The sequence below is a fragment of the Macaca mulatta genome, chromosome 16 (assembly GCF_049350105.2).
Source record: "Macaca mulatta isolate MMU2019108-1 chromosome 16, T2T-MMU8v2.0, whole genome shotgun sequence".
Taxonomy (NCBI): Eukaryota; Metazoa; Chordata; class Mammalia; order Primates; family Cercopithecidae; genus Macaca; species Macaca mulatta.
Genome location: NC_133421.1, coordinates 69897138 through 70183818, shown reverse-complemented (window position 1 = coordinate 70183818; position 286681 = coordinate 69897138). Strand labels below are relative to the sequence as shown.

The 286681-nt window shown below is 43.9% G+C and overlaps 7 protein-coding genes, 8 long non-coding RNA genes and 3 pseudogenes across 40 annotated transcripts; 11 read left to right on the top strand and 7 right to left on the bottom strand.

The window, feature by feature from the left end:
* Window positions 1-2476: 2476 nt before the first annotated feature.
* LOC144335802 (uncharacterized) lies at window positions 2477-6478 on the bottom strand. Its single transcript, XR_013406990.1, has 2 exons — window positions 5624-6478; window positions 2477-3444 (listed from the first exon to the last, which is right to left on the bottom strand). It is a non-coding gene; the product is annotated as an uncharacterized LOC144335802 (long non-coding RNA).
* A 328-nt stretch (window positions 6479-6806) lies between these two features.
* On the top strand, window positions 6807-29763 carry GOSR2 (golgi SNAP receptor complex member 2). Of its 7 annotated transcripts, none has more exons than XM_028835740.2 (7): window positions 6827-6898; window positions 13184-13248; window positions 14745-14853; window positions 15712-15844; window positions 18684-18824; window positions 22237-22342; window positions 29518-29763. In XM_028835740.2, the coding sequence occupies exons 1-7, from the start codon at window positions 6870-6872 to the stop codon at window positions 29667-29669; spliced, it is 735 nt and encodes a 244-aa protein (XP_028691573.2). In that variant the 5' UTR covers window positions 6827-6869; the 3' UTR covers window positions 29670-29763. The 7 variants fall into 7 exon arrangements, with proteins under 7 accessions (NP_001244707.1, XP_028691573.2, XP_014975266.1 ...); XM_015119780.3 differs by lacking the exon at window positions 29518-29763 and adding an exon at window positions 24177-25672; NM_001257778.1 differs by lacking the exon at window positions 29518-29763 and having other exon boundaries at window positions 6807-6898; window positions 22237-24983.
* LOC144335804 (uncharacterized) lies at window positions 11063-12536 on the bottom strand. Its single transcript, XR_013406992.1, has 2 exons — window positions 11772-12536; window positions 11063-11523 (listed from the first exon to the last, which is right to left on the bottom strand). It is a non-coding gene; the product is annotated as an uncharacterized LOC144335804 (long non-coding RNA).
* On the bottom strand, window positions 27289-44863 carry LOC144335801 (uncharacterized). The gene is made up of 4 exons (XR_013406989.1): window positions 44605-44863; window positions 44210-44294; window positions 31229-31379; window positions 27289-28037 (listed from the first exon to the last, which is right to left on the bottom strand). It is a non-coding gene; the product is annotated as an uncharacterized LOC144335801 (long non-coding RNA).
* Window positions 35296-39139, top strand: LOC144335808 (uncharacterized). Its single transcript, XR_013406996.1, has 2 exons — window positions 35296-35540; window positions 36038-39139. It is a non-coding gene; the product is annotated as an uncharacterized LOC144335808 (long non-coding RNA).
* A 1118-nt stretch (window positions 44864-45981) lies between the features above and the next one.
* Window positions 45982-46946, bottom strand: RPRML (reprimo like). The gene is given in 1 exon segment (NM_001194690.4): window positions 45982-46946. A coding segment is annotated over 1 exon segment (363 nt). The 5' UTR covers window positions 46711-46946; the 3' UTR covers window positions 45982-46347.
* Window positions 46947-83243: 36297 nt separating this feature from the next.
* Window positions 83244-121501, top strand: LOC715097 (leucine-rich repeat-containing protein 37A3-like). Its single transcript, XM_077972173.1, is given in 13 exon segments — window positions 83244-85238; window positions 86979-87050; window positions 89846-89917; window positions 93336-93401; window positions 94058-94138; window positions 108516-108587; window positions 109157-109231; window positions 113939-114057; window positions 115996-116091; window positions 116094-116266; window positions 116531-117802; window positions 118400-118504; window positions 121365-121501. Coding segments are annotated over 13 exon segments (4182 nt in total). The 5' UTR covers window positions 83244-83313; the 3' UTR covers window positions 121419-121501.
* On the bottom strand, window positions 92367-100922 carry LOC144335805 (uncharacterized). The gene is made up of 3 exons (XR_013406993.1): window positions 100749-100922; window positions 95832-98708; window positions 92367-92440 (listed from the first exon to the last, which is right to left on the bottom strand). It is a non-coding gene; the product is annotated as an uncharacterized LOC144335805 (long non-coding RNA).
* On the top strand, window positions 100305-102223 carry LOC144335803 (uncharacterized). The gene is made up of 2 exons (XR_013406991.1): window positions 100305-100583; window positions 100724-102223. It is a non-coding gene; the product is annotated as an uncharacterized LOC144335803 (long non-coding RNA).
* LOC144335807 (uncharacterized) lies at window positions 105404-106853 on the top strand. Its single transcript, XR_013406995.1, has 2 exons — window positions 105404-105475; window positions 106745-106853. It is a non-coding gene; the product is annotated as an uncharacterized LOC144335807 (long non-coding RNA).
* On the bottom strand, window positions 114683-197178 carry LRRC37A (leucine-rich repeat-containing protein 37A3). Of its 17 annotated transcripts, XR_013406979.1 has the most exons (17): window positions 164298-168769; window positions 162474-162545; window positions 162104-162214; window positions 158941-159012; window positions 155258-155329; window positions 154504-154584; window positions 151671-151742; window positions 151030-151104; window positions 148979-149097; window positions 145275-147064; window positions 144582-144686; window positions 141651-141745; window positions 135707-135770; window positions 134148-134232; window positions 124695-124792; window positions 118818-118907; window positions 114914-118101 (listed from the first exon to the last, which is right to left on the bottom strand). XR_013406979.1 is itself a non-coding variant. In XM_077972171.1 (15 exons), the coding sequence occupies exons 1-15, from the start codon at window positions 168767-168769 to the stop codon at window positions 144474-144476; spliced, it is 4974 nt and encodes a 1657-aa protein (XP_077828297.1). In that variant the 3' UTR covers window positions 144383-144473. The 17 variants fall into 17 exon arrangements, 14 of the variants coding, with proteins under 14 accessions (XP_077828294.1, XP_077828296.1, XP_077828290.1 ...); XM_077972171.1 differs by lacking the exons at window positions 114914-118101; window positions 118818-118907; window positions 124695-124792; ... (2 more) ...; window positions 141651-141745; window positions 162104-162214 and having other exon boundaries at window positions 144383-144686; window positions 145275-146528; window positions 146793-147064; ... (3 more) ...; window positions 167459-168169; window positions 168308-168769; XM_077972170.1 differs by lacking the exons at window positions 114914-118101; window positions 118818-118907; window positions 124695-124792; ... (1 more) ...; window positions 135707-135770; window positions 162104-162214 and adding an exon at window positions 196517-197178 and having other exon boundaries at window positions 141609-141745; window positions 164298-168457.
* Window positions 126828-129289, top strand: LOC114673216 (uncharacterized). The gene is made up of 3 exons (XM_077969665.1): window positions 126828-126896; window positions 127021-127390; window positions 127581-129289. Exons 1-3 carry the CDS (start codon window positions 126828-126830, stop codon window positions 128084-128086), a joined length of 945 nt encoding a protein of 314 aa, XP_077825791.1. The 3' UTR covers window positions 128087-129289.
* Window positions 173644-175135, bottom strand: LOC716735 (small ribosomal subunit protein uS2 pseudogene; annotated as a pseudogene). The gene has a single exon (XR_014415.5). The product of XR_014415.5 is annotated as a small ribosomal subunit protein uS2 pseudogene (transcript).
* LOC144335806 (uncharacterized) lies at window positions 176485-182519 on the top strand. The gene is made up of 2 exons (XR_013406994.1): window positions 176485-177665; window positions 181511-182519. It is a non-coding gene; the product is annotated as an uncharacterized LOC144335806 (long non-coding RNA).
* On the top strand, window positions 196264-217400 carry LOC714877 (nucleosome-remodeling factor subunit BPTF). 2 transcript variants are annotated; one of them, XM_077972177.1, is made up of 7 exons: window positions 196264-196529; window positions 197915-197960; window positions 201212-201429; window positions 206713-206913; window positions 207504-207692; window positions 208946-209070; window positions 217218-217357. In XM_077972177.1, exons 1-6 carry the CDS (start codon window positions 196367-196369, stop codon window positions 208969-208971), a joined length of 843 nt encoding a protein of 280 aa, XP_077828303.1. In that variant the 5' UTR covers window positions 196264-196366; the 3' UTR covers window positions 208972-209070; window positions 217218-217357. The 2 variants fall into 2 exon arrangements, 1 of the variants encoding a protein (XP_077828303.1); XR_013406987.1 differs by lacking the exons at window positions 197915-197960; window positions 208946-209070 and adding an exon at window positions 203966-204060 and having other exon boundaries at window positions 196289-196477; window positions 217218-217400.
* Window positions 217401-217616: 216 nt separating this feature from the next.
* LOC144335800 (small ribosomal subunit protein eS17 pseudogene) lies at window positions 217617-219060 on the top strand (annotated as a pseudogene). The gene has a single exon (XR_013406988.1). The product of XR_013406988.1 is annotated as a small ribosomal subunit protein eS17 pseudogene (transcript).
* Window positions 219061-243414: 24354 nt separating this feature from the next.
* On the top strand, window positions 243415-274879 carry LOC714675 (leucine-rich repeat-containing protein 37A3). The gene is made up of 14 exons (XM_077972162.1): window positions 243415-244224; window positions 244396-245313; window positions 245671-246242; window positions 247971-248042; window positions 250842-250913; window positions 253403-253474; window positions 254107-254187; window positions 257356-257427; window positions 258019-258093; window positions 266243-266361; window positions 268308-268579; window positions 268844-270115; window positions 270712-270816; window positions 274602-274879. Exons 1-14 carry the CDS (start codon window positions 243415-243417, stop codon window positions 274713-274715), a joined length of 4626 nt encoding a protein of 1541 aa, XP_077828288.1. The 3' UTR covers window positions 274716-274879.
* Window positions 262188-263284, top strand: LOC100425205 (endophilin-A2 pseudogene; annotated as a pseudogene).
* Window positions 274880-286681: the final 11802 nt, after the last annotated feature.

The window sequence follows — 286681 nt, the reverse complement described above, 5'->3', positions numbered from 1 at the left end:
TAACTATGACTTGGGTTGCTGAATTCTGGAACTCTAGAACTGTGGGGGCACTTCCTGAAGTTCAGGTAAAGGTGGAAACATGTCATCGCATTGATTTTCCTGAAACACGACTTCATCCCATTACCCGAGGCCAAAAGCCTGTCAGATATTACCCATGGTCACAGGGTGGAGGCAAAACATTCTTCCTGTCTGTGACATGACTGACTCATAATTCTAATTCAATCTTCCTCCACTGCAGAATCTCTCTGTCCTGGTCGGGCATAGTGGCTCAAGCCTGTAATCCCAGCACTTTGGGAGGCCAAGGCAGGTAGATCACTTGAGGTCAGGAGTTTTGAGACCAGCCTGATCAACATGGTGCAACCCTGTCTCTACTAAAAATACAAAAAAATTAGCCAGGCATAGTGGTGCATGCCTATAGTCCCACCTACTCAGGAGGCTGAGGCACGAAAATCTCTTGAACCCAGGAGGCAGAGGTTGCAATGAGCTTAGATCACGCCAGTGCACTCCAGCCTAGGTGACAGAGTGAGACTCCATCTCAAAAAAAAAAAAAAAAGGAAAGAAAAGAAACTCTCTGTCCTAGCCAAGAGGAACGACACAGATTGCCTCCTGGGCCTACCTATACCCTTTCCAACTTTACCTCTCTGCTGCCAGAAATGCCCTGTGCCTGCCTTTCCATACATCCTTGTATTTCAAGGTACAGCTGAAATCACATCTACTCTATAAAGTCTTCCTTTGTCATAATAATTCAAAGGGATCTCTTTGTTTCCTGCATTCTGCAACCCCAAGCTACAGGGCTTCTTATAACCTGGCCTTGAAAATCCCAGAATTTCACTTCTTTCACATTCTATTGGTCCAGGAAGTCATTAAGGCCAGCTCAGGTTTAGAGGGAGTAAAACTAGTCTCCACCTCTCAACGGTAGCAGTAGCAAAGAATATGAGATCATCTCTATTTTATTACATAATTTGCCCTAAGACCTAGGCAAGAAGGGTCCCTAGCTCAGGCCCCAGGCCAGATCCTCAGGGGACCCCACACTTTTGAGTGCTCTTCTTGAAATATTCTAAGTCCTCTTCAGTGGCTAGGATCATCCCAGTTGGTTTCTCTTCAGAGTACTCTAAGACCCACCTCTTGATCTGTGTGGTTGGCCAAATGCCCTGAGGAGCTTCAGGGCTCATGCCTATGGGGTTGTCCAGGGCAACCTGACAAGTAGATTGCTTCTGCTGACCAGCACAGTATTTATTTTATGGCATTGAATAATACTGGGCCACTAGAATAGTACCGATTTGCGAATTTGGGGTGATTCACATCGGATATATGAGTTCAGAACTCTGGGCTACTAACAGTTCACCACCAATCCTTGAGGTTGAGCCACCTGTGTGGGTCAATGCCCTGGCTCTCACCACATTTATGACCACAGTGCCACCTCTGGCATGACACAATAATGAGAGTGGATGCATCCTTTAACCTGACTACTGGGGTCCCCCACCTCAAGCTGGTACAGTGTGTTCACCCCTCTCCAAGGCTTTGCACCACATGTCAGGCAATCCTCCAGAAGTGGCCATGCCTATCTTCTCCATTCAAGACCATTATGCTGTAATGCCAACCAACTTTTACAATCAATGTCCTCTCTTGCCTCTGATCAATATAGTGACCTCATAAGATACTGGGTTGGTCTTAAGCTGTTCCAGGTGAGGGCCAGATGTTCCTTACATGAATGGAACTTCTCTTCTTGCTCCACCCATGGGACCTGAGCCTATCCACCCCTTCCCCCGACAACTGGTTTCAGTGTGTGGAAGGCAGGGGTGCAGTCAACACTGAAAGAGATCACCTTCTAGGAATTCAGGCCTAGAATTAAGCCTAGGATTAAGGCCTAAAGAATTCAAGAGCTGTAATCCCAGCACTTTGGGAGGCCGAGGCGGGCAGATCACAAGGTCAGGAGATCGAGACCATCCTGGCTAACACGGTGAAACCCTGTCTCTACTAAAAATACAAAAAACTAGCCGGGCGAGGTGGCGGGCGCCTGTAGTCCCAGCTACTCGGGAGGCTGAGGCAGGAGAATGGCGTAAACCCAGGAGGCGGAGCTTGCAGTGAGCCGAGATCGCGCCACTGCACTCCAGCCTGGGGGACAGAGCAAGACTCTGTCTCAAAAAAAAAAAAAAAAAAAAAAAAAAAAGATTTCAAGAGAAGATGTGGTTGGATGATATATTGTTGTAAACATACATCTAAAACTTTGACTGGTGAAATTTTATTCACATTTTTCTGCATTCTGTAAGCAAAAATCGCCATTGGTGTCATCACTAAAGAAGCACAGGAACAAACTTTGAGTTATGAAGCCAGTATTCATAGGTATATGAATAGAGTGAACAATGGTGCAGCATCATGAGTAACGATGTAACCAGCATTAAATAAATGGCATTATCAATACAACCAGCTGTCTTAGTCTATTTTCTGCTGCCATAATAGAATACCACACACTGGGTAATGTTTAAAGAAAAGAAGTTTATTCGCTCACAGTTCTGGAGGCTGGTAAGTCCAAGAGCATGGCACCGTCATCTGGTGAAGTTCATCCCATGATGGAAAAGTGAAAGGCAGAAGTTAGTATATGAAACAGACAGACAATGGCAGCCAAACTTGTCCTTTCATCAGGAGTCCACTCCTGTAATAATATCGATCCATGCATGAAGGCTCTGTCCTTGCGACCCAATTGCCTCCCAAAGGCCTTTCAGTACTGCCACAATGGCAGCCAAGTTTCCAACATATGAATTTTGGGGGGACACATTCAAAGCATAAAATTCTCCCCCTGCCCCCACAATTTATGTCCTTCTCACTTGCAAAATGTATTCATTCCATCCCAATAGTACCAAAAGTCTTAATTCAATCCAGCATCAACTCAAAAGCCCGAAGTCTAAAGTCTCATCTAAACCAGATATAGGTGAGACTCAAAGCACGATTCATCCCAAGACAAATTCCTCCAGCTGTGACCCTGTGAAATCAAAACAAGTTATCTTTTTCCAAAATACAATGGTGGTACAGGCATAGGATAGACATTCCCATTCCAAAAGAGATAACTAGGCAAGAAAAGAAGGGTAACTATTCCCAAGTAAGTCCAAAATCCAATAGGGAAAACAACATTAAGTCTTAAAGCTAGAAAATAATCTCCTCTGATTCATGTCCCACTCCTGGACATGCTGGGAGGCTGGGCCCCCAAAGCTCTGGGCAGTCCCACTTCTACAGCCTTTCTAGGCTCAGTCCACGCAGCAGCTCTGATGGATTGGAGTCTCCTGCCTATAGTTCCCAGGCTGGAGTTGCATACTGGTAGGACTACAGTTTTTGTTTTTTTTTTTTTTTTTTTTTTGAGACTGAGTCTGGCTCTGTCACCCAGGCTGGAGTGCAGTGGCCGGATCTCAGCTCACTGCAAGCTCCGCCTCCCGGGTTTATGCCATTCTCCTGCCTCAGCCTCCAGAGTAGCTGGGACCACAGGCGCCCGCCACCTCGCCCGGCTAGTTTTTTGTATTTTTTAGTAGAGACGGGGTTTCACCGTGTTAGCCAGGATGGTCTCGATCTCCTGACCTTGTGATCCGCCCGTCTTAGCCTCCCAAAGTGCTGGGATTACAGGCTTGAGCCACCGCGCCCGGCGGACTACAGTTTTGAGGTCTTGGAGATGGCTCCATTCCCACTGCTTCACTAGGCACTGCCCTACTGGGGACTCTACAGTGGCTCCAATCCCACATTTCCGTTCAGCATTGCCCTAGTGGGGACTCTCTGCAGTACCAGCTTTAAATAAGTGGCATTAGGAGCTGGAGGGGCAGAGAAAGCTACATAGGACAATACAAACAGGTTCTGAAAAGTCATGGCATTGTGAATAACAATGTTGTTCCCCTTTTCTCATGGTAGCCAGAAACTAGCGAGAAACAGCACATTTGACAATAGCATAAAGAAATAGTTCCTGGATCCAGACAGAAAGTGATGGTGCCTGAACAATGTAAAGAATATTCACATGCACATATTAGACAATAAACAAACACCTAAGTACTTTTCTCTACTAATTTTTCTTATCTTTGTTGTTAAATCACAATTCCTCACATGAGTCCATGAATTTTATAACACAGTTTTGTTTGTTTGTTTGTAAGGTGGTGTCTTACTCATCTTTGTACATCAGCCCTTGCATTGTGTTTGACACACAGTTATCAGCTCAATGAATATATAATGTAGGATGATTTATGGAAGGAGACCAATGGACTAAGTCAAGTGGACTCTGGTGAGCCTAGAAAACAGTTCTAGTAAAATGAAGGAGAGGCTAGAGGGTAAGTCATGCCAAGAGAATGTCAGCAGTATATATCAATTATCCAAGTGGTTTAACCACACACGAAAAAGAAAAAATGGGATATAAGTTAAAAATGCAGTAAGATGGAGAGTGGAGTTTTTTTCCATTTAGAGGAAGGCCTAAATACATGTAAAGGCTTAAGTCTTTAAGAGACTGAGAGGCAGAAGGGAGATCTTCTGAACTTCAATTTCCTTATCTGCCTTATCCACCTCCCAGGGATGCCATGAGACCCAAAGGAAAACAAGACATAGGCATGAAAATTATTTGAGAAATTTTTTACATTTCTATCCTCTGATAGATTTTTCTGATAGCTTCCAACTATCCAGAGAATAAAAATCTATAAATAAAAACCCAACACTGACATTTAAGATTTCCTGGCCAGGTGCAGTGGCTCATGCCTGTAACCACAGCACTTCGGGAGGCCAAAGTGGGTGAATCGTCTGAGGTCGGGAGTTCGAGACCAGCCTGACCAACATGGTGAAACCCTGTCTCTACTAAAAACACAAAAATTAGCTGGGTGTGGTGGTGGGTGCCTGTAATCCTAGCTACTTGGGAGGCTGAGGCAGGAGAATCGCTTGAACCCAGGAGGCGGAGGTTGGAGTGAACCAAGATTGCACCATTGCATTCCAGCCTGGGCAACAGAGCAAGATTCCATCTCAAAAAAAAAAAAAAAAAAAAAAAAAAAAAAAAAAAAAAAAAAAAAAAAGAAAAGAAAAGAAAAAGAAAAAAAAATTCCTATGATCTGGTTCTAACCTTTCTTCGAATACTATTATTGCCCCAAACACCCTGAATCCAGCCAGAGGAGATTCATGTTCTTTCCTTCTGTTTGCCTTTGCTCAAGCTATCCCCTGAGCCTCAAATGTACTCCTCTTCATCTCTACCAGGCAGATACAATAAACATTTTCACAGTGGTTAGTATATACAAGACACTGTTAAAATTCTCTTGATTCTTGAAGGTCCTATTCATGCTATTTTGTCCATGAACCCTTCTTGCCCTCCCCAGGGAAATGGTACTTTGGATCAATTGTAGCATGTATTCTACTTGATAATGTAGCTTGAGAGTATGATTGTCCTCCCAACAGACCACGAGAGATATGGGAGATTTTAGGGCTGTGTCTTGCTTGTGTACCTATCTCCAGTATCTGTGCATGGTACGTTGTAGATGCTCAACGACAGAATAAATGAAAAAAATAATTTCAGGAAAAGAATGTACATGGGTGGACAGTCTCTTGGGACACAAAACTGGGTGGGATCCAGGATCCAGGAAAACAGAAGTATCAATTTGTCAAAAAAAAAAAACACGTCTCCTGCCTTGGGAAGAAGAGCAGATAAGCTTGGAGGATGGAAATGGGATAGCCTATGTGCAGACACAGAGGTGTCCAAATCCCAGTCCCTGCTTAAATACCACCCCTTCATTAAGTCTTTCCTAAATGTCCTCCGGGAGACGACCCCCAGTTCAGCTCAATCTCTTTGGAATGTTTGTCTTGATAAATAAATGTTTGTCTTGATAAATAAAATTCATAGAAAGCCATTGGTTTGGACTGAGCTCCGCACTAGGCCCAACAGGCCAAACCAAAATAGTCACTCATGCTAACGTTCCAAGCCACAAAGCCGAAATTAAGCTGTTCATCTGACCTTCAGAGAAATCAGAAGAGAAGGGAAATAGCCATATCCCCATGATAAAGGAAGTCCCTTTGCCTTAACCAATACAAGTAAAATAACTTTGAAACTTGTTGCTTCTGCTTTTTTTCAGCCCTTTTCTGTCTATAAAGACAATCTCCTCTGCTCAGCTCATCAGAATACTCATTCTATTTCATAGAATAAGGTGTTGCCCGGTGCTAGAATCGCAAATAGCCAGTTAAGATCTATAACTACATTTCTTGTAATTTTATCTTTTGACAGTATACATATCTTATTTCCTTTCCCAGACCAGAACCTCTCTGAGGGCAGCAGGAACCTGGTTTTCCCTGCTTCATACATGACACATAATAACCACTCATTCATTCAATGTAGGTTTACTGGATGGATAAATAGGAATGGGGAGTAGATAGGCGGGAGAGTGAGTAGACAAATGCGAAACAGGAAAAGCTTGCGCCAGGAAAAACAGTGAAGAGCGAAATCTCCAGACCCCCGATTACATGGTTTAAAGCGAAGCCAAGTAAGAACCTCCCGTCCTTTCTGCGGCAGGGAAGAGCAGATGTCCGTCGCTCGCCTTCAACTTTGCTCTGAGGACCTCTCGTGAGTATCCCGCCATTGTCCTTCCTAATGCCTGACTCAATCCTGAGGCTAGCCTTCAGCAAACATCTACACCTCCTTGCCCTTCACGTAAAGCCGAGCCTGTGATTACACTTATCCTTCCGTCGCCGGCCTCATTTCTCCTTCCCCTTCTCTCATCTCGCAACCACCGCTAGTAAGGCGCGCGTGCGGGCAGCCTTGGCCGGTAGGGGAGGGAGGGCCCTGCGACCGGAAACCGGAAACCGGAAGGGGGGCTGTGAGGACGTGTTCAGAGGAAGCCAGAGCCGGAGCAGTGGCCGGCCCGGCCGGCGACATGGAGCCGCTGTACCAGCAAACGCACAAGTGAGGGCCGATTGGGGAGCGGGCAGGGGCTAGACGAGGATAGGCCAGATGAGGCTGGCTTCCGGGGCTGGGGCCTCGGACGTCCGCCAGGGTAGAGGCCGAGTTTTTCCGCCAGGGCACTGCTGGGGATGCCTCCGAAGTGCTTAATCCTTGGCGGGACGCCCAGGTCAGACACAGACAGTGGGTTCAGTCTGGGGCCTGGAGACGTAGGGCCGATGACTCCTGGGGTCTGCAAGTCCGTGACTACCTGCTGGGTAGACTGGGTGAAGGGAAAGTGGCACCTGCAGGTTATAAAACTTTGTCCAGCACTTGTCAACTCGGTGCTCCTGGTTGGTAGAGCTCGAGAGGAGACACGGAGTAGGAGACACGGCCCCTGGCCGTAGGAGTGTACTGTTTAATTGGAGAGTCAAGGCACGTACGGGAAAATATTTTTATTCTTATTCGATTTATACTAAAGACCACGTTTTTATGGTACAAAGAAATTGCTGTCCACGTAGCATTCGCTGTTATTACTTGTTAATAGTATTTGGTTACAGGTTATCGCAGAGAAAGTCGAATTTTAATTTAGCTTCTCATGACTTAAGTTCCTTGATAGTGTCCTTTATTCGCATCGTCCTGCACTTTTGGAACTTGCTGAGATATGTAGTTGAATATGGTAATGGGGCCATACTTACCCTATTTTTTGGGGGAGGGGGCAGAATTTTATGATTTTTACCCTGTTTTGGGGGGACGGAATTTTATGATTTTTATTTTTTATTGTAAAATATACACAACATAAGATTTACTGTTTTAACAATTTTTAAGTGTACAATTCAGTGACATTGGGTAGGTACACAACTTACATCACTAAGATCCATTTCCAGAACTTTTTCATCATCCCAGTGTGCCTGTTAATCAGTAGCACCTCGTTTCTTCCTTCCAGAGCACCTAGTAACCTCTGTTTTACTTCTCTCTATGAATTTACCTATTCTAGATACTTATAAGTGGAGTCATACAGAATTTGTCCTTTTGTATCAGGCTTATTTCACTTAATGTTTTCAGGGTTCATCTATATTGTAACCTGTTACCAGAATTTCATTCCGTTTTATGGCTGAATAATGTTCCGTTGTATGTATCTACCACATTTTGTTACCCACTCATCTGTTGATGGACACTTGGATGTTTCCACCATTGGGCTGTTGAGAATAATACTGCTATGAACTCTGGTGTAAAAGTATCTGTTTTAGATCCTTTTCTCAATTTATTGAGGTATATACCTGTCCTATTGAGAACTGTCAAACTTATGCTGTAGTTTTATTGATTAAAACACTTAAACTCACACTCCCAAGGCCTGGAAATGAAATGCCCTGAAGCATTAGGAGTAAGAGGGTGAAGATCCTCTTTCTCTTTCATTTTCTAAGTTTACGGGTTTCTTTTATTTTGACGATGAAGTGTTTCATTTGTGTGGGCGAAAATACAGAACCTACTTTGTAATGACAGAATTTTCTTATACACGGGGGAGCCCTATTCTCACATAAACATTATAGGAAGGGACTTAAACTAGTCTGTGAGTAATTTAGAGAAAGAATGAAACGCAATTATGTTCATGTTACTAAGAAAGGGCAGATCTTTCACAATCCCGGGGCACAATGGGCATGGTGGTGCCTTGAAGTTAATCTGTTATGTATAGTCTTATCTAGTTAATTTAGTTAAAAGATGTTGCCAAGAAGGCCATGAGCCATTTTATATTCAAGAATAATTTTGTTTAGAGAGTCTTAGACTACCTGTTTTCAGTGCAGCTAATCTCAGAGAAAACTGCATGGCTCAGAAGAGGAATTCTAAGTGGTACCCCAAACAAGGTGTGTGGAGTGTAGATGAACTCTGTAGGCCTCCAACAATGCACCCTTGAACTCTAGCAGCTTGCCAGTTTTTTCTGTTAAGGGCCAGATAGTAAATATTACAGGCTCTGGGGGCTATGCAGTCTCTATAGTGACTGCTCTGCTGTTATATTGGGAAAACAGCCATAGACAATATATAAACTGATTGATGTACCTGTGTTCCAGTACAATTTTATTTATCAAAACAAGCAGTGGGCCAGCTTTGCCCCACAACTATTAGGCCCTCTGTTACCCTGACACTCATTAATTCATTAAATATTTATTGAGCACCTACTATGTGCTATGCACCATTCTCAGTGCTGGCAGCACAGCCCTGCCCTTGAGGAGTTTACTTTCTTTTATGCTGCAGTATCTGTCTTTCCTTTCAAGTGGTGAACCAGGAGTGGGAGTTCTGGTTCTAGACCTCCTTGCTTTGTTTTTCCTCATCTGTAGAATGATATTATAGTTTGGGCTGGTTAAACTGTAAGGCTCCTTTCAGTTCCATGATACAGAACTGGTGACTGAATGACTTTCACAGGAAACACGTGGAGTCCAGTGAGCACCAGCAATGAACTTTGGCAACTGCAGAAATTAGCGATTATAGCTGAGTTGACACAACAGTAGCTAAACGTATTAATTTTACTGGAACTTTGAACCCAGTTTGTGGTTACCTCTTACCATGTCCCTGAATACATTGAATACATTGGAATTGGATTGACATTTTAAAGTTACTTGAAAACTCCTGAATCTACTTGAACAGCGAATGAGTGAAAATAAAAGATGAAAAACAGAATAAACATATTACACTTAAATGTTTACTTTAGGTAAACTTTATAGTTTATAAAATAGCCAAGCTTCTGTTTTTGAGATCCCAGTGGTTGTAAAGGCGACCACATTTGTCCCATATGTAGTCCAAGATCAGTCTCCTGTCCTGGATGTTATCGTATGTCCAGGAAACAAGAAGCACTACATTTAACAAGCTCCCCAGGTGGTTTTGATGAACAGGTGGGCTTAAGAACTGTTACCTTATCTCAAGACCTTTTTTTTTTTCCTGAGCAGCTCAGCTTAAGAACTATTACCTTATCTCAAGACCATGTTTTTCCTTGATAGATTTTGCCCTTTAATGAGCAAAATGTAAAGGCAAAGTGAGTGAAATGAAAATGACCAGATTGTTGCCATTACTTTTAAGTAAAGTTAACACCAAACTTACATGATGCTGTATAGATTACATAGCGTTTTCACATTCACAGTGGTCAGAGGCAGCCTGGATGTAAAGTGGATGTTATGGGGTGGTGGGGGGTGGTGAGTAGTTTCATGAACTTTTAAAAAGCACTTCTATTAAAAAATTCTTCCTAGATCTTCTGTAAACCTTTTTAAAAGACAGCTACAGTGACCCTGGCTTATTTGCTACTATTTCTCTGCTTTGTTATATTATCGCCCAAGCCCACCATGGACCCCATGCTAGAGAGGGCATTCCTTATGGCCATGCTCCCAAGTCTTGCTTGTGTATCACCTGTTTCTTATTGACTTCCAGCGTGTTGTGTTGTCAGAATTCCCAGTTCAGTTTGAGACAGATTTTGCACTTGGCATATTAGTAGTTCCCACCTTGCCATTCATACTTGGCTTTGTTGTTTCACATTTATCTTTTCTTAGCATGAAATGTAGCGACTGGAATTGTATTATTAGCTACATCTTCTCTAATTGGTTCAAAGCAAATAGAGATTTGATGGGAAAAGTCAGTGGATTATGGGCCTGTACAAAAGTGGTTTGATGAACATCCCTGCCATTTACATCTCCTCAAGGTATCCCAGAAGCTCTCTAGGACACATTCCTCAAAGTGCTGGGTCATAGGATGGGCACATGCTGTATTCTACTAGTTATTGTCAGAAAGCATTTAAAGTGTTTTACCAATTTATAATCCTACCAGCTGGGTATGAGAGTTCTGGTTTCCCTATTTCCTTATTAATGCATATGTTCCCAAACTTTAAAATATTTGTCAGTTTGACGGGCTAAAGAAATGTGATCTCAGTGCTTTTCATTTGTGTTTTCCTAGTTGAGTGTCATTTTGTGTATTGATTGACCATTTGGGTTTTCTTTCCTGTCATTTGCCCTTTCTTCTTTTTTTTAAAAAAAATGGCTTGTTGGACTTTTCCTATTGATTTGTAACAATTCTTTGTATATTTTCTGCACATCAATCCTTTGTTATCTGCTGCAGATACCCTCCAGTCTGTGCTGTTCATTTACTTGTTTATTTTGTGGCTTTGGTGTACAGAAGTTTTTTTTTTTAATGTTGTCAGATGTATCTGTCTTTTTCTTTGTGGTTTGTGGGTTTTGTGGGGGCAGGTAGTTTTTGGATTTTGTCTTATTTAAGAAATCCTTCTGTAACCCAAGGTCATTTATGCATGCCTGTATTTTCTTCAGAAAGTTTGAAAGCTCTGCTTTTTCCAGATAGGTTTTAAGTGAGCTTGAGTTTATTTTTATGTATTACCCGAGATGTCCTTTTTCTGTACGGATAACAAACTGGAGCTGTTGGCATTTATTGTAGTCCCTTCTTTCAAAAGCTCCCAAATACGTGGGGCTGTGTCTGCGCTCTTTCTTTCCTCTTGGGCCAGCTGTAGGGTTTGCCTTTCCTTGTCCATCTGTGCCTGCACTGCCGCCATCTTGTTTCCATTGTTACAGTCATAATGGCTGGTTGGACAAGTCGTTCCTCCCCCTCCTTCTTCAGAGTGGTCTTGGCTATTCTTGGCCTCCCCACTTTTTATTATGTCACTGTTCGTGTTGATAATATTATGAACTTTCAGATTTTTCTATTAAATCAGCATTGAAAATTTACCTCACAGCCTGCGTCAGGACTTCCTTAGAGTCCTAATTCTCCTTTCCATCCCCGTTACCCTCCGGTCCCCTATACCCGTTCCCTTGTTTGCCCTGCTTCAGATGTCGGCTACCTCAGGCTGCATTCCTACATCCACCCCCATACCTCCACACCCCCGCATCATCCCGGAATATCCCGGACTTACTTTCCGGAAGCAACGGTCTGGTCTTGGACTCTAGCAGTGATTTCTAGTTGCTTCTCAGGGCCACAGGTCTTGCCTAGGAGCACCCTGGGGAGTCATTTCACAGCTCGCCCGGCTTCTTTTGGTGCCCGAGGGCATGTCTGGAGGCCACAGGGAAGCCCTGGTAAAGACTGGGCACCAGCTGAAGCCGAAGTTGGGTGCCTGGCTGGCACTGGTAAATTCGGAGTCCTGGTTTGCAGTGCTCATGATGGAGACTGGTTGCTGACCTTTCCTCCAGCGTTGGGGATGATGTGAGAGTCCAGCAGGCTCCCTACATGTGGGCCCTAACTTGGGGAACCTCGACTGTGAGCACCAGGAAGTGGACGGTGGGGCCAGCATAAGCAGTATCCCAAGGACTGATCATGGAGGACCACTAGGAAGGGGGTCCTGAGGATGTCCTTGGCCAGGCCCTGGAAAGCCTCCAGAGAGTGTTACCCAGATCCAGGGTACAGTGTTGCATTTCCAAATGAGATGGCAGTTCCTTCTTTCCTTGATATTGTCAGGGAAAGATGTTTACCAAACAGGAGGTCCCTATCTTTCAGGGTCTTCCTTTGACTGGTTTCCTCCAGTGAGTCACTTCACCATCCTCTTCCTCTGACCTGATTCTCTTTCAAGCAGCCCTCTCTGCTTGTAATCCACATGTCTCGTATGAATTTTTGCATATCAATTTTCTCTATCTTCCTTCACCAAATGATGTCTCCCTTCTTCACAGTGATGCTCAGAACTCTCTCTGTCCACAAAACTTACCTGGTTTGTTTTTCTCAGCCCCGCCCCTCTGTCTGCTTGCCTGTGACACCACTGTGCAGAGCTGCCCCTCTTTCTGTTTGTTTATACTTATGTGTATTGCTTTTCTCGTGAATCTTCCCAGGGCTTGTTCATGTCTGTCCAGCCTGTCATTCCTAATTAGGTTGTTTCTCAAGGACAAGGATTATATCTCCTTTGCTCTTTGACTCTTCCTAGTACAGGCCAGTGCTTAGCACATTAGGTCATAGAACAGAAAGTAGGATTGGCTGGGTCCGGTTCGAGGTTTATCACTGGCTGTGTGACCTTGAACAAGTTACATAAGCTTTCTGGGCTTCAGTTTTATTTATAAAATGAGGATGATAATAGTACTTTCCTCATAGGGTTATTGACTTGGCAGAGTCTTTTGGATATGGTAAGCACCCATAATCTGCCTATCAGTGTTATTATTAGTAGTTAAGATATTAGAAACCATGCCAAAACGTGGGACCTAAAGTGCCACATACAAATTTTACAGTTCAGTGATGCTGTCAATTTAAATCAGTTACATGTTGGCATCAGAAACATTGTCTTTTCTGACTGAAGCGCTGTTGATTACTCCTGTCTCACTCATTTCCTCCCTCTTCCTTTGATAGGCAGGTCCATGAGATCCAGTCTCGCATGGGACGCCTGGAGACGGCAGACAAGCAGTCTGTGCAGAGTGAGTAATTAACTGTGGAGACCAGAGTCCTTTCTCTGATGACAGGGTGCTAATGGGCTGGGTTTCCTGACTGCACTCTGCCTCGGGGGCTTAATGATTCAGCGTGGAATGAGTTTTGTTGTTAGGGTGGACAGAAAAACCCTATGGCAAAATCACTGATTTCCCTGAGTGTGCCCTTTGGAATCCCACAAGTCTTATCCCCCATTACCCCTCCACTCAACCTGACATGGCCCTATGGGAATGGAAGCGCTTGCCTCCATCTGTCTTAATCTAATTACCTAGTCCTTAGAGGAATGTACTCCATAAAAATTCAGAGATGTTTAACTGGAATTGGCCATTTCTTCTGAGCTGAGAACTGTGGCTTTTAAGGAGGATTATTCAGAAACGAACAGCAATATTAATTAGTTTAGTTCCCACAGCATGGTTTCTTTTGAGAAGCATGCTGGATTTTTGGGTTTTTTTTCGTGTTTTTTTTTTTTTTCTATTCTAAGGAAAGATCTTTTTTCTGAGTCAGTCATATGGACACCACCTGCGGGGACTGCCTACCCACCCCACTGCTGGGCTCCCTCCGGACCCATTCCTCCTGTTCTCTCACGTCTCCTTTCACAGCTTCAAAAGCAGCTCTGTTCTTGGTTCTGTGCCCCACCTTGTTCTAATCTCAGCTGTCTTTGTTTACTGTGGGCGCAAAGGCCTAGGAAGGGGCAGTGTCACTGCTGTCACTTCTTTATGGGGCAAGAAGCAGTCTGGATGCTTTCTTTTGTGCACAGTTTAGCTTTTTTGTTCATTGGACTTTGTTTGCCTTCTCAGCAATCTTGTTACATGATTAGAAATGGAAAGAGGTCATTTTGACTGTCTTATCGAAAGAGATAAGGAAAATGACCGTATTTATCATATCTCTTTACCTCTGTGGATTCTTTCCTGGGCCTTTCCTATTGATATTTGGTCTATTTTGGGGACGTCAACATTGCTCAGCCCACCCATTCTTACAGAAAGCCTTAAGGGAGCTCTCCTCTGTATGTTTCACATACTAATCTTCCCCTTCCTTTATGCTTTTTTTTTTTTAATTAAAAAAAAAAAAAAACTCATTACTATAGGGAATTCAACTGGCAGTCTTTTTACTAGGTATTTATAATCCACGTCTGAGAAATCCAAAGGAAAAGAGACCTATATCAGAAAATTTAGCTTAAAGTATTTATTTGTACAACCTTTGCATGTTTATTTTCTAAAGGTAGGAAATTTATTTCTACAGATTTACCTTCAGCTTTTTAAAAAAATTGGCATTGTTGTGTCATTAACAACTATATACATGTACTTTTTTCAAAACAACATTTACGGCATAATTTGAATTTTTTCTGTTATTCATTAGTGTATACATTTTTCTCCTTTTGAAATATGTAGTTCTAGTTTATTGGATATTGAAAAAAAATCTGTAATTTATTCTAATTTAAGTTCACTATCTCTTTTCCAGCAATTATTCTTTTTTCTTTTTTGTACAGTAGTAGAAAACGAAATCCAAGCAAGCATAGACCAGATATTCAGCCGTCTAGAACGTCTGGAGATTTTGTCCAGCAAGGAGCCCCCTAACAAAAGGCAAAATGCCAAACTGTAAGTGCTGACCTCTGACATGGCACTGCTACTCCAGGCCCGGCAAGATAGGCTTTTCTCCTGGCGGGGGGGAGGCGATAGAATATTCTGAAAACCCACGTACATGTTGAAAAACTACGACTACGTAAAGAAAAAGCCCCCCCAAAGGGCACAGTTGTATCTGAGTAATGCTCCTCAAAATAAATAGCCTGTGAGGTTTGTGACTCAGAAACCTTGTGACCCCTTTGGTGTCATTTTGAAATTTTGCCTCCAGTTCTGTTTTTCTGACTAGACCCATGGCCACCTGAAGCCTAATGTTGCCATGGAGTTTTGTTCTGCTCTTTGGTTCCTGCTGGGTTCTTCTTGGGTTGAAATGAAAAATCACTTGAATCAGTCCACCCATAATGAAATGCTGATCTAATGTTTGATACTCCACCATGAAATTAAAATGAAACCACCTTTGCCACTCCACCCCCAGTGCCTGTTTCCAAAAGTTTTATGATACTTTGTGGATGCTTTACCTCAAAGATGCCCTTGGGCTTCTTCCAGGAGAGCGATATAATCCATAGAAGGTCAAGAAGAGGTCAGCGAGCCTGCTTCCTGTCCCCTGTTCCCTGTCATGCATCCAGAATCAGAGAGCAACAGATTCTGAAGTAAAGCTGCCAGAAGCTTGTGTGCTACCATCTCGCTTTAACCACACGTTACTTCTTTACTTTCAACATCATTGATCAAAATCAGATCTTGTGGTGGTGGGGTATAGCATGGGGTGGTGTAGGGAGAAGTAAGGAAATGCTGTCTTTCCTGAATACAAAGCCTGGCCCCCTGAGACTCTGCTGCCCTGAGTTCCTGGAATTTAATCTCTCTCTCCATCAATTCCAGTCGGGTCGACCAGTTAAAGTATGATGTCCAGCACCTGCAGACTGCGCTCAGAAACTTCCAGCATCGGCGCCATGCAAGGGAGCAGCAGGAGAGACAGCGAGAAGAGCTTCTGTCTCGAACCTTCACCACTAACGTAAGCCAGGCCTGCGGTGAGGGTCGGCCTGCATTTGGCAGATTGTGGGGGCTGGAGTTCAGATCTCTGAGCGCCATCTGTTTTGGGGGTATCTGAAGAAGACTGGTGATGAGGAAACCAACTGGAAATGACGGGAACTTTGTGCATTGCCACAGAGACTAGACCTCGACAGAGAATCCCTTTTTCTAAGACAAAAACCTGAAGAGGAAGCAGTTAAATTGAAGGGGAATAGGCAGAGGTGAAAATTACCTGGTTGGACTGGTCTGAGACAGAAAGGTGGAAGTTCACATAGTGGAAACGTTTTTCTGATCAGATAGAGACAGATGATTAGAACTTAGGCCATTTGTAGAGAAGGCAGTATTTCAAAGCTGCCTGCGGGCAGTTGCCGTTGTGCCGAGTATGTGTGTGGTTCCAGTGTCAGGTGCATTAAAATGTTTTTGCCCCTAGTCTGAGCAGCAATTTGGAGGAATTTGTTAACGGATGTGTAGGGTTAGACGGACTGCTTGCCTGAGTCTGTCTGAAAATGTGTTGGTGTGCACGTTTGATTTCTCAGAACCCATTGTCCCTGCCCTTTAGTCTTAACCAGATCATTTCCTGCACATGGCTGTAGAACAGACTGGCCTTTTCTGTGTCCTGCATAATATATTCCACTAAGTGAAGTGTGCTTTGGCTTTTTGTATGTTGTTTTTTACAGAGGATTATTTTCTAAAGAGATGTTAGCTTTCTAAGCCTGTTGTTAAAATTCACATCATTTCCCGCTTTGTAGATGTTTAACCCTCAATGCTGCATCCTTGCTTTGCAGTAAATTTCCCCAAGTGTTTCAGGCTCTGCCAACGTTGTTTTGCTTCCCCAGACTAAGCAGTCAAGTCACAGTGTTTAACAGTTCAAAAATTTAATGAACTATAAGACACACTAAAAGATGGTTGGATTTTAGATCGTTAATAATGTAGTATTCAGGCCTTTTTTAGACCAGGGATGATCGCTTAGGATTATTTTGTTTTCTGCTAGCCTGGTGTGATGCTGTGCATACAGTCAGTTCTTAATAAACATTGGCTTGCCAGATGAAACTTCTTCCTGGTCATTCTACCATCTGGAGCTATAATACATTTTTCTGAGAGGTAATGGCCCATCAGCCATACTGTTTTAGATGGGAGGGTAAGAAAGATTTGTATGTAAATGGCATTTCGTAAGTGTTTGTCAAATTACTGAAGAGAAGTCTCTAACTGAGTCTTTCCAACACCAGCGTCTTTTGACGCGCTGGGCATTAGCTGCATGCAGAACACTGATTAATTCAGGCACTAGGAGTAAAGCACATGATGAAATTAAAAGACCTGACACCTACGTGTGAGGAGCTCCTCTGTTAGCAGGGGCAGTTGAAAATGCACATGTACAAAATGATTCCAAATCTGAGCAGCAAAGAAACAGTGGCATAACCTTTTTTTTTTTTTCTGACAGTTGAAACTGGGATTTAGGTGGTAAAAACAGCACTAGTAGGACGGGGCACAATGGCACACACCTGTGATCCCAGCACTTTGGGAGACCAAGGCAGCAGATTGTTCAGGAGTTCACCATCCTGGGTGACATGGTGAGACCTTGTCTCTACAGAAAGTATAAAAATTAGCCGGGCATGGTGGCATGAGCCTGTGGTACCAGCTACTCGGGAGGCTGAAGTGAGAGGATCACTTAAGCCTGGTAGGTCAAGGCTGTGCTCTATCCTGGGTGACAGAGTGAGACCCTGTCTCAAAAAAAACGTGAAACAAACCCCAGCACTACTTGGCAGGAGAGTTTGTGATTGGCAGAAAAGAGAAGGGAACACTCTCACAACTCGTAAGGACTTGGCTCCTGTCTGTAGTCCACTTTCAGTGCAGAAGTAGAACCACCAGGATGGGTGTTGGTGTTTCTCTCTACAGTATGGGTAACAGGGCAGGCCGTGCGCTCAGTACCCAGATTCCCACCTCCGCTGGACTTCTTACCAGCTCTGTGATCTTGGACAAGTTATTCTACCTTTCTGGGCAGTTTTTCATCTATAAAATGGGGAGGCCTATGGACAGATTGCTTGAGCGCAGGAGTTTGAGACCAGCCAGAGCAACATGGTGAAACCCTGTCTCTACCAAAAATAAAAAAAAGAAAGAAAGAAAAAAACTGGGCATGGTAGCATGCACCTGTGGTCCCACTGCTCAGAAGGCTGAGGTGGGAGAATCACTGAGTCCAGGAGGCTAAGGTTGCAGTGAGCTGAGATCGTGCCACTGCACTCCACCCTGCGTGACAGAGGGAGACCCTGTCTCAAAAAAAAAAAAAAAAAAAAAAAAATATATATATATATATATATATATATATATATAGAAAATGCAGAAGCACAGCCTCCTCTATCCTTAGTTAACCCTCAGTCTACTTGGAGAGGTAAACTATGGATAAAATAGCTAAAGGACACGAGCAAACATTTAACATTGCATTAAGGGGAAGCCAAGGAAAGGAACATTTGGGACAAGCTAGGTTAGTGAGTAGTCAGAGAAAGCCTTTAGGAGACACCCAATGAGGTCTTGAAGGAATGGCTTTTCCTAAGAGGAGACAGTGATACAGAGACAAGTATCGTTGGAATTAATGTTATTTGTGGAGTGGAACTCATTTGGAGAGTGACAGATCTGAGGAAGTTCCTCTTCTGTGTGGACAGAGGCCACCCCAGGCCTTTGCTTGGCTTTTTCTTATCTGTTAGGGTCCGCTGATTCTTGCACCGCCGCTCTGGCTGTTCTGGCTTGGCCTTGACCAAAAGACAGAGCAGTCAGACCCCAGGAGCTGACTGACAAGCAAAGTTAATCAAGTGCCTGTGTTTCTTTCACAGGACTCTGACACCACCATACCAATGGACGAATCACTGCAGTTTAACTCCTCCCTCCAGAAAGTTCACCACGGCATGGATGACCTCATTTTAGATGGGCACAATATTTTAGATGGACTGAGGACCCAGAGACTGACCTTGAAGGTGGGGTCCCTGCTGGGGGACAGGGAGAAGGCCTCTTGTTTTAGCCTCATCCAATAGTTTAGTAACTGTGTTTATATTTTGATTACGTGTCCTCAAAATTGTGATATTTTGATGACAAGACAGAGCACTTGCATTTGGGATCCTTTCTGTTGGAGTTGAGTTACTGTGAGCCTGAAAGTACCCAGTTCCTTTGCCAGTGCTTGAAACAAACCATGAAGTGGCCTCTCTTATTATCCAGGTCTTTTCCCATTTACTGAACTTATCATGAAAGTGAGTGCTACTACGAGGGGTCCAATCACAGGCTGAGAAATTGTGTTACAGAATCTCCTCTTGGAAGAATGAAGACGTGGCTGTCCTTTGGTACCTCACTTTAAGGTGGCTTTCCCTTAGGACCCCTACTGTGGACTGCCTTATAACTAAAACCTTTTGTATTTCAGTAACTGAATCCCCACCGTGCAGTGTTAGGGCTGCCTGGTTGTTTGCAGTAGATTAGAGCTTTAGAAGCTTCTAGAGCTTCTAAAACCCATGCTGGTGATCCCAGCGACTCTTCACTCCCTAGCCTCAGGTATTCCTAGAAGCCCTGACCAGTTGGCACTGCTGACACTCCAGCCCCTGGGAGTGGTTTACAGAAACATTACACAGACTCTGATGTCAGTCATGATGTTTCAGCCTCTGCCCTTTTCCTGTATCAACCCTGATGGATAATAGGGCGTGGGTTCTGTGTGTTATCAGGGTGTGGTCCCCTGTGAATGAAGCACTCCCAGCCACTGAGCTGTGAGAAACAGTCACTCGGAAGTGTGAGCTTTATCTTAGTTTTTGTTGGACCATGTTGAGCCTGTCAGCTCCACAGGACTTCAGTGCGTTTCTGAACAGTCCCTGCCATCTCTACAGGGGAGAGGGTCAGGCAAGCTGCAAGTGACACTCGCCTCCTGCTGACAGTTGCAGTGTCTCAGATGGCCTGGAAGGGTGGTCTCCAACAGCCTGCTGGGCGCTCCCCTTTCATGAGAGCCACCTGTGGTGAACTGAACTGATATGTGTTGATTAGTCTGCCCTTTCTTTAGAAAACTGCTACTCTCCTTTTCATATCTCAGAAAAACAGTAGAGGCCTTTTAGGACCAAACTCCATGTCACATGATGAAGAGCCAGTGGGGATTAGAGCTTCTTGTTAAGGCACATGCAGCTTCCCACTGAAGTGTGGCAGCACTGGGGCGTCTGCACACCTCCTGCCACCCACACTGATTCCAGAGGGGAAGCCTGTGAGGTGGCTGGGGGTTGAGACTTGAGGTTTCTAATCACTTTCCTCTGCACACCTGTGGCTACCTGGTGTTTGTCTCTTGATTCCCTTCATCCACTTCCCACCCTATCTCTGTCAGGGATTTTCCACCTACACCATTCGAAAGGAACATAGGAGAGAGCATGAAGGGGCTAGGCCGAAGCACTCTGAAGACTGGGGCCAATTTGTGGCTGAAAATGAACACATGTTTTGAAATTTATGGTCCTTTTCAAGTGATTTAGAAGGTTGATCCTTAGTCTCATACGGTGATGAAATAATCTGTGTGTTCAGAGCTAAGCAGGACTTGAAGAGTCTGATTGTATTCTCTCTTGGGAAAAAAGTACATTTCTCTGATCTCTGAAGGCAGTGAAGTTTGACTTGTAATTTCTCGGGCTAAGGCTTGTTAATTGCTGTCTGGGCAGAATGTAGATTTTGGATTCCTGTCCATGATGCCTAATGTTGATCTCACTTTCCTTGCTTCTCTCAGTTGCTCATTAATGTGTATTTATTTAAAAAAAAAAAAAAAAAAGATATGGGGCATGAGGTTAGATGCCATTCATACAAGTTGCAGTGGGTGATGTGTGCTGAGTGACTTGGGGTCTGCCCCGGCATTCACTTATACTTGTTACTTACTAAGAAATTGAATGTGCTTTAGGCTGAAAATTAGAAAGCAGTAGGGAAGGACAGGCTGGATGGTTTGTGTTTTGGTTTAGGAATAAAATGCCCTTTTGTTTCGGTGGTGGGTGATGCCATTTACAGAAGGGTTTTAGGTCATTGTGTTGGTGTCTTTCTGTCTTTCCCACTTCAGACCCTCTTGTAAATATGGACTTGACCCACCCATTGTACTCAGAAGAAACCTCAAAGATTCTGCTCTACAAAGTAAATGGGTTGGTATCAAGGATTATTGGAACTAGAGAGCCGAGGACAAGTTTTTTGATGTTGCCTTCTTTTTTTAGTATAAAATACTCTAATTTTAAGTATTTTTGTTGAGATGTAATTTACAGACAGTAAGGTGTACAGATCATATTTTTACAGTTCAGTGAATTTGGGCAAATGTATCAACCTTTGTAACTCACACTCCCATCAAGGCCTGGACCATTTTCATTACCTCTGAAAGATCCCTCAGACCCTTTCCCAGTCAGTTGACCCCTCTGCCCCAGGCAACCACTATTGTGATTTATTTCACCATAGATGAGGTTTGCTTGTTATTGAGCTTCATATAAAGGTATTCATACTACTATTTTCTGTGTGACTTCTTCTTCCCAGTTATGTTTCAAGGTTCATTCACATTGTTACCTATTTAATTCCATGTTGGTAGTCAGGTACTTTTTATTGCAAAGCAGTATTCCATTGGTGCAGGTATACCATAATTTGTTCATTCATCTTGTAATTAATGATACCATTGTTTTCAGTATGTATTTATTTATGTATTTTTTTGAGATAGGGCCTTGCTCTGCCACCCAGGCTGGAGTGCAGTGGTGTGATCTTGGCTTACTGCAGCCTCGAACTCCTGGGCTCAAGTGATTCTGTCACCTTAGCCTCCCAAGTAGCTAGAGCCACAGGTGCATACCACCTTACCTGGATAACTTAGAAAGCGTCTTCACTACATGCCCAGGCTGATCTTGAACTCCTGGCCTCAAGTAATCCTCCTACCCACCCCTCCCAAAGTGCTGGGGTTACAGGGATGAGTCATTGTGCCTGGCCTGTTTGCAGTTTTTAGATATTCTCCTATTTTTTTTCTAGAAGCTTTAATTGTGGCTTTAGCTTTTATGTTTAATTCTATGACCCATCTCAAATTAATTTTTATATATAATGTGAATTGAGGTTCAGTTTTTACATACATATCTATAAGAGAGATACATATATATAAAATACATATCTATGATATTATATAGCCAGTCGTTCCAGCACCATTTGTGGAAAAGCCTTTTCTTTCCACTTTGCTTTGCTCTGGTACCTTGATCAGAAATCAGTCGACCACATGAGAGTGGCTCTATTTCTGGTGGATACTGCTTTCTGTGTATTCTGGCCGTGACCAAGAGAATGTCTGTTGGCAGAGCTCCATCTCCTGATGCCATTCCCCCGCCTTGGTAAAGCGACTTGATGTTTTTTTTTTTTTTCTCTTCTCTTCTGCCCCAGGGGACTCAGAAGAAGATCCTTGACATTGCCAACATGCTGGGCTTGTCCAACACAGTGATGCGGCTCATCGAGAAGCGGGCTTTCCAGGACAAGTACTTTATGATTGGCGGGATGCTGTTGACCTGTGTGGTCATGTTCCTCGTGGTGCAGTACCTGACATGAGCCAGCCACACTGAGTGGCTGAACAGCATTCCCACGGCCTGCAAGTGTGTGTGCGTGAAAGAGAGAGGGGGGCCCAGAGGCCACCTTTTGAAATGTGTGCTTGTCTGAACTGTGAAGACACTTGGGAGTGATTGTGATCTAATTTCCAACCTGCTCTGTTTTCTGTGACATCTTGGAGGGGGAGCTAGTGCCACCACCATACGCGGTGCTTAGGAAATGAAAGAAGTCCCAGGTCTGTCTCTCTCACTCTCGCTGTCACTGGGGGAGGGAAAGAATGGCTTTGGTGGCTTTGTTCACACAACTGATGCGTGCCCTGGGAAGGTGTCCACAGTGAGCCCTGCGTGCAGGACTGTCCACACGGTTCACACCTTGTCACCATCTGGCCTTTCTGGCTCCTGATAGGCTGGAGCAAAAGTGAAAAGGAGAGGAAAGAAGCCTCCTTTTCTTACAGCCATTATATTAAATAGTAGGTCGATTCACATGCTCCTAGCCACCTCCCCTGTACTCCAGTGACATGTAGATGACTAACTGTCAATACTTGACACCCTTCCCTGGAAGCAGCTACCTAGGGGAAACAAGATGCTATTGCCGATAACAAGATTTTCCACACTGCAGTTGGGTGTTTCTCCTTTCTGAAGTGAGGCCAGTGTTATTCCCTGGCAGTGTTCAGTCTTGACCCTAGTCACTGATTTTTTCTAGTTGTTAATAGAGTGGTTGGCTTTTAAGGTTCAGAGACTGGGGCTTGGCACCTGTGCGCACCTTTGCCCCTTAGAAAGTAGCTGTAGGCAAAGATTTGTGATTTTCCAGTTACAGTCTCAGCTCTAGTTTTAGTATCTCTAATTCTTTGGTTCCCTTCTCTTCCCGGAAATATATTAGCACCTGCCAGCCAGGCCCCCATTTTACCCAGCCAGTGTGGGCAGATGCCACCGTGGAGACACCTGTAGTGTTTATATCCTTGGAACACTCTGTTTTCGGGGAGTATGATCTTTTTCCTTCTCTGACCCGCCCTGGATTCAGGCCGTACTAATGCCAGCTGTCTTGTGGAATTTAGTATAAAGCCAGTCTGTCTTGAAGTCCATCTAACGTGATTAATCACTGAAAGTCCCAGAAAGACCTAGTTAGTGTATTTTCTCATTTACCACAGGCCTTGCCAACCCTACCAGCCCTGGGCACAGTAGCTTCATGGCAAGACATAAAATGACACTCAAAATCCTTCAGAACTGGAAACCTGCTCAGTGTTAACCCCACCTTTGGTTGTCCTGCCCCACCTGCTGTGTTAGCTTCTTGTTGCTTGAACTGTCTTCTGTCTTATTTCCCTTGTCTTCTGTGTTCCTCTTCACCTCCCTTGCTCCCCTTCCTTCCGCTCTGTAGTCATGTTGGTCTTTTCAGGCACGTCTGTGGCATAGCTCCCCTTTGGTAAGTTTTCTTAATTGTCACAGAGTAACTGAGGTTCCTGGATGGTGATTTCACACTTTTGGTCGGATGAAATCTCCATTGTTCCTACCCCTCTGGGCCAGACGGCCGTAGGTTTCCAAGGAAGGAGGGATCTTTGACTCCTAAAATGGTTTGGGGCCCTGCCAGAGTTAAAGCAGTGACTGGAGGAGGGTGGACTGAGGCGTTGCGGCATCTTTAGACCTATATCTGTCCAACCCTGGGGATTCACGTTGACATTTCCATTACACCCAGCACCGCTACGGTGCCAGGGACCAGCACGGGCCTCTTGGTAATCCATAGAATGGATTCTGAGACTACGACAGCATGGCTGTCCTGTCCCCCAGGCACCCAAGGATCCTGCCAGACAGCACACTGTGAAGGAAGGTCTGCAGGGAGCAGCTGAGCCATTTGTTCGTGAACTCTGGGAGGCAGGAGTCCCCGCACCCATCATGCGTGGACCGATAGGACGTCTTTTCATGGTGTGCACCAGTGCTTTCCACATTTGACCAGTTGGCTTTGATGAACTCTCATGCTGCACCTTCAGAGCCAGTTCTCTAGTTTGGGATAAAAATTGCAGAGGTGCATATTGGGTCTTTACCACCTGGAGCTGGTGGACAGCAGCCAGTGTGTCTGGACATCCAGGAGCGTTGAGACTACATGTCACATAACCACTTTTCACACATCTGCTTTTGGTGCCTGGTGAAAAATAGACCTTGGCCTCACAATGTGACTGTCTCCGCCACCTCAGTGTAGGGATGGGTCCAGGCCAGTGAAGGAGCACCCTCTAGTGGAGGCGGGGGTGAATTCTTATGTCGAGCTGATGCAAGAATCTCTAGTAGCCAGCCTGTGTGACCTTGTACATGAGTTTGGTGTGCCTATTGTGATTTAAAACAGGTGGGTTATCAAGAGGAACTTGGGATCTCTTTATTACGTGGACATTTACTTCAGGGGGGACCGTTGTAAGAAAAGCCAAACTCCAAGATCAAGTGAGGTGAGTCTTAAATTTTTTAGAAGATTTCACTGAGGAGTTCTGTCCACCCTTTGCCCTAATGAATTTGAATGGGTTTAATTTGCGAATTTGGATTTAGACCCATTGTTTTTGAAGCACATCAGCTGAATAAAGTTGAGGTTTATTTTACCTAGAAAATCACATTTTGTAATGGAATTTGATACTCATTTTTATAACTAATGGCCCCCTTTTTTATGTTTCTAGACCAGAGATTCTCAAACACTACTCCATGGCCAGGGGCTGGGCTGGCTGCTTCAGAAGCAGTGGGGAAACTTTTTAAAATTACATATTCCTGGGGCCTACCCCAGATCTGAATTAGAACCTTTTTAAAGTCTCTAAGGTGATTTTACTTATTATTTTTTGAGACAGAGTCTCGCTTGTTGCCCAGGCTGGAGTGCAGTGGCACAATCTTGGCTCAGTGCAACCTCTGCCTCCCGGGTTCAAGTGATCCTCGTGCCTCAGCCTCCTGAGTAGCTGGAACTGCAAGCGTGGGCCACCATACCTGGCTAATTTGTGTGTGTGTGTGTGTGTGTGTGTATTTTTAGTAGAGACGGGGTTTTACTGTGTTTACCAGATTGGTCTTAAACTCCTGGCCTCGAGTGATCTGCCCGCTTCGACCTCCCAGAGTTCTGAGGTTACAGGTATTAGCCACTGTACCCGGCCTCTAAGGTGATTCTGATGTGTGTCTTTTGGAACCACTGCCTCCTAGACGGAAAGCTTCTGTCTTAAAGATGATCACATTTGAAAAAACACGCTGAACTGGCTCAGCGTACACTGTGTAAAGAGCAAAACTTGTCAAGTCCAAAATAAATTCTTATTGTTTATATCCTACCTTAATCCAAAAAGATTTGAGGAGACTTTGAGGAAATAACTGGAACAATGAGATACAAAGAAGTGAGGCACAAGAACAAATCAAGTCGGTGTAGAATGTCAACACCAGGAAAAGGAACTCAGACATTCTAATGCCCTAAGAAATGTTTTGGGGAACCCCTAATTTGACTACTGTCTCAGCGTGGGGGCGGGGGTGACATTTGCTGAAGGGAAAGCCCAGGCGCTTCATAAACGGCTTGCCTGTAGGCCTTACCGGAAGTCAGACGGGGTTTTTCCTGGCTCCATCCCTGCCAATCTGAAACCCTCTCACTCCAGATGTGCTCCATCATTTATCCTCATTGTGCAGACAAGGGCTGAGCTGTGGTTACTCTCTGAAGGCCTCACAGGGAGTCCGGGAGGAGCTGGTCCCTCATCTAGCTTGGAACCGCAGGCCCACTTAACCTCCCACACTTCCCGTGGGGTGCTCTGCTGGGGTCTGAGAGCTGTGCAGGGGACCGAGATGGTGCAGCCTGCTGGCAGGAAGTACAGAGCTATAAGGTGTTTGGTGCAGACCTTTCAGATGGTATAGGGCAAGTTCCCTGTTGGGAAATAATTTCCTAACTGGAAGGGGAGGGAATCTGAAGTGAAAGTTGTCCTCAGGCCTTGCCCCTAGGGGGCGGCATAGCCCCTTCCTTCCTTCCTTCCTTCCTTCCTTCCTTCCTTCCTTCCTTCCTTCCTCCCTCCCTCCCTCCCTCCCTCCCTTCCCTCCCTCCCTCCCTCCCTCCTTCCTTCTCTCCCTCCCTCCCTCTCTCCCTCTCTCCCTCCCTCCCTCCCTCCTTTTTTTTTTTTTTTTGGAGACAGAATCTCGTTCTCTTGCCCAGGCTGGAGTGCAGTGGTGCACTCGGCTCACTGCAACCTCCTGGGTTCAAGCAATTCTCCTGTTTCAGCCTCCGGAGTAGTTGAGATGACAGGTGACTGCCACCATGCCCGGCTAATTTTTGTGTTAGTAGAAACGGGGTTTCTCCATGTTGGGCAGGCTGGTCTCGAACTCCTGACTTCAGGTGATCCACCCACCTTTGCCTCCCAAAGTGCTGGGATTACTGGCATGAGCCACCGTGGCCGGCCATAATTTTTGACTTTCTAAGGAGTCTCCTGTGAGGTCGAGGTTGAGAACTACGGCTGTCAGTCTGTAAATGGGGTCTTACTCCTGTTCAGCTGGAAAGACAAGATCTACTCGTGAAACAGCCGAGGTTGAGGATGATGGTTTAGGGCGGCCATTGCGGTGGGGGCAGTAACCAGGAAGAGCTTTCTGTGAGAGGGTGAGGTGATGGGTGTGCGAAGGAGAGGAGACATTGTGGGAGCAGTCGAGGGACAGGAGCAGCCTGGGGGAGGGAGGAAGATCTAACCAGCCCTGGCTACTGTGGGCGCTGAGGCCTGATATGCTGTCGTCTGCACAGCATCCTCCGCTCACCGTCCTCCATGCTGCAGCTCGGAAACTCTTGCTCAGAGGCCTGAGTTCATGCTGCTGAGATGCTACTGAGAGCTGGAGAAGCTGTCAGGCTGCTGTGGGTGTGGACAAACCCTACTGTCCTAGGAAGACCTGCCCATGATCTTTTGAGGTGCAACGTAGCGTGATGGGGTTGGTGGGATAGTGTTTGAGATGGGGATAGCGGACATGGCTTAGAATCTGACTTTGCTGTTTATTAGCAATCTATCCTTGGGCTTAATCACCCCAGCCTCAGTTTCCTGTCTGTATTCAGCTCGAAAAGAGTTGAATCTTTGCTGGGTGGTAACTCATCAGACAGGAACAGGTATGGGCTGTGCAGAAGGGAAGCAGTTCTCCTCCCTTCTTTCCAGCCCAAGCAACAGGATCCACATTCTTTCAGCCAAGACCACTTGGCCCTGCTCACCTCCTGGCAACTTCTGGCCTCCTCTAAGAGTTTCTTGTGCCCCAGGCCTGTGGACTGAGGCAAGAGCTCAGGGAGTGGGGACCTCTGTAGGAGGGGAGAATAATCACAGCTGCCCCCAAGGACCTCACCAGGTTGTTGTGAATGTCACAAGGTAAAACCCTGGAGATAAACCCCTGATTGCTGCCGGTTGCTGTCCAAATTATTGTTGCTATGTGCATAGAGTGAGCATAAATTCAGTGTCCATAGTGATTTATTCTAGGAAACCATTTCTTTTCTTCCCCCTGTGGCAAAGGGCAGCCTCTCTCACCTCAATCCAGGGGCCCTGGGAGACCCTTGGAAGGCGGGGTCTCCAGAGCTGAATTCCAGAACAGCAGCTGTGGCCACCTCCTTAGGCCACCTGGGAATCGATTCTCTGTCGTCACTCACTTGAAGGGAACCACATTTAAATTAAAAATGTAGGAGGCCTGGGATAGTCCCTTTGTGGAAAAAAAAAAAAAAAAAAAAGCTCAAGCTCAGTATTGCACCCCTCAAACAGAAAAAGGCAATTTAATAATTATGAGAGGCCGGGCATGGTGGCTCCCACCTTTAACCCCAGCACTTTGGGAGGCCAAAGTGAGTGGATCGTCTAGGCCAGGAGTTCGAGACCAGCCTGGCCAACATGGCGAAAGCCCGTCTCGACTACATATACAAAAACTAGCCAGGCGTGGTGGTGCGCGCCTGTAGTCCCAGCTGCTTGGGAGGCTGAGACACAAGAATTGCTTGAACCCAGGAGGCAGAGGTTGCAGTGAGTGGAGATCGTGCCACTGTACTCCAGCCTGGGTGACAAAATGAGACTTTGTTTCAATTTAAAAAAAAAAAAATTATGAGATGTCACCGGGCAGCAGTCAAGTGCCAAGCAAGTGGGGTAGTTGTCAGAGGGTGGAGAGCCCCCCCAGCAGTGAGAGGAGGCTGCCTGGAGGGTGCAGCTGACCACTGCCCCTGGGGAAGGTGGGACGGGGGCAGGTTCACAGGGGAGCAGTGTGAGCTTAGTTCTCAGCAGGCGGGGTTTGGAGTGGATTGTGGAAAGAGTAGGAATGTATTAGGGTGAAGCTGGAGGTGGGTGTGGAGGAAGGCCAGGGGACCCTGACATGAATGCAGATGCAGGAACCCTCAGCTGTCTCTGAAACCAGGAGGGCTGGGGAAGGACCTTGTGCATGTCCTAGATCCTGTGACCTCAAGAGTTACTGCTCGGGAAGCAGGACAGCCTCCTCTTTGGTGTATGCGTGCAGGAGAGAGGTCGTGGTGGGCTGTGGGTTATTAGTCTGTCTCCCAGGAGCACCTGGCAACCTGAACTCCCCCTGCTCCCTCCCCACCCTGCCCCAGATCTGGTGAAACCACCAACCAGCGGGGCAGGGCAGAGGCTGTCACTGCCACACGCCTTCAGAGCTCCCCACAACTTACGTTCATTCTGCTGAGATACAGATGAGAGCTGGAGAAGCTGTCAGGCTGGTATAGGTGTGGACAAGCTCCGCTGTCCTGGGAAGACCTGGACGTGATCTTTTGAGGTGCAGTGTAATGTGATGGGGGTGGTGGGATGGTGTTTGAGATGGGGATGGCAGACATGGCTTAGAATCCTGACTTTGCCATTTATTAGCAGCCTGACCTTGGGCCAATCAACCAAACCTCAGGGTCCTGTCTGTGTAGGGAGAATAATAGTAACTACCTCAAGTGGTAGCAAAAGTGCCTGTATTTGAGAGCTTGTCCATCACTAGAAGTAGTTTAGTTTAGTTTTGTTTTGTTTTGTTTTTGAGATGGAGTTTCACTCTGGTTGCCCAGGCTCGAGTGCAATGGCGCAATCTCGGCTCACTGTAACCTCCGCCTCCCAAGTTCAAGCACTTCTCCTGCCTCAGCCTCCTGTGTAGCTGGGATTACAGGCATGTGCCACCATGCCTGGCTAAGTTTTTGCATTTTTAGTAGAGACAGGGTTTCACCGTGTTGGCCAGGCTGGTCCCAAACTCCTCACCTCAGGTGATCCACCCGCCTCAGCCTCCCAAAGTGCTGGGATTACAGGCGTGAGCCACTGTGCCCGACCTAGAAGTGATTTTTGTCAGGAGACAGAAGACCTTTAGTGACTGGAGTCAAGCAGGTGGAGTGTAAAGATCAGCTCTGCCCCTTAGCTGTGGGACCCCGAGCAAGCCACCTCACCTCTCCACACCTCTGTTCTGTCACCTTTTACAGGTCAATAATGCCCATCTCACAGGGCAGCTGTGACCAGTGCATACTGCACAGACCAGGACATAGAAAGATGGTAACTGAGGTTTTGTCGTGGTTGTTCATTAGCATTGCTTAGGACCCAGGTCTGATCCCTTCATTCAGCTGGTGTGATTGTGAGTCAAGGATCTGATATCCCCAAAGAAAGGACTGCAAGTATTTGCCAGTTAGAGTTTATTTGTTACAAGATACGATATCGCACATGTATTCCTGTGTTTGGCATCAGAAGACCTGAACTCAAATCTCCAGTTCATTACCTATTAGGACTTGCTCACTCCCTGTTTCTCTCCCAGCCTCAGTGTCCTCGTAGGGGAAATGGGAATGCTAATAATGGCCTACTTCACAGAACTGTGGTGAAGACAAAACCAATCAAGCACGTGGATCAGTGAGGATGCGCAGGGCTGCAAGCGCCAGAAATCCCAGAGTCTTGCTGCTACGATTGGATACTGATCTAAGGAGCTTAATTAGTAAGAACTTGTGGATGCGGGGCAGCCTGCAGAGCTGGTTGATTTAGGGCTCAGTGACATCATCAAGGCTGGGCTTGGGACTGCCTAGGTTCCCTGAGAGGAGTGGAACCATGGTGGGAAGATGTAGCAAAGATGAGGATGATGATTGACAGGTCAGTCTGGAATTGTTGCCTGCTAAAGTTCATTCATCCGTTCTTTCGGTAGCTACAAACTGGGCACCCACCAGGTACCAGTCACAGGGCTGGGCTTTGGAGAACAGACATGACCCACCTGCATTGTGATCCACTGCTGTTTGATAAATCACCACAAAACATGGGGGCTGACGGCAGTAGTTCTCAGTTGCTATGCCTCACAGCTTCTCAGCATAAGAACTGGGGACCAGGCATGACTGGGATAGCTGTCGCTGCTCAGTGATGTCTGGGGCCTCAGATGGAAGATTCGAAGGCTGGGAGGAGAATCATCTGAAAGTTCACTGATGTGGCTGGCACACATTGTCGCTGAGCCCTGGGCTGGGACTATCCTCTGGAACACCTGCACACGGCTTCTCCATGGGGCCAGGGCTTCCTCAGGTCATGGTGGCTGAGTTCCAAGGGTGAGTATCCCAAGGGAGAGAGCAGGTGGAATCTGTGCGCTTTCTATGATCAAGCCTCGGAAATCACAGGGCCTCTGTTTTGCCATACTACTTTGACTGTTGTGATCACAAGCCACATGGTCACAAGTCCCCAGCTGCCTCTCAGTGGGAAGAATGTCGGTCACATTCTAAGAAGAGCAGGTGGGATGGAATCGACACAGGGGATGGCCATCTTTGGAAAGTACAGTCTGCCACACTCCCCTTGAATGATGCTCATGTCTAGCTGGGAAGGCATACATGAGCATTCAGCAATACAGTGCACAAACCGTCACATAGGTACAGGGTGCTTAGGGCCATGGCAGAAGTAGTATCTACTTACCCTGGTACCCTGGAGGAGGCTTTTGATCTGAATCTCAGATGAGTCAGACTGGAGCCGGTGGAGCCTGGGAGGAAGGTCTCAGCAGAGGAAGTCATCTGGCAAAGGGGTGTGCTCTGGGAAGGGCAGGAGGATTCTGTGGCTGGAGCTCAGGCTTCAGGTTCAGTGTGGAGGAGGGAAGAAAGGGTGCAGAGGTAAGCTGGGGCCAGACGCGGGGTGCCTAAGAGCAGACTCATTACTCCCTGCCCTCCTCCAGTCCCTGGCCCTCTGCACACAGTAGGCACTTCATATTGATTGAAATTGGAGTGAGCAGTGTGTGTGGAAGAGGAAACCAAATCCCAAACAGAGACCGTGGAACCTCCTGGAGGCAGCATGGGATAGACAGGGAGAACCTACTTTCTTATCATAGGAACTTGAGATTCTCTTTCTCAGTTGTTGCCTTTCTAGTATTTTTCAGTGTCTCTGCAAGAGTTCACTGGGGCTAAGAGCAGCCCCTGAGTCACTTCTTGTTCCTATCACTCACCCCCAGCTGGATTCTTGGGTCTTCTTCCCTCCATACTGGTCCCCAGAGAGTGTGGACTCTCTGCCTCTTGTAGGTAAGAAGGAGGCAGCTGGCTGAGGAGGTGGCAGGGGCACGTGAAAGGGCCAGGAGGGTGAGGATGGAGAGGAGGGGAGGGAAAAGAAGGAGATGGAGGGGGAGAAGATGAAATTGCTAAGTGCCGGAGCCAAAAGCCCATACTGCAAATTGCTTTTTCCTTCACACTTGTCCCAGGGAAAGGCTCAATTAAAATAGCACCTATTGGAAGTGGAAGGGCAATTGAACCAGGCAGCTTATTAGGCCCATCTCCAAGAGCATTCAGGGGCAGCCATGAGCTTCGGGAACTTCCACCATGTTAACTCAGCGGGGAAGATGACCCCGAGCAGCAAGGGCCGACGGGATGGGGCTGCCCCCCCCCCCCGTCTTGCCTGCCCGGGGCCCTGCTCAGTGGCCTGAGAGGGCGGGACTGGTCTGTGTGGGGCACTCTTCTGTGGTGGGGTAGTTCAGTGGGCTGAGACGTGGGGCTGATGAGATCAAAACCGCCCAGTTCCAAGTCCCAGAACAGAGAAAAAGCGGGACCAGAGGTGGTTTTGGGGACCAAGCCAGACTTTCTAGGGGAGAATGACTTGCCAAAGGTGACCCAGTCAGTTGGTGATGAGAGATCTGGAGTCAGAGGGGGAAGTCACCGACTCCCAATCCAGTGCTGCTGCCCAGGGACAGTCTCACCATGCCACACTGTCCTAAACTAGCCTGTGGCCCTCGCCCCAAATACATGCCCATGGCCTGTCACTGTACCAGGTTCATGCCAGGCACAGCTATTTCAGGGTGGCAGGAGCCATACCAAAGGCTTTTCTGGCTTGAGGGCATCTCTCCACACCCCTCAGTTATTGACCCAAACTGGCACACACACTGCCAGACTATGCTGTCCCTAGGAGGAGGCAGACAGAGGAGGACACAGCCCACAGGCTTGGCTGGAACGGCAGGTTCCAGAGCTACCCGCTGGCCGCCCACAGTGAAGTCTGGTAGGGGTGGCACTCTCCCCACGGGTTACCCATTGGACCAGAGCTCATTCACCCAGAGCCCGTTTCCATGACAACAGCAAGCTCCTTACCCATCAATTTCATCCTTAAAGATTCCCACCCCAGCTGTCTGAGCCTGGGCTCATCGCCCAGCTGCCGCGCCAGCCCACGTCTCCAGATCACAGGTTTAGCAGTGACTTGTCAAACTGCCAGAGAGAGCCTCCTGGGAGGTGCCTGGTAACTGGCATAGCCCTTGAAAACCACCATATAATCACCTGCTAATTGGATTAGGGACTTGTTCCCAGGGACTTTCTTTTGCCCCCATGTTGAGGCCACCCTACTCCATTCTTCTAGAACTTAGCATTGGAGAGCTTCCCCATTACCCTCTGTGCAACCTCCCAGGCCAGGGTAATGCTGACTTCCCCGAAGTCAGATACTGACACAAGGGGAAAAGGAAACCTCCAGTTTTCTGGGGCCCAGGTACACTCAGAGAGGAAAATCTCCCCAGGGTGGGAGAACACACAGGGCCCCCTCTTCCCCACCTCTGCCCGCCAGCCCTGCTCTCAGCCTTGCAAGAAAAGCTGGCTTTTCCCTTGGGGGCTTTTGCCTCCCTGCTTCTCCCCACTAGACATCACCTCCCTCGCAGCCCAGCTCCATGTTCACCCCCACCAGGAAGTCTTCCTTTCTAAACCGTTTTTCTCTGCATCCTCTCAGAGTGGCTATATTTGGTTCCTGCAATATAACTTCGTATATATTGCATCAGGGAGAGGGGGAGATTCCTGAAGCTGGTTTCTAAAAAATTTTTTCTGAAGCTATTTTTTTGGTGCATTTTCTTTCTATTCCAGAAAATTCTTATAGTGGGTGGATGTCATTTATCTACTCAGCATCTCGTCTTTGGACTACAAATCCTTATCCCCTTCTGCTGGTACCATTGTCTCTCCTTCCTGTGGAAAACCTGTGCCACGGGACTCAGTGGGGGCTGCCTCCTCCAGCAGGGTCAGCTCCTGAAGCAGGCCTGGTCCATGCAGGACTGGGTCAGCAGCCCACAGCGGTCAGTTCAGGGTGACCACATGACTGTGCGGAGAGCCCATCAGAATCTTCCCTGGAATTCCCATAGACACTGCTGGTTTCCTGACCAACATCCATTCCTCCCCTGTTCTCACTAGCTACACGCCACTTTTGTTGATCTAGCAAGAAGTCCAGTTGAAGATATTTGTGCCTCTAGACTTTCTTGCAGGTAGGGGTCATGTCACCCAGTTCTGGTCAATAATATATGGGCAGAAGTTGCTAGGAGAGACTTCTGGGAAAGGGTTTCAAAAGGAACATGGCTCCTTTAGTCCAATCTTAACTGATGGCTGAGATGGAGACATCTTAACCTTTTATTCCAGCCATGTGAGAGAGGCCACCTGAGAATAAAGTGATCCAAGAAGAAAGCAAAACACACACACACACATTGAGAGAGAGAGAGAGAGAGAGAGGGCAATATCAATTAAGCCCCTAGATTCAGCCATGCCTGAAGCCTCAGAACTTCCCAATTTGGAGAGCCAATCAATAAATCCTTTTCCTACTTAAGCTGGTTTGCACTGCGTCTCCATCTCTTTCAGTGAAAGACCCCTCAGTGCAAACCTCCACAAGACCAAACCCATGTCTTTCCCTGCCTCTGTTCTCCCCTCCCAAGCTACCCCACATAAGATGCTAGATGCAAAGCTCGCATCTTATGTTCATTCAGATGACTCTGAGCCCCCCCAATTCTTATCTCAACGAGTCAAATAAAGGCTTGAAAAGACTTGACATCTGAACTAGACTCATTAAGGAAAAACTCATTAATTCCCTGTGGAGATCTGAGGCCCAGCACACCTCATCTGAGGCCAAGATCTGAAGCAGTGCATGGCTTGGAATCCCGTCTCCTCTTCACCAAGCCATTCCTTCTGCACTCACCTCCTCCAGGAAGCCTTCCAAACCAGATCTTAACTCCAACATCCTAACTACCTTGTGAACACTCACTTTTGTTAACAGTTTGATTCAGCAGTACTTGGATTCCACGAGTATTTGAGCATAGTTGTGTGTGTCTCATCTCTGTCACCCCACCCCACCCCACACTACCAGCTGACTCTCCCGAACTCTCTAGAGCAAGAGCTGTGTCTCCATTAGACTAGCAACTTCCTGAGGGCGAGGACTCTAATCTCTTACCCCATTGGGATCCAGATGCTCTCCCCTCACATCAGACTGGGAACGGAAAATCTTTCTGTGCCCCATGGAGCTTCCTTGGCAAGACAGGAGGATACGGAGTCTGAACCCCATAGAGGTGGAGAGTGGGAGGAAGAAGGTAGCCGGGAACAGTTAGCAGGAGGGTCCATCTTAACCTTCAGGGAAAAACTGATTCACAGCACATAAGGCTAGTTCTGGATCAGAATCTGTTATTCAACAGCACTTGTAAGGGTTTAACTCAGATCCTGTCCCCTCTCGTGTAGAAATCCCTCCCTGCCTAAGGCCAGGATTCTGCCTTGCCAGCATTTTTTTTTTTTTTTTAGACGGAGTTTCACTCTTGTTGCCCAGGCTGGAGTGCAATGCTGCCATCTTAGCTCACTGCAACCTCCGCCTCCTGGGTTCAAGCGATTCTCCTGCCTCAGGCTCCTGAGTAGCTGGGATTACAGGTGTATACTACCATGCCTGGCTAATTTTTGTGTGTGTGTATTTTTTTAGTAGAGACAGAGTTTCTGTGTCACCTCAGGTGATCCACCTGCCTCAGCTTCCCAAAGTGCTGGGATTACAGGCGTAAGCTACTGCACCAAGCCCGTGCCAGTGTTTTTTGTTTCTCTTGTCCCTTGACTGTTGTGTAATGATGAATCCCTTTCTTGGGAAGCTTGTCAAATGCAAGTAGACGCTGAGGGGGTGGCCATGTGTCTACTGTCTCATAGCTCCTGTTGGATGGGAGTAGCCGGTGTGGCTGCCAGTGCTGGCGGGAGAGGATACCACCATCTGCTCTCTTCAGCATGCTGCCCTGCCTTTGAGTCCCCTCACTCCCGCCCCAAGACTAAATCCTTGAAAGAGCAGCTCCACAGTGAGCATGTGGCAAGGAAGGATGCTAATGGAGGGAAGAAAGTGATGAATCCCCAAAAGAGTCAGGGAAAGCCACGCAGGAAGGAAAAAATAGATGCATAAAGGTGGCGGGGACGAGCTGGGCGAGGCTGCCTGCTGACAGCTGAATCAAAACTCCAGAGAGCTGGGCACGGTGGCTCACACTTGTAGTCCCAGCACTTTGGGAGGCCCAGGCGGGGGGATCGCGTGAACCCAGGAGTTCAAGACCATCCTGGGTGACATGGTGAAGTCCCATCTCTACAAAAGATACAAAAATTAGTCGGGCACAGTGGCATGTGCCTGTAATCTCAGCTACTTTGGAAGCTGAGGTGGGAGGACTGCTGAGCCCAGGAGGTGGAGGTTGCAGTGAGCTGAGTTTACATCACTGCACACCAGCCTGGGCAACAGAGTGAGACCCTACCTCAAAAAGAAAACAAAAAAAGAAACCCAGGCTGGGCACGGTGGCTCACGCCTATAATCCCAGCACTTTGGGAAGCTGAGACAGGTGGATCACTTGAAGTCAGGAGTTTGAGACCAGCCTGGCCAACATGGTGAAACCCCATCTTTACTAAAAATACAAAAACTAGCCAGGTGTGGTGGTGGGTGCCTGTAGTCCCAGCTACACAGTAGGCTGAGGCAGGAGAATGGCTTGAACCTGGGAGGCAGAGGTTGCAGTGAGCTGAGATTAGCCTGGGCAACAGAGCGAGACTCCATCTCAAACAAACAAACAAAACCCAGATAGCAGAAAGCCCAGGTGAGGAGAAGGGGAGAGGCAGAGAGGACATGAAGATTTGTTTGGTAGAGAGAAGGGAATTGATGGAAGCCCTTGGATGCAGTTTGAGCCTGTATTTTGTAGAAGAAGTGATGGGGAAATGGGCCAGATCTCGGACAGGAGAGAGACATGATGCAATCAGTGCTAATGATCCAGACATCTCCATGGAGGAGGATGAGCACCCAAGGGAAATGGAGGCAAGGTGCTCTCCCAGGATGCTGCAGCAGGGATCAGCGTGCCTAGCACAGCGATGGAAGTGGAAGGGAGTCGGAGATCTGACTGAGCGACTCCTAACTTTTGAGAGTTGGTGGCTCATTCCCACCAAGGAGCTCATGGCTGCTGCTTTGGGTCTTTGCTGCCAAATGTCACTGGCCTGGGGTCACCTCACCCATCACCCATGGAGAGTGGCTCTCCTCTCCCTGTTTGTGCAGGGCTTTCTTTCCATTGGCAGCGACTGGCCAGGGGGCCTCAGAGTAGCTGGGAATGGGGAGCAGACTGCCAAGAAGGTTTGGTCAGGCGAACCAACTTGGAGGGCAGGGGAAAGAAGTGGAGCCGTCAACCTTCGCATTTTACAGGCATCCAAATCACACACCAAATAAGGAGAAAGATGGGACACATTTGCACAATAATTCAAGACAGGATCTCCATGGCAACAATTACCCAAAAACTCACTCCTGACAGTTGCAACAGCAGGAGCTAGCAAAGAAGACTGGGGGTGGGAAACGTGTGTGGGGGCTCAGAGAATGGTTTCCTTTTATTCTCAAACTGAAGGAAGTGCTGACGGCAGGAAACAAGGTGTCTCACAGCCTGACTAAGCCAAGAGCCATTGGAAGCAGGATCTGGAAGAAGACTGAGAGATGCCTTGTGTGAGCTCTTTTTGAGCTGCGTAGAGGTCTGGGTGTGGGACACCACAGTGAGATGTGCCAGTGGGATGTGCCAGCTCAGGGGAGCTGACACATGACATAGGTTAGGAGAACGGAGCTCTAGTCTCCTCTGCTCCCCTCCCAGACTTGCTGTGTGGCCCCTCAGTTTCCTCTACAGTGAAATGTACAACCTACCTCCAAGAACTATTACAAGGCTGAGTGAATGCATGAGATGAGAAATGCTTTTACCAAAGTCACTGCCAATGCAAAGATAAGAGGTTTCAGGGCAGCCATGAAGAGTGGCCTGAGAAAAGTAGCTGCATGCAAGGCTGTTCTTACCAGGCAGAGGAGTCTCCTGGGTCAGGTGAGAGTCAGTACAAAGACTGTGGTGGGAACCTAGAGTGTGGCAGCAATACTGATGAGATGTTGGGAAGGTGGGAGGTGGGGTTTAGTGGCAGAAGCGTCACCTGTGTCCTACCACCAGACAGATGAACAGACTGACTGTCAGCTCAGAGCAGGTAGTAGAGTGTGTAACTTCCAATTTACAAAGATTTTTAAAGACGTTTGGCTCAAAAAGGAAAAGCATTCTGCTTTCTTTTTGGAGTAACATAAATCCAACCCCCTTCCCACCCACATCCTTTTAAGTGTATTTCTTTTTGTCTGGTAGTCCTCAAAAGCCATTGGCTATTTTTCAGATCCTAGAGCTCAGATTGCCTTAAACCTCTTGAGAAAGGAGAGCTTTTCCATCTTTCTTTTGGGAACTAAGACTATCTCTAGAGCAAAGAAAAAGGTTCTTTTTGGTTTCATTTGCATTTGGAAGCCCAGGTTTTTGGGGAAAAAACCACTCTCAAGAGCTTATTACTATTATAAATGTTTAGCCATGTGATTTTTCCTCAGGAGGGCAACCAAAACTTTTCATACCAACTCCCATGGATAGCAGTCCCCTTAAGCTGAATTACGGTGGGAAAGGATTAAGGTAGGACATTTCTTGAGCACCTTTTTCCTATTCTGGGATCTCTCTTTTGCCATCCCACTCTCCACTACAAAACTTTTCCCTTCCCTCTCGTATCACTAACCATGGAAAATCCTCCCATCCTTAGAGGTCCTCAGAAGCCATTCTTCCCACTGCTGGAGCTGACTTTCTTCCCTTTCCTTCTGGTCTGAGCAGGAAAACTGATTCAGGAGAGAGCCCATCTAAAGGAATTCAGGCTGGGCCCTGAGACAGGACATCACGGGGCAGACTTTGGAGTGGCCACAATAGTCCAGGTCTCGTCCTCAGCAGTAGAGTCCAGAAACTCGGTTGGGCCAGGACATCCATAAGTTGTCAGCCTCTCAGGACTGATTCAGGCTAACCAAATTCATTGATGGGCAACCAGAATGGCATTTCCTGAATAATATATCTACCAAAAGACTGGTATCCAAAATATATAAAGACCTCCCAAAGCTCAACAATAAGAAAACAAACAGCCCACCTTTAAAAAAGCAAAAGACACTTTACTAAAGAAGATATATACAGATGGCACTTAAGAACATGAAAAGATGCTCAACATCATCATTCAATAGGAAAAGACAAATTAGACACACAATGAGGTGCAACTACACATTTGCTAGAAAGGCACACATACATACAAACAAAACACAAAATCTGACAATATCAAGTGCTGATGAGGACATAGAGCACCTAGAATGCTCACACATTGCTGGTGGAAATGCAAAATGAAAAACAATTTGGCAGTGTCTTATAGAGTTAAGCATGTGCTTTCTATATGACCCAGCAATCTCACTTCTAGGTATTTACCCAAGTGAAATGAAAACTTTTGTTCACACACACATAAAAAAACTCTGCAAATACTTGTTGATTAAATAAAAACTGTGCAAATCCAAAAACATGATATTTCTAAAATGGAGATAAGGGAGTGGGGCATAGTTGGAATTCCAAAAATAAAATATAGGCCAGGTGTGGTGGTTCACACCTCTAATCCCAGCATTTTGGGAGGCCAAGGCGGGCAGATCATGAAGTCAGGAGTTCAAGACCAGCTTAGCCAACATGGTGAAACCCCGTCTCTACTAAAAATACACAAAAAATTATCCGGGCATGATGACATGAGCCTGTAATCCCAGCTATGTGGGAGGCTGAGCCTGTAGAATCATTTGAATCCGGGAGGCGGAGGTTGCAGTGAGCCGAGATCACGCCACTGCACTCCAACCTGGGTGACAGAGCAAGACTCCATCTCAAAAAAAAAAAAAGAAAAAAAGAAAAAGTATTGATCAGTGTAGTAGTTGGTTTTCAAAGATACCCCCAATGAACCATGCCTCCCAGTATTCGTGCCCTTGTGTAGTCTCCTCACACATCAAATCTGGACTGTCCCTGTGATTCATTTTAATAAACAGGATGTGGAAGAGGAGAAAGTATGCTGATTCTGGGCCAATTATTGAGGTCTGGAAACTGATTTTGCACTTTTGGGAAGAAACCTGCCATACATCAAGTATGGCTGTGCTGCTGTCTAGACTGTGTGGAGAAGCCACATGGAGGAAATGCCATGAGATAAGGAGAGGAAAGAGGTCCAACCATCTCAGCAGAGCCCAGCATTCCAGCTGTCCCTGCCAAGGTGCCAGCCAAGTCCTTGAAGACTGCAGTTCCTGCCAGTATCACGTGCAGCAGGACTGTGCAGTTGAGCCCAGTCAACCTGCAGGATCATGAGAGATAATGAAGTGGCTTCCATAAAACCAGAAATTTCTGGGAGTAGTTATGCAGTTATAGATAACTGAAAGAATCTCTTTCAATGTGTGCTAGACCCTCTGCTTACTCATCATTTTCATCAATGATGTTATTAGCATCTCGAGGGCAGAGCCTGAGTTGCTTTCACCTCTGCAACCTCCTTAGCACCCAGCACTAGGAGAGTGACATAGGACACACCTAAAAAATACCAGCACTGACATGCAAACTTAGGTCTTGCACGTCAAGTTTATTAGGTGTGTAAAACTTCTTGTAGTGTTCACTCTAACTTAGCCAGGTGGGAAAGTGTCAAATAAAAAGGACTCCAGTAGCATCCCTTGAATCTGCACTCAAGGGATGCTACTCGGAAATCCCACTGAAGTCCTTTTTATTAAATGTGTGTGCATGCGTGCAACACACATGTGTACATGTATACCTTTCCCCCAAAACTGGAATGTCAGATGAGGGCCATTTCTGCTGTACCCACTGCCTCTGCCACTCATTAGTTGATTGTGAGCTGGAGCCCATTACCTAACCACACAACCAGATGACAACCTTATATGAGAGCTGGCTTGCTCAGTCTGCCACTGCTTTTTTCTTTGTGTGTGTGTGTGTGTTTGTGTACAGATGGGGTCCCATTGTGTTGCCCAGGCTTCAAGTGATCCTCCCGCCTGGGTTCAAGTGATCCTCCCGCCTTAGCCTCCCAAATTACTGGGAATGCAGGTATGAGTCACCACACCCAGCCTCTGTTGCTTCGTTGTTGAAAATTGTTGAGATCTAGCGTTCCCCATGGGTTAAACTCTCCTTATCCATGGACTGGAGGGCACCTATCATGGGATCTCAAGTCTAAGTAATAAAGCTATGACTGCAAGGGTGAGTAAGCGCTGCCTCAGAACATCCCCCAGTGCTGCCATCTCAGAGGCTGGGACACATGCCCCGTCTGTGGAGCTAGGGTTTGCTGTCCTGGACACCCTATGTATCTGCTGTGATCTTTACTGACAAGAAAGAATCTTGCTTTCTTGACACGAATCTGCACTCAAGACGTGCTACTCAGAAATCCCACTTAAGTCCTTTTTATTAAATGTGTGTGCATGCGTGCAACATATGTGTACACGTTTACCTTTTCCGCAAAACTGGAATGCTGGATGAGGGCCATTTCTGCTGTACCCACCACCTCGCACACTCAGTTCTTTCCCTCTGAAGCCACCCCCAATACTCAAGGCTTCTTTCCATCTACTACTGAGTTGGGGTCTGGGGAGGGTGACCTCCAGCAGCCACAGCTGTGCACCCCTCTGTGTGAACTTGGCTTAGACAAGCAAGTGGGAAAGTAAGAGGATGTGGTGACGTAAGCCCTCCCTACTTCCCCGGTTCTAGGGGACATCTTGCTAGTAAAGGCACAGCTGACCCCAGAAGTACTGTCCCCGACTCAGAGGACAGGATGTGGAGGGTTTGACCTAGACCCTGAGACACATGGAACCAGCTACCTGGGGAGCAAAGCAAGTGCCAGGGGTTCTGGGGCTGCAGGCCAGGGCCAGACTCTAGGTCTGCCACCCCTTGCTCCCCCAGTGCCTGGCACAGTGCCTAGCCCACAGGAGATTCACAATAGACACCTGTGGAATGAATGAGCTTGGACAAGATCAGTAAACAGAACGTTAATTTCCTCTCCTCTAAAACAGGAAATTAGAGGAGCATCTGCTCTTCTTACCAATGTGTTGTGGGGAGCAAAGGAGGTCAGCTCAAGTGAAACTGATTTGAATCCCAGCTCTGCCCCTTTCTAGTTGCACTACCTCAGGCAGCTGCAACCTCTTGGAGCCTCAGTTTCCTCATCTGTACAATGGGACCAGTTGCAAAACCTTCATGGGGGTGGAAGCTCAGTGTTTGGCATATTAGGCATTCGCTACTATTTTCATCATGCTTATGAAAGTACTTTGAAAATTGCAAATGCTTTTCAAATATGAATTGCTATTTTCTTTTTTTTTTTTTTGTCCAGGGAATCCATTTCAGAGAACCAAATGTACTTTAGGGAAAGAGTTCATATGATAAACAAAACTAACAATAATCCTCATTGCCCTTATTGAGCGTCTATTAAATGCCAGGCATTAGGCTGGCTTCTTAAAACACATCACGTCGTGAAAGCTATGGGTCCCCTATTGCTCCTATTTTGTAGGTGAGGAAAATGAGGCACAGAGAGGTTGAGCTACTTCCCCAAAGTTACAGAGCTAGGAAGCAGGGCAGCCAGGATTTTGAAGACCAGGATCCCAGGCCTTCTCTCTTGTGAACCCAAGGCCCTGTGAGATTTACCGGTGCATCCTGGGAAAAGCTCTCAATGGACAGCAGTTGTGGGTGAGTGGGGCTTTCTAGAACCAGGCCCCTTCTTTATCCTCCACTCGGATGGCTCAGGATTCTGCTCTGTCTGGCTCTGCCCCAGAGCACTGTTCCTCATTCACTCTTACCTTATGTAAGAGTTCCCGCCCGCCACCCCAAGGATTATATAAGGCAGCCCAGTAAACACCCTGCAGGCCTTAGGACTCCTGGGGAGAACTAAGATGGTCTACAAATGTGACCTCTCACCCTCACCCCTTCTCAGGACGCCACTCTTGCTGGCTGTTTTCCTCCTGAGGCACGAGCCTGCCTGTGCCTGTGCGTGTAACTGCATGTGTGAGCATACACTCATGCCATGTGCCCACGTGTGCAGACTGGTACACCACAGGGGACCCAAACACACGTTAGTACACACGCATCTTCACTTTTTTTTTAACAGTGGGAAAATCCTGCAAAGTGTCCCCACTAAGGCTTTCCTTTTCAGCAAATTCAGAACAGTTAACCTTGCTTTGTCAAGGAACAAAGAAAGAAAGGAAGGAAGGAAGGAAGGAAGGAGGGAAGAAAGAAAGAAAAGAAAGAAAGAAAAGAAAAAGAAAGAAAGAAAGAGAAAGAAAGAAAGAAAGAGAAAAAGAAAGAGAAAGAGAAAGAAAGGGAAAGAAGGAAGGAAGGAGAGAGAGAAAGAGAAAGAAAGAGAAAGAGGAAAGGTAAAGAAAGAAAAAAAGAAAAGAAGGAAGGAAGAGGGAGGGAGGGAGGAAGGGGAAAAGAAAAGAAAGAAAAAATGATAAAAGTTTTTTTTTTTTTTTTTTTGAGATGGAGTCTCGCTCTGTCACCCAGGCTGGAGCGCAGTGGCATGATCTCGGCTCACTGCAAGCTCCGCCTCCCGGGTTCACACCATTCTCCTGCCTCCGCCTCCTGAGTAGCTGGGATTACAGGCACCCGCCACCACGCACGGCTAAGTTTTTGTATTTTTAGTAGAGACAGGGTTTCACCGTGTTAGCCAGGATAGTCTCGATCTCCTGACCTCGTGATCCACCTGCCTTGGCCTCCCAAAGTGTTGGGATTACAGGCGTGAGCCACTACGCCTAGCGATAAAAGTTTTTAAAAAAGAAATTTGGCCAGGCGCAGTGGCTCACACCTGTAATATCAGCACTTTGGGAGACAGAGACGGGTGGATCACCTGAGGTCAGGAGTTTGACACCAGCCTGGCCAACATGGTGAAACCCAGTCTCTACTAAAAATAATTAAAAATAAATTAGCCAGGCATGGTGGTGCAAGCCCGTAATCCCAGCTGCTCAGAAGGCTGAGGCAGGAGAATCGCTTGAATCTGGGAGGCAGGGGTTTCAGTGAGCCGAGATTGTGCCACTGCACTCCAGCCTGGGCAACAGAGCAAGACTCTGTCTCAAAAAAAAAAAAAAAAATTAACTCTTGACTCACTGTCTTCTCACCCCAGTCACATTTAGTAGCAGACCCATTTTATTAGAGGAGAATTCTCGTAATGTTTGCTCTAACTTGGCCCGGTGGAAAAGTGTCTAAGCCTGTGTTCTTTCTGAAACCATTTTCTGGTCATTCAGGGTTTTACGTGAATGCCTGTAGCTGTCTGAGCTGCATTCCTCAAGCCACTGGGGGCAGCCCAGGCTCCAGATAACTGTACCACCTTACACGACGAAGCCACTTACCTAGGTTGCCTGAGTCAGTGAAGGCTGCTGTCCCCAGATCAGGCTGGACTTCCTGCAAGTCACACCAAACCATCAATAGAACATTCTCAGCCGGGCGCGGTGGCTCAAGCCTGTAATCCCAGCACTTTGGGAGGCCGAGACGGGCGGATCACGAGGTCAGGAGATCGAGACCATCCTGGCTAACACAATGAAACCCCGTCTCTACTAAAAATACAAAAAAATTAGCCGGGCGAGGTGGCGGGTGCCTGTAGTCCCAGCTACTCGGGAGGCTGAGGCAGGAGAATGGCGTAAACCCGGGAGGCGGAGCTTGCAGTGAGCCGAGATAGCGCCACTGCACTCCAGCCTGGGCGACAGAGCGAGACTCCGTCTCAAAAAAAAAAAAAAAAAAAAAGAACATTCTCCGCATTCAGGGTTTTGCCCCCAGAGACACTTTACAAGGAATCTCAGCTCCTGGCCTTACTGGCCTAGCCTGGCCTGAATTCTCCCAGGTCTGAGATTTGGTCCCAGGGTCCGGGGACGGGGCACATCCTGATCATGATGATTCTGACTGCACAGGAGCATTTGGGAGCCAGGATGACTCTGGATCCTTCATAGCCAGGGACCATCTGTGCCTTGGAGATACTCCCCCACCCCACCTGTGCTAAGCCTCTCCCTAATTAAACTAGTGCCAAAGACACGAGATGGCATTCCCTTTGCTTCTCTTAGCTAAAACCAGCTAAGACGTCAGTCACCTTCGTCCTTGTTATTCTTCACTCCCACCCACAGCGAAAGAGAGAAGAAAGGGAGAAATCCAGAGTCTCTCCCCGAGTCTTCCAAGAACGGCTTGAGTGGGGTTGGCACTAGGACAAAGGGTGGTAGGGGATACATAGGCCAGAAAGCCCAGCCTTCTCTCCTGCGGTGTCCCTAGGTCCCCCTGTCCACCACTTCCAGAGAGCAGAGCTGTCCTCTCCCTGTCTGCCAGGGAGTAGTCAATTCTTGCTGCTCCACGCTGCTGCAAGGGAAGTTAGTACCTGCAGGAGGCGTGGGTTTGTGGGCAGCTGGGGCATCCTGTAATGGGAGGCTCCAAGTCCCCTGCAGGCAACTGCGCTTGGAGGCCATTTTCTCCATTTCATAATAAACATTCTGGGACTTCCTCACCACAAAGCTGCCAACCCCCACCCGTACAGGATGCAACAAGGGGGTTTCTTCCGTCTACTCACCTGCCCGCTATAAGGGTAGGGACAAAGCAAGCACTTAGAAGGGGCTTTTGGTCTTATAATTAAACTTTTAATTAGATCTAGTTTTTCCCCTCTGCCAAACTGAGTTTTCCTTGTTCACGTTTTCTCCGTTTTGGACTCAGCTGACTGATTTTGTTTCATCTCATAGAAGACTCATATATCCAGTGATTTAATTAATCTCACCAGCTGTCTGGCTGTCCCACAGGACCTGCCTTCTCCGCTGTTGGCCTTAGAAAACGATTCCCTTTCCCTTTCCTCGCTCTGGCCTCGGCGTGGAGCCCCAGGATCCCCTGACCTGCCCTGTGGGCTCCCCAGTCAGGCGTCCACGCAGGGACTAGATATCTCCCAAGGGGCTCAAAGGGTCCGCCAGGAGGGTACATGCCCTCGGCCCCGCAACACACACACACCCCACAGGCGCGGGGGGGAAGCTGCCTGAAGCCCTACGGCTGCAGTTTTATTACAAGATTTCTTTCCAAACGCAAAATCAGGCCAACAAGCTTAGCGACTCTGACGCTTCACATCTTCACCCACTCTCCCTGCACCCTGCTCCGAAACCACCCGCACCAACGTACACACAAAACTCCCACGCGAGCGACCGCAGTCCCAAATTGCATCCCCACACCCACTCCCACCCTGCCCCGAACGTCTTAAAAAACAAACAACAACAACAACAAAAACTGGTAAGAACCCTCATCCCCCACTCTCCCACCCGCAACGCTGCAGCGCACACAGGACGGAGCCAGGCGTCCAAGTCCCTTCCCGCGCCCCCGCCGAGAGTCTCGCCGCGTCCCCGCCCTGGCGCCCCAGGCACGTAGCTGCCAGCCCGGAGGCAGCGGCAGAGCGCAGAGAGAGCCGGGCGAGGGTCCGGGTCTCCGGGGTCCTTCTTGCAGCAGCGCTGGCGAGGGCGGGCCCAGATGGCGCTCAGTACAGCCCCAGGATGGCGGCACCCACGTCCTTGGAGGGCCGGCGCTCCTGCACCAGAAAGTTGATCATGCTCTCGGACTTGATGAGCAGGTTGCAGCCCAGGAAGAAGACGCCGAAGACCACGGTAAGCGACAGCACGCAGAGCACGGCGATCTGCGCCACCCGTGACACCCACAGGCTGCGCTCGTCTGGCGCCAGCCCCGCGGGGACTCCATCGCTGGCGGCCAGCGGTGCGCCCCCGGGACAGCAGCCCAGCCACGTGCCCAGCCCGTGGGTGCGGTTCCCCAGGGCTGCCCCGGCGCCGCCTCCCACGCCGCCCACCTCCTCCAAGCCGCTGTGATTCAGGAAGGTCGCATTCATCGCGGCGCGGCGCCGGGGGTCTCGGCGCGCAGTCCCGGGTGCACTGGGCTGCTCGCCCGCGTCCGCGCTCTCAGGGACACTCGGGGCCCCTCCGATCCGCTCGTGCAGTGCGGGGAGGGGACGAAAGCGGGAGGCTCCCTGTGCGCTCTCGGGCCGCCTACTCCTGCGCACCGGGCGGGAAGCGGCCGCCCGGAGGAGCGAGCAACAGGCGGCGCAGGAGCTGGAGCCGGAGAACCTAGTGTGCGTCGCGGTCGCCCGCTGGGTTCCTCGCACGCCCGGCCGCCCCTCCCCTAGCAACGGCCCGGCCCCGCCCCGCCGGTCCCTGCAACATCTCCGAGGGGCGGGAATCCTGCCGCGGGCGCAGCCTCCCCGGAGTCCCGGTGCCGGAGGGGGTCGGGAGATCCGGCAGCCTCTGTCCTCTGGCCGGCGAAACTCCACCCCCTCCTGGCACCCGCTGTCCGTTCTTGTCTAGAAAATCTCTCCAAGGTGCCCATTCCAGGATTTGATACCCTTAGCAGTGAAGTTATTCCGGAAGTCTGCCCTGACTCTCTTCGCTTATTATTTAAACCCTTGTAAGCCTTGCTAGCCATCAGAGGAGTCGCCGGGACTCCTGGCGCTGCCCACCCCACTGGCCCCGGGTCTCCTGGGCGGTCCTGCCTCCCAGCTTTCCCAGGGTGAAAGCTGTCGCGGCGAGGCGGGCTCTCTGCCTCCTTCCCTACACCCCCCCAACTTGGTCCCATTTAACTTTTTTTTTTTTTAATTAAAAAATAAATTACTGGGGTTTTTTTCCTTTCCGTTTTACACAAACATAGTCATTGTAGACTAGTTAGAAAACATGAATTACCAAAATTACTCTAAAACCTTATAATCCTACTTCCTAGAGAGTGTCGATGTTATCATCTGGGTATAAACTCCTCCCAGACTTTTTCTATTTGTGCCTCTCTCTAGATAACAGATATGGGGATGCACTGTTCCTGCTTACTGCCTCCTAACCTTTCCTCACTTAACAGTGTAACTTTCCATAGCGATGGTCGTCTACAACTATGGCTCTTAATTGCTTTGGAGGGTTTATTAAAACCCAGATTGCTTCCACCTCCTGCCCCCCACTCCCCACGCCCCGACCACCAACCCCAGGAGTTTCTGAATCAGATGTGGAAGGGGCCCCAGAATGTGCATTTCTAACAGTTCCCACGTGATGCACAAACTACTGATCTACAACATCATTTTTAGTGAAGGAATGGCATTTTAAGGTATGGATTACACAATTTATTTAACCAAGCTTCCTGTTGGATGTCTGAGTTTTTCTTTCCTTCTTCCTCTTTCTCCCTTTCCTTCTCCCTTTCCTTCTCTCCTTCCTCCCTTCCTTCCTTCCTTTATTCTTTCTTTTCTTTTCTTTTCTTTTCTTTTCTTTTTCTTTCATCAGAAACAATATTACCGTAAGGAGCCTTGTAACAAAGTATTTGTGCCAGAACTGATTTTTATTTAGATGACATTTTGTAAAATGGTACCTGTAGAATCAAAAAGTACTTCCTACTAAATTGCTCTCCAGAAATATACTAGTGTACAATCATGCTCTGTGGCGAAAGGGGGCTCCCCACCCCCGACATCGTTATCATTATTTTAAGTCTTTGCCTGAGTAGGGAAGGGGCAGGGGTGGTTTCCCACCCGTATGTTAATTTGTATGCTTTGATTGTTGCAGAAGAGTAAGGACAACACTTTGTTATTGCAATAACGCGGCAAAAGATGCTGCCTGGAGACTTGAATTCCGGTAGTGACAGTGAAGTGGGAGACAAGGGGGTGGAAAGGGCTTGGCAAACTGGAGTGAAGGGATTCAGGATGCCCCCACACACAGGCATCACAGAGCCTCTGCTCCCTGTTATGGTTTGAATATGTCTCTCCAAGTTTATCTGTTGGAAACTTGATCCCCAATGTGGAGGTGTTGGGAGGTGGGGCGGGCGTGATGCTGCCATTGTTTGGGTCAGGGGGCACCACCCTCATGAATAGATTAGTGCCATTGTCTCGGGAGAGGGTTCTTTATAAAAGGATGAGTTCCAGCCCTTGTTATCTTTCTGTCTCTTCTCTTTCTGGCATGTGATGTCTTCTGCCATGTTATAATGCAGAAAGAAGGCCCTCACCACATGCTGGTCACTTGATCTTGGACTACCCAGCCCCTAGACTGTGAGAAATTAATTTCTATTTATAAATTGCCCTCTTTATAACAAGCATCCTGTTATAGCAGCACAAAGCAGACTAAGACACCCATACCCATCCTGATACTCGTTATTTGTGTGTATATCCTGGTAAGTCATTAAAATTATTATTTTATTTTATTTTTTTATTTTGAGACAGGATCTCGCTCTGTTGCCCAGGCTGGAGTGCAGTGGCACGATCACAACTCACTTTAGCCCCGATCACCTGGCTCAAGTGATCCCCTTACCTCAACTTTCTGAGTAGCTGAGCCCACCGGCATGTGCCACCATAATTTTTTATTTTATTTTTTGTTGAGACAGGGCCTCACTATGTTGCCCAGGATGGCCTCGGACTCCTGGGCTCAGATGATCTACCACCTCAGTCTCCCAAAGTGTTGGGATTACAGGTGTAAGCCACTGTGCCTGGCAAAATTATCACTTTAAAGATGAAGAAACTGAGGCACACACAGACACTCCAGACTGGGGAACAACCTGGCTCATGCTCCTCAGTCCTGGGAAAGCTGGCCTGGCGCAAAGGCACGCAGTTTTCTGAGCAAGACTCTCCCTGCCCTGATCACCCCTCAAAGCCAGGACAGAACAGGGAGTCAGCAGGTGTCTGGCCTGAACATTCTGTCCTCTGCTTTGGCCCAGTTGGATTTCCGTAGAGAAATGTTCAGTTATATCCTTTGTCTGAAACCAATCCCTTGCTATACCCTGGACTTGGAGTCCGTACCTTGATTGCATCCAGATGAAGTCAGACTGCCTGATGTAAAGGAAAGGGGTGGGCTGAGTGAGGATGCAGAATGGGGGCCTGCCCACTCCAGCGAGTTGTGAAGAGGCTGGCATGATGGCTGACCTCTCCTTATTAAGCACCTATTACATGTCCAGGGCATTAAATACATTACCTCCCTGAATTCTCACACCAGCCTTTGGGTTCTGCCGGACTGTCCCCTTGACATGAGGAAACAGCGGCACTGAGTGTTTAACTGACTTACTCAAGATCACGCAGCTAGTTAAGTATCAGAGCCAGAATTTCAGCCCAGATCTGTCCTGTTCCAAAGCCACGCTCTTCATTATCCCCGTGCCCCTCTCTTCCATCATCCCTGGGGGAGGTACTGGGGAGGGACAAAGACGTCTTTGACCTGGGAGCAGGAAGGGAGAGAGAGACCTTGGGCTTGTGGACATAAACAAAGACCACCCAAATGACAGCAAGCAAAGGCTATTTATTCAGAGCCTGCTACACTAAGGGAGCCAGCCACTGTCACTTGCTTTTCGTGGAGACTCAAAGGCAGGCAGAGGGGGAAGCCTTTATAGTGGAAAAGGGGAAGGCTTCAGGTACGTCCTGTTGGTGGTGCAGGAAAGTTACAGTTGGGCTCATTAGAAGAGGGGCACCCTAAGTAATTGGTTAGGGGAGCGTATTTGGCTTTCTCCAGTTTGTCCTGAATTGGAAGTGGGGACAAAATTAGGGAAGCTGTCAGTTACCATCAAGTCCTGGCCATTTGGGGCTGATTGCTGCGGGGGTTGTTCTTTGGCTTCCCGGGCAGTTGCTGTAGGTTTTGGGGCAGAGTTCTATTTTCATATGTGGTCTGCATTGTCCATTTGCATATTTGGTCTCCCAGACCCATCCACGTCAGGAGCAGGACCCCACCTGGCCTGGACCCAGCTAACCACTCCTCCTTCTGTGGTTTCTGTCTGCCCTTTCTTCTTCTTTTTTTTTTTTTTTTTTTTTTTTGAGACGGAGTCTCACTCTGTAGCCCAGGCTGGAGTGCAGTGGCCGGATCTCAGCTCACTGCAAGCTCCGCCTCCCGGGTTTTCGCCATTCTCCGGCCTCAGCCTCCCAGGTAGCTGGGACTACAGGCGCCCGCCACCTCGCCCGGCTAGTTTTTTGTATTTCTTAGTAGAGACGGGGTTTCACCGTGTTAGCCAGGATGGTCTCGATTACCTGACCTCGTGATCCACCCGTCTCGGCTTCCCAAAGTGCTGGGATTACAGGCTTGAGCCACCGCGCCCGGCCTGCCCTTTCTTCTTCTTTTTTTTTTTTTTGTTTTTTGTTTTTTGAGATGGAGTCTCACTCTGTCACCCAGGCTGGAGTGCAGTGGCATGATCTCTGCTCACTTCAGCCTCCAACTCTCAGGTTCAAGTGATTCTCCTGCCTCAGTCTCCCGAGTAGCTGGCATTACAGGCATCCACCACCACACCTGGCTAATTTTTGTATTTTTAGTAGACATGGGGTTTCACCATGTTGGCCAGCTGGTCTCGAACTCCTGACCTCAGGTGATCCTCCCACCTCAGCCTCCCAAAGTGTTGGGATTACAGGCGTGAGCCACTGCCCCCGGCCCTGTCTGCCCTTTCTTGAGCCTCTGGTCCCAGCAAGTTTGGTTGTAGTTTGATGTGTATTAACTCTTAATTCTTATAATAACCTTGAAAGGTAAGTGTATTTGTTATTTATTGCTGCATCACAAATATCTCAAATTGAGCAAACATTTATGATCTCACATGGTTTCTGAGGGTCAGGAACCTAGAAGCAGCTTAGGTGGGCGGCTCTGGCTCATGGTCTCTCATGAGGTTGCCGTCAGGGCGTTGGCCAGGACCTCGGTCATGTAAAAGCCTGAGTAGGGAGGGGCCATTGGCTTCCAAGGTGACCCCTTACATGGCTGTTGGGAGGCCTCTGTTCCTCATTGGCTATCGGCAGGGGGATCCTCTGTTCCTCGCCATCGGACCTCTCCATGGGGCTGCTTGAGTGTCCTCATGACATGGCGGCTGGCTTGCCTCAGAGTCACTCTTGAAGAATGTGCTAGAAGGCAAGGACCTGGATGGAAGGGAGAGGGACAGAAGAGTGAGGTTACAGAGTGAAACGTGTCGGCTCTCATTGTTATTTAATCTTCACAGTTGGCCGGGCGCGGTGGCTCAAGCCTGTAATCCCAGCACTTTGGGAGGCCGAGACGGGTGGATCACGAGGTCAGGAGATCGAGACTATCCTGGCTAACACGGTGAAACCCCGTCTCTACTAAAAAATACAAAAAACTAGCCGGGCGAGGTGGCGGGCGCCTGTAGTCCCAGCTACTCGGGAGGCTGAGGCAGGAGAATGGCGTGAACCCGGGAGGCGGAGCTTGCAGTGAGCTGAGATCCGCCACTGCACTCCAGCCTGGGCGACAGAGCGAGACTCCGTCTCAAAAAAAAAAAAAAAAAAAAAAAAATCTTCACAGCAAGACTTGTAGAAAGAAACAAGTCGACAGATGAGAAAACAGAGGCCTGGAAAGGAGAAGGATCTTGTCCCAGGTCACGGAGCTGGTAATAGCACAGCCAGGGTTTAAATCCTTAGTTACCTTACAACTAAGCTCAAACTCTTTCCAGCACTTCCATATGTGTATGTGTTGGGGGTGGGGGTGGGGGTGGGGGTGGGGCTGCTTCATTGTTGGGGAGAGACTCCCCCGAGCCTGGGCTTAGAGGGGCTCAGGAGCCTAAGGGCGAGTCTGTCAACTGACTGCCTCCCCCTGCTCTAGAGAAAAGGAAGCCAGTGCCTCTGGGCCCAGCCACCACCCACACGGGACTATTTTTACCCTCCACCTCAGGGACAAGTCTGCATTTCCCAGCTCTGGAAGGGCCATCTGGGCAGTCCGGCTGCCCCAGGAAGAGCTGCCACCCGGAGCTTTATGCTCTGCTGTCTCTGCAGCTGTTTCTAGATGAACCTTTAGCCCTCTGGCATGCCTGAGCCATCCAGAGTCAGTCAGAAGTCCCCCTCCTCCAGATCTCAAGGTTAATAAAAGCTCCTAATTAGTATCACTTGCTGGATGGACCCGCCAGAAGGAAAATGCTTAAATCTGCAGAGATTTTAAATTGTTCACATTTGTCAACAAGTGTTCTTCGTAGGAGCCATTTTAATGAAGAGGTAAGAATGATTTGATTTGCATATTCAACTGTAAACCACCCAGATGCCTTCAGAAAAATGTAAATAGATGACCACTGTACCAGGGAGGCCCAAGAGCCTTTGGACATCATTTATTTTCTGAATTGGTTTTAAACAACCCCCCAGGACCCTGTTTACACTCTTCATTTGTTTGGCACACTCTTCCTGGAACGGGCAAAGGTTGCCTTCTGCCCGTTTGCCCAGTTCCTGTCCAAATGATCTCACGTTTCAAATTGGCAGAGGGAAAGTTAATTATGTTTTACTGCATCTGGTACAGAATTAAAATAAACATGGATTGTCCTGTTCAACCTTTGACCCCTAAGAGACTTCGAGGTTGGCCCCTGCTCAGTTTACCTACAGAGGTTGAAGGCAGAGGGGAGTACCCAGGCAGTTCAGGCCAACCATGCCTGTAATCCCAGCACTTTGGGAGGCTGAGGCGGGTGGATCAAAAGGTCAGGAGTTTGAGACCAGCCTGACCAACATTGTGAAATCCTGTCTCTACTAAAAATACAAAAATTAGCTGTGCGTGGTGGTGCACGCCTTGTAATCCCAGCTACTCAGGAGGCTGAGGCAAGAGAATTGCTTGAACCTGGGAGGCGGAGGTTGCAGTGAGCTGAGATCACACCACTGCACTCCAGCCTGGGAGACAACGCAAGACTCCATCAAAAAAAAAAAAAAAAGAAAAAAGAAAATTTAAAGAAATGCCTTGCAGGTTGGGTGTCTACGCAGTAGCAGAAAGGGAACAGTGCCTGGGTAAGTTCTATACAGTGGAGAGTGAGACAGGTATCCCAGGTGACATGGAGCTCACATCCCAACAGAATACCTGGATTTTGGACGTCTATGATCTACTTCTGCCTCTGCTCCTAATTGGCTGTGTGACATTGGACAAGACAACCATGCTTTCTGGGCTTCCATTGGCTCATCCATTAACTATGGGAGCCTAATCAGAACACCTTCAAAAAAGCTTTATTTACAAAAACAGGTAGTAGGCCAGATGGGCCCTTGTCTGTCTTCTTCCCCTCTATGCTTCTTGTGAGCTTGAAGACAGTGAGGAGCCGAAGGTCTGTGCCTTGTCTACCCCAAAAGTACTGCCTGGGCCTCTGGTATCCCATCTGTAAAATGAGAAAGTTGGTCAATACCAATGTTCTCCAAAGTGTGCTCTTTGGATAAATAGTTCTGTGAGGTCTGCAACAGAAGAGACATTGACCTAAACAGGTTTCATTGCTGTAGGACTTCTCAGGACCTTTAGTATGTGGATGTACATTGTGAATTTCCCCAGGGGTGGGGTGAGGGGGGATGTGGGATTCAGCATTTGTCAATGGAATCCTTTTTTGCCAACCCCGACTAATATTTTGTGACACTATGTACCATTTAGCACAGTTTGGGAAATGCCCTGAAGCTTCCCCCAGCCTCAGTTTCCTTCCCTATAGACCAGGGATGATGATGGTAACTGCCTCCTAGAATTGTTGGGAAGGTTAAACAAGGTACTGCCTGGAAACGGGCCTGGCGCAGTGCCTGGCACAGAGTAAGTGCTCAATAAATGCTAGCAGCTATTATTTATAATAAGGCCCTTCCTTTACAGCTCTGACATTCTGCGCTTCCAACTGTAGGGTGTAATTAAGCTCTAAAGCATCTGGCTGCCCGAGTAGAAAGAAGAAGCCTGGAGGAAGGAAAAAGGAAGAGAAAGCTCCTTCTGGGTTGCCCATTTGTTCACAAGCCTCACTGCCAGCCGTCACAACAAGGGAATGCAGCAAGATGCCAACTCCTAATGACGGAGCTTGGGTGGGTTGGTGGTTCCCTGTTTAGCTTAGACACTGTGGGGACTATCTGAGACTGCAAAAAGTGAGAGGTAAAACCAGTGCTGCTTATGGTCAATCAGTGAGACCTAACTGCATCCTGTGTGGGTCTTCCTTTTCCTTCTGTCCTGGACACAGTGATCCTGGCCACTTTCACGTATGTGTGACCTGCTGGGGGGAACAGTGACAAGGAGAGCTGAGTCAGAGAAGGTAAGTGGGATAGATCAGACTGGAAGGGCAGGAAGGGCAGTCCCACAGAGGAATAGCAGCTCCAGTGACTCAGAGGCTGGAGGAGTGCATAACTGTAGTTGCAGGCCAGGTGTGGTGGCTCACACCTGTAATCGCAGCACTTTGGGAGGCCAAGGTGGGCAGATCATTTGAGGTCAGGAGTTCAAGACCAGCCTGGCCAACATGGTGGCCTGTCTCTACTAAAAATACAAAAATGAGCTGAGCATGGTGGTGCACACCTGTAATCCCAGCTACTCGGGAGGCTGAGGAAGGAAAATTGCTTGAATTAGGGAGGCAGAGATTGCAGTCAGCCAATATGGTGCCACTGCACTCCAGCCTGGGCAACAGAGTGAGACTCCGTCTCAAAAATAACAATAATAATAATAATAATAATAATAATAATAACTGTAGTTGCAGGGGAACAGGCATGGGGAGGCAGTGAGGAAGAGCATCAGAAGAGATGGTTAAAGAGGCACGTGGGTGCCAGGACGCTCCGGACTTCATCCAAAACACAGGGGAGACACACGATCAGCCTGGCATTTACATCTCCCCAGATTAAAAATAAAGCAACTCTTTTTTGCACAAAACAATTGACAATAGATTTTACAATAAGAAATAAAATTGTATTTTTTGAAAAAGAAAGGAAGATGGTGAACACTCTTGCAACCATATGGAGGACAGAGTGGACTGGCTCTAGGAGGCCGGTTTGGGGGCGACTGCAATAGACAACGCAAAAGGCACTGACGAGCGACCCCACTCTAAGTCTACACCCAAAGAACTGAAAACTGGCACTCTAGCAAATACACGCACATGCATATTCACAGCAGCACTATTCACAACAGCCAAAAGGTGGAAACAGCCCAGATATTTATCACTGGACGAAGGGATAAGCAAGATGTGGTTTATCCATACAATGGAATATTATTCATAGAAAGGCGTGAAGTACATATGCATGCTATAAATCTTATAGCATATACTTACACATACTTTAATAATGTGGATGAACTTCAGAAACGTTATGTTAAGGCCAGGTGCGGTGGTTCATGCCTGTAATCCCAGCACTTTGGGAGGCCGAGGCAGGCAGATCACCTGAGGTCATGAGTGTGGGACCAGCCTGGCCAACACAGTGAAACTGTGTCTCTACTAAAAATACAAACATTAGCCAGGCATGGTGGCACACGCCTATAGTCCCAGCTACTCGGGAGGCTGAGGTAGGACAATTGCTTGAACTTGGGAGGTGGAGGTTGCAGTGAGCTGAGATCACATCACTGCACTCCAGCCTGGGCAACTAGAGCAAGACTGTCTCAAAAAACAAACAAACAAACAAGCAAACACATTATGTTAAGTGCAAGAAGCCAGACTCAAAAAATAACATATGATTTCATTTGTATGAAATACCCAGAAAAGGTAAATCCAAAGAGAGAGAACTGAGATTGGTGGTTGCTGGGGCTGGGGAGAGAGGTGAGTGGGGTACAACTGCTGGATGGGTACAAGGTTTCCTTTTGGAGTGCTGAAATGTTTTGGAAGTGGTGATGGTCCGACATTGTGAATGCACAAATTGCCAAAATTGCCAATACATTGTTCACTTTCAAACAGTTAATTTTATGTTATGTGTATTTCACCTCAATTTTTTAAAAAGGCAATGATGAACATGAACAAAGGCAGGGAAAGAGTAGAAAGGGGGAGGGGATTCTGGAGCCTGTGGACCTGAGGAATGGTTCCAGATTTCTGGCCTTCACTGGGAGTGAACAAGTGAGCGGAGTGGTCGGGCCAGGGTGGAGTTGAGGGGCTCAGGGTTGAACATGATGAGTCTGAGGTGACCATGGGATGTGCATGTGACAGTGTCAGGCAGACAGTTGGAAGCACGGTTGGAGAACTTAGAAGAGGGACCCTGGGGCTGGAGATAAAGGTTTAGAAGTCATCAGCTTGTTCACCCATTCACTGAACATGCACTGAGCATCCGCTGTGTGCCAGGTCCAGCTAAGTGCTGGGAAATCGCGGCGAAAGCCAGTCTCTGCCTTCAAGGAGCTCAGTCTGGTGAGGAAGACAAGTAGAGAAACTAGAGGATAAGCTGTGAGAAGGTGCGAATAGAGGAAGACATAGCATGTGGTGGGGGCCCAGAGGGGACACTGTGGCTGCAGGTCAACAGAACACCGGAAATGAGTGCTTCACTCTGTCCCTGAGCAGTTTCACAATGCCAGCCGCTCCTCGAGCATGGGCAATCATTTCCAGACTCTGCTAGTGTAGCCAAGGACTCTATGCGGATTCTGCGAGGTGGAAGACTTTTGAGCAGGCATGCTAGTCAGATGCCTTCCCGGTGAAGGACAGGACATGTTGTAGGGACTCCTGTCACCTGCTTCAGGGTCTGTGAAGAAGGCAGGAAATAGAAACATATTCAGGTCAGGACAAGTGCTGGGGACTACCCCCTGCGAACAGATCCCACGGGTGGTGGGGAGGGGGAGACACAAGCACAAGGCAGGTTGGCTCTGGCTGAGTTGTGCTCAGAATTGTGAAGACACCTGGCCCCTGGGGAAGCAGGTGTTTATTGTTTTGTCTGCTCTAAACATCACCTGCTTTCTTTTGAGGAATCGTTCTTCCCCATCCCAACCAGTTAAGGTAGAACCTGCCAATTCCCCTGCCCCCCAGATATAAGGGGACGCATGATTGAGGCTGGGCCAGTCGTAGTACTCTTCTGCCTGACCTCGATGATTAGCTCAGGGACAGGGATGTGACCCACGACCGGCTGGTTGGTGGCCACCAAGGCCCCTGACCCCAGGTATCACATTCTTGTATCGTCACCCCCACAGTGATGCTGGGCTTGGCTATGTGATTGGCTTTGGCCAGTGGGACAATTGAAGGCGTAATGTAAGCAGAGGCTTGGTGAGTGCTTGCACGATGGGGCTGGTCCTCCTAAAACACTCACTTCTGGGACCCAGCTGCCGTGCCAAGAAGCCCAAGCTGGCTATTTAGAGAGAGCATGTGAACAGGGCAAGTTCCTAGCTTTTAGCCATCCTCGCCACGGTGCCTGACATTTAGGGAAACTATTTTGGGCACTCCCATCCCATGAATGACAGAGACCAGCAGAGCTCTGGAGCTGAGCCCAAAATCCCACAGAATCATGAGAAATAATTAAATGGTTATTGTTAAGCCATTCCGTTTTGGGGTTGTTTTTACACCATAAGGAACAATTAAAAGATAAGCCAAAATGGGCCAATCTGAAAACTTCCCTGAGAATTTCTACATGGAGCTGGTGGAAAAGAGCTCTATTGTGTCCAGTGACAAGGCTATAGGGATGCAGGCCTATTATATTCCTCTCCACAGTGGAAAGATAGAGAAAACCGGCCTGCGACAGAAATGGTGAAGTCCCAGACATAGAAGAGTCAAAACGATAGTGAAAGAAAGCCCCAGCATTTAGAACCCTGAACCCTCCTATAGTTTGGTGTCATAAGCTATTAAATTAAATCCCCCTTTATGGCTTCAGCTACCTCAAGATAACTTTTTATCAGTTACACAAAAGGTCCTATGTAATCCACCTGATAACATGTCATAAAGACCTTTGCCACTGTCCTTAAGTCAAGAATAAAGTGATCATACTATTGATGTTGTTGAAAGCTTTGTTGAGCATGTACAATGTGAGAATCTTGAAGGATCTCCCCCTAGTCGTTGTAAGGGGTAAGACAAGGGAAGGACATCGTTCACAGCACACCAGGAACCAGTGTCCAGGGTATTCACCTGTCAAGGCCAGCTGGATGCAGGCAGGTGCTCACACTCATTTCAGTATTAGAAACACGTTTATTTCTCTCTTTCTGTAGGACAAGTCTACAACAAACACAAAATGCTTTTTTTTTTTTAAGATAGAGTCTTGTTATGTTGCACAGGCTGGAGTGCAGTGGCACGATCTCGGCTCACTGCAACCTCCACCTCCTAGATTCAAGCAATTCTTGTGCCTCAGCCTCCCAAGAAGCTGAGATTACAGGCATGCGCCACCACACCCAACTAATTTTCATATATTTAGTACAGACAGGGTTTCACCATGTTGGCCAGGCTGATCTTAAACTCATGGCCTCAAGCAATCCTCCGGCTTTGGCCTCCCAAAGTACTGGGATTACAGGTGTGAGCCACTGCACCTGGCCACAAACTGCTTTTAAAAGGTTCAGGCCCTTTGCTCCAGCAATTTCACTCCAGGAATTTATCCTATTAGAATGATTTTCAAATTGTGTTCCCTGTGGAACCCTGGGGTTCTACAGAGGTGCTTTGCTAGTTCTGCAAAACTTTGATTTGAATGTCACTGGTGCTGAGGCTGATTTAAAACTATAGTTGTCATCTTCTGAGATGTCATCTTGAGATGACATCTAACTGGTCTAGAAGACCCCTAACTGGTCTTCTAAATACTGCATATTTGAATTTAAAAAATATTTTTATATGACTTCTTACCTGTTGCTTATATGAGTCTTATTAAGTTTCATTTGAAGAAGGGTCCTACTTCTAAAAAGAAACCGTATAGGCCAGGCGCAGTGGTGCACGCCTGTAATCCCAGCACTTTGGGAGGCTGAGGTGGGTGGATCACCTGAGGTCAGGAGTTCGAGACCAGCCTGGCCAACATGGTGAAACCTCGTCTCTATTAAAAATACAAAAAAGTTAGCCAGGTATGGTGGTGCATGCCTGTCATCCCAGCTACTCAGGAGGCTGAGGCAGGAGAATCGCTTGAACTGAGGAAGCAGATGTTGCAGTGAGCTGAAATTGCGCCATTGCACTCCGGCTTGGGCAACAAGAGTGAAACTCCATCTCAATAAAATAAAATAAAATAAAATAAAATAAAATAAAAAATAAACAGTATAAAACCACTGTCACAAGAAAAAGATCATTTCACCCTAGAAGGTTTAGCTTCATGAAGATGTACTACACAATGTTTACACAGAGTGGGTTCAGTGAACCATGGCTCACAGGCTAGATCTGGCCACCACCTGTTTTTCTAAATAACATCTGATTGAAACACAGCCATGTGCATTCATGTTTGCATTGTCTGTGGCTGATTTTTTGCCATAATGGCAGAATTCAGTAGTTGTAACAGAGAACTTGTGACCTGCAAAGGCCAAAACAAATGCCAGCTAGCTCTTTACAGAAAAATGTTTGCTAATTCCTGGTTTATAATGATATAAAAATTGGAACCAACCAAAATGTCCAAGAAAAGTGGATTGATCAAATTACAACCCATCCCTTCAGCAAATGGAATGCAAGGCCCTTGTTGAAAAATAATGCTGGCTGGGTGTGGTGGCTCATGCCTGTAATCCCAGCACTTTGGGAGGCTGAGGTGAGTGGATCACCGGAAGTTAGGGGTTCGAGACCAGCCTGGCCAACATGGCAAAACTCCATCTCTACTAAAAAAAAAAAAACAAAACAAAAACAAAACTTAGCTGGGTGTGGTGGTACATACCTGTAATCCCAGCTACTCGGGAAGCTGAGGCAGGAGAATCACTTGAACCCGGAAGGTGGAGGTTGCAGTGAGCCGAGACTGTGCCACTGCACTCCAGCCTGGGCAACAGCACAAGACTCCATCTCGGAAAAAAAAAAAAAAATGTGTAGTTCAGCAGCGCTTAGGTTTGGCTGCATACTGAAACTATCTGGGGAGTTTTAAAAATTCCAAAGCTCAGGCCACCCCAGATGAATTAAATTTGACTCTAGGGGTGGAACCCAGGCATTGCTATTTTTAAAGCTTCTCCAGGGGTTCTAATGCAGGACCACTGTTGTAGAAGAATATTTAATGAGGCCAGGTGCGGTGGCTCACGCCTATTATCCCAGCACTTTGGGAGGGCAAGGTGGGAGGATCACCTGAGGTCAGGAGTTTGAGACCAGCCTGGCTAACATGGTAAAACCTCGTCTATACTAAAATACAAAAAATTAGCCAGGTGTGGTAGTGGGCACCTGTAATCCCAGCTACTTGGGAGGCTGAGGCAGGAGAATCGCTTGAACCTGGGAGACAGAGGTTGCAGTGAGCCGAAATTGTGCCATTGCACTTCAGCCTAGGCGACAAGAGTGAAATTTCATCTCAGGAAAAAAAAAAAAAAAGAATACTTAATGACACACAAAGATGGCCACTACATATTATTAAGTGAAGATAAAGAAGATTTTCTAACAATGTGTAGCATGTGACTCCTTTCTGGTAAGTTTCTACGCAAACACACTCACATGTATGAAAATATATGCCGAAACACTGATAGTGGCCATCTCTGTAGTCTGGGACTAGGAGAGATTTTGATTTTTTTTCTTTTTGCTTCTCTGTATTTTTTTAGATGTTCTACAATGAATTCATAAAATATACCTATGATAACAGAATGACTTCTTATCTGTTGCTTATATGAGTCTTATTAAGTTTCATTCGAAGAAGGGTCCTACTTCTAAAAAGAAGCAGTATACACACCTGTAATCCCAGCACTTTGGGAGGCCGAGGTGGGTGGATCACCTGAGGTCAGGAGTTCGTATAATAGGTGCAAAAAATAAAGTTGTCAATAGCTTAAAAAGCCATGTAGTTTTTGTTTTAGGCAAAACTACAAAGAGGAGCATCTAATCAAACAACACATCCCCGGATGACTCCTGTACGCAGCATGCCCTCAGGCCTGCACCCAACAGAGGCAGATCCCAGGCCCATGGGGACACCAGGTTTTCCTTGGTGAGGAAGTCAGCCACTGCAGCCTCCAAGCCCCAGGCTCCTCACCTGTTAAAAAGGGATCAGTCTGCCTGCTCCCAGGATTTAAGGCAGGCATGCATGGTGTCTGGCATGTAGTAGGTGCTGAAGAAAGGTTGCTTATTTCTCCATAAGCAGCTTTTAGCATCACAGCCTGCAGCCGCAGTCAGCTTCTTGCTGTTCTTTTCAAAGGAAGATTGGCTTTGCCAAAGCTGGGCCTGCCCAAGTGCATCCACAGCCACTGGTCTCTGATGCTGTCCACCTCGGCTTAGAATATCTGTTGCTCTTGGAATTTTTCTGTGTCCCTAGAAGGACTGTGACCTCTCATCAACACAACCTGTATCCCCTGTCCCCAGAATGGGTTCCATCTGCGTAAAGGAAGGGAGGGCTTCAAGTCTTCCTAGGGCTGCTCACTTTTAATAAAAACAATAGTGGCTGCCACGTATCAGGAGCCCCTACATGTGCCTGGCTGACATCCTCTGTCTCTCAGCCCCACCTCTGCAGGAGTATGATAGTGTTCCCATTTCCCAGATGAGACTCAGAGAGATGAAGGAACTCCTTGAAGGTCACACAGCTGGTCCATGGCAGTTGCCACACTGCCTTCTTAGCTATCTTGGTTCCATCTTCTACTTCAAAAGACAGACATTCCCCAGTGGATTCTAATGTGCAGCCGGGTTTGAGAAGCATTGTTATGAAAGGACTGATTCTCAACATTGACTATACTGTGGAGTCACCTGCACCGATTTACAAAAATGCTGGTGGGGCCGGGTGCGGCGGCTCATGCCTGTAATCCCAGCACTCTGGGAGGCCGAGGCAGGTGGATCACCTGAGGTCAGGAGTTCGAGACCAGCCTGGCCAACATAGTGAAACCCCGTTTCTACTAAAAATACAAAAGTTAGCTGGGTGTGGTGGGGGGTGCCTGTAATCCCAGCTACTCAGGAGGCTGAGGCAGAAGAATCGCTTGAACCCGGGAGATGAAGGTTGCAGTGAGCTGAGATCATGTCATTACACTCCAGCCTGGGCAACAACAGTGAAACTCCATCGCAAAAAAAAAAAAAAAAAAAAAAAAAAAAAATGCTGGTGGGGGTTGGGGGCTGAAGAGTGGGGAGGGTGGGAAGAGGACAGGAAGAAGGGGATGGGGGAGGCTTCTGAAGTTCTGGATAGTGTTCTATTTCTTGATCTGGGTGCTAACTATTTGGGTGTGTTTATTTTGTGAAAATCATTGAGCTGTACTTTTATGATTTATGTACTTTTCTATATGGATGCTATTCTATAGTAAAATTTTAAGTAAAGAAAAAAAGAAGCTATCATCAGCCACATCACTGCCTGCTGGGAAAAGGCAGTCCGTGGCCTTGACCCATATTTTGAGGATGCTTTTCTCAGCACTAAGCAGTTGTTGGCCTCTGAGTCTGTGCCTGTCCCTGGCAATGAGCAGACTAACCCTACTTTCTTGCCACTGAGGCTTCTTCCTGGGTCAATGCTGGGTTAGCTACAAAACAAAAACAAAAACAAAAACAAAAACGGCCAGGTGCAGTGGCTCATTCCCGTAATCCCAGGACTTTGGGAGGCCAAGGTGGGTGGATTGCTTGAGTCCAAGAGTTTGAGACCTGCCTGGGCAACATGGTGAAACCTCGTCTCTACTAAAAATACAAAAAATTAGCCAGGCATGGTGGTGTGCGCCTGTAGTCCCAGCTACTCGGGAGGCTGAGGCAGGAGAATGGCGTAAACCCGGGAGGCGGAGCTTGCAGTGAGCCGAGATCCGGCCACTGCGCTCCAGCCTGGGCGACAGAGCAAGACTCTGTCTCAAAAAAAAAAAAAAAAAAACTGCTTGATCCTGGGAGGTAGAGGTTGCAGTGAGCAGAGATCAAGCCACTGCCCTCCAGTCTGGGCGACAGAGTGAGACTGTTCCCCCACTCCCCCAAACAATACCCGCTGTTGCTGTGGTTGCAGGTACTCGGACAGCCAGGCACTGTGGTTAAGCTGCACGGCCCCTCCCTCCCACAGTGGGAGTCCTATGACCCCATCCTGCCTAAGCCCCAGGACCTAGGGCAGCAGAGGTGTAAACGGCTTCAGTCGAGCACCCTTGGCCTGAACTGTGAGTTCCCTGGGTGACTTCTGCCTTGTGTCATAATTTGAGTGACTATAGGTACATTCTCTTGTTCTTCAGCTACAGGTCCTGATTTTTAGCTAGGTTCATGAATATGTGAAAGGAAACCAACATTTCCAGCCCCGCTTTGCAGCTAGGTATGGCCATGTGACTCAGTTCTGGCCAAAAGAATGTCAATAAAGCAGTCTGTGCAATTCTGGGAATTGCTGTAAAAAAAAGGAGAGTACTCTTCTCCTTCCCATACTCCTTCCTGATACCTAGAATACAGCATGGAAAGGCCGAGCTCCAGCCGCCATATTGTACCATGGGGTAGAAGTCATGTTTGTGGTTAGCAGAGCAGTAAGACAGGAGCCTGGGTCCCCTCTCCCTTTGCATCATGGAGCACCCTGTTGGCTCTGGAATGATTCCCTCAGGACAGCTAAACATGAGAGAGAAACTGAGCTTCGAACTTGTTTGAGCCAATGATATTTGAGGGTTTTCATTCTTCTCAACCCAACTGAATCCTACCTGATATGGTAGGATTTGCTCCTTGGGCCTGAGTTCCTGCCTTGGTCACCTGCCCAGTGTAAGGAGGAGGGGCCTGGCCTGCTCCGTCCTGCAACTGGAGTTCTGCCCTTGGCCCAGCTCAGTGGCTGGCCCCTGCTACCTGCTGGAACCCCGTCCATGCTGCCTCCCCACCCAGCAGGATCCTGTTCCTCGGCTGGTCCCTTGCCAGGGTGGATGGCAGGCCTCCCACTCTGCTTGCTTTCCTGGATTGGGCTCTGCTGCTGGCCTCTCACTCCCTGCTTCCCACTTATCCCTGTGCCCTTGGCTCCTGCCCTGGGCCTGCCAGGGTGGCTGCTTTCTGGATACCCCAACGCCTCCAGTATCTCCCCCAGGAGCAGCCTGTTCCTGACATACAGAAACAACGGCTCCTTCATTCATTGACTCATTTCAACAGATATTTACCAAGCATCTGTTATCAGCATTGAGAATACCACAGGAAATGAGATCAGGTCAAATGGTGGGCCTACTGCAAGTGCTTACAAGTACAGGCTTTAGAGTGAGAACATCAGGCCCAACCAGCCAAGACACTGAAACCCATCACAAGGACTTTTCAGGAGTTTCCTTTAAGGATATGCCTATGACCTGGGTTATGTGTGCAAGCCTGGATGAGTCACGACACCTCCCAGTCCTCAGTGGCCCCATCTGCACATGGCGAGGCTGAACTGCATGCTCTTGGTGACTCTGTGCAGGTCTGACCTCCTGTGAAGGGAGGAAAGGGCCCAGGGGCTCCTAGGCCTGGTTTTGCCACACATGGGCTGCTGCCTGATTTAGGGCCTTAAAACAACCACTTTATTATTAATTTCTTTAGAGAGAGGGTCTCACTCTGTTGCGTAGGCTGGAGTGTAATGGTGTGACCATAGGCCACTGCAGCCTCAAACTCCTGGCCTCAAGCAAGCCTCCCGCTCAGGCCTCCCAAAGCCCTGGGATGACAGGCGTAAGCCACCACATCCAGCCCTCGCTTCTTAATTATTTATTATGATGTTGTCGGTTGACTGGGGCCAGCCGATTCTTCTGCTGGTAACAGTTCCTTCAGCCCCTCTGACCTCTGGCCTGACATGGAAGTGGGGATAATCCACGTACCCAGAATCCTCCCAGTATTGATGAGATAAGACCCCGGGTAATGGAATAGTTAATGAGAAGGAGTTTCTCTTTAGAAGTAATCCAGCTAATATGAAGACAAGATGATAGAATTAGAATATTACCATTTCTGGGCCAGGCACAGTGGCTCATGCCAGTAATCCTAGCACTTTGGGAGGCTGAGGCCGTCTGATTGCTTGAGCTCAGAAGTTCGAGACCAGCCTGGGCAACATGGTGAAACCCTGTCTGTACTAAAAATACAAAACATTAGCCAGGTGTGGTGGCACATGTCTGTAGTCTCAGCTACTCAGGTGGCTGAGGCACGAGAATCGCTTGAACCCAGGGGGCGGAGGTTGCAGTGAGTCAAGATCCTGCCACTTCACTCCAGCCTAAGTGATAGAGTGAGACTCTGTCTCCCCACCCCACCAAAAAAAAAAAAAAAAAAAAAAAAATCACCATTTCTAACCCCCAGTGAAGTAACTGGTCTAGACATTGAATGTCAATAGCTATTAATGTCACAAAAAGGAAGTCGCCAGACATTCTGTGCCTTCTGTGGAAGAACATAATACCTACTAAGAACAAGTCTTGCCAAAAACTCAAAATCTTCATCTGATCAGGCCTCTGGATTCAACTATCCACTTATAGGAAATATAGAAGACAGAGAAACATGTATAAATGACATCATGGATTTGCAGTAATCAAAATCCAGACCATGGGTGATATCTGCAGGATGCATGATGGGGCTTATTCAAGAACAAAAGAAGGCTGGGTGCGGTGGCTCATGCCTGTAATCCCAGCACTTTGGAAGGCCTAGGCAGGTGGATCATTTGAGGTTAGAAGTTTGAGACCAGCCTGGCCCAGATGGTGAAACCCCATCTCTATGAAAAATACAAAAATTAGCCAAGGCATGGTGGCAGGTGCCTGTAATCACAGCTACTCAGGAGGCTGAGGCAGGAGAATTGCTTGAACCTGGGAGGTAGAGGTTGTAGTGAGCTGAGATCACACCACTGCACTCCAGCCTGGGCAACAAGAGCGAAACTCCATCTGAAAAAAAAAAAAAAAAAAAGAATAAAGGGAAAAAGAGAAAGATGAAAGAGGAATCATGGATTAAAAGATTTAAGAGACATCAACTAATCATATTGTGTGCATCTTGTTTGGATCTTGATTTAATCAAAATGTTAGAAAATGCTTTCTGACATAAAACAGTTGGAAATTTGAACACTTACTGAATATATAATGATATTAAAGAATAATTGCTTTAAGAAACACAGAGAGATAACATGTGACTAACACTTGATAAAGAAGAACCCAGCAGCAAAATCTTTCATTAGAGAAGGCCACGGGGTATGCTGGGAGTCCTAACCCCAGCTAGTGTACTATGTATCTGGTCTTGGCTGAGTCCCTTTCCCTGCCTAGACCTTGCTTTTCCCATTTATGAAGTGAAGGAGGGGACCCAAGGGGCGCGTTTAACTCTGGCCTTCTTTTTTTTTTTTTTTTTTTTTTGAGACGGAGTCTCACTCTGTTGCCCAGGCTGGAGTGCAGCGGCGCGATCTCGGCTCACTGCAAGCTCCGCCTCCCGGGTTCACGCCATTCTCCCGCCTCAGCCTCCTGAGTAGCTGGGACTACAGGCGCCCGCCACCGTGCCCGGCTAATTTTTTTGTATTTTTAGTAGAGATGGGGTTTCACCGTGGTCTCCATCTCCTGACCTTGTGATCTGCCCGCCTCGGCCTCCCAAAGTGCTGGGATTACAGGCGTGAGCCACCGCGCCCGGCCGCAACTCTGGCCTTCTTTTGCTTTGTCTTGTCACGGGCAGCCATGGAGCCTTTAACTCGGGGCCTGTATCAACACCACCATGCATCCACAAGAGTGTACAATGGGCAGAAGAGTGCTTGACGGGCACAAGCCCAGAGCTGCTGGCTTCTGCAGAACGCAGAACAGGAAGGGTCACCTCCCTGAGGCACCTGGCCTGGAGAATCAGCTGCATAATCCCAGGTAGGCCGGGTCAAATCTAAGGGGAAGGAGAAACTGCTGGAGGACTTCCTCCCACAAACCGTGGGCACGTGTTATCTGCTCACCAGGAGGCTTCGACCTTGTTCCGATGCCTGGGGACTTCTGGTGAGTTTCCTGTGCCTCCATCCTGGTCTGGTCACCTTCTCAGGACTCCAGTTGAGTTGGGCTGCGTGTGACAGACCCCTGTGAGTGCAAATGAACAATGTCACTGGATTGCTGCATCACTGACCCCTCAATTCCATGTTGCTGGCCTCTGCCCACCTGCCCTTCAGTTACTGTCATCAAGGAAGTGTCATCCTTAGCATGGAAACTCTCACACTGTAAATGCTTCATGTAAAGTGGGGAAGGGGTGGAGAGGGAACCTCCCTTCCAGACCATCACAGATGCTCAACATTCTCTTGAAGCCTGACGAGCTTTCTCCAGAAAGCTGAACTACAGTACTCACCATCTGCTGCCAACACAAATGAGTTTAACACATGAACTAAATAATCGAGAAGGACACTTCCATTTAAGTGGGTACTATAGAGCCGTAGTGAGGCCCACACGTTAGTGTCAAATCTGGATGCAAATCCTTGCACTGCCTCCTACCAGCTCTGTGACTTTGGGCGTTCTTAACCTCTCTGCAGCTTATTTAAGAATGCCGTGAAGATGAGATGATTCCCTTCATACAGTGTTTGGCATCGTGCCTCACCCACCAGAAGGGTTCAGTGTGCGTCCACAATTGCTTTTTTTCTTTGAGACAGGGTGTCACTCTCATACCCAGGCTGTGGTGCAATCATAGCTTACTGCAGCCTCGAACTCCCAGGCTCAAGGGATCCTCCTGCCTAAACTTCCCTTGTAGCTGGGGCTATAGGCACACACCATCATGCCTGGCTAATTTTTGTAACTTTTTTGTAGAGACAGGGTCTTGCCATGTTGCCCAGGCTGGTCTTGAACTCCTGGGCTCAAGTGATCTGCCCACCTTGGCCTCCCAAAATGTTGGGATTACAGGCATAAGCCACCACGCCAGACCCATTAGGCGTTTCGTAACCTCTCTGCATTTAGTCTCTTAACCACTCTTATTTAGTAAGAGTGCTGTCAGCCGGGAACCGTGGCTCATGCCTGTAATCCCAGCACTTTGGGAGGCTCAGGCAGGAAGATCACTTGAGGTCAGGAGTTTGAAACCAGCCTGGCCCACATAGTGAAACCCCGTCTCTACTAAAAATACAAAAATTAGCTGGGTGTGGTGGTTTTTACCTGTAATCCCAGCTACTCAGGAGGCTGAGGCAGGAGAGAATCGCTTGAACCTGGGAGGTGGAGGTTACGGTGAGCTGAGATCACACCACTGCACTCTAGCCTGGGCAACAGAGTGAGACTTTGTCTCAAAATAGAATAGAATAGAATAGAATAGAATAGAATAGAATAGAATAGAATAGAATAGAATAGAATAGCATAGCATAGCATAGCATAGCATAGCATAGCATAGCATAGCATAGCATAGCATAGCACAGCACAGCAAAGCACAGCACAGCACAGCACAGCATAGCACAGCATAGCACAGCATAGCATAGCATAGGAGTGCTGTGAAGATGAGATGACTCCCTGCATAGAGTGTTCAGCATCATGCCTCACACACTGAGGTGGCTCAATGTATGTTCACAATTGCTTGTTTTTTGCTTTTTTTTTTTTTTTTTTTTTTTTGAGACAGAGTCCTGCTCTGTTACCCAGGCTGGAGTGCAGTGGTGGGATCTCGGCTCACTGCAGCCTCCGCCTCCTGAGTTTCAGTGATTCTCCTGCCTCAGCTACCTGAGTAGCTGGGGTTACAGGTGCACGCCACCATGCTCAGCTAATTTTTGTATTTTTAGTAGAGATGGGGTTTCGCCCTGTTGGTCAGGCTGGTCTTGAACTCCTGAGCTCAAGCGATCTGCCCACCTCGGCCTCCCAAAGTGCTGGATTACAGGCCAGAGCCACCGTGCCTGGCCCACGATTACTTTTTTGGGGGAAGCTTCCATTGCAGCACCCATGGGCGCTCCACCGTCACGTCCCCTACCCCTCAATTGAACCTTCTCTCCTTTCCCTCTCTCCTATAAAAATGACCCTTTGGTACATCATTTTCTCACTGACATCAGCATCTGATGATACAACTTTGACCCGCTTTATAATCGTGGGTTTCAGGCAAGGTGGTAGGCCTTCCAAAGTCACCTTGGGAATCATAACTCTTTGGTGCCATCTGCAATCCTCCATATCAGCCCTGCAGATAACAGACAGGGAACTATGGCTGCTGCCTCACTGGAGTAGGACATTCTTTTAAAAAGATCTGGGAGTACTTTGGGAGGTTGAGGCGGGTGGATCGTGAGGTCAGGAGTTTGAGACCAGCCAGACCAACGTGGTGAAACCCCATCTCTACTAAAAATACAAAAATTAGCTGGGCGTGGTGGCGGGCGCCTGTCATCCCAGTTACTCGGGAGACTGAGACAGAAGAACCGCTTGAACCTGGGAGGCGGAGGTTGCAGTGAGCCGAGATGGTGCCACAGAACTCCAGTCTGGGCGACCTTTCTGTACTCCCGGTGTGGGGGGACCAACAAGGCGTAATCAGGAGCCAGAGACCAAGGCCCAAGTCTCAGTTCTGAGTATTATGGGGTATTAACGCCCACCTCCCAGGATAGGGAGCACAGAGCTGGAAATTCTAAGTATTGAAGCCCTGAAACGCCCACTTCCTGTACATGAGTCGCTGCTGTCCTCTAGTGGCCACGGAATAAATTGCACAGCCCGCTGGCTTGAAAAAGGGAAAGTGGGAGATGCTTTTCTCCACTTCTGAATCTACCTGATGCTGGGGTTCTCAACCATACTCCACTCATGACTTCCTTTTCATAAAATATATTTTGTATAATTACAGTAATTTTTGAACGCTTTAGACAGATTTATTGAGGTACTGACATATAATAAACTGCCTATATAGAGATTACAATTTTATAATACCCGACCCTTAGTATACAGCTGAAATCATTATCACAATCAAGATAGTGAAGAAAGCCATCCTCCCAAAAAATTTCCTTGTTGCCCCTTGGTGATCCTGCTTCCTGCCCTTTCTACTTCCCCCTCACCCCCAAGCAACTACTGATCTGCTTTCTTTCTCTTTTTTTTTTTTTTTTTTTTTGAGATGGAGTCTAGCTCTGTAGTTTTTGTGGGTACATAGTAAGTGTATGTATTTCTGGAATACCTGAGACGTTTTCATACAGGAATGAATCACATCATGGAAAATGGGGTCTCCAGTCCCTCAAGCATTTATCCTTTGTGTTACAAGCAATCCAGTTATACACTCTTAATTATTTTTATTTTTATTTTTTATTTTGTTTTTTGAGACAGCGTTTCACTCGTTTCCCAGGCTGGAGTGCAATGGCGCTATCTTGGCTCACTACAACCTCTGCCTCCTGGGTTCAAGCATTTCTCCTGCCTCAGCCTCCCAAGTAGTTGAAATTACAGGCATGCGCCACTAGGCCCAGCTAATTTTGTATTTTCAGTAGAGACAGGGTTTCACCAGGTTGGTCAGGCTGGTCTTGAACTTCTGACCTCAGGTGACCCACCTGCCTCAGCCTCCCAAAGTGCTGGGATTACAGGCATGAGCCACTGCGCCTGGCCATTAGTTATTTTTAAATATACAATTAAATTATGATTGACTATAGCTAGCCTATTGTGCTCTCTAACACTAGGTCTTATTCATTCTTTTTTTTTGTACCCATTAACCATCCCCGCCTCCCCTCATTGCTTTTTATTGCTGAGTGCTATTCCACGGTATGAATGTACCACAATTTGTTATTCATTCAGAATGATAGTAATTTTTAAAAATCAATATAATGCCCTAACTAGAATATACAACAGAAACTAACTCAAAGGCGAGTTCTGTATAAAGGCTCAAGGAAGCTGGGAGTGATGGTTCACAACTGTAATCCCAGCACCAAAGCAGGTGGATCACTTGAGGCCAGGCGTTTGAGACCAGCCTGGGCAATAGAGCCCCCCGATCCCCCAACTTCTACGAATATTTTTAAAAATTAGCCAGGCTTGGTGGTGCAGGTCTGTAGTCCCAGCTACTCAGGAGGCTGAGGCAGGCAGATCACTTAAGGCTGGAAATTTAAGGCTTCAGTGAGTTGTGATCGTGCCACTGTACTCCAGCCTGGACAATACAGACTCAAAAAAAAAAAAAAAAGTCCAGCTACAACCACCCTGACCACTCTGGAACATACAGATACAGTCAGGCACCTGTATACTATACATGTACTAGCTACAAATACAGCCAGGCAGAGGTGGGCCAGATGGGCTCATCAACTACTAGCACCATTGTCCCGGACATCCCACAACAGGGGGGCAGGGCTGGGCCTTGAGCCCAGGTTTGTTTGGCTCTGAAGCCCAGTGGCTGGCCATTCCGTGCAGGAAGGTACAGTGCTCTGTGGCCCAATGCATGGAGACGTGTTGAGCAGAGAAGATGGACACAGGCAGATTTTAGCTGGATGGAAGGATGTGTTTCTCACAGGGCTGACCATTGGGGTGGCATGTTCTTTTTTTAATTACGTGGATGGCGTGTTTGGGCTGGCTCACCCTGGGATTTCTCCCGTCCAGCTGTTACCCAGACTCATTCATTAAGGTCCATATTTGCCTTTTAAAAGGTATGTTTGTATTTCACTCACTTTGCATTTCACAGTGACCCAATCCAGGGGCTTTTCCCTGGCACTTCCCACTGCACAGACCCATGCTCCTTCCTTGCCCGCTGCCCTCAGGGGCCAGCAGCAGGGGTTGGCACTTCACAGTCCCACTGGGGGCCTCCCTCAGGGCAGAATATAATTTTATGGAAGAAAGTGTTTAGCAATGCTTTCTTGAGACACTCTCGTTCTGTCACCCAGGCTGGGGAGTGCAGTGGTGCAACCATAGCTCACTGCAGCCTTGACCTGTGTTCAAGTGATCCTCCCACCTCAGCCTCCCAGGTAGCTGGAACTATAGACACACACCACTATGCCCTGCTAATTTACTTTATTTTATTTTTTGTAGAGACAGCGTCTCACTATGTTGCCCAGGCTGGTCTTGAACTCCTGTGCTCAAGCAATCCTCTCGCCTCAACTTCTTGAAGTGTTGGGATTATAGGTGTGAGTCACTGCGCCTAGCCCATAGCAATGCTTTAGAGACAGCAAGAATTTAAAACCTGCTACTATAAGATAATCAGTCATATTTACCTTCTGGGGTAATTTACCTACTGTGTTATTATTAAAGAAGTCTGTTGGTTGGTGGTAACCCCTTGGCTTCAGAGTGGCCTGTCCTTGCAAGGAAACTTTGAAGAATTTAGCCCAACATTAGTGTTACAGAGAAGGACCCCAGGTCCATAGTAAGTGGAATGTAATACACAAGTTCTCCAGTCATTTCCTAACTCAGTTCTTAACATCTCGTCCCAACAGTTTCCCCTGGATCCAATTAAATGTGTAAGTCACGCTTTTATTCTTAAGCTTTGCTTCTTCCTGTTTTCCTTGGAAATGTTTTCCTTCTGCTCCTTATAACGTTTTGGGTTGAATGCTCAGTTCATTTATTTTGTTTTATTTATTGGATTTTTGGGTTTTGTTTTTAGTCCCATTTCCTCTCCTGTGTCGCTCACAGTGCAGGCAACTTTGTGCAGTGGAAACAGTGCAGTCTTTGGAGCCTGAAAGTGTTTTGTTTTGACTCTTGGTTCAGCTTCCCAGGGGCAACTGTTAAGTCTCAGTTTTTTCGTGTGTAAAAGGAAGGCAGTGATAGCCCCTCTGCAGTGCTTTTGGAGGGTTAAGTGGGATCGTGGTATGTAAGGAACATTGCGCAGTGCCTGGTACATGGCAAATGCTCGTCGGACACCTGTGTCTCCTGATCGTTTCCCACCTCCACGTTCACAACGCCCACCTAGCTCATAAAACAAGCAAAACCCCATGGTTTCTTTCTTGGGTTGTTTATGTTAGTGCTTCTTGCTGTAATGTCACAGTGCATGAGCTAAGTGGCCAGGAATGAGACAGGGACATAGCATAGAACAGCTATTAAAATGGGGGATTCTGGAGTCTCTCTGCTTCTTTCTGTCCCAGGCTTCTCCACAGACCAGCTGGATTAAGAAAATAGCATCGAAACCTCAGGATCCTGCTCTTTTGTTTTATTGGAACAAAAGCAGTTAAGTCAATGAATTTACTTCTAAGTATAGTTTTGGTTAAATTGTAGACACTTTGATATGTAATGCTGTCTTTTTCATTGTTTTAGAAACCTGCTATTTAAACTTTTTAAAATTTAATTTATTTTTTGAGACAAGATCTTGCTCTGTTGCCCAGACTGGAGTGCAGTGTCCCAAACACGATTCACTGCTGCCTCAACCTCCTGGGCTCAAGCAATCCTACTGCCTCAGCCTCCCAAAATGCTGGGATTAAAGGCGTAAGCCACCGCGTCCAGCTGAAACCTGCTATTCTAGATCTGAATTTGTCTTTGACGTAAGAACTTTTGGGGATATGTGTGGGTTTTTTTTAACTAGAAGAAATTGTGGGATTTTAAGTTTTAGTCAGAATATGGAGCCTCTATAATTTCTTCTTGGAAAGCTTGAGGTATTATTTGTAACACAGTTTACATCAATTTGTATAAATATTCCTGAACGATTTGAGAAGGTATACATTCTGTGGAGTAAAGACAAGCCTGATAATAAAGCCAAAAATTCAGTCTTATTAATTATATGATTTGAAACATGTCTAAGTGGTGACGGTCTTTTTGTGTGTTGTTTTGGAACAGAGTACACCTGTCAGCTCTGCAGACCCACCTTTTGTCGTCTCTGGGGTCTTTGTCCAGAATATCTGTCATTCAACTTCAGAGCTCCAATCTTTGTTGTCCCTGGCCATCCTTCTCTGGTTCACTGTTTCACACCTTTCTCCTCTGCCTTCTCGAGGAATGTCTCAGGTGTGCGCCTCAGCCTTGATTGATTTCATTTTTGTCACTGGATTTTAGTTCCTTGGAAATTCTTTTATCATTGCTGTCAGAATTTCAGCAGACTGTATCATTTTTGTTTTTTTCTTATATTTTATTCAGCATTCAAAGCAGACATTTCCTTAAAATTTCATCTGTAGGCTGGGCGCTGTGGCTCACGCCTGTAATCCCAGCACTTTGAGAGGCCGCGATGGGCAGATCACAAGGTCAGGAGTTTGAGACCAGCCTGGCCAACATGGTGAAACCCTGTCTCTACTAAAAATATAAAAATTAGCCAGGTGTCGTGGCAGGCGCCTGTAATCCCAGCTACTCGGGAGCCTGGCAGAATTGCTTGAACCCGGGAGAAGGAGGTTGCGGTGAGCCAAGACTGCGCCATTGCACTCCACCTCTGGGCCACAGAGCAAGACTCCATCTTGGGGAAAAAAAAAAAAAAAATTCCTCTGTTTTCTACAACAGTTTACTTACAGAAGCATATTTTCCCAGTCCTGTCCTTAGAGCTGACAAGAGGAGCCCCTGACTGGGCCCTGCAATTTAGAGAACTCTACATACAAAAAAAAAAATTAATTAATTAAGGACTACAGGGCCGGGTGCGGTGGCTCATGTCTGTAATCCTAGCACTTTGGGAGGCCAAAGTGGGCAGATCACCTGAGGTCAGGAGTTCGAGACCAGCCTGGCCAACATGCCGTCTCCACTAAAAATACAAAAATTAGCCAGGTGTGGTGGTGCACACCTGTAATCCCAGCTACTCGGGAGGCTGAGGCATGAGAATCGTTTGAACCCGGGAGGCAGAGGTTGCAGTGAGTAGAGATCGCACCACTGTACTCCAGTCTGGGTGACAGAGCAAGACTCTGTCATAAATAAATAAATAAATAAATAAAGGCCCACAGGATGCCTCTGCTAGTCTGGATCTGGTGCCTGGCATTGGCGCAGCACCAGCTAACTCTATGCATTCTCTCTTGACTGACAACGTTCAGGCCCCAGAGATATGCTTCTTCACATCTTATCCTCTGTCTATGGGAAAAATAACTACATCTAAAGGTTGAATGGGGCCTCTGTTAGGCACTATTTTGAAAGTACAGAGAAGCTGTGGGCAGAAAAGGACTTAGATAAAAGACAAGTTAACATGTCTACCAGATCTTTCCCCTCAGATAGTGTGAATACAACCGATTCAAACACGATGAAGTACCATTTCCGAATAGTGCTGAGGATACCATTTCTTCTTGTTTTTGTGCTCCTATTCATGGTTCCAGAGATTCTCAAGAGTTAGCACGGTATTTCCCTCAATTGCACAAAAGCTGAGGAAAAGTTTGCAATATTAACCCTTTTCCCATTTAGGAAAAAAAAAGGGCAGCTCACTGCCAGAGCTCATTTAATTTTGTTTTGTTTTTTTTTTTTTTTTTTTTTTTTGAGACGGAGTCTCGCTCTGCCGCCCAGGCTGGAGTGCAGTGGCCGGATCTCGGCTCACTACAAGCTCCGCCTTCTGGGTTTATGCCATTCTCCTGCCTCAGCCTCCGGAGTAGCCGGGACTACAGGTGACCGCCACCGCGCCCGGCTAGTTTTTTGTATTTTTTTTAGTAGAGACGGGGTTTCACCGTGTTAGCCAGGATGGTCTCGATCTCCTGACCTCGTGATCCGCCCGTCTCGGCCTCCCAAAATGCTGGGATTACAGGCTTGAGCCACCGCGCCCGGTGAGCTCATTTTACAGAAACATGCTCTTTGAGGCTGAAGCAAATCTGACTGATTTTCCTTTTTTTTTTTTTCTTTCTCTTTTCTTTTCTTTTCTTTCGACAGTCTTGCTCTGTGGCCCAGGCTGGAGTGCAGAGGTGTGATCTCGGCTCACCCCAACCTCTGCCTCCTGGGTTCAAGCAATTCTCCTGCCTCAGCCTCCCGAGTAGCTGGGATTACAGGTGTCTCCTACCAAGCCCAGCGAATTTTTGTATTTTTTAGTAGAGACGGGGTTTCACCATGTTGGCCAGACTGGTCTGGAACTCTGACCTCAGGTGATCCACCTGCCTCAGCCTCTCAAACTGCTGGGATTTCAGGCGTGAGCCACCGTGCCTGGCCGCAAATCTGAATGATTTTCAGTTTGAAAATAAAATATAAAAACTGTTATTGGAATTATTTCTAAACAGAACTAACATCAGAATCATCTGAATCATCAGAATAGTCTATTCTGGAAAAATCAGATTCATCAAATGAATCTTTGGCCAACAACTGTTTGAGAATGATGTTAGTATCACGCCTAGGAATGCTACATTTTCTAGGATTTGATATTTTTAGCCTTGGACAATTACTGTATTTTGTAAATGGAAATCCTGCTACTAAAAACACAGTGCTATAAACAGAATAATCTCTTTTGTTTCCAAAGTGGGTATACTAGAGTGATTTGAAAATAATAATAAAGCGAGATATTTTGTGGCAAAGTTATCTTGGGGAAAACGTCTCAGCTGCAGGTGCCACCAGTGAGCCTTCTCTGGGCAAACGAGGAAAGGATTAAATAAATCACATTACACATTACTCTTCAATTGGTATCTATGTCTAGCCCCTGATGCTTATTCTTTGCATTGGCAATGAGGTGGTCATTGAATGCTAGAATTATGAATTTTAATTTCATAAAATTTAATTGTTTTCAAAAATCGAAATAAAATGGATTTATTTCAATCATTTTGATATACAAATTTGATTAATTCTTTTTTTTTTTTTTTTTTTTTTGAGACAGAGTCTCGCTCTTTCGCCCAGGCTGGAGTGTAGTGGCACGATCTCGGCTCACTGCAAGCTCTGCCTCCTAGGTTCATGCCATTCTCCTGCCTCAGCCTCCTGAGTTACTGGGACTAGAGGTGCCCACCACCATGCCCGGCTAATTTTTTGTATTTTTTAGTAGAGACGGAGCTTCACCGTGTTAGCCAGGATGTCTTGATCTCCTGACCTCGTGATTCACCTGCCTCGGCCTCCCAAAGTGCTGGGATTATAGGCATGAGCCACCGTGCCCAGCCCAAATTTGATTAACTCTAATTTGTATGTTGCATTTTTGTGTAATAAATACTTTTCTTTTTCTTTTTTTTCTTTTTTTCTTTTTCTTTTTTTTTGAGATGGAGTCTCGCTCTGTCACACAGGCTGGAGTGCAGTGGCACAATCTTGGCTCACTGCAACCTCCACCTCCTGGGTTCAAGCGATTCTTCTGCCTCAGCCTCCCAAGTAGCTGAGACTACAGGCACACCACCATGCCTGACTAATTTTGTTTTTGTATTTTTAGTAGAGATGGGGTTTCACCATATTGGCCAGGCGGGTCTCAAACTCCTGACCTCGTGATCTGCCTGCTTTGGCCTCCCAAAGTGCTGGGATTACAGGCGTGAGCCACTGCGCCCAGCAATAGATACTTTTCAATATTTGAAAAGAATATTGTTTAAGAAAATATTTCTGACAAAATTAAATTTTTTACATAAACATATTTTTGATTAAAATATTAAGGTATTTGTACTTTGAACATGGTTGTTTTAATCCTTACATGTATTTTTAAATCTTGACAATAATAACATAATTGATTTTGCTGAAAGGAAGATAAGAAAAATACATTTCATGGAATAGTTTCAGTAATTTATAAATTATACCTATCTTTATTTTATTACTCATTTCAATATTAAGAATTGCTTGAACCTGGGAGGCAGAGGCTGCAGTGAACTGAAATCACATCACTGCACTCCAGCCGGGGCAACAGAGCGAGATTCCGTCTCAAAAAAAAAAAAAAAAAAAAAAAAGCAAAGAAATTTTATGATCTTTGACATTTTGCTAGCTTTCTGTCATCTACAAATCATAGCTTCATACACATTTAAAAATTTTATCCTTTTAAAGGAATATTTGTCAGGAGATGAGGCTAGAACATACTTTATTTAGCTCCCTGTTAGTTCAATTTATAACTTGCAAATATATAGACAGACAGCCTGTGGCATCCATCTGTCTTCTTGCCCTGAGCTGCACATCCAGACTTGACTCATGGGCCCCAGCTTGGGCTTTCCAGTTCTTTGAATGGATAGGAATCTACCCAGGGCTCATGTTTGTCACAGCTGGGGGGCCGGGGGCGGAGGGTCCCTCTGGTCCCCCTTTGAATGCTGCAGACAACATCTTCTCTCAGATTTTAAGCTGCAGAGACCACATTTCCAGCATGTGGTCTTGAGCTGTGGAAACCTCTCCTCCTGCCCAGGACTCGCTCTACAGAGACGAATTCATTCAGGTCCCCGAAGCCCCTGTAGAGTTTTGGCCATAAATGGTTCCTCATAAAGTGGTGCCCCCAGGATGTTCAGCCTCCCTCCTGCCCCTGCAGGCCTCCTATCCCAGGGTGCCATGTGCTGCTGCCCTGCTGGGAAGAGAAGTCCGGAGGGCACGGGGCAGCACTGCCACTTAGAAGCCCCTTGTACTTTCTTTCTGTCAGATCCTGCCGCCCTGTTTCAGAGGGAAGAGTGGGTTGTCAGTAACAAAATGTTTTCTCCCTTGCCCCTTTTTCGATACAGTTGGTAGACATTTCTCCCAGACTTCCTTGGTGACTAGTGGTGTTGGGATGTTGTGGCCTTCACAGGGAGGGGACAGGTTGTCAGGTCTCCGTTTCACAGATGGTTGACCGATGCCGACTGTAGCTGGCAGGTCTCTTCTGGCTGCAAGTGACAGAAACCCAACTCAAACTTGTCCTGCAAGTAGAGACATTTATTGCATCTCAGACTTGAAGGAAGGGGAAGGGTGTGTTTGGGTCCCAGAAGCCAGATACAAAATGCCATGTTTTATGTAACTGCATGTATATGAAATGTCCAGAATAGGCAAATCCATAGAGACAGAAAGTAGATTAGTGGTTGCCAGGGATTGGGAGGAGCGGGGTGGGCAGTAACTACTAAATGGGGTTTTGTTTTAGATTGGTGAACATATTCTAAAATTGAGTGAGGTGGTAGTTGCACAACTCTGCAAATATACTAAAAAACCATTGAATTGTATACTTTAGTAGAATTAATTGTATGATACATGAATTATATCTCAATAAAGCTGTTACCAAAAAATATTGTTCAAGATCTGGCCAGGCAATGCCCCTTTGAGCTAGCTCTTGTGTCCATTTGACATGCCCCAATCCATACTTCGCGCACTTTTTAAATTTCTGGTACAACAAGGATCCAGACTTATCTCATAACCGTTTCCTGCTGCAGCCTGGGAATCAGCCATATTCCCTAGAGTTGCGGTTCCTTGTTGTGTGGAATGTGAACCAAGATCTGGCCATTATTTCATTTAATCATCACATCTTGTTTTCTGCTTTTAGAAACCAAAAGAATGTCTCATTATGGGCTGCTACCATCATATGCAGGAAGTTTTAGAATGAAAAAGATTCTGAATTGATCCTTGCTAACTTTATTTCAGAAAGTGGTAAAATAGTTGTGGAGTACAGACCCAGTGAAGAGATTGTAGATGTCAGATGGGAAGAAGAACTACATGGTTTAATTCAAGTATGTGGAGATAAAAACTCAAGAGTAACAGGGCTGGGCGCTGAGGCTCACACCTGTAATGCCAGTGCTTTGGGAGGCTGAGGCAGGCGGATCACGTGAGGTTGGGAGTTCAAGACCAGCCTGACCAACATGGAGAAATGGTGGTGCATACATCCCAGCTACTCAGGAGGCTGAGGCAGGAGAATTGCTTGAACCTGGGGGCGGAGGTTGCAGTGAGCCGAGATCACACCATTGCACTCCAGCCTGGGCAACAAGAGTGAAACTCCATCTCAATAAACAAACAGGCCAGGCATGGTGGCTCATGCCTGTAATCCCAGCACTTTGGGAGGCTGAGGCGGGCAGATCATGAGGTCAGGAGTTCAAGACCAGCCTGGCCAACATGGTGAAACTGCATCTCTACTAAAAATACAAAAATTAACTGGGTGTGGTGGCGGGCACCTGTAATCCCAGCTACTTGGGAAGCTGAGGCAGGAAAATTGCTTGAACCTGGGAGGTGGACGTGGCAGTGAACCGAGATCATGCCACTGCACTCCAGCCTGGGCGACAGAGGAAGACTCGAGAAAAGAAAAGAAAAACAACTCAAGGGTCAGATAACATAGCCAGTGTAATCATAATTCAAAATAAGCAGCAGAATCTGGAGGATAATTTCCTTCATTCTCAGGAAAATGTGAAACTCCGAAACTGCTTTTTGAGTGCAGGGTATTTCTGGGGCTTTTCCTCAAGTTTTGACCCTTGGCTCTGACCCCTTATTTGGAGTTTGGAGACAGAACTGAGGACTGTATTACTACAGCTGTGGACACAGGAGAGGGGTTAGTCTCCCCTGGCCCCAGGAGTAAGGGATGCTGGGCTGCTTGAACACAGGCCTTTTTAGAACTCCCTTCAAACAGGATCCCAGAGATGTGGGGAGAATGTAAGTGGCCTCAAGAATGATTGTGCTACAGCTTTCGAAAACGATAATGCCTTTCAAATATGGCTTATTACTTGGATCTCAATATCTCCCATGTACCTTGGGTGGAATATTTTGCTGAAGATTTTTCTGTCAATCATTTACAATCCTGTGCTGCAAAATGAAGTTTCAGTCAACAATAGACCACATATATGATGGTGGTTCTATAAGAGTATAATGGAGCTATTCCTATACAGGTATACCATTTTTATCTTCTTCTTCTTTTTTTTTTTTTTTTTTTTGAGATGGAGTCACTCTGTTGCTCAAGCTGGAGTGAGTGCAGTGGTGCGATCTCAGCTCACTGCAATCTCCACCTCCCAGGTTCAAGTGATTCTCCTACCTCAGCCTCCTGAGTTGGGATTATAGGCACGCACCACCACACTCAGCTAATTTTTGTATTTTTAGTAGAGACTGTTTTTTGCCATGTTGGCCAGGCTGGTCTCAAACTCCTGACCTCAGGTGATCCACCCACCTAGGCATCCCAAAGTGCTGGGATTACAGGCATAAGCCACTGCACCCGGGCCCAATTTTTATCTTTTATACAGTATTTTAACTATACCTTTTCCAGGTTTACATACACAAATACATGCCATTGTGTTACAGTTGCCTTTAGTATTCAGTACAGTTAACATACAGTACAGGTTTGTAGCCTAGGAGTCGTAGGCCATACCATATAGCCTAGGTGTGCTGTAGGTTACACCACCTAGGTTTGTATAAGTATACGCCATGATGTTAGCACAATGGTGAAATCACCCAATGACACATTTCTCCAGCTCCTCACATGGCAAGTAACGCATGACTGCATATGAAAGCTCTTAAATAGGGAATAAGTTTCTAAATCTCAAAACAGTCACTATTTACTATATGTAGATTTTTTTTTTTTTTTAAGGAGCAAAAGTATCATTTCAGTGGGAACTCAACTTGGGGCTACAGTGCTTTATTTAACTTTCACCCCAAAGTTGCAAAGTGTTTTGAAGTTTTTACCTGTAAAATAATCATTTTAATTCGATTTAAATAAAACCCTCCAAGGAAACTTCAAGCTTTAAGAAGTCTAGCTTCCTGTGAAATGTGAGAGGAAGTCAGCACTGATTTCAGGAATCTGATTATAACGATAGATCCATCCCTAAATGAGGCAAATCTTGGAATCTCTTCAATTTTAGTTTATTTTATTTTTTTGAGACGGAGTTTCTCTCCTGTTGCCCAGGCTGAAGTGCAATGTTGCAATCTAGGCTCACTGCAACCTCTGCCTCCCAGGTTCAAGCGATTCTCCTGCTTCAGCCTCCCGAGTAGCTGGAATTACAGGTATGCACCACCACACCTGGCTAATTTTGTATTTTTAGTAGAGACAGAGTTTCACCATGTTGGTCAGGCTGGTCTCGAACTTCTGACCTCAGTGATCCACTCACCTCGGCCTCCCAGAGTTCTGGGATTATGGGTGTGAGCCACCGCACCTGGCTCCCCTTCCATTTTAAAACCATCACTATGCACCCTGTGCCTCTGCTCGGCACTGGAATAAGATGAAGCACCTTCTTGGAGTTTACATGCTGATAATTGTGCCAGACAGTAATAAAATAGGTAAGAATGGCTATGGGGGAAGTCAGCTGTGTTCTAATTACAGTCGCAGTTCAGGACATTATTTAACATGCTGACTTCAACAGCCTAAGCCTCTTCTCCATGTGTGCACACAGGGTAGATCTCTGAAGGGTGGCGCTGTAACTTCTAGGGTAATGGCTGTGTTGAGTCAAGGCAGGATGACAGTTCAGCCTCCTCCCAGGCTAGTGCAAAGGGCTCTTCACTCGGATTAAAGCCTTCTCTCCCAGACTGAATTGCCCACCCCCAACACCCCTCCTACAGAAAATGTGGAGTCCTCGCTTGTTCCCTGGCAGCCCCTACCTAGTAGGGTGGTGAATTCATTATCAAACATGCAAAACATGCAACAAAAGATACCGAAAGTTTAGCGAAAACAGCAACATTTTGGAATAAATGAGTGTAATGTGCGTCGTGCCTGCCACCCGAACTGGCGCCCATTTTGCAGCTCAGTTGCTCTCCCTGGAAGGAAGAGTATGCTCGGATTTCACCTTGGAGGAGGAAGAGTTCAGGCTGCCAGAACTGGACTAGCACTTGTGAATATCGTGAGGCGAGGTCCTGTGACTTCCTTGGGAAGCTCTGCCGCGCCCCCACCCCACCCCACCCCATCCCATCCCACCCCACCACACCCTACTCCTGCAGGCCGCTGGAGTCGTGGGACCACCTGGGTCTGCCGCCCAAATCCTTCCTCACTAAGGGAAGGGGAGGGGTGGGGTGTTCCGGCTGGGTGGGGTGGGAACGGGTGCTTGGGTGGGATTGTGACATAAGCTTGCCCTGGTGACATGGAGCAGATCTGGACCTGAGTATAATAAAGGTGGCATAAATAAAGGTGTCATAAAGACAGGGCGGGGCTCACGCTTATAAGGGGCACGAGCCTCTCAGGGCTGCCAGAATGACTCCCGCTCAGTGCGGAGCTCCAGCCTGTATCATGTCCCGGCTGCGTTTCTGGGGCCCATGGCTCCTCCTCATACGGCAACTATTGTGTCTACTAGTCAAGGAGGCTGAGCCTCTGGAGTGGGTCAACGACCCACTCCAGCTGACCTCTAACCCCCTGGGGCCGCCTGAGCCCCGGTCTTCCGGCGCCTCCCATCTCCCATGGGAATCTCCCCATGCGCCCACTCCCCCGGGAGACCCGGGGGACTTTGATTACCTGGGGCCCTCTGCTTCCTCGCAGATGTCAGCCCCACCCCGGGAATCGACTGCCTCCAGAACTCCGGGTGAACTCAGATGAGCCTCCAGGGCCCCCTGAGCGAGTTGGACTTTCTCAATTCCATCTAGAACCTGAAACTCAAAATCCAGAGACGCTTGAACACATCCAATCCTCTTCACTCCAGCAAGAAGCCCCAGGGCAGCTTCCACAGCTCCCTGAGGAGGAAGAACCTTCTTCCACCCAGCAGGAGGCCCCAGCTCTGCCTCCAGCATCCTCTATGGAGAGTCTAACTCTACCGAATCGTGAGGTGACAGTTCAGCCTCCAGGTGAGGATCAAGCTCATTATAACTTGCCCAACATTACAGTTAAACCTGCAGATGTGGAGGTTACCATAACTTCAGAGCCTACCAAGGAGACAGAATCTTTCCAAGCCCAGCAGGAGGCCCCGATTCAGTTTCCAGAGGAGGCGGAACCTTCTGCAACCCAACAGGAGCCCCCAGCTGAGCTTGCAGGTCCTCCTATGGAGCATGAACTTTCCCCCAGTGAGCAGGAGCAGCCAGCTCAGCCTTCTGAGTCTTCTGGGGAGGTGGAGTTTTCTCCAGCCCTGCAGGAGACCCCAGCTCAGCCCTCAGAACATCATGAAGTCACAGTTTCACCTCCAGGTCACCATCAGACTCAGCATTCAGTTTTGCCCAACATCTCTGTTAAGCCTCCAGACATGCAGCTCACCATAGCAACAGAGCCTAGTGCAGAGGTGGGAACTTCTCCAGTCCTCCAGGAGGCTACAGCTCAGCTCTCAGGGCCAGGTAATGATGCAGAACCTCTCGCCATCCAGCACGGAGGCCCACCTCTGCCTCCAGAGTCACTGGAAGAGGCTGGACCTTCAGCAATTCAACAGACTTCAGTTCAATCTCCGGAACCTGTTAATAGTGAGAACCCTTCTCCAACCCAGCAGGAGGCTGCAGCTGAGCATCCACAGACCGCTGAGGAGGGTGAGTCTTCTCTAACCCAGCAGGAGGCCCCAGCTCAGACTCCAGAGCTCCCTAATGTAGTTGTAGCTCAACCTCCAGAGCATTCAAACCTGACTCAAGCCACAGTTCAACCTTTGGACCTGGGACTTACCATCACTCCAGAACCCACTACAGAGGTTGGACATTCTACACCCCTGAAGAAGACTCTAGTTCCTCCAAAGCATCCTAAGGTGACACTTCTACATCCAGACCAGGTTCAGACTCAGCATTCACACCTGACTCAAGCCACAGTTCAACCTTTGGATCTAGGGTTTACCAGCACTCCAGAATCCACGACAGAGGTTGAACCCTCAACAGCCCTGACGACTACAGCTCCTCCTCCAGAACACCCTGAGGTGACACTTCCACCTTCAGACAAGGGTCAGGCTCAGCATTCACACCTGACTCAAGTCACAGTTCAACCTCTGGCCCTGGAGCTTACCATAACTACAGAACCTACTACAGAGGTTAAACCATCTCCAACCACAGAGGAGACCTCAACTCAGCCTCCAGACCCGGGGCTTGCTGTAACTCCAGAGCCCACTACAGAGACTGGACATTCTACAGCCCTGGAGACGACTACAGCTCCTCGTCCAGACCAGGTTCAGACTCTGCATCGAAAACTGACTGAAGTCACAGGTCCACGTACTGAACTAGAACCTACTCAAAATTCATTGGTACAGTCTGTAACTTACGCCCAAAATAAGACTTTAACTGCATCAGAGGAACAGAAGGCCTCCACAAGCACCAACATATGTGAACTCTGTACCTGCGGAGATGAGACACTGTCGTGTATTAATCTCAGCCCAAAGCAGAGGCTCCGCCAAGTGCCTGTGCCAGAGCCCAACACCTACAATGGCACCTTCGCCATCTTGTAAGAATCACCTTTCCCCAATTGTCCTCTGTCTCCTGCTTGACTTGGCAGCCTTTTCCTGGAGGCCTTCCTGGGCTTTCTTTATCTCCCCAAGCCATCCTGACAACTGACTTTCTGCTTTCACCTTTGCTTGTCAGCTCTTCCTTCTCCTCATTCTCCTTTAATGTTAGGCCCCTTCTCCAGTCTTTTACTTTTACTCTAGCCTTTTACTCGTTTTCTTATCCATTTTTATTTAGCCCCATCACATCATTGCTTAACCACTGCTCTCCTCCCATTTTTGCTTCACCCTCTTTACAGCAGCCTGTCCCTCTCCCGATCTCAGTGATGAGGCTCTAAGTGGTTAAGAGTTGATTCCGGAGCCAGGCTGCCTGGGGTTGAACCCAGGTCTGTTTATTAGGTTGGTGACCCAGAACAAGTTATTCCACTCTGTGACTCAATTTCCTCACATTTCAACTGGGGGTTATGCTAGTTCCCATTTCATAGGATTGTTGTGAAATTTAGGTGAGTGAATATATGAAACACTTCATCAGTGCCTAGCATATATAGGAGTGTTGGCTGTTAACATGATTACTCAGTACTTTAGTTATGTCCACAACTCATCTTTGTCCCTGGCTTTCTATATGTAGCACTTGTTGTAGCACATATAGTACATGTGCTATACGTAGCACATGTACTGTCTCCAAAACATGAAAATGATAGGATGGACGAAAGAGAATAGGCATAAAAAGGGAGGTATATATAATTAAGTACTAAAAGATAATGCAGACTATTGGTGCTAGAATTTGCCAGAATCTGTGATCCTTGAGGTGTAAAGATCAGGGAAAGCTACATGGATAAGCTAAAATTTTACTTGGGTCTTAAAGAGTAGCTATAATTTGTTAAATAGAAAAAAATGGGAGTACAGTCTAGGCAAAGGCATGGCTACTGGTATGCTTGGAATTTAGTAGACCAATCTGGCTGCAAAGAATTAGATGAGGGAGCAATGCAGATATGATTATGTAAAACCTTGACTATCAGCTATAGGATTTTGAAAGTTACACAGTGAGAGATGGAAAGCCATTGAAAGTTTCCAAGCAAGAGATGAAATGATTAAAACAGGAGGATTATTTTATTTTATTTTGTTTTTTGCTTTATGTTCAAGTGTAGACATGCAAAGGATTATTTTAGAATCCATATGTAATGTGTCCAAAAGGAAAAGCTTAATTCAGGGAGACAAAATAGAAAGGTCTAGCAAAATCTGTGAGTAAAATGTGAAGGGGCCAAATCAGGTCAGTTGTAATAGGAGTGGAAATAAAAAGCCTAGGATGTTTCAACAGAGGGCACCGGACCAAAGCTTTGTTGCTACCTGGCATAGGGTTTCCTTCTTCTTATTTGTTCATAATGGTAAGCTTTTGCCCATTTTTCTGCTGAATTATTTACCATTTTTGTGTTGATTTGTAGGAATCTGTTTAGACACATAAGTGCTTTTGGATAAAATACTTACATTCAAAGTAATTAACTGGCATCATCTGTCCAAGAGATGGGATGGACAGGAAGTTAAGCTTCCAGCAGATGCCTCATTTGTGCAAGTGGCCCCGCATTATTTCTTGATTAGTTTTGTAAACTGGGAAGCTGATAGCTGTGGAAATGAGAAAGCAGGTGTTATTTTCTGTTTCTGAATATCCCCAACAAGGTTGCCATTTCTTATCCTGTTCATTCTTTTCCTACCTATTCAAGGATATAAACTGTGTTTCTTCACAGAAATTTCCAAGGAAACTATATTTCGTACATTGATGGAAATGTATGGAAAGCATACATTTGGACCGAGAAACTGTGAGTATATTCTCTCCAAATATGACAAAAAACTAACTGCATTGTAAGATCCTTCTCGGTCCAGAATTTTGAGGTCGGTACCGCTGAGAAAAGATATTTCTCCTCCACACCCCAAATCAACCTCTGTTGATGGCAATCCTATGGTTATTTAAAAATTAAATTTGGTAGGCTCTCTTTAAAATAAGAGGTAATTTAAATTTATTTTTTATCATACAAATAATACACAGTTATATTCCTTCTTGACTTTTTTTTTTTTTTTTTTCCAGAGACGGGGTCTTAATTTGTCCCCCAGGCTGGAGTGCAGTGGCACAATCACATCTCACTGCAGCCTTCACTTCCCAGGCACAAGCAATCCTCCCACCTCAGCCTCCAAAGTAGCTGGGACCACAGGTGCATGCCACCACGCCCACCTAATTCTGTATATTTTGTAGAGACAGGGTCTTCCTATGTTGCTTAGGCCGGTCTTGAACTCGTGGACTCAAGTGATCCTCCCACCTTGGCCTCTTAAAGTGCTCATATTGCAGGCATGAGCCACCACCCCCAGCCCATGATTCTATTTTTAATGTATAAAAATGTAGTAACAGGTATAACAATAACCCCCCTTGTGCCCTACTCCCTCATCCCTGAGGTAATGCTACTCTGCATTTAGTGTACATGCTTCCAGACTTTTTCCCATTTGCCTACATACATATTTACATAAAGCAAAATAGATTTGCTGTGTGGTTTTAAAAATTTTTTCTTTACATAAATGGTAACATCTTGCACCTTGATTCTTTCACTTCATGACATGCCTTAGATTTGTTTCCTTCCCAGTACTCAGAGGGTCACCCCATTCATTTAAACCCCTGCATCATTCATAGTCTGGATGCATCATAGTTTATTTAATTATTCCCCCATTGATGAATGTTTAGTTTAGTTTTCTTGTTACATACATTGCTGCAATGAAATCCCTGTACATGCTTCTTTGTGAACATGGGCAAGTATTCCTGTAGAATAGATATCTAGAAATGGAATTGTTGGGGTGAAGACTATGTAGATATAAAATTTTAATTGCCCTTAAAAATGTTGTCCCAACTTACTCTATTGTCAGCAGAAGATGACAGCATTCATATCCCCACACCTTTCACCACTGGGTATTCTCCAACTTTTTGTTGATGTTATGCATGAATAAAAGGGAGTCCATCTAAATTTGAATTTTTCTGATTACTCATGAATTTAATTAAATGTCTTTATATGTTTATTGAACATTTGTGTTTCTTCTCTGAGTTTTCTGGCCTTTGTTCATTTTCCTGTTGAATCGTTTTATCATTTTCTTACTGATTTATAGAAAGAATTGGTTTAGACACATAAATGATTTTGGAAAAAATGCTTACATTCGAAGTAACTGGCATTTTTCACAACAGTTTGTGTGTCATATCATTAGTTCAACGTATATAGACAAGTCATGCATGAGTTCTAAATTAAAAATAAAACACGTGCTAGGCACAGTGACTCACGCCTGTAATCCCAGCACCTTGGGAGGCCAAGGTGGGCGGATCACCTGAGGTCAGGAGTTTGAGACCAGCCTGGCCAATAGGGCGAAACCCCGTCTCTACTAAAAATACAAAACTTAACCAGGTGTGGTGGTGGGTGCCTGTAATCCCATCTACTTGGGAAGCTGAGGCAGGAGAATTGCTTTATTTTTTCGATGGAATTTTGTTCTTGTTGCCCAGGATGGAGTGCAATGGCGCGATCTTGGCTCACTGCAACCTCCTCCTCCCAGGTTCAGGCGATTCTCCTGCCTCAGCTTCCCGGGTAGCTGGAATTACAGGTGCCCGCCATCATGCCCAGCTAATTTTTATATTTTTAGTAGAGACAGGGTTTCACCATGTTGGCCAGGCTGGTCTCAAACTCATGACCTCAGGTGATTCACCTGTCTTGGCTTTCCAGAGTGCTGGGATTACAGGCGTGAGCCACCACGCCAGGCCAGAACTACATTTTAAAAACAAGAAAATTATTACGAAGGTCAGGATAGTGGTTACCTATTAGGGTTAGAGAGAGGGATATGATGGGAAGGGGCATGCTAGGGTTCTGGAATGCTAGCAATGATCTTTTGTAACAATGTTTACATGGGTATCTGCTTTATAATTATTAAACTGAATATTTGGCCAGGTGAGGTGGCTCATGTCTGCAATGACAACACTTTGGGAGGCAGAGACAGGAGGATCACTTGAGCCAGGAGTTTGAGACCAGTCTGGGAACAGAGTGAGACCCTGTCTCAGAAATTAAATTAAATTAAATATAAAGAACATTGATGTCCTGTGCACTTTATGCACATTGTAGTTCTCATATTTTTTTTTTAATGGGGGAAAAAGGTTGAATGGCTTCACTTGCAGCCCTGACATGGTTCCATGTGGGGCTTTCATACTAAGGTTTAGAGAAAGAGGAGGAAATGGAGGTTCTGCTGATCTTGGTGCCACCCACAGGTGGATTCTGAAAGGGATTTTGTGATCTAGAGAGGAGGCATGAAATATACAGTTTGGTGAAAAGAGTGGGTAGAGGTGTGCTTGTGTGTGTGTGTGTGTGTGTGTGTGTGGTGGTGGTGGTGGTGGTGGTGGTGGTGGTGGTGGTGGTGGTGGTGGAGAGAGATGGACACAAAAAGGAAAATGTAAGAAAAGGTTTGAATGAAAGCAGAGCAGATACCACCGTCTTAAAATGACCATGACCCAGCTTTCCCCCACATGCAGGACATAGTCCTGTGCAGCAAATAGTTGTACTTTGCATTTTAATCTAGAAATAACTTTTTCATTTTCCAGAATTCTCAATGAAAATTATTTGACTGAATTACATAAGGATTCATTTGAAGGCCTGCTATCCCTCCAGTATTTGTAAGTTAGTTAATCACATTTATGAGTTTTTAGTCGTATTATCTGTAAAATGAATAAGGGGTTCAAATTAGATAATCTCTAAGATTTCTTCCAGCAACAAAATTCTGCAATTCTGTAAGTTTGTGTAGGGTCTTAGCCCATCTCTAGCATTAGCTACATCCTATGCATTTTCAGTTTTTAAATTATCAAGACACAATACAGACAGAAAAAATTTTCACATAGTAATAAGATCTGAGCAGTGACTGACACTCATATGAACCTTGTTTTATAAGTGTTCACACACCATCATCTTCTATTCAGTCTACAACCAATAAATCAAATCTAATCTATGGTCTATTTTTAAATAGTCCATTAAGTTAAGAATGCTTTCTGCATTTTTAAAGGACTGTGAAAGAAAAAGAAAAGAAACAAAGAGAAATATGTGACAGAGATCACATGTGGCCCAAAAAGTCTAAAATATTTACTGTCTGACCTTCACAAAAAAGAGATTTGAAAAAGTTGGTTTAGTAGGACGAAAGGAATTAAAGTTAACTTCAAATTGTTGCCTAAAGGAGAAGAAAATATAGACCACCTACATTCATTTGAACATCATTAATCCAGAGTCTTTTGGTAATTTAATTGGAATTAAATTAACATTTAAATATTAAAAATCAGCTGAATTATGTAAATAATATTATCAAGAATATTGAGCTACCAAGAGAATAGACTGGTATTAAGGATTTCAGTTCAGGAATTGTTATATGAAAACAGATGTTTAAAATGATGGTTAAGTGGTAGAGCTAGAAATGTTTACACTCAGAAGCATACCAGAAATGCCCCTGACTTTTCACTAATTACAAAATAACTATCTCCTCAGCCCTGTTACCAAGAAAGGGATACCTGCATAGTATTTCTGTCTGTTTAGAGACAAGAAGATACTATGTTCATTGCTATGAAAGCTTGATTCTTGGCCGGGCGCGGTGGCTCAAGCCTGTAATCCCAGCACTTTGGGAGGCCGAGGCGGGTGGATCATGGGGTCAGGAGATCGAGACTATCCTGGCTAACATGGTGAAACCCCGTCTCTACTAAAAATACAAAAAACTAGCAGGGCGTGGTGGCGGGCGCCTGTAGTCCCAGCTACCTGGGAGGCTGAGGCAGGAGAATGGCGTGAACCCAGGAGACGGAGCTTGCAGTGAGCCGAGATCAGGCCACTGCACTCCAGCCTGGGAGACACAGCAAGACTCCGTCTCAAAAAAAAAAAAAAAAAAAAAAAAAAAAAAAAAAAAAAAGCAAGCTTGATTCTTATCCTTTGTCCATAGAGGTGTGTATGTCATTAATCCTTATTAAGCTCATCGGCGATGCTCTTTTGCAAACAGATTCTTTCAAATGTAGAAGGCTTAAGGAAAGTGGGTGTAAAGACCCTCAAGTGGATGCCAAAGTGCTACAGAGGCCATGAAGTAATAAAACTACATTTCCTTTAAAATAGTCATTTTCCTTCTACTCACTCCCCCAGCTATTCATTTATTTTACAAATATTTGAGTTTGCTTTATTTCCACCTGTCAGTTTTAAATATGGTGGGCAATGCGGATGAGAAGACCTAGTCCATGCTTGCAAGGAGTTTATGCTCAGAAGAAATGGGATAAAAAATAACTACATTAAAAAGAAGAAATGGATATGGGCACTAGGAGGGATACATTGTTTCTGCAGCATAGGAGGGATAAATTATTTCTGGAGCACAGAAGAGGAGAAAATGTCTTCAATTTGGACCCAGGAGGATATTACTAGAACAATGCCGTTTGAATAGGACTTTGAAGGGCCATCGTGTAACATCGGACAGACATCTTGGGGAATATATTCTAAACTTGCAAAAGGAAAATGGGAGAAGGGCAAAGCGCAGGAAAGTGTTCGAGGAATGCCATGAGTACCTGTAGAGTACAAGGAGGGAGAGTAGGAAATTGGAGCCAGATCTTCTAGGGCTTTGAATGCCCCGCTGAGGAGCCATCATGGGGAACCGTGTTACCGCAGCAGTGCTGTAGATAGATCTGCATCACAATCACTGAGAGGGCGCCTTAGAACTCAGTTCCGGATCCGCCCTCGTGGTTACTGATTCAGTTGGTCTAGAGTGGAACCAAGAATTTGCATCTTCAATAATTTCCCAGGAAATGCTGGTCTTTGCAAACCACTTATGGAGAGTTTATCTGATGACTGTGTGCAGGATAGTTTAGGAAGGGAGAGACTAGAGATGGAGACATCAGCCAGACAGCGTTACACCATCCAGGTAAAGAGGGAGGGACCAGTCCCATCACTGTGTAACCGAAGAAATTGCTTTCATGAAATATTAAAACAATATAAAACCAAAGATGAATTTCTATTAATATGATAGAAATTGATTCTATGAATATGATTTGAATTAGTTCAAAGTTATATATTAGGTAAAGGGGTAACTTTCTTTCAAATGATGTGAAAGGATTTTTTTTTTTTTTTTGAGACAGAGTCTTTGCTCTGTCACCCAGGCTGGAGTGCAGCTGTGCAATCTCGGCTCACTGCAAGCTCCGCCTCCTGGGTTCACGCCATTCTCCTGCCTCAGCCTCCTCAGCAGCTGGAACTATAGGCGCCTGCCATCACGCTCGGCTAATTTTTTGTATCTTTTAGTAGAGATGGGGTTTCTTTTTTTTTTTTTTTTTTTTTTGAGACTGAGTCTGGCTCTGTCGCCCAGGCTGGAGTGCAGTGGCCGGATCTCAGCTCACTGCAAGCTCCGCCTCCCGGGTTTACACCATTCTCCTGCCTCAGCCTCCCGAGTAGCTGGGACCACAGGCGCCCGCCACTTCGCCCGGCTAGTTTTTTGTATTTTTTAGTAGAGATGGGGTTTCACCGTGTTAGCCAGGATGGTCTCGATCTCCTGACCTCGTGATCCGCCCGTCTCGGCCTCCCAAAGTGCTGGGATTACAGGCTTGAGCCACCGCGCCCGGCCCTAGAGATGGGGTTTCACCGTGTTAGCCAGGTTGGTCTTGATCTCCTGACCTCAGGATCCTCCCACCTCGGCCTCCCAAAGTGCTGGGATTACAGGCATGAGCCACCGCACCCGGCCCGACTATTTTTTCTAATATTAGAAATTATATATAGAGATAAAAACTTTGAGCTCATAATCTAGGATTTGATGAGACTACTAAAGGGCATCTAATCAAGTCTACTGCTCTCAGGAAAAATTCATTCCAAAGTTTGTTAAGTTGTATATTTTATTTATTAAAACCATGAATGTGAGACTCTAGGAGAGGTATGGGCAGGGTTAGGGGCTCTGGAAAGTTCAAATCCAAGCCCAAACCTTTAGAGTTGAGATGAAAAATGTGTATTCAATATTATTCTGCACTATTGCTATTATTCATACTAATCGACATTTAATAACTAACCAAGGCGATATTTTCCTTTTGCTTTTTCTAGAGATTTATCCTGCAATAAAATACAGTCTATTGAAAGACGTACATTTGAACCACTACCATTTTTGCAGTTTACATAAGTTACACATATGACTTTATTAAATTTGGAATTTTTATAAAAATTATAAACCTCTTTGCTATTCATTTTGAAATATGATTAAAGTTTTACCAGTAGAAAGCTACTAAAATTATAGAGCAAATCCTTTTTGTCTCTAGCAAGGATTCTTGTGAGAATTATTACACAGATCTTAGTGAATCATCAGAGAGCAGTGGTTCTCAGCTGGTGTGATTTTCTACTCAGGTGGCATTTGGTAATGTCCAGAGACAGTTTTGGTTGACAAAACTGTGGGTGTGCTCCTGGCATCTGGTGGGCAAAGGCCAGAGATGCTGCTCAACATCCTCCAAGGTATAAAACAAACCCCCATGGCAAAGTTATAGAGTCCAAAATGTCGATGGCACTGAAGTTGTGAAATCCTGTTCTAGAGAAATAAAGATCACTTCACACTTCACATAGGTGTTTACTGAGTGTTCACTGTTTTGTAGCTAATACACCACATGTGCAATGTTGAAGTATAAATCATAAGCCAGTATCTTCCACAGTGAGATTTCCTTAGTGCATACAGGAAGGATTGAGGTTATGTTCCATCCTATATAAATTAGAATCATGGCAAATGATAAATGTTCTGAAATAATTTTTTTTTCTTTGGCTTGTGTCTTTTTTTGTAGAAATCTTGGTTGCAATTTACTCACAGAACTGAGCTTTGGAACATTTCAGGCCTGGCACGGAATGCAGTTTTTACACAAGTTGTAAGTGAAATAGAAGATAAATACATGTAAACAACTATTTATGCATAAAAACTCATACAATTATTGGTTAGCTGGGTATAAGCCTATTATGAACTTTGAAAAGTATGTCTTAAGATCCATTCATTTTTCTCAAATGGGGAAATTAAGGTACAAAGAGGCCAAGAGACGTACATAGCTTATATATGACCTGCTCTGCTTCTCCTAGTTCTGACCTATGGCATGGTCAAGAAAAGGCATCAAAGAAGTGACTCTCAAATTAGCCATGTTGCTGGGTGGGGTGGCTCAGGCCTGTAATCCCAGAACTTTGGGAGCCGAGGCAGGCAGATCACCTGAGGTCAGGAATTCAACACCAGCCTGGCCAACATAGTGAATCCCCATCCCTACTAAAAATACAAAAAAATTAGCTGGACGTGGTGGTGCAGCTTTTTGCTCCCTGGAGGACTTTGTGTAAGCTTCCTTCCTTGCAGCTAAATGTTGCAGACATTTAAGCAGTTAGAAACTCTGCATATGAGCAGGAATCAACGTTAGATCCAAAGTGTAGGGCCGGGCGTGGCAGCTCACACCTGTAATCCCAGTACCTTGGGAGGCCGAGGTGGGAGGATCACTTGAGGTCAGGAGTTTGAAACCAGCCTGGCCAACATGGTAAAACCCCATCTCTACTAAAAATACAAAAATTAGCAGGTCTTGGTGGCAGGTGCCTGTGATCCCAGCTATCGGGAGGCTGAGGCACAAGAATGACTTGAACCTGGGAGGTGGAAGTTGCAGTGAGCCGAGATTGTGCCACTGCACTCCAACCTGCCCACCAGGCTGGTCTCGAACTCCTGTGACCTCAGGTGATCCGCCCACCTCAGCCTCCCAAAGTGCTGGGGTTACAGGTGTGAGCCACCATGCCTGGCCAAGATCATGTTTATGTTAAGCTATCATGCAAAAAAAAAAATTTGTAAAGAAAATACATCACTGTATCTGAATTCCATAAACTTTCCTGACTACTCTTCCACTATAAGTGCAAAAATTCTGTGATTTCTCTGTAGAACATACCCAGCAAATCGGAGTGGGTATATTCAATGGCCTGAAGGGGACTTTAGACTCAAGGTGAAGATTCTCCTCGACATCTGACTTTAGAAAAGACTTTCCACCTCTCTTGTGGTTCAGAAATCTAGTTTCACACAGTTCATTTTGAGGTAGAGGGAGGCATTCAGGATGTGTCTGAACTAGAGCAGCAGTTTCTGCAGATGCTCCTCTCTGTCCTCATTAATTTGCTGATGCCTGACTTAGGAAAAGGACACTGAGGGTCTCTTTCTCTTTTGCCCTCACACCAGAGAACAGGCTCATTAGGTCCCTCCACCAACAGGTTTAGGGAGCATCAATACAAATGGCTTAAACTCACCACCTTTACTAAGCACTTTATAACACTGGGAGTCCCTCATAAGAATCTGGTGGCCAGGAGCGGTGGCTCATGCCTGTAATTCCAGCACTTTGGAAGGCTGAGGTGGGTGGATCACCTGAGGTCAGGGGTTCAAGACCAGCCTGACCAACATGGTGAAATCCTGTCTCTACTAAAAATACAAAAATTAGCTGTGCATGGTGGCAGGTACCTGTAATTCTAGTTACTCAGGAGGCTGAGGCAGGAGAATCACTTGAAACCAGGAGACGGAGGTTGCAGTGAGCCGAGATTGCACTATTGCACTGCAGCTGGGGCGACAGAGTGAGACTCTGTCTCAAATCATCATCATCATCATCGTCATCATCATCATCTAGCCAGCTTCACTACAATTATGTAGGAAATGCCGGGAAAATGCTGGAATCACAGTTGATAAAAAGTAATGAATTCACTCAAAAACATTCACTGAGTGCCATGTCCGTTTGTGCCAGGTACTCTACTAAGCGCCAGGGGTAAAAAATCCATCTCAAAGACACACCAAGATGAGGACTTTGTCCCCAAGGGACTTTCATTCCTCAAGGAGGAAGCGGCTGCTGAAGGGAAACATACGAGAGCCATGTGGGGATCTGTACAGCAGGGTGACCAGGAGAGGACAAAGCAGGAATGGGTGGTGGGTAAGAAAGACTTGAGGAGACACTAACTTGCTTATCTCGAGTTTCTGTGTTCATCTTAACAGAAAAGGGCATTTGCTTCATGGTGATGAAAAAATCAGAGCCAGCTGATACTGGAAATTAATACTCATTTCATATAAACAGAATAGAGCTGAACCCTTCAAACTAAGTCACAGTTACTTTCAGAGATTGGCACAAGGGTCTCAACACACCAAGTGTGTTAGGGGCTGGGCTCCTTTGTTTGGGTCAAATCTTTCTGGTAAACAAAGCTACACTGCAGAGTCATATTTGGCACATGTGACCTATAGGCCCATTGCATTTCTTTCCAAAGGCAAGTTGCCAAGGGAAGGTGCCGGTAATTTTATGACCAGTATGACACCATTTTGTGGTGTTTGTAAGTTGAAACAATATATTTCCCGGCATTATGTAAGTTTGTAAAAAACGAACAAAAAAAGAGGCCCCAGCTGTGGTTGCTGGATGATGAATTGAATAGAGCCTAAGCTTCAGGGCTTCTCACTTGCATAGGCCCTTCCAAGGTCCTGGGAGGGCCCCTGGAAATTTTTGTATTCATACTTTTTTAAAAATGTTTTTACTCGATAAGGTTCAGGCCCCACAAAATCCTGAAATCACCCCTGGGTTCCAATAGTTACAACCCAGTGCATCTCTTGAATAAAGCCTCTATGTTATTGACAAATACTGACTGGCCAAGTTAGCAGTGTGATAGGGTCAGTCCATTTTGAATCTGAAATCCATCTCAAAGACAAACCAAGAGCTTATTAGTGGACTTAACTGGGTTCTGCTGGCCCAAGCGCAGTAAAGCCAAACACCCATATCGAGGTTTTGCATTGGGGAAAGGAGGACATTTATTTGCAGGGCATCCAAGCAAGAAGGACCAGGCAGCTAACTATCAAGGTCCCCCTCTAAATGGGGGCAGTAATCTTACCTTTTACAGATGAAATGATGAATGAAATGGTTTATGGAAAAGCAGCAATGGTTGATAATCCTAAATGTTAAGTAAGTTTATATTTTTTCCCTGACTTTAAAGTGCTTCTCCTTCATTCCCATACACAGGTCCAGACTGATGGCTTATTTTTTAAAATTCTCTTAGTCACTTCATTGGTTCTAACAATAATTTTAGAAACTGGATGACTTTGCAGTGTAGAAAGGCTATACTTTATTCCGATAGAGCACACTCACATATTGGCTTGTCTGTGGCGCATCAGTATCATGCCAAGAATGTAAGCCCTAAGAGAGAATCAGAGCAAAATCCAGGCTGTATCCCTACTGAATTATTTATCCCACTATTAGAATATTAGTGAGGTAGGTGTGGCCACCCCGTGATGGCAAATTGAGCTTCGTTCACAAACATGCCTTGTTGTGCCCCCCAGTCTACTGACATCAGCTTCCTTTACACAGCGGTAGATGCACAGAAGTGTGCGCAGTTGAGGATGTTGTCATCATGCTTTGGTATGTATTGGAACCCTGGCAGCTGCTTCTCGGATTCAGAGAGGCGTAAACATTACAGATGAAAAGAACAACTGGCGTCTGTCCTTGGGGTGATTTAGGGTGGCTGTTTAAATTTGTAATGGTTGAAAAGTCTTGAGATTGTCACACGTAGCAACTTATACTTTTCTTCTCAGCTGCAGCTTATTCTTCTCACCTGTGTAACAAGCTGTCTTCTCTTCTCACAGAAGCTCAGCATTTCTTCCTCTGCCCCATAGCATTTTTTCAGTACTTACATTTACTAGGTCCTGTTTAGGTTGTAGGCACCTAAGTACTTATACAAGTGAGATAACATGTCCGAAGTTCTTAGAACAGTGCCTGGCATATGGTAAATGCTCTGTACATGTTACCTCCTATGATACCTCATTTTCATTTTTCCAACAACTCTTGCGATGCGGTTATTATTATCATTTCTATTTTGCAGATGAGGAAGTTGAAACTCAGAGACGCTAGGTAATTTGCTGAGGTTCACATGGCTAATAAGTGGCAGAACCACTTACCAGCTTTGCAAGTAATTTTCGACACAGCTCTTAGTTCCCCTGTAATAGGAGCTGAATTATGACAATTTGGCTTTGTGTGCATTGTATCTTACTTTCGAACTTGAATAGGATTTTTAGAGCAGTGAGCTCCGTTTCCCTCTGAGAATCCCATGCTTCCGGAGCTCCTGGCCGTACCAGCTCTGGGCATCCCCAGGGTTCATGCTCACTGGTCAGTGCTGGTGTGACATGACGGCTGAGCACCGGCACTGTGTCCAGCGCACTGCTAGGCACTATACACATGCTCTTTCATTGCTTCCTCAAACTGCCTTGTGCTGTAAATGCTACCCAGAAAGGCTCATGTTCATTACTCAAGTCACTTCACCAGAAAGTGACAGAGCCAGAATTCCAACCCAGGTCTGCAGATTCCAGGTCCCTTGCTTCTCCTGTTGTTCCTCATTTTCAGGGAGTCTTCTTCAAGGTTATTCTCAGGACTTTGATTAAGATATAGGCTCAAAGCTCGGCATGGTGGCTCATGCCTGTAATCCCAGCACTTTGGGAGGCCAAGGTGGGCAGATCACTTGAGCTCAGGAGTTTGAGACCAGGCTGGCCAACATGGTGAAACCCCGTCTCTACTAAAAATATAAAAACTAACCGGGCATGGGGACGGGCAACTATAATCCCAGCTACTCTGAAGGCTGAGGCAGGAGAATCACTTGAACCCAGGAGGTGAAGGTTGCAGTAAGCCAAGATCACACCACTGCACTCCAGCCTGGGCAACAGAGTAAGACTTCATCTCAAAAACAAAGAAAGAAAGAAAAAAGAAAAAAATATAGGCTCACCATTTCAGATTCTCTAGACTTTGCCTCGGAGAAAGGGTTTACGTGATGCAGTTCGAGGTCTTGTATTGACCAGCTTGGTGTGGGGACATGTGTTTTCATGACTCATGAACCTATATAGATGAGTAAAGAGGTTACTTTCTCCCCAAGTACATCACACATATTGGATGAGGGTCTAGGTCATCTGCTTATTTCTTTGACTACCTTCCTCCATGGAACCAGTTTTCCCTGACTGCCTTGGGATTCTAGCATAGATCATTTTGGAGTTTGTCATTTAAATTTGGTTTCATGGCCGCTTTGGACATTTTTTCAGCTAACGCTGTTAGGATTTCAGTACATTTAAGACAGTGATGACATGCTTCAGTTCTTTCATCTCTGTCTCCTCAGTTAATAGAAAGGAAACGTAGCCCATCTGTCTGGACCTGAACAGAAGAATTTGGAGGAAAAAAAAAAGGCAAGAAATGTTCTCTTATTTTGTGAGCTACCTTTATTCTGTCCCATTGTTCTACAGCAAAAGGCTTGTACAACAATATTTCAGCTTTCCTCATCTAATAAGGCATATTTTAAAAAATTATTTAGAGCAATACTTCTTAAACTTTGACTCTGAGACTGTCTTTGAGGCTAAAAACAACTTGCCACATTTTACTCCCATAAAGATACCAAAAAGGTGATGGACTGGGAGTCAGTGCACCTTAGTTTAATGTATAAAATGAAAGACTTGAACCGGAAATGGAAATGATCGTCTACAGTGAATCTAAAAACACTTGAGGCCAGGCGCTGTGGCTCATGCCCATAATCCCAGCACTTTAGGAGGCCAAGATGGGCAGATTGCTTGAGCCCCAGGAGTTCAAGATCAGCCTGGGCAACAAAGTGAGACCCCGATCTCTACTAAAAGACTTTTTAAAAGTGGAAACATAAATATAAATAAATAAAAACATTCATATCATTTGGTTTGTGGAAAAGAGTTGCTGTAGAGTCCTCAAACTTCAGCCGTTGAGCAAGTTCCCACTCAGTCTCTCCATGGCCCAGGCACCACCTTAGTCAAGAAAAGAATGCCTTAGAACAGGAGAAATATAGGAGAATATCGAGTGGCCCTATATTTTTATTTCATCAGGGACAAATGCAAAGATCCCAGTGTCAGTTGGAGAAGAGCTTCCTAGTTCAGAGGTAATGCTGAGCTTAAGGCTATGGATGAGCTGTCAAGAAAGATGGAAGGTTGGAGAGTGAGATAATTTAGGAGGAAAGATAACAAACTTTGCTAAGTTGTTTTGGCTACATATTGCTTTACAGTCCTTATTTTTGGTTGTTTTTTTTTTTTTTTTTTTTTTTTGAGACGGAGTCTTGCTCTGTCGCCCAGGCTGGAGTGCAGCGGTGCGATCTCGGCTCACTGCAAGCTCCGCCTCGTGGGTTCACGCCATTCTCCTGCCTCAGCCTCCCGAGTAGCTGGGACTACAGGCGCCTGCCACCTCGCCCGGCTAGTTTTTTGTATTTTTTAGTAGAGACGGGGTTTCACCGTGTTAGCCAGGATGGTCTTGATCTCCTGACCTCGTGATCCGCCCGTCTTGGCCTCCCAAAGTGCTGGGATTACAGGCTTGAGCCACCGCGCCTGGCGGTTGTTTTTTAAAAAAAGAAAGAAACAGGGACTCACTATGTTACCCAGGTTGGTCTCAAACTCCTGGACTCAAGCTTTTTTTTTCTGCTTTGGCCTCCCAAAGTGCTGAGATTACAGGCTTGAGTTGCTGTGCCCAGCCTACATTCATTTTTAATAGCTGGGAGGAAAGTGGGCAGGGGAAGATAGAGAAAGAGGGGGTAGCCGACTTGCACAAAGCCCACCAGTGGTCTTACAGGTTTTCATGCCAAAAAAAAGTACGAAGGGTATTTAAAGCCCTAGTTTGAGAATCCATACTTAACCAGTCATGTGGCACTCACATTGTTTCTTTCTCTTTGTAACATCATCTTATTGAATATTAGTGTTACAGAACAAGTTAATGGCACTGAAAAACCATCTGGAATAGGAAGAGGAGGGGGATCACAAGGCAGGACGACTGTGTGGCTCCCAGCCTCGCCACTGACTCACTCTGACCGTGGTCAAGGGAGAGTGAGTCTTCACTCCTCTTTTTTCATCTGCCAGCATGTTTGTTCTTCTGGCACCTGGTGTTCTATACGATACAACATGCTTCTTTGTGTTAAATTGAGACATGATCCACATACCATCAACGCAGTATTAGAAAGTGGACAATTCAGTGGTGGTTAGTATATTCACAAGGTTGTATGGCAAACAACCACCATTATCTAACCCCAGAACATTTTCATCATCCGGAAAAGAAACATGGTACCCATTAGCCATCACTCCCCATTGCTGTCTTCCCTCAGGTCCAGGTAAGTACTAATCTACTTTGGGTCCCTGTGGATTTGCCTGTTCTAGATCTTTCATATAAATGAATCATACAGTATGTGGTCTTCTGTGTCTGGTTTCTTTTCACAAAGCATGTTGTTTCTAAGGTCCTCCCGTGCTGCAGCATGTATCATTCCTTTGCAAGGCTGAGTGATATTCCATTGTATGGAGCCATCACTGTATCAGTTCATCCATTCATCACTTAGTGGACATTTGGGTTGTTTCTACTTTATTCTGGCATTATGAATAATGCTGCTGTGGACATGCATGTACTCGTTTTTGTGTGGACATGTTTTTAATTCTAGGGTGCATCCCTAGCAGAATTGCTAGATCATAGGGCAACTCTTACGTTTAACTTTTTGAGGACCTGTCAAACTGTTTTCCACAGTGGCTGCTCCATTTTACACTTCCACCTGCAACGTTTGAGGGTTTCAATTTCTCCATGTCTTTGTCAACACTGTCGTTGTCTATCTCTTCTCATTGTAGCCATTCCAGTTAAAGTAGTATCTAGTATCTCGCTGTGGTTTTTGATGGACATTTCCCTAATGATTTAAGACACTGAGCATTTTTTATGTGTATATGGGCCATTATATATCTTATTTGAAGAAATATTTATTCAAATCCTCTCCCCATTTAAAAAATTGATTTGTCTTTTTATTGAATTATAAGAATTTGGTATATCTTCGGGACACTCTGGATATTAGACCTTAACAGATAATTTGCCTGTATTTTCTCTCATCCTGTGAGTTCTGTGACTTTCTTGACAGTGTCCTTTGATGCACAAAAGTTTTTAATTTTCATAAAATCTAATTTATCTTTTTTCCTTTGGTTGTTTGTACTTTTGGGGTCATGTTTGTGTATAAAATGTCTTATTCTTCTTTAAGAAGGTTCAGGGTTTAGTTTTAAATCAGGCTGTGTACCTTTCATCAGTCTGACATTCCTTTCACCATGTCAGGCTGCCTTCAGCTAGTAATAGTTCATTAAATTCAAAAGACAAAATTGTTTTAAAAGAAAAAAAAATCAGTTTGGAGAAGAAAAAACTGTTGTCTAATTTAGGGTCATGAGATTTACTCCCTTACTCCCATGTTTTCATGTAAGAGTCTTATCATTTGACTCTTACATTTAGGTATTTGACATATTTTGCAGGGGGTCCACCTTCATTATTTTGCCACATAGATGTTCAGTTGTTCCATCACCATTAAAAAAAAAAAAAAAAAAAAAAAAGCCACCATTATTTCCACACTGAATTGTTTTAGCACCCTTGTCAAAAATCAATTTGCCATAAATACGAGGGCTTATTTCTGGGTTGTCAATTCTATTCTGTTAATTTATTTGTCTGTCCACATTCCAGTATCACACTATGATTACTGTAGATTTGATTTGGGTTTTGAAATTGGGACATTTGAGTCTTCCCACTTTGTTATTTTGCAAGATTATTTTGCTATTTTGGGTGCCTTAAATTGCCATAGAATTTTAGAACTAGCTTGTCACTTTCTGGAAAGAAGCCAGCTGGGATTTTGATAAGAATTGTGCTGACAATAGCAAAGACATGTAATCAGCCTAAATGTCCAACCTAAATGTTATGTTATTCCAATACTTTTCCAATACTTATTCCAATACTTTGCAACATATACGGTTTTTTGAAAGAGTATATATTAGCCAGGCACAGTGGCTCATGCCTATAATCCCAGTACTTTGGGAGGCCGAGGCGGGCAGATTGCCTGAGATCAGGAGTTAGAGACCAACCTGGCCAACATGGTGAAACCCCGTCACTACTAAAAGTACAAAAATTAGCGGGGCATGGTGGCGGGCGCCTGTAATACCAGCTACTCAGGAGGCTGAGGCAGGAACATCGCTTGAACCCGGGAGGTGGAGGTTGCAGTAAACCGAGGTCACGCCATTGCACTCAAGCCTAAGCAACAAAGCAAGACTCCAAGGGAGATGGGGTTTCAGCATGTTGATCAGGTTGGTCTCAAACTCCTGACCTCAGATGATCCGCCTGCCTCAGGCTCCCAAAGTGCTGGGATTACAGGCATGAGCCACTGTGCCCAGCCAATAAATGAAAACTTTAACTCAAAAAAAAAAAAAAAAAAAAAGTAATGAAACCATAAATCAGTTTGAAGAATCCTGCTATTATTATCTGATCCATGTTTACAGAATACTCTGTTGAAATTTGGTTTGCCAGATTTTGTCAAGCATTTTCCCATCTACATTCATAAGAGATACTGGTCTGTAATTTTTTGTGTGTGATGTCTTTAGTTTGGATATCAGGATAATATCACCCTCATAGAGTAAGTTAGGAAATGTTCTCTCCTCATCTGTATTTTGAAAGACTTTATGAAGGATCCGTGTTAATTCTTCTTTAAGTATTTTGTAGAGTCACCAGTGAAGCTGTCTAGTCTTTAGCTTTTCTTTGTGGAAGGTTTTTTGATTATTATCTCAATCTCTTTACTTGACATAGGTCTATCTATTCAGATTTTCTGTTTTTGCCGAGTCAGTTTCAGTAGTTTATATTTTTCTGGTAATGTGTCTATTTCATCCAGGTTATCTAATTATTAGCACATACTGTTTTATATATATATATATATATATATATATATATATATATATAATCCTTTTTATTCATATAGTCCTTTTTATGTCTGTAAGATCAATAGTAATGTCCCCTCTTTCATTCCTTATTTTAATAATTTGGTCTTCTGTATTTTTTTCTTGGTCAGTCTAGCTAAAGGTTTGTCAGTTTTGTTGATATTTTCAAAAAACCAACCTTTAAGTATGTCGATTTTATCTACTGTTTTTCTATTCTCTATTTCACTTATTTCTTCTCTAATATTTATTATTTCCTTTCTTTGGGTTCAGGTTGCTGAGAGCTTTTTTCCCTAGTTTCTTCCAGTGGAAGTTTAGCTGCTTGACTTGAGATTTTTTTAATATTTGTGTGCTGAGTGCAGTGGCTCATGCCTGTAATCCTAGCACTTTGGGAGGCTGCAGTGGGAGGATTACTTGAGCCCGGGAGTTCAAGGCCAGGTGGGGCAACATATTGAGACCTCATCTCTACAAAAAAATTTAAAAATTAGCTGTGCATGGTGGCACATGCCTGTAGTCACAGCTACTCAGGTGGCTAAGGCAGGAGGATCTCTTGAGCCTGGGAGGTCGGGGCTGCAGTGTGCCATGATTTTGCCACTGCACTCCAGCCTGGGAAAGAGAGTGAAACCCTGTCTTGGAAAATGAAAAATAAAAAAACAAAATGTTTGTGGCCAGATGCAATGGTGCGTACCTATAATCCCAGTACTTTGGGAGACCAAGGAAGGAGGATTGCTTGAGGCCAGGAGTTGGAGACCAGCCTGGGGAAGATAGTGAGACCCCATCTCTAGAAATTTTTTTACAGTTAGTCGAGTATGTTGGTGCACACTTGTGGTCTCAGCCTCATCTTAATTATATAAGGTTGTAGTTCAGATTAATACCAACTTTGTTTCAATAGTATATAAAAACTTTGCTTCTCTAAAGTTCCACTCTCACCCCCTCCTTTATCCTGTTATTGTCACACATTACATCTTTATACACTTTATGTTCATCAACTAGATTTATAATTATTGCAAGTTTATAACTATTGCATGCAACTAGATTTTTAATTATTGCAATTATTTATAATTATGCAAGTATCTTTTTTTCTTATTTTTTCTTTCTTTTGGGACAGAGTCTCGCTCTGTTGCCCAGGCTGGAAGTGCAGTGGCACAAACTTGACCCGCTGCAACGTCTGCCTCCCAGGTTCAAGCAATTCTAGTGCCTCAGCCTCCTGAGTAGCTGGGACTGCAGGCACGCAACACCACACCCAGCTAATTTTTGTATTTTTAGTAGAGACAGGGTTTCACCATGTTTGCCAGGCTGGTCTCAAACTCTTGACCTCAAGTGAGCCTCCAGCCTCAGCCTCCCAAAGTGCTGGGATTACAGGCCTAAACCACTGCGCCTGGCCAGTGCTTATTTATTGGTGCAGATTCACGTTAGTATTTATTTATTTATTTATTTATTTATTTATTTATTTGAGATGGAGCCTCGCTCTGTCGCCCAAGCTGGAGTGCAGTGGCGTGATCTCAGCTTACTGCAACCTCTGCCTTCCGGGTTCAAGTGATTCTCTTGCCTCAGCTTCCCAAGTAGCTGGCGCCTGCCACCACACTCAGCTAATTTTTGTATTTTTAGTAGAGATGGGTTTTCGCCATGTTAGCCAGGATGGTCTCGATCTCCTGACCTCATGATCTGCCTGCCTCAGCCTCCCAAAGTGCTGGGATTACAGGTGTGAGCCACCGTGCCCAGACTTTGGTTAAATTTCTAGAGTTCTGAAAAAGTTTATTCTGGTCAATTTTTTTTTTGTGTGTGTGTGCCATTTTTTTGGTTGCTGTTGCTTTTATGATGGGATGAATTTCTGGATGTCTTTATTCCACCATTTTCACTGATGTCATTTACAACATGGTTTTAAATCTCTAAAGGCTCACCAGGCACATGCCTGTATTCCCAGATACTCAGGAGGCAAAGGAAGAAGGATCCTTTGAGTCCAGGAATTCTGGGCTGTAGCGTGCTATGCTGATTGAGTGTCCTCACTAAGTTCAGCATCAGTATGGTGACCTCCCAGGAACAGACCACCGGGTTGCCTAAAAAGGGGTGTACCAGCCCCATTCGGGAATGGAGCAGGTCAGAACTCCCATGCTGATCACTAGTGGGATCGTGCCTGTGAATAGCCACTGCTCTCCAGCCTGGCCAACACAGTGAGTGAGAATGTGTCCCTTAAAAAAAAAGTCTAATTGCCCATAGACTAATTAACTATTTACTCATGGGAAATGATTAGGGGAAAGACATAAAATCTTTTTTTGCTCTATCACCCAGGCTGGAGTGCAGTGGCTTGATCTCCGCTCACTGCAACCTCCGCCTCCCGGGTTCAAGCAATTCTCCTGCCTCAGCCTCCTGAACAGTTGGAACTACAGGCAAGCGTGGCTGTGAAGTGCTAATGAGAAACTGTAATTCTCACAGAGGCCCTCCCAGAGGAGAAGAAGGTTGAAAGGCATTTCTGTATTTAGTCTTCTCAAGATTAAGGCTGGGCCCAGTGGCTCTCACCAGCACTTTGGGAGGTCAAAGCAGGCGGATCACTTGAGATCAGGAGTTCAAGACCAGCCTGGCCAACATGGTGAAACTCCCATCTCTACTAAAAACACAAAAATTAGCCAGGCGTGGTGGTGCGTGCCTACCGTCCCAGCTATTTGGGAGACTGAGGAAGGAGGATTACTTGAGCTGGGGAAGTGGAGGTTGCAGTGAGCCAAGATCACGCCACTGCACTCCAGCCTGGTCAATGGAGCGAGACCCTGTTTTGGTGGGGAGGGGAGAGGAGAAAGGAAAGAAATAAAATAGAGAGAAAGAAGGAAGGGGGAGGGAAGGAAGGAAGGAAAAAGAGAAAGAAAGAGAAAGAATGAAGAACGAAAATAAAAATTTTTTAAAAAGTAAGGTTAAAGTAAACCCTTTTTCTTCATACAGATTGAACACACGAGTTCAAATCACAGCTTTGCTGCTTAATAGCTTGGTGACCTAGGACAAGTTATATAACCTCTCTGTGCCTCAGTTTCCTCATTTAAAAATAGGGCAATAATATCTACCACATAAGGTTATCGTGAGGATTAAATGTGAAATGCTAATCACAAATACCTGGCAACCCAGTAGATACTCACTGTAATAATTATTATTTGAATAATTTCTGCAGAAGTACAATGATGATTCTTTGGTTAACCTAAAGGCAGATTTTCTATTTCTTCCTGTTTCTTTTCTTTTTCTTGTTCACTTTAAAGAATTAAAAAGAAAATCGATTCCAGCATTTTGGAATAAAAATTTGCATCAAAATCAATGTATTCATTTTATTGACATATAAACAGAATGTCATTTGTTTATTCAATAAACATTTGTTAAATGCCTAATACATTTCAGACATCATGCCAGGCACAGGGATGACAGGGCATGGTGGTGGGCACCTGTAATCCCAGCTACTCGGGAGGCTGAGGCAGGAGAATTGCTTGAACCTGGGAGGTAGAGATTGCAGTAAGCCGAGATTGCGCCACTGCACTCCAGCCTGGGTGACAGAGTGAGACTTCATCTCAAAAAAAAAAAAAAAAAAAAAAAAAAATTGTGGTCTGTGCCCTCAAGGAGCTCATAGTCCGGGAGACTGACAAGTGGCAGGTGATTACATGCAATGTAAGAAAGGCTGTGATGTCATACAAGAAGAAAGTGGGAGTATGGTTTTGACCAGTTCCTCCTGTTAGATTTATTCCTTTTTCTTTGGCTATAAAGCAAAAGAATTGGTCCTATTTTTTTTAACTGTGCAAATTAAACCATAAATTTTAAAAACTTCATAAAGATAAAAGACAAGCAGCCAGCTGCAGTGGCTCACGCCTGTAATCCTAACAGTTTGGGAGGCTGAGGCAAGTAGATCACCTGAGGTCAGGAGTTCAAAACCAGCCTGGCCAACATGGTGAAACCCCGTCTCTATTAAAAATACAAAAATTAGCTGGGCATGGTGGCGGGCGCCTGTAATCCCAGCTACTTGGAAGGCTGAGGCAGGACAGGAGAATCGCTTGAACCTGGGAGGTGGAGGTTGCAGTGAGCCGAGATTGAGTCATTGCACTCCAGCCTGGGCAACAAGAGCAAGACTCCATCTCAAACAAAAAATAAATAAATAAATAAATAAATAAAAAATGAACAACTTGAATTGTGATGAGCAACTTGAATTATGGAGGACGCTAGAAATAGTGTTTGCTACACAGTCAGGACTTCCTACCAACATAGTCACTTGTAGGGTTTTTGACCTGAAAAGTTCTGTGGCATATTTTTTCTTTGCTATCCACTTTTTTTACCTTGTAGTTCTTCCCCTTGTTCTCTCCTCTACTTTATCTTCTAGAGACCTGGGTAGTTCCCAGAGGAATAGCGCTTTATGGAGTCTAATGGTGATTGATTAGATAAAAACAGAAAACACCTTTTTCTTTTTTAACCTACAAGTTCCATAGCAAAAAATGAATATAAACTTTTCATGCAGTTTCACACATTGAAAATGCAGGTTATTTGAATTCCATTCCATTTTTCAGAATTCTCTATCGCAATCCTCTCACCACTGTTGAAGATCCGTATCTCTTTAAATTGCCAGCATTAAAATATCTGTAAGTACTATAGTACTCTCATAAGTCATGAGATGATTTATGCTTTTTAAATTTTTATCAAAGCTTAAGTATTTTGCATTTAGGCTAAAATGTCATAATTTAAATTTTAACTGGGTTATTGAAAAAAAGTTATTGGCAAAGAAAAAAATTAAAGAGAATGTATAATTGTCAAGACAGCAAGGGAAGAGAACAGTGTTGAAGAACCCATATAGATTTGGAACATGTAGACACATGGAGAAATATTATTTAACCAAGAAAACAAAGGGGAAAAGGTGTTCATTATTTTAAAAATGAAGAAAAGAGTAAATACGATGGTGAATGCAATATGAAAATGAGAAGATAATCATAAAAATGGTGTAAGCTCTGCTCTTGAATATCATTAATTTGATGATGCAAATCAACTTAAATTTCTTTAATAAGAGCTCCCTGGAATTCTACAGCAACTCTTGAGCTGGCTTGTTTTATAGAGAAGCCAAAATTGAAGTAATCACATGTCCTTGAAATGTCTTTTTAAGTACAGAATTTTTTACTGGGGTTCATATCATGAGTGTTTTGTCTTTCTTCTTCAGAGACATGGGAACAACGCAAGTCCCACTTACAACACTTAAGAACATTCTCACGATGACTGTTGAACTGGAAAAACTGTAAGTTATTTTTTTCTTAGATTTATTTTCACTTAGTTGGTTCTTTAGGTTTGTTTTATTATTTTCTTAAGTCAGGTTTATTGAGGTGTAATTTTCATATACTAACATTCACCCTTTTCAAGTGTACAGTTTGATGAGTCTGACAAATGTATAGTTACATAACCACCACCACATTCCCAATATAAAGCATTTCTGATGCCTCAAAAAGGCCCCTCATGTCCCTTTGTAGTCAATCCCCTCCTGCCACCATCAGCCCCTGTTAGCTACTAATCTGATTTCTGTTCCTATACTTTTTACTTTTGCCTTTTCCAGAATGTCTTATAAATGAACTCATAGAGCATGTGTTTGGCTTCTTTCACATAGCTTTTTTTTGAGACACAGAGTCTCACTTTGTCACCCAGACTGCAGTGCAGCGGCATGACCTAGACTCACTGCAACCTCCGCCTCCCAGGTTCAAGCGATTCCTGCCTCAGCCTCCCGAGTAGCTGGGATTACAGGCGCATGCCACCACTCCTGGCTAATTTTTGTATTTTTAGTAGAGACTAGATTTCACAACGTTGGCCGGGCTGGTTTTGAACTCCTGACCTCAAGTGATCCGCCCGCCTCGGCCTCCCAAAGTGCTAGGATTACAGATGTGATCCACCTCGCCTGGCCTCACTCAGCATAAGATTTTTTGAGATATGCTACCATCCATGTTGTTGCACCTATTACAACAGCTGGCCCTCCATATCTGCAGGTTCCTCATCCATGGATTCAATTAACCATGGATGGAGAATATTTGGAAAAAATAAAATATATAAAACAACAATAAAAACAGTAGAAAATTTAAAATACAGTATAATTATTTACATACCATTTACCCTGTATTAGGTATTTAAAGTATACCTGAGGCTATACACAAACATTATGTCATTTCATATAAAAGACTTCAGCTGTGGACTTTGGTATCTGCAGGGGGTCCTGGAGCCAGTCCCCTGCAGACAACGAGGGACAGCTATTCACTCCTTTTTATTGCTGAGTAGTGTTCCAGTTGTGTGGAAACCCCATCTCTACTAAAAATACGCAAATTTGCCAGGTGTGGTGGCCCACGCCCGTAATCCCAGCTACTCTGGAGGCTGAGGCATGAGAAGTGCTTGAACCTGGGAGGTGGAGGTTGCAGTGAGCCGAGATTGCACCACTGCACTCCAGCCTAGGCGACAGAGCGAGACTCTGTCTCAAAAAAAAAAAGTAAAAAATAAAACTGTTTTCTGAAGAGCAGAAGTTTTTAATTTTGATCAGCTTTAAATAAGCAATTTTTTCTTAAATGGCTTGTGATATTTCGTTTCTTACCTAAGAAATCTTTAAGAACCTGTTGTCTAATCCAATGTCAAAAAGATTTTCTCCTCATTACATATACAACTCCTCAAACATATACAACTCCTCAAACATATACAACTTCTCCCAGAAATTGTATATGTTTAGGTCTATGATCCATTTTGAGTTAATTTGCATATATTATGTGAGGTATCTTTTTTTTTCAATTTTATTTTTATTTTTAATTTTTTTGTAGAAACGAAGTCTCACTATGTTGCCCAGGCTGGTCTCAAACTCCTAGTCTCAAGTGATCCTCCTGCCTCACCCTCCCAGAGTGCTGAGATTATAGGCATGAGGCACTGTGCCTGGCCTTCTCTGCAGGTTATATATATATATATGTCAGCCAGGTGTGGTGGCACACGCCTGTAGTCCCAGCTACTAGGGAACCTGAGTCAGGAGGATCACTTGAACCCAGGAGGTGGAGGTTGCAGTGAGCCAAGATGGCACCACTGCACTCCAGCCTGGGTGACAGAGCAATACCATGTCTAAAAAAAAAAAAAAAAAAAACAAAAGGTCCTGCAGGGCCCTATTGTGAGTTTGTTACACAATTTCCTGCCACTTAAATGGGTGCCACCACCCCACCATATGGCAAGCTAAATAGAAACTCATTTATGCTAAGGCTCCTTGAGGGCATTATAGAAGATTAGCATGGAAAGGGCCCTTCATTTCACCCTCTGCTCCATTCATTTTTGTCAGGTCACTCTCTTATCTTCACCACATTGTCAGATCTGTTTTACTGCTCTAGCCTCACTTCCCTCAGCCTCCTGCAGCATCTTCCCTGTCAGCTAGATCCCTTCCTCTCTGGATGAAGTCCTCTTCATCGACCAGCTTTCTCACTTATTCTCTAAGACAGTGAGGATCTGTCTGCTTTTTTCTTGACCATTAGTGGATAGAAAAAAGCTCTCATTCTCTGTAACCATTTGTCACCAAGGCCATAAAGACATTGAACTAACTGCCTTATGGGAGTTCATTATTGGAAGTCTTCAGGAGTTTACACATTGATATACAAAGTAAGTAGGCCAGTGCATTTGAGTCTTGGCTCATGTGTAATGATCTTTAATGCATATTGAAAAATTATTCTCAAGTAAGGATAACATACACCTCAGGTCATTTACAGTCTCAAAGGTTTGTCAGTATACTTTAAAACAATCCTGGGAACAGTTCTAGATTGAAGGAGACTAAAGAATCATAAACACTAAGTGCAATGTCTGATGTTTGACTGGATTCTGAATTTGTTTAAGCCATGTTATGACTGGGACATTGTGAAAATGTGTATATGGACTACATAGTAAACAATGATAATATTAAGTTCCATTGGGTGATGATAGTATTCTGGTTATGTAGGAGAATGCCTTGGTTCTTAGGGGCTGCACACTGAAGTATTTAATGGTGAAGGGTCATTATGTCTGCAACTGACTCTCAAATGGCTTGTCCAGAAAATGTATTAGACACACACACGGAAAGCAAATGTGGCAAAGCATAACAATTGTTGATTCTAGATGAAAGTTATACAGGTGTTCATTATACCATTTGAAAATGCTTTCCAGCCACCCTAAGGCTTAAAGGAAAAAAAATAAAACCTTTAAAATAAAAAGTTGGGGGCAGAAAAAGAGTAACAAAACCTTTGGACTTGTGCCTGTAATCCCAGCACTTTGGGAGGCCAAAGAGAGAGGGTTGCTTGAGCTCAGGAGTTCGAGATCAGGCTGGAGTACATGGTGAAACCCCATCTCTACAAAATATGCAAACATTAGCCAGGCATGGTGGCACACACCTGTAGTTCTAGCTACTCAGGAGGCTGAGGTGGGAGGATCACTTGAGCACAGGAGGCAGGGGCTGCAGTGAGCCGAGATTGCACCGCTGCACTCAGCCTGTGTAACAGAGCGAGACCCGGCCTCAAAACAAACAAAAGAAACATCTTTGTGTCAGAGTTAAGGTTGCTGTATAATAAAATGCTGGGGTACGGTTCTGGGTCCAGTCCACATGAAGATCAGAGGCTTCCACTGGACCCAAAGGAATAATACTAGTCACTTGTGATTATTCCTCTATAAGGTTTGAAAGATGTATCAGGCCAACTTAATGCAGTTTTAATCTAAAACTTCTATACATTGTACCCCCAACTCATAGGCTTCATGTATCCATGAAACACTCTTCTGTCTCCACAGTCTTAATGTGGCCCTAATAAAGCCACCCTCTTGGAGGACTCAGAAAAGGCCCCCCACAACCTCTGCAACATAATAATTATAGTAGTTAACTGCTATTGAGCACTCACTGTGTGCCAGGCATTTTTCAGGTATTGATTCATTTAATCCTCAAAACTCATTAGTGGTAGGTACTATTATAATGACTAGGTCGAGGAACAGAGATTAAGCAATTTGCCCAAATTCATATTATTAGCGGAGCAGGGATTTAAGCCCAGTCTGGCTGTGGAATCTGTATTCTTAATGACCATGCTATACTCCCTGAGATTAACCTTTTACTCCAGTTACAGGGATTGTCTTTATCTCTCTGAAACTGCCCCCAATAAGCCATAGCAATAAATTAATCAATTGTCTTGGTTATCTCTTCTGCCCAAATTTACATTTTGAAAAAAATTTAAACATACCAGAAAGATGAAAAGAATAGTATAGAATCCAATTGAAAATCAGGCACTGCATGTCATGTCTTCATTTCCTTTAATCTAAAACATTCCTCTACTTTCTTTGATCTTTCATGACATTGGATTTTTTAAGAGTCAAAGATAGTTGTCTTGTAAATGTCCCACAATCTGGATTTGTCAGTTTCCTCATTTTTGGGAAAAATACTGCATAGGTAATGTATCCTTCCTGCCTCGTAACAGCAGATCGCCTATAATACTAAATTTGATCACTTGATTAAGGTGATCTTCCAGATCTCTCCATTGTAATTATTTTGCTGGCTGCAGTGGCTCACACTTGTAATCCCAGCACTTCAGAAGGCCAAGGTGGGAGGATTGCTTGAGTCCAGGAGTTCTACACCAGCCTGAGCAACATGGTGAAACCCTGTGACTCTTCTTAGAAGTCTACCTTCTTCCTGTGTACTTTCAGCCCAAAGTGAGACTTTTGAGTTGGGAAGAAATACTTCTGAATTAAACTACTGATCAGTGTCACCCAATTCTAATCCCAACCACCTTTATTCTAGGCATACCGTACTCACTGCCATACTTACTGTTTGGTTGGGTACCTTTGCCCTCCTTCCTATTGGCCTTCTAGTTCCTACCCAACTGTCCAGTCCACGGGCCTCAGTAACACCTTTTTGCCCACCCCTGTGGTAGCATTGGCCTGCCTCCTTTACCTACTCAACCGCTTTACCACTAATGTTTTGTGTTTTCATCTATAGGATCTTACCTAGCCGTATGGCCTGCTGCCTCTGCCAATTTAAAAACAGCATTGAGGTTGTCTGCAAGACAGTCAAGCTGCATTGCAACAGTGCATGTCTGACAAACACCATACATTGTCGTGAGTCCAAATTGCCTGGTGATCAATTGTTACATTATTTTAAGTATTTGTTTTTAAACGTTTTATTTTTAATGATGATAAAATTGTAAGTTAATGATATAATTGCTTTATTTTATTTACTCATTCAGAGTTAAACTCCCTCAATTTCTGAACTATTCCCTTGCTGAGAGTCAGGTTCTCAGTTATTATTACAAAATGTAATAATAGAACGGTTCCATATGCACAAAGGACCAAGACAAAGGAATGGGAAGACTAGGGAATAACATTAACATCCACACACTGTGTACTGTGCTCTCTGCTTGGTGCTTTGCCTCCAGTGACAATTATTCATATAGTGCAATGTAGTTTGTAAACTGGTTTTATATCCATGGGGTCTCAAGTACTCTCTGCCTTACAGGACAGATGTAGATCTGGTTTTGATTTTTTTGTTTTTACAGGTTTATAAGAGTACAAGTGATGCTGTTTTATTTGAAGCCTGAGAGTTTCTGGTTCCATAACCAGAAATTGCTGCCTGGCTCTTCTAATGGAATGGAGGGCTTTTCCAAGCTTAGACCATCCAACGCTGAACTTGCTCTGAATTCAAACCTTTCCATTCACAGAACAAAGGCACAAGTGCTTTCAGGAGTGTTTCTGTAGATTAGGTTTATTAGCACCAACTTCATGATTTCTAAAATGTGACTGCTTTCATGTCCAGATAGCTTGAATACAGGTATCTATGAGTGATATGGGGTGGATAATTAATAATGCTTGGCTACTTATATAAAGACAGTGTTGCTTATTTTTCAAAACTTTTTTTTTAACCAATTATATTCTTCCCTTCTCCCCAAGAGGTGGGCAGAAAAGCATTGGTAATCTCCTTTTACAGATGAGGAAAAACAAGATCAGAGGTGCTAAGTGCTGTACCTTGTGCCAGGTCTTCTGTCCCAATCCTGGGTTCTCCCCAAGCCCATGTTTCTCCTTTCTTACAATCTTTACTTCTTCCTCTGACCCTCAGCACCACCTAAAATACTTTTAATTCTGGAAAAGAAAGCCAGCTGCACACGGGCACACTTGACCTTCATGCAGTCAGAAGCTTTGGATGGTTCCCCATCCAGAATATTAGAGATAAAATGAAAGCAAAGTAGGCAACTGATAAAAGTTGCTTTTTCCCTTCTGCATTTTAGGTCCTCAAGTAATGTTTATCCAGAAACTGCTGTCATACCATAGATTCATTCTACATTCAACAACATAAGCATAGCATACAATCTGGCAAATTAAAAATCCCTTAACCTACACCCTGGATCCCTGTCCAAATTTAAGAAAAGAATTAAGGTGGACACGGTGTTTTTTCCACGTCATGTCTTCTGTGATGGGGCTACGGCATGTGGGAGCAGAGAATGGGGTGGGTGGGTGGAGCGTGTGCCAGATGAGGATCTATCAGCAATGGGAGGGGCTCTCCACGTTAGCATCTCCACCCTGCTCCTTTCAGAGGACCGCCTTCCATTGCATTCAGCTGTGATGGTAGCAAGAACATGGGTACACTGAGGACAAGGAGAAAGGGAGCCTTGTACTCTCTCTGCATGTGAGGCAGGACAGCACAGGGTACGGAGCAGTCTGCAGAGAGGCCAGCTCATCAGGGAAGCACTTGTCTTCCACCTTGGGCTTTGACTGAGCACTGGGCAACTGGCCCCTGGGGATCAACGGAATAATCCTAAGCAGAGTTACTCTATGTCACACTATGGAATGTTCCAAGTAGGTGGCCATGTTTTCAAAAGATGTCTTTTCTCCTTTTGTTGTTGCCGTTTCGTAGGTTTAGGATTGGGTGTGTGTTTCTCCTCTCTGAATGGCACTCGAATGTTTGCTGACTCCTACTCTGTGTGACTGGGGCGTACAGCTGTGGACTGATGCATGCCGTCCCATCATCTTTCATGATCAAAACAGTCTCTTCTTTTTTCACAGCTGAAGAAGCATCTGTAGGGAATCCAGAAGGAGCGTTCATGAAGGTGTTACAAGCCCGGAAGAAGCACACGAGCACTGAGCTGACTATTGAGCCGAAGCGCCCTCAGACAGCAGTGACATCAACTTGTCAGGCTTTGGGAGTGAGCAGCTAGACACCAATGACGAGAGTGAGGTTATCAGTGCACTAAGTTACATCTTGCCGTATTTCTCAGAAGGAAATCTAGATGCGGAATCAATATTGTTACCGTTCACTAAACTGCTTTTTGCAAATGTGCAAGATCGCGATAGGCCCCTGAGTATTTTGAAAAACAATACAAACAGCCCCTCTCTTCAACCTGCATCCAACAACTCAACTTATGAAAATAAATTGAGAAAGCTATATTTGCTAGAAAAGATACTAGATGCGGAAAAACAAGAAAAAATCAATGAAGTTAAAAGGGACAAAAAAACTGCCATGCTTATGCAGTCCAGCCTTCTAGGTAACAAATTTAAACGCCAAATATTTGAAAAGAAATTAGAAACTGTCCAACCACAGGAAAACAGCCTGGCAAAGATTCAAAGTGTAGGCAACAACCTGCAGAGAGTGAACAGAGTCCTCACGGGCCCAAGGAGCATCCAGAAAAGGCACTTCAAAGAGGTGGGAAAGCAGAGCACCAGGAGGGAAGAGGGTGCGCAGGCATTTGTGGAGAGCGCTGCCCAAGAAAAAAGGCTCGGGAGCCCGGTCTCAAGGGAGCTGGAACAGCCTCACACAGAGCAGGGGCGTGAGAAGTTAGCGGGAAACACCGTCTACACCAAGCCTTCGTTCACCCAAGAGCTTAACGCAGCAGTGTCTTCTGTGCTGAAACCCTTCTCCATGGGCGAGCCTTCTGCCTCCACCCCTGCAAAAGCCCTACCTGAGGTCAGAGACAGATCGAAAGACTTAACCCACGCCATTTTCATTTTAGAAAATGCAAAGGCTAGAGTTAAAAGTATGAAGGCTGCTAAACCAATCATACATTCCAGAAAAAACTACCGCTATCATAAAACTCGCTCCCGCGTGGCCCACACAACACCCAAGGTCAAAAAGATTAGAAAGTTGAGAAAGGAAAGTTATCTCGATAGACTGATGCTTGCAAAGAGGCCGCTGTTCTCTGCAGCGAAGAGCCTCATAAATTCCCTTTCACAAGGGACTTTTTCATCTTTAGGAGACTGGAGTCCTCAGGAAAATCCTTTTCCTAAACTATTTGATCCTTCAGAACGTGTTATAGAGGACACTAATGTAAAGAACACAACTGCAAGAAATGCCTCTGAAGAAAACATTTTTATGGAAAACACTACTATGCCGGAAGGCACCATCTCTGAAAACACAACCTACAATCCTCCTCCTGAGGCAGATTCCGCTGGGACTGCGTTCAACTTAGGGCCAGCTGTTAAACGAACTAATCAGACACAATGGGAATACAACAATGTGGGCACTGACCTGTCCCCCGAGCCCAAAAGCTTCAATTACCTGTTGCTCTCGTCTGCAGGTGATCAGTTTGAAAATCAGCTAACCGAGCAGCTACGGTCCCTCATCCCCAACAACAATGTGAGAAAGCTCATTTCTCATGTAATCCGGACCTTAAAGATGGACTGCTCTGACACCCGTGTGCAACTGACCTGTGCCAAGCTCATCTCCAGGACAGGCCTCCTGATGAAGCTTCTCCGTGAGCAGCAGGAAGTAAAGGCGTCCAAGGCAGAATGGGATACGGAACAGTGGAAAACTGAGAACTATATTAATGAGAGCATGGAAGCCCAGAGTGAACAGAAAGAGCAGAAGTTGAGTGAGGTGAGGACCACACAGAAACATGAGACCCAGATTTCCCATCATTTAGTGTATTCCAGGAAAGTGCCCACACAGGAGAACCTGGGACTCCTAGGCCATAGCTCGTCCTGGTCATGTAACTTCGGCCATGACGGTGATCTCCCACTTTGCTCATGTAGAGGGTGAAATAGATTAGTGCACAAGATGAACTGTAGACCAGGGGTGGTAGCTCGCGCCTGTAATCCCAGCACTTTGGTAGGCCAAGGTGGGTGGATCACTTGAGGTCAGGAGTTTGAGAACAGCTTGGCCAACATACTGAAACCCTGTCGCCACAAAAAATACAGAAATTAGCTGGGTATGGTGACACATGCCTGTAATCCCAGCTACTGGGGAGGCTAAGGTTGGAGGATCACCTGAACCCAGGGAAGTCGAGTCTGTAGTGAACTGTGTTCACACCACTGTACTCCAGCCTGGGTGACAGTGAGATCCCATCTCAACAAAAATAAAAAAGAACCAGTAAGCTACTCACCTGGAACACTGGGGTTTTGAAAAGTTAGCTTTCATTCTCTTTGTTTTTTTTTAATTATTCTTTCCTTTTTTTTTTTTTTTTTTTTGGTTAAGCTCACGAAAGAAGTTCCAGGATATGGCTATAACAACAAACTCATCTTGGCATTATTTGTGACCGAAATTCTAACGACTTTAATTATAATTTGCTGCCTCATTGAGGTAAGGACAATAATTAATTCAGGTTTTCAGAATGCAGTGCTGTCTTTGCGTGGATTCAGAGCCCACAAACTGAAAACCAAAGCCACTTTCCCACCTGCTGCTACTTGACATTCTTCTTCAGTCGTTTAAGGCTGAGGTACGCTTTGTTCTTTTACTGTAGTGTATATTCCAGGATTTTAAAGAAACCTCACTTCCAGGAGATTTCTATGAATTGAAACCAAGTGAATCCCGCTAGATTATTTTAAGAAGTTAAGTTGATATAATAGCAAAATTTGTCCCACCCAAAACGATGTCAACAATTGGATGTACTCACCAAGTCACCCTTACTCTGCCACTAATTTATTTCCTTGTTGCTGAAATGATGAGAGACGTATAATCTCCACCTCACGGAGTTGTCGTCACCCTGGAGAGGAAGGAGACAGCCAATAGAGAGAAGTATTGTCTTGTAGACTTATTAGGTTCACACAGTATCGTCCTTCTCCAGTGTGTAAGGTGTTGTCTAAATAGCTCCAGTTAAAGCACTACAGAGTAGCCATTTAAAAAAAAAAATTGTTGGCCACATTTTTAAGTTCACAGGGGAGGGGAGCATCTCATACTCCAGCCCTCCTGAGCCTAGGCCCTCTGTGAGATGTGTCACCGTTTCTTGGACACCATATGGGACAATCCCCCTTGGATTAGAGATGCTCAACCTGCATCAACATATCTAAAGCCTACATCTGGCTACTCTGGGGCGAGTCCTGTTCACAGTGCCCATTCCTGGAGCTTCCCTCTGTTTGCCTTTTGTTCAATTACATAATGTATTACTTTTCCCAAGAGGCCACTGCTAGCATATTGGAAGTGATTTAATAAGCTGGCACCCTTGACGCTATGCTACCGGTCCAACCTTACTTGCCTCATTTACCATTTCCATTATTGTGGCAGCCCTCCATTCCAGCCAGAGCAGCCCCTTACCATACCCCAGTCACACCATCCGCATTTCTGCTCTGGTCTGTGCATCTGTCCATCTAAAATGCCCTTCACTCTGCCTGTGGGAGTCCCATGAATCTCTCCAAAGTCAAGTCAAGTTCATCTTTCTGCTTGAAACCTTCCCTGAATATCCAGCCCTCCTGAGCCTAGTCCCTTCGTGAGATTTGTCCCCATTTCTTGGACACCATATGAGAGTCTTTAGAGGCTGAAGTGGGAGGATTGCTTGAGCCAGGGAGGTCTAGAATGCAGTGATCTGTGGTCATACCACTGCACTCTAGCCTGGGCAACAGAGCGAGGCCCTGTCTCAAAAGCAGCCACCACCAAAAACTATATTGGGATTTTAATAGGATTACATTAAATTTGTAGATTAATTTGAGAACTGACATCTGTACAACATTCTAGGAACGTGGTATTTCATGTCATGTATTCATTTCTTGTTAATGTCTTTCAGAAGAATTTTAGGATTTCCATCATATAGATCTTACACATCTTTTGTCAGATAAAAGATCTTTGTATTTTTGTTCCTAAATACTTCATACATTTGCATTGCCATTGTAAATGGGATCTTTCTTCCATTTTCTAATTAGTTAATGGTGGTACATATGAAAAGTATTTGAGATTTGTGTGCTGCTCTCTTGATTTTGCTTCTAGCCACCATACTGAATTCTCATATTGCTTCCACTAAAATCTTAGTTGATTCTCTTGGGCTTCTTTGACTGTCTAACATTTATCATTTCATATGCAAATAATGATAGTTTTGTCTCTTCCTTTTCAATACTTACATCCTTTCCTTCCTTTCCTTTTTCCTTTCCTTTTTTTTCTTCTTTTTCAGGGCCTTGTTGTCACCCAGGCTGGACAGCAATGGTGTAATCTAGCTCACTGTAACCTCAAACTCCTGGGCTGAAGGGATCCTCTTGCCTCAGCTTCCTGAGTGGCTGGGACTACAGGCAGGCAGCTAATTAAAAAAATTTTTTTTGTACAGACAAGGTCTCGCTATGTTGCCCAGGCTGGTTTTCCAGCCACTTTAGAGGAAGGACTCAGATTTCCTTTTTGTCCTACTTTTAAGAGTTTTTTGTTAGGAATCGTCTGTTGAATGTTAGCTAAAACGGTCAATAAAATGTATTAAGTGCTAGCTGCATGCAAGATCCTAAGTTAGATACAGTTAGCCCTCTTCATCAGCAGGTCCACATCTTCAGATTCAACTGGATGAGGCTGAATACTTGAAAAAAGAAACAAAAATACAAATAAAAAGTATAACAACTGTCACCATTGTACAATATTGATACATTTTATTAGTGATGACTTAAAGTACCTGGGACCAGGCACGGTTGTTCACACTTGTAATCCCAACACTTTGGGAGGTCAACCTTGGTGCATAGTGAAACCTTGTCTTTACTAAAAAAAAAAAAAAAAAAAAAAAAAAAAAAAAAATCCAGGTGTGGTGGTATGCACCTGTAGTCCCAGCTACTCAAGAGGCTGAGGTGGGCAGATCACTGGAGCCCAGGAGGTTGAGGCTGCAGTGAGCTGTGATTGTGACACTGCACTCCAGCCTGAGCGACAGAGGGTGATCCTGTCTCTAAGTAAGTAAATAAAGTATATGGGGGATGTGTGTTGGTTATATGCAAATACTGCACCATTATATGTAAGGGATTGAGCATCCACAGATTCTGGTATGGTGTGGGGGCGGTATCCTAGAACCAGTCCCCCGCAAGATAGCAAGGATGACTGAACTGTGGACGAATCAAAGCTCTGTTGAACAGCATACAATTCCTGTCTTCAAAAAAGTTATCCCATCAGGTAGATGAGACTTATAATGAATAAAAGGAATGAATACAGATTTGGAGATAGTGGTTGTTGTGATGGATAATCTTAATTGTGTTTTCTTCCAAAACAGATTCGTTGGAAGAAGAGAAGGGCATCAAAGGAAGATAACTTGAGCCCAAGCTAAGTCGTCTGGATGACCTGGAGCCGTGTTTGAAAAATTTTATTGTTAAGTATTGTTTTTTACTGATTAAATCAATGATAACATTCTTTACTTTGTGGTTGTGTTATTCAAAACAGGATTTTTAACAATGATAAAAATAAAGCTTGTTAGATCATTTTTAATGTAATAAATTGCTTCCTGAAGATTTGATTAAAGAGAAAACTAGGCCAATCTAAGCAGAGTCCAAATGAAGTAGAAGGTCCATAGAGAACAGGGGAAAAAAGGAAGTTGTGGAACCACAGACGCACACAGTAAAAGGAAAAAATTGGCCAGGCACAATGGCTCACACCTGTAATCCCAGCACTTTGGGAGGCTGAGGTGGGTGGATCGGTGGGTGGAGCCCAGGAGTTTGGGCAACATGACAAAACCCCCATCTCTACAAATATATGGGCAACATGACAAAACTCCCATCTCTACAAAAAATACACAAACAAAAAACATTAGCCAGGCATGGTGGTGTGCACCTGTAGTCCTAGCTACTTGGTAGGCTGAGTTGGGAGTATCGCTTGAACTTGGGAGGTGGAGGTTGCAGTGAGCTGAGATTGAGCTGTTGCACCCCAACCTGGGTGACAGGGTGAAAGAGTGAGACCCTGTCAAAAAAAAAAAAAAAAAAAAAAGGAAGAAAGGAAAGAAAAGAAATTTACTTAATTAAATTAATTAATCTATTTTTGTGACAAGGTCTGTTTCTGTCTCCCAAGCTGGAGTACAATGGCAGAATCACAGCTCACTGCAGCCTCAAACTCCTCAGCTCAAGGCATTCTCCTGCCTTAAAGGCCTCCCAAAGTGTTGGGATTACAGGAATAAGCCACTGGGAGGCTAGATTTTTTCTGAAACAAAGTTTGGCTCTGTCACCCAGGTTGGAGTGCAGTGGTACCATCTCGGCTCGCTGCAACCTCTGCCTCCTGGGCCTAAATGATCCTCCTGCCTCAGCTTCTCAAGTAGCTGAACTACAGGCACGTGCGCCTGGCTCATTTTTGTATTTTTTGTAAAGAAGGGGTCTTGATATGTTGCCCAGGCTGGTCTTGAATTCCTGGGTTAAAGTGATCCACCCACCTTGGCCTCCCAAAGTGCTGGGATTGCAGGTGTGAGTCACCACGACTGGCCAAAAAAATGTTAAGTGTTAAAATCAAAAAGAAAATTCACCAAGCTATTTTGCAGATTTTTCTGGAGAGATATAGATACAGAGATATACATATACGGAGAGAGATAAAGATATACAGATAGTTCTGGACTGCACACCTTATGATAAAATAGTATCGGTTGGGTATAACTTTGTTGCAGAAAGGACAAAGGGAACTGATTAAAGACTTAAGGCATATATATACATATAATGTTTTCCCAATTCCTCATACCATACCTTTTTGTTAATTTTTATTGATATAATTAATTTATATACCATAAATTCACCCTTTTAAATAAGTGCAGAATTTAGTGGGTTTTAGTATAGTATTCACAAGGTTGTACAACCGTCACCACTATTTAATTCCAGAACATTTTCATCACCCGAGAATCACTGGCCCTACTCCCCATTTCCTCTCCCATTTCCTGGCAAGTATTTACTGACTTCCTGTAATTTGCCCATTTGGGACATTTCATATAAATGAAATCATACAACACACAATTTCACTAAATAAGACTTTTGTGTGTGGCTTCTTTCAAACAATTTTTTAAAATTGTGGTAAAGTAGGCATAACATAAAATTTACACTCTAATCACTGCCCCCCTCTTTTCTTGAGACAGGGTCTCACTCTGTCGTCTCAGCTGGAGTGCAGTGGTGTGATCATGGCTGACTACAGCCTCAACCTCCCTGGGCTCAAGTGATCCTCCCATCTCAGTCTCACAGGTAAATGGGACCACAGGCACATACCACCACACCTAGCTAATTTTTGCATTGTTTGTTGAGACAGGATTTCGCTATGTTGCCCAGGCTGGTCTTGAACTCCTGGACTCCAGTGATCCTCCCATTTCAGCCTCCCAAAGTGCTGGGATTGCAGGCGTCCGCTACCACACCTGGTTGTCTGTAACCACTTTTAGGTGTACAATTCAGTAGTGTTTAGAACATTCACGGCTGGGCGCAGTGGCTCAAGCCTGTAATCCCAGCACTTTGGGAGGCCGAGACGGGCGGATCACAAGGTCAGGAGAGCGAGACCATCCTGGCTAACACGGTGAAACCCTGTCTCTACTAAAAAAATACAAAAAACTAGCCGGGCGAGGTGGCGGGTGCCTGTAGTCCCAGCTACTTGGGAGGCTGAGGCAGGAGAATGGCGTAAACCCGGGAGGCGGAGCTTGCAGTGAGCTGAGATCTGGCCACTGCACTTCAGCCAGGGTGACAGAGCGAGACTCCATCTCAAAAAAAAAAAAAAAAAAGAAAGAACATTCACATTGTTGTACAACAAATCTCCAGAACTTTTTCATCTTCCCAAATTGAAACTCTGTACCTATTAAACACTAACCCCATTCTCTCCTTCTCCCAGCCTACGGTAACCACCCTTCTACTTTCTGTCTCTATGAATCTGACCACTCTGAGTACCTCATGTGAGTGGAATCACACAGTATTTCTCCTTTGGTGACTGGCTTATTTTGCTTAGCATAACGCCCTCAAGGGTTCTCCATGTTGTAACGCATCAGAATTTCCTTCCTTTCAAGGCTGAAGAATACATCTGTTATATGGATCAATCACATTTGCATTACCCATTCATCAGTTAATGCACATGTAGGTTGTTTGCACCTTTTGGTCATTGAGAATAATGCTGCTGTATACATATGTGCATGTGTTTCTGCATGACCATTTGTTTGCAATTCTTTTGACTATATATGTATGAATAGAATTACTAGGTCATATAGTAGCTCTAAGTTTAACTTTTTGAGTAACTGCCAAAGTATCTTCCATAGTGCTACATGGTTTTACATTCTCGCTAACAATATATAATGGTTCCATTTTCCCCAAATCCTCCCCAATACTTTTTATTTTTATTTTTTTAAAATAATTACAGCCATGCTAGTGAATGTGAAGTGGCATCTCATTGTGGTTTGGGTTTTCAATTTTATAATACTTTAATTTTTAATATCAAAAGAATATACTTGGCCTGAGGTGGTGGCTCACGCCTGTAATCCCAGCATTTTGGGGGGCCAAGGTGGGTGGATCACCTGAGTTTAGAAGTTCAAGACCAGCCTGGCCAACATGGTGAAACCCCGTCTCTACTAAAAATACAAAAATTTGCTGCGTATGGTGGCACGCACCTGTAATCCCAGTTACTCTGGAGGCTGAAGCAGGAGAATCATTTGACCCAGGAGGTGAGTTGGAATCACGCCACCAAACTCCAGCCTGAGAGGAGACGCTGTCCAAAAATAAATAAATAAATAAATAAATAAATATACACTAAATTATTTTCTTGTATAATTAATAAAATTATTTTACAAAAGAAGTCCATTATTAACACACACTTGCATGCAAAGCACAAAGACACATCTAAGGGCCAGGTATAGTGGCTCACGCCTGTAATCCCAGCACTCTGGGAGGGAGGCCGAGGCAGGCAGAGCACTTGAGGTCAGGAGTTCGAGACCAGCCTGGCCAACATAGTAAAACCCCATCTCTACTAAAAATACAAAAATTAGTCAGGCGTGCTGGTGGGTGCCTGTAATCCTAGCTGCTCGGGAGGGTGAGTCAGGAGAATCACTTGAGCCCGGGAGGTGGAGGTTGCAGTGAGCCAAGATTGTGCCACTGCACTCCAGTCTAGGTGACAGAGCAAGGATTCCTCTAAAAAAAAAAAAAAAAAAAAAAAAGTACTAAAACTAAGTTGGCAAGAATTTACATGTAGTCCTTTCTACATATAAGACATAAACACCTGATACTTGATTCATTCCCTTCATTCTTCAGCCAGCCTCCCAGGACAAGTCTGGCAACGATTCTGACCATCGGGCAACAGAAATTACCTTTTTACAGCTTATGTTAGGACAGCCTACGTGGGTTTACATTTGGCTTAATATAATACTACCCTACTTCTCCAATAAGTATTTAAGCATTTATAGAAAAATGGAAACTTTTCAATTTAACCACTTCTTCTACCCTAGACGATCTGAGAAAGAGGTGACATACCTCACTTCAAGGAAAAAAGGGTCCTGTTTGCTCACAAGTATTTCCTCATAAACCTTATTTTTGAAATGCTTTTAAAACCAGATTCTAATTTAATTAATCTAGATTTGCAAAATTATAAAGGAAAAGTCTTGCCGGTTGTTGCTTTGGTTAATTTCACAATTTAGTAAATTGCAACCACGTATTTAATACAAAGCAGCCTTTGGTGGGGGCGGGGGGGGGTTGTTTAACAAAATGCAACTCATTACCAGCCCACAGAAACTTTTCCATGTGAAAACAGAAGAGGGATTGCCATGGAGAGATTCATTATGGATTTCGGGAGGGCTTTTTCCTCAGAAATAGAATGAAAAGAAAAAGTCGCTGTGTAAGAAATCTGATACTGACGCAGAAGTTGGTCCAAAAGTTTATCTTCGGCAATTATGTCTAGATGATCAACTACACATCTTCTACAACAGGTGACACGAAACCGCATTTCCCAAGCAAGGCAAAGCAATCAAATGAGTTATGACACGCGTTCCTGCGGTCTTATACTTTTATTTTTGATTTAACAGTCAAAAACAATTTTGAATCAGATGAATTACCAACTTTGGTTGGGTCTTGTTTGGCTTTCTGCTTTGCTTTTTAATCAGCCACTTACCAGCAACTGTTGCACGTGCCCATTAGCACTCGAAGAATAAAAACAAACACACAAGACCAGGTAAGGTTCCCCTACTAACCCAAATGATCCGTTTCCTTAACACAACTTAAAAACCACAGTTAGGAGTGTGAAAACAGCATGTTTTTGTGTGTATTTGTGTGCCACGATCGGTCCAAATCCTTAATTCCCTTTTAAGGAACAGATATATAATAAAAATTCGAAGGAAACCTCATTAGAAATGCAAAGAGGTTTGTAAAACAAGAGGCTTTCATTCCAGAAAACCACACCAAAACAAGGGGAGAAAAATGAATGCAATGGATATGTGTTTGCCAAAGTTTCTATCCTGCCCGCAGAGACACTGCACTGCACACATTTTGAAGAGGAAAAGAGGGAGTTGAGGGGGTGTGAGAGAGATCGAGCGAGTGCGGCCTCAAACTGCAACAATTCAATCTCCATTTTGAACAATGCACCTCTTTCCTCTTGTAAATCCAGTTTTTCTCTGTTTGGGGGGTCGGCGGGGTTGGGGGGAGACCGGAGCAGGATGCACAGTACAGGACTGAGCAAGGGGGGAGGGCAGAGGAGGTGGGGAAGGAGTCTGCGGCAACTGCGCTGAGTGGGTACCTGGAGTGCTGCTGTGGGTACTATGGCTCCTGAAGCTGCTTTCCATATAGTAACTGGCGTCGTCGTCGTCGTCGTCTTCCAGCTCCTCCGAGTAATCGGAGTCATCATCGTCTTCCTCCATCTCATCCTCCTCATTGGGTCTCCTCGGTGTGGCCGTCCTCTTCCTCCTTCTCGCTGTCGTGGTCATTGTGCACCACCTTGGTGACGGCCCTCAGGGCCACGATGGTCCCGGCCAGGTGGCCGCCCCCGCCTCCTCGCCCCCCGTCCCTCCCCGGCCGCCGCCCGGGGGCGCTGGTGCTGCCGCGGAGGGATGGGAGAGTCGTGGGGGCGGGGGACCGGCGGCGGCGGCTTCCTCCGGCTACTGCTGCCCCTGCTGGGCGAGCTCAGCCGCGTCTTGGGGTCCATCTCAGCCTGGCCTGCGGCCCATCTGCCCCGGAGGCTACCGCGGTGCCGCGAGCGAAGACCCTCGATGGGTCCAGACGTGGGCCGTGGCGGCGGTGGCAGGGCTCCGCAGCGGGAGCCGCGGGCTGCTTGGGCGGCCTGTCCACCTGCCCCTCCGATTGGAGCCTAGGCAGGAGGGAGAAGGTAAAGCGGAGGGGAAGGGGCGGGCGCAGTGGGGGCGGTGGGCAATGCTGGGGCGGGTGGGGAGGCCCGCGGTGCCGGGCGGGAGGGGCCCGGCCGGCGGAAGCGGCTGGAGGGAGAAGGCTCAATCAGAATTGCTGCGGCCCCACGCCGGATCGCCTTCTGCCGCTATCTTGTTTCTTCCCTCTACCAGAGCGGGGTCACGTGAGCTGCACCGCGGGAGAGCCTGGGACGCAGCGACGCTACGCGGCGGCGCTGCGGGAAGCGCGGGAGTGTAGAGTCCCGGGCGGGAGCCCGGAGCGCCCGCACTCCGCGCGGCGCGGCGCGGCTGGACTCCGGGCGCCGGTGGCGCGGCTGAGAGGGGCATGCAGTTCGCGAAATGCCCCTTGTCAAAGGCCTTCGGAGACCACAGCCTCCGTCTGGAGCCCAAAGCCGGCCAGACCTCCTCCCCGCATCTCCCCTTCTGCGGCTGGGAGAGGAAGGCAGGGGAGCCCCCAGGTATTATTGCCCTCTCGCCCCATCGGGAAACTGATGCTGAAAGAGCCAGAGAGAGAAAGAAAAAAAAAGTCGCGGAGAGGGGCCGCCCGAGCGACCGAAGGCACCGGGCAGCGCCAGCGACGGAGGGAAATTAGTTGGGGGAGACAAGCAGACAAGCCCCCAGAATTTAGGGAACTCCGAAGCTTGGAGCTGGAGTCCTGAAATTGACTCCGATGACAACCGCTGTGGATCTGTGCCAGGAGCCACGCCCTGAGGGAAGGGCGTCCTAAGACCTGTTGCGTGGAATCCCCACTGGGAAAGCCTCAGTAAACTCCAGAACGCAACTACTGCACTTCCAATCTCCCGCCACCTTCCCAATGCCTTAGCTAGGACCTCGTTTGCCGTGGAAAAGAGGGAATCTTGTCTAAAACCTACTTCACGGTGTTACATGTTTGTATTATCGGGAAATAACCTTAATTTATTGACCTGACATGTCACTAGCTTTCAGCTTAGCCCAGGGGACGAATCATGAAGACATTTCAGGCACCCTGAAACCTTATCACAGGGACTCAACCCTGAGTGGTTGAGGTCAGCTCTTCAGATAAGAGAAAGATTTTATAAACATATATTAATATTTATGGAGATAAGTGACAACCAAAAGTAATTTTTTTTTTCTTTGAGACCGAGTCTCACTCTGTCGCCCAGGCTGGAGTTCAGTGGCGCGATCTCGGCTCACTGCAAGCTGCGCCTCCCGGGTTCACGCCATTCTCCTGCCTCAGCCTCCCGAGTACCTGGGACTACAGGTGCCCGCCACCATGCCCGGCTAATTTTTTGTATTTTTAGTAGAGACAGGGTTTCACCGTGTTAGCCAGGATGGTCTCGATCTGACCTCATTATGGGGAGGCCCATCTCGGCCTCCCAAAGTGCTGGGTTTACAGGCGTGAGCCACCGTGCCCGGCCTCAACCAAAAAGTAATTTAAAGAAAAATAGTTGACGGGGCGCAATAGCTCACACCTGCAATCCCAGCCCGTTGAGAGACCAAGGCCAGACAATAGATTGAGATCAGGAGTTCGAGACCAGCCTGGGCAACATAGCAGGACCTTGTCTCTAGAAAAAAATTGAAAAATTAGCTGGGCATGGTGGTGCACACCTGTGGTTCCAGCTAGGCAAGAGGCTGAGGTGGGAGGATCCCTTGAGCCTGGGAGGTGGATGTTGCACTGAACTGTGATTGCACCGCTGCACTCCAGCCTCAGTGACAGAGCAAGACCCTGTCTCAAAATTTTTAAAAAAGAAAGAAAGAAAAATACTTAACAGGATTCTGTACATCAGATAACTTATTTCAACCTAGTTAGGAAAATAGAACACATATGTGAGATGAAGATTAAAATACAGGCACAAATTGCCAAATAAATGCATTCAATACAATTTGGTTGAGCTCTAAGGGTGACAAATGTGTCTATGTCTCCAGGGACCAGGTAAGTAATGTAAGTCAATAAAGTAGGCAAGGTGAAGACCTAGGCCAATGGAAATGCCCATATTTTGTTTGAAGAGGGTGGCCAGGTGTGATGGCTCAGGCCTGTAATCCCAGCACTTTGGGAGGCAGGCGGATCACCTGAGGTCAGGAGTTCGAGACTAGCCTGGCCAACATGGTGAAACCCCATCTCTATTAAAAATACAAAAAAATTAGCCGGGTGTGGTGGTGCACGTCTGTAATCTCAGCTACTCAGGAAGCTGAGGTACAAGCATCACTTGAACGCAGGAGGCAGAGATTACAGTGAGCTGAGATCATGCCACTGTACTCCAGCCTGGGTCACAGAGCGAGACTCTGTCAAGAAAAAAAAAAAAAGCGGAGGGGGAGATTTGGGGAGACTGAGTGAAGTGGGGGACTGAGTGAAGCTGGTACCTGAGTGAGAGGTAGGCAGAGGGGCAGGCCAGCAGCAAGGCTGGGATAGGAAACCTGAAGCTTCCTCCCCAAGCTGAGAACTCAAAGAGGGAATGAAGTGATTCCAGGAAAACATACTAAATTCCCACTGTATGTATACAGAACTTCCAACTAATTCAGTTCAAACAATAAATTCAGCATCTAAGATCACCAAACCCTTCAGAAGAAAAGCCACCATGACAGAGTGACAGAGTCCACAACAGACTCAACAGACAGCCAGCAGCACAGTCAACAATAAACTCCCAGAATTAGGTCCCCAAAGACTGTTAGAAACCAAAAAGAGAGCAGTTATGATATGTAATGTTTTCAAAAATAAAAAAGTACAATCACAAAGATGAACTATCAAAGACAGATTATTAGGAATGAACAAATATATGTATTTTTTTGTTTGTTTGTTTGTTTGAGACAGAGTCTTACTCTGTTGCCCAGGCTGGAATGCAGTGGTGTGATTACGGCTTACTGCAGCCTCAACCTTCCCAGGCTCAGATGATCCTCCCAACTCAGCCTCTTGAGTAGCTGGGACTACAGGCATGCACCACGCCACCTGGCTAGTTTTTAAACTTTTTGTAGAGATGTAGTTTGGCCATGTTGCCCAGGCTGATCTTAAACTTCTGGATTCAAGTGATCCATCCAATTCGGCCTCCCAAAAGGCTGGGATTACAGGCATGAGCCACTGTGCAGGCCCCAAATAGATTTTTTAATAGTTTAGAAATGAAAAACAGGAGCTGGAGGCCATTATCCTTAGCAAACTAAAGCAGGAACAGAAAACCAAATACTGCATGTTCTCATAAGTGGGAGCTAAATGATGAGAACACACGGACACATAGAGAGGAACAACAGATACTGTGGCCTATAGGAGGGTGGAGGGTGGGAGGAGGGAGAGGATCAGCAAAAATAACTAATGGGTACTAGGCTAGGCTTAGTATCTGGGTGACAAAATCATCTGTACAACAAACCTCCATGACACAAGTTTACCTATAACAAACCTGCACATGCACCCCTGAACTTAAAGCTAAAAAAATAATAATAATTAAATCAGTACATGAACAATCCTACTGATAAAATGTAGAATTTCATTTCATGTCATTTTATTTAGAATTTTATAAATCTTCAGTCATACCTGGGAGAGCGCTAAAGCACTGATTAAAAGCAAAAAACTAGAAATAATCTTTATGTCTCATTGGGAGCTGGTTAAAGAAAAACGGAATGTTATACAGTCTATACAAAGTAATACAGATCTGTATTTCAAGACTACAGTCACTCAGTATGCAACATAACAAATAACAAGGCATTAATCATTGTTTTAAAGAGAAATGCAAAACACGACGAATGGGATTTCTTGGATAAATCTAGGTATCCTGGATATCTTTAAATAAAGTTTGTTTTAAAGAGTCTGACTTTGAGATTTTATAAATATCTTTGAATAGTAATATTCTATTAGAATCTAATTATTTATAGTATACTTTCATAAAAGATCCTCCATACAAAAGGAACATTTGGATAAACAGAATCAAAAAAATTCTTTTTTATAATTTATATAGTAAAACTGATTTTGAAGTTAGGCCCTTGGATTTTTTTTAGTAAGCTTTAAAAAAAATGTAAAATTTCCTCCCCACTACTATCTATCTATCTATCATTTATTTATTTAGAGATGGAGCCTTGCTCTGTTGCCCAGGCTGGAGTTCAAAGGTGTGATCTCAGCTTACCACAACCTCCGCCTCCCAGGTTCAAGCGATTCTTCTGGCTTAGCCTCCCGAGTAGCTCGGCTTACAGGCACAGGCCACCACGCCTGGCTAATTTTGTATTTTTAGTAGAGATGGGTTTTCACCATGTTGGCCAGGCTGGTCTCGAACTCCTGACCTCAAGTGATCCTCCCACCTCAGCCTCCCAAAGTGCTGGGATTACAGGTGTGAGCCACCGTGCCCGGCCCCTACTACTTTTAAAAAAGTAACAGCTTATATTGTCAAGACATAGAAATGGCAACCTTGATAAAGTAATGAGTAATAGTACATTCCCTTGGTTGCCACCCTCAAAGGATTCTGAGCTCTATAACACAAAGTAAGACATTTTCATTATCATACTTTTACTTATACAGAATATCAAAGTAACCCACGACAAGTTAGGCACATCTCTATTTGATTCAAATACACAATAAAGTCCTGAAAAAACAACCCTCTGTGGATTGTTTTGGGGGGTTTGTTTTGTTTTGGAGGAGGGGGGCTGCTGTGCTTAACATAAAATATCCACATCCAGCAAATCCTTTGTATGTGAAACGTACAGAGCTGATTTCTAATTTAATTTAGAATTCAAGCTTTTTTCCAGTTTCAACTGGACTACTTGGTACCTTGCATCTATTCATTAAAAAAAAACTCAAAATAGGACCAAGCACGATGGCTCATGCTTTTAATCCCAGCACTTTGGGAGGCCGAGGTGGGCAGACTGTTTGAGCTCAGGAATTCCAGACTAGCCTGGGCAACACTGTGTAACCCCATCCCTACTAAAAATACAAAAATTATCGGGGTACAGTGGCGCATGCCTGTAGTTCCAGTTACTCAGGAGGCTGAAGTGGGAGGATGGCTTAAGCCCAGGAGGCAGAGGTTGTAGTGAGCCAGGACTGCACTACTGCTCTCCAGCCTGGACAGCAGAGCCAGATCCTGTCTCAAACAAAAGGGGAGGGAGGGAGGAAGGAAGAAAAGAATATTCCAAAAATTATGGGAAGTAACTAAATTCATTTGTGTGTCATTTCATCTTTTTGAAGTTAAAAGTAATTGACATTTTGGTTAGTAAATGCAATGTCTGCAGCTGAAATATACAAGTTTGGATATTTAAATTAAGGCCAGGCACAGTGGCTCATAATCCCAGCACTTTGGTAGGTCAAGGCAGGCGAATCCCCTGAGGTCAGGCATTCAAGACCAGACAACATGGCGAAACCCCATCTCTACTAAAAATACAAAAATCAGCTGCGTATGGTGGTGGCAAGCACCTATAATCCTAGCTACTCGGGGCTGAGACAGGAGAATCGCCTGAACTAGGGAGGCGGAGGTTGCAGTCAGCCGACATTGCACCACTGCACTCCAGCCTGGGCAACAGAAAAAGATTCCGTCTCAAAAAGATTAATTAATGAATTAATTAGGTTGTTTTCTACATTAAAATCAAATTTTACTAAGGAACACATAAAAGAACATTGAATACATTTAGGAGGTTAATTTTTTTAAAAGATTTTTTAAAGCTGAACCATAATTAAGAATATCAACCTATGATCCTTTTTTAAAGGGTATGCTTTCTGTTTTTCCCCAGGTCAATTTTCCTTTTTTAGCCTTTTTTTTTTTCCTTTTTTTTTTTTTTTAGACGGAGTCTTGCTCTGTCACTCAGGTTGGAGTGCAGTGATGCAATCTCAGCGCACTGCAAGCTCCGCCTCCCAGGTTCACGCCCTTCTCCCGTCTCAGCCTCCCGAGCAGTGGGGGACTACAGGCGCCCACCACCACGCCCGACTAATTTTTGTAGTTTTAGTAGAGATGGGATTTCACCGTGTTAGCCAGGATGGTCTCGATCTCCTGACCTCGTGATCCGCCCATCTCGGCCTCCCAAAGTGCTGGGATTACAGGCGTGAGCCACCGCGCCCGGCCTTTTTTCTTCTCTTTTTTTTGAGATGGAATCTCACTCTGTTGCCCAGGATAGAGTGCCCTGGTGTGACCTTGACTCACTGAAACCTCTGCCTCCCACCTTAGCCTCGCGAGCAGTTGGGACTACACGAATTTTCTCTCTCATTTTTTGAAATGGGGTTCTTGCTTTGTCTCCTAGGCTGGAGTGTAGTAGTGCGACCGAGGCTCACTGTAGCTTCAACCTCCCTGGCTCAAGCAATCCTCTTGCCTCAGCCTCCAAAGCAACTGGGACCACAGATGTGCTCCACCACAAACGGCTGAGTTTTAATGCTTGGTAGAGACGGGGTCTCTCTATGTTGCTCAGACTGGTCTCAAACTCCTGGGCTCAAGTGATCCTCCTGCCTCAGCCTCCCAAAGTGTTGGAAACACAGGTGACAGCCACCCTGCTTGGTACCCTAGGACAAATTTCAAACTCCTAAAAGACCCATGTTTTTATTCTACTTTTTTTTAAGGAGAAGCAGGAGAGGGTGGCTAGGGACTGGTGAGGGAGGGGAGAACTGAGGTGAGATTGCAGAGAAGTAGGTAGGACTTTTTACTAAATGTCAAAACCAAAATAACTATCAGAAGAGTCAAACTTTTACATAAACTATTTTTAAAAGGTAAAAATTTCTTAAAAATCAAAGAAATCCTAGGTGAGACGGCTCTTTGATGGTCTAGAGTGCTTAAAATGCGTTCTTACCTGGGCACTCTTGGATCATGCCATGTGCTCACACTAGTCTGCGTTTGTAAGAAATATAGCTGGTCTTGTTGCGTTGTCCTCTGTTCTGTAAAATTAAGAAACACTGATAACAAAAACATTCAGAATGTCCGGATCAAAGACAGTTGTATACCTTAAGATGATACACTAATAGGGAAAAAATCCAAATTACAAATCTATTTTATTTATTATCAGAAAGGGCTTTACACATCATTTGTTCTGTCTCTTGGAAACAATTTTATAAATGATGAGGGCTATGGGCCAGCTATCTAAAGGCAAACTCAACTTATCATGTGGCTCAAATACTGAATATGTTGCAATGGAAAACAAATCAAGATTGTCACAATACTAATAATTAAAAGATTTTAAATGATGTATAAAGGGCTCTGAGAAAGAGGCTGGTCAACATTTGGAAGATTTGAGGAGGAAATTCCAGAAACTTTCAGAGAGTTTGGAGATTGATAATGCTTCTTATGCCTAATTTTACATCAAAACTTATGTTTTCTCTTTGCTAGACAAAGGTGAATTCTCAAGGTTGCATGTGAGCTCAAAGAGAGGCAAAGCAGATAAGATACTGAGGAGACATTCTATGTCATAAACAGATAGAGACGGAAAAATAGCCAAGTTAGAAAGAAGACGACTAAAGAGCAAGCGTGCACACTGTAAAGAGCAAGCGTGCACACTGGGGAGAAAACAGTCAAGGACAAAATGAACTCAAAGCCCTTGGGAAGGCAGAGGAAAGGCCAGAGTGAAGAGAACAATCTATACAAGTGTTTCTTTATGGTGGGTTTTGTTTTGTTTTGTCTTTTATAAAAAACGACAGAACCACTTTTCTTTAAATAAAATCTAATGAGAAACTTCAATACATAAAATAAAACTATTACTAATATTTATTAGTATAAATCTAATTTGTTTATAAACCTATAAAGTCAATAAATTTAAACTTTAAACTTTTAAAAATGATAAACATAAAATCATATTATTATAGAGGACAGCTATAATAATTTCAGCCTTGGTATCCACTTTATTTTTATGTTTTGGTTGTATAATTTTTTAAATTCAAATCACAGAAATATTATAAAAGTATAACCACTCCCACTCTAAAGAGCTTGCCTTATAATCTCCAAGAGAAATGGCAGGAGACAGTTTCTTCTCAGGTCTGAACATTGATAATCACAGTTAAAATTTACTGTGCCAGACAATGTGCCAGCATTTCACATGAGATTAAATATCACTGATTTCTTGCAACAAACGTAGATGGTTGATGCTATTATTTTCCCCTATAGAGGATAAAACTGAGGCTCAAAGAGGTTAAAGAATGTGCTCAGTGTTACATGGCAAAGCCAGGATATGAACCTAGGTCTCTCTGTATCTCAAGCCTATAATTTAATCATAGTGCTAAAAGTTAACCTTTGAGTCACAGCACAGTTAATGGACAAATTTTTTCAAATTAAAGAGTTAAAATACATTTAAAAATAAAATTAGAATCATGCATTTGCAGAAGTGTTTTTAAAAGTATTCTTCAGTAAAATAAAACTTACATGTGGCAATTCCCGATGTTGGTCATTAGGTGTCAACATCAATCTAAAGTGGTTTATCTACAGTCTGTTAAGAGGACAAGGATGTAAGTAACCTTGGTGAGCTTTTGGCAAGCAAGGAGAGGAAGTCAAGTTCACAGTACATACAAGTAGTCACAAGTTGGTATTAATTTAGAAACTTCTGTATTCTATTAGTAGAAGACTCATGTTATCTTCCACATGAAACTCTATAATCTAGGAATTTATATAAGATTGTAATCATTTTATACAAACACAGAAGTGACTCAATCATTTACAACAGTCCACTCACATAATCCAAAATTATAGACAGTACAAATATATGAGCATCAGCAGAAATATGCCTTTGAAATTATTTCTAAATATATGTCTAAAAAATTACATCGTAAGTTGTACTTCAGATTACTGTTATCAGTGACAATACCACCTTACCTTTCTAGACAGTGCCTATTTACAAAATAGTCTCACTTCATCTCGTACGCATGCTTCTCACACTACCTTTGTTATAAACTAGTCATCTCACTTCATGATAAAAGAATACAAATGCTGAGGCTGAATGACTAGCACAAGGTCAAACTGTTGGCTGGGTAGTTATCTACCACTTCAAAGACTTTTTAAAGTTGGGAGGTTTTATATTTATTTTCATGCAGAATCCCTAAGCCCAGATTAATAACTTTTTTCAAAGTTATTATTTCCTCAGCAAGCTGAAATCAGTAAACCATGTTTTATTTTTTCTTTGCCGGTTGTCATACCATAGCCTTCTGGTAGGTATGGAAGAATATGTAAACTTGTCCTGCTCATGTAATGTCTATGTCGTTGTGACCTGACTCTCCTCTCTGCCAGCCTGGGATCTGAAGACTGTCCACATGTTGCACCGTTTGTTCCACTATCTGGAGTGTTCTCATCAACAAAGCAGCTAAGAGGTCTGTCTGCCAGGGCTAGAATATTCGGATGCCAGTCTATTGAAAATTAACAAGGAAAAGACCTTTTCAATTTAGATATCAAAAGTAAAGTTCTCTAGACAATGTATGTACTGTAGTAAAAATCACTTATCATATCTGAAAACAGAATGACTAATACAAGTATAGTGACTTCAAGAACTCTGAGTAAAAGCAAACCTGAAGTCTCTAAGCACCAAAGAAACACAAATGAAAAGCACGTCATCGACTATGTATTTAAATGACTTTATTTTAATGGCATTTGATATAAAATCCACATATATCTGTGGATGTGAGTACTGGCTTACAAAACACTGCCTGATCTAGCTATATTCTCTCAGACCTGACTTCCCACCATTCTCTCTCCCACTCTGCTTCTGCCACACTCATATTCTTCCTGTTCCTTCAACTTGCCGAGGTTATTCCACCTGAATGAGCAGTTGCTCTTCCTTCCACCTGGCATATTCTTTTCTCCTACTCTCTCTAGGCCTGGCTCTTTTTTGTCATTCACATCAGCTTATTGTTTCCTCCTAAGAGGTTCTTCACACCTCCCAATCTAAAAAAGTCACCCAGTCCTTTGACAACACATCACAAAAGGGAAGAAGACAGTTTGTCTCTTTAAGGAGCTTCCCGTCTACTTTTGCAGATCTTCCAAAATAAAAAATAATCAAGAGTTCATTCTTAAATTAACATGGTCGGGTGCAGTGGCTCACACCTGTAATTCCAATAGTTTGGGAGACAGAGGCGGGTGGATCACTTGAGGTCAGGAGTTTGGACCAGCCTGGCCAACATAGCGAAACCCCATCTCTACTAAAAATACAAAAATTAGCCGGGCATGGTGGCGGGTGCCTGTAATCCCAGCTACTTGGGAGGCTGAGGCATGAGAATTGCTTGAACCCTGGGGGCAAAGGTTGCAGTGAGCTGAGATCGCACCACTTCACTCCAGTCTAGGCAATAGACTGGGACTCCATCTCAAAAAAAAAAAAAAAAATTCCTTGGCAGTTTAATATTAGATAAATTCCTTGGCAGTTTAATACTAGAAATGCAACTTGGCAACGTGAGCTAAGCTTTTACCTGAGAGTCATAATGTAAACACAAAACTTTGTGATCCAATGAGTTAAGCAATTAGTTCTCAAAAAATACAAGTAGGTGCAGCTAATGAGAAGAATTTGGTATTTTATGCCTAGTGCCAGTCCTGCTCAAGACGGGGGAAATAGGGAAAACAAAACACTGCACAAGATGGCAAATTTTTTTCTCACTTAAAAGAGTGGGGAGAGGGGCATTCAGCTACTTAGACTATTTGCTTTTGGTTACTTCAAAAGCAACTCTTTGCAGTTTCCAAAAATTGTCTTGCATCCAAATGTCGTTATACAGTAAGTTCCATGAACTATACTTGACATTCTTCAAGATTTAGTTCAGAGATTCCTCTGCTTATCCATTTAATTCATTCAATCATTTATTTTATTTTCATTTTATTTTATACTTTTGAGACTGAGTCTTGCTCTGTCACCCAGGCTGGAGTGCAGTGGCGCAATCTCGGCTCACTGCCACCTTCACCTCCTGAGTTCAAGCAATTCTCATGCCTCAGCCTCCTGAGTAGCTGGGATTACAGGCTCCCACCAGCATGCCTGGCGAATTCTTGTAGTTTTAGTAGAGATGGGGTTTTGCCATGTTGGCCAGGCTGGTCTCGAACTCCTGACCTCAAGTGACCCGCCCACCTCAGCCTCCCAAAGTGCTGGGATTACAGGCGTGAGCCACCGCACCCAGCCCTGAATTTCCTTTTCAAAAATACAAAGTTTTCTCTTTTACATTATGACTCTCAGGTAAAAGCTTAGCTCACGTTGCCAAGTTGCATTTCTAGTATTAAACTGCCAAGGAATTTATCTAATATTAAACTGCCAAGGAATTTTTTTTTGAGATGGCATCCCAGTCTATTGCCTAGACTGGAGTTCAGTGGCATGATCTTGGCTCACTGCAATCTCCACCTCCTGTGGTCAAGTGATTCTTGTGCCTCAGCCTCCTGAGTAGCTGAGATTACAGACGTGCACCACCACGCCTGGCTAATTTTTTTGTATTTTTAGTAGAGACGGGGTTTCACCATGTTGGCCAGGCTGGTCTCGAACTCCTGACCTCAGGTGATTCGCCTGCCTCTGCCTCCCAAAGTGCTGGGATTACAGGCGTGAGCCACCGTGCACGGCGGCTTACTTCAATCTAGTTAGGAAAACAGAACACATATGTGAAATGAAAAAATACAAGCACTAATTGTCAAATAAATGTATTCAATATACTTTGGTGAGCACCAAGGGTGGCAAATGTGAATATGTGTATATGCCTCCACGGACCAGGTAAGTAAGGAAAGTCAACAAAGATGGCAAGATGAGGACCGTGGGCAATGGGAATGCCCCCCCCTTTTTTTTTTCACGATAAGAGTCTCACTCTGTCGCCCAGGCTGGAGTGTAGTGGTGCAATCTCTACTCACTGCAACCTCCACCTCCCAAGCTCAAGTGATTCTCCTGCCTCACCCTCCCGAGCAGCTGGGATTACAAGCGCCCACCAGCATGCCTGGCTAATTTTTGTATTTTTAGTAGAGACGGGGTTTCACTACGTTGACCAGACTGGTCCCGAACTCCTGACCCCAAGTGACCTGACTGCCTCGGCCTCCCAATGTGCTAGGATTATAGGCGTGAGCCACTACTCCTGGCCCTTAGATGTGTCTTGTGCTTTGCGTGCAAGTGTGTGTTACTAATGGACTTCTTTTGTAAAATAATTTTATTATACAAGAAAATAATTAGTGTGTATGTATTTATATATATATATATATATATATATATATATATATATATATATATATATTTTTTTTTTTTTTTTTTTTTTTTTTAGCCAGCGTCTCCTCTCAGGATGGAGTTCAATGGCTCGATTCCAACTCATGGCAACCTCCACCTCCCGGGTCAAGTGATTCTCCTGTTTCAGCCTCCTGGGTAGCTAGGATTACAGGCACCTGTCACCATACCTGGCTAATTTTCATATTTTTAGTAGAGATGGGGTTTCACCATGTTGGGCAGGCTGGTCTTGAACTTGGCCCCCCAAAATGCTGGGATTACAGGCGTGAGCCACCACCTCAGGCCAAGTATATTCTTTTGATTTTAAAAATTAAAATATTGTAAAATTAAAACCCAAACTACAATGAGATGTCACTTCTCATTCACCAGCATGGCTGTATTTGTTTAAAAAAAATAAAAAGTGTTGGGGAGGATTTGGGGAAACTGGAACCATTATATATTGTTAGCAAGAATGTAAAACCATGTAGCACTATGGAAAATGCTTTGGCAGTTACTCAAGAAGTTAAACTTAGAGCTACTACATGACCCAGTAATTCTCTTCATACATATATAGTCAGAAGAATTGCAAACAAATGGTCATACAGAAACACATGCACATATGTATACAGCAGCATTATTCTCAATGATCAAAAGGTGCAAACAACCTACATGTGCATTAACTGATGAATGGAGAACGCAAATGTGATTGATCCATACAACGGATGTATTCTTCAGCCTTGAAAGGAAGGAAATTCTGATGCGTTACAACATGGAGAACCCTTGAGGGCGTTATGCCAAGAGAAATAAGCCCGTCACCAAAGGAGAGATACTGTGTGATTCCACTCACGTGAGGTACTCAGAGTGGTCAGATTCATAGAAACAGAAAGTAGAAGGGCAGTTACCGTGGGCTGGGAGGAGAGAATGGGGAGTTAGTGTTTAAATAGGTCCAGAGTTTCAATTTGGGAAGATGAAAAAGTTCTGGAGATTTGTTGTACAACAATATGAATGTTCTTAACACTACTGAATTGTACACTTAAAAGTGGTTAGAGACAACCAGGTGTGGTAGCTGATGCCTGCAATCCCAGCACTTTGGGAGGCTGAGGTAGGAGGATCACTTGAGTCCAGGAGTTCAAGACCAGCCTGGGCAACATATCAAGACCCTTTCATTACAAAAAATACAAAAATTAGCCAGGCGCGTTGGCATGTGCCTGTAGTTCAGCTACTTGAGAAGCTGAGGCAGGAGGATCACTTGAGCCCAGAAGGCAGAGGTTGCAGTGAGCTGAGATTGCACCACGGCACTCCAGCCTGGGTGACAGAGCCAAACTTTGTTTAAAAAATATATATATATTTTTATATATATATATATAGTTTCACAGTGGCTTATTCCTGTAATCTCTACACTTTGGGAGTCCTTTAAGGCAGGAGGATGCCTTGAGCCCAGAAGTTTGAGGCTGCAGTGAGCTGTAATTATGCCATTGTACTTCAGCTTGGGAGACAGAAACAGACCTTGTCACAAAAATAGATTAATTAAGTAAATTTCTTTTATTTTCTTTCTTCTTCTTTTTTTTTAAAGACAGGGTCTCACTCTTTCACCCTGTCACCCAGGTTGCGGTGCAACGGCTCAATCTCAGCTCACTGCATCCTCCACCTCCCAAGTTCAAGCGATACTCCCAACTCAGCCTACCAAGTAGCTAGGACTACAGGTGCACACCACCATGCCTGGCTAATGTTTTTTGTTTGTGTATTTTTTGTAGAGATGAGGGTTTTGTCATGTTGCCCTTTTTTTTTTTTTTTTTTTTTTTTTGTAGAGATGGGAGTTTTGTCATGTTGCCCTAACTCCTGGGCTCCAGCGATCCACTCACCTCAGCCTCCCAACGTGCTGGGATTATAGGTGTGAGCCATTGTACCCGGCCAATTTTTTCCTTTTACTGTATCTGTGGTTCCACAACTTCCTTTTTTCCCCTGTTCTCTATGGACCTTCTACTTCATTTGGACTCTGCTTAGATTGGCCTAGTTTTCTCTTTAATCAAATCTTCAGGAAGCAATTTATTACATTAAAAATGATCTAACAAGCTTTATTTTTATCATTGTTAAAAATCCTTGTTTTGAGTAACACAACCACAAAGTAAAGAATGTTATCATTGATTTAATCAGTAAAAAACAATACTTAACAATAAAATTTTTCAAACATGGCTCCAGGCCATCCAGACGACTTAGCTTGGGCTCAAGTTATCTTCCTTTGATGCCCTTCTCTTCTTCGAATGAATCTGTTTTGGAAGAAAACACAATTAAGATTATCCATCACAACAACCACTATCTCCAAATCTGTATTCATTCCTTTTATTCATTATAAGTCTCATCTACCTGATGAGATAACTTTTTTGAAGACGGGAATTGTATGCTGTTCAACAGAGCTTTGATTCTTCCACAGTTCAGTCATCCTTGCTATCTTGCGGGGGACTGGTTCTAGGATACCGCCCCCACACCATACCAGAATCTGTGGATGCTCAATCCCTTACATATAATGGTACAGTATTTGCATATAACTAACACACATCCCCCCAAATCCTTTATTCACTTACTTAGAGATAGGATCACCCTCTGTCGCTCAGGCTGGAGTGCAGTGTCACAATCACAGCTCACTGCAGCCTCAACCTCCTGCGCTCCAGTGATGTGCCCACCTCAGCCTCTTGAGTAGCTGGGACTACAGGTGCATACCACCACACCTGGCCAATTTTTTATTTTTATTTTTATTTTTAGTAAAGACAAGGTCTCACTATGCTGCCCAGGTTGGGCTCCCAAAGTGTTGGGATTACAAGTGTGAATCGCCATGCCTGGTCCCATGTACTTTAAGTCATCACTAATAAAATGTATCGATATTGTACAATGGTGAGAGTTGTTATACTTTCTATTTGTATTTTCGTTTCTTTTTTCAAGTATTCAGCCTCATCCAGTTGAATCTGAAGATGTGGACCTGCTGATGAAGAGGGCTGACTGTATCTAACTTAGGGTCTTGCGTGTAGCTGGCACTTAATACATTCTATTGACTGTTTTAGCTAACATTCAACGGACAATTCCTCATAAAAAAAAAACTCTTAAAAGTAGGAGAAAAAAAAAGGAAACCCGAGTCCTTCCTCTAAAGTGGCTGGAAAACCAGCCTGGGGCAACATTAAAAACAATTTTTTTTTAAATTAGCTGCCTGCCTGTAGTCCCAGCAACTCTGGAAGCTGAGGCAGGAGGATCCCTTAAGCCCAGGAGTTTGAGGTTACAGTTAGCTAGATCACACCATTGCTCTCCAGCCTGGGTGACAACAAGGCCCTGAGAAAGAAAAAAAAAAGAAAGGAAAGGAAAACGGAAAGGAAAGAATATAAGTATTGAAAAGGAAGAGACAAAACTATCATTATTTGTATATGAAATGATAAATGTTAGACAGCCAAAGAAGCCTAAGAGAATCAACTAAGATTTTAGTGGAAGTAATATGAGGATTCAGTACGGTGGCTAGAAACAAAATCAAGAGAGCAGCACACAAATCTCAAATATTTTCAGATGTACCACCAATTAGAAAATGGAAGAAAGATCCCATTTACAATGGCAATGCAAATGTATGAAGTATTTAGGAACAGAAATACAAAGATCTTTTATCTAACAAAAGATGTGTAAGATCTACATGATGGAAACCCTAAAACTCTTTTGAAAGACATTAACAAGAAATGAACACATGACATGAGATAGCTCATTCCTAGAATGTTGTACAGATATCAATTCTCAAATTAATCTACAAATTTAATGTAATCCTATTAAAATCCCAAGATAGTTTTTGGTGGTGGCTGTTTTTGAGACAGGGTCTCGCTCTGTTGCCCAGGCTAGAGTGCAGTGGTATGACCAGAGCTCACTGCATCCTCGACCTTCCGGACTCAAGCAATCCTCCCACTTCAGCCTCTCATATGGTGTCCAAGATATGGTGACAAATCTCACAAAGGGACTAGGCTCAGGAGGGCCAGAATAGTCAGGGAAGGTTTCAAGCATGAAGATGAATTTGAGTGGCTTTGGAGAGATTCATGGGACTCCCACAGGCAGAGTGAAATAAGGGCATTTTAGATGGACAAACGCACAGACAAAAGCAGAAATGCGGATGGTGTGACTGGGGTATGGTAAGGGGTTGCTCTGGCTGGAATGGAGGGCTGCCACAATAATGGAAATGGTAAATGAGGCAAATAAGGTTGGACTGGTAGCATAGCGTCAAGGGTGCCAGCTTATTAAATCACTTCCAATATGCTAGCACTGGCCTGTTGGGAAAAGTAATATATCATGTAATCGAACAAAAGGCAAACAGAGGCAAGCTCCAGGAATGGGCACTGTGAACAGGACTTGCCCCAGAGTAGCCAGATGTAGGCTTTAGATATGTTGATGCAAGTTGAGCATCTCTGATCCGAGGGGGAATGTCTCACATGGTCTCCAAGAAATGGTGACACATCTCACCGAGGGCCTAGGCTCAGGAGGGCTCGAGTATGAGACATTCCCCCTCCCCTGAGAACTTAAAAATGTGGCCAACAATTTTTTTAAAAGATGGCTACCCTGTAGCGCTTTAACTGGACCTATTTAGACAACGCCTTACACACTGGAGAAGGATGATACTGTGTGAACCTAGTAAGTCTACAAGACAATACTTCTCTCTATTGGCTGTCTCCTTCCTCTCCAGGGTGACGACAACTCCGTGAGGTGGAGATTATATGTCTCTCATCATTTCAGCAACAAGGAAATAAATTAGTGGCAGAGTAACGGTGACTTGGTGAGTACATCTAGTTGTTGACATCATTTTGGGAGGGAGAAATTTTGCTATTATATCAACTTAACTTCTTAAAATAATCTAGCGGGATTCACTTGTTTTCAATTCACAGAGCTCTCCTGGAAGTGAGTCTCCTTTAAAAACCCTGGAATATACACTACAGTAAAAGAACAAAGCATATCTCAACCTTAAACGACTGAAGAAGAATGTCAAGTAGCAGCAGGTGGGAAAGCGGCTTTGGTTTTGAGTTTGTGAGCTCTGAATCCACACAAAGACAGGACTGCATTCTGAAAACCTGAATTAATTATTGTCCTTACCTCAATGAGGCAGAAAATTGTAATCAAAATAATCAGTGTTACAGTCACACATATTGCCAAGATGAGTTTGTTGTTATAGCCATATCCTGGAACTTCTTTTGTGAGCTGAAAAAAAAAGGAAAGATTATTTAAAAAAAAAACCAGAATGAAAACTAACTTTTCAAAACCCCAGTATTCCAGGTGAGTAGCTTACAGGTTCTTATTTATTTTTGTCTCAACAAAATAAAGACAAGATCTCACTGTCACCCAGGTTACAGTACACTGTTGTGATCACAGTTTACTACAGACTTGACCTCCCTAGGCTGAGGTGATCCTCCGACCTTAGCCTCCCAAGTAGCTGGGACAGGCATGTGTCACCATACCCAGCTAATTTTTGTATTTTTTATGGCAACAGGGTTTCATTATGTTGGCCAAGCTGGTCTGAAACTCCTGACCTCAAGTGATCCATCCACCTTGGCCTCCCAAAGTGCTGGGATTACAGATGTGAGCTACCACCCCCGGCCTACAGTTCATCTTGTGCACTAATCTATTTCACTCTCCAAATAAGTCAAGTGGGAGATCACTGTCATGGCCAAAGTTACATGACCAAGACAAGCTATGGCCTGGGCGTCCTGGGTTCTCCTGTGCGGGCACTTTCCTGGCATATGCTAGATGATGGGAAATCTGGGTCTCATGTTTCTGTGTGGTCCTCACCTCACTCAACCTCTGCTCTTTCTGTTCACTCTGGGCTTCCATGCTCTCATTAATATAGTTCTCAGTTTTCCACTGTTCCGTATCCCATTCTGCCTTGGACGCCTTTACTTCCTGCTGCTCACTGAGAAGCTTCATCAGGAGGCCTGTCCTGGAGATGAGCTTGGCACAGGTCAGTTGCACACGGGTGTCAGAGCAGTCCGTCTTCAAGGTCCAGATAACATGAGAAATGAACCTTCTCACATCCTCGCTGGGGATGAGGGACCGTAGCTGCTCGGTTAGCTGAATTTCAAACTGATCACCTGGGGATGAGAGCAACGGGTAATTGAAGCTTTTGGGCTCGGGGGACAGGTCAGTGCCCACGTTGTTGTATTCCCATTTTGTCTCAGTTTGTTTACCAGTTGGCCCTAAGTTGAACGCAGTCCCAGCGGAATCTGCCTCAGGAGGAGGATTGTAGGTTGTGTTTTCAGAGATGGTACCTTCTGGCATAGTAGTGCTTTCCATAAAAACGTTTTCTTCAAAGGCATTTCTTGCAGCTGTGTCTTTTACATTAGTGTTTTCTATAAAACGTTCTGAAGGAGCAAATACTTCCAGAAAAGGGTTTTGTTGAAGACTCAGGTCTCCTAAGGATGAAAAAGCCCCTTGTGAATTTATGAGGCTCTTCGCTGCAGACAACAGCGGCCTGTTTGCGAGCATCAGTCTATCGAGATAACCTTCCTTTCTCAACTTCCTAATCATTTTGGCCTTGGGTGTTCTGTGGGCCACACGGGAGCCAGTTTTATGAAAGCGGTATTTTTTTCTGGAAGGTTTAGCAGCTTTCATTGTTTTAACTCTAGCCTTTGCGTTTTCTAAAATGAAAATGGCGTGGGTTAAGTCTTTCGATCTGTCTCTGACCTCAGGTAGGGCTTTTGCAGGGGTGGAGGCAGAAGGCTCGCCCATGGAGAAGGGTTTCAGCACAGAAGACACTGCTGCGTTACGCTCTTGGGTGAATGAAGGCTTGGTGTAGACGGTGTTTCCCACTAACTTCTCACGCCCCTGCTCTGTGTGAGGCTGTTCCAGCTCCCTTGAGACCGGGCTCCCGAGCCTTTTTTCTTGGGCAGCGCTCTCCACAAATGCCTGTGCACCCTCTTCCCTCCTGGTGCTCTGCTTTCCCACCTCTTTGAAGTGCCTTTTCTGGATGCTCCTTGGGCCCGTGAGGACTCTGTTCACTCTCTGCAGGTTGTTGCCTACACTTTGAATCTTTGCCAGGCTGTTTTCCTGTGGTTGGACAGTTTCTAATTTCTTTTCAAATAATTGGCGTTTAAATTTGTTACCTAGAAGGCTGGACTGCATAAGCATGGCAGTTTTTTCTTCCCTTTTAACTTCATTGATTTTTTCTTGTTTTTCCGCATCTAGTATCTTTTCTAGCAAATATAGCTTTCTCAATTTATTTTCATAAGTTGAGTTGTTGGATGCAGGTTGAAGAGAGGGGCTGTTTGAATTGTTTTTCAAAATACTCAGGGGCCTATCGCGATCTTGCACATTTGCAAAAAGCAGTTTAGTGAACGGTAACAATATTGATTCCGCATCTAGATTTCCTGCTGAGAAATACGGCAAGATGTAACTTAGTGCACTGATAACTTCATTCTCGTCATTGGTGTCTAGCTGCTCACTCCCAAAGCCAGAGAAGTTGATGCCACTCCTGTCTGAGGGCACCTCCGGCTCAATAGTCAGCTCAGTGCTCGTGTGCTTCTTCCGGGCTTGTAACACCTTCATGAACGCTCCTTCTGGATTCCCTACAGATGCTTCTTCAGCTGTGAAAAAAGAAGAGACTGTTTTGATCATGAAAGATGATGGGACAGCATGCATCAGTCCACAGCTGTACGCCCCAGTCACACGGAGTAGGAATCGGCAAACATTCGAGTGCCATTCAGAGAGGAGAAACACACACCCAATCCTAAACCTACGAAACGGCAACAACAAAAGGAGAAAAGACATCTTTTGAAAACATGGCCACCTACATGGAACATTCCATAGTGTGACACAGAGTAACTCTGCTTAGGATTATTCCGTTGATCCCCAGGGGCCAGTTGCCCAGTGCTCAGTCAAAGCCCAAAGTGGAAGACAAGTGCTTCCCTGATGAGCTGGCTTCTCTGCAGACTGCTCCGTACCCTGTGCTGTCCTGCCTCAGATGCAGAGAGAGAGCACAAGGCTCCCTTTCTCCTTGTCCTCAGTGTACCCGTGTTCTTGCTACCATCACAGCTGAATGCAATGGAAGGCGGTCCTCTGAGAGGAGCAGGGTGGAGATGCTAACTTGGAGAGCCCCTCCTATTGCTGATAGATTCTCATCTGGCACACGCTCCACCCACCCACCCCATTCTCTGCTCCCACATATCGCAGCCCCATCACAGAAGACGCGACATGGAAAAAACACTGTGTCCACCCTAGTTCTTTTCTTAAATGTGGGCAATGATCCAGGGTGTAGGTTAAGAGATTTTTAATTTGCCAGATGGTATGCCTATGTTGTTAAATATACAATGAATCTATGGTATGACAGCAGTTTCTGGATAAACATTACTTGAGGTCCTAAAATGCAGAAGGGAAAAAGCAACTTTTGTCAGATGCCTACTTTGCTTTCATTTCATCTCTAATATTCTGGATGGGGAACCATCCAAAGCTTCTGAATGCATGAAGGTCAAGTGTGCCCGTGTGCAGCTGGCTTTCTTTTCCAGAATTAAAAGTATTTTGGGTGGTGCTGAGGGTCAGAGGAAGAAGTAAAGATTGTGAGAAAGGAGAAACACGGGCTTGGGGAGAACCCAGAATTGGGGCAGAAGACCTGGCACAAGGTACAGCACTTAGCACCTCTGATCTTGTTTTTCCTCATCGTAAAAGGAGATTACCAATGCTTTTCTGCCCACCTCCTGGGGAGAAGGGAATAGTTTAATTGGTTTAAAAAAAAATTCTGAAAAATAAGCAACATTGTCTTCATATAAGTAGCCAAGCATTATTAATTATCCACCCCATATTACTGGTAGATACCAGTTTTCAAGCTATCTGTACATGAAAGCAGTCACATTTTAGAAGTCATGAAGTTGGTGCTAATAAACCTAATCTACAGAAAAACTCTTGAAGCACTTGCGTATTTGTTCTGTGAATGGAAAGGTTTGAATTCAGAGCAAGTTCAGCGTTCGATGGTCTAAGCATGGAAAAGCCCTCCATTTCATTAGAAGAGCCAGGTAGCAATTTCTGGTTATGGAACCAGAAGCTCTCCGGCTTCAAATAAAACAGCATCACCTGTACTCTTATAAAATTGCATAAACAAAAACAAAACCAGATCTACATCTGTCCTAAAATGCAAAGAGTACTTGAGACCTCATGCATATAAAACCAGCTTACACAGTACATTGCACTATATGAAGAAATTATCACTGGGGGCAAAGCACCAAGCAGAGAGCACAGTACACAGTGTGTGGATGTTAATGTTATTCCCTAGTCTTCCCATTCCTTTCTCTTGGTCCTTTATGCAAAGGGAACAGTTCCATTATTAAATTTTGTAATAATAACTGAGAACCTAACTCCCAGCAAGGGAGGAGTTCACAAGTTGAGGGACTTTAAATCTGAATGAGTAAATCAATTATATCATTAGCTTAAATTTTTATCATCAATTAAAAATAAAAAATTTAAAAACAAATACTTAATATAACGATCACCAGGCAATTTGGACTCACGACAATGTATGGTGTTTGTCAGACATGCACTGTTGCAATGCAGCTTGACTGTCTTGCACACAGCCTCAATGCTGTTTTTAAATTGGCAGAGGCAGCAGGCCATACGGCTAGGTAAGATCCTACAGATGAAAACACAAAAGAATAAATTAGTGGTAAAGCAGTTACTTGAGAAGGTAAAGGAGGCAGGCCAACACTACCACAGGGCTGGGCAAAAAGGTGTTATTGAGGCCTGTGGACTGAACAGTTGGGTAGGAACTAGAAGGCCAATAGGAAGGAGGACAGAGGTGCCCAACCGAAGGGTAAGCATGGCAGTGAGTATGGTATGCCTAGAATAAAGGTGGTTGGGATTAGAATTGGGTGACACTGATCAGTAGTTTAATTCAGAAGTATTTCTTCCCAACTCCAAAGTCTCACTTTGGGCTGAACGTACACAGGAAGAAGGTAGACTTCTAAGAAGAGTCTGAATAAGCCCCCAATTCTGGAGGCCCTTTCTCAATTCCTGTTGGGAGTGAGAAATATTATAAATTACTCTGGGCATTAAAAATAGCTCATGGATTATGGGGTTAAAAAAATAATGGAGATAGCATTGGCCAAATCTGCACAATTTGAGGATTCAAAAGAGTAACAACAATAAGTTACAACATAATATATAAAAAATCCATGAAGGCTGATATTAAAAACGAGGAGGAGTTGTACTTTAATGAAATAATGCTAGCTAATAAATGTAGAAGGAATGACAGAATTTTTAAAAGTGTCACTTTGCAACCACCAATGTAATAAAAATTGATTCAGACAAGGATTATCACTGATGCACATTTGGGTGAAAAGACATCTGAGAACAGGATCTTCACTGATCTCAAAGTACCACCCCACACATTTTTTATTAATTACCAAAGGGAAAAATTATTTTTTATTTTTTTATGAGACAAGGTCTCATTCTGTCACCTAGGCTGAAGTACAGTGGCAAAATCATAGCTCACTGCAGTCTTGACCCCCCTGGACTCAACTGACCCTCCAAATTCAGCCCCCCAAGCAGATGGGACTATAGGCTTGCACCACCACCCCAGCTAATTAATTTTTAATTTTTATTTTTATTCATTTTTTTTATTTTTAGTAGAGACAGGGTTTCACCTTGTTGTTCAGGCTGGTCTAAAACTGGACTCAAGTGATCTGCCTGTCTCGGCCTTCCAAAGTGCTGGGATTACAAGTGTGAGCCACCACACCCAGCAAAATAACTACAATGGAGAGATCTGGAAGATCATCTTAAACAAGTGATCAGACTTAGCATTATGAGCCATCTGCGGTCACGAGGCAGGAAGGATACATCACCTATGCAGTATTCTTCCCAAAAATACTTAACTTGAATCTCATGCAAAAACAGACAAATCCAGATTGTGGGACAATTTACAAGACAACTATCTTTGACTCAAAAAATGCCAATGTCATGAAAGATCAAAAAAAGTAGAGGAATGTTTTAGATGAAAGGAAACGAAGACATGACATGCACTGCCTGATCTTCAATTGGATTCTGTACTATTCTTTCATCTTTCTGGCATGTTTGAATTTTTTTCAAAATGTAAATTTGGGCAAAAGAGATAACCAAGACAATTGATTAATTTGTTGTTATGGCTTATTGGGGGCAGTTTCAGAGAAATATAAACAATCTCTGTAACTGGAATAAATTCTCAAGGTTAATCTTAAGAAGTCAAACCCAAGAGGCTACATGCTACCTGATTTCATTTATAAGACATTCTGAAAAAGGCAAAAGTATAGGAACAGAAATCAGATTAGTAGTTACCGGGGGCTGATGGTGGGAGGAGGGGATTGCCTACAAAGGGACAGGAGGGGCCTTTTTGAGGTGACAGAAATGCTTTGTACTGGGAACGTGGTGGTGCTTATGTAACTATACATTTTCAAATGTATATACACTATACACTTATAAAGGGTGAATATTATGTGAAAATTATATCTCAATAAACCTGACTCAAGAAAATAAAACAAACCTAAAAAACCAACTAAGTAAATATAAATCTAAGAAAAAAATAACTTACAGTTTTTCCAATTCAACAGTCATCGTGAGAATGTTCTTAAGTGTTGCAAGTGGAACTTGCGTTGTTCCCATGTCTCTGAAGAAGAAAGCCGAAACATTCATGATATGAACTCCAATAAAAAATTCTGTACTTAAAAAGGTATTTCAAGGACATGTGATTACTTCAATTTTGGCTTCTCTATACAACAAGCCACCTCAAGAGTTTCTTTGCTGTTGAATTCCAGGGAGCTCTTATTAAAGAAATTTAAGTTGATTTGCGTCATCAAATTAATGATATTCAAGAGTAGAACTTACACCTTTTTTTTTTTTTACCATTATCTTCTCATTTTCATATTGCATTCACTTTCATTTTTAGAATAACGAACACCTATTCCTCTTTGCTTTCTTGGTTAAGTAATATTCCTCCATGTGTCTACATGTTCCAAATCTATACGGGCTCTTCAACACTGTTCTCTTTCCCTGCTGGCTGTCTTGACCATTACACATCCTTTCTTAATCCTTTTCTTTGCCAATAACTTTTTTCAATAACTCAGTTAAAATTTAAATTACGACATTTTCGCCTAAATGCAAAATACTTAATCTTTGATGACAAATTTAAAAAGCATAAATCATCTCATGACTCGAGAGTACTATAGTACTTACAAATATTTTAATGCCGGCAGTTCAAAGAGATATGGATCTTCAACAGCTGTCAGAGGATTGCGATTGAGAATTCTGAAAAATGCAATGAAATTAAAATTGCCTACATTTTCAATGTGTGAAACTGCATAAAAAGTTTACATTCATATTTTGGTATGGAACTTATAGGTAAAAAAAAAAAAATTCTGTTTTTACCTAATAAATCACCATTAGACTTCGTAAAGCACTATTCCTTTGGGAACTACCTAGGTCTCTAGAAGATAAAGTAGAGGAGAGAAAGAGGTGAAGAAATAGAAAAAAAAAAAACACACACACACACACACAAAAAGTGGATAGCAAAGAAAAAATATGCCACAGAACTTTTCAGGTCAAAAACCCTAGAAGTGACTATGTTGGTAGGAAGACCTGACTCTGTAGGAAATACTATTTCTAGTGTCCTCCATAATTCAAGTTGCTCGTCCATAATTCAACTTGCTCTTTATTTTTTTTTCTTGTTTTTTGTTTTTGTTTTTTTTTTGAGATGAAGTATTGCTCTGTAGCCCAGGCTGGACAGCAATGGCTCCATCTCGGCTCACTGCAACCTCCACCTCCTGGGTTCAAGCAATTCTCCTGCCTCAGCCTCCTGAGTAGCTGGGATTACAGGTGCCCGCCACCACACTCAACTAATTTTTGTATTTTTAGTAAAGACGGGGTTTCATCATGTTGGACAGAATGGTCTTGAACTCCTAACCTCAGGTGATCCACCCTCCTCGGCCTACCAATGTGTTAGGATTACAGGCATGAGCCACTGTACCTGACTGCTTGCCTTTTATCTTTATAAAGTTTTTCAAATTTATGGTTTAATTTGCACAGTTAAGGAAAAAAAAAAGGACCAATTCTTTTGCTTTATAGCCAAAGAAAAAGGGATAAATCTAAGAGAAGGAACGGGTCAAAACCATACTCCCATCACATACTCCCACTTGTCTTCTTGTATGACATCACAGCCTTTGTTACACTGCATGTAATCACCTGTCTACTTGTCAGTCTCCTGGACTATCAGCTCCTTGTGGGCAGAGACCGCATCTTATTGTCATTGTCATCCCTGTGCCTGGCATAATGTCTGAAATTTACTACGGATTTAATAAATGTTTATTGAATAAACAAATGACATTTTGTTTACATGTCAATAAAATGAATAAATTCATTTTGATATGAATTTTTATTGCAAAACGCGGGAATCTATTTTCTTTTTAATTCTTTAAAGTGAGCAAGAAAAAGAAAAGAAACAGGAAGAAATAAAAGAAAATCACCCTTTAGGTTAACCCAAGAATCATCACTGTACTTTTGCAGAAATTATAAAAATAGTAATTATTACAGTGAGTATCTATTAGGCTGCTACGTACTTGTGATCAGCATTTCACATTTCATCCTCACAATAATCTTAGGTGGTAGATATTATTATTGCCCTATTTTATAAATGAGGAAACTGAGGCACAGAGAGGTTACACAACTTGTCCTAGGTCACTAAGCTATTAAGAAGCAAATCTGTAATCTGAACTCATGTGCTTAATCTGTATGAAGAAAAAGGGTTTACTTTAACCTTACGGTTTTAAAAACTTTTCTTTTCTTTCTTTCTTTCTCTCTCTCTTTTTCTGTCTTTCTCTTTCTTCATTTCCCTCCCTCCTTCCCTTCCCTCCCTCCGCCCCTCCCTCCCTCCCTTCCTCCCGTCCTCCCTTCCTTCCTTCTTTTGAGTTAAAGTTTCCATTTACTGTCTGGGCCTGGTGGCTCATGCCTGTAATCCCAGCACTTTGGGAGGCCGAGGTGGGCAGATCATCTGAGGTCAGGAGTTCCAGACCAGCCTGACCAACATGGTAAAATCCCATCTCTGCCAGAGTCTTGCTCTGTCACCCAGGCTTAAGTGCAATGGCATGACCTTGGCTCACTGCAACCTCCACCTCCTGGGTTCAAGTGATTCTCCTGCCTCAGTCTCCTGAGTACTGGGATTACATGTGGCCGCCACCATGCCCAGCTAATTTTTGTATTTTTAGTAGAGACGGGGTTTCGCCATGATGGTCAGGCTGGTCTTGAACTCTTGCCTTCAAGTGATCCACCCACCTCAGCCTTCAGAAGTGGTGGAATTACAGGAATCAGTCACCGCTCCCGGCCACCAGATTCTTATGAGGGCCTCACAGTATATAAAGTGCTTAGTAAAGGTGGTGAGTTTAAGCCATTTGTATTGATGCTACCTAAATACTCTTGGTGGAGGGACCTAATGAGCCTGTTCTCTGGTGGAGGGCATAAGCCACCACACCCGGCCCTACACTTTGGATTTAACTTTGATTCCTGCTCATATGCAGAGTTTTTAACTGCTTAAATGTCTGCAACATTTAGCTGCAAGGAAGGAAGCTTACACAAAGCCCTCCAGGGAGCAAAAAACTGCACCATTATGCCCAGCTAATTTTTTTGTATTTTTAGTAGGGATGGGGATTCACTATGTTGGCCAGGCTGGTGTTGAATTCCTGACCTCAGGCGATCCGCCCGCCTCGGCTCCCAAAGCTCTGGGATTACAGGCCTGAGCCACCCCGCCCAGCAACAAGGCTAATTTGAGGGTCACTTCTTTGATGCCTTTTCTTGACCATGCCATAGGTCAGAACTAGGAGAAGCAGAGCAAGTCATATATAAACTATGTAAGTCTCTAGGCCTCTTTGTACCTTAGTTTCCCCATTTGAGAAAAACAAATGGATCTTAAGACACACTTTTCAGAGTTCATAATGGGCTTATACCCAGCTAACCAATAATTGTATGAGTTTTTATACAATATAGTTGGTTACTTGTATTCATCTTCTATTTCACTTACAACTTGTGTAAAAACTGCATTCCGTGCCAGGCCTGAAATGTTCCAAAGCTCAGTTCTGTGAGTAAATTGCAACCAAGATTTCTACAAAAAAAGGCATAAGCCAAAGGAAAAAAAAAATTATTTCAGAACATTTATCATTTGCTGTGATTCTAATTTACATAGGATGGAACATAACCTCAATCCTTCCTGTATGCACTAAGGAAATCTCACTGTGGAAGATACTGGCTTATGATTTATACTTTAGCATTGCACATGTGGTGCATTAGCTACAAAACAGTGAATGCTCAGTAAATACCTGTGTGAAGTGATCTTTAGTTCTCTAGAACAGGATTTCACAACTTCAGTACCATCAACATTTTGGACTCTATAACTTTCCCATGGGGGTCTGTGTTATACTTTGGAGGATGTTTAGTCTTATACTTTGGAGGATGTTTAGCAGCATCTCTGACCTCTGCCCACCAGATGCCAGGAGCACACCCACAGTTTTGTCAACCAAAACTGTCTCTGGACATTACCAAATGTCACCTGAGTACAAAATCACATCAGCTGAGAACCACTGCTCTCTGATGATTCACTAAGATCTGTGTAATAATTCTCACAAGAATCCTTGCTAGAGACAAAAAGGATTTGCGCTATAATTTTAGTACCTTTCTACTGGTCAAATTTTAATCATATTTCAAAATGAATAGTAAAGAGGTTTATAATTAAGTTTTATAAAAATTCCAAATGTAATAAAGTTACATTTGTAACTTACATAAACTGCAAAAATGGTAGTGGTTCAAATGTACGTCTTTCAATAGACTGTATTTTATTGCAGGATAAATCTCTAGGAAAAATAAAAGGAAAATATTGCCTTGGTAAGTTATTAGATGTAGATTAGTATGAATAACAGCAAGAGTTTAGAATAACATTGAATACACATTTTTCATCTCAACTCTAAACGTCTGGACTTGTATTTGAACTTTCCAGAGCCCCTAACCCTGCCCATACCTCTCCTAGAGTCTCACCTTCATAGTTTTAATAAATAAAATATACAACTTAATAGACTTTGGAATGAATTTTTCCTGACAGCAGTAGACTTGATTAGATGCCCTTTTGTCATCTCATCAAATCCTAGACTATAAGCTCAAAGTTTTTATCTCTATATACAGTTTCTAATATTAAAATGAATAGCCTCACATTTATACACCTTCCTAGTTTAGGTCTGTTTTCCTAAGCCAGTTCAGTATCAGAAGAAATAAAAGACATCCTTTCACATCATTTGAAAGGAAGTTACCCCTTTACTTAATACATAACTTTGAACTAATTCAAATCATATTAATTTCTATCATATTACCAGAAATTCATTTTTGGTTTTATATTGCTTTTTTTTTTTTTTTTTTTTTTTTGAGACGGAGTCTCGCTCTGTCGCCCAGGCTGGAGTGCAGTGGCCGGATCTCAGCTCACTGCAAGCTCCGCCTCCCGGGTTCACGCCATTCTCCTGCCTCAGCCTCCCAGTTTTATATTGCTTTAATAATTCATGAAAGCAATTTTGTCAGTTATACAGTGATGGGGCCTGTCCCTCCCTCTTTTTTTTTTTTTTTTTTTTTTTTTTCCAGACGGAGTCTCACTCAGTCGCCCAGGCTGGAGTGCAGTGGCGCGATCTCGGCTCACTGCAAGCTCTGCCTCCCAGGTTCACGCCATTCTCCTGCCTCAGCCTCCCAAGTAGCTGGGACTACAGGCGCCCACCGCCACATCCGGCTAATTTTTTGCATTTTTAGTACAGACGGGGTTTCACTGTGTTAGCCACGTTGGTCTCGATCTCCTGACTTCGTGATCCACCCGCCTTGGCCTCCCAAAGTGCTGGGATTACAGGCGTGAGCCACCGCGCCCGGCCTCCCTCCCTCTTTACCTGGATGGAATAATGCTGTCTGGCTGATGTCTCCATCTCTAGTCTCTCCCTTCCTAAACTATCCTGCACACAGTCATCAGATAAACTCTTCACAAGTGGTTTGCAAAGACCAGCATTTCCTGGGAAATTATTGAAGATGCAAATTCTTGGTCCCACTCTAGACCAACTGAATCAGTAACCACGAGGGCGGAGTCCGGAACTGAGTTCTAAAGCGCCGACTCAGTGATTGTGATGCAGATCTATCTATAGCACTGCTGCGGTAACATGGTTCCCCATGATGGCTCCTCAGCTGGGCATTCAAAGCCCTAGAAGATCTGGCTCCAATTTCCTACTCTCCCTCCTTGTACTCTACAGGTACTCATGGCATTCCTCGAACACTTTCCTGCGCTTTGCCCTTCTCCCATTTTCCTTTTGCAAGCTTAGAATATATTCCCCAAAATGTCTGTCTGATATTACACGATGGCCCTTCAAAGTCCAATTCAAATGGCATTGTTCTAGTAACATCTTCCTTGGTCCAAACTGAAGTCATTTTCCCCTCTTCTATGCTTCAGAAACAATTTATCCCTCCTAGTGCCCACATCCATTTCTTCTTAATGTAGTTATTTTTCATCCCATTTTTTCTGAGCATGAGCTCCTTGAAAGCATGGACTAGGTTTTGCTCATCTGCATTGCACACCATGTTTAAAACTGACACATGGAAATAAAGTAAATTCAAATATTTGTAAAATAAATGAATAGCTGGCCAGCACGGTGGCTCACGCCTGTAATCCCAGCACTTTGGGAGGCTGAGGTGGGCGGATTATAAGGTCAGGAGATGGAGACCATCCTGGCTAACACAGTGAAACCCAAATGTACTAAACCCCAAGTGTACTAAAAATACAAAAAATTAGCCAGGCGAGGCGGCATGCGCCTGTAGTACCAGCTACTTGGGAAGCCGAGGCAGGAGAATAGCGTGAACCCGGAAAGTGGAGCTTGCAGTGAGCCGAATTGCGCCACTGCACTCCAGGCTGGATGACAGAGTGAGACTCCATCTCAAAAAAAAATAAAATAAAATAATAATAATAATAATAATAATAATAAATGAATGAATGAATGAATGGCTAGGGGAGTGAGTAGAAGGAAAATGACTATTTTAAAGGAAACGTAGTTTTATTACTTCATGGTCTCTGTAGCACTTTGGCATCCACTTGAGGGTCTTTACACCCACTTTCCTTAAGCCTTCTACATTTGAAAGAATATGTTTTCAAAAGAGCATCACTGATGAACTTAATAAGGATTAATGACATACACACCTCTATGGACAAAGGATAAGAATCAAGCTTTCATAGCAATGAACATAGTATCTTCTTGTCTCTAAACAGACAGAAATACTATGCAGGTATCCCTTAGTAACAGGGCTGGGGAGATAGTTATTTCGTAATTAGTGAAGAGTCAGGGGCATTTCTGACATGCTTACTTCATGTAAACATTTCTAGCTCTACCACTTTACCATGATTTTAAACATCTGTTTTAATATAACAATTCCTGGGCCGGGCGCGGTGGCTCAAGCCTGTAATCCCAGCACTTTGGGAGGCCGAGACGGGCGGATCACGAGATCAGGAGATCGAGACCATCCTGGCTAACACAGTGAAACCCCGTCTCTACTAAAAAAAATACAAAAAAACTAGCCGGGCGAGGTGGCGGGCGCCTGTAGTCCCAGCTACTCAGGAGGCTGAGGCAGGAGAATGGCGTAAACCCGGGAGGCGGAGCTTGCAGTGAGCTGAGATCCGGCCACTGCACTCCAGCCTGGGCGACAGAGCAAGACTCCGTCTCCAAAAAAAAAAAAAAAAAACCTGAACTGAAATCCTTAATACCAGTCTATTCTCTTGGTAGCTCAATATTCTTGATAATATTATTTATATAATTCAGCTGATTTTAAATATTTAAATGTTAATTTAATTCCAATTAAGTTACCAAAAATTCTGGATTAATGATGTTCCAATGAATGTAGGTGGTCTATATTTTCTTCTCCTTTAGGCAACAATCTGAAGTTAACTTTAATTCCTTTCATCCTACTAAACCAACTTTTTCAAATCTTTGTGAAGGACAGACAGTAAATATTTTAGGCTTTGTGGGCCACATATGATGTCTCTTGCATATTTCTCTTTCTTTTTTCTTTCAGTCCTTTAAAAATGCAAAAATCATTCTTAACTTAATGGGTTATTAAAAAATAGACTTTAGATTAGATTTGATCTACTGACTGCAGATTGAATAGAAGAAGATGGTGTGTGAACACTTATAAAACAAGGTTCATACGGGTGTCAGTCACTGCTCAGATCTTATTACCATGTGAAATTTTTTTCTGGCTATATTTTGTCTATATAATTTAAAAACTGAAAATGCATAGGAGGTAGCTAATACTAGAGGTGGGCTGAGACCCTATACAAACTTACAGAATTGCAGAATTTTATTGCTGGAAGAAATCTTAGAGATTATCTAATTTGAACCCCTTATTCATTTTACAGATAATACGACTAAAAACTCATAAATGTGATTAACTAACTTACAAATACTGGAGGGATAGCAGGTCTTCAAATGAATCTTTATGTAATTCAGTCAAATAATTTTCATTCAGAATTCTGGAAAATGAAAAAGTTATTTCTAGATTAAAATGCAAAGTACAACTATTTGCTGCACAGGACCATGTCCTGCATGTGGGGGAAAGCTGGGTCATGGTCATTTCAAGATGCTGGTATCTGCTCTGCTTTCATTCAAACCTTTCCTTACATTTTCCCTTTTGTGTCCATCTCTCTCCACCATCACAGACACAGACACACACACACACACACACACACATATGCAAGCACATACACACAAGCACACTGCTACCCACTCTTCCCACCAAATTGTATATTTCATGCCTCCTCTCTAGATCACAAAATCCCTTTCAGAATCCACCTCTGGATGGCACCAAGATCAGCAGAACCTCCATTTCCTCCTCTTTCCCTAAACCTTATTATGAAAGCCCCACATGGAACCATGTCGGGGCTGCAAGTGAAGCTATTCAGACTTTTTCCCCATCAAAAAAATTTGAGAACTACAATGTGCATAAAGTGCACAGGACATCAATGTTCTTTATATTTAATTTAATTTAATTTCTGAGACAGGGTCTCACTCTGTTCCCAGACTGGTCTCAAACTCCTGGCTCAAGTGATCCTCCTGTCTCTGCCTCCCAAAGTGTTGCGATTGCAGACATGAGCCACCTCACCTGGCCAAATATTCAGTTTAATAATTATAAAGCAGATACCCATGTAAACATTGTTACAAAAGATCATTGCTAGCATTCCAGAAGCCCCAGAGTGCCCCTTTCCAATCATATCCCTCTCACTAACCCTAATAGGTAACCACTATCCTGACTTTTGCAATAATTTTCTTGCTTTTAAAATGTACTTCTGGTCTGGCGTGGTGGCTCACGCCTGTAATCCCAGCATTCTGGAAAGCCAAGACAGGTGAATCACCTGAGGTCATGAGTTTGAGACCAGCCTGGCCAAGATGGTGAAACCTTGTCTCTACTAAAAATATAAAAATTAGCTGGGCGTGGAGGCGGGCACCTGTAATTCCAGCCACCCAGGAGGCGGCGGCAGGAGAATCCCTTGAACCCGGGAGGTGGAACGTGCAGTGAGCCAAGATTGCGCCATTGCACTCCAGCCCAGGCGACAAGAACAGAATTCCATCTCAAAAAATAAATAAAGCAATTCTGCCTCAGCTTCCTAAGTAGATGGGATTATAGGCACCCACCACCAGGCCTGGGTAATTTTTGTATTTTTAGTAGAGACGGTGTTTCGTCACATTGGCCAGGCTGGTCTCAAACTCCTGACCTCAGGCGATCCACCTGCCTCGACCTCCCAAGGTGCTGGGATTACAGGCGTGAGCCACCGCACCTAGCATGTGTTTTATTTTTAATTTAGAACTCATACATGACTTGGCTATCTACGTTGAACTAATGATGTCACACACAAACTGTTGTGAAAAATGTTACTTCGAATGTAAGCATTTTTTCCAAAATCATTTATGTGTCTAAACCAATTCCTTCTATAAATCAGTAAGAAAATGATAAAACAATTCAACAGGAAAATGAACAAAGGACAGAAAACTCAGAGAAGAAACACAAATGTTCAATAAACATATAATATTTAATTAAATGTATGAGTAATCAGAAAAATTCAAATTTGGATGGAATCCCTTTTATTCATGCATAACTTCAACAAAAAGTTGGAGAATACCCAGCGGTGAAAGGTGTGGGGGAAATGAATGCTGTCATATTCTGCTGACAATAAGTTGGCACAACATTTTTGAGGGCAATTAAAATTTTGTATCTACATAGTCTTCACCCCAAAAATTCCATTTCTAGATACCTATTCTTTTTTTTTTTCTTTTTTTTTTTTTTTTGAGACGGAGTCTCGCTCTGTAGCCCGGGCTGGAGTGCAGTGGCCGGATCTCAGCTCACTGCAAGCTCCGCCTCCCAGGTTTAGGCCATTCTCCTGCCTCAGCCTCCGGAGTAGCTGGGACTACAGGCGCCCGCCACCTCGCCCGGCTAGTTTTTTGTATTTTTAGTAGAGACGGGGTTTCACCCTGTTAGCCAGGATGGTCTCGATCTCCTGACCTCGTGATCCGCCCGTCTCGGCCTCCCAAAGTGCTGGGATTACAGGCTTGAGCCACCGCGCCCGGCCTCTAGATACCTATTCTACAGGAATACTTGCCCATGTTCACAAAGAAGCATGTACAGGAATTTCATTGCAGCAATGTATGTAACAAGAAAACTAAGCATAATCTAAACATTCATCAATGGGGGAATTATTAAATAAACTACGATGCATCCAGACTATGGATTATGCAGGAGTTTAAATGAATGGGGTGACCGTCTGAGTACTGGGAAGGAAAGAAATCATGAAGTGAAAGAATATCATATCATATAAGTGATACACTTATCATATGATATCATGTAAGTGATACCATGAAGTGAAAGAATCAAGTTGCAAAATGTTACCATTTATGTAAACAAAAAAGATTTTAAAGGCCGGGCGCGGTGGCTCACGCCTGTAATCCCAGCACTTTGGGAGGCCGAGGCGGGCGGATCACAAGGTCAGGAGATCGAGACCACGGTGAAACCCCGTCTCTACTAAAAATACAAAAAATTAGCCGGGCGCGGTTGTGGGCGCCTGTAGTCCCAGCTACTCGGGAGGCTGAGGCAGAAGAATGGCGTGAACCCGGGAGGCGGAGCTTGCAGTGAGCCGAGATCGCGCCACTGCACTCCAGCCTGGGCGACAGAGCGAGACTCTGTCTCAAAAAAAAAAAAAAAAAGAGCAAAAAAGATTTTAAAAACCACATGCAAATCTATTTTGCTTTATGTAAATATGAATGTAGGCAAATGGGGAAAAGTCTGGAAGCATGTATACTAAATACAGAGTAGCATTACCTCAGAGATGAGGGAGTAGGGCACAAGGAGGGTTTCTGTTATACCTGTTATTGCATTTTTATACATTAAAAATAGAATCACGGGCTGGGGGTGGTGGCTCATGCCTATAATATAAGCACTTAAGGAGGCCAAGGTGGGAGGCTCACTTGAGCCCAGGAGCTCAAGACTAGCCTAAGCAGCACAGGAAGACCCTGTCTCTACAAAAAATACAAAATTAGGTGGGCGTGGTGGCATGCACCTGTGGTCCCAGCTACCTGGGAGGCTGAGGTGGGAGGATCACTTGCACCTGGGAGTTGAAGGCTGCAGTGAGATGTGATTGTGCCACTGCACTCCAGCCTGGGGGACAAAGTAAGAAGACCCTGTCTCTGAAAAAAAAAAAGAGGAAAAAAAAGAATATAACCATGTACTATCTGTATAATAAAAAATAAATTTAAATTGCCTCTTATTTTAGAGAGCCTACCAAATTTAATTTTAAAATAACCAAAGGATTGCAATCCACAGAGGTTGATTTGGGGTATGGAGGGGAAATATCTTTTCTCAGAGGTACCGACCTCAAAATTCTGGACCGAGAAGGATCTTACAATGCAGTTAGTTTTTTGTCATATTTGGAGAGAATATACTCACAGTTTCTCGGTCCAACTGTATGCTTTCCATACATTTCCATCAATGTATGAAATATAGTTTCCTTGGAAATTTCTGTGAAGAAACACAGTTTACATCCTTGAATAGGTAGGAAAAGAATGATGAGGATAAATAAAGGAATCATGGCAATCTTGTTGGGGATATTCAGAAACAGAAAATAACACCTGCTTTCTCATTTCCAGAGCTATCAGCTTCCCAGTTTGCACAATTCATCAAGAAACAATGCCGAGCCACTGGCACAAATGATAAGGCATCTCCTGGAAGCTTAACTTCCTATCTATCACATCTCTTGGACAGACAGTGCCAGTTAATTACTTTGAATGTAAGTATTTTATCCAAAAGCACTTATGTGCCTAAACAAACTCCTACAAATCAATACAAAAATGGTAAATAATTCAACAGAAAAAATGGGCAAAAGCTTATCACTATCAATAAATAAGTAGAAAGAAACCCTATGCCAGGTAGCACCAAAGCTTTGCCCTCTGTTGAAACATCCTAGGCTTTTTCTTTCCACTCTTATTACAACCGACCTGATTTGGTCCCTTCACACTTTACTCCTACGTTTTGCGAGACTTTTCTATTCTGTCTCCCTGAATTAAGCTTTTCCTTCTGGACACATTACATATGGATTCTAAAATAATCCTTTGCATGTCTACAGTTGAACATAAAGCAAAAAACAAAATAAAATAAAATAATCCTCCTGTTTTGATCATTTAATCTCTCTTGCTTGGAAACTTTCAATGGCTTTCCATATCTCACTGTGTAACTTTCAAACTCCTATAGCTGATAGTCAAGGTTTTACATAATCATATCTTCACTGCTCCCTCACCTAATTCTTTGCAGCCAGATTGGTCTACTAAATTCCAACCATACCTGTAGCAATGCCTTTGCCTAGACTGTACTCCCATTTTTTTTCTATTTAACAAATTATAGCTACTCTTTAAGACCCAAGTAAAGTTTTGGCTTATCCATGTAGCTTTCCTTGATCTCCACACCTCAAGGATCACAGATTCTGGTAAATTCTAGCACTTATTGTATGCATTATCTTTTAGTAATTAATTATATAAACCTCCCTTTTTATGCCTATTATCTTTCTTCCCTCCTATCATTTTCATGTTCTGGAGACAGTAGCATATTTGGCCCTGGGTTTGACACAAAATAAGTGCTACATATAGAAAGTCAGGGACAACGATGAGTTGTGGACATAACTAAAGGACTGAGTAATCATGTTAACAGCCAACACTCCTATATATGCTAGGCACTGATGAAGTGTTTCATATATTCACTCATCTAAATTTCACAACAATCCTATGAAATGGGAACTAGCATAACTCACAGTTGAAATGTGAGGAAACTGAGTCACAGAGCGGAATAACTTGCTCTGGGTCTCCAAGCTAAAAATAGACCTGGGTTCAACCCCAGGAAGCCTGGCTCCAGAATCAACTCTTAACCACTTAGAGCCTCATCACTGAGATGGGGAGGGGGAAAGGTTGCTGTAAAGAGGGTGAAGCAAAAATGGGAGCAGAGCAGCGGTTAAGCAATGATGTGATGGGGCTAAATAAAAATGGATAAGAAAACGAGTAGGAGCAAAAGACTGGAGTAAAAGTAAAAGACTGGAGAATGGGTCTAACATTAAAGGAGAATGAAGGAGAATGAGGAGAAAGGAGAATTGACAAGCAAAGGTGAAAGCAGAAAGTCAGTTGTCAGGATGGCTTGGGGAGACAAAGAAAGCCCAGGAAGGCCTCCAGGAAAAGGCTGCCACGTCAGGCAGGACACAGAGGAAAATTGGGGAAAGGTGATCCTTACAAGATGGTGAAGGTGCCATTGTAGGTGTTGGGCTCTGGCACAGGCACTTGGCGGAGCCTCTGCTTTGGGCTGAGATCAATACACGACAGCGTCTTATCTCCACAGGTACAGAGTTCACATATGTTGGTGGTTGTGGAGGCCTTCTGTTCCTCTGATGCAGTTAAAGCCTTATTTTGGGCGTGACTTTCAGGCTGCACCAGTGAGTCCTGAGTAGGTTCTAGTTCAGTATGTGGATCTCTGACTTCAGTCAGTTTTCGATGCAGAGTCTGAACCTGGTCTGGACGAGGAGCTGTAGTCGTCTCCAGGGCTGTAGAATGTCCAGTCTCTGTAGTGGGCTCTGGAGTTACGGCAAGCCCCGGGTCTGGAGGCTGAGTTGAGGTCTCCTCTGTGGTTGGAGATGGTTTAACCTCTGTAGTAGGTTCTGTAGTTATGGTAAGCTCCAGGGCTAGAGGTTGAACTGTGACTTGAGTCAGGTGTGAATGCTGAGCCTGACCCTTGTCTGAAGGTGGAAGTGTCACCTCAGGGTGTTCTGGAGGAGGAGCTGTAGTCGTGAGGGCTGTAGAAAGTTCAACCTCTTTAGTGGGTTCCAGAGTGATGATAAACCCCAGATCCAAAGATTGAACTGTGGCTTGAGTCAGGTATGAATGCTGAGCCTGACCCTTGTCTGAAGGTGGAAGTGTCACCTCAGGGTGTTCTGGAGGAGGAGCTGTAGTTGTCAGGGCTGTAGAAGGTTCAACCTCCGTACTGGGCTCTGGAGTGCTGGTAAGCCCCAGGTCCAAAGGTTGAACTGTGGCTTGAGTCAGGTGTGAATGCTGAGTCTGAACCTGGTCTGGATGTGGAAGTGTCACCTTAGGGTGCTTTGGAGGAACTAGAGTCTTCTTCAGGGGTGTAGAATGTCCAACCTCCGTAGTGGGTTGTGGAGTGATGGTAAATCTCAGGTCCAAAGGTTGAACTGTGACGCTGGATGACATTGGATGCTGAGCTTCATCCTGACCTGGTGTTGGAATTGTAACCTCTTGATATACTAGAAGTTGGGGTACAACTTTCTTAGGAGGCTGAGTTGGGGTCTCCTGCACGGTTGGAGAAAGTTCAACCTCTGTCGTGGATTCTGGAGTGATGGTAAACCCTAGGTCCAAAGGTTGAACTGTGGCTTGAGTCAGGTGTGAATGCTGAGTCTGAACCTGGTCTGGATGTGGAAGTGTCACCTTAAGGTGCTTTGCAGGAACTATAGTCTTCTTCAGGGGTGTAGAATATTCAACCTCCATAGTGGGTTCTGGAACAATGGTAAGTCCCAGGTCCAAAGACTGAACTGTGACACTGGGCAATGTTGAATGCTGAGCTTGATCCTGACCTGGTGTTGGGCCTGTCACCTCATCATGAGCTAGAGGTTGAGCTGCAACCTCCTTAGACGGCTCTGGAAGCTGCACTGGGACCATTTGCTGTCTTGAAGGTTCTACCTCCTTAGGGGGCTCTGGAGCCTGAACTGTGGCCTCCTGCTGGGTCAGAGAAGGTTCTGCCTCCACAGGGGGCTCTGGAATCTGAGCTGGAACCTCCTGCTGAGTTAGAGATGGTTCCACCTCCTGAGGGAACTCTGGAGATAAAGACGGGGCCATCTGCTGGGTCAGAGAGGGTTCTATCACCATAGGGGGGTCTGAAGACTGAGCAGGGACTGCCTGCTGTACTGGAGAGGATTCTACCTCTTTAGGTCGCTCTAAAAGTTGAGTTGGGGCCTGCTGTAGGACTGGAGATAGCTCGACCATCTCAGGTGGCTCTGATGGCTGAACTGGTATCTCCTGCTGCAGTGGAGGACTGATCTCTTCAGTGGACTTCAGAGGAGGACCTGAGGCTTCCTGATGGGTTGCAGATGGGTCAACCTCCTTAGGGGGCTTTGGTGGCTCAGCTGGGAACTCTTGCTGGACTGGAGAAGGTTCTGCCTCCTTAGGGGAATCTGGAATCTGAGCTGTGGCCTCTTGCTGGACTGGAGATTCAGTCTTTTCAGGAGGATGCAGAAGTGGGGAAGGGAGGTCAGGCTGAGCTAGAGAAAAGTCAGCCTGCTCAGTGGGAACAGGAGGATTGTCCTGCTGGACTGGAGAAGGTTGTACCCGCATAGTGACTGCTGTAGGTCTGGTAAGCCCCATATCTACATCTAGATGTGACATATATAGAGGTGAACCTATTGCTTCATCATTCAGTGAACTTTCAAAGTTTGACGAGAGCTGAGTTGGAGGCTGAGTTGTGGGCTCTTTATGGACTGGAGGAAGTTCATAATTTTCAGGTCTATTTAGCTGCTGAGTTATAATGTCTTGCTGGTCTTTCAAATGTTGAAACTGCTCAGGGGACATTACGGGTTGAGCTGGGGCCCCCTGTTGGGTTAACATTGCAACCTGATTAATGAAATCTGGAGTCATGGTAACCACGTGATCCACAGGATTAACAGTGACATGGTGCAATGTTGGAAGCTGAACTTGATCATGACTTAGAGGGGAAATTGCTACCTCATGATGCTCTGGAGGTTGAGCTACAACTACATTAGGGAGCTCTGGAGTCTGAGCTGGGGCCTCCTGCTGGGTTAGAGAAGACTCACCCTCCTCAGCGGTCTGTGGATGCTCAGCTGCAGCCTCCTGCTGGGTTGGAGAGGGGTTCTCATTATTAACAGGTTCCGGAGATTGAACTGAAGTCTGTTGAACTGCTGAAGGTCCAGCCTCTTCCAGTGACTCTGGAGGCAGAGGTGGGCCCCCGTGCTGGATGGTGGGAGGTTCTACATCATTACCTGGCCCTGAGAGCTGAGCTGTAGCCTCCTGGAGGACTGGAGAAGTTCCCACCTCTGCACTAGGCTCTGTTGCTATGGTGAGCTGCGTGTCTGGAGGCTTAACAGAGACATTGGGAAAATCTGAATGCTGAGTTTGATGGTGACCAGGAGGTGAAACTGTGACTTCATGATGTTCTGAGGGCTGAGCTGGGGCCTCCTGCTGGGCTGGAGAAGACTCCACCTCCCCAGAAGACTCAGAAGGCTGAGCTGGCTGCTCCTGCTCACTGGGGGAAAGTTCAGCCTCTATAGGAGGACCTGGAAGCTCAGTTAGGGCCTCCTCTTGGATTGCAGATGGCTCCATCTCTTCTGGAGGCTGAGCTGGGGTCTCCTGCTGGGCTGGAGAAGATTCAACCTCCCCAGAAGACTCCGAAGGCTGAGCTGGCTGCTCCTGCTCACTAGGGGAAAGTTCAAGCTCCATAGGAGGACCTGGAGGCTCAGTTGGGGGCTCCTGTTGGGTTGCAGAAGGTTCCACCTCCTCTGGAGGCTGACCTGGGGACTCCTGCTGGACTTCGGAAGATTCTGTCTCGTTTTCAGCCTCTGGAGTCATGGGAACCTCCACATCTGCAGGTTTAACTGTAATGCTAGGCAAGTTATAATGAGCTTGATCCTCACCTGGAGGCTGAACTGTCACCTCACGATTCGGTAGAGTTAGACTCTCCATAGAGGATGCTGGAGGCAGAGCTGGGGCCTCCTGCTGGGTGGAAGAAGGTTCTTCCTCCTCAGGGAGCTGTGGAAGCTGCCCTGGGGCTTCTTGCTGGAGTAAAGAGGATTGGATGTGTTCAAGGGTCTCTGGATTTTGAGTTTCCGGCTCTAGATGGAATTGAGAAAGTCCAACTCGCTCAGGGGGCCCTGGAGGCTCATCTGAGTTCACCCGGAGTTCTGGAGGCAGGCTGCCGGGATACAGTGTGTCCATACTCGAATATTCATCCTGCAAAGTCTGTTTCTCACGCTGAGGTTTGGATAATCGGTGTGGAATTCCAACAATCTCAGCAAGGCTCCAACGCTCAGCTAGATCTTTCTTCAGGTTCTTGGGCGAAACAATAAATGTGGTTGGTTTTGAAATCTTACTGTCTAGCGGAACAAGTATTTCATCTGCCTGATGACCTGCAGCCCGATCTAGATCTGCAGTTGGAACCTTACTTTTGAGACGAGGAAGCTGAACTAGGGTCTGATTCTGATCCCCGTCCAGCAGTGGGACCACCTCTGGGAGCCTTTCTTCCGGAGTCAGCTTGTCATTTAAATCCTGGTGTGCAGCGGAGAACTGCTCTGGCCCCAGGGGCAGCTCTTCAGCTGAATCCGTGTCCAGGAATGGAACCAAATTTTCAGTCGATTCCTGGGGCAGGGCTGACATCTGCGAGGAAGCAGAGGGCCCCAGGTAATCAAAGTCCCCCAGGTCTGCCGGGGGAGTGGGCGCATGGGGAGATTCCCATGGGAGATGGGAGGAGCGGGAAGACCGGGGCTCAGGCGGCCCCAGGGGGTTAGAGGTCAGCTGGAGCGGGTCCTTGACCCACTCCAGAGGCTGAGTCTCCTTGACTAGTAGACACAATAGTTGCCACGTGAGGAGGGGCCATGGGCCCCAGAAACGCAGCCAGAACATGACACACGCGAGTGCTGCGCACTGAGCGGGAGTCATTCTGGCAACCCTAAGATGCTCATGCCCCATATAAGCATGCGCCCCGCCCTGTCTTTATGACACCTCTATTTATGCCACCTTTATTAGGCTTGGGTCCAGATCTGCTCCATGTCACCAGGGCAATCTTATGTCACAATCCCGCCCAAACACCCCTTCCCACCCCGCCCGGCTGGAACACCCCTTTCCCTCCCCTTAGGGAGGAAGGATTTGGGCCACAGACCCAGGTGGTCCCAGGACTCCAGCAGCCTGCTGTGGTGTGGTGGGGTGGGGTCACGGGACCTCGCCTTGGGATCTTCAGAAGTGCTAGTCCAGTTGTGGCAGCCTGAACTCTTCCTCCTCCAAGGTGAAATCCAAGCATACTCTTCCTTTCAGGGAGAGCAACTGAGCTGCAAAATGGGCGCCAGTTAGGGTGGCAGGCACGACGCACATTACAGTCATTTATTCCAAAATGTTGCCGTTTTCGCTAAACTGTTGCATGTTTGATAATGAATTCACCACCCTACTAGGTAGGGGCTTCCAGGGAATAAGCGAGGACTCCAAATTTTCTGTAGGAGGGGTGTTGGGGGTGGGCAATTCAGTCTGGGAGAGAAGGCTTTAATCCGAGTGAAGAGCCCTTTGCACTAGCAGGGAGGAGGCTGAACTGTCATCCTGCCTTGACTCAACACAGCCATTACCCTAGAAGTTACAGCGCCACCCTTCAGAGATCTACCCTGTGTGCACACGTGGAGAAGAGGCTTAGGCTGTTAAAGTCAACATGTTAAATAATTTCCTGAAATGCGACTGTAATTGTAACACAGCTGACTTCCCCCACAGCCATTCTTACCTATTACTGTCTGGCACAATTATCAGCATGTAAACTCCAAGAAGGTGCTTCATCTTATTCCAGTGCCTAGCAGAGGCACAGGGTGCATAGTGATGGTTTTAAAATTGAAGGGGGGGCTGTGCACAGTGGCTCACACCCATAATGCCAGAACTTTGGGAGGCCGAGGTGGGCAGATCACTGAGGTCATAAGTTCCAGACCAGCCTGATCAACATGCTGAAATCCCGTCTCTACTTAAATAGCCAGGCGTGGTGGTGCATGCCTGTAATCCCAGCTACTCGGGAGGCTGAAGCAGGAGAATCACTTGAACCTGGGAGGCAGAGGTTGCAGTGAGCCTAGATTGCAACATTGCACTTCAGCCTGGGCAATAAGAGAGAAACTCCATCTCAATAAAATAAAATAAAATAAAACTGAAGGGATTCCAAGATTCACCTCATTTAGGGATGGATCTATTGTTATAATCAGATTTCTGAAATCAGTGCTGACTTCCTCTCACATTTCACAGGAACCTAGACTTCTTAAAGCTTGAAGTTTACTGGATGGGTTTTATTTAAATTGAGTTAAAATAATTATTTTACAGGGAAGAACTTCAAAACACATTGCAACTTTGGGGTGAAAGTTAAATAAAATACTCTAGCCCCAAAATAAGTTCCCACTGAAATGAAACTTTTGCTCCTTTTTTTTTAAAAAATTCCATAAATAGTAAATAATGACTGTTTTCTTTTGAGATTAATTTAGAAACTTAATCCCTATTTAAGAGCTTTCATATGCAGTCATGCGTTGCTTGCCATGTGAGGAGCTTGAGAAGTGTGTCATTAGGTGATTTCACCATTGTGCTAACATCATAGCGTATACTTACACAAACCTAGGTGGTATAGCCTACAGCCCACCTAGGCTATATGGTATGGTCTATGACTCCTAGGCTACAAACCTGTACTATATGTTACTGTACTGAATATTAAAGGCAACTGTCACAGAATGGCAGGTATTTGTGTATGTAAACATGGAAAAGGTATAGTTAAAATACTGTATAAAAGATAAAAATGGGGCCCAGGCACAGTGGCTCATGCCTGTAATCCCAGCACTTTGGGATGCGGAGGTGGGTGGATCACCTGAGGTCAGGAGTTCGAGACCAGCCTGGCCAACATGGCAAAAACCAGTCTCTACTAAAAATATAAAAATTAGCTGAGTATGGTGGCGCATGCCTATAATGCATCCCGCTACTCGGGAGGCTGAGGTAAGAGAATCACTTGAACCCAGGAGGTAGAAGTTACAGTGAGCTGAGATCACACCATCGCACTCCAGCCTGGGCAACAGAGTGAGACTCCATCTCAATAACAACAACAAAAACAACAACAACAACAAAAAGATAAAAATGGTATGCCTGTATAGGGATAGCTCCATTATACTCCTATGGAACCACCATCATATATGTGGTCTACTGTTGACCAAAACTTCATTTTGCAGCACATGATTGTAAATGATTGACAGAAAGATCTTCAGCAAAATAGTCCACCCAAGGTATATGGGAGATATTGAGATCCAAGTAATAAGCCATATTTGAAAGGCATTATAGTTTTCGAAAGCTGTAGCACAATCAGTCTTAAGGCCACTTACATCTCCCCACATCTCTGGGATCCTGTTTGAAGGGAGTTCTAAAAAGGCCTGTGTTCAAGCAGCCCAGCATCCCTTACTCCTGGGGCCGGGGGAGACTAACCCCTCTCCTGTGTCCACAGCTGTAGTAATACAGTCCTCAGTTCTGTCTCCAAACTCCAAATAAGGGGTCAGAGCCAAGGGTCAAGACTTTAGGAAAAGCCCCAGAAATACCCTGCACTCAAAAAGCAGTTTCGGAGTTTCACATTTTCCTGAGAATGAAGCAAATTATCCTCCAAATTCTGCTGCTTATTTTGAATTATGGTTATATTGCATATGTTATCTGACCCTTGAGGGTTTTTTTGTTTTTCTGAGATGGGAGTTTCGCTCTTTTTTCCCAGGCTGGAGTGCAATGGAGCGATCTTGGCTCACCACAACCTCCACCTCCCAGGTTCAACCAATTCTCCTGCCTCAGCCTCCCAAGTAGTAGGATGCATGCACCACCGTTTCCCCATGTTGGTCAGGCTGGTCTTGAGCTCCCAACCTCAGGTGATCCGCCCGCCTTGGCCTCCCAAAGCACTGGCATTACGTTTCAGCCACTGCGCCCGGCCCTGTTACCTTTGAGTTTTTATCTCCACATACTTGAATTAAACCGTGTAGTTCTTCTTCCCATCTGACATCTACAATCTCTTCACTGGGTCTATACTCCACAGCTATTTTACCACTTTCTGAAATGAAGTTAGCAAGGATCAGTTCAGAATGTTTTTCATTCTAAAACTTCCTGCATATAATGGTAGCAGCCCACAATGAAACATTATTTTGGTTTCTAAAAGCAGAAAATAAGAGCATTTTCCTGGAAGTTCCCTCATTATACCCTTGGATTTTTTCTTTTTTTTTTTTTTTTTGGAGACAGGGTCTCACTCTGCACCCAGGCTGGAATGCAGTGACACTATCGGAGCTCACTGCAGCCTGGAATTCCCGGGCTCAAGTGATCTTCCTGCCTCAGCCTCCAGAGTAACAGGGACTACTCCCCTGTGCCCAGCTAATTCTCTTTTTTAGAGACATGGTCCCACTTTGTTGCCCAGGCTGATCTCAAACTCCTGGCTTGAACTGATCCTTCTGTCTTGGTCTCCCAAAGTGCTGAGATTTCAGGTGTGAGTCACCATGTCTGGTCTCACAGCTCAGTTTTTAACATATGTATGAAATATCAACTGTGTTTGGGTCAAAGGACTTTATGATCTTACAGATGGGAACTAAGGAATAATAACATAGGAAATAAAAAATGTGGAAACAAAAATGTTGAATCACAATATGACTAAATGGAAAGGCATCAGGTGTGGGGTCGAAGTAAGTTCAAATCCAAAATAGAGACCACGGGGCTAGTAGACAGTTCACATTAGAAGCACAGCTAGGTGTCTACTCACTGATAACCGGAATTCCACCAGATACAATGAACAAAGCTTCAGAGTGAAAACATTTGAATATTTTTTTTGGCAGAAAATGACCCACATGCTCTATAGACAATACAACTTCCTTTAAGGCAAACTAGAGCTATAATGCTTTTGGTCTAAGAAGTTTTGAGTTTGTGCAAGGGATACCTCTGCACACTAGGGAGAGGGAGACAACCTACACATTTGGCTTCGTTATTAAAGGTCCTCCCTCCCTATAACTGGATGGGTTATTTCCCCTAAGATCCAGATGAGTAAAAATTCATACACATTCGATGAAATTCCAGAAGTTACCTTCAAACTCTGCTACTCATTGAATGCCATGAAGATATTGGAAAAACAAAAACAAAAACAAAAAAAAAACCTTTCTGCTCAACAAGGGATTGATATTATCACGTTTGAGAGAACTTCAGAATCTCAGGCCTGAACCCAGGGCTGCTAAATTAGGATCTGCAGTTTCTCACAATCTTCAGGTGATTTATATGGTCATTAAAGTTTGAAAAGCTGCCTTGAAACAGTCCTTCCTAAAACTGAAGTGGAGGAGAAGCAAAAATCATCGGTAAATTGTTCAAAGTAATCTCAAATGCAACCCAAATTTACAGAATCCCAGGTGAAGCTCAGTAATCTGTATTTTTATCCTTCTCCCCAAATAATTCTGATATGCAGGCAAGTTTGAAAACCACTGCTTTAAAGAAAATGGATACTCTCCTTACAAAGTAGAAAGTAGGGTTTTGGAAACTCATGCAAGGGAAGCAAAACGATGCCTCAGGAGGCAATAATTACAATAGGATTGATGCAAATGGAAGCCGAAGCTTAACCAAATACATTAATATATGCCTACAAAAGAAAATGCTAACGAAGTCAAGTGGTCTGCATGAATTCTGAAGACAAATGGAGAAGCAAAGAACAAAATTTGTCAATGAATTTCCAGCACAGTCTAGGTTAAGGGAGTGACTTTCTTGACTGAATGACACAGACTCTGGACCACCTGATCGGTTATTACCTTAATGGAGGAATTATATTACAATGTACAGGTACTTTAATTAGAATGACCTGGCAGTTACTGAGGCAAAATTTTCTGCTCCTTTGTATTCTGCAACACAAGAAGGATCTATATGGATGTTCTCTTCTCTGAACTGTTTGGATGAACTGGTCAACGGCACTCATTATGCCTTGGGTTTTAAATCTGCATCGTGGTCATAATCTGTTAATTAATTTCTCATATTTTTAATAAAAAGTTTGCCTGTATATTTTAGACAGAAATTACCTTACTTTGCTGAAATTCTAAGAAATCCTAGACAGTTTTCAAGGCCGGGCTCAAATGTCACCTCTATTACCCTTTGCTGTGCCTCCTGGCACTGTGCTTCTGATACTCTGTATGGTCCTCCACGACAGCGCGAGCACGATTATATTACCGGCAATTACTGATGCCCCCCTGGCTCATTTGTTGACTCCTTTAGAGCACAGATCATGTTTTATTTATTTTTATTTTTTATTTTTTTAGAAACTGATGTTTATTTTCTATCAACCATTTTTCCATGTTGCTTAAGAGCCCGTGCAAGAACAGCTTAAGACCATTCAGTGGTTGCTCCTACCCATTCAGTGGCCTGAGCAGTGGGAGCTGCAGACCAGTCTTCCGTGGCAGGCTGAGCACTCCAGTCTTCAGTAGGGAACTGCTGAACAGGCACAGAGGGCACCTGCACACCTTCAGACCAGTCTGCAACCTCAGGCTGAGTAGCAGTGAACTCAGGAGCTGGAGCAGTCCATTCACCCTGAAATTCCTCCTTGGTCACTGCCTTTTCAGCAGCAGCCTGCTCTTCTTTTTCAATCTCTTCAGGATCTCTGTAGAAGTAGAGATCAGGCATGACCTCCCATGGGTGTTCACGGGAAATGGTGCCACGCATGCGCAGAACTTCCCGAGCCAGCATCCACCACATCAAACCCACTGAGTGAGCTACCTTGTTGTTGCATGGGATGGCAATGTCCACATAGCGCAGAGGAGAACCTGTGTTACACAGAGCAATGGTAGGTAGGTTAACATAAGATGCCTCCGTGAGAGGCTGGTGGTCAGCCCTGGGGTCAGTAACCACAAGAAGCCGTGGCTCCCGGAAGGCTGCCTGGATCTGGTTAGTGAAGGTTCCAGGAGTGAAGCGGCCAGCAATTGGAGTGGCTCCAGTGGCAGCAGCAAACTTCAGCACGGCCCTCTGGCCAGTATTCCTGGAGGATATAACACTGACATCAGCAGGGTTTTCAATGGCAACAATGGCACGAGCCGCCAGCAGAATCTTCTCCTAGGTCCTCTTCAGATTTATGATGTAGATGCCATCACTTTTCCTTTTATAGATGTACTGCTCCATCTGGAAGTCAAGATTGGTGCCACCTAAGTGGGTTCCTGCTGCAAGGAACTTAAGGACATCCTCCTCCTTCATTTGCAGGACATCAAGGGCTCCGGACATTGTGAAAGTTTCCCTTTAAGTTACGACGGGAATCCAGAACAATGCCGTATGGACCCCTCTGTAGGTAGCGCGGAAAAGATGTTTTATTTATTGTAGCAACTAAAACAATATTTGTTCAACCAATGACACCCATAAACAAAACTACCTGCCGAGGGCAGAGATGCAGGGGTAAAGTCATGCTGAGATTAAATCTCAGAAACCATTGTAGATTTTTCAGAGTTGACCAATACATTTATTGTATTAATTATAAAAAAAAATTATAGTGTTTTCAGACTTCTAGACTTCAAAAGACAACTCTCTATACAATGTGTGTTTCTAGAAGGAAAAAGTGTAACATTGTCCCCTTATTTCTAACTGGTATCTGAGAAAAAGAGGCCTCACTCAGTTTTGGTATAGGGAAGGGGGAAGTTCATTTCCAGCAGAATTTAATACTCCAGAACTAATAAAATCTAATTATTTAATCTGCTATTACATATCTATAAACCATGAATGGCATATCAAGAATAAATAATCTGTGACGCATTTAAAGCTTTTAAAAATGATGAAACTTATTTGTCAAATGTAACAAGGATTCACCTTCTAATGTAGCATAGTGTCCCAGTCTAGTATTAACGTTATTAATGAACAAGGCTATGTTCTTTGAGTACATTCCCTTTGCCCCCCAATCCCTATCTTCTGTGTCAGTAATAATATAAAAATCACCAGCTGGCTTTTATAGGTGCTTTCTTTTTTTTTTTTGAGACCGAGTTTCGCTCTGTCGCCCAGGCTGGAGTGCAGTGGCGCAATCTTGGCTCACTGCAACCTCTACCTCCCAGGTTCAAACCACTCGCCTGCCTCACTCCCAAGGAGCTGGGATTACAGGAGCCCACCACCACCCCCGGCTAATTTTTATATTTTTAGTAGAGATGGGGTCTCACCATGTTAGCTAGGCTGGTCTCAAATTCCTGACCTCAAGTGATCCATCCGCCTAGGCCTCTCAAAGTGCTGGGATTACAGGCGTGAGCCACCATGCCTAGCCTATACAGTGCTTTCTACTTGCCAGACATTGTGCTAAGCACTTTAAAGCGCATTATCTCATTTTATCCTCAGATCGGCTCCATAAAATAACTACCATTATTACCTCTACATGTATATAGATATGTGTGTGTGTATATATACACACATATATATATCTACATACATTGAAAGTCTCACCAGTGTTTTCACTTTTGCTTTCAACCACTATACATATTTTAAAGAGTAAGAGAAGAAACAACCATTTGTGTTTTAAAATTTTCCCAGATACCATTTCCGCTGCTCTTTCTTTATCTCTGAAGTTCTAGTATTACCACTGGTATAATTTTCCTTTGGCCTAAAGACCTTCTTATACATTTATTTTAGAGTAGAACTTCTGACAACACATTCTCTTAGATTTTCTTCATCCGAAATGTCTTTTTTCTTTTTCTTTTTGCCTTAATTGCTGAAGGATATTTTTGCTGGATATAGAATTCTGGATGGACATTTCTCTCAGTACTTTAAAGATGTTCTGCAATTACTTGAATCACTGAAAGGCTTAAAGTTGGGGACCGGTTCTATCACATACATGTTTTACAGAAAGGTTCATTACTTTTATATCTTCATTGTGGACCATAGCCTTTATCATCACTAAATCTTTGTCTCATTTATGAGTTTTTAAATTTTGCTTTGAACCTAAACTTTTGTAACTCCTTTTTATTTCCTACAATGCGGAGTTTATCGGGGACAACAAAGGCAGTTGGAAATACATAACTGGAGTTTCGAAGAGAGGTCTAGGTAGGAAAATGGATCTAGAAGTCATTGATATTTTGGTGGTAATTGAGTCAACTGATAATTAGGGGAAAGTTGGGGAAACTAAATGCTGAGGACTATCATATGGAAGAGGGATGTTTGAAGGAGGAATAACTGGTCAAGGAAATTGGGTCATGAGTGGCAACAGGAAATTTAAGAAGGATGTAGTGGCCAGAGGTATCATACATGCATTGTATATGTATGTAGATATATATCTTTCAAGGTATGTAGATATATGTCTACATACATATATAATGTATGCATGTAGATATACATTGAAAGTATAGATACATATCTATATGTCATTGAAAGTGTATATGGATATATACACACACACACACATATATATACAATGATAAGGGAGGGGGTTAGAATAAAGAAACCTAAATGGTTGTAATACTTTTACGTTTTATTTAGAGGTAAAATGGTAACTCTAAGTAGGTAGGTTAGGTATATATTTTGTAATTCCTACAGCAAAAACATAGCACAGATATGACCAAAAGCCATTTAATAAAACATAACACTAAAAAATATTCATTTAATCCAAAAGTAGGCAGAAAAAAGAAACAGAAGAAACCCCCCAAAAAAGAGATAATCAGAAAACAAATAATAAAATAGGAAACCTAAATCCAGTCATTATCAATCATATTAAATGTAAATGGTCCAAAACACATTAATTAAAAGACGCTGTCAGATTACATTTAAAAGAAAAATTAAAAAAACAAGAAACCATTTGAAAATATAATGATATGGCCAGGTATGGTGGCTCATGCTTATAATCCCAGCATTTTGGGAGGCTGAGGTGGGCAGGTGGCTTGAGCCCAGGAATTGAAGACCAACCTGGGCAACATGGCAAATCCCCATCTCTATTTTTACAAATTAAAAAGTAAATGAATGTCATGATATATAGATTAAAAGCAAAAGGGTAGAGAAAAATATGTCATTCTAACACTAGTCAAAAACAGTATTATATTACTAATATAAAACACTAATTTTATATTAGTATTAAATGATGGTTTTTTGTTTGTTTGTTTTTTGTTTTTCTAAGACGGAGTCTTGCTCTGTTACCCAGGCTAGAGTGCAGTGGCACAAACTCGGCTCACTGCAACCTCTGCCTCCCGGCTTCAAGCAATTCTCCTGCCTCAGCCTCCCAAGTAGTTGGCATTACAGGTGCTCACCACCATGCCTGGCTAATTTTTGTATTTTTAGTAGGGACAGTGTTTCACCATCTTAGCCAGGATAGTCTCGAACTCCTGACCTCAGGTGATTCACCCGCCTCGGCCTCCCAAAGTGCTGGGATTAAAGGCGTGAGGCACAGCACCCAGCCTGTATTTATGTATGTATGTATTTATTTAGAGATGGAGTCTTGCTCTGCTTCCCAGGCTGGGGTACAGTGGTATGATCTTGGCTCACTGCAATATCCACCTCCTGGATTCAAGTGATTCTCTTGCCTCAACCTTCTGAGTAGCTGGGACTACAGACGTATGCCACCGTGCCAGGCTGTTTTTCAATTTTTAGAAGAGATTGGGTTTCACCATGTTGGCCGGTCTGGTCTCAAACTCCTGACCTCAGATGATCCACCCGCCTTGGCCTCCCAAAGTGCTGGGATTATAGGCGTGAGCCACCATGCCTGGCCAAATAATGGTTTTTAATATAATGATTACTGCCAGAAATAAAGGTTATTTCAGAGTGATAAAGGTGTCAAATAATCAAGAGGACAAACCTGTAAATGTTTCTGCATCTAGTAACAGGGCCTCAAAATACAGGATGTGTAAACAGACAGAATTTCAAGGAGAAAGAGAACAAACCCATAACAATCGTTGTAGACTTCAACACTCCTTTATCAGTAATCACTAGAACAAGCAGACAGGAAATCAGCAAGGATACAGAAGACTTTAACATGATCAACCAACTTGACCTAATTATTATTTATGAAACACTTTACCTAACAGCAGCGTCTTTCCTATTACAAACTGAACATTTACCTAAACAAACCATGTTTCAGGCCATATACAAACCTCTAATTTTTTTTTTTAATTCATCATACCAAGTATGTTCTCTAACCATAATGGAATTAAATTAGAAACCAACAACGAAGACGTCTGGGAAATCCCTAAATGTTTGAAAATTAAACAGTATGTTTTAAAACAAATCATGGGTCAAAGAGTAAGTCATAATAGAAATTTTATAATATTGTGACCCAAATGAAAATGAAAATAAAACACATATCACAAATTCTAAGATATGTTTTTAAAAGTGCACAAAGGGGCTGGGAGCTGTGGCTCATGCCTGTAATCCCAGCACTTTGGGAGGCCAAGGCAGGTGAATCATCTGAGGTCAGGAGTTCCAGACCAGCCTGGACAACATGGTGAAACCCCACCTCTACTAAAAACCCAAAATTAGCTAGGTGTGGTGGTGGGCACCTGTAATCCCAGCTATTCGGCAGGCTGAGGCAGAAGAATCATTTCAACCCAGTAGGTGGAGGTTGCAGTGAGCCAAGCTCGTGCCACTGCACTCCAGCCTGGGCAACAGAGCAAGATTTTGTCTCAAAAAAAAAAAAAGCATAAAGGAGCACAACGGTTTAGCCTGGAATCCCAGCAGTTTAGGAGGCCAAGGCAGGAGGATTGCTTGAGCCCAAAAGTTCAAGCCCACCCTGGGCAATACAGTGAGACCTCGTCTCTATTTAAAAATAAAGAAAGAAAAATCAAAGAAAATGAGGTATATATGCACAACAGGATATTATTCAGCCATTAAAAAAGTGAATCCAGGCCGGGCGTGGTGGCTCACATCTGTAATCCCAGCACTTTGGGAGGCTAGGCAGGTGGATCACGAGGTCAGGGGTTCAAGAACTGACTGGCTAACACGATGAAACCCCGTCTCTACTAAAAATACAAAAACTAGCCAGGCATGATGGTAGGCGCCTGTAGTCCCAGCTACTTGGGAGGCTGAGGCAGGAGAATCGCTTGAACCTGGGAGGCGGAGGCTGCACCGAGCCGAGATTGTGCCACTGCACTACAGCCTAGGTGACAGAGCAAGACTTCGTCTCAAAAAAAAAAAAAAAAAAAAGTGAAAACCTTCATCTATAAAGCTTGAGGTTTGGAAAATAAAACCTGGAGGACATTATGTTAAGTGAAATAGGCCAAGGACAGATAGACAAGTATCACATATTCTCATTCATGTATGAGAGATTAAGAAGTTGATGTCATGGAGATAGTCAGTAGAATGATGGTTACCAGGGGCTGGGAAGCAGGTAGGGATGAAGACGAGTTGATTCATGGGCATAAAAACTCAGTCAGATGGAATAAGTTTTAGCTTTTGTTTGCACAGTAGGGTGACTACAGTCAACAATAACTTAGTGCATATTTTAAAATAGCTAGAACATTTGTTATGCTCCCAATACAAAAAAAAGGATAAACATCTGAGATGATGGATAGCCTAATTAACCTGATTTGATCATTACACATTGTATGAATCTATCAAAATATTACATGTACCCTTATAAATATGTACACTCTACCTTAAGGAAACAGTGAAAAAAGAAGGTGTGGAACAACAGTGACCACAACAAAATCAAAGAGGAAAATCTTTGTGAACTTGGGTTAGTCAGGCCTGGAATCAGCAAACCATGGCCAATCCACTACCTGTTTTTGTAATAATCAAAAGAATAACAATATAACTGATAATCTGAAAATTATGTGAAATTCAAACTGCAGTGTTCAGAAAGTTTTATTGGAACAGCTGACTGCTTTCATTGCTACAATGGCAGAGTTGCAACAGGGACAGCAAGCCTGAAATATTTACTATCTGACCTTTTACAGAAAAAGTCTGGCAAGGTCTGGGTCAGGCAGAGTTGTCAGATGAACATGAAATGTGTAAGAAAAAAATGTGGTAAATCAGACTTCATTAAAATTTAAAACTTATGCTCTGGGAAAAAGACACTGCTAAGACAATGAAACACAAGGCACAGATGGGGAGAAAATATATGAACATCACACAGCCTAACAAAACACTTATATCCAAAATATATAAAGAACTTTTACTAGCCAATAATAAGAAAATGGCCAGGCATGGTGGTTAATGCCTGTAATCCCAGCACTTTGGGAGGCCAAGGCAGGCAGATTGCTTGAGCTCAGGAGTTCAAGACCAGCCTGGGCAACATAGCAAAACCCCATCTCCATTAAAAATACAAAAATTAACCAGACATGGTGGCATGCACCTGTGGTCCCAACTACTTGGGAGGCTGAGGTGGGAGGATTACCTTGAGCCCAGGGTCGGGGGGAATGATAGGCTGCAGCAAGCCAAGATCATGCCACTGCACTCCAGCGTGGGTGAAAGAGCGAGACTCTGTCTAAAAAAAAAAAAAATATATATATATATATATATATATATAAAAGTAGAATAACAATAAAGAAAGCAACCCAATTAAACATCTTGAAGATTCTGGTATCTTGGCCAGGCATGGCAGCTCATGCCTGTAATCTCAGCACTTTTGGAGGCCGAGGCAGGCGGATCGCTTAAGCCCAGGAGTTCAAAATCAGTCTGGGCAACATATCAAAACCCCATCTCTATTTAAAAAAAAAACAAAAAAAAAAAACTAGCCAGGTGTGGATGTGCGCACTTGCAATCCCAGCTACTTGGGAGGCTGAGAGGTGGGAGGATGGCTTGAGCCCAGAAGGTGGAGGCTGCAGTGAGTGGTGACTGTGCCACTGTTCTCCAGCCTGGGCAACAGAGCAAGACTCTATCTCGGAAAAAGAAAAAAAAAAAAAGATTTCAGTATTTTTCCATAAACAATAATATACAGAAGGCAAATAAAAAGATGCACATAAAAAGAGACTCAGAACCATCAGTCATTAGGGACAAGCAAATTAAAAGCAGAAGGAGCTACCACCATATACTTATTAAGGTGGCTAAAAATAAAACAACAAAAACTGACGATGTCAAGTGCCAGGGAGGACACAGGGCAACTAGAACTCTTCACACATTTGCAGGTAAGAATGCAAAATGGTACAGCTACTTTGGAAAACAGTTTTGGCAGTTTCTTATAAACATACAACCCAGAAATCATACTCCTAGGTATTTACTCAAGAGAAACAAGTATTGTGTTCATACAAAAAACATTATGGAAATGTTTAGGGCAGCTTTATTCATAGCTCCCAAAAACTAGAAATAACTGAAATATTCAACTATTGGGCAGATAAATGCACTGTGATACACTCAATGTAAGGGACTGCTACTCAGCAATAAAGAAACTACTGACACAACAACATAGATGAATCACAAATACATTATGCACTGTACATGTATAAACTATTTTATTAAAAAATTAAGATACCTTTTTAATAGTCAAACAGGCCGGGCGTGGTGGCTCACGCCTGTAATCCCAGCACTTTGGGAGGCCGAGGCCGGCAGATTACCTGAGGTCAGGAGTTCAAGATCAGCCTGGCCAACATGGTGAAACCCTGTCTCTACCAAAAACATTAAAAGTGAGCCAGGCGTAGTGGCAGGCGCCTGTAATCCCAGCCACTCAGGAGGCTGAGACAGAAGAATCGCTTGAACCCAGGAGGCAGAGGTTGTGGTGAGCTGAGATTGCGCCATTGCGCTCCACCATGGGCAACAAGAGCGAAACTCCATCTCAAAAATAAATAAATAAATAAAAGTCCAACAGTACATGAAAAAATAATGTGATCAAGAGAGGTTCACTGCAAGAATGTAAGGGTGAATCAATATAAGATCTACTAATATGATTCTATGAATATACACTACTGTAATTAATATGTAGCAAGCAGGAGAAAAACTATATGATCATCTTAAAAGATGCTAAGGTGGCATTTGACAAAATATAATAGCCATATCTGATTAAAAAAAAAAAACTTACAAAAGCAATTGAAACAGGCGAATACACTCAAATATTAAAGGCCTCAAACCAACAGCTAACCATTACATATCTGCATCAGCTCCGCTGAACCGGGATGGCACTAGATGCCTATCATTATAACTAACACGTGATACTGTGCTGGAGGTGGTGGTAGGGAATGCACTGTTTTTCCCTTTTTTTTTTTTTATTACCCAGGTTCCCATCAACGATAGAGGCAATGTAATTTGAAGAGAAGAAGGAGATATAATAAGAATATCAGATGTGTATATGATTCATGTTTGCAGATGATACAACTTTATTCCTAGATAAAGTTATTCCAATCAAAGCAAAAGCTACAAGAAACAAATAGAAAAAAAGAATAGGTGGCTGAATTCAAAATTAAGTTTAAATTAATGAGTTTTCAACTAGAAGCCCCCTAGGAGAGCAGGTATTTTTATAGACAAATTAAAGATAAAATGAGATTTCATGGCATAGGTGAAAATATTTAGCAAATAAATTATACTTCGCCCAATTTTGTAAAAAGTATGTACATACACATGTGCCGGGTGCAGTGGCTCACGCCTGTAATCCCAACACTTTGGGAGGCTGAGGCTGGCGGATTGCCTGAGCTCAGGAGTTCGACATCGCCTGGGCAACATGGTGAAACCCCATCTCTACTAAAAAATACAAAAAATTAGCTGAGTGTGGCAGCGAGCACCTGTAGTCCCAGCTACTCGGGAGGCTGAGGCAGGAGAATCGCTTGAACCTGCGAGGTGGAGGTTGCAGTGAGCCAAGATCACGCCACTGGGTGGCCTGGGTAACAGAGTGAGACTCCTGCTCAAAAGAAAGAAAGAAAAAAAAAGTATGTATGTACACATGTTCACCTAAAGATGGTTACCTAATGAGAGGAACCAAAATATTAATGTTCTGGGTTTTCTGAATTTTCTACATTACTTTCCCGATAAAGAGAAAAAGCAAAAATAAAATTTAAAGGTTTTACTAGATTTCCAGAAGCATTATTTATGAAAGTCAAAGCTTTTTTCCTAAACTAATTATCAAAATCACAGACTAATGAATAAATGAATGTCAAGAGCTCAAAAATGGGGTGAAAAATCTATGGCCAGCCACAGCCTGTTTTTGTAAATAAAGTTTTATTAGAACACAGCCACACTCATTTGTCTACTTATTGTCTATGGCTGCTTTCATCCTACAAGGGCAGAGCTGAGCAGCTGTGACAGAGCCAGGTGGCCTGCAAAACCTAAAACATTTACTAATTGGTACCCTAAGAACAAGTCTGCCAATCCCCTGACCATTAGATAATCTAGTCCATCCTACACTGTACAGGTGAGTAAACTGAGGTCCACAGAAGAATGGCTTCTCTATGGTCCAAACTCAAGTTAAGTAAGAAGCAATGAAGACTCCATTTCCATGGTACTTTCTACCACTTGGCCAGGAAATTCTCAGAACAGACATCCTGCTGTTTGGGAGGTAAACCTCAGAGTCTCCTATCACATCGCAAGTGAGTGTATTTGCCAATAAATTCATGAGAAGAGGACTTTGGGCCTAGTAACTATCCAACACCTGCTAAAGGTCTGAGTAAACCTTAGTAGATTCTAGAAAAAGTAACTTTAAAAACCACATAGGCCAGGCGCAGTGGCTCACGCCTGTAATCCCAGCACTTTGGGAGGCCCAGGCGGGCGGACTGCCTGAGGTTAGGAGTTTGAGACCAGTCTGGCCAACATGGTGAAACCCTGTCTCTACCAAAAATACAAAAAAATAAGCCGGGCATGGTGGCATGCGCCTGTAATCCAAGCTACTCGGGAGGCTGAGGCAGGAGAACTGCTTGAACCAGGGAGGTGGAGGTTGCAGGAGCCCAGATCACACCACTGTATTCCAGCCTGGGTGACAGAGTGAGATTCCATCTCAAAAAAACAAAAACAAAAACAAAAACAAAAAAACACGTAAGCACAGACTAGGGAAGGTTTAAAAACAAACAGATGCTGAGAGTATAATCTGGTTCAGTCTTCTAAATGGCACAGACTGTAACCCAACAATCCAGTCCCACTCCTAGGAACCTACCCTACAGAAACACCAGCTTAAGTGACTAAAGATACTTCTCTAGCACATTTAGGACAGCGCTGTCTGTAACAGCAAAAAGGGCCTGAATTCTAGGCAAATAAATATTATCAGCAAATGCAGTTATGTGTTAATAAAGAAGGGGGCACTTCATGTCTTTACCTTACAGAGGGTCCTAACCTTCTGAGCATGTAAATTTGTGACCCTTGCCATAAACAATCTCCACTGTTAGGTTTCTTCTGAGACAGAGAAGATTCACAACTCATGCCATTAAGGCAGTTAAGGACAACCAGCATACCTGGAAGAAGGTAATCTTCCCAGTTTACAGAGGATCAGAGATCCAATGCATTTCACCTGGATAATTCAGACTCAAAAGTTCAAATATGTATCTGAAATTACAGTAAAGTCACTTTAAAACTTTTTATTCTTTGCACAGCACTTTGAAAGCACAGTACAGTCATAAGGTGGAGACATGAGTAACTTACTGAATGAGAATTTCAGAAGTGTGTGAAATAATTTTGATGTCTACAGAAACAGGGAAAAGTGCACTTTCTTTCTATCTACTTGTTCTCTCGATTACTGTAAGAAGAGTGTTGAAGTCTACAATATTGTTAAGGATGTGTCTGGTTCTCCTTGGAGTTCTACGAGTCCTCATGTATTTTGAGGCTTTGTTATTAAGTTCATAAACCTTTAGGAAGGATTGTTTTAGGATGGGCTAAGATGTTATTCACTGTTTTAAGTGTTGGACCACTTCTTGGTCCAAGGACAAGAGAAATTCCACACAGATTAATATATGCATTTCTGAAATACTTTTTAACTTCCATAAATAAAATACACACACAGACCTCAAAAGAGGCACTATGAACATTCTGAAATCGAGTAAGAAGCCGTATTTCTAGTAAAACATATAAACTGCACCTACTGAATGTTGCCATTTTGTATGAATCACATGGCCATGCCGTTTCCCAAGTGTGTGAATTACAGAACATATCCATAAATAGAGAGGAGTCTAAGCATAACTTTCTTAGCAAATCTCAGGGGGTTCCATAGATAAATAATTTGACCAGTGACTCCTGAGAAAGAGGTTTTATATAGGAGAATCCAGACACACTAGGACATACTAACATCTCACAATTCAGTTTGCATATCAACATTTACACTTTTATAACACTGAAATTCTCTGAGTTATCAAATTTAATTTCTCAACCAAAAGTCTCTGAATCCTAATCCTTCCTTCCCTTCTGGCCTATATATATGACTCTTAGCTTAATTTTACCAGGACTGTGGCAGATTTTCTAATTATGTGTTAACTGACTGCCTCTTCACCCTACCACAAAGAACAACAAATAATGGAAAGTCATCTCACACATGACCCCAAATCTTATTGCAGAAATGCGATACCATCACATACACAAATAACGCGGGGCCCAGAGTCTCCACAAAGGAGGACCTCACTCAGCCAGATGGCTGGGGCTACCCAAGCTGTGCAGGATTTAGGGCAAATACAAGGCTAGAAAAAAAAGAGATGTTAGGTAAATTCTCACTGGTCTAACAGAGGCAGACTGCCTATAATGAGTCCAGGCGAACTTTCTGCAATGATAGGAAATGCCCCAAATGCTCTACATTTGTGTGGTGCAATACACGTGAATACAGAGCACTTGAAATGAACATATAATAGCTGGTGCCACTGGAGAAACCAAAGTTTTCATTTTACTTAATTTTTTTTTTTTAAGATATGGGTTCTCATTCTGTCACCCAGGTTAGTGTGTGGTGGCATAGTCCATAGATGACTACAGCCTCAAACTCCTGGCCTCAAGCAATCCTCCCACCTCAGCCTCCCAAATAGGTAGGACTACAGGCACGCCATCCTATGCCCAACTATTTTAATTCTTTTGTGAGGACAGGGTTTTTACAAAACCCTGTTGCTCAGGCTGGTCTTGAACTGCTGCCTCAAGTGACTTCCCACCTCAGCCTCCCAAAGTATTGAGACTACAGGTGTGAGCCACCACGCCTGGCCTACTTAGTTTTAATTAATTTAACTCTCCACATTTGTCTAGTAGCTACCATACTGGACAGTACAGAGGGTGAAAACAATCCACGGGTTTTGACTCAACATTCAGTTCCACAATTACCTGTGCTGCCTACTGCATTCAAGAGATTTAACCAGGCACTACAGAGACTGAATGGGACATTCCCTGCCCAAAGTAAGGTGTAATGAAGGAAGGGCCAGATCATTAACAGGCCATTTCAGTTCCACGTCTTAACAGACAAAGATATAGATAAAGGGGTTAAGTAATTAAGAGGATAAAACAATCCTTCCTAAAGGTGTATGGACTTTAGGAAGAAGCCTCAAAATACATGAATACAGACCCTCAAAATACATGAAGATTGCGAGAACTTCAAGGAGAAACAGACAAATCCTTCACAATAGCTGTCGACTTCAACACTTCTCTCAGTGATCAACAGAACAAGTAGAAAGACAGATCTTAATAACACTATCAACAAACTTGACCTAATTGATATTCATGCAATACTCCACCTAACAAAAGCAGAATACAAAATTCTTTTCAACTACATATGGAACATTCCTTAGACTGATAAAATTTTGGGGTACAAAACAAACCTCTAAAAATGTTTTGCAAAATTAAAGTCATACAAAGTATGCTCTCTGAACAAAATGAAATGAAATTAGAAATCAGTAACAGGAAGATACCTAAAAAATCCCCAAATATTTGGAAACTAAAACAATTAATGCACATGGTCCTGGAGGTTAAGGGGGTGGGAACCAAAGGAACTCAGCCCCACCTGGGGGTACAGGGAATGGTGATCAGAGACGGCAGGCTGGAGAAGGTGATGGATGGGTGACTAGGAGTTAGGTGTGTGGGAACTACAAAGAAATCAGTATTACTACATCAAGTTGAGATGAAAAGAAGAAATAAGGAGTGAATAAGGAAAAAAGAAATAAGGGAGATGTAAAAAGTAAAGTAGAGGTTCCTCTTCAAAGATTTTCCTCCCTGTCTAATTAGGAATAAATAGTAACTTCTCTTAGAAGCAAAATTTATTCGAAGACCTGTGCTAACATTCTTAAATATCTGCTAGCCGTAATAAAAAAATCAATGTGCTTTATGTTCTTAGCTCCCACAATGTAGCCTAAGTATTTGCCCTGGCATGCTTATAGTGGTCCAAGCAAGCATTAGGTCATAGCCTGTTCCATTTTATTTTATTTATTTTATCTTATTTTATTTTATTTTATTTTATTTTTTTGAGATGGAATTTCGCTCTTGTTGCTCAGGCTGGAGTGCGATGGCATGATCTTGGCTCACCACAACCTCCGCCGCCCAGGTTCAAGTGATTCTCCTGCCTCAGCCCCCTGAGGAGGTGGGATTACAGGCAAGTACCACTATGCCCAGCTAATTTTGTATTCTTAGTAGAGGTGAGGTTTCTCCATGTTAGTCAGGCTGGTCTCAAACTCCCAACCTCAGGTGATCTGCTCAACTTGGCCTCCCAAAGTGGGGGGATTACAAGCATGAGCTACCACACCTCGCCTCCTCTTCCTTATTTAAAAGTGTTTCTACCTTTCTCAACATTCCATAAGTTACTTCTTCCTTTGTTCCCCTCTACCTTTGCCTCTTTTAAAAGTTCTAAGTTACTAGCCAATAGGGACAAATACAGAATGTGAGGTCCCGTTCCAGTCAAAGGAAACCAGACACAGCAGTAGGGTAGACGCTTCAGTTTATAAATAACCCTGTCTTCTTTGTTCGGTGTACTCTCATGGCAAAACTGCTGGCGAGTGTACCCTTTCTGCAGGAAGTAATAATGGCCTTACTAAATAAATTACATTTATGTTCAAGTGCTATTTCTTTACAGCACTGGGGAGCAAGCATTTCTAACAGGAGATTTAGAAGTCAGTTCATCCATGACTCCTTTTCTCCCACTCACCACATCCCAGCCTAACCAATCTATCATCAAGGATTCATTCTAACTCCTGAATTATTTTCTGCCAGGCGCGGTAGCTCACACCTGTAATCCCAGCACTTTGGGAGGCCAAAGTGGGTGGATCACTTGAGGTCAGAAGTTCAAGACCAGCCTGGCCAACACGGTGAAATCCCCTTCTACTAAAATTACAAAAATTAGCCAGGCGTGGTGGCACACACCTGTAGTCCCAGCTACTCAGGAGGCTGAGGCAGGGGAATTGCTTGAACCCAGGAGGCAGAGGTTGCAGTGAGCCATGGTCACGCCGCTGTACTCCAGTCTGGGTGACAGAGTGAGACTTTGTGTCCAAAAAAAAAAAAGAAATTAAAATTTAATTTGCAATAATTCAGCAAATAATCGTAGTTATCTACCTAAGAGAAATGAAAACATATGTATAGATAAATGTACACGAATGTGCTCAGCAGCATTATTCATAATAGCCAAAAAGTGGAAACAGTTAAAGTGTCCATGAACTTACGAAATGGATAAGCAAAACATGGTCTCTGGGCACAGAGGTGTGTGCCTGTAACCCTAGCTACTCTGGAGGCTGGAAGGCTGAGGCAGGGAGCCTGGGCCCAGGAGTTTCAGGTCAGCCTGGGCAACACTGCAAGACCCTGTCTCCATTTAAAAAAAAAAAAAGTGGTATAGCCATACAATGAAGTGTTATTCAAATATAGTACTGATACATGCTAAGATATGCATAAACCTTGAAAACATTAGGCTAAATGACAGAAGCCATACATTGTATTATTCCACTTAATAAGTAATGTCCGTAAGAGACAAATCAACAGAGAATGAAAGTAGATTAGTGGTTGCCAGGGGGTGAGCAGGAGGGAGGTGAAGAACAGGGAGTGACTGCTATAGGTATGGACTTCTTTTGCGGGGGCATAAAAACGTGCTGGATTAGGTATGTTAATGGTTGCACAACTCTGTCAATATACTAAAAAAAACCTAAATTATATACTTTACAAGGGTTACATTTTACAGTATGTAAATTATATCTCCATAAAGCTGTTACCTTTTAAAAACTGAATTTTCATAAATATTGCTTGAAAATCATTCTGCAATTTAAAAGATGTTCAGTAAATGTTAACTATTACTGTCACTGTTTTTAAAATGTGACAATCACAAAATATTTGAAAATAACTATCTAGAAAAACATAAAAATTTTAGATATATGCCAGCAGACAAAACAATTAAAACATTATATTTAATTACATGCATTTTAATTCTTTCCATATGGTCACTTTCGATCTTTTAAAGTGCATTTTTTTTTTTTTAAGTTAAGAAACATGCTGTCTCCTGATGCTTATGTTAAAGAACCAAAAGCATGAAAAAAATTAGAGGCCGGGCGTGGTGGCTCCTGCCTATAATCCCAGCACTTCGGGAAGCCGAGGCAGGTGGATCACGAGGTCAGGAGTTCAAGACCAGCCTGGCCAGTACGGTAAAACCCTGTCTCTATTAAAAAGTACAAAAATTAGCCGGGTGTAGTGGTAGGCGCTTGTAGTTCCAGCCACTCAGAGGGCTGAGGCAGGGGATTCGCTTGAACCTGGGAGGTGGAGGTTGCAGTGAGCCGAGATTGTGTCACTGCACTCCAGCCTGGGTGACAGAGTGAGACTCCGTCTCAAAAGAAAAAAAAAATTAGAATAATTAGTGTCAGTGTTAAGCTAGTGCTGAGATCACAGCCACTGTCAACAGGCACTCAAAGAGAAGGAAGAACAAGGTGCGCAACAGGACTCAGGGAAGATCTCCCAGGAAGCGGGATTCGAGCCCGGCTAAGGAGCAGGAAGGGAAAAGGGCATCAGCTAGGATTTGCTCCTGCCTTACCCAGATTACCACCTGCCCACCCTGACTACTACTCTCACCCCCATGTCTCCACCATTACGGGTCTTTAGTCAAAGGGAAGACACGGGGTCTTGAGGACTGAGGAAAGGAGGACCTAACAGAAGAGACCAGAGCTCCTGGTCTTAACATGCCCAGTCCTTTTATATGCATGTTTCAATACAAACTTCCAAACACGCCCATGCATGAGCACAATAGAAAAGCACGAACTGTATGCAAGACTATTTATTACTGCATAACTAGGACACGCCTCTCTACTACTCACAAATCATGTTGCCTAACTTTTTCAAAACCCTTTTGGCTCTCATTTTAATTCCCATGTTTAACCTCTTGAGGTACTGATAACCGAAAACAGATGTCATTAATTTCCCTTATAATCTTGACCTCCCTATTGTTACTGAAAGTACTACCATTCTTAGGGAGGCATAGGTGATGCATTCCTCTCTCTACACTCTATGTGTCAAGGCCTGAAGAACTCTAAAGTACCTCCTGGACTGATCTTCCATTCAGGACTACAAAACCCATCAGCTATCTCGTCCTTGTCAATCCATCCTGCAGAACAGAAGCTATGCTAAACTTCGTGGCATCCCTCTGAAATCACACCCCACTCTTTCAAGATCTTCCGATCATCCCATACCCAAAATTAAAGATTTGAAATAGATTTGAAAGAGAGAGAGAGTTTCAGGCCACTTCCCTAGTAATTCTCTCAGTTTGGGAGAAAGGCTACACCAGTGGTTCAACAGCATCTCTGTGATTTGATGTGGTTCTGTTTCATGTTTGTGCATGGTGCTGCTGGGAATACAGCATATCTCCTCGGGGTGTTCAGGAGGGAAAAGGTCTGAGGATCACGATCTAGCCCAATCCTTATTCTACAGATGAGGGGGAAAGCACAGTTGCTATAGCCTGATCCTCTAGGTACTGCCCAACACGGCATACAAGGGAGCTTTGGTTTATTTCCTATTCACACTCTCAGGCTCTTGTTAAACCGAGTTACTTGAGACTGCCCACACTTTACAACAAGTGCCTGCTACTCCTCCTGCTCCCTCCCCCTCCCTCCTTCAATCTGCCTGTCCTTACCCTCCACATGCCCATCCAGGACGCCTATGCCCACACCAATCCCCTTAAACAGGGTATATAATCTCTCCCTCCTTTAAATGCCCACTGCACTTTGTACCACGCCTGTAGCAATCAGAAATTATACTGAAAAGATATTAAGTTGACACTGGTGGGAATAATATTGTCAAAGCAGTGATAAATTCTGTTTGAGGTAAATCTATGGTTCACTCATGGCATCTCTGCCACTGATCTCCACTGTCACAATCCTTAGAGGACATAAATCACTAACTCTCTCAGGATAACACCAGGACTTTTGTTTTATGAAGTCATCAGAGGTTCCAAGTTTTAAAATTCCAGGTAAGTATTCTCAGAAGTCTCACACAAGACTTGAGACTGAAACACAACATTCTGTTTTAAATACAATTTCTTAAAATTAGCAAATGCTTAATTTCAAAGTGCTGTCAGAACTTCACCAAATGCCTACTGAAAACACTTCCTACACAATCCTTCTCATTATATTGGCAATGTCATAAAACCTATAGGCTGAAATAATTCTAAATTTAAAAAGTACAAATAAATTAATCAAAGCATTATTCAGCCATATGCCTTCAGCTTAAGCAACCCTAGGTGATTTCAATTTTACACTAAACAGTTGTCATCCTTACATTTTTTCCATAAAAGGAAAACAATCTTCAATAAATAAACTTTGCATGACTTTAGTAATATCAACTAAAGTCATTGCATTAAGTTATATTAGCCACAAAATACTGAGTTATTTCTTATACTAGGAGTGGGTGATTTCTTATGTTAGGAATGTCAAATGCCAGTAACTAAGCCAATGCTATAAACTATAAAAATTAATCAAATTACTCTAAATTACCAATAAAGTAAATTCCTCTTTCAGCCTTTGCAGTACAACAGGATTCAAATTCATCAGTCATACTTCTTTATGTGTTATTCATATATCTTAAACCATTCTTCCATCTACACATTTACCTGACAGCCCTCCACCCAGGAAGTACAGACTATAAAACCATTGAAACTAGTACTGAGCCTAAACAACTCACTGTCACGCGCTGTTACTCATTCGAGGCAAGTGGGCATGTTCTAAAAGTTTAGAACTCAAAACATCACTCACATCTGGGGGGGTAGGGGGCAAGAGAAGGGAACTTAGAGGGCAGGTCAATAGGTGTATCAGTCCACCATGGCACACGTATACCTATGCAACAAACCTGAACGTTTTGCACATGTACCCCATTTTGTTTTTAGAAGAAATAAGGAAAAAAAGTCACATCCATTTTACCATAATCTTAAGAAATAATGTGCTGCAAAAGGTAAAACATCCAAATTAACATCACAGACAATAAAGGAAAATGCCTGGCAAGCAATATGAAACAGCAACTCAAAAACAAAGTAACTCTTGCAATGAAAAACATGCACTGGGCTGGGCGAGGTGGCTCACGCCTGTAATCCTAGTACTTTGGGAGGCCGAGGAGGGTGGATTGCCTGAGTTCAGGAGTTTGAGAACAGCCTGGGCAACACAGTGAAACCCCATCCCTACTAAAACACAAAAAATTAGCTGGGCGTGGCGGTGTGTGCCTGTAGTCCCAGCAACTCGGGAGGCTGAGGCAGGAGAATTGCTTGAACTCGGGAGGCGAAGATTGCAGACAGCCAAGATCGTGCGTGCCATTGTACTCCAACCTGGACAACAGAGCGAGACTCCGTCTCAAATAAATAAATAAATAATAAAAATAAAAACATTCACTGATCAAATTGTCCATTAAAACCCAATTAGAAAAGAATAACAACAACAAAAAACAAAAACCAATTAGAACAATTTTTAGTTCCCTAAATCCAAAATATTTAGGGGTTATGACACCCACTGTAGAATTATCAAAACTTCATCTATTACAAGTTCTCATCTACTAACAATAATTTATCCAACCAACCTTTGATGAGCAGCGGCTATGAGCGAAACACTGTTACAGGAGCTGCAGGGGAATAAGCTCAATACTGTCTCTACAGAGTTAATCATTTCAAATACGGATAGGACAAGTAGACACACAGTAGGCTGCAAGTGTCATTAAAAAAAAAACAAAATAGGGCTGGGCGCAGTGGCTCAAGCCTGTAATCCCAGCACTTTGGGAGGCCGAGACGGGCGGATCATGAGGTCAGGAGATCAAGACCATCCTGGCTAACACGGTGAAACTCCGTCTCTACTACAAAATACAAAAAACTAGCCTGGCGAGGTGGCCGGCGCCTGTAGTCCCAGCTGCTCGGGAAGCTGAGGCAGGAGAATGGCGTGAACCCGGGAGGCGGAGCTTGCAGTGAGCTGAGATCTGGCCACTGCACCCCAGCCTGGGCGACGGGGCGAGACTCCGTCTCAAAAAAAAATAAAAAATAAAAATAAATGTCAGGCCGGGCATGGTGGCCGACGCCTGCAATCCCAGCACTTTGGGAGGCTGAGGCGGACGGATCACCTGATGCCTGGAGTTCGAGACCAGCCTGACTAACATGGAGAAACCCCGTCTCTACTAAAAATACAAAATTAGGCGTGATGGTGCATGCCTGTAATCCCAGCTACTTGGGAGGCTGAGGCAGGAGAACTGCTTAAATTTGGGAGGCGGAGGCTGCAGTGAGCCGAGATCGTACCATTGCACTCCAGCCCCGGCACTAAGAGCAAAACTCCTTCTCCAAAAAAGAAAAAATGTCACAAATGTATCAAAAGTAAACACATTTTTTTAAAGGACACCTAGCTACAAATTGTAATTTAAGTCAGCATATGCACAACCATCAATCCTAAATATTATTTGCTAGGCCTTCAAATAGGACTTACTGCCCTGCCAAAATGTCTTAGCTCTAACCAGAAAAAACTTGTTCCAGGGGTGTATGCAATCCAGTCTCCATGTTTCAATTACCGGCTCTGGGTACAAAGACCAGCATGTGATTTCTTAAGGTAAAAGTTATTACTATAAAAGATGTACTAGGCCAGGCGCGGTGGCTCACGCCTGTAGTCCTAGCACTTTGGGAGGCCAAGGTGGGCGGATCATGAGGTCAGGAGTTCAAGACCAGCCTGGCCAACATGGTGAAACACCATCTCTACTAAAAATACAAACATTAGCCAGGCGCGCTGGTGGGCACCTATAATCCCAGCTGCTATGGAGGCTGAGGCAGGAGAATCTCTTGAGCCCGGGAGGTGGAGCTTGCAGTGAGCCAAGATTGCACCATTGCACTCCAGCCTAGGCGACAGAGCAAGACTCTGTCTCAAACAAACAAACAAAAAAAAGATGCATTAAAAATTAGGTTGGGAAGAATTTACATGTATTCCTTTCTACATATAAGACATAAATATCGGACACTTGATTCATTCCCTTCATTCTCTAGCCAGCCTCCCAGGGCAAGTCTGGCAATGATTCTGACTATCGGGCAAAAGAAATTACTTTTTCAGTTTATGTTAGGACAATCTACATGGGTTTACATTTGGCTTAATATAATACTACCCTACTTCTCCAATAAGTATTTAAGCATTTATTTAAAAAAACAGAAACTTTGCAATTTAACCACTTCTACTACCCTAGTTTCTCTGAGAAAGACATGACACAACTCACTTCAAGGAAAAAAGGGTACTTTTTCATCACAAGTATTTCCTCATAAACTTTATTTTTTAAATGTTTTTAAAACCAGATTCTAATTAATCTAGATTTGCAAAATTATAAAGGAAAGTCTTGCCGGTTGTTGTTTCGGTTAATTTCACAATTTAGTAAATTGCAACCACGTATTTAATACAAAGTAGACTTTGCGGTGGGGGCAGGGGCGGGGGTGTTTAACAAAATGCACCAGCCTAGAGAAACGTTTCTGTGTGAAAACAGAAGAGGGGTTACCATGGAGAAATTCACTACGGATTTCGGGAGGGCTTTTTCCTCAGAAATAGAGTGAAAAGAAAAAGTCGCTGTGTAAGAAATCTGATTCTGACGCTGTGTGTCAGAAGTCGGTCCAAAAGTTCATCTTCGGCAATTATGTCTAGATGATCAACTACACATCTTCTGCAACAGGTGACACGAAACTGCATTCCCCAAGCAAGGCAAAGCGATCAAATGAGTTAAGACGCGCGTTCCTGCGGTCTTATACTTTTATTTTTGATTTAACCAAAACAATTTTGAATCGGATGAATTACCAAATTTGGTTGGGTCTTGTTTGGCTTTCTGCTTTGCTTTTTAATCAGCCATTTACCAGCAGCTGTTGCACGGGCCCATTAGCACTCGAAGAATAAAAACACACAGTACCAGATAAGGTTCCCCTACTAACCCAAATGATCCGTTTCCTTAACACAATTTAAAAACCACAGCTAGGGGTGTGAAAACAGGCATGTTTTTGTGTGTGTTTGTATGCCACAATCTGTCCAAATCCTTAACTCCCTTTTAAGGAACAGATATATAATAAAAATCCGAAAGGAACCACATTAGAAATGCAAAGAGGTTTGCAAAACAAGAGGCTTCTTTCATTCCGGAAAACCACACCAAAACAAGAGGAGAAAAATGAATGCAAAGGATATGTGTTTGCCAAAGTTTCAATCCTGCCCGGTGGAGACACTGCACACGGCACAAATTTTGAGGAGGAAAAAGAGGGGGTTGGCGGGGGGCGGGGGGGGGGCAGCGAGAGAGTGCGACCTGCAAACTGCAACAATGCAATCTCCACTTTGAACAATGCGCCTCTTTCCCCTCGCATTTCCCCTCTGCTTAGGGGTCGGCGGGGTTGGCGGGAGATCGGAGCAGGATGCACACCACATAAGTGAGCAAGCGGGGAGGGCAGAGGAGGTGAGGAAGGAGTCTGCAGCAACTGAGCTTCGTGGGTACCTGGAGTGCTGCTGTAGGTACTACAGCTCCTGAAGCTGCTTTCCGTGTAGTAACTGGCGTCCTCGTCGTCGTCTTCCAGCTCCTCCCGATAATCGGAGTCATCGTCGTGCACCACTTTGTTGACGACGCTCCGGGCCGCGGTGGTCCGGGCAAGGTGGCTGCCCCCGCCTCCTCGCCGTCGCCCCCGCCCCTCGCCCGCCCGGGTCGCTGGTGCTGGCGCCGGGGCCCGGCGGCGGCGACTTTCTCCGGCTACTGCTGCCCACCCTGGGAGAGCTCAGCCGCGTCTTGGGCACCACCTCAGCCTGGCGGCTGCCCACCTGCCCCGGCTGCTACCGCGTAGCGGCGAGCGGAGCCTCCGGATGGGTCCGGACGTGGGGCGGCGGCGGCGGGGCCGGGGCGCAGCGGGAGCCGCGGGATGCTTGGTCGGCCTGCCCCACCGGCCCCTCTTGTTGGAGCCCGAGGCGGGGAAAGAAGGGAAAGTGGACGGGGAGGGCCTGGCGCAGTGCGGGCGGTGGGGAGCGCCGGGGCCGGGTGGGGAAGCCCTAGGGGCCGGGCGAGAGAGGCCCGGCCGGCGGAAGCGGGTGGAGGGAGGAGGCTCAACCGAATTGCTGGGGCCCCACTCCGGCTCGCCTTCAACCGCCATCTTATTTCTTCCCGCTACTGGAGCGCCGTCACGGGTGCTGCGCCGCCGACGAGCCTGGGAAGGGGCGAGGTGGCGCGGCGGCCGCTAGGGGGAGCGCGGGAACATTGAGTCGGGAGCGGAGAGCCCGGGGCGCTTGGGCTCAGCGCAGCGCGGCGCGGCTGGACTCCGAGCGCGGGTGGCGCGGCTGAGAGAGGCCCGCAGCTCGCTACACGCCCCGCGTCTAAGGCTTTCGGAGACCACAGTCTCCGCGGACTCCTGGCTGGAGCCCAAAGCTGGCCGGACCTCCTTCCCGCGGCTCCGCTTCCGCGGCTCCGACAGGAAGGCAGGAGAGCCCCCAAATATCATTCCCCCCCCGCCCTCTAGGGAAACAGCTAGAGAAAGAAAAAAAAAGTCGTCGCGGATGGGGGCGGCCCGAGCGACCTAAGGGACCAGGCAGCGCCAGCGACCGACGGAAATTAGTCGGGGTCGGGGGACAGGGAGACAAGCCCCCAGAATTTAGGAAACTGCGAGGCTTGGAGCTGGAGTCCTGAAATTGACTCCGATGACAACTGTTCCGGATCTGTGCCAGGAGCCACGCTCCCGGATGCCCCGCCCGGAGGGAGGGGGGCCCTAAAACCTGTTGCGCGGAATCCCCACTCCGAAAGCCTCAGTAAACTCCAGAAGGCAGCTGCTGCATGTTCCAATCTCCCGCCACCTTCCCAGTGTCACAGCTAGGACCCCGACCACCTAAGCAAGAACTTACCTCTCTTTTGCAGTGGAAAAGAGGGAATCCTGCCTAAAACCTACTTCACGGTGTCATAGGTTTGTATTATCGGGAAATAACCTTTATTTACTTGAGAAGTCACTAGGTTTGAGCTTAGCCCAGGGTACATATCATGATGACATTTCAGGCACCCTCAAACCTTATCACAGGGACTCAACTCTGAGTGGTTGAAGTCAGCTCTTCAGATAAGAGAAAGATTTTATAAACTTTATTATTTATTGAGATAAGTGACAACCAAAAAGTAATTAAAAAATAGTTGGCCGGACGCAATAGCTCATGTCTGCAATGCCAGCCCTTTGAGAGGCCAAGGCTGGATGATAGCTTGAGGTCAGGAGTTCGAGACCAGCCTGGGCAAGATAACAGGACCTCGTCTCTAGAAAAAAACTGAAAAATTAGACGGGCATGGTGGTGCGCACCTGCGGTCCCAGCTACGCGAGAGGGTGAGGGGGGAGGATCGCTTGAGCCTGGGAGGTGGATGTTGCACTGAGCCGTGATTGCACCGCTGCACTCCAGCCTGAGTGACAGAGCAAGACCCTCTCTCAAAATTTTAAAACAAGAAAGAAAAATACCTAACAGGATTCTGTATGTCAAATGGCTTATTTCAATCTTATTAGGAAAATGGAACACATACATGAAATGAAAATTAAAATACAAGTACTAATTGCCAAATAAATGCATTCAATACAATTTGGTTGAGCTCTAAGGGTGACAAATGTGTATATGGCTGCGAGGACTAGGTAGGTAATGTAAGTCAATGAAGTAGACAAGGTGAAGACCTAGGCCAATGGAAATGCCATGTTTTGTTTGAAGAGGATGGCCAGGTGCGGTGGCTCAGGCCTGAAATCCCCACACTTTAGGAAGCCAGATGGGCGGATCGCTTGAGCCCAGAATTTCGAGATAAGCCTGGCCAACATAGTGAAACCCCGTCTCTACTAAAAACACAAAAATTAGCCGGGCGCTAATTTTTATTAGCATGCGCCCATAGTCCTAGCTACTCAGGAGGCTGAGGCAGGAGAATCGCTTGAACCTGGGAGGCAGAGGTTGTGGTGAACCGAGCGAGACTCCGTCACCCACCCCCCAAAAAAGAGAAAAGTTAAACAAAACAAAACAGACCAAAAAAAACCCAACTTTTCTTTGAATGGATTAGCAGGTATTTGATGTTTTGCTACTTTATGCTTTAATGAATTTATCTTTCTGTGGCTTCAAGAAGAAAAATGTTAAGTCAGTGAATACTGTATAGGTTGAGCATCCCTTATCTAAAATGCTTTGGATCAGAAGTGTTTTGGGCTTTGGAATATTTGCATTATACTTACCAGTTGATCATTCCTAATCTGAAAATCTGAAATGCTGTAATGAGCATTTCCTTTGAACAGCATGTTGGCACTCAAAATCTTTTGAATCTTGGAGCATTTTGGATTTCAGGTTTTCAGAATAAGGGTACTCCACCAGTATCCTTTTATTTATCTATGATTTAATATAGCCCTTCTTTCTCAGAATTACTGAGTGACTCATTCCTGTAATGCTACTAAATTTTTATTCATTTTTTATCTTAATAATAATATTTAGGCCGGGCGCGGTGGCTCAAGCCTGTAATCCCAGCACTTTGGGAGGCCGAGACAGGTGGATCACGAGGTCATGAGATCGAGACCATCCTGGCGAACATGGTGAAACCCCGTCTCTACTAAAAAAATACAAAAAACTAACCGGGGCGAGGTGGCGGGCGCCTGTAGTCCCAGCTACTCGGGAGGCTGAGGCAGGAGAATGGCGTGAACCTGGGAGGCGGAGCTTGCAGTGAGCTGGGATCGCGCCACTGCACTCCAGCCTGGGCGACAGAGCGAGACTCCGTCTCAAAAAAAAAATGATAATAATAATAATATTTAACATTTATTGATCACTAATGTGCCCAGGCACTATGGTAGATGCCTTATCATTATACCTGTAAGTCCTATAGTGGCCTGCAGGCAGGTTTTTATTATATCCTCATTTTACAAGTGAGGTAAATAAAATGTCTTAGAGGCTCAGAGAGCTTGTGTTTTCTCCATGTCCACATATCTTATAAGCAAATGAGCCTATTTAAAGCCAGATCTCCCCTAAAGCCCAGTTCTTTCAGTTCCCTCAGTTTGCCATTGAGGAAACAAGAAAATCAGACTCACTCTCATCAATTGCCTCACACATACTCTTGAATTCCTTTTGAGTGGGAACAGAAATACCATTATATGTGTTCCTCTACGTCTAGTCCTAGACATTAATTTACCTGTTTCTTTTAAGTTAGTGACCATCTCTGTTGAAGTCTTTAACTCCATTAAAAGTGAATGGAACCTTAGGAGGGTTTTAGGCAGGAGAGAAAGCTCCTCTCCAGTTTGAGCTTCAGTTGTCCAGAAGTAAAGAAGAGGGATGAGATATTATTTGAGATAACTCCTTCAAGAACCAGAATTTAGCAAAGCATTTACACCATTTTGATGAAAATATTTCTAAACTATATTATAAAACTAGCCAGGTATGGCGGCACATGTCTGTAGTCCTAGTTACTTGGGAGGCTGAGGCGGGAGAATTGCTTGAGCCTAGGAGTCTGAGTATGCTGTGAGCCATGATGGTGCCACTGCACTCTAACCTGGGTGACAAAGTGAGACCCTGTCTCTAAAATAAATTTATTTTATTCTACAATAATTCTAGGCCGAGTGCGGTGGCTCATGCCTGTAATCCCAGCACTTTAGGAGGCCGAGGTGGGTGGATCACAAGGTCAGGAGATCAAGAACATGTTGGCCAACATAGTGAAAGTCCATCTCTACTAAAAATACAAAAATTAGCTAGGCATGGTGGCACATGCCTGTAGTCTCAGCTACTCTGGAGGCTGAGGCAGGAGAATCACTTGAACCTGGGAGGCGGAGGTTGCAGTGAGCCGGGATTGCGCCTCTGCACTCCAGCCTGGGCGACAAGAGTGAAACTCTGTCTCAATAAATAAATAAAATAAAATAATTCTAAATACATTCTGCTCACCATATTGTTACACTGATGATCTTAAAGTTGATTGAGAAGCAGCTGAAACTGGCTTCCACAGAGTACTCTCATGTGGTTCTGAATTTTGAGGTCATCTTTCTTTGTGTCATGTTTTTTAGATGTCCTTTCTCAGAGTCAATCAAGTTTGAGTAAGACCTGCAGGGATCTCTTGTGAGCACATATATTGAGTTTTAGTACATAAGCTTTGTTTTAACTTTTCACTGGGTAGGTGAAACTCAGGTAAGTGGCATTATGTCTAATATATATAATATTTTCCCCCATTTTTAAACAGAGAAGAAGATACAGAAAATGAAAATAAAATTTGGTACTACAGCACAAAGGTCCAGCTTGCAGAATTAATTGACTGTCTAGAGAAAGATTATTGGGAAGTAGAACTCTGCAAAATTCTGGAAGAAATGCGTGAAGAAATCCACCGACACATGGACATAACCGAAGACCTGACTGATAAGGTTTGGGGCAGTAACAAATCCTTTCTGGCGGCAGCTAATGGTGAGAGGGGCATTTTCTCATTTTATTTTTGTTAAGTCTGAGCTAAACTGTTGGTATGAAATCAGTTGGTTTGAAATCAGTTGGTATGAAATGCAAACTTTGAAAATAGATTAAAATATAGATTAAAATTTTCTTTCTTTCTTTCTTTCTTTTTTTTTTTTTTTTGAGACAGAGTCCTGCTCTGTCGCCCAGGCTGGAGTGCAGTGGCGCAATCTCGGCTCACTGCAACCTCCGCCTCCCGGGTTCATGCCATTCTCCTGCCTCAGCTTCCCAAGTAGCTGGGACTACAGGCGCCCGCCACCATGTCCGGCTAAATTTTTGCATTTTTAGTAGAGACGGGGTTTCACTGTGTTAGCCAGGATGGTCTCGACCTCCTGACCTCGTGATCCGCCCGCCTCGGCCTCCCTTTTTTGGTTAAGGTACAACGTCAACCTGGTACTAGAGGAGGAAGTATTCACAAGAGTTGAAAACTGATGGGGAAGAGAAGGGAAAACTAACATTTTTGAGTGCCTACTGTGGCCAGGTGTTCAACTAGGTGTTTTACAATTCTTTAATCCTCTCAACAACTTTTTAAGGAGTATATTGGCAATGAATTCAACACTCAGAAGAATTCCCCATTAAAACACCAGTCCACCACCGTTACCTTTATTTGCTCTCTCTGGTAACCAAAATCTTGGCTTTGATAGTCAGTTTGGGACCACCCAGTCCAGGTAAATACCCAAAATAATGTCTAATGGTGTTCTTTAACTTGGAGTTATATGAGATGAAAACAATGGAAACTACTGAGGTTCTGATAATAGCCAAGAATAATTTGTAGCATAACAGGAATTTCAGAATCGTAGTCTGTCCTGATGACTTTGACTTGATGTTAACCTCTCAAACAAAATACTTCATTTCTAATGTATAGCTCTCTGGTTTTTATACACATGCATGTCTACTTTAGGTGAGTTTAATTCTATTTCTGAGAGTTAAATTTTTCTTCTGCATTTTTCCTCAATATTTTATGAAAAAATTAAATGTACAGAAAGGTTTAAAGAATTATACAGTTACCAGCCTGACCAACATGGCAAAACCCCGTCTGTACTAAAAATACAAAAATTAGCCAGGCCCGGTGGCACACACCTGTAATCCCAGCTACTCAGGAAGCTGAGGCAGGAGAATTGCTTTAACCTGGGAGGTGGAGGTTGCAGTGAGCTGAGATTGCGCCACTGCGCTCCAGCCTGGGCGACAGGGACAGAGTTTGTCTCAAAATAATAATAATAATTATAATTATACAGTAAATACTCATATATTCATTATCTAGATCTGTACTTTACTATATATTTATAGCTAAATATACAGCTTACTATATTTGCTTTATCCTATGCCTGTATGGTAATTAAGTTTTATAATGCTTTATTTTGCTTATTTGAAGGAAGTTTATTTTTAGAAGAAATTTTTCTAAGTAGAGATGGTTTCTAAAACCTGGTAGGTTCATTCTTTGTTTAGTTTTGAAATATTCATGCAAAGTGTAGAATATACATGTTTATAGAATATGCATATTTAGTATAGATCAGATACAACATAATTTTTTCTCATCCTTTAATGTTTTTCCCTCTGCTGAACACTGGGTCTGTTTTTCTTGTTTTGTTGTTGTTGCTGTTGGTTGTTTTGTTTTGTTTTTGGTTTTTGAGACAGAGTCTCACTGTATCACCCAGGCTGGAGTGCAAGTGGCATGATCTCAGCTCCCTGCAACCTCAGTCTCCTGGGTTCAAGCAATTCTCATGTCTCAGCCTCCCAAGTAGCTGGGATTACAGGTGTGCACTACCACGCCCGGCTAATTTTTGTATTTTTGGTAGAGATGGGGTTTCACCATGTTGGCCAGGCTGGTCTCAAACTTCTAGCCTCAAGTGATTCACCTGCCTCGGCCTTGTGAAGTGCTGGGATTCCAGGCCTGAGCCATTGTGCCTGGCCCTATTTTTGGTCTGTTTTTCTTATGGCTATGACTGTCATAGGTTTTTGGACCTAAAACCAGTATGAATGTGTGTATGTATACATACATATACATACACACATATATACAAGAGTGTTTAGCAAGATAGACTATTTGAAATTAGAATCTTTGTAGAAAATCAGAGAACTATGGTCATCCAACCTGTGCTTTTCAACCAATTTAAATGGTCTAAACTTAGGAGGCAATTAAGCATTTTTTTTTTGTTTGGTTTTCATTAAATGGCCTGGGAAAGTTGGGAGGATGTACAATGATTTGGTTAAGAAAAGCTATAGGATGTAGCTATGTTTGAAAGACAGCGGGCATGGTGGCTCACACCTGTAATGCTAGCACTTTGGGATGGGTGGATCACTTGAGGTCAGGAGTTTGAGACCAGCCTGGCCAACATAGTGAAACCCCGTCTCTACAGAAAATATAAAAATTAGCCAGGTGTCATCAATGGTGTGCACCTATAGCCCCAGCTACTTGGGAGGCTGAGGTGGGAGAATCTCTTGAACCCGGGAGGTGGAGGTTGCAGTGAATTGAGATTGTGCCATTGCATTCCAGCCTGGGCAACAGAGCAAGACTCAAAAAAAAAAGAAAGAAAAGAAAAGAAAGAAAGAAAAGAGGAAAGCTGTGCCTCTAAGAAAAGCAGATAATCGGTAACTACATTTCTTTTTCCAAATAAAATGTTCTTTAAAATATAGTAAGTAAGGGCTGGGCAGCGCTTCACGACTGTAATCCCAGTGCTTTGATAGGCCAAGGCAGGGGGGTCGCTGGAAGTTCAAGACCAGCCTGGGCAACATAGTGAGACTCCATCTCTATTTTTAAAAAGATTAAAAAATTAGCCAGGCAGCTGGGCACAGTAGCTCATGCCTATAATCCCAGCATTTTGGGAGGCCAACGCGGGCAGATCATGAGGTTGGGGGATCGAGACCATCCTGGCTAACACGGTTAAACCCTATCTCTACTAAAAATACAAAAATTTAGCTGGACGTGGTGGCACGCACCTGTAGTCCCAGCTACTGGGGAAGCTGAGGCAGGAGAATCGCTTGAACCCGGGAAGCGAGGTTTTGCAGTGAACCAAGATCACACCACTGCACTCCATCCTGGAGCAAGACTCCATTCAAAAAAAAAAAAAATTAGCCATGCATGGTGACACACACCTATAGTTCCATCTGCTTGGGAGGCTGAGGTGGGAGGATAACTTGAGTCTAGGAATTCAAGGTTACAGTGAGCTATGATCACTTCAGTGTACTCCTGGGCAAGAATGAGACCCTGTCTCTAAAAAAGTAAAAAATAAAATTTTAAAAAAGGAAACACAGGCTGGGAGCAGTGGCTCATGCCTGTAATCCTAGCACTTTGAGAGGCCGAGGCGGGCAGATCACGAGGTCAGGAGATCGAGACTATCATCGCTAACATGGTGAAACCCCGCCTCTAGTAAAATACAAAAAATTACCCGGGTGTCGTGGCTGGTGCCTGTAGTCCCAGCTACTTGGGAAGCTGAGGCAGGAGAATGGCGTGAACCCAGGAGGCGGAGCTTGTAGTGAGCCAAGATTGCACCACTGCACTCCAGCCTGGGCAACAGAGCGAGACTCTATCTCAGAAAAAAAAAAAAAAAAAAAAGGAAACACAAACCCAAAAATCCAAAGAGGAGTACTGTGGATATACATGGTATTAAAAGTGTTTGTTTCTTCTGGCTTGGTGTGGTGGCTTATGCCTGTAATCCCAACACTTTGGGAGACTGAGGCGGGTGGATCACCTGAGGTCAGGAGTTCGAGACCAGCCTGGCCAACGTGGTGAAACCCCGTCTCTACTAAAAATACAAAAATTAGCCTCGTGTGGTGGTGGGCGCCTGTAATGCCAGCTACTTGGGAGGTCGAAACAGGAGAATTGCTTGAACCTGGGAAGTGGAGGTTGCAGTGAGCCAGGATCGCACCATTGCTCTCCAGCCTGGATGACAAGAGCAAAACTCCATCTCAAAAAAAAAGGTGTTTCTTCTTATTCACAAATATTGTACTCAAGTTGGTAAATTTATTTTTATGAGGAAACAGTTTAGCAATTCCGAAACTATTTTACTATGTGCTAGGAATGGAATGAACAAATAACTAGATATATTACAGATAATGTGAGCCAGATTTCTCACTGTCAGAGAAGTTACAAATAAGCAAGTGGGCAATGGTAAATGAACCTACACAGACACATAGGCTTTCACTCATACACATATGTGCCCGCAGAGATAAATACTGAAATAATAATAGATGTGTATATTTATCACTACATTTCTTAGCTCTGTTGGCCAAGAGACCCTAGAAAGCAACACTCCAGTTGTAACAAGCACACCAAGCACCTAGATTGTGACTTCTAACATCATTTTCCAATTTGTTCTTCAAAAAAGAACAAAGGCACCTTGGAGAGATGGTGGATTCTAGGACTGAGGCAGGGAAAATACAAGGTGAACCTGGAGCATCTTGTAATACTGGAAAGTTAAGAAAACGCTGAGTGAATGAATGAATGGATGGATGAATGAATGAGTGAATATGTATCAAAAGGACACTAGACTTGGAAAGAGTCCCAAGTGACCAAAGCTGAAACAATTTGTGCAACAAAATTAAAAGTGACAGTATTGCATGATAACCCAAAGAATATAACTGATATCCATGAGTCCATACTGATACACCCTGGTTTCTGTGCACTGTGGTCCTTCTATATCCCGTGGTCTATAACATGCCATAGCATCACTCTGTCTAAGTTGAAAGAAGGTGAGTGTGCTTAGAGACTTAATGACTTTCAGAACAGTTCAGGGATTTCAGAGAGAAAGTTCTTACAAAAGGGCCTCTGTTTTCTCATTTTACAATTGAGGAAATGATGGCCTGGAGAGGTTAGGTAGCTTGCCCAGAGTCACACAGCTAATCCAAGTCAGATTTGCAGTGGGTTTTGGGTTTCTAGGTTTTGATCACTACAGTGTGCTGCCCAGACTGTGGGTCTATGTCAGCTTGCAGTTTTTGTCATCTGTTACAGATATCTGTATCTAGCCTATATTTTAAAAAGATAGACTAACTTTACTTAAAAAAAAAAAAGTAGAATGCATAATTAGCATGTATTTTCTAGACGTGAAGATACACCACATTGGTTGAACTCTCTAAACAAAATTTTGTTTGTAATATTGATTGTTATTTCATAGGTCTAATGCTTTAAAAATACTTAATTTTCCTCTTTAATAACTTGTACTGAAACTCTTAAGTGGCATTTGTTGTACTTACTGTTCTATTTGGTTATATATAGAAATAATTTTTTATTTGTTTTCATTATAGAAGAAATTTTGGAATCTATAAGAGCCAAAAAGGCAGACACTGATAATGTTAAAAGCCCAGAAGAAATAGAAAAAGACAAGAACGAGACTGAGGATGACTCTAAAGATGCTCAGAAAAGCAGAGAATTCGAAGACCAGTCCCTTGAAAAAGACAGTGAATACAAAACACCAGACAATGACCCTGAGCAAGGAAAATCTGAGGGTAAAAAATTACTTGATTAAAAAGAAATATTTCATCAGTGTTATTTATGAAACCTCCAGTTTTACTTGCAAAATGAAAGTGAAACATTGCAAGCAACTACTTAATTTAATATTTCTAAAGATATCAGGATACCGTCCCCTCTTGTAACATGTGTGACAATTGTAATGAGTTTTACGTAATAGTGGATTTGCTATAATATTATACTCATGTCTCTATACTTGCCATTAAGTTGCCATTTTCCTATGAAAAAGTACTATTTTTATATTATACCAGAATATATACTTTTGTATGTATACTTATATATGTATACTTTTGTATGTATAATTTTGTATGTATGAACATATATATAAATATGTTCATTTTTGTGTTAATTACTTAAACATTCTTAATATACTATTAAATATTCTTAAATACTCTTTGGATTACCTATTGCAGCAATATCCCAGAATCTAATTGCTTTAAAATGGCCATCCAACGGAAGCAGGTTTCTTTGGTGACAGATCATTTTTAGTAGTTGACTGAATGTGGTCATTTGTCCTGAAGCAATTTTAAAGAATATCTTTAAAGTTTTGTTGTGCATTTTGCTGTAGAGCCAACAGAAGTTGGGGATAAAGGTAACTCTGTGTCAGCAAATCTTGGCGACAACACAACAAATGCATCTTCAGAAGAGACTAGTGCCCCTGAAGGGAGGAGCCCCGTGGGGTGTCTCTCAGAAACCCCTGATAGCAGCAACATGGCAGAGAAGAAGGTGGCATCTGAGCTCCCCCAGGATGTGCCAGGTACAGAGGGCAGCATATCAATGCCTCTGTAATGGGGGAAATCCTTCCCTTTTGTAGTAAAAGCCGAATGTCACCTAAAACTTTATGTGTTCATTCATGCTGCTTGCTTACAGTGCCATCCCTTTTTGCTGAATTACCACCTAACATTTGGAGTTTGATTAATGTCCTCACAGTTAGTGCTTGAAACTCATTGTGATTTTCATGCTTCTTAAACTTCATTTAGCTGTTTTTGTTTGATGGATTTTTATATTTTATCACCAGACCACACTGGCAGATATTTTAGTTTTAATTACTTACGTGCTAATCGCTCAATGTTGAATGATCTGACCTTTCTAGTTCTGTAGATACTAACAAATTAATTTTATGTTTGCATGTGCTCATGTAATATTTATAGCATTTTAAACCATAGTGTTATGGTAGAAAATCATGATCACAAAACATTGTTGTCAGATGTATTTTGACATAAAAATGTAGGTTGACCAGTAATTCATATTTTCAGTTTTTAAAGTTAAAGTTATACTCCAAGTAAGTTATATCACACCAAGAATGCCCTATTGCATACCATGAAGGATTTTGACAACCTAGCACTCTTATGAGGATGACTTCCATTTGAGTACTGGTCAACAGTGAACTGTGTTGCTGAAAACACCAGTTTAATAGGGCGCTACAGATAGGGACGTAAGTGTAAGGTCCAGAAGAACTGCAGCAAACAGCAGTAGGTCTGCCATATTTTATATTGTTGAGAGATTAGTCATTAAGATCAAGAAATGGGCCAGGTGCGGTGGCTCATGCCTGTAATCCCAGCACTTAGGGAGGCCAAGGCGGGCAGATCACCTGAGGTCAGGAGCTCAAGACCAGCCTGGCCAACATGGTGAAGCCTCATTTCTACTAAAAATACAAAAATTAACTGGGCATGGTGGCAGTCGCCTGTAATCCCAGCTACTCGGGAGGCTGAGGCAGGAGAATCGCTTGAACCCCGGAGGCGGAGGTTGCAGTGAGCCAAGATTGTGTCACTGCACTCCAGCCTGGGTGACAAGAGTGAGACTCCATGTCAAAAAAAAAAAAAAAAATCAAGAAAACTCTGGAAACCATGCCACCTGGTGAAATGAATAAAGAAACAAATGTTGTTTGGACTCAGTGGCTCATACCTCTAATCTCAGCACTTTGGAGGCCGAGGTGGGCAGATCACTTGAGGCCAGGAGTTCAAGACCAGTCTGGGCAACACAGTGAAACCCTGTTTTTTCTAAAATTAGTCAGGCCTGGTGGTTCATGCCTGTAATCCCAGCTACTCGGGAAGCTGAGGCACAAGAATCCCTTGAACCCAGGAGGGTTGCGGTGAGAGGAGATCGCACCACTGCACTCCAGCCTGGCCAACAGAGTGAGTCTCCGTCTCCAAAAAAAAAAAAAGTTTTTATTCTAGAAAAGAATAGGGGCTTGACATCGAGGGGTGAGCTGAAAATAACGTAATTGTCCTCAGATATTTGAAGGGCTGATGTGTGGGCATATGAGACTTCTTCTTTGAAATGTAAGGTGCTAAGTCATAAATAGAAATATAATGAAGAATATTTTGATTAAATATTAACAACTTAAAATTAGAGCTTTTTAGAAAATAGAAATAATAAATTCCCTTTCACTAGAGGCATTTGATAAGTACCTATAAGAGATTATTTCAGTGAGAGTCCTTTATTGAATAGATTGGAGAAACTTAGAGATCTATAATTTAATTTTACAATGTTATGGTTAAAGTTCTGGGTCCTATCCAGTTCTTAAAAATTATGTTATCCTGACTCACATATTCAGGGTTAAAAGTTTGAAAGTTGATTATTGCCCCCAAAATAATGTGGAAAATATTTAATTCTTATTGGAATCATGATTACAATCTTAGTAGATACTTTTTAAAGTATTCTTTGTACTTTTACATTGATCAGTACATTACATTACATTGAGGTTTACAACTAGTGGGTTTATGTATGATCTAGTTCTGTTTCTAAACCAAACTCAGCTGAGTAACAGCTATACTTAGATTTTAGCAGACATTTGCTTTGTAAGGTATTATATTACCAGTATATTTCTCTGAGATATATGTTCTTTTGTTATTAGAATGATTTAAGGGAGAAACTATTATCCTAGTATCTTACATGTTTTTAAAGAATGTTAAATGAATAATATATATATAAAGCACTTAGGATTGTGCCCGACACATATTAACTGCTCAGTAAACGTTGAGTATTACTGTTACTGATATTTATAGTTAACTCCTTTGAAGAGTGAGAAAGCCTAGCAAAAAAAGAATAACGAAGTGAGTGAATTGAATTACACTTTTCCTGATTCAGTAGTTGTTAATCAACATAAAAAATGCTGATTTGATGATTTGTTGAACATAACGAATGTTGATCTCTTGTAAATGAGAGCCTTTGTAGTTACACTTCACAGTTCAAATATAATAGTATTTTCATGTATTTAAAAATATATTTATGGCCAGGTGCAGTGGCTCACACCTGTAATCCCAGCACTTTGGGAGGCCGAGGCGGGTGGATCACCTGAGGTCGGGAGTTTGAGACCAGCCTGATGAACATGGAGAAACCCGATCTCTACTAAAAATACAAAAATTAGCCGGGCATGGTGGCACACGCCTGTCGTCCCAGCTACTTGGGAGGCTGAAGCAGGAGAATCACTTGAATCTGGGAGGCGGAGGTTGCAGTGACCTGAGATCATGCCACTGTACTCCAGCCTGGGTGACAGAGCAAGGCTGCATCTCAAAAAAAGGAAAAGGAAATATATTTATATGAAAACATAAGCAAGCAGTTTCAAGAAAACTAGAATGGGAGCAAATATAGCAATTGTCAGTAGCTGGCATCAGAGGGGATTTTGGGTCATTAGCAGGGTGAGAGTGCTGGACAGCTGAAAATGCTGTCCCTACAATAAATTCAAAACCTTCCCATTTAATAACTCCTAGTTCTCTTCATGACTAGAGTAAAAAACAAAACAGAATTATCATACTTGTTTCCAAAACATGAAAAACATTTTAAAAGACTTTATTAAATATATCATACCAGATTTTAAAGAGAAGTTTGGTACTTTTATAAAGTAGAGAAGCATTTTAATAGGTCCCTGACTTCAGAATATACTAATGGGGATATATCAGTGACCAAAATAGATAAGATCTGGGACCTTGGTGACTTACATTCCAATGGGCAGTAGACAGACTTAAAAGAGTTGTGACCTTCAGAGAGAATTACCTGCTTCCCTCTGTTTCTGTGGCTCTCTATGCAGTTATTCAGCAGATATTTATTAAGTGCCTACAATGTGCCTGGCAATGTGCTAAACACTTTATGATATCCCTGGACCAAACTCTTACCGCTGTTCACTACCTATGGTCAGTGGATGAGATGCCTTGTTAGAAGAATTGGGGTGGGCCGGGCACGGTGGCCCACGCCTGTAATCCCAGCACCTTGGGAGGCTGAGGCAGGTGGATCACCTGAGGTCAGGAGTTTGAGACCAGCCTGGCCAACATGGCAAAACCCCGTCTCTACTAAAAATACAAAAATTAGCTGGGTGTGATGGCAAGCGCCTGTAATCCCAGGTACTTGGGAGGCTGAGGCGGGAAAATCGCTTGAACCTGGAAGGTGGTGGTTGCAGTGAGCCGAGATCGTGCCGCTGCACTCCAGCCTGGGTGACAGAATGAGACTCTGCCTCAAAAAAAAAAAAAAAAAAAAAATGGGGTGGAAGAATTATTCAAGGCAGATTAACAACAATAGCCATGACAGACGATATCTTACTTGGTTTTTCTAAACTTTCAGAATGTATTTAGACATCCAACTTAATGATTAAAACTTATCAATAAAAGAGACTGTTAGATTGGATAGCATTTCAGATGGAAAGATATTTTTGGTAAAGTTTTTTTTTTTGAGAGAGAATCTCACTCTTTCATCCAGGCTGGAGTGCCGTGGCGCGATCATGGCTCACTGCAGCCTTGACCTCCCAGGCTCAAGCGATCCTCCCGCCTCAGCCTCCCAAGTAGCTGACACTACAGGTGTGCACTACCATGCCCAGCTTACTTATTTATTTATTAGAGACAAGGTCTCACTTCAGATAAGGTTTCTGATTGTATTGTTCTAATCTGTATTCTTGGTATGTTTTTGGGTGTGTTTTTTTTTCCTGTCAGATATTTTAAAATTATTTCTGTTTATTGTAGATATGCCTTTTTCTCTTTTTGTTTTTTTTTTCAGTTTTTGCATTATACAGTTTGAAACCGTGTTATTAGGAGCACCTAATATTTATATTTTGTTGGTTTTTTTATCATTGTGAAATGTCCATTATTTTTAATAATGTTTTCAACCTACACCAGCTTTCTTTTGGTTAATGTTTGTATTGTATATATTTTCTGCAATAGAAGGACTTTTTTAAAAATCTGAGAATTTAGAATTTTTGTAGAAATACAAACATTTACTTTAGTATTTCCTTATATATACAGAATTGCTTCTGTATATATTTTATTTCAGGGCTTTACTTTGAAATAAGATCTTGTCAGAGAACACTGTTGTTTTCATATAATTTGGTGAAGTTATTATGTGAAGGAAAAATGATAAAATTGTAGTATAAAAATGATAGGAGTGAGAGCATAAGAAAATTGGTCAGGTTTCATGATACCTATTATATCGAGTATGATCAATGATCAGAAACATTTTGTGTGGCTCAGATTAAAGATTAAACTGAAAAAGTTGGACAATATTTGGGGAAAGATTGGTACATATCACTTATAAAGTTAAAAAGTTAATCTCCTAGTACCTATTCAGTTTCATCTGTCTTTGGGAAGAATACTTTATAAACAGTGTGCTGGTTAATTGATACTGTGTCACACCAAGAGGCTCATGGTATATGGTTTTTCTACCTGTAGAGATTCCTAGATTGATCAGAGTTTAGGTGGTGAGATTGCAAGAGTCTCTGTTAACCTCTCACTCATTTTAATGATCTTTCCAGAATCAGTTATTTATTTGGAGACTGTAATATGGAGTTTTGGGGATTTTCCTTTTTTTTTTCTTCTTTTTTTGAGACATGGTCTTGCTGTGTCACCCAGGCTGGAGTGCAGGGGCACAATCTCGGCTCACTGCAACCTCCGCGTCCTGAATAGCTGGGATTACAGGCATCCACCACCATACCCAACTAATTTTTGTATTTTTAGTAGAGATGGAATTTCACCATGTTGTCCAGGCTGGCCTCGAACTCCTGACCTCAGGTGATCCGCCCACGTCAGCCTCCCAAAGTGCTAGGATTACAGGCGTGAGCCACCATGCTGGCTGGACTTCTTGCTCTTCAGCAGAATAAAATGTTTGAGGCTTATGTGACACGGTACCTATCCCGACTTGGAATTGGTTTTTTTCCTCAAGAAGTCCAAGTTCCTTTTAATGAGAAATGATATTTAGAGACCACAATCTAGACTCAGGGATACTTTTTGCTACTGGGCTCTCACAGCCCCTAGGCTTTTTGGGTGGGTAGTGTTATGAAAGACATGTTTTTGAAAAGAAAAAGATCATCAGTTTATTTTGATGCTTCAGATTCAGGTTGCGGATAGCGTACTTAGTTTCTTTGTTTTTACGTTTGTATCTCTGTTCCCTATACTGAAAGCCTCAGTTCCTAGCAACAGTGATTCAGCTATATATTTGCTTTATCCCAATACAGGATATTCCTATCCTAATGTGCATTAATAATAAGAGGAAGTGATTTTTCAATATGGCGGTATTCTCATAATACCAGTATTACTGCTGACACTAAGACTGCTGAATGGCATTTATGACTTTTTGCTGCTCTTTATTTCTCATTATACTACATTTCTAGTAAGGATGTACAGACAAAATATCATATTCTAAAGTCACTTAAAATAATCCTCTGGACCGGGCGTGGCGGTTCTCGCCTGTAATCCCAGCACTTTGGGAGGCCGAGGTGGGCAGGTTGCTTGAACTCAGGAGTTCAAGACCAGCCTGCCCAACATGGCAAAATCCCTTTTCTGTAAAAGTTAGCCGAGCGTGGTGGTGCTTCCCTGTAGTCCCAGCTACTCAGGAGGCTGAGGTGGGAGGATGGCTTGAGCTCAGGAGGTGGAAGTTGCAGTGAAACGAGATTGCACCACTGCACTCCAGCTTGGGTGATAGAACCAGACCTTGTCTAAAACAAAACAAAAAAAGATAATAATAATAATCCTTTGTGTGGTTAGGCACAACTTGATACGCAGTTCGTTTCTGTTTTAATTTTTAGGGATGCATTTCTATAATAACTTTATTTTTTTGAAAATGTAGAAGAACATTTACATTATTATAAATTCAAAACTATGTAACTGGAGATATTCAGAGAATTTTCACTTTCATTCCTTCTCTCTCTAGGTAACCATGTCTTTCTTTTCCCTTATAAGTAGCCATTTTTATTGTTTTTTGGTTATTCTTCAATGTTTCTTGTTTTTGTTTTGTTTTGTCTTTTGAGATGGAGTCTCACACTGCTGCCCAGGCTGGAGTGCAGTGGTGCGGTCTTGGCTCACTGCAATCTCCGCCCACTGTGTTCAAGCAATTCTCCTGCCTCAGCCTCCCGAGTAGCTGGGATTACAGGCGCCTGCCACCACGCACAGCTAATTTTTGTATTTTTAGTAAAGATGGGATTTCACCGTCTTGGCCAGGCTGGTCTTGAACCCCTAATCTCATGATCCACCTGCCTCGGCCTCCCAAAGTGCTGGGATTACAGGCGTGAGCCACTGTGCCTGGCTGATTTTGTTTTTTATAAGTAAAAGCAACAACTGTTTATAAATTTGTATTTCCTCCCCTTCTCACACAAAAGTGAGCGTATTATAAGTATTGTTCTACACCTTGCTTTTAACATTTAATCTTGGAGATCATTTTATATGTGAACATAGTGATTATCGTCAGTTCTTGCTATGATGCGTGGTATTTAATTGTATATACCATCTTTTGTTCAACTAGTGCCCTATTGATGGGCATTTTCTTTTCTTTCTTTTCTTTTCTTTTTTTTTTTTTTTTGAAACACAGTCTCATTCTGTCACACAGGCTGGAGTGCAGTGACGTGATCTTGGCTCACTGCCAAGATTCACCATGTTGGCCATGCTGGTCTCAAACGCCTGACTTCAGGTGATCCATCCACCTTAGCTTCCCAAAGTGCTGGGATTACAGGCATGAGCCACTGCACCCGGCACCCCCCCCCCATTTTTTTTAGACAAGATCTCAGCTTTGTCACCAGGCTGGAGTACAGTGGCCCAATCACGGCTCTCTGCAACCTCTGCCTCTCGGGTTCAAGTGATCCTCCTGCCTTAGCCCGCCAAGTACCTAAGACTAGAGACATGCACTACTATGCCTGGCTAATTTTTGTATTTTTCGTAGAGCCAAAGTTTCACCATGTTGCCCAGGCTGGTCTTGAACTCCTAACCTCAAGTAGTCCGCCTGCCTCAGCCTCCCAAAGTGCTAGGATTACAGGCATAAGCCACTGCTCTCAGCCTCATGGGCATTTTCTTCATTTCTGGGTCTTTTGCCATTTTAAATACTCCAATGAATAGCTCTATAGATAAATAATTTAGTATTTTTTTAGTGTATCTTGGGCTACACAGGATTGCTACGTTAAGTAAATGCTATGTAATTTTCCCTTTGTGTATTGTGAGACTGGGATTTTTGCCACTTGATAACTGAGAGTAGTTTCTTCATACAGTTTTATTTTACATTTCTCTTAGTTTGAATTGGGCATATTTCCATATGCCTAAAGGCCATTTTCTTTTCTTTTGTGACGGCTCACATATTTCCATCGGGTTGTCAGGTTCTTTTCCTGAAACCCGACATTATACATTAGAGATAGTTACTGCAATAGATTGTCAACCAATTTTTATTTTGGGTGATTTGAAGAGTACCTTGTTAATGGCAAAAACAAACACAGAGGGAGACTCTGAATTTTAGAACTACCATGGAAAGACAGGTTTTCTGTTCATGGTAGTGGTAATTTTTTTTTTTTTTGAGACAGAGTCTTGCTCTGTCGCCCAGGCTGGAGTGCAGTGGCCAGATTTCGGCTCCCTGCAAGCTCCGCCTCCCGGGTTCACGCCATTCTCCTGCCTCAGCCTCCCGAGTAGCTGGGACTACAGGCGCCCACCACCTCGCCCGGCTAGGTTTTTTTTTTTTGTATTTTTTAGTAGAGACGAGGTTTCACCGTGTTAGCCAGAGTGGTCTCGATCTCCTGACCTCGTGATCCGCCCGTCTCGGCCTCCCAAAGTGCTGGGATTACAGGCTTGAGCCACCGCGCCTGGCCGGTAGTGGTAATTTTTATATGCTTTTAAGAACTATACTCATAGTGATACTACTAAATTGTCCTTAGAAGTTAACAATCACGACTGGGCACAGTGGCTCACACCTGTAATCTCAGCCACTTTGGGAGGCCAAGGCAGGCGGATCACCTGAGGTCAGGGGTTCAAGACCAGCCTGGCCAACGTGGTGAAACCCCATTTCTACCAAAATCTACAAAAAATTTATCTGAGCGTGGTGGCACGCACCTGTAGTCCCAGCTACTCAGGAGGCTGAGGTGGGAGAACCTATTGAACCTGGGAGGTGGAGGCTGCAGTCAGCCAAGATTGTACCACTGCACTCTAGCCTGCATGACAGAGCGAGACTCTGGTTTTTTTGTTTGTTTGTTTTTTGTTTTTAAGAAGAAGAAGAAAGAAGGAGAAGGAGGAGGAGGAGGAGGAGAAAACAGTCACATGTACGCATTACCTTCTAGTTAATTTGGGGGTTATACTATTCAGGCAGAAAACCATAGAGATAAATAATCCTGTTTAATACTGTTTCTAATACTGTTTAAATACTTTTCAAAAGTAAGACTGTAAGCTTCAGATTTTGAATATTATCTCAGCAAAACCACCTCTGCAATATCTGGTGCACTGTAAGTTTTCAGAGATAGTCATATCAGTTGGTTATTCTCCAGCTCTGGGGTATCCAAAAGATTGTCTGCCTTGTGCTGGAGACTAAGGTGGTATGAGTCAGCGGGTTAGGGTTGGGTCCTCACCCCACAAAAATGTCAGTGAGTTGAGCTCGGGAGTTCGAGACCAGCCTGGGCAACATGGTGAAACCCCGTCTCTACTAAAATACAAAAGAAATTAGCTGGGCATGGCAGCATGTGCCTGTAGTCCCAGCTACTTGGGAGGCTGAAGCAGGAGAATTACTTGAACTCGGGAGGCGGAGGTTGCAGTGAGCCAAGATCGCGCCATTGCACTCCAGCTCTCCAGCTTGGGCGACAGAGCGAGACTCCATCTCTACAGAAAAATAAATAAATAAATAAATAATCAGTAAGTTAATAGCCTGGAAGACTTAAAAAATAACTCATAAGGTGTTGCTTACCACTTTCTTTTATACATTGCACTAGTCATACATGAACAGCTTTTCTTTTAAAAATACAGCTTTGTAATGAAATTCTAACACAAATGTCTTTTCTGACAATTCGTCATTTTTCATGTGATTTCCAATTTAAAAATCAGATATTCTGTTTTTCTAAAAGAACCTAACAAGACATGTGAGAGCAGTAACACTAGTGCTACCACTACCTCCATGCGGCCTGATCTGGAAAACAGTAACAGCAGTGAACTAAATTCTTCCCAGAGTGAATCTGCTAAGGCAGCTGATGATCCTGAAAATGAAGAAAGAGAATCTCATACACCTGTCTCTATTCAGGAAGAGATAGGTAAGAATATACCTCATGCATTCCATTAAAGGGAAGTTTTTTCTATTTTCGCTTTATTATTTTTTATTTTATTTATTTTTTTAGTTTTTAATTTTTTAAATGAAAGTTTGGTGGGGGTGGGAAAATGTAGATGTTCTTTTCCTTTATTTTTCATTTTTTTTAAAACACTGATAGTACTTGCACTCAATGTTTTTGTTTTAAAAATATACAAAAGCGCTCTTTACCAAGGACCCGCCAACATGGGCCGCGTTCGCACCAAAACCGTGAAGAAGGCGGCCCGGGTCATCCTAGAGAAGTACTACACACGCCTGGGCAACGATTTCCACACGAACAAGCGCGTGTGCGAAGAGATCGCCATTATCCCCAGCAAGAAGCTCCGCAACAAGATAGCAGGCTATGTCACCCATCTGATGAAGCGGATTCAGAGAGGCCCTGTAAGAGGTATCTCCATCAAGCTGCAGGAGGAGGAGAGAGAAAGGAGAGACAATTACGTTCCCGAGGTCTCAGCCCTGGATCAGGAGATAATTGAAGTAGATCCTGACACTAAGGAAATGCTGAAGCTTTTGGACTTCAGCAGTCTGTCCAACCTGCAAGTCACTTAGCCTACAGTTGGGATGCATTTCAAAACGCCTCGGGGACCTGTTAGAATTTTTTCTGCAGTGCTATATTATTTTCAATAAATCTGGGACAACAAAAAAATAAAATAAAATAAAAATAAAAATAAAAATAAAAATATACAAAAGCACACCGAGCGGGGAAGAAAGATCCTTTTCATACTTCCCTCCCCAAAGGTAACCACCATCCATCAACAGTTTGGTGTGTAACATTTTAGATCTTTCTCTCTGCGGTTACATTTATGTATGTATGTTTACAAAGTTTTTGGGGGGCTTTGGGTGATTTTTTTAGTTTTGGGGATTTTTTAAACATAAACAGGATCATTCTGCATGTATTTTTCTGCATCCTGCTTTTTTTACTCAATGATACATGTAGAGAATCTTTTTATGTTATAATTAAATTCATTTTTTAAAAACTGCTGCATGATACTTCAAAGTATGGATGTACCATAAATCATCTACTATTTCTCTATTAGTGGACATTTAGGTTGTTAACAGTTTTTCATTATTACAAATAGTGATGCTTTTAAACATCCTTAACGTAAATCTTTGTGTACTTGTGCAGGTATTTCTGGCAGTACAGAAACAGTAAGTGGACTTGCTGGTCAAATGGTAGCTGTATTTAAAAAACAGTGATAACTACTGCTTAATTGTATATCAAAAGAGATTTATACCAGTAATTTACATACACATCTTTTTCCTTATTCTCTCACTTAAAATCAACATCATTCCTCTTAACATTTTTTCCAATGGTGAAAAGTAGTTCATATAAAAATTTGCATATCCTTACTCATGTGGTTAAGTTTCTTACATGTGTTTGTTGAACTTCCTGTGAATTGCTTATTCATGTCTTTTTGTCACTTTTTCCTAATGAGTTTTGTTATCTGTCCTTAATGAATTTTAGGAATAGGAATGCTTTATGTATTATGGCTGTTAATCTTCAATTTTACATATATATTTGTATTGTAATTGCCTATTTTTAGCTCTTTGTTGTCATACAGAAATTTTTACATTTTTATATAGTTAAATGTATCAGTCTTTTTCTTTAGAGTTTCTCTGGATTTTATATTTTATTAAGGAGGGCTATCCCCATCCCAAGAATATACATATATTTTACAGTAATTCATCATACTTCTATAACTTTGTTTTAAATCTATCTAAATTATAATTTTCATTTGATCTGAGTTGGAAATCTGTTTTAATTAGGACTTTTTCAGTTGCAAGTGACCAAACCAACTTAAACTAGCTTAAGTGAAGAGGGAATTTAATTAGCTCATATAGTTGGGAAGTCCAAGCCATCATTAGGCATAACTGGACCCTCAGGTATCAAACTCTTTGTTTTCCCCTCTTTCTCTCTCACCTTTTAGGTCTACATATATTTGTGTGTATTAACCTCATTCTCTCCCAATATAGACAGGCTATTCCCATGTGGCAGGGAAGATGGCACAAGCAATTTGTATTTATATCTTTCCAAGGTCTGTGACCCAAAGGCAAGGCCCCTACTTGTGCTCCAAATCAAAAGCCCTTGAGGAAGGAATTTGAGTGTCTTATCTTGGATCATAATGTTTCTACCCCTATGGCCAGAGCAGGCAATGTACTGTGATTGATGCCTCCAGCAAAAGTGTATGACTGGAGTTGGGTAGGAATGGTTTTCCAAGGAAAGAGGGATGCTGCAAAGATTATAGCACAGTAAATATCTACACTTCCATCATTTGGTAGCTCAGCATGTGTATATACTCACATTTGTTCCCATACATACAATTAAAAAATGGTTCTGCCCAATATAATGCAAAGATTTCACCCACAACTTAAAACTTTTTCAAAAACCTCTTTCCCACAATTACATCCTGTAATTGTATCTAGACCCAAATCTAGTATTTCTGTGTATTGTACATTAATTCCGATAGATCTGGAGGTGGCTTATCTTGATCTCACAATCCATGAGCCACATTATGAATTTAACTGCGTATGACACTCATAAACATCATGGAGGGTGTTCTTTAATAAATCAGGATGCCATTGGTTTTCTGGGAGAGTGGCTGTGGTTGAGAGGTGAGAAGCATGTGAGAAGACTCCCCTTCTGGAGGCCATTCTGTTTTAGCTCCCTAGTTCCTGCTGGCTGTTATTGGGGTTGGGTTGCTGGGGACTTCTGTAGGATTAAATAATCATACGTCCCTATTTGGCACGTTTGGTTTTTTTTCTGACAATAGCATTCACTTGTAGATTCCTAGGTTCCCAGCTAGTACTCGATGCTCAATAACTTGTTCTTCAGGATCCCTGAAGGTGAACACCCTCCACTTCCTCAGTTTATGTGTTTAGTAGGCCAATGGTCCTAGCCCTCAGGTGAAGAGTTTGTGTAGGCTTCTGCCTGCTGGTATCATTAAATAATGACCTGGAGAGGCTGATGTAGATCTGTAGCCTGCCGCCAGGCTGCGTCACAAGGATTCACTGCTTTATAATAGGAGGAATATGGCCTTTGGGCAGAGGGTGTTCAGTAAAGACCTCTACCTTCAGCCTAGTTCTCTTTCTCCATTCCTTTAAGTCTTACCCCTGTGGTTGAATTTTCTCCTTCTTTCCCTTATTTGCACTAAATTTAGCAAATGACAAAGGATTGACTCTGAGCAGTATTGGATTGTTGGCTCTGAACTAGGAAGCTTTTTAAAAGCACTGTGTCATTCTCTTTCTGTTTTCAGGAAATCTGACCTAGACTAAATGATGTCTAAAAAGTGTCTATTATAGGACTTCCTAGATGGCCCCAAGAACTAACTACCATAGTTCAACATCTTGGCATAAAACTCCACGATCTGAAGGCCAGGTGTGGTGGCTCACACCTGTAATCCCAGCACTTTTGCAGGCTGAGGCGGGTGGATCACCTGAGGTCAGGAGTGCGAGACCAACCTGACCAACATGGTGAAACCCCGTCTTTACTAAAAATACAAAATAATTAGCAAGGCATGGTGGTGGGCGCCTGTAATCCCAGCTACTCAGGAGGCTGAGGCAGGAAAATTGGTTGAACCCGGGACTGGGAGGCAGAGGTTGTAGTGAGCCGAGATTGCGCCACTGTACTCCAGCCTGGGCTACAAGAGCGACACTCCATCTCAAAAACAAACAAACAAAACAACAACAACAACAAACTCCATGACCTGAGACCCAAGAGAAAATTGATAATCTGACCAACTGCTTTGCTACCACACAGCCAAAGTGACTTGCTTTCCAGCCTGGGGTGGCAAGATGCTCAGCACCCTTTCCATTTTGACTTATTATTTAAGGAGGGCAAAGAGGTGTATTGTTTCTGTTAAAACAAAAATCTGTGGAATGAATGTGTGATAATTTTAATTCCCATACCTTAAAAGTAGGGGCTGGAAATTTGTAGAAATTTATAGACCCGGCCGGGCACGGTGGCTCAAGCCTGTAATCCCAGCACTTTGGGAGGCCGAGACGGGCGGATCACGAGGTCAGGAGATCGAGACCATCCTGGCTAACACAATGAAACCCCGTCTCCACTAAAAATACAAAAAAATTAGCCGGGCGTGGTGGCGGCGCCTGTAGTCCCAGCTACTCGGGAGGCTGAGGCAGGAGAATGGCGGGAACCCGGGAGGCGGAGCTTGCAGTGAGCCGAGATCGCGCCACTGCACTCCAGCCTGGGCGACAGAGCGAGACTCTGCCTCAAAAAAAAAAAAAAAAAAAAAAATTTGTAGACCTACTTTTGAATTGTATTTTCTCTATTTCCAAAACTGTAGTAGTGCGATATTTTGGAGTCAAAATCTTAAAATATTCTACTGGATTATTTAGAATTTACTGGTTTTGATAGAAATCCATCAAACTTACTTAAAAGGGGAATTTTATTGTCTTACACTATTGAGAAGTCCAGTGTTGGGGACAGCCTCAGGTGCATTATTGGATCTAGGGAGGTGAATTTGATTATCGAGGCTCCTTCTGAATTTTGCCCTTTCATATTTTTCTCTTTATTTCTTCTCAGTGATGGGCTTATCGCTTCCTGTTATTGACAGTTTTCTCCATGTTGTGGGAATAAAAGTGGCCAACTTCTGATTTACACCCTTCCTGCTCATTAGTACAAAAAGCAAAGACCTTTTCTCCATCTCCAGATTTTAAAAAGTGGAAAAGGATATTGAGAGGATTGGGCCAAATAGCCAGTCCTGGGGCAGTCACTGTGGCAAGCTAGTGTTGTGCTTTGTCTGGCCATGCTGGGTCCTGCTGCTCACTCCAAAGGGGTAACATACTTGATTTGCAGCCCTGGCAGAATCATGTGATTAAAGTGTGGGAGGGCGGCGGTGAGGGAAGTATCTCCCCAAAGGAAAGAAGGGGTATGGAAAAGGTAAAATTACCAAATGTTTACAAAATTTTCTTATTTTCCCCAAAATGAATAACTTTTCCCAATCCTAGTTTTTCTCTATTTACTTAAAATGCCATCTTTATTATATATAATAAAGTCTCTGTCTTTTCATTTGCCAGTGCCACAGCATCTTAATTTTTTAAAGCTTTAAATTAAAAAGGAAAAATCAGAGCTTATTCAGCTGTCTGGCCAATGGAAATTGAACAGTGATGCAGTAGTTTTAGAATGTATGCAAATTTTTCCAGCCTGGGCAACATGACAAAACCCCATCTCTACAGAAAATATGAAAAAAGTAGCTGGGTGTGGTGGTGCATGCCTGTGGTTCCAGCTGCTTGGAAGGTTGAGATGGGAGAATCACCTGAGCTTAGGGGTTTGAGGCTGAGGTGAATTGACATCGTGCCACTGCACTCCAGCCTGGGCAACAGAGTGAGAACCTGTCTCAAAAAAAGAAAAAAAAAATTCAGCCAAAGTGAGATTCATCAGTACACAAAGCAGAAATTGCTCCTATGAAGTTTAGCCTGTCACTTAAAAAAATTAAATTACTAGGAAAATGTTGAGAGGTCTTTATTAGGTTATAAAAAACTAATTTAGTTGATTTTTAATATTGATAAGCATACACAGATAATTATCTAAATTCCCTAGTGGAAAATTCATGATGTTTATAAGCTCAAAACTATTTGGTATTTAAACAGAATTTCAGTGGAAATCTTTCAAAAACTTACACCTTTTTATACAGAAAACCCTATTGAATATATAAGGCAACATTTTTTTAGTTTGCTTTTGAGTTATTATTATGTTTGTTACTTGTTAAGTTTGTAGCAGCCCTTCCTGTTTTCAAATAGATGAGCTTTGAAATAGATAACGTAGCATGTTTGAATTTTTTTGTGGAATACTAGATGACTCACAGTAAAGTTATGACATTTTCTTTTAAGTAAAAGGATTAAGGATTAATGATACTCGCTTTGCCATTCAAGGGCTTTTTTTTAAATATGTTTACTTTGTGGATCTTACATATACACCAGATATGAGTTTTGGTGAAATAAAGTGGTTATAATTATTTACTTATGTCAGCAATTGCTTTGTGGCCTTTTCATTTGACAGTAGGTGATTTCAAATCGGCGAAGTCCAGCCGGGAGCTAAGCGAATCTCCTGGAGCTGGAAAAGGAGCATCTGGCTCAACTCGAATCATCACCAGATTATGGAATCCAGATAGCAAACTTAGCCAACTGAAGAGCCAGCAGGTGGCAGCCGCTGCCCATGAAGGAAGTAAATTTTTTTTTTTTTTTTTTTTTTTTTTGAGACGGAGTCTCGCTCTGCCGCCCAGGCTGGAGTGCAGTGGCCGGATCTCAGCTCACTGCAAGCTCCGCCTCCCGGGTTTTTACGCCATTCTCCTGCCTCAGCCTCCCGAGTAGCTGGGACTACAGGCGCCCGCCACCTCGCCCGGCTAGTTTTTTGTATTTTGTAGTAGAGACGGGGTTTCACCGTGTTAGCCAGGATGGTCTCGAACTCCTGACCTCGTGATCCGCCCGTCTCGGCCTCCCAAAGTGCTGGGATTACAGGCTTGAGCCACCGCGCCCGGCCGGAAGTAAATTATTTAAGGAGGACAAAGAGGTGTGTTCTTTCTGTTTAAAACAAAAATCTGTGGAATGTGAGATAATTTTAATTACCACACCTTAAAATAGGTACTGGACATTTGTAGAAATTTGTAGACCTATTTTTGAATTGTATTTTCTCTATTTCCAAAACTGTAGTAGATAATAAGATTAAAAGCATTAGGCTTTGTGAGTATAGTTGTCAACCCAAATTTCAGTCAAGGCATAACAATGCTATAAGTGGCTGATACACTTTCTTACTACATGATCAGTTTTATTCTACATATAATTCTAAATAATTAAACCCTTCTTTACACATATGAGTAGGCTATTTTGGGTTTTATGGTTTATTAAAGAACTGTAGATGATTCACCGCTCACTTCTAGCTATGATCACTTCAGGTGAACCTGCAGCTAAAAGATGAAGGTTACCCGTTGATAGCAGAATACTGTGGATAGGACAGCATGGCATCCCAGCTCTGATCACGAACAATGGGATCAGAGCTAGGACTCGGTATCTCTGCCTTTCAGCTAGCCATGGTGACAGGATATGGCCCCAAATGTGTCTCCCAAATTCGAGAATTATTTGCAGGGTAGATATGCAAGAATAAATGATGTTCTTAACATCACAGCAGTTGCTTAAAAGCAGTGTCTTTCATACTTCTTTTTGACTCTGACCCTCAGTCACATACACGTTTTTTATAGCAGCCCAGTACAATGAAGGGGTGGCCTGCCCCTCCACACCTGTGGGTATATCTTGTCAGGTGGGACAAGAGACTGAGAAAAGAAATAAGACACAGAGACAAAGTATAGGAAAAGAACAGTGGGCCCAGGAGACCTGTGCTTAGCATATGGAGGACCTGCACTGGCACCGGTCTCTTGAGTTCCCTCAGTATTTATTGATTACTATTTTCACTATCTCAGCAAGAGAAATGTGGTAGGAGAGCAGGGTGATAGTGGGGAGAAGGTCAGCAAGAAAACGTGAGCAAAGGAATCTGTCACAAATAAGTTCAAGGGAAGGCACTATGCCTGGATACGCACGTAGGCCAGATTTATGCTTCTCTCCACCCAAACATCTCAGTGGAGTAAAGAATAACAAAGCAGCATTACTGCCAACATGTCTCGCCTCCCACAACAGGGCGGTTTTTCTCCTATCTCAGAATTGAACAAATGTACAATCGGGTTTTACACCAAGACATTCCGTTCCCAGGGGCAGGCAGGAGACAGAGGCCTTCCTCTTATCTCAACTGCAAGAGGCCTTCTTCTTTTACTAATCCTCCTCAGTACAGACCCTTCACAGGTGTTGGGCTGGGGGATGGTCAGGTCTTTCCCATCCCATGAGGCCGTATTTCAGACTCTCACATGGGGAGAAACCTTGGACAATACCTGGCTTTCCGGGGCAGAGGTCCCTGCAGCTTTCCGCAGTGCATTGTGCCCCTGGTTTATCAAGAATGGAGAATGGCGATGACTTTTACCAAGCATACTGCCTGTAAACATTTTGTTAACAAGGCACATCCTGCACAGCCCTAGATCCCTTAAACCTTGATTCCATACAACACATGTTTTTGTGAGCTCAAGGTTGGGCAAAGTTACAGATTAACAGCATCTCAGGACAAAGCAATTGTTCAGGGTACAGGTCAAAATGGAGTTCCTTATGTCTTCCTTTTCTATATAGACACAATAATAGTCTGATCTCTTTCTTTTCCCTACATATCTCCCCACTTTTTTTTTTTTTTTTTTTTTTGACAAAACCACCATCATCATTATGGCCCGTTCTTGTTGGTTGCTGTCTCTTCAGAGCTGCTGGATACACCTGTAGACTAACAACAGACAGAACAGACATGCAAGGATTAATATGAAATTTACAATAGTGGAACTTTCAATGATTTTAACCTAAGTGACGGGGTTAAGATTTGTGAGGCCATCAGCAGCTTTTATGATTGTCTCAGTTTTTGGCACCAGATTTAAATGAGCTTTTGATGCCTCAAAATTTTGTTCTTTTAATTTTGAAATATCTAAAGTAAGATTATTTTTTCTTCCTTGTAGATGGCATCTAACCATGTCCCAGTGATGCTTAGACTCATTATAGGCTCGGGGTGTAATACAAAAATCTGACATATTCCAGTCACACTGTAACTGAAAAAGGTATTTTAAGTTCATGAGCCTATCTCCCATTCAAGCTTTCCAAAAACGAAAGACATTTCTTTTCTTGTCTTTTCTCTTTCTTCCTTCTCTTTTTCTTTCTTTCTTTCTTTCTTTCTTTCTTTCTTTCTTTCTTTCTTTCTTTCTTTTTCTTTCTTTCTTTCTTTCTCTCTCTCTTTCTTTCTTCTTTATTTCTGTTTCCTCTTTCTTTATTTTTTTTGACATGTTCTTGCCCTGCTCTTTCTTTCCTTCTTTTTTTGACATGTTCTTGCCCAGACTGGAGTGCAGTGGTGTGATCATAGCTCACTGAAACCTCCTGGGCTCAGGTGGTCCTCCCACCTCAGCCTCCCAAGTAGCTGGGACTATAGGTGCAGCGCCATCACTCCCAGCTAATTTTTATGGTGTTTTTTTTTTTTTTTTTTTTTTTTTTTTTTTTTTTTTTTTTGAGACCGAGTTTCACTATGTTGCCCAGGCTGGTCTTGAGCTCCTCGCCTTAAGCGAGCCGCCGCCCTGGCCTTCCAAAGTGCTGGGATTACAGGCGTGAGCCACTGCACCCGCCCAAGCTTGTGATTTTACATGCTGAGGATCAAAAATCTGGTCTCGAAGTTGCTGTACCCAGTGTCAAAGAAGGGCATGTTCTCTTTGTGAAAGATGTGCAAGAGGAATTCCAGGGGTTTTTCTCTCCTGCTTCGCAGGTAGCGGTGTTGGCACAGCTCGGATGGCCACGCCTGGGTTGAGATTCTAAAAGCCGAGGGAAACTTTCCCAGGGCCCATACAATTATAGGACAGGTCTGGAGTGAGCGAGGACTATCTCCATAATATGTGAATTCCTGCCAGTGCCAGGGCAGAACATGGGGTTAGAGCTTCGCCCACCTCTCCCGCGCTGCCTGGGACTGGACAGAGCATGGACCTTCGCAGAGCCTTCTCAGGCAAGCTCCGACCTCCCCAGTGCTTCCGGGTGAAACCCGCGGTGGTCTGAACAGTTGAGGCAGGCGACGATCCATGAGGGCTGTTGGACCAGTGTGGACATGTCCTGGAGTTCGGGTCGAATCCTGAGTGGAGGCTGCAGCGCGGACGCGGCTTCCGGTAGATGGCGGAGGGGAGTGGGGCGCTTCAGCACCACGGGGTGGACAGCACCCTGGAATTAGCCGCAGGAAGCCTGCAACAGAGGTCCCTGCCTGGCTCACCAGACCCCGGCCTGGTTCTGCTGTTTTTTACCCTGGAAATAGAGGCAGAGGGACAGTCCCAGCGGGGCCGAGCTTCAGGACCTGGACCTCATGGCCCACGAGCTGTGCGGAGCCTGGGCCTGCGCTTGGGGGATCTTGCCGAGCTTAGGGTCAGGGATGTGGAGGAGGGAGCCGCGGGGGAAGGCTGGCGATCCATCCAGCAGCGCGCAACCGGAGGCAGAAGACCGAACCTTGGTCGCGCCCCTGGAGCCCTCTTTCGGTTGGCTTGAAATTCCAGTGTAGACACCGTCTCGGGTGTTGGTTGCAACCGACCCTCAGGCCCCCGCCGGCCCAAACTTGCAACCTCATCTGCAACCTCCAGCCCCAGGTTAAAAGGCAAAATAACGGCACCTCGAGAGGCAATGGAGTGCGGACGGGCTGTTCGAGGGCAACAGGGCAGAGCGGTCCCGCTGCGCAGCGCTAGGACGGGGACGGAAGCCATAGACCGTTCCTAGGAAGGAGGTAAATGGAATTAAGTAGAATTAAGAATCCAAGGCATTTTACGCGCGGTCCCTTCTGAGCCTCTCAGCAGCCGAGGAAGGTAGGCCCAAGCATCAGCTGTCATCCACGAAGGCTCTCAGAGGGCGGCCGAGGCCTCCACGTCACACAGCGGAGGGGCTCTGAGGCGGGGACTCTAATCCAAGGTTCTGCACACCAGATCTGCGGCTAGTCCTCGGCACCTGCTGCCTCGCGAGAGCCCAGTTGCCTGCAGGACAGGGCGTCCCTGCAGCTGCGCCGTTTGCTGAGCCTCCAGGATCAGTCGTGGGCGCCCCAGTCCAAGCGCGGCCTCGGAACTGAACGGACAAAGACTGGACCTGGAGACGCGTGGGGATGGCGGCGGCAATTACGGCCCTGGGAGGGGGAGCGCACCTGGCGCGGGGACGTGGACAGGCGGGGTCCCCTGATCTGGTTGGAATGAGGCGTGGGGCTCCTGGTTAGCGACTTGTCTGTGCACAACGCCCCATCTCCTGAGCTTGCCTTCAAGGCCCATCCACTGTTCCACTCATTCAGGGCCGGTCCATTCCACAGGCAGTCCCCTGAAGCCGGCCGGGTTCCACCTTCTGGCTGTTTCAGCTTCCTGAATTTCTGATCCCACCTACCCACAACAGCCTTCTGGACGACCCTGGCGGGACACAAGGCAAGACCCTGGTACTCAGGAATGTTCACTAGTCAGGGTCTGCACAGTTGCTGCAGCCAGCCAAACACCTTGTTGGGTAGGAAGGAGAGGGATCTCTGGTGACTGGGGAGAGCCCAGGTCCAGCTTTCTGGGGCTAGGGAACTACACTGCGGAGAGAGCCACACCCTGTCCTCTGGGTGACCAGTGAGGACCATACTCACTGTGCACCAACAGTGACAGATATTTCTTTCCTGGACTCCCAGGAAGTTCTCCTTAGACCAGAACTTAGTCCCCACCTCCCAGCAGCTGCTCAAAATATATAGTCTCTTGGCCAGGTGCGGTAGCTCATGTCTGTAATACCAGCATTTTGGGAGGCCAAGGCAGGAGGTTGACTTGAGCCCAGGAGTTCCAGAACAGTCTGAGCAAGATGGTGAGACCTTCCCTATCTCTACAAAAAAAAAAAAAAAAAAAAAAAGCCAGGCCTGGTGGTGCATGCCTCTAGTCCCTCCTGCTCGAGGAGCTGAGGCAGGAAGATCACTTGAGCCCAGGAGTTTGCAGCTGCAGTGAGCTATGATCATGCCACTATACTCCAGCCTGGGTGACAGAGGAAGACTCTGTCTCTATTTAAAAAAATTATATATAATACTATATATTACATATAATCTCAGCAGGAGGGGTGGCTGAAAGCAGGCCTGGGTAGGTTTTGTAAAGAATGAGTTAACTGCCGGGCGCGGTGGCTCAAGCCTGTAATCCCAGCACTTTGGGAGGCCGAGACGGGCGGATCACAAGGTCAGGAGATCGAGACCATCCTGGCTAACATGGTGAAACCCCGTCTTTACTAAAAATACAAAAAACTAGCCGGGCGAGGTGGCGGGCGCCTGTAGTCCCAGCTACTTGGGAGGCTGAGGCAGGAGAATGGCGTAAACCCGGGAGGCAGAGCTTGCAGTGAGCTGAGATCTGGCCACTGCACTCCAGCCTGGGCGACAGAGCGAGACTCTGTCTCAAAAAAAAAAAAAAAAAAAAAAAAGAATGAGTTAACTGTTTTCCCCTGAAAAACTCTACCTGTGGAACCCAAAGCCAAGGCCTTGCCACTTCCTCCCCACTGGGTAAGGCACAAGTGGCAAGTGAGCCAAGGATAAGTGCTAGGGGGACACAAGCGTGTCCAGCCTGTTAAAATTGTCACTGCAGATGTCACGTTGGCCTGGGAGCAGCAGGGCTTGGAAAATATCTGCTGCTGCCTGCCTGCCCTGAGGGTCCCAGGGATACGGTGAGGAGTAAATGATTCAGGGCAGGACCCCACAGCTGATGGCTTGGTTGGGCACAGCAGATTCAATTTTTTTCTTTCTTTCTTTCTTTTTTATTTTATACAGAGTCTTGCTCTGTTGTCCAGGATGGACCTACAGTGGTGAGATCTCGGCTCACTGCAACCTCCACCTCCTGGATCCAAGCAATTCTCTGCCTCAGCCTCCCGAGTAGCTGGGACTATAGGCTCGCACCACCATGCCTGGCTAATTTTTTGTATTTTTAGTACAGATGGGGTTTCGCCATGTTGGTCAGGCTGCTCTCGAACTCCTGGCTTCAAGTGATATGCCTGCGCCAGCCTCCCAAAGTGCTGGGATTACAGGTGTGAGCCACCATGTCTGGCCTAGCAGATTCAATTTTTAACAATCTTCCTTCTCTCTCCCACCTTGGAGCCCTCCTGATTTTGTCTGTTTATCTGGCAGGGCCTGCTGTGCTCCTCACGGATGTGACCAAATCTCTGAAGCACAGGGTCCCCCACCTGATCTTCCCTTGCCCCTCAAGTGTGGCACCCTCCTTCAGCTTGTAATCCCAGTGCTTTGGAAGGCCGAGGCAGGAGGATCACAAGGTCAGGAGATCGAGACCATCCTGGCTAACATGGTGAAACCCCGTCTCCACTAAAAATAAAAAAAAATTAGCCAGGCGTGGTGGCGGGCGCCTGTAGTCCCAGCTACTCTGGCGGCTGAGGCAGGAGAATGGCGTGAACCTGGGAGGTGGAGCTTGCAGTGAGCCAAGATGGTGCCACTGCACTCCAGCCTGGGCAACAGAGCGAGACTCCGTCTCAAAAAAAAAAAGAAAGAAAGAAAGAAAGAAAAAAGATTTATTGTGGTAAAAAATTTATTCTAGCAGCCATGTTTAACAATGCATTTAAAAATTGTAAACTCTTGGAATACTGTATTTATCTGCTATTGCAATATAAAGTCCTTTGACTTAGTCCTGGTGACTGTACAGTAATTTGGTTTATCAATGAAAATTTTGAATACAACTGTGAAACTAGAAGGGAGACTTCCTGGACTTTAATAGAAAAATGTGATTTAAGATTGCATTTTCTTTTGTTTTAGCATTATTTTTCCCTTTATATTCCCCTCATCAGTGTAAATAAACACACACATACACACACACACACCTTTCACTACAATGGTAATCTTCTCTAAACGTCTTTATTTGTCCAGTTGGCTGAAAATGTTGTAATCTTTATTAGACAAAAATATATATTTTTTTCATATTGGTTTTTTCCAGTGAGCTATTATGTTTAGTGTACAGTGAAAAGTTTTAATATTATAGATTAAAAATTTATTAATCATTCTTTTTTATTCACTTGCCAAGGGTGAATGAAAGAACAAGGCTGCTTCTCCCAGACTGACTGACCTTGGCATCCGCATAAAGCATCATTGTTTTCAAAAATGAAGGGTGCTTAATTGTTCCCTTTTTTCTATATTCTGTAGGTCTCACAACAACAAACTGCAGTCTACAGCTTCTTAAAGTTTAACATAAAATGCAGCAAGAATCTGGTTGTCTGAACTATTTTAAATTAAGGAGCCAGATGTTTTTAGTCGAGATTTGGCCTAAACTTTGTTTTTATTGGTCATAATAATCCAATTATATTGTTGGCCAATTTTGTCCAATGGACAAGAAAAAAGCAAAGTCAATGGCAGCATTATCTTGTCAGGATCAAATGGTTTTACTATTGTGGCAGAAGCTAGAAAACTCTGCTTATTAAAAAAAAGAAAAAGAAAGCAAGAAAAAAAGATACTATGGGGTCAAGCGCAGCTCCATGGAAATGCTACATCTGCTCTTCCGTGAAGAAGCTGGTTTAGAGTCTCAAAGACAGCTTTTGACTGTGTATATTTATTGTCGCAAAAAAGACACGTTTTTATTGCTGCCTTCATTTGTCAGCTAATTATTTTCTCTTATAAAATCCAGCCCTGGTTACGTATAATCCTTCTGTATCTTATCATGATTCCTGTACGTAAAAGTACAAGACGACCTCTAGATGTCTTTTCTTTCTATGAAAGGAGCTGCTATGTACACATGTGCACACACACATAACTGGGAATCAACAATGAGTTTATTGTTCCTGGTAGATTAAAATTAAGCTTACATAAAGATTGGGCTAAGTGGTCCTGGACTGCAGACTCTGTTGCCTTGAATATAACAGTACAATTTGTCAATTACAATGCACCAGGTTAAAATGAGTAAAATCTGTTTGAAGGTATCTTGTTTGTAAACATTTGTCAGATTATAATTTTTTCTTTTGTATTAAAATTCAACTATGGATGTATATGAAGCAAAATAAATAGAGATAATTTTTCTCCCACAGACAGAAGTGTCTTTGAATGTGCGCTAATTATTATCTGTAAGCCTCTGTGGGGAGGGACGGCTGCAAAGTTATGAAGGCAGAATAATCTAATTGTGCCTGGATTTCTCCAGGACAGCAGTGGCTCCTCGTTTTATCATCCCAGTCAATTGTCATCATATCAGAGAAAAATCTTCAGGGGGGCTAATCTTGTTGCATCAGTTGATCATACTAACGAAAAGGGTGATGTGACAAGATACACATTGCCTTCATCTCTACATTCTGTGATACCGGGCAAATTACCAAGAATTCTACATTTTAATGAATAATAAAATTATTCTGCATCTCGGCCAGGCGCTGTGGCTCATGCCTGTAATCCCAGCACTTTGGGAGGCCGAGGCGGGTGATTCACGAGGTCAGGAGATCCAGGCCATCCTGGCTAACAAGGTGAAACCCCGTGTCTACTAAAAATACAAAAAAAAATTAGCCGGCAGTGGTGGCTTGTAGTCCTAGCTACTTGGGAGGCTGAGGCAGGAGAATGGCGTGAACCCGGGAGGCGGAGCTTGCAGTGAGCCGAGATGGTGCCACTACACTGCACTCCAACCTGGGTGACAGAGCAAGACTCCGTCTCAAAAAAAAAAAAAAAAAAAAAAAAAAAAAAAAAAAAAATTACTCTGCATCTCATCATGTCATAGTATTTCTGTACTATTTATTTATTTATTTAGCAACGGAGTCTCACTCTGTTGGCCAGGCTGAAGTGCAGTGACGCGATCTCGGCTCACTGCAATCCATCATATGTATTCACTAATTTAATCTTCACAACAACTCTAAGGGGTGGGAACTATGTTTTTGCCCCATTTTACAGATATGAAATGAGGAGCTGTGTTGAAGGTGTTTTCTGTGGTTGATTTAAATAGAATTAATAAACTCCGAGAAAATATTCTTTTTTTTTTTTTGAGACAAAGTTTCACTCTTGTTGCCCAGGCTGGAGTACAATGGCGCTATCTCTGCTCACTACAAACGCTGCCTCCCGGGTTCAAGTGATTCTCCTGCCTCAGCCTCCTAATTTTTTTGGATTTTTAGTAGAGACGGGGTTTTTCCATGTTGGTTAGGTTGGTCTTGAACTCCCAACCTCAGGTGATCCGCCCGCCTCGGACTCCCAAAGTGTTGGGATTACAGGTGTGAGCCACCGAGACCGGCCAGAGAAAAGATTATTAATTGATGAAGGTTTTCTGGCCTAGCGTGGTGGCTCACGCCTGTAATCCCAGCACTTTGGGAGGCCGAGGCGGGCCCTCCCATCCAAGGGCCGAGACAGATACAGACAGCGATAAACACGAGACAGAGACGCCGTGGCATCTGCATCCCTCTCCCCATTCTGTCCCGCCCCAACGCTCTGACGGACACCATCCCTCAGCCAATGGCGCTCACAATGTGCCCTGGAAGGGCCAATGAGCGCCAGAGGAGGGTGGAAGATTTCCCGCCCCCACTTCTAGGCTTGGTTAAGCCATGCTGGAAGGTCCGGGGCTTGGGGAGCCGCCTTTGGCTCTAGTGCCCATGGGGTGGGGGCACGAATGGGCAGGAGTGACGGTGAGGCAGAGGAGGTGGCCCCCGACCTGGGGAGCCTGAGGGAGCCGCCCGGCTGGGAGGCTGGGGGACTAGGGTCCCAGGGAGCAGGCACCGCCCAGGGCCCTGGAAGCGGCGGGGCTGGGGAAGAGGGGACGCTAGTGTGGGGCACGGGGACCCTCGCCCGGCGCCCACTCGTAGGCCTGGGCCGCAGGCTGCCGGCCGAGTTGCCGGGGGCCTGGCTGCCCGGGGGGCGGGCTGGGGCCAGGGCCGCAGCTGGGGGCGCGGAGCGGAGCTCGGGGCGCCAGGCCGAGCCGAAGTGGGACTGACTGACGCGGAGAGGAGGGGAAGTCGCATCCCACGTGCTGTCCCTTCTGAAGTGAGCCGGGCAACGGCCGCGGGGGGCCCCTGCCCTAAGCCCACCCCGCGCTCTCCCCTCCCTAACAATGGGAATGGGGCAGAAGGAGGCGCCCCACTGCGGAGGGATGAGGGGTAGGTTTGGGACTGGGGTCCGTGGTGCGGGGAGGTGCGACCTCAGGCTCTCGCCTCTCTGCTCCCGCTGGCTCTGGAGTTGGGGGCCCCGGTGGGGCTCTGAAGCCTGCCTCAGACTTGGGTCAAAAGTCAAACTGCTGCCCCCCCAGCCCGCCCCTACCCCAAAATCCGGTGAGCGGTAAGGAAAGTGATGCCAATTCTTCGAAGCCTCAGTGACAAACGTATAGCAAGCACACGTCCACTCCAGAGGTGTTTATTTTTTATTTTTATTTAAATAAGGGTACTTTTCGACATTTAATTTTTAATGAGGTGGGTACTGTTATTTTTGTCCCTACTCGGGCAAGCCTCCATTTTAAGCGAAGCAGTAACTGGTTAAGCTGGAATTGTATTTAGGCCCTGGGCTTAAACGAGGATCCTACCAAAGGGCATTTAGTCCATCCTCCAGCCTCCAGGCAAATTTACCTTCCTCCCACCCTCAGAATTAAGTTGCTCGGTCTGCTTTTAACGATCTCTGGAGAAGAAGGATCTTTTATTTGTTTCTAGTACTTCAGTCAAGAGTAGGTTTTACTTTTCATGTGAAATTGACTCTGAAACTTAAGCATAATCTTGAGACAGTCGGGATGATTAGAGAGGTTTTACTTTGCTAAATACGATTAAATGTGGCAAGGGTCTTCTTTTAGATCATTAACAAATCACGTTAAATGTTTATGAAGTACCCTGGAAAATTATTCTTTCTGGGATTTTGGCTAATTATTTGATAAGCAATTTTACATTATCTAAAATATGTTACATATTTATTTCTCTTTTTATGTAAAGTGTGTTTCTGCACATATTTATGGAGACACACACACATTTGCCCTTTTCTAAAGGGGACTGTCTTTTCTATACGTCGTAAAATGTGGTGAGACAAGTAGTACTTCAAGATCCCTGCCCAGGTAGTTTAAACTATTTGCATTTTCTCGATTATTTTTTAGTCTAAATGCAAGTCCTCTCTTTCAGATACCTTCTTGAAACAAAAGATTTTCCTACCTGCTTATACTTGGTGATTGAGGGAATTACTAAGACTTCTTGCTCATTTCTGAGTATTGTCTTTATATCCTGACACTATGAATGCTATTTGGATGCCTCTTAAGGTAAGACGTGTTATTTTTTCATTACCAGCCTCATTCATTTTTCTTTAGAATTGGGAATATTGTAATTTTTGAATTTGCTATTCTTCAGTTCCTTTACATGCCATTTCTCTTGCTTGTGTTTGCTTCCTAGGATTGATTGGCTGTACCTTACTTTGTATTGCTGCTGTTCTTTGATTACTGGTGTGAACGTTTTAATGAAGTTCTTAAATTAACTTCCATTATAACGAAAGGCAGTGGTTTTCTTTTTTTTTTTTTTTTTTTTTTTGGAGACGGAGTCTCACTCTGTCGCCCAGGCTGGAGCAGTGGTGCATTCTCGGCTCACTGCAACCTCCGCCGCCCGTGTTCAAGCAGTTCTCTGCCTTAGCCTCCTGAGTAGCTGGGATTACAGGTGCCCGCCACCATGCCTGGCTAGTTTTTTGTATTTTTAGTAGAGACAGGGTTTCACTGTGTTGCTCAGGCCGGTCTTGAAAAGAAGTTATTTAATAAACTCCCTTAGTGTTATTAGACACTAGCTACTAAAATAACCTTTTTACTAACCAGAACTATAGCCCAGCTTGAGATTGGCAGGTGTGATAAAAATATACTAAAATTGTTTTTAAAAATTTTACTTCCAAGATTTTAAAAAATTTAAATTCAATCCTGTGGATTAACTCAAGACATATTTTGCATAATATAGCCAGCTTCTGAAGCATATTTGTAACTTTAGGGTATAAAAAGAAGAAAAGAAAAATTTTACACCAACTGCCTGTAACTACCAACTTACTCTTGCAGCCGTTTTGATTTTTTGGTATATTGAAAAGTCTGATTCAGTTACGATCAGTGTATGGAATCACAAGAAGATCCATAAGAAACAAGGTGCTGGATTTCTCGGTTGTGTTCGTCTTCTTTCCAATGCCATCAGCCACCTCAAAGACACTGGTTGTGAGTAGATACTACCGCTTTTTAAAATAAAAAAGATATATACGTGTGTGTGTGTATGTGTATATGTACGTGTGCATATACATATATGCATACACAATATATGTATTCTCAAATATATGTACATAAATAAGATATGTATTTGAGTATGTCGGTAGGGGTTCAAACACAACTTCTTGTGTATGTCTGAAACATTGGTAAAAATTCCTGGTCTAAATTTATTTTGTAGACTTAAAAATGAAACGTTTTAAATACGTGAAACTGACAGCTAAGTGAGAGCTGGTGCTTCATTTCTAGTTAATTTAAAAGTATTAAGAAATGATTGATATCCAGAATGGCAAAAAGAAAGGTGTCAGGAAGTATATGCCTTTTAAAATGTCTTAGTACCCTTTTCTGGTTTTGGTTGATTTGTGGACGAAATGTTTTTATTGAGGTGATTGGAGTATTTAAGGTGGCAGTTAAAGGGCAATTATGAAGGGATAAGAATGGTATAATATATAAAACAGCTGTGACAAAATTAGAAGTTAAAGAAAGATTAAACATTATTTTGAGAGTATGACAGCTCCATTAACTACTTAACTGTAGCTCAGTTTATCACCAACCTGGGCATTTAGAAGATTAGACCAAGATCAAGACATTAGAAGTGGTTTTCATAATGGATTTATAAGGTGACTTAGCACAATCAGGTGACAGTCTTTTGGGTGGGTCTTTCCATTGGAGCATAAATGGGAATTCCTTTTTCAACAGGTTCTTATTGTGTGTTTGTTTCTATAGAATTCTTTTTTATATAATGTAAAAAATACCGTTAGTCATTGTAATAGGATTTTAGCCCAGATTCTTATGCTAAACAAACTCGCATAGTATCTAAAGAAATTAATAGACCGGGCGCGGTGGCTCAAGCCTGTAATCCCAGCACTTTGGGAGGCCGAGACGGGTGGATCACGAGGTCAGGAGATCGAGACCATCCTGGCTAACACGGTGAAACCCCATCTCTACTAAAAAATACAAAAAACTAGCCGGGCGAGGTGGCGAGCGCCTGTAGTCCCAGCTACTCGGGAGGCTGAGGCAGGAGAATGGCATAAACCCGGGAGGTGGAGCTTGCAGTGAGCTGAGATCCGGCCACTGCATCCCAGCCTGGGCGACAGAGCAAGACTCCGTCTCAAAAAAAAAAAAAAAAAAAAGAAGGAAATTAATAAAAACCAGAGTAAATTTAGTATTGAGTGTTAAATATATTAAGAGATTGTCTCTTTTAATGTAGTGTGATACCATAGCATAGGTATGTATTGACCTTGTAAAAAAGAAAAAGGCAGAAAACTGAGCTAGAAGTTCTTAGTCCAAGGTATTTAAAGGCATCTGAGAAGTTCTTATATTTCTGGGCTGACAGGGTAACCAACAGGAGAGAAAGGACAGTGGGATTGGAAAAAAACGAGTTGCATATTGCACTGTTTTCTTACTCAGCAAACTGAAAAATTATAGCTCAAATGTCTGACATTATTCCTAGTTCAATTTACCCAAGATTTATTGAAGACTGAATGTGCTACTTTCTAAACCCTGGCTGTATAAAGGAGAAAAAGGCATGAATCCTGTCCTCTGAGAAGGAAGGGCAAAGGCATGCTGGAGCATGCCACATTGGAAGGACTGAATAGGAGAGGAGGAGTTGCTCTGCAGAATCCACTGTATAGTCAACTTAGTAGCACCCATTTATTTTACAAAGAGAAAAGTGTCTAAATTTTTGGTTGGATAACTATGGACTGTAGTTTAAGGGCATGGATTTTTCTTTGTGTTTCTTGTGACTGTTTCATTGTATTAATTTATTTGACCTTTTTGACATGCAGTAATACTGAATTTATCAAATATTCATTGAGCACCTACCTGATGCAATGTTCTACCAGGTCGGAGTGGAAAATACAAAGACTAAGATATGGTCTCCTCCTTTTATTAATTCACAAATAAGTAGACAGCGGCATACAGTTGTAAAAGCATTCAGCTATAAGTGCTGTAATCAAAGTAAAACCAGCGTGCTTTGGGTGACATTGTTCCTTACTGTAACTTTCAGGGTCAGACCAGTGTTTTATCTCTTTTACAGATGAGGCATCTGAGAGAATAAGTGAGTTGCTCCTGAATGAGTTAGTGGCAGAACTGATGCAAACCCAGATTCTACAGTTTATTCTTGGCTTCTTATTAATACTTTTTTGTGTACATGTCATTTGAAATAGTTAGTTACAAAATAATAATGACAACTAACATTTGTTGACCACTTACGTCCCAGGCACTATGCTGAGGGTTTTGCATAATTATCTGATTTAATCCTTAAAAAAATATAAGGATTCACATATTGTCATATGTGAGAAAACCAAGGCTCAGGGATAAATTCCTTAAGAACAACAACTATTAAGACTCAGCCTAAAGTGGTCTAAAAGTTTTGGAGAGAAAATGACTGCATATTGGCAATGTAATACACCAGTACTTCATAGTTTTTGAAATCTGAATTCTTTAAATGATAGGTTTGATTTCTAATAGATTGTGGAAAATTATTGTCACTCTATAGATGTTAGAATCCCTGATATCAGGTAATGTTTTCATTGCTTTCTTTGTTGATTTCAAATAGATCAGAGGTTGGATTTATGCAAACTTGGGCCAAATGACAGTGATACAGTTAGAAGACAGTAGGTAAGTGTGGAATTTAAAGTTACATGAATTTTGGTTTCATTCAAACTGACCTAAAGTCTAAATACCTTTTAAATCAAAGTATAATAACTGTGACTTCATAGTGTTGGCCTGAATTAAATGAATTAGGTAAAATGTTACAGTGAATCCAGGATCCAGGTTAACTTAATTTTAAAAACTTTAATGTAAAAAAAATGTGTCGGCCGGGCACGGTGGCTCACGCCTGTAATCCCAGCACTTTGGGAGGCCGAGGCGGGCGGATCACAAGGTCAGGAGATCGAGACCACGGTGAAACCCCATCTCTACTAAAAATACAAAAAATTAGCCGGGCGCGGTGGCGGGCGCCTGTAGTCCCAGCTACTCAGGAGGCTGAGGCAGGAGAATGGCGTAAACCCAGGAGGCGGAGCTTGCAGTGAGCCGAGATCGCGCCACTGCACTCCAGCCTGGGCGACAGAGCGAGACTCCGTCTCAAAAAACAAACAAAAACAAACAAACAAAAAAATGTGTCGTGAAGAACTGCTGATCCTTTAGGAAGTAATTCTTTCAAAGTATCCTAACATAGTAGAGCACTGCGTTCAGACTTTATAGATGTTATTAAAGTTTACTGAAAATAATTCTCAAAACTGGTTTTTTTAGTAAGAGGAGAGCATGCTATTGAACTTGTTTTAATGTTTAATGCCTTACAGCTTTAAAATCTATGCTAATTGAAAAAAAAACAGAATGAGCAATGGTAGTATAACACTGGAAAAAGGGAGAAATTGTTACTACTCATGAGACACTTAATAGCCTTACATGGTATTCAGGTGTCTTGAATTGACCTGGAGGGAAGGGCTTGATATAAAATTTGCTGAGATCTTTCTTAAGAATTGATAGAGATTTGATCAGGATGCATAGTATGGAAGGGCACTGTTCATCTTGGAGACTTCTTAAATTAACGAAGAAAAATGTGGCCGGGCGCAGTAGCTCACACCTGTAATCCCAGCACTTTGGGAGGCTGAGGCGGGTGGGTCACCTGAGGTCGGGAGTTCGAGACCAGCCTTGCCAGCATGGAGTAACCCCATGTCTACCAAAAATACAAAAAATTTGCCGGGCATGGTGGCGGGTACATGTAATCCCAGCTGCTCGAGAGGCTGAGGCAGGAGAATCACTTGTACTCGGGAGGCGGAGGTTGCAGTGAACCAAGATCACGCCATTGCACTCCAGCTGGGTAACAAGAGCAAGACCGTGTCTCAGAAAAAAAAAAAAAAGAAAAGAAAAAAATCCAATAGGACTTTCAGTCTTCATGATAGAGCAGAACTTAGAATAAGATCATTTTGTTATGAACCCATCAGAGCAGTTTTAGTTACTGAAGGTACTTGAAGGACTTCATTTTACAAGACTGTGAATTCAGTTCATAGAGAGCTACCAGAGTAGCCACATAGCAAAACCCTATTTTGGTTATTTTATGGAAGTCTCTACACCAGCACCAGGGACTGGTTTCATGGAAGACAGTTTTTCCATAGACCAGGCTGGGGGTGGGGGTGGGGGTGGTTTCAGAATGATTCAAGTGCATTATATTTATTGTGTACTTTATTATCATTACATTGTAATATATAATGAACTAATTCTACAACTCACCATAATGTAGAATCAATGGAAGCCTGAGCTTGTTTTCCTGCAACTAGATGGTCCCATCTGTGGGTGATGGAGACAGTGACAGATCATCAGGCATTGGATTCTCATAAGGATCAGGCAACCTAGATCCCTTGTGTGTGCGGTTCACAATAGGGTTTGTGCTCCTATGAGAATCTGTTGTCGCCACTGATCTGACAGGAGGCGGAGCCCAGGCGGTAATGCTCACTCACCCGCTACTCACTCTTGCTGTGCAGCCTGGTTCCTAACAGACCCTGGACCAATACCCCACCCATCATTGGCCTGGGGGTTGGGGATCCCTGATCTACACTACAGCATTACTGATAATTCCTGTCATTCTTAGATTAAGAAGGGAGAGAGGAATGTATTACTACAGTTATGGACACAGTAGAGGGGTTAGTCTCCCCCAGCGCCAGGAGTAAGGAATGCTGGGCTGCTTGAACACAGGCCTTTTTAGAACTCCCTTCAAACAGGATCCCAGAGATGTGGGGAGAAACTAACTGGCCTTAAGAATGATTGTGCTACAGCTTTCGAAAACTATAATGCCTTTCAAATATGGCTTATTACTTGGATCTCAATATCTCCCATATATCTTGGGTGGAATATTTTGCTGAAGATCTTTCTGTCAATCATTTACAATCATGTGCTGCAAAACGATGTTTCGGTCAACAATAGACCACATATATGATGGCAGTGCCATAAGATTATGATGGAGCTATCCCTATACAGGTATACCATTTTTGTGTTTTGTTTTTTTGTTTTTTTGAGATGGAGTCTCACTCTGTTGCCCAGGCTGAAGTGCAACGGCGCGATCTCAGCTCACTGTAGCCTCCACCTCCCAGGTTGAAGTGATTCTCCTACCCCAGCCTACTGAGTAGCTGGGATTATAGGCACGCGCCACCACACTCAGCTAATTTTTGTATTTTTAGTACAGACTGGTTTTCGCCATGTTGGCCAGGCTGGTCTCAAACTCCTGACCTCAGATGATCCACCCACCTCGGCATCTCAAAGTGCTGGGATTACAGGTGTGAGCCACTGCACCCAAGCCCTGTTTTTATCTTTTATACAGTATTTTAACTGTAACTTTTCCAGGTTTACATACACAAATACCTGTCATTGTGTTACAATTGCCTTTATTATTCAGTACAGTAACATAGGGTACAGGTTTGTAGCCTAGGAGTCCTAGGCCCTACCATATAGCCTAGGTGTACTCTAGGCTACACCACCTAGGTTTGTGTAAGTATACACTATGATGTTAGCACAATGGTGAAATCACCCAGTGACACATTTCTCAAGCTCCTCACATGGCAAGCAACGCATGACTGCATATGAAAGCTCTTAAATAGGGAATAAGTTTCTAAATTAATCTCAAAAGAAAACAGTCATTATTTACTATTTATGAATTTTTTTTTTTAAAGGAGCAAAAGTTTCATTTCAATGGGAACTTAATTTGGGGCTACGGTGTTATATTTAACTTTCACCCCAAAGTTGCAATGTGTTTTGAAGTTTTTCCCTGTAAAATAATTATTTTAATTCAATTTAAATAAAACCCACCCAGTAAACTTCAAGCTTTAAGAAGTCTAGGTTCCTATGAAATGTGAGAGGAAGTCAGCACTGATTTCACAAATCTAATTATAACAATAGATCCATCCCTAAGTGAGGTGAATCTTGGAATCCCTTCAATTTTATTTTTTATTTTAATTTTTTGAGATGGAGTTTTGCTCTTGTTGCCCAGGCTGGAGTGCAGTGTTGTGATCTCAGCTCACTCCAACTTCCACCTCCCAGGTTCAAGCGATTCTCCTGCTTCAGCCTCCTGAGTAGTTGGGATTACAGGCATGCACCACCATGCCTGACTAATTTTGTATTTTTAGTAGAGACAGAGTTTCACCATGTTGGTCAGGCTGGTCTCGAACTTCTGACCTCAGTGATCCACTCACCTCGGCCTCCCAAAGTTCTAGGATTACGGGTGTGAGCCACCGCACCTGGCCCCCCTTCAATTTTAAAACCATCACTATGCACCCTGTGCCTCTGCTAGGCACTGGAATAAGATGAAGCACCTTCTTGGAGTTTACATGCTGATAATTGTGCCAGACAGTAATAAAATAGGTAAGAATGGCTGTGGGGGAAGTCAGCTGGGTCCTAGTTATAGTCGAATTTCAGGAAATTATTTAACATGCTGACTTCAACAGCCTAAGCCTCTCCTCCATGTGTGCACACAGGGTAGATCTCTGAAGGGTGGCGCTGTAACTTCTAGGGTAATGGCTGTGTTGAGTCAAGGCAGGATGACAGTTCAGCCTCCTCCCAGGCTAGTGCAAAGGGCTCTTCACTGGGATTAAAGCCTTCTCTCCCAGACTGAATTGCCCACCCCCAACACCCCTCCTACAGAAAATGTGGAGTCCTCGCTTATTCCCTGGTAGCCCCTACCTAATAGGATGGTGAATTCATTATCAAACATGCAAAACATGCAACAAAAGATACCGAAAGTTTAGCGAAAATGGCAACATTTTGGAATAAATGACTGTAATGTGCGTTGTGCCTGCCACCCGAACTGGCGCCCATTTTGCAGCTCAGTTGCTCTCCCTGAAAGCAAGAGTATGCTCGGATTTCACCTTGGAGGAGGAAGAGTTCAGGCTGCCAGAGCCCGACTAGCACTTCTGAAGATCCTGAAGTGAGCTCCCCTGACTTATTTGGGAAGTTCTGCCGCGCCCCCACCCCACCACAACAGGCTGCTGGAGTCCTGGGACCACCCGGGTCTGCGGCCCAAATCCTTCCTCCCTAAGGGGAGGGGAGGGGTGTTCCGGCCGGGCGGGGTGGGAGGCGGGGCTTAGGAGGGATTGTGACCTAAGTTTGCCCTGGTGACATGGAGCAGATCTAGACTGGAGCCTAAAAAAGGTGACATAAATAAAGGTGTCATAAAGACGGGGCGGGGCGCACACTTATCAGAGGCGTGATGGTCTCAGGGCTGCCAGAATGACTCCCGCTCAGTGCGTGGCGCCAGCGCCTGTCATGTCCCTGCTACCTCTCTGGGGCCCACGGCTCCTCCTCACGTGGCAACTCCTGTGGCTACTAGTCCAGGAGGCTCAGCCTCTGGAGTGGGTCAAACACCAGCTCCAGCTGACCTCTAACACCCTGGGACCTACTGAACGTTGGTCTTCCGGCTTGTCTGATCTCCCACAGGAGACTCCCTATACGCTTACTCCCCGAATTCTGCAAGATGAATATTCAAATATGGATATACTGTATCCCAGCAGCCTGCCTCCAGAACTCCGGGTGAACTCAGATAAGCCTTCAGGGATCCCTGAGGAATTCCAGCAAGAGCCCAAAACTCAAAATCCAGAGACCCTGGAAGACATCCAGTCCTCTTCACTCCAGGAAGAAGCCCCACGGCAGCTTCCACAGCTCCCTGAGGAGGTAGAACCTTCTTCAACCCAGCAGGAGGCCCCAGCTCTGCTTCCAGAGTCCTCTATGGAAAGTCTAGCTCAAACTGAACCAAATCATGAGGTGACAGTTCATCCTCCAGGTGAGGATCAAGCTCATTATAACTTGCCCAACATTACAGTTAAACCTGCAGACGTGGAGGTTACCATAACTTCAGAGCCTACCAATGAGACAGAATCTTTCCAAGCCCAGCAGGAGGCCCCGATTCAGTTTCCAGAGGAGGCGGAACCTTCTGCAACCCAACAGGAGGCCTCAACTGAGCCTCCAGGTCCTCCTATGGAGCATGAACTTTCCCCCAGTGAGCAGGAGCAGCCAGCTCAGCCTTCGGAGTCTTCTGGGGAGGTTGAATCTTCTCAGACCCAGCAGGAGACCCCAGCTCAGCCTCCAGAAGAGACAGAACCTTCAGCAATCCAGGAAGAGGCCCCAACTGAGCTTCCAGGTCCTCCTATAGAGGCTGAACTTTTCCCCAGTGAGCAGGAGCAGCCAGCTCAGCCTTCTGAGTCTTCTGGGGAGGTTGAATCTTCTCCAGCCCAGCAGGAGACCCCAGCTCAGCCTCCAGAACATCATGAAGTCACAGTTTCACCTCCTGGTCACCATCAGACTCAGCATTCAGATTTGCCCAGTGTCTCTGTTAAGCCTCCAGATGTGCAGCTCACCATAGCAACAGAGCCTAGTGCAGAGGTGGGAACTTCTCCAGTCCCCCAGGAGGCTACAGCTCAGCTCTCAGGGCCAGGTAATGATGTAGAACCTCCCACCACCCAGCATGGGGGCCCACCTTTGCCTCCAGAGTCATTGGAAGAGGCTGGACCTTCAGCAATTCAACAGACTTCAGTTCAATCTCCGGAACCTGTTAATAATGAGAACCCCTCTCCAACCCAGCAGGAGGCTGCAGCTGAGCATCCACAGACCGCTGAGGAGGGTGAGTCTTCTCTAACCCAGCAGGAGGCCCCAGCTCAGACTCCAGAGCTCCCTAATGTAGTTGTAGCTCAACCTCCAGAGCATTCAAATCTGACTCAAGCCACAGTTCAACCTTTGGACCTGGGACTTACCATCACTCCAGAATCCGTGACAGAGGTTGAACTTTCTCCAACCATGCAGGAGACCCCAACTCAGCCTCCTAAGAAAGTTGTATCCCAACTTCCAGTACATCAAGAGATAACAATTCCAACACCAGGTCAGGATGAAGCTCAGCATCCAATGTCACCCAGCGTTACAGTTCAACCTTTGGACCTCGGACTTACCATCGCTCCAGAACCCACTACGGAGGCTGAACATTCTACACCCCTGAAGAAGACTATAGCTCCTCCAAAACATCCTAAGGTGACACTTCCACATCCAGACCAGGTTCAGACTCAGTATTTACACCTAACTCAAGCCACAGTTCAACCTTTGGATCTGGGGTTTATCATCACTCCAGAATCCACAACAGAGGTTGAACTTTCTACTGTCCTGACGACTACAGCTCCTCCTCCAGAACACCCTGAGGTGACACTTCCACCTTCAGACCAGGTTCAGACCCAGGATTTACACCTGACTCAAGCCACGATTCAACCTTTGGACCTAGGGCTTACCATCACTCCAGAATCCACAACAGAGGTTGAACTTTCTCCAACCATGCAGGAGACCCCAACTCAGCCTCCTAAGAAAGTTGTACCCCAACTTCTAGTACATCAAGAGGTAACAATTCCAACACCAGGTCAGGATGAAGCTCAGCATCCAATGTCACCCAGCGTTACAGTTCAACCTTTGGACCTGGGACTTACCAGCACTCCAGAACCCACTGCGGAGGTTGAACCTTCTACAGCCCTGATGACTACAGCTCCTCCTCCAGAACACCCTGAGGTGACACTTCCACCTTCAGACAAGGGTCAGGCTCAGCATTCACACCTGATTCAAGCCACAGTTCAACCTCTGGCCCTGGAGCTTACCATAACTACAGAACCTACTACAGAGGTTAAACCATCTCCAACCACAGAGGAGACCTCAACTCAGCCTCCAGACCCGGGGCTTGCTGTAACTCCAGAGCCCATTACAGAGACTGGACATTCTACAGCCCTGGAGACGACTACAGCTTCTCATTCAGACCAGGTTCAGACTCTGCATCAAAGCCTGACTGAAGTCACAGGTCCACATACTGAACTAGAACCCACTCGGGATTCACTGGTACAGTCTGAAAGTCACGCCCAAAATAAGGCTTTAACTGCATCAGAGGAACAGAAGGCCTCCACAAGCACCAACATATGTGAGCTCTGTACCTGCGGAGATGAGACACTGTCATGTGTTAATCTCAGCCCAAAGCAGAGGCTCCGCCAAGTGCCTGTGCCAGAGCCCAACACCTACAATGGCACCTTCACCATCTTGTAAGAATCACCTTTCCCCAATTGTCCTCTGTCTCCTGCCTGACATGGCAGCCTTTTCCTGGAGGCCTTCCTGGCTTTCTTTATCTCCCCAAGCCATACTGACAACTGACTTTCTGCTTTCACCTTTGCTTGTCAACTCTCCCTTCTCATTCTCCTTTAATGTTAGGCCCCTTCTCCAGTCTTTTACTTTTACTCTAGCCTTTTACTCGTTTTCTTATCCATTTTTATTTAGCCCCATCACATCATTGCTTAACCACTGCTCTCCTCCCATTTTTGCTTCACCCTCTTTACAGCAGCCTGTCCCTCTCCCGATTTCAGTGATGAGGCTCTAAGTGGTTAAGAGTTGATTCCGGAGCCAGGCTACCTGGGGTTGAACCCAGGTCTGTTTATTAGGTTGGTGACCCAGAGCAAGTTATTCTGCTCTGTGACTCAGTTTCCTCACCTTTCAACTGGGGGTTATGCTAGTTCCCATTTCATAGGATTGTTGTGAAATGTAGGTGAGTGAATATATGAAACACTTCATCAGTGCCTAGCATATGTAGGAGTGTTGGCTGTTCACATGATTACTCAGTCCTTTAGTTATGTCCACAACTCATCGTTGTCCCTGGCTTTCTATATGTAGCACTCGTTTTGTGTCAAACCCAGGGCCAAGTATGCTACTGTCTCCAGAACATGAAAATGATAGGAGGGAAGAAATAGAATAGGCATAAAAAGGGAGGTATATATAATTAATCACTAAAAGAAAATGCATACTATCGGTACTAGAATTTACCAGAATCTGTGATCCTTGAGGTGCGGAGATCAAGGAAAGCTATATGGATAAGCTAAAACTTTACTTGGGTCTTAAAGACTAGCTGTAATTTGTTAAATAGAAAAAAAATGGGAGTACAGTCTAGGCAAAGGCATGGCTACAGGTATGGTTGGAATTTAGTAGACCAATCTGGCTGCAAAGAATTAGGTGAGGGAGCAATGCAGATATGATTATGTAAAACCTTGACTATCAGCTATAGGAGTTTGAAAGTTACACAGTGAGGTATGGAAAGCCATTGAAAGTTTCCAAGCAAGAGAGGTTAAATTACTAAAACAGGAGAATTATTTTATTTTGTTTTTTGCTTTATGTTCAAGTGTAGACATGCAAAGGATTATTTTAGAATCCATATGTAGAGCGCCCAAAAGGAATAGCTTATTTCAGGGAGACAACATAGAAAGGTCTCGCAAAACGTAGGAGTCAAGTGTGAAGGGGCCAAATCAGATGGGTTGTAATAAGAGTGGAAAGAAAAAGCCTAGGATGTTTCAGCAGAGGGCAAAGCTTTGGTGCTACCTGGCATAGGGTTTCTTTCTACTTATTTATTGATAGTGATAAGCTTTTGCCCATTTTTTCTGTTGAATTATTTACCATTTTTGTATTGATTTGTAGGAGTTTGTTTAGACACATAAGTGCTTTTTGATAAAATACTTACATTCAAAGTAATTAACTGGCATCGTCTGTCCAAGAGATGGGACGGATAGGAAGTTAAGCTTCCAGGAGATGCCTCATCATTTGTGCCAGTGGCCCCGCATTGTTTCTTGATGAATTGTGCAAACTGGGAAGCTGATAGCTCTGGAAATGAGAAAGCAGGTGTTATTTTCTGTAACTGAATATCCCTGACAAGTTTGCCACGATTCTTTTACTTATCCTGTTCATTCTTTTCCTACCTATTCAAGGATATAAACTGTGTTTCTTCACAGAAATTTCCAAGGAAACTATATTTCTCACATTGATGGAAATGTATGGAAAGCATACAGTTGGACCGAGAAACTGTGAGTATATATTCTCTCTGAATATGACAGAAAACTAACTGCATTGTAAGATCCTTCTCGGTCCAGAATTTTGAGGTCAATACCTCTGAAAAAAGATATTTCCCCTCCATTCCCCAAATCAGCCTCTGTTGATTGCAATCCTATGGTTTTTTTAAAATTAAATTTGGTAGGCTCTCTTTAAGAGGCAACTTAAATTTATTTATCATACAAATAATACATGGTTATATTCTCTTTTTTCCTCTTTTTTTTTCAGAGTCAGGATATTACTTTGTCCCCCAGGGTGGAGTGCAGTGGCACAATTACATCTCATTGCAGCCTTCACCTCCCAGCCTCAAGCGATCCTCCCACCTCAGCCTCCCAAGTAGCTGGGACCACAGGTGCATGCCACCACGCCCACCCAATTTTGTATTTTTTGTAGAGACAGGGTCTTCCCATGCTGCTTAGGCTGGTCTTGAACTCCTGAGCTCAAGTTCTCCTCTCACCTTGGCCTCCTAACATCCTCATATTACAGGCAGGAGCCACTACCCCCAGCCCGATTCTATTTTTAATGTGTAAAAATGCAATAACAGGTATAACAAAAACCCTCCTTGTGCCCTACTCCCTCATCCCTGAGGTAATGCTACTCTGCATTTAGTGTACATCCTTCCAGACTTTTTCCCATTTGCCTACATACATATTTACATAAAGCAAAATAGATTTGCTGTGTGATTTTAAAAATCTTTTTTCTTTACATAAATGGTAACATCTTGCAATTTGATTCTTTCCCTTCATGATATGCCTTAGATTTCTTTCCTTCCCAGTACTCAGATGGTGACCCCATTCATTTAAACTCCTGAATCATCCATAGTCTGGATGCATCATAGTTTATTTAATAATTCCCCCATTGATGAATGTTTAGATTATGCTTAGTTTTCTTGTTACATGCATTGCTGCAGTGAAATCCCTGTACATGCTTCTTTGTGAACATGGGCAAGTATTCCTGTAGCATAGATACCTAGAAATGGAATTGTTGAAGTGAAGACTATGTAGATATAAAATTTTAATTGCCCTCAAAAATGTTGTGCCAACTTACTCTAAGTTGGAAAATACCCAGCGGTGAAAATGTGTGGGGAGATGACATCATTCATTTCCCCACACCTTTTCACCGCTGGGTATTCTCCAACTTTTTGTTGATGTTATGGATGAAAAAGGGATTCCACCTAAATTTGAATTTTTCTGATTACTCATGAATTTAATTAAATATCATTATATGTTTATGGAACATTTGTGTTTCTTCTCTGAGTATTCTATCCTTTGTTCTTTTTCCTGTTGAATTGTTTTATCCTTTTCTTACTGATTTGTAGAAGAAATTGATTTAGACACAGATGATTTTGGAAAAAATGCTTACATTCGAAGTAACTGGCATTTTTCACAACAGTTTGTGTGTCACATTACCAGTTCAACTTACATAGACAAGCCATACATGAGTTCTAAATTAAAAATAAAACACATGCTAGGTGCGGTGGCTCACGCCTGTAATCCCAGCACCTTGGGAGGTCTAGGCAGGTGGATCACCTGAGGTCAGGAGTTTGAGACCAGCCTGGCCAATATGGTGAAACCCCGTCTCTACTAAAAATGCAAAAATTAGGCAGGTGTGGTGGTGGGTGCCTGTAATCCCAGCTACTTGGGAAGCTGAGGCAGGAGAATTGCTTTATTTATTTTTTGAGACCTAATTTTGTTCTTGTCGCCCAGGCTGGAGTGCAATGGTACGATCTTGGCTCACTGCAACCTCCACCACCTCCACCTCCTGGGTTCAAACGATTCTCCTGCCTCAGCCTCCCGGGTAGCTGGAATTACAGGTGCCTGCCACCATGCCCAGCTAATTTTTATATTTTTAGTAGAGACAGCGTTTCACCATGTTGACCAGGCTGGTCTTGAACTCATGACCTTAGGTGATTCACCTGCCTTGGCTCCCCAAAGTGCTGGGATTACAGGTATGAGCCACCATGCCAGGCCAGAGCTACATTTTAAAAGCAAGACAATTATTACAAAAGTCAGGATAGTTGTTACCTAATTTGGGTTAGAGAGAGGGATTTGATTGGAAAGGGGCACACTGGGGCTTCTGGGATGCTAGCAATGTTCTTTTGTAACAATATGGGTATCTCCTTTTTAATTATTAAACTGAATATTTGGCCAGGTGAGGTGGGTCATGTCTGCAATCGCAACACTTTGGGAGGCAGAGACAGGAGGATCACTTGAGCCAGGAGTTTGAGACCAGTCTGGGTACAGAGTGAGACCCTGTCTCAGAAATTAAATTAAATAAAATACAAAGAACACTGATGTCCTGTACACTGTATGCACATTGTAGTTCTCACATTTTTTTTGATGGGGGTAAAAGGTTGAATGGCTTCACTTGCAGCCCTGACATGGTTCCATGTGGGGCTTTCATTAGGTTTGGGAAAAGAGGAGAAAATGGAAGTTCTGCTGATCTTGGTGCCACCCAGAGGTGGATTCTAACAGGGACTTTGGGATCTAGAGAGGAGGCAGTTTGGTGGGAAGAGTGGGTAGGGGTGTGCTTGTGTGTGTGTGCGCTTTCCTGTGTGTGCCTGTGTGTGTGTGTGTGTGTGTGTGTGTGTGTAGTGGTGGACAGAGATGGACACAACAAGGAAAATGTAAGGAAAGGTTTGAATGAAAGCAGAGCAGATACCACCGTCTTGAAATGACCATGACCCAGCTTTCCCCTACATGCAGGACATAGTCCTGTGTGGCAAATAGTTGTACTTTGCATTTTAATCTAGAAATAACTTTTTCATTTTCCAGAATTCTCAATGAAAATTATTTGACTGAATTACATAAAGATTCATTTGAAGGCCTGCTATCCCTCCAGTATTTGTAAGTTAGTTAATCACATTTATGAGTTTTTAGTCGTATTATCTGTAAAATGAATAAGGGGTTCAAATTAGATAATCTCTAAGATTTCTTCCAGCAATAAAATTCTGCAATTCTGTAGGTTTGTATAGGGTCTCAGCCCATCTCTAGCATTAGCTATGTCCTGTGCATTTTCAGTTTTTAAATTATATAGACAAAATGCAGACAGAAAAAAGTTTCACATGGTAAGAAGATCTGAGCAGTGACTGACACTCATATGAACCTTGTTTTATAAGGGTTCACACACCATCTTCTTCTATTCAGTCTACAACCAATAGATCAAATCTAATCTATGGTCTATTTTTAAATAGCCCATTAAGTTAAGAATGCTTTCTGCATTTTTAAAGGACTATGAAAGTAAAAGAAAAGAAAGAGAAATATGTGAGAGAGATCATATGTAGCCCACAAAGCCTAAAATATTTACTGTCTGACTTTCACAAAAAAATATTTGAAAAAGTTGGTTTAGTAGGATGAAAGGAATTAAAGTTAACTTCAGATTGTTGCCTAAAGGAGAAGAAAATATAGACCACCTACATTCATTTGAACATCATTAATCCAGAAATTTTTGGTAATTTAATATGAATTAACAGTAAATATTAAAAATCAGCTGAATTGTATAAATAATAGAACAAGAATATTAAGCTACCAATAGAATAGACTGGTATTAAGGGTTTCATTTCAGGAATTGTTATATGAAAACAGATGTTTAAAATGATGGTTAAGTGGTAGAGCTAGAAATGTTTACACTAAGAAGCATACCAGAAATGCCCCTAACTCTTCACCAACTACAAAATAACTGTCTCCCCAGCCCTGTTACCAAGAAAGGGATACCTGCATAGTATTTCTGTCTGGTTAGAGACAAGAAAATACTATGTTCATTGCTATGGAAGCTTGATTCTTATCCTTTGTCCATAGAGGTGTGTATGTCGTTAATCCTTATTAAGCTCATTAGTGATGCTGTTTTGCAAACAGATTCTTTCAAATGTAGAGGAATTAAGGCAAGTGGATATAAAGACCCTCAAGTGGATGCCAAAGTGCTACAGTGGCCATGAAGTAATAAAACTACATTTCCTTTAAAATAGTCATTTTCCTTCTACTCCCCCAGTTATTCATTTATTTAACAAATACTTGAATTTGCTTTATTTCCATGTGTCAGTTTTAAACATGGTGGGCAATGCAGATGAGCAAAACCTAGTCCATGCTTGCAAGGAGTTTATGCTCAGAAGAAATGGGATAAAAAATAACTACATTAAAAAGAAGAAATGGATGTGGGCATGAGGAGGGATACATTGTTTCTGGAGCATAGAAAAGGGGAAAATGCCTTCAATCTGGACCCAGGAAGATGTTACTAGAACAATGCCATTTGAATAGGACTTTGAAGGGCCATTGTGTAACATCGGACAGACATCTTAGGGAAAATATTCTAAACTTGCAAAAGGAAAATGGGAGAAGGGCAAACCACAGGAAAGTGTTCGAGGAATGCCATGAGTACCTGTAGAGTACAAGGAGGGAGAGTAGGAAATTGGAACCAGATCTTCTAGGGCTTTGAATGCCCAGCTGAGGAACCATCATGGGGAACTGTGTTACCACAGCAGTGCTGTAGATAGATCTGCATCACAATCACTGAGAGGGCGCGTTAGAACTCAGTTCCGGACTCCGCCCTCGTGGTTACTGATTCAGTTGGTCTAGAGTGGGACCAAGAATTTGCATCTTCAATAATTTCCCAGGAGATGCTGGTCTTTGCAAACCACTTCTGGAGAGTTTATCTGATGACTGTGTGCAGGATAGTTTAGGAAGGGAGAGACTAGAGATGGAGACATCAACCAGACAGCGTTACACCATCCAGGTAAAGAGGGAGGGACAAGCCCCATCACTGTATAACTGAAGAAATTGCTTTCATGAAATATTAAAGCAATATAAAACCAAAAATGAGTTTCTATTAATATGATAGAAATTGATTCTATGAATATGATTTGAATTAGTTCAAAGTTATGTGTTAGTTAAAGGGGTAACTTCCTTTCAAATGATGTGAAAGGATGTCTTTTATTTCTTCTGATACTGAACTGGCTTAGGAAAACAGACCTAAACTAGGAAGGTGTATAAATGTGAGGCTATTTTTTTTAGTATTAGAAACTATATGTAAAAACTTTGAGCTCATAATCTAGGATTTGATGAGACTACAAAAGGGCATCTAATCAAGTCTGCTGCTCTCAGGAAAAATTCATTCCAAAGTCTATTAAGATGTATATTCTATTTATGAAAACCATGAAGGTGAGACTCTAGGAGAGGTATGGGCAGGGTTAGGGGCTCTGGAAAGTTCAAACACAAGTCGAGACATTTAGAGTTGAGATGAAAAATGTGTATTCAATATTATTCTAAACTCTTGCTATTATTCATACTAATCAACCTCTAATAACTAATCAAGGCAATATTTTTCTTTTACTTTTTCCTAGAGATTTATCCTGCAATAAAATACAGTCTATTGAAAGACATACATTTGAACCACTACCATTTTTGCAATATATGTAAGTTACAAATATAACTTGATTACATTTGGAATTTTTATAAAACTTAATTATAAACCTCTTTGAAATACGATTAAAATTTTACCAGTAGGAAGCTACTAAAATTATATAGCAAATCCTTTTTGTCTCAGCAAAGATTAGTGTGAGAATTACAAAGATCATAGTGAATCATGAGAAAGCAGTGGTTCTCAACTGGTGTGATTTTGTACTCAGGTGACATTTGGTAATGTCTGGATACAGTTTTGGTTGACAAAACTGTGGGTGTGCTCCTGGCATCTAGTGGGCAGAGGCCAGGGATGCTGCTAAACATCCTCCAAGGTACAAGACAAATGCCCACAGCAAACAGTTATAGAGTCCAAAATGTCGATGGTACTGAAGTTATGAAATCCTGTTCTAGAGAAATAAAGATCACTTATCACAGGTATTTACTGAGCATTCACTGTTTTGTAGCTAATACACCACATGTGCAATGCTAAAGTATAAATCATAAGCCAGTATCTTCCACAGTGAGATTTCCTTAGTGCATAGAGAAAGGATTAGGGTTATGTTCCATCCTATATAAATTAGAATCACAGCAAATGATAAATGTTCTGAAATTTTTTTTTTATTTTGGCTTGTGTCTTTTTTTGTAGAAATCTTGGTTGCAATTTACTCACAGAACTGAGCTTTGGAACATTTCAGGCCTGGCACGGAATGCAGTTTTTACACAAGTTGTAAGTGAAATAGAAGATGAATACATGTAAACAACTATTTATGTATAAAAATACATACAATTATTGGTTAGCTGGGTACAATTCCATTATGAACTCTGAAAAGGATGTCTTAAGATCCATTCATTTTTCTCAAATGGGGAAACTAAGGTACAAAGAGGCCAAGAGACGTACATAGCTTATATATGACTTGCTCTGCTTGTGCTAGTTCTGACCTTTGGCATGGGCAAGAAAAGGCATCAAACAAGTGACCCTCAAATTAGCCTTGTTGCTGGGTAAGGTGGCTCAGGCCTGTAATCCCAGCACTTTGGGAGCCACATGTTCTCACTTACAAGTGGGAGCTATACATTGAGTACATATGAACAAAGAAAGGAACAACAGGTACTGGGGAGCTGTTGTTCCCGTGGCAGGTGGGAGGAGGGTGAGAATCAAAAAGCTACCTATTGTGTACTATGCTTATTACCTGGGTGACAAAATAATCTGTACACCAGACCCCTATGACATGCAATTTACCTGTATTAGAAACCTGCACATGTACCCCTAAACCTAAAATAAAAGTTATAAAAAATAAATGAAGGCTGGGCGTGGTGGTGGCTCATGCCTGTAATCCCAGCACTTTGGGAGACCAAGGTTGGTAGATCACCTGAGGTCAGGAGTTCGAGACCAGCCTGACCAACGTGGTGAAACCCCGTCTGTACTAAAAATACAAAAATTAGCCGGGCATGGTGGTAGGTGCCTGTAATCCCAGCTGCTCAGGGGGCTGAGGCAGGAGAATCGCTTGAACCCGGGAGGCGGAGGTTGCAGTGAGCTGAGGTCATGCCATTGCACTCAAGCCTGGTGATAGAGCGAGACTCTGACAGAGATGGGGTTTTACCAAGTTGGTCAGGCTGGTCTGGAACTCCTGACCTCAGATGATCCGCCCGCCTTGGCCTCCCAAAGTGCTGGGATTACAGGCATGAGCCACCATGCCTGGCCAATAAATGGAAATGTTGACTCAAAAGAAGGAAGGGAGGGAGGGAAATGAAGAAAGAAAGAGAAAGAAAGAAAAGAAAAATGTAAAAACCCGTAAAGTTAAAGTAAACCCTTTTTCTTCCTACAGATTAAGCACGAGTTCAGATTACAGCTTTGCTTCTTTTTTCTTTCTTTCTTTTCTTTTTTTTTGGGGGGGGGATGGAGTTTTGTTCTTATTGCCCAGGCTGGAGTGCAATGGCACGATCTTGGCTCACCGCAACCTCTTCCTCCCAGGTTCAAGCGATTCCCCTGCCTCAGCCTCCTAGTAGCTGGGATTACAGGCATGCGCCACCACACCCGGCTAATTTTGTATTTTTAGTAGAGATAGGGTTTCTCTATGTTGGTCAGGCTGGTCTTGAACTCCCGACCTCAGGTGATCTGCCTGCCTCAGCCTCCTACAGTGCTAGGATTACAGGCGTGAGCCACCGCACCCGGCAGTTTAGCTTCTCAATAGCTTGGTGACCTAGGACAAGTTGTGTAACCTCAGTTTCCTCATTTATAAAATAGGGCAATAATATCTAGCACATAAGGTTGTTGTGAGGATTAAATGTGAAATACCGATCACAAACACCTAGCAGCCCAACAGATACTCACTGTAATAATTATTATTTTTATAATTTCTGCAATAGTGATGATTCTTGGGTTAATGTAAAGGCTGATTTTCTTTTATTTCTTCCTGTTTCTTTTCTTTTTCTTGTTCACTTAAAAGAATTAAAAAGAAAATAGATTGCAGCATTTTGGAATAAAAAATCCCATCGAAATGAATGTATTCATTTTATTGACATATAAACAAAATGTCATTTGTTTATTCAATAAACTTTTTTTTTTTTTTTTGAGACAGTTTTGCTCTTGTTGCCCAGGCTGGAGTGCAGTGGTGCGATCTTGGATCACGACAACCTCCACCTCCCAGGTTCAAGCGATTCTCCTGCCTCAGCCTTCCCAAGTAGCTAGGATTACAGGCATGCACCACCAAACCCAGCTAATTTTATATTTTTAGTAGAGGTGGGATTTCTCCATGTGGGTCAGGCTGGTCTCAAACTCCCGACCTCAGGTGATCTGCCCACCTCAGCCTCCCAAAGTGCTGGGATTACAGGCATAAGCCACCACGCCTGGCCCAATAAACATTTATTAAATGCCTGGTAAATTTCAGACATCATGCCAGGCACAGGGATGACAATGAGAATAAGATGTGGTCTCTGCCCTCAAGGAGCTGATAGTCCAGGAGACTGACAAGTAGACAGGTGGTTACATGCAATGTAACAAAGGCTGTGATGTCATACAAGAAGACAAGTGGGAGTATATGATGGGAGTATGGTTTTGACCCGTTCCTTCTCTTAGATTTATCCCTTTTTCTTTGGCTATAAAGCAAAAGAATTGGTCCTATTTTTTTCCTTAACTGTGCAGATTAAACCATGAATTTGAAAAACTTTGCAAAGATAAAAGGCAAGCAGTCAGGCACAGTGGTTCACACCTGTAATCCTAACACTTTGCTAGGCTGAAGGGAGTGGATCACCTGAGGTCAGGAGTTCAAGACCAGCCTGGCCAACATGATGAAACCCAGTCTCTACTAAAAATACAAAAATTAGCTGGGAGTGGTGGCGGGCACCTGTAATCCCAGCTACTCAGGAGGCTGAGACAGGATAATCACTTGAACCCAGGACGTGGAGGTTGCAATGAGCCAAGATAGAGCCATTGCTGTCCAGCCTGGGTGACAGAGCAAGACTCCATCTCAAAAAAACAAAACAAAACAAAACAGCAACAACAACAAAAATGAGCAACTTGAATTATGGACAAGCAACCTGAATTATGGTGGACACTAGAAATAGTGTTTCCTACAGAGTCGGGGCTTCCTACCAACATAGTCACTTCCAGGGTTTTTGACCTGAAAAATTCTGTGGCATATTTTTTCTTTGCTGTCCACTTTTTTTAATTTTTTCTATTTCTTCCCCTGTTTCTCTCCTCTACTTTATCTTCTAGAGATCTAGGTAGTTCCCAAAGGAATAGTGCTTTATGAAGTCTAATGGTGATTTATTAGGTAAAAACAGAAAATGATTTTTTTTTTTTTACCTACAAGTTCCATACCAAAAAATGAATATAAACTTTTTATGCAATTTCACACTTTGAAAATGCAGATAATTTTAATTATATTGCATTTTTCAGAATTCTCAATCGCAATCCTCTGACAACTGTTGAAGATCCGTATCTCTTTAAATTGCCGGCATTAAAATATTTGTAAGTACTGTAGTACTTTCATGAGTTATGAGATGATTTATGCTCTTTTTAAATTTTTCATCAAAGATTAAGTATTTTGCATTTAGGCTAAAAAGTCATAATTTAAATTTTAACTGAGTTATTGAAAAAAGTTATTGGCAAAGAAAAGGATTAAGAAAGGATGTGTAATGGTCAAGACAGCCAGCAGGGAAAGAGAACAGTGTTGAAGAACCTGTATAGATTTGGAACATGTAGACACATGGAAGAATATTACTTAACCAAGAAAGCAAAGAAGAATAGGTGTTCATTATTCTAAAAAGGAAGAAAAGGGTAAATAATCAAGATGGGTGAATGCAATATGAAATGAGAAGTAAGATAAATGATAAAAAAAAAAAAAGTGTGAGTTCTATTCTTGAATGTCATTAATTTGATGATGTAAATCAAATTTCTTTAATAAGAGGTCTCTGGAATTCTGCGGCAAATAAACTGTTGAGCTGGCTTGTTTTATAGAGAAGCCAATATTGAAGTAATCACATGTCTTTGAATTATCTTTTTAAGTACAGAATTTTTTATTGGGGTTCATATCATGAATATTTTGGCTTTCTTCTTCAGAGACATGGGAACAACTCAAGTCCCACTTGCAACACTTAAGAACATTCTCACGATGACTGTTGAACTGGAAAAACTGTAAGTTATTTTTTTCTTAGATTTATTTTTACTTAATTGGTTCTTTAGTTTTGTTTTATTATTTTTTTAAGTCAGGTTTATTGATATATAATTTTCATTTAATTCACCCTTTTTTTTAAGGGTACAGTTTGATGAGTTTTGACAAATGTATAGTTTTTTTTTTTTGAGACGGAGTCTCACGCTGTTGCCCAGGCTGGAGTGCAATGGCGCGATCTCGGCTCACTGCAAGCTCCGCCTCCCGGGTTCCCGCCATTCTCCTGCCTCAGCCTCCTGAGTAGCTGGGACTACAGGCGCCCGCCACCGCGCCCGGCTAATTTTTTGTATTTTTAGGAGAGACGGGGTTTCACTGTGGTCTCGATCTCCTGACCTTGTGATCCGCCCGCTTCGGCCTCCCAAAGTGCTGGGATTACAGGCTTGAGCCACCGCGCCCGGCCGACAAATGTATAGTTACATAACCACCACCACATTCCCAATATAAAGCATTTCTGTTGCCTCAAAAAGGCCCCTTGTATCCCTTTGTAGTCGATCCCCTCCCCCCACCATCAGCCCCTGTTAGCTACTAATCTGATTTCTGTTCCTATACTTTTGCCTTTTCCAGAATGTCTTATAAATGAAATCATATAGCGTGTCACCTCTTGTGTTTGGCTTCTTTCACTTCGCTTTTTTTTTTTTTTTTTTTCCGAGATGGAGTCTCGCTGTCACCCAGGCTGCAGTGCAGCGGCATGACCTAGGCTCACTGCAACCTCCGCCTCCCAGGTTCAAGCGATTCTCCTGCCTCAGCCTCCCGAGTAGCTTAGATCACAGGTGCATGCCACCACGCCCAGCAAATTTTTGTATTTTTAGTAGAGACAGGGTTTCACTATGTTGGCCAGGCTGGTTTCGAACTCCTGACCTCAATTGATCCACCCACCTCGGCCTCCCAAAGTGCTTGGGTTGCAGGTGTGAGCCACCACACTCGGCCCAGCAGATTCTTTTTTTTTTTTTTTTTTTGAGACAGAGCCTCGTTGCTGGAGTGCAGCAGCAAGATCTCAGCTCACCGCAACCACTGCCTCCCAGGTTCAAACGATTCTCCTCCCTCAGCCTCCTGAGTAACTGGCATTATAGCCTCGAACCACCACACCCAGCTAATTTTTGTATTTTTAGTAGAGATGGGCTTTCTTCTTGTTGGCCAGGCTGGTCTCAAACTCCTGGCCTCACCTGATCCACCCGCCTTGGTCTCCCAAAGAGCTGGGATTACAGGCGTAAGCCACCATGCCTGGCCCGGTCCAGCAGATTCTTATATTTCAGTTTTTAAAGAAATGTTTGCCTTTCTACTGCTTGATGTGTAGTGGAATCTCATTGTGGTTTTAATTTGCATTTCTTTAATAGCTAGTGATGTTGAATATTCATGTGCAAATATCTTCTTTACTAAATTGTTCAAATCTGTTCCCATATTTTAATTGGATATTAGTCTTTTTATTGAGGTTTTTTTTCCTGTAACCCCATGAGAGATTCATTATTATTGAATTTTAAGAGTGCTTTATAGAGTCTAGATACAGGTCCTTTCAGGAACCAGGTACAGTGGTCCCTGCACATTGGGAGGCTGAGGCAGGAGGACTGCTTGAGGTCAGGAGTTTGAGACCACCTGGGCAATATGGTGAAACCTCGTCTCTACCAAAAATATAAAAATCAGTCAGGTGTGGTGGTGCTCACCTGTGGTCCCAGCTACTCGGGAAGCTGAGGTGGGAGGATTGCTTGAGCCAGGAGGTCGAGGCTGCAGTGAGCTGTGATCACCACTGCACTCCAGCCTGGGTCACAGAATGAGATACTATCTCAAAAATTAAACAAGTAAATAAAACAAAAAACAAGGCCTTTTAGATATGTGTTTGGTAAATATCTTCTCTCAGGTTGTGGTTTGTCTTTTCATTCTAAATATTTTCTAGCTGGGCACAGTGACTCACACCTGTAATCCCAGCACTTTGGGAGGACAAGGCAGGTGGATCACTTGAGGTCAGGAGTTCGAGACCATCCTGGCCAACGTGGCAAAACCCCCATCTCTACAGCCAGGTGTGGTGGCACACGCCTGTAATCCCAGCTACTCAGGAGGCTGAGGCACAAGAAGTGCTTGAACCTGGGAGGTGGAGGTTGCAATGAGCCAAGATTGCACCACTGTACTCCAGCCTGAGCAACAGAATGAGACTCTGTCTCAAAAAAAAAAAAAAATTAATAATAATAATTAAACTAAAAGTGTTTTCTGAAAAGCAGAAGTTTTTAATTTTGATCAGCTTTAAGTTAGCAATTTTTTCTTATATGATTTGTGCTTTTTTGTTTTTTACCTAAGAAATCTTTAAGAACCTGTTGTCTAATCCAAAGTGGAAAAGATTTACTCCTATGTCTTCCCCCAGAAATACTATAATTTAGGTCTATGATCCGTTTTTAGTTAATTTGAATATATGGTGTGAGGTATATATATATATATATTTTTTGCAATTGTATATTTATTTTTTGGAGAAACGAGGTCTCACTATGTTGCCCAGGCTGGTTTCAAACTCCTGGCCTCAGTGATCCTCCTGCCTCACCCTCCCAGAGTACTGGGATTACAGGCATGAGGCACCATGCCTGGCCTTCTTTGCAGTTATATATATATACAGATATGTGTGTACGGTGTATGTGTGTGTATATATATATGTGTGTGTGTATATATGTATATGTGTGTATGTATATATGTGTGTGTGTGTGTGTGTGTGTGTATATATATATATATCAGCCAGGTGTGGTGGCACATGCCTGTAGTCCCAGCTACTAGGGAGGCTGAGGTGGGAGGGTCACTTGAACTCAGGAGGTGGAGGTTGCAGTGAGCCAAGATGGCACCACTGCACTCCAGCCTGGGTGACAGAGCAAGACGTTGTCTTAAAAAAAAATTATATGGCCGGGCGCGGTGGCTCAAGCCTGTAATCCCAGCACTTTGGGAGGCCGAGACGGGCGGATCACGAGGTCAGGAGATCGAGACCATCCTGGCTAACACCGTGAAACCCCGTCTCTACTAAAAATACAAAAAACTAGCCGGGCGAGGTGGCGGGCGCCTGTAGTCCCAGCTACTCCGGATGCTGAGGCAGGAGAATGGCCTAAACCCGGGAGGCGGAGCTTGCAGTGAGCTGAGATCCGGCCACTGCACTCCAGGCCGGGCTTCAGAGCAAGACTCCGTCTCAAAAAAAAAAAAAAAAAAAAAAAAAAAAAATATATATATATATATATATGTATATATGTGTGTATATATATGTGTGTGTGTGTATATATGTATATATTTCTGCAGGGCCCTACTGAGTTTGTTACACAACTGACTGCAACTTAAATAGTGCCACCACCCCACAATATGGCAAACTAAATAGAAACTCTGTTTTGCTAAGGCTGGTTGAGGGCAGTATGCAAGATTAGCATGGAAAGGGCCCTTCATTTCGCACTCTGTTAATTTTTGTCAGGTCACTTTCTTATCTTGACCACATTGTCAGATCTGTTTTATTGCTCTAGCCTCACTTCCCTCAGCCTCCTGCAGCATCTTCCCTGTCAGCTAGATCCCTTCCTCTCTGGATGAAGTCCTCTTCATTGACCAGCTTTCTCACTTGGTTCTCTAAGACAGTGAGGATCTGTCTGCTTTTTTCTTGACCATTAGTGGATAGGAAAAAAGCTCTCATTCTCTGTAACCATTTGTCACCGAGGCCATAAAGACATTGAACTAACTGCCTTATGGGAGTTCATTACTGGAAGTCTTCAGGAGTTTACACATTGATATACAAAGTAAGTAGGCCAGTGCATTTGAGTCTTGGCTCATGTGTAATGATCTTTAATGGCGTATTGAAAAATTACCATTCTCAAGTAAGGATAATGTAGACGTCAGGTCATTTATAGTCTCAAAGATTTGTCAGTATACTTTAAAACAATCCTGGGAACAGTTCTATATTGAAGGAGACTGAAAAATCATGAGCACTAGGCGGCGCTGGGGCTGGCAAGCACGTGGCAGAGGCGGTGCCGACGGGGGCTGCTGAGGCGGGCAGAGGGTTGGCGGCGCCTGGAAGCCTGTCACTGGCACGGTCCCTGTGGGGTGCTCGGCAACGGGCATGTCGGTGGTGGGGCTGAAGAACCATTTCTACAAGGCAAGCCAGCTGGTCAGTGAGAAGGTGGGAGGGGCTGAGGGGACCAAGCTGGATGATGACTTCAAAGAGATGGAGAAGAAGGTGGATGTCACCAGCAAGGCAGTGACGGAAGTGCTGGCCAGGACCATCAAGTACCTGCAGCCCAACCCAAACCTCGCAGGTAAGCTGACCATGCTCAACATGGTGTCCGAGATCTGGGGCCAGGTGAAGAACCCCAGCTATCTGCAGTTGGAGGGGCTCCTGAGCGAGTGCCTGATCTGCCACCTGAAGGAGCTGGGCGGTGAGTCCAACTTCGGTGACACACTGCTGGATGTCGGCGAGTCCATGAAGCACCTGGTGGAGGTGAAGGACTCCCTGGACATAGAGGTCAAACAGAACTTCATTGACCCCCTCCAGAACCTGTGCGAGAACAACCTGAAGGAGATCCAGCACCACCAGTTGGAGGGCCACCGCCTGGACTTTAACTAAAAGAAGAAGTGGCAGGGCAAGATCCCCAATGAGGAGCTGCGCCAGGTGCTGGAGAAGTTTGAGGAGTCCAAGGAGGTGGCAGAAACCAGCATGCACAACCTCCTGGAGACCAATATCAAGCAGGTGAGTCAGCTCTCAACCCTGGTGGAGGCGCAGCTGGACTGCTACCAGCGGGCCGTGCAGATCCCGGACAAGCTGGCAGAGAAGCCCAAGCGCAGAATGCAGGAAGCTTCCTCAGGCTCCAAGCGGCAGTATAAGCCCAAGTCCCGGGAGCCCTTTGACCTCGGAGAGCCTGAGCAGTCCAACGGGGGTTTCCCCAGCACCACAGTCCCCAAGATCGCAGCTTCGTCTTTCCGATCTTCCGACAAGCCCATCTGGACTCCTAGCAGGAGCATGCTGCCCCTAGACGAGCGGAGCTGCAAGGTGCTGTACAACTTCGAACCCTAGAACCATGGGGAGCTGGGCTTCCATGAGGGTGACGTCATCACCTTGACCAACCAGATCAACTACAACTGGTATAGGGCATGCTGGATGGCCAGTCGGGCTTCTTCCTGCTCAGCTACATGGACACGCTCGTGCCCCTGCCGCAGTGACTCGCCAGTGCCCCGCCCCTCTGTCCACACTGGGCGGCACCCCCTGCCGGGTCTTCTGCCTTCCACCAGGCTCCTACTGCTAGGATGGTATCCGAGCCTGCCGGTGCCACCCAGTCCCAGGTCCTCGAGGTACTCCCTGAGCAGGGAGCCACACTTGGGTGGGGGGCTTATCTGGGTGAGTGGGGACGCCTGTTTACACTGGCGCTGACCCCCAACGGTGACAGCTCCCTTCCCTACTCCATTGCGCCAGCCTCCTCCCTGCTCCCCAACTCCTTGCCCAGCTGGCCGAGGCGGGGCTAACCCTAAGGTGCTCTCACAAACACTAATGTTCCACCGCGGCAGCACCCACCTCCATCCTGACCCCACAGGGACCCGGCCCACTGCCTGCCCTCGAGTCCTGTGGCCTTAACAGGATAAGATCGAGCGTCCCCGTGGGGTGGCTCAGAGACAGGACCTTGGTTTTAAATCCTGTCCCAGCCTGGTGCTGGAGATGGGCCCTGGCCCCACTCCAGGGCCACTGCACCCCTACCTCACACATGCACTCCTTCTCCCCAAGGCCAGGGCAGAGGGCCTCACTGCTTCCCCTGCCTGCTGTCAGCTTGCAGCCCGGGGACAGAGGCCAGCTGGGATCTGCCCCAGGACAGAGAACATAGCCTCCTTCAGAGCCCCGCCTCCAAAGCCCCTCCCTCACAAAGCCAAGTACCTTTTCAGCTTTTCAACTGCCCCCAGCCAGGGCCACGGAGGCCTGTGTCACTCTGGCACAAGCTGCCACCACCAACCACCCACATACACCCCAGCACACTTCGCACGGGACCACAGCCCCAGCCATGCTGTTGAGGGCCAAGCACAAAGGCTCCAGTGAGCAAATGTTAAAGCTCCTGGTGGCCAGGCCTCCACTTTCCCAGCCGCTACCACCCCACCCTGTGGGAAGTGGCCCTGACCATCTCCTCTAGGCCACAGCAGGCAGCCTCGGGGTCTCCAGACCCCTGCCCAGACCAGCAGGTCCGCAGCCCCAACATCTGCTTCCTCTGTCACCCGATCCAAAATCGATGAAATGGGGGGTCCTCTGGACTGGGCCACATTCACATTCCTCTCCCACTGTGGCCCAGCCTGAAGCCTCTGGACCCCAGACTCTGCTCTGCACCCACCTTGTCAGCAGTACATGAAGGGCACAGACACCCTGGCAGAGATGAGCACACAGCCTTGGACACGGTCCAGGGCAAAGTGAAATGTGTGCCTGAATTTTGTAAACAGAAGTATTAAATGTCTTTCTACAAAAAGAAAAAAAAAAATCATGAACACTAAATGTAATGTCTGATGTTTGGTGATGTTTAATTGGATTCTTAATTTTTTAAGCCATGATATGATTAGGACAATTGTGAAAATGTGTATATGGACTACATAGTAGACAATGATAATATTAAGTTCCATTGGGTGATGATAGTATTCTGGTTATGTAGGAGAATGCCTTGGTTCTTAGGGGCTGCACACTGAAGTCTTTAATGGTGAAGGGTCATTATGTCTGCAACTGACTCTCAAATGGCTTGTCCAGAAAATGTATAGAGATACACACATGGAAAGCAAATGTGGCAAAGTATTAGCAACTGTTGATTCTAGATGAAAGTTATACAGGTGTTCATTAGACCATTTGAAAATGCTTCCCAGCCATCCTAAGGCTTAAAGAAAAAAGAAGAAAATGTTTAAAATCAAAAGTTGGGGGCAGGAAAAGAATAACAAAACCTCTGGGCTCGTGCCTATAATCCCAGCACTTTGGGAGACCAAGGAGAAAGGGTTGCTTGAGCTCAGGAGTTCGAGATTTTAGTAGAGACAGGGTTTCACTATGTTGCCCAGGTTGGTCTCGAACTCCTGAGGGGGTCTCGAACTCCATGACCCCCTGTCATGGAGACAGGCCCCTGAGTATTTTGAAAAACAATACAAAGGGCCCCTCTCTTCAACCTGCATCCAACAACTCAACTTACGAAAGTAAATTGAGAAAGCTGTACTTGCTGGAAAATATGTTAGATATAGAAATACAAGAAAAAATCGATGAAGTTAAAAGGGAAGTTAAAAGGGGGTCAAGGCTGCAGTGAGCTATGATTTTGCCACTGTATTTCATTCAGCCTGGGTGATAGAGTGAGACCTTGTCTCATTTTTTAAAAAAAGTAATTTTACCCATAGTTAATAAATAATCTGTGGGGTGGTACTTTGAGATCACTGAAGATCCTGTTCTCAGATGTCTTTTCACCCAGCTGTCCATCAGTGATAATCCTTGTCTGAATCAATTTTTATTACTGGTGGTTACAAAGTGACACTTTTAAAATTCTGTCATTCCTTCCACATTTATTATCTGGCTTTATTTCATTAAAGAACTCCCCTTCTTTCTTTTTTAATATCATTCTTCATTGATTCTTTTTTATATATTAATTATGTTATAGCTTATTATTGTTGTTATTCTTTTGAATGCTCAAATTGTCCAGATTTGACCAATGCAATCTCTGTTACTTTTTAACCCCACAATCCAGGTTGACCTAAACTATTTTTAATGCGCAGAGTAATTTCTAGTATTTCCCACTCCCAAAAGGAATTGAGAAAGGGCCTCCAGAAGTTGGGGACTTACTCAGACTCTTCTTAGAAGTCTACCTTCTTCCTGTGTACTTTCAGCCCAAAGTGAGACTTTTGAGTTGGGAAGAAATACTTCTGAATTAAACTACTGATCAGTGTCACCCAATTCTAATCCCAACCACCTTTATTCTAGGCATACCATACTCACTGCCATGCTTACCCTTCGGTTGGGCACCTCTGTCCTCCTTCCTATTGGCCTTCTAGTTCCTACCCAACTGTTCAGTCCACAGGCCTCAATAACACCTTTTCGCCCAGCCCTCTGGTAGCGTTGGCCTGCCTCCTTTACCTACTCAGCCACTTTACCACTAATTTATTGTTCTCTGTTTTCATCTATAGGATCTTACCTAGCCATATGGCCTGCTGCCTCTGCCAATTTAAAAATAGCATTGAGGTTGTCTGCAAGACAGTCAAGCTGCATTGCAACAGTGCATGTCTGACAAACACCATACATTGTCGTGAGTCCAAATTGCCTGGTGATCAATTGTTACATTATTTTAAGTATTTGTTTTTAAATTTTTTATTTTTAATTGATAAATTTGTAAAGTAATGATATAATTGCTTTATTTTTATTTACTCATTCAGAGTTAAACTCCCTCAATTTCTGAACTATTCCCTTGCTGAGAGTCAGGTTCTCAGTTATTATTAGAAAATGTAATAATAGAACTGTTCCATATTCATAAAGGACCAAGACAAAGGAATGGGAAGACTAGGGAATAACATTAACATCCACACACTGTGTACTGTGCTCTGTGCTTGATGCTTTGCCCCCAGTGATAATTTCTTCATACAGTGCAATGTAGTTTGTAAGCTGGTTTTATATCCATGAGATCTCAAGTACTCTTGGCCTTATAGGACAGATGTAGATCCAGTTTTGTTTTTGTTTTTGTTTTCACAATTTTATAAGAGTACAAGTGATGCTATTTTATTTGAAGCCTGAGAGCTTCTGGTTCCATAACCAGAAATTGCTACCTGGCTCTTCTAATGGAATGAGGGATTTTCCAAGCTTAGACCATCCAACTCTGAACGTGCTCTGAATCTCAAACCTTTCTATTCACAGAACAAATGCTCAAGTGCTTTCAGGAGTTTTTCTGTAGATTAGGTTTATTAGCACCAACTTCATGACTTCTAAAATGTGACTGCTTTCATGTCCAGATAGCTTGAATACAGGTATCTACCAGTGATATGGGGTGGATGATGAATAATGCTTGGCTACTTATTTAAAGAAAATGTTGCTTATTTTTCAAAACTTTTTTTTACCAATTATATTCTTCCCTTCTCCCCAGGAGGTGGGCAGAAAAGCATTGGTAATCTCCTTTTACAGATGAGGAAAAACAAGATCAGAGGTGCTAAGTGCTGTACCTTGTGCCAGGTCTTCTGTCCCAATCCTGGGTTCTCCCCAAGCCCGTGTTTCTCCTTTCTCACAATCTTTACTTCTTCCTCTGACCCTCAGCACCACCCAAAATACTTTTAATTCTGGAAAAGAAAATCAGCTGCACACGGGCACACTTGACCTTCATGCAGTCAGAAGCTTTGGATGATTCTGCATGCAAAATATTAGAGATGAAATGAAAGCAAAGTAGGCATCTGACAAAAGTTGCTTTTTCCCTTCTGCATTTTAGGACCTCAAGTGATGTTTATCCAGAAACTGCTGTCATACCATAGATTCATTGTATATTTAACAACATAGGCATACAATCTGGCAAATTAAAAACCTCTTAACCTACACCCTGAATCCCTGCCCAAATTTAAGAAAAGAATTAGGGTGGACACGGTGTTTTTTCCATGTCGCGTCTTCTGTGATGGAGCTACAGTATGTGGGACCAGAGAATGGGGTGGGTGGGTGGAGCGTGTGCCAGATGAGGGTCTATCAGCAATGGGAGGGGCTCTCCACATTAGCATCTCTACCGTGCTCCTCTCAGAGGACTGCCTTCCACTGCATTCAGCTGTGATGGTAGCAAAAACACAGGTACACCAAGGACAAGGAGAGAGGGAGCCTTGTGCTCTCTCTCTGCATCTGAGTCAGGACAGCACAGGGTATGGAGCAGCCTGCAGAGAGGCCAGCTCATCAGGTCATCATGGTAGCACTTGTCTTCAACCTTGAGCTTTGACTGAGCACTGGGCAACTGGCCCCTGGGGATCAATGGAATAATCCTAAGCAGACTTACTCTATGTCACACTATGGAATGTTCCAAGTAGGTGGCCATGTTTTCAAAAGATGTCTTTTTCTCCTTTCGTTGTTGCCATTTCGTAGGTTTAGGATTGGGTGTGTGTTTCTCCTCTCTGAATGGCACTCGAATGTTTGCTGACTCCTACTCTGTGTGACTGGGGACATACAGCTGTGGACTGATGCATGCCGTCCCATCATCTTTCATGATCAAAACAGTCTCTTCTTTTTTCACAGCTGAAGAAGCATCTGTAGGGAATCCAGAAGGAGCGTTCATGAAGGTGTTACAAGCCCGGAAGAAGCACACGAGCACTGAGCTGACTATTGAGCCGGAAGCGCCCTCAGACAGCAGTGACATCAACTTGTCAGGCTTTGGGAGTGAGCAGCTAGACACCAATGACGAGAGTGAGGTTATCAGTGCACTAAGTTACATCTTGCCGTATTTCTCAGCAGGAAATCTAGATGCGGAATCAATGTTGTTACCATTCATGAAACGGCTCTTTTCTAATGCACAAGATGGAGACAGGCCCCTGAGTATTTTGAAAAACAATACAAAGGGCCCCTCTCTTCAACCTGCATCCAACAACTCAACTTACGAAAGTAAATTGAGAAAGCTGTACTTGCTGGAAAATATGTTAGATACAGAAATACAAGAAAAAATCGATGAAGTTAAAAGGGAAGAAAAAACTGCCATGCTTATGCAGTCCAGCCTTCTAGGTAACAAATTTAAACGCCAATTATTTGAAAAGAAATTAGAAACTGTCCAACCACAGGAAAACAGCCTGGCAAAGATTCAAAGTGTAGGCAACAACCTGCAGAGAGTGAACAGAGTCCTCACGGGCCCAAGGAGCATCCAGAAAAGGCACTTCAAAGAGGTGGGAAAGCAGAGCACCAGGAGGGAAGAGGGTGCGCAGGCACTTGTGGAGAGCGCTGCCCAAGAAAAAAGGCTCGGGAGCCCGGTCTCAAGGGAGCTGGAACAGCCTCACACAGAGCAGGGGCGTGAGAAGTTAGCGGGAAATGCCATCTATATGAAGCCTTCGTTCACCCAAGAGCGTAAGGCGGCAGTCTCCTCTGTGCTGAAACCCTTCTCCATGGGCGAGCCTTCTGCCTCCACCCCTGCAAAAGCCCTACCTGAGGTCAGAGACAGATCGAAAGACTTAACCCATGCCGTTTTCATTTTAGAAAATGCAAAGGCTAGAGTTAAGAATACGAAGGCTGCTAAACCAATCGTACATTCCAGAAAAAACTACCGCTTTCATAAAACTCGCTCCCGCGTGGCCCACAGCACACCCAAGGCCAAAAAGAGTCAAAAGTTGAGAAAGAAAAGTTACCTCGATAGACTGATGCTCGCAAACAGGCCGCCATTCTCTGCAGCGAAGAGCCTCATAAATTCCCCTTCACAAGGGGCTTTTTTGCCTTTAGTAGACCTGAGTCCTAAGGAAAATCCTTTTCCTAAACTATTTGATCCTTCAGAACGTGTTATAGAGAACACTAATGTAAAGAACACAACTGCAAGAAATGCCTTCAAAGAAAACATTTTTATGGAAAACACTACTATGCCGGAAGGCACCATCTCTGAAAACACAACCTACAATCCTCCTCCTGAGGCAGATTCCGCTGGGACTGCGTTCAACTTAGGGCCAGCTGTTAAACGAACTAATCAGACACAATGGGAATACAACAACATGGGCACTGACCTGTCCTCCGAGCCCAAAAGCTTCAATTACCCATTGCTCTCATCCCCAGGTGATCAGTTTGAAATTCAGCTAACCGAGCAGCTACGGTCCCTCATCCCCAGCGAGGATGTGAGAAGGTTTATTTCTCATGTTATCCGGACCTTAAAGATGGACTGCTCTGACACCCGTGTGCAACTGACCTGTGCCAAGCTCATCTCCAGGACAGGCCTCCTGATGAAGCTTCTCAGTGAGCAGCAGGAAGTAAAGGCGTCCAAGGCAGAATGGGATACGGAACAGTGGAAAACTGAGAACTATATTAATGAGAGCATGGAAGCCCAGAGTGAACAGAAAGAGCAGAAGTTGAGTGAGGTGAGGACCCCACAGAAACATGAGACCCAGATTTCCCATCATTTAGTGTATTCCAGGAAAGTGCCCACACAGGAGAACCTGAGACTCCCAGGCCATAGCTTGTCCTGGTCATGTAACTTTGGCCATGACGGTGATCTCCCACTTTGCTCATGTAGAGGGTGAAATAGATTAGTGCACAAGGTGAACTGTAGACCAGGGGTGGTAGCTCACGCCTGTAATCCCAGCACTTTGGGAGGCCAAGGTGGGTGGATCACTTGAGGTCAGGAGTTTGAGAACAGCTTGGCCAACATACTGAAACCCTGTCTCCACAAAAATAAAAAAAATTAGCGGGGGTGATGACAAGTGCCTGTAGTCCCAGCTACTCGAGAGGCTGAAGTGGGAGGATCACCTGAACCCAGGGAGGTCGAGTCTAGTGAACTGTGATCACACCACTGCACTCCAGCCTGGATGACAGAGTGAGACTCTGTCTCAAAAAATAAAAATAAAAAAGAACCTGTAAGCTACTCACCTGGAATACTGGGGTTTTGAGAAGTTAGCTTCCATTCTCTCTCTTTTTTTTTTTAATTGTTCTTTCCTTTTTTTTTTTTTTTTTTTAGCTCATGAAAGACGTTCCAGGATATGGCTATAACAGCAAACTCATCTTGGCAATATCTGTGACTGTAATACTAACAATTTTGATCATAATTTTTTGTCTCATTGAGGTAAGAATAATAATTAATTCAGGTTTTCAGAATGCAGTCCTGTCTTTTTGTGGATTCAGAGCCCACAAACTGAAAACCAAAGCCACTTTCCCACCTGCTGCTACTTGACATTCTTTTTCAGTCGTTTAAGGCTGAGGTACACTTTGTTCTTTTACTGCAGTGTATATTCCAGGATTTTAAAGGATCCTCGCTTCCAGGAGATCTCTGTGAAATGAAACCAAGTTAATCCCACTAGACTATTTTAAGAAGTTGATATAATAGCAAAATTTCTCCCACGTAAAACGATGTCAACAATTAATTAGATGTACTCACCAAGTCACCCCTTACTCTGCCACTGATTTATTTCCTTGTTGCTGAAAGGATGAGAGACGTATAATCTCCACCTCACGGAGTTGTCATCACCCTGGAGAGGAAGGAGACAGCCAAAAGAGAGAAGTATTGTCTTGTAGACTTATTAGATTCACACAGTATCATCCTTTTCCAGTGTATAAGGCATTGTCTAAATAGGTCCAGTTAAAGCACTACAGGGTAGCCATTTTTTTTTTTTTTTGAGACGGAGTCTCGCTCTGTGGCCCAGGTTGGAGTGCAGTGGCCGGATCTCAGCTCACTGCAAGCTCCACCTCCCAGGTTTACGCCATTCTCCTGCCTCAGCCTCCTGAGTAGCTGGGACTACAGGCGCCCGCCACCTCGCCCGGCTAGTTTTTTGTATTTTTAGTAGAGACGGGGTTTCACCGTGTTAGCCAGGATGGTCTCGATCTCCTGACCTCGTGATCCGCCCGTCTCGGCCTCCCAAAGTGCTGGGATTACAGGCTTAAGGTAGCCATTTTTAAAAAAAATTGTTGGCCACATTTTTAAGTTCACAGGGGAGGGGGAATGTCTCATACTCCAGCCCTCCTGAGCCTAGGCCCTCTGTGAGATGTGTCACCGTTTCTTGGAGACCATGTGAGACATTCCCCCTTGGATCAGAGATGCTCAACCTGCATCAACATATCTAAAGCCTACATCTGGCTACTCTGGGGCGAGTCCTGTTCACAGTGTCCATTCCTGGAGCTTGCCTCTGTTTGCCTTTTGTTCAATTACATAATGTATTACTTTTCCCAACAGGCCACTGCTAGCATATTGGAAGAGTGATTTAATAAGCTGGTAACCTTGACGCCATGCTTCCAATCCAACCTTATTTGCTTCATTTACCATTTCCATTATTGTGGCAGCCCTCCATTCCAGCCAGAGCTTCAACTTACCATACCTCAAGTCACACCATCCGCATTTCTGCTCTTGTCTGTGTGTTTGTCCATCTAAAATGCCCTTATTTCACTCTGCCTGTGGGAGTCCCATGAATCTCTCCAAAGTCAACTCAAGTTCATCTTTCTGCTTGAAACCTTCCCTGAATAGGCCTGGCGCGGTGGCTCACGCTTGTAATCCCAGCACTTTCATGAGGCTGAGGCGGCAGATCATGAGGTCAGGAGATCGAGACCATCCTGGCTAACACAGTGAAACCCTGTCTCTACTAAAAATATAAAAAATTAGCTGTGCGTGGTGGCAGGCGCATGTAGTCCCAGCTACTCGTGAGGCTGAGGCAGGAGAATGGCATGAACCTGGGAGGCAGAGCATGCAGCGAGCCAAGATCGGGCCACTGCACTCGAGCTTTGGTGACAAAGCGAGACTCTGCCTCAAAAAACAAAAACAGGCCGGGCGCGGTGGCTCAAGCCTGTAATCCCAGCACTTTGGGAGGCCGAGACGGGCGGATCACGAGGTCAGGAGATCGAGACCATCCTGGCTAACACGGTGAAACCCCGTCTCTACTAAAAAATACAAAAAAAAAAAAAACTAGCCGGGCGAGGTGGCGGGCGCCTGTAGTCCCAGCTACTCGGGAGGCTGAGGCAGGAGAATGGCGTGAACCCAGGAGGCAGAGCTTGTAGTGAGCTGAGATCCGGCCACTGCACTCCAGCCTGGGGGACAGAGCGAGACTCTGTCTCAAAAAACAAACAAACAAACAAACAAAAAACAAAAACAAAAACAAAACAAAACCAAAAAACCACCTTCCCTGAATATTCCAGCCCTCCTGAGCCTAGTCCCTTTGTGAGATTTGTCCCCATTTCTTGGACACCATATGAGAGACTTCAGAGGCTGAAGTGGGAGGATTGCTTGAGCCTGGGAGGTTGAGGATGAAGTGTGCTGTGGTCATACCACTGCACTCTAGCCTGGACAACAGAGCGAGACCCTGTCTTAAAAACAGCTACCACCAAAAACTATCTTGGAATTTGAATAGGATTACCTTAAATTTGTAGATTAATTTGAGAATTGACATCTGTACAACATTCTGGGAACATGGTATTTCACGTCATTTATTCATTTCTTGTTAATGTCTTTCAGAAGAGTTTTAGGGTTTCCATCATACAGATCTTACATGTCTTTTGTTACATAACAGATCTTTGTATTTTTCTTCCTAAATACTTCATACATTTGTATTGCCATTGTAAATGGGAATTATTTCCATTTTCTAATTAGTTATTGGTGGTACATCTGACAAGTATTTGACTTCTGTGTGCTGTTCTCTTGAATTTGTTTCTAGTCACTGTACTGAATTATCATATTACTTCCAGTAAAATCTTAGTTGATTCTCTTAGGCTTCTTTTGCTAACATTTATTGTTTTATATGCAAATAATGATAGTTTTGCCTCTTCCTTTTAAATACTTACACTCTTTCCTTCCTTTCCTTTCTCTTTTTTTCTTTCTCAGGGCCTTGTCGTCACCCAGACTGGAGGGCAATGGTGTAATCTAGCTGACTGTAACCTCAAACTCCTGGGCTTAGGGGATCCTCCTGCCTCAGCTTCCAGAGTGGCTGGGACTACAGGCAGGCAGTGAAATTTTAAAACTTTTTTTGTAGACACAAGGTCTCGCTATGTTGCCCAGGCTGGTTTTCCTGCCACTTTAGAGCAGGTTTCCTTTTTTTCATACTTTTAAGAGTTTTTTATTAGGAATTGTCCATTGAATGTTAGCTAAAACAGTCAATAAAATGCATTAAGTGTCAGCTGCATGCAAGACCCTAAGTTAGATACAGTTAGCCCTCTTCATCAGCAGGTCCACATCTTCAGATTCAACTGGATAAGGTGAATATTTGAAAAAAGAAACAATAAAAATACAAATAGAAAGTACAGTATAACAACTGTTGCCATTGTACAATAGCTATACATTTTATTAGTGATGACCTAAAGTACGTGGGACCAGGCATGTTGACTGACACTTGTAGTCCCAACACTTTGGGAGGCCAACCTGGGCAGCATAGTGAGACCTTGTCTTTAATAAAAATAAAAAAAATAGCCAGGTGTGGTGGTATGCACCTGTAGTGCCAGCTACCCAAGAGACTGAGGTGGGAGGATCATTGGAGCCCAGGAGGTTGAGGCTGCAGTGAGCTGTGATTGTGACACTGCACTCCAGCCTAAGTGACAGAGGACGATCCTGTCTCCAAGTAAGTAAATAAAGTATATGGGGGGATGTATGTTGGTTATATGCAAATACTGCACCATTATATGTAAGGGATTGAGCATCCACAGATTCTGGTATGGTGTGGGGGCGGTATCCTAGAACCAGTCCCCCGCAAGATAGCAAGGATGACTGAACTGTGGAAGAATCAAAGCTCTGTTGAACAGCATACAATTCCCGTCTTCAAAAAAAGTTATCTCATCAGGTAGATGAGACTTAAAATGAATAAAAGGAATGAATACAGATTTGGAGATAGTGGTTGTTGTGATGGATAACCTTAATTGTGTTTTCTTCCAAAACAGATTCATTCCCACAAAAGGGCATCAGAGGAGGATAAAGAAGACTCATCACGGATTCATTCCCACACAAGGGCATCAGAGGAGGATAAAGAAGACTCATCAGTGTCAGGCCCCTGAGCCCAAGTTAAGGCATCCAGATGGCCTGGAGCCATGTTTTTTAAATTTTATTATTAAGTATTGTTTTTTTACTGGTTAAATCAATGATAACATTCTTTACTTTGTGGTTGTGTTACTCAAAATGAGGATTTTTAACAATAATAAAAATAAAGCTTGTTAGATCATTTTTAATTTTAATAAATTGGTTCCTGAAGATTTGACTAAAGAGAAAACTAGGCCAATCTAAGCAGAATCCAAATGAAGTAGAAAGTCCATAGAGAACGAGGAAAAAAGGAAATTGTTGAACCACAGACACAGTAAAAGGAAAAAACTGGCCGGGCGCAATGGCTCACACCTGTAATCCCAGCACTTTGGGAGGCTGAGCTGGGTGGATCACTTGAGCCCAGGAGTTTGGGCAACCTGACAAAACCCCCATCTCTACAAAAAATACACAAAAATTAGCCAGGTGTGGTGGTGTGCACCTGTAGTCCTATCTACTTGGTAGGCTGAGTTGGGAGTATCACTTGAACCTGGGAGGTTGCAGTGAGCTGACGTTGAGCTGTTACACCCCAACCTGGGGGGTGACAGGGTGAAAAGAGTGAGACCCTGTCTTTAAAAAAAAAAAAAAAAAAAAGGAAGAAAGCAAAGAAAAAAATGTATATTTGTGACAAGGTCTCTTTCTGTCTCCCAAGCTGGAGTGCAATGGCAGAATCATAGCTCACTGCAGCCTCAAACTCCCGGGCTCAAGGCATCCTCCTGCCTTAAAGGCCTCCAGAAGGGTTGGGATTACAGGAATAAGCCACTGCGAGGCTAGATTTTTTTTTTTTTTTTTTTTGAAACAAGGTTTGACTCTCACCCAGGCTGGAGTGCAGTGGTGCAATCTCGGCTCACTGCAACCTCTGCCTCCCAGGCTCAAGCGATCCTCCTGCCTCAGCTTCTCAAGTAGCTGGAACTACAGGCACGTGCCACCAAGCCTGGTGAATTTTTGTATTTTTTGTAAAGAAGGGGTCTCAATATGTTGCCCAGGCTGGTCTTGAATTCCTGGGTTATAGTGATCCACCCACCTCGGCCTCCCAAAGTGCTGGGATTACAGGTGTGAGTCACCATGACTGGCCAAAAAAAAGTTGAAGTGTTGGCCGGGCGCGGTGGCTCAAGCCTGTAATCCCAGCACTTTGGGAGGCCGAGACGGGCGGATCACGAGGTCAGGAGATCAAGACCATCCTGGCTAACACAGTGAAACCCCGTCTCTACTAAAAAATACAAAAAACTAGCCGGGCGAGGTAGCGGGCGCCTGTAGTCCCAGCTACTTGGGAGGCTGAGGCAGGAGAATGGCGTAAACCTGGGAGGCAGAGCTTGCAGTGAGCCAAGATCCAGCCACTGCACTCCAGCCTGGGCGACAGAGCGAGACTCCGTCTCAAAAAAAAAAAAAAAAAAAAAAAGTTGAAGTGTTAAAATTAAAAAGAAAATTCACCAAGCCATTTTGCATATTTTTCTGGAAAGATACAGATATATATATATATATATATGTGTGTGTGTGTGTGTGTATATATATATATAGAGAGAGAGAGAGAGACAGATCTGGACTATATACCTTATAGTATCAGTTGGGTATAACTTTGTTGCAGAAAGGACAAAGGGAACTGATTAGGGTTAAGGCGCATATATGTATGTGTATATATATGTGTGTGTTTATGTTTTCCCAATTCCTCACACCACTCCTTTTTATTAATTTTTATTGAGATGTAATTTATACACCATAAATTCACCCTTTTAAATAAGTGCAGAATTTAGTGGGTTTTAGTATAGTATTCACAAGGCTGTACAGCCATCACCACTATTTAATTCCAGAACATTTTCATCACCCCAGAAAGAAGCCCCAGAATCACTGGCCCTACTCCCCATTTCCTCTCCCATTTCCTGGCAAGTATTTACTTACTTCCTATGAATTTGCCCATTTGGGACATTTCATATAAATGAAATCATAAAATACATAATTTCACTAAATAAGACTTTTGTGTGTGACTTCAAACAGTTAAGTAGGCATAACATAACATTTCAACTCTAATCACTGCCCCCTCCCCCTACCTTTTTTTTGAGACAGGGTCTCACTCTGTCTTCCCAGCTAGAGTGCAGTGGTCTGATCACAGCTCACTGCAGCCTTAACCTCCCCAGGCTCAGGTGATCCTCCTACCTCAGTCTCACAAGTAACTGGGACCACAGGCACACACCACCACACCTAGCTAATTTTTGCATTGTTTGTAGAGACAGGATTTCGCTATGTTGCCCAGGCTGATCTTAAACTCATGGACTCAAGTGATCCGCCTACCTCGGCCTCCCAAAGTACTGGGATTGCAGGCATCAGCTACCACACCTGATTGTCTCTAACCACTTTTAAGTGTACAATTCAGTAGTGTTAAGTGCATTCACATTGTTGTACAACAAATCTCCAGAACTTTTTCATCTTCCCAAATTGAAACTCTGTACCTATTAAACACTAACCCCATTCTCTCCTCCCAGCCCACGGTAACCGCCCTTCTACTTTCTGTTTCTATGAATCTGACCACTCTGAGTACCTCATGTGAGTGGAATCACACAGTATTTCTCCTTTGGTAACTGGCTTATTTCACTTAGCATAACGCCCTCAAGCGTTCTCCATGTCAGAATTTTCTTCCTTTCAAGGCTGAAGAATATGTCGTTGTATGGATCAATCACATTTGCGTTCTCCATTCATCAGTTAATGCACATGGAGGTTGTTTCCGCCTTTTGGTCATTGAGAATAATGCTGCTGCATACATATGTGTATACGTTTCTGCATGATTAAATGTTTGCAATTCTTTTGACTATATATGTATGAATAGAATTACTAGGTCATATAGTAGCTCTAAGTTTAACTTTTTGACTAACCGCCAAAGTATTTTCCATAGTGCTACATAGTTTTACTTTCTCCAGTTTCCCAAATCCTCTCCAACACTTTTTATTTTTATTTTTTTTAAACAATTACACCCATGCTAGTGAATGTGAAGTGGCATCTCATTGTGGTTTGGATTTTATTTTAATTTTTAAAATCAAAAGAATATACTTGGCCTTAGGTGGTGGCTCACACCTGTAATCCCAGCATTTTAGGGGGCCAAGGTGGGTGGATCACCTGTGTTAAGGAGTTCAAGACCAGCCTGGCCAACACGGTGAAACCCCGTCTCTACTAAAAATACAAAAGTTAGCTGGGTGTGGTGGCAGCTGCCTGTAATCCCAGCTACTCAGGAGGCTGAAGCAGGAGAATCACTTGACCCAGGAGGTGGAGGTTGCCATGAGTTGGAATCGCACCACTGCACTCCAGCCTGAGAGATGCTGTCCAAAAAAAATATATATATATACACACACACACACATAAAAGTGTGTATATATATATATATATATATATACACTCCAGCCTGAGAGATGCTGTCCAAATATATATATATATACACACACACTTTTCTAGTATAATAAAATTATTTTACAAAAGAAGTCCATTACTAACACACACTTGCATGCAAAGCACAAGACACATCTAAGGACCGGGTGTGGTGGCTCACGCCTATAATCCCAGCACTTTGGGAGGCCAAGGTGGGCAGATCACTTGAGGTCAGGAGTTCCAGACCAGTGTGGCCAACATAGTAAAACCCCATCTCTACTAAAAATACAAAAATTAGCGAGGCGTGCTGGTGGGCACCTGTAATCCAAGCTGCTCAAGAGGCTGAGGCAGGAGAATCGCTTGAGCCCAGGAGGTAGAGGTTGCAGTGAGGCAAGATCCCGCCATTGCACTCCAACCTAGGCGACAGCAAGGCTCCGTCTCAAAAAAAAAAAAAAAAAAGTACTAAAATTAAGTTGCCAAGAATTTACATGTAGTCCTTTCTACATATAAGACTTAAATACCTGACACTTGATTCATTCCCTTCATTCTTCAGCCAGCCTCCCAGGACAAGTCTGGCAACGATGCTGACCACCGGGCAAAAGTAATTACCTTTTTCAGTTTATGTTAGGACAACCTATGTGGGTTTACATTTGGTTTAATATAATACTACCCTACTTCTCCAATAAGTATTTAAGCATTTATTTAAAAAAACAAATTTGCCGGGCGCGGTGGCTCAAGCCTGTAATCCCAGCACTTTGGGAGGCCGAGACGGGCGGATCACAAGGTCAGGAGATCGAGACCATCCTGGCTAACACGGTGAAACCCCGTCTCTACTAAAAAATACAAAAAACTAGCCGGGCGAGGTGGTGGGCGCCTGGAGTCCCAGCTACTTGGGAGGCTGAGGCAGGAGAATGGCGTAAACCCGGGAGGCAGAGCTTGCAGTGAGCTGAGATCTGGCCACTGCACTCCAGCCTGGGCGACAGAGCGAGACTCCACCTCAAAAAAAAAAAAAAAAAATTCAATTTAACCACTTGTACTACCCTAGTGTCTCTGAGAAAGACATGCCTTACTTCAAGGAAAAAGGGGTCCTTTTTCCTCACAAACATTTCCTCATAAACTTTATTTTTTAAATGCTTTTAAAACCAGATTCTAATTTAACTAATCTAGATTTGCAAAATTATAAAGAAAAAATCTTGCCAGTTGTTGCTTCGGTTATGTTAATTTCACAATTTAGTACATCGCAACTACGTATTTAATACAAAGCAGCCTTGGCGCCGGGCGGGGTGTGTTTAACAAAATGTATCTCAGCACCAGCCTAGAGAAACTTTTCTGTGTGCAAACAGAAGAGGGGTTACCAAGGAGAAATTCATTATGGATTTTGGGAAGGCTTTTTCCTCAGAAATAGAGTGAAAAGTAAAAGTCGCTGTGTAAGAAATCTGATACTGACGCTGTGTGACAGAAGTTGGTCCAAAAGTTCATCTTCGGCAATTATGTCTAGATGATCAAGTACACATCTCCTACAACAGGTGACACGAAACTGCATTTCCCAAGCAAGGCAAAGCGATCAAATGAGTTAAGACGCCTGTTCCTGCGGTCTTGTGCTTTTATTTTTGATTTAACCAAAACAATTTTGAATCGGATGAATTACCAAATTTGGTTGGGTCTTGTTTGGCTTTCTGCTTTGCTTTTTAATCAGCCATTTACCAGCAGCTGTTGCACGGGCCCATTAGCACTCGAAGAATAAAAACGAACACACAGGACCAGATAAGGTTCCCCTACTAACCAATATGATCCGTTTCCTTAACACAATTTAAAAACCACAGCTAGGGAAAAAAGGCATGTTTTTGTGTGTGTTTGTGTGCCACAATCTGTCCAAATCCTTAATTCCCTTTTAAGGAATAGATAATACAATAAAAATCTGAAAGAAACCTCATTAGAAATGCAAAGAGGTTTGCAAAACAAGAGGCTTCTTTCATTCCAGAAAATCACAGCAAAACAAGGAGAGAAAAATGAATGCAATGGATATGTGTTTGCCAAAGTTTCTATCCTGCCCGGTGGAGACACTGTACTGCACACAGTTTTTGAAGAGGAAGAAGAAGGGGTTGGTTGGTGGGGGAGAGAGATCGAGCGAGTGTGGCCTGCAAACTGCAACAATGCAATCTCCATTTTGAACAGTGCACCTCTTTCCTCTTGTAAATCTAGTATTTTTGCCACTTGATGTGTCCTTGCATTTCCCCTATTTCGGCGATCAGCGGGGTTGGGGGGCGATCAGAGCAGGATGCACAGCACAGGAGTGAGCAAGGGGAAGGGGGGAGGGCAGGGGAGGTAGGGAAGGAATCTGCAGCAATTGGGCTGGGTGGGTACCTGCAGTGCTACTGTAGGCGGATCCCCTGAGGTCAGGCGTTCGAGACTGGCCTGGCCAACATGATGAAACCCCATCTCTACTAAAAATACAAAAATTAGCTGGGCATGGAGGCGCGCACCTGTAATTCCAGCTACTCAGGAGGCTGAGGCTGGAGAATCGCTTAAACCAGGGAGGTGGAGGTTGCAGTGAGACGAGATCACGTCACTGCACTCCAGCCTGGGCAACAAGAGCCCTCAAAACAAACAAACAAAAAATCAAGATGGCTACTTTTTTTTTTTCTTTTTTTTTTTTTTTTTTGACACGGAGTCTTCACTCTGTCGCCCAGGCTGGAGTGCAGTGGCACCATCTCGGCTCACTGCAAGCTCCGCCTCCCGGGTTCGCGCCATTCTCCTGCCTCAGCCTCCCAAGTAGCTGGGACTACAGGCGCCCGCCACCGCGCCCGGCTAATTTTTTTTTTTTTTTGTATTTTAGTAGAGACGGGGTTTCACCGTGTTAGCCAGGATGGTCTCGATCTACTGACCTCGTGATCCGCCCGCCTCGGCCTCCCAAAGTGCAGGGATTACAGGCGTGAGCCACCGCGCCCGGCCCTTTTTTTTGTTTTTTGAGATGGAGTCTCCCTCTTTTGCCAGGCTGGAGTGCAGTAGCACCATCTCGGCTGACTGCAACTTCTGCCTCCCAGGTTCAAGTGATTCTCCTACCTCAGCCTCCTGCGTAGCTGGGACTACAGGCGCGTGCCACCACACCCAGCTAATTTTTGTATTTTAAGTAGAGACTGGGTTTCACCATGTTGGCCAAGTTGGTCTTGATCTCTTGACCTCATGATCCTCCCGCCTCAGCCTCCCAAAGTGTTGGGATTACAGGCGTGAGCCACCGCGCCTGGCCAAGGCCACTATTTTCTATCAACTCTTTATCATAATTCATTTAATGAAAAAGAGACAAATGACTATAGAAATGTAATAATGTGAATATTTTTACAGAGATACTAGCAGATGTTGAAGGGCTCTAAAAAACAGAAAATGAAGAGATGCTAGGGTTTTTTCCCCATGATTACAATTACAGTACAGTAATGTAAGGCAAGTTTAGAATAAGCCTTATTACTGCTGGTACTGTCAATATTGATTAGTTATTTCATCCTAAATTTCTTTTTTTTTTTTTTTTTGAGACGGAGTCTCGCTCTGTCGCCCAGGCTGGAGTGCAGTGGCCGGATCTCAGCTCACTGCAAGCTCTGCCTCCCGGGTTTACGCCATTCTCCTGCCTCAGCCTCCCGAGTAGCTGGGACTACAGGCGCCCGCCATCTCGCCCGGCTAGTTTTTTGTATTTTTTAGTAGAGACGGGGTTTCACCGTGTTAGCCAGGATGGTCTCGATCTCCTGACCTCGTGATCCGCCCGTCTCGGCCTCCCAAAGTGCTGGGATTACAGGCTTGAGCCACCGCGCCCGGCCTTTTTTTTTTTTTTTTTTTTTTTTTTCTGAGACAGAGGCTTGCTCTGTCGCCCAGGCTGGAGTGCAGTGGCGTAATCTCGGCTCACTGCAACCTCTGCATGCCGGGTTCAAACAATTCTCCCGCCTCAGCCTCCCGAGTAGCTGGGACTGCAGGTGTGCGCCACGATGCCCGGCTAACTTTGTGTATTTTGTTTAGTAGAGATGGAGTTTCACCAGGCAGGCTGGTCTCAAACTCCTGACCTTGTGATCCACCCGCCTTGGGATCCCAAAGTGCTGGAATTACAGACATGAGCCGCCGCACCCGGCCCTAAATATCCTTTTCAAAAATACCGTAATCTACCTCACATCTATAAAAGAGCTAACAGACATATCTGGAAGCTAAAGTGATCTATAAACAATTATAGTGATTTTTAACAGTTTAAACAAAATGAGTAAATACCATAACCTGGGTATAAAATTTTGTATAAAAAATAATTGGAGTTAAAATTTAACCATTTATACACTTAAATGGATGCAATTTATTACGTGTAAGTTATATCTCATTGACGTTAATTAAAAATACTTTGAATGTTAAAAATAAAATCGGAAAAGAGTCAGAACTAGTATCAAAGAGACCAATGATAAAAATCATGACTTTAGAATTAAGACAGGTTTGTGTGTTTTAGCTCTGCCACTTACTGTTGTGGCCTTAGGCAAATTACTTCTCTAACTCTTAGTTTTTGAGGGTAACAGTAGTAGCAATAGAAATAATAGTAGCTAATTATTTATGAAGCACTTATTTTATGAAAGACACTGTGCTAAAGTGCTTTACCTGAATTATTTCATTTATCCTCTCAACTGTTTATGGATTATGTACTATTATCACTCATACTGTTTTGTAAATAAATATAAACGAAAGCCCATGGAAGTTAAATAAAGGTCATAAAGCCAGTACACAGAAGACTAAGGATTATAATTCAGCTGGTCTGATTTCAGAAGCATGGCTATATACAGCCTTCCAAGATGCTATGAGAATTAAATGATTTGTACATAAAGTGTTTATAACAGTTGGACATATAAATGCTCAATTTAATGTTACTATGTTATTTTACTTACTATTACACAACTTATCCATCCCATCCCTCTTAAATATAGCAATGTTTCTAATTTACATGGCCTGTTTTGAATAACTTAATCCAGCAACTTTTTTTTAACTAGATAATATTTACAAGAGAGTTATATTTGTCAGGAAATTTCATTTGTCTCCTAGTCGAAACTCTTAATAACCAAATTTAACACATCTAATTTGTGACTTACTTTATAAATTTGTTGTGACAAGATCCTCCATTAATTTTACCATTACAAGGAAAATCTACATTCAATATACAATAAACACCAACTTATTTCTATTCTTTTAAGGATATTATCTATATATTTCTCTAACAATTTCAGTGATGTTAGCTTACTCGTCTGGTAAATCATTATTGAATAAACGACTGCAGTCCACAACTTGTCCTCATGTGCCAGTTCGGTCTCTGAAGATTTACTATTAAATGACAGAAATATTACTAAGATTCATACAACTAGAAAGAATTATTACAATCAAAAATTTCTATCTTTAGAAGACATCTGGCTTAGCTTATTTTAATACTTTAGAATGACCTCTTCGGTTTCTACTAAAATTTATGATTTCTTTTCCCATAGATTTTTCCCTTTAGGAGTAATATTAGAATTCTAAAGTTTTGTACCCTTTACCATGTTCATTGAAGAAGCCTAATTCCTTTTTTACCGTAGTAATGGTGCATAGAAGAGTCACTACTGTACTTAAGAAGAGGCATAACATATTAAGAGTGTATTCATATACAAAGGAGTTTGAGAAGTCCACATTAAGTTTAATACTTGATAATCTGACCATCTAAAAAATACACTAGGCCAGGCGTGGTGCTCACGCCTGTAATCCCAGCACTTTGGGAGGCTGAGGCAGGTGGATCACCTGAGGTCGGCAGTTCAAGACCAGCCTGACCAACATGGAGAAACCCCGTCTCTACTAAAAATACAAAATTAGCCAGGCATGGTGGCACATGCCTGTAATCCCAGCTACTCGGGAGGCTGAGGCAGGAGAATCGCTTGAACCCGGGAGGCGGAGGTTGTGGTGAGCTGAGATCGTGCCGCTGCACTCCAGCCTGGGCAAAAAGAGCGAAACTCCGTCTCAAAAAAAAAAAAAAAAAAAAAAAAATATATATATATATATATATAATTCTTGTAACCATGTGACCCAACTATGGATATTTACGTAATCATAATAATGTAAACATGGAACAATGGTTTAACCAAAAAGGTTCATGTAATATATTGGAAGACTAAAGAAAGGAAGGGGCTTGTGTCATGGGAATGGGGATGATGAATACCAATTTTGAAAGCCAAACCACTGGACTGGGCATCGCAGTCCATGCCTATAATCCAAATATTTTGGGAGGCGAAGGAGGGAGAATTGCTTGAGCCCAGGAATTCAAGACCTGACTGGGCAACATAGCAAGACCCCATCTCTACAGAAAATTTAAAAAAAAAATTAGCTGGGCATGGTGGCATGCACCTGTAGTTCCAGCTACTCAGGAGGGTGAGGTGGGAGGATCAGCTGAGTCCAGGAGTTTGAGGCTACAGTGAGCTATGATTATGCCACTGCACTCCAGCCTGAGCAACAGAGTGAGACTGTCTCTAATTTTTAAAGAATTTTTAATAAAAAATAAAGCTGAATCATCTTCTAGGTAGGAAATTCGAAAATACCTAAAACTAGGCTGGGCGTGGTGGCTCACGTCTGTAATCCCAGCACTTTCGGAGGCTGAGACGGGCAGATCACTTGAGGTCAGGAGTTGGAGACGAGCCTGGCCAACATGGTGAAACTCCGTCTCTACTAAAAATACAAAAATTAGCTGGGCATGGTGGTGGTGGCACCTGCATTCCAAGCTACTCGGGAGGCTGAGGCAGGAGAATTGCTTGAACCAAGGAGGCAGAGATTGCAGTGAGCCAAGATGGTGTCACTATACTCCAGCCTGGGTGACAGAGCAAGATTCTGTCTCAAAAACAAAACAAAACAAAACAAAACTACCTAAAACTAAAAAAAGAAAACTGATGGTATAAAATAAGGAACATATCTAGAAACATGAAAATACCAGAATAAACAGCCAAAGTTATTAAAGCAATTGCCTTGAGGATGGGAATCAGGAATAAGAATGGAGCAGGGAACTTGCTGTTTTCCAGTAAAAACTTTATAGTATCTTTTGCCTTTTTAAAGAGGTGCATAAACTCCTATGATTAAAATAAAATTTAAAAGAAAGAAACCATCTATATAAAAGCAAAAAGAATGCCTATTCAGTGCAATCCAAATTCTGATTTCTGGTTTTATAATTGGTCTAAAGTGGTGAATTAATACCTTTATTTATTTGGAAAAAGTTGGGGGGACTGCTTTACTGTGAGCCAGTTTCATTTTGTTCTTCACAGAATTTTAGGGATACCTCATCTTTCAAAACCTGTCTGTAAACCAAAGCACATTCCCACTGGGCTTTTCTTTACGCCTTTTGTGAAGACCAAATTATACCACAGATGAAACTCAGATCATTTCCCATGATTCTTTTCAAAGACCATATCAAGTAATAATTATGTGTTTCATTTCAAACTAATCATTTAAACCTACAGGTCATAATGCTGATTCCACTTTGGATCGAGCGTATTCTTCACAGTATCTGTAGAATGGCATTGCCCAGATCCATCAACCACCACCTTAGCAAATGGATCAGGAAGTCCTATGAAAAAAAGATTTTTTAAAATTAATAATTTGACATGTGAGATAGAAGATTAATTATATAAATGTTCCATTTGCTACAAAAGATTATTCCATTATTTTTAAAAAGTTTAATAGCTATAAATGAATAGTCCATTTTTTAAAAAAAGACTAAAAGTTACTTCTAAATAAAATACCAAAACTACATTTTTTCTTGTTTCTGTCTCAAAATATTCCCAGTTTAAACTACCAAAATCTAGAGATTACTTCATAATGTGGAAGTTTTTGTAGGTTGTTACCAGCCCTGTGACCCCAGGAAGGTGAATTCTTGGAACCATTCATGGCTTTTTCTTTCCAAATGTCTCCCTCAGTCGCTCATTTAAAGGAGAGATTATTAAAGGTTTTTATACAGGAACACAGGCTACAGAGAAATCAAATTAGCAAATGGGTTTTGCTTAATAACTACCAGGAAAAATGAGACCAAAACAAAAGATGTAACACTCTGCCTTGAAAGAGTTTACTATCTAAGTGGAAAGATAAAAAATACTATACACGGCCGGGCGCGGTGGCTCAAGCCTGTAATCCCAGCACTTTGGGAGGCCGAGGCGGGTGGATCACGAGGTCAGGAGATCGAGACTATCCTGGCTAACATGGTGAAACCCCGTCTCTACTAAAAATACAAAAAACTAGCCGGGCGTGGTGGCGGGCGCCTGTAGTCTCAGCTACTTGGGAGGCTGAGGCGGGAGAATGGCGTGAACCCGGGAGGCGGAGCTTGCAGTAAGCCGAGATCACGCCACTGCACTCCAGCCTGGGAGACACAGCGAGACTCCGTCTCAAAAAAAAAACCAAAAAAACAAAAAAAAAATACTATACACGGAAAAAAAAACAAAAAACAAAAAAAAAACAAAAAAAACCTGAGAATAAACAAGTGCTTAGTGATATTGATTATAATGCAAACACTTGTATCACTATGTTAGGTACTATTCTAAATACTTTACATTCATCCTTAATCCTTACAATAACCCTGTGAGGT

Bases quoted from the DNA above. Each gene is read 5' to 3' on its own strand.
- LOC714877 (XM_077972177.1), top strand. From the start codon at position 196,367: ATGCGCCTCTTTCCCCTCGCATTTCCCCTCTGCTTAGGGGTCGGCGGG. The intron at 206,914-207,503 runs GTAAAAAATTAC...ATTTTGCTGTAG, and splicing joins TGAGCAAGGAAAATCTGAGG to AGCCAACAGAAGTTGGGGAT. The intron at 207,693-208,945 runs GTACAGAGGGCA...TTCTAAAATTAG, and splicing joins GCTCCCCCAGGATGTGCCAG to TCAGGCCTGGTGGTTCATGC.
- LOC114673216 (XM_077969665.1), top strand. From the start codon at position 126,828: ATGGCTCCTGAAGCTGCTTTCCATATAGTAACTGGCGTCGTCGTCGTC. The intron at 126,897-127,020 runs GTAATCGGAGTC...GACGGCCCTCAG, and splicing joins TCGTCTTCCAGCTCCTCCGA to GGCCACGATGGTCCCGGCCA. The intron at 127,391-127,580 runs GTAAAGCGGAGG...TCCCTCTACCAG, and splicing joins GCCTAGGCAGGAGGGAGAAG to AGCGGGGTCACGTGAGCTGC.
- LOC714675 (XM_077972162.1), top strand. From the start codon at position 243,415: ATGACTCCCGCTCAGTGCGTGGCGCCAGCGCCTGTCATGTCCCTGCTA. The intron at 250,914-253,402 runs GTAAGTTAGTTA...ACTTTTTCCTAG, and splicing joins CTGCTATCCCTCCAGTATTT to AGATTTATCCTGCAATAAAA. The intron at 270,817-274,601 runs GTAAGAATAATA...CTTCCAAAACAG, and splicing joins TAATTTTTTGTCTCATTGAG to ATTCATTCCCACAAAAGGGC.
- GOSR2 (XM_028835740.2), top strand. From the start codon at position 6,870: ATGGAGCCGCTGTACCAGCAAACGCACAA. The intron at 14,854-15,711 runs GTAAGTGCTGAC...CATCAATTCCAG, and splicing joins AAAAGGCAAAATGCCAAACT to TCGGGTCGACCAGTTAAAGT. The intron at 22,343-29,517 runs GCGGGATGCTGT...CATTTTTAGTAG, and splicing joins GGACAAGTACTTTATGATTG to AGACAGGGTTTCACCGTGTT.
- LRRC37A (XM_077972163.1), bottom strand. From the start codon at position 168,769: ATGGGGCATGAGCATCTTAGGGTTGCCAGAATGACTCCCGCTCAGTGC. The intron at 151,105-151,670 runs GTAAGTACTATA...TTTCTTCTTCAG, and splicing joins CTGCCGGCATTAAAATATTT to AGACATGGGAACAACGCAAG. The intron at 147,065-148,978 runs GTGAGTCCAAAT...CTTTTTTCACAG, and splicing joins GACAAACACCATACATTGTC to CTGAAGAAGCATCTGTAGGG.